Genomic DNA, 227503 nt, shown 5'->3' on the forward strand with positions numbered 1-227503 from the left:
ACGTCACCGTTATGAGTTGTGTTATGGTATATCTATTTATCCGACCCGTCTCAAGGCAAGAACCTACCCTGGACGGGGAGCCACTATTATGCCACTCCTCTTGGACTTAATCCCGTGTCGCGATCATACAGGAAGCGGTGGCCTCGGAATTGAAGATATGAAAAATAAAAGTAGCTTCGCCCACTGCCTATCTTAGCGCGTTGTTTTTCCTCTTTTTCTGAGACGAGAGTAATAATAACAATATGGTATAATCAGCGTGGGAACCTTAAGACGAAACAACAGGAAGCGTCGTAGCTTCTAAAGGAAACAAAACGCAATAAGTGCAACGAGATGTAGTAAGCATAACAACTGAAACGTAACTCTAAAAATACACAAAGACAGAGACAGCCGAAGAAATTACAACGGCGCCCCCAGCGCAATATCAAGACACACGTGACTTGAAAGTAAAGCCGAAGTTTACTTTTGTTCTTCGGAGCCGAACCGGCTGGCCGGGTTCTGCGCCTGCGCAAAGGCAGTTTTTCGCAGCGACTCCAAGCTTTTTTTTTTTGTTAGGAATGAAGCGATTGTAGAGATCGCGTTGTAAGCCTAGAGACCGCCTCGAGAAGAAACATCGCGCCGCCGAGGGCGCACGGACACTCACCACTTCGTCGTGGGGTCCCTTCGTTGTTTGCCAGCCTACCTGCTGCTGGGTAATGCTCACTGACCCCTGAAGACATTTGGAATTGTGGAGTGTGAGTCCATCGGAATGCGGCATTTATGAAGAAAGCGGGCTTCCGGGTAAGTGGATTCGGGTTTAAAATAAATAGTGCGGGGGGCAAGGTGAGCGTTCGTATCGGGGGGACCGTTTCACCTGTGGGGGGAACCTTCCGCGCGGTCGCGTTACCTAACTTGTTGCTTTTTTGAAAAGTGCGCAACGATAAAGTATTAAAAAAAAGGGAATTTTTAACGTCAGACACGATTAAGCCACAACCTGTGCTGTCGCTAAATAGACCTTGTATGGTGAACAGTCAGACCCGGGGATTGTGGGCTTAAGTTTCGAGGACGCGTCGTTTATTTCCCTTTTCCTGACCGATCCAAACGTCTCTTTGATTTGATTTGATCATTCCTGTTCAGGTCTAGTGATTTTTTTTCCAGTGGGACAAATCTGTAATGAGACAACTTTATGAAGGCTTGATTTCACGTAGTTTCTCAAAGTCGTCTCCCGTGCTCAAGAAAAGTTGAGTCTTTGCCGCGATTGCAGGTCTGTCGGCTTTATGTTATATAGCGTCTTTCAGAGTAAGCACTGAGACCGAGATTTATTATTCTTTATGAAAATAAAAATCCATGTAGTTACATAGATAATATTAAAACTCTCTAAAGTATGCACAACAATAAATATACATTTAAATGTACTTGCTGCAGACGCGTTTAAACAAATTGGCGAATGGGCGGCACGGTGGCGCAGCGGTAGCGCTGCTTCTCCTGGTGGCGCTCCAGTTTACTCCCAACAGTCTAAAGACATGCAAATCAGGTAAATTGGGGATCCCAAACTGGCCCAGGTGTGTGTGTGTGTGTGTGTTCGCCAAACGATGGACTGGCGTCCTGTCCAAAGTTTGTTCCTGTCTTTGCTAGCTAGGATAGGCTCCAGCAAACCCCCGCGACTATGTTCAGGACTAAGTGGATACTAAATGCCTGACTCACAGACAAAAGTGTTAAACATAATCGAGTAACAACAATATGGGGGACTGTTTTTACAAGTGTTTCAGGACAAGTGAAGAGCTCAGAACTACTGTAAATACAACCAAGTTCTAATTCCCAGATTATAAAACCTAGCAGTTAATATCAGTTTGACAGAAATTCACCAAACAAAAAAGTCTTCACATGCTTCTTAAATGCATTGAGGGAGTCAAAATTCTGAAGAGATGTGGACTGGCTAGGACCTACACATGAAAAGAATCTGGACTGAGATTTAATGTCACGCTGAAGTGACATAACCAGATGCCATTTATCAGCTGATCTGAGTGATCAAGAAGGAACATAGAACCTCACAAGTATCTTCACATATAAAAGAGCAGATCCATTGATTACTCTGTAGACCGGCGTCGATGATTTTAACTTAATATGCACAGCTACAGAGAGGCAATGTTATGTTCTGAATGAAGGAGTGATCTTGGCTGGTTGAATATGCTGCAGCATTTTGAATCACCTGCAGCATGTTGGTAAGACATGCCGGTACCGCTGCCAGCAGAGAGTTACCAAGGCCAAAGTCTGGACCAGGAGTTGTGCTGAATACTCGTATCAGTATCAATATTAATACCAGTGGAATGTGTAGTTCTATTACTAACGGCTCTTAATACTGTTCTCTATTAATTTGACAGAGACTAGGTGAGTTATTTTTTGGGAGCCCCATTGACACTGAAATAGATAATTAGGATTCAAAGTAAATGCACAGATGGGTTGAATGAATAATGAGATTTATATTGAAATAACACAAGAAAGTGTTCATTTTAAGTGAGAGAAGCCATAGTACAGTACGTTTAACCCTTGTGCTGTCTTGAGGGGTCAAACATGACCTGTTTCTGACTTTACCAGTGGAAAAGACATCCTAAATGTTTTTTGTACCATGAAATTTGATGATTTGTTTCATGCAATGCCCCATCTATGCAAATGATCTATCATTTCTTTTTTAAGTATTATTATGAATGCTGAACACAGTTGTGAGACAAAGATTATCTTTTGGTCATTTTTGACCTTGTGAATAAAAAACATTTACAGTCAATCTGAAACATTAATAAATGAGTATTAACAAGTATAAATTAAAATAAACAACCTGAGTCTGTTTTCTCTTGACATTTCTTGTGGTAATCACCTGTGAGTACAAATACATTCATAGCTTCAGATGGTGTTCCAGTATTTTACTCTCTCACATTCTCTCTCGCATACACACACACATTTATATTTACTTATTTGACCGACACCTTTATCCAAGGTGACTCACAACATTTATGATACAATTGGTTATATTTATTTTGGTTTTCCAATTGGAGCCCAGGCAGGTCAAGTGACATGGTTGCTCATTGTCAGTGGTGGGATTTGAACCCACAGTCTCAGGGTTTGAAGTCCAAAGCCTTAACCACATTTCCTCACTCCCACACATGCAAAGAGAGAAAGAGAGTATAAGTGTCTGCTTGAATAGCTTTCTGGTGGACATATTGTATTGCATATCCTCCGTATCCCACACCCGAGTATGCATCGTGGGCTTAGCCCTGGTTCCCCCATGAGAAAAGCCTGAACCTTCTGTTCATTCACACTCATAATGTCCTCATGCAGCACAAGGTGACAAAGACAATATCACAGACACCATTTCACACAATGTATCAAAGTGCAAATACTTCATGTGGGAAAGCACTGTGTTCTCATATGGAATGGGTTATGAGTATTGGGAGTCCTAATGCTATTAAGGCTGTTATACATGTCAGAACCCTACTTTACTGAAAGCACAGTACAGTGTCCCCCCCAGGACCCTGTAGTTAGGATATAGTGGGTTGGATAATGGATCGATGGATGGATATATATATAGTGGTGGGCCTGCCCAATCTGATATTCTATGGCAATTTCCAATCGAGCTCCATGGTGCTGGAGGACTAGAGGACGTCGGACCCTCAGGCCACCCTCATGAAGTCTGTTTCTGATTGTTTGGTCAGAGACTTTCACACTAGTGGCCTGGTGGAGGTCATTTTGTGGGGCTCTGGAAATGCTCATCCTGTTCCTCCTTGCCCAAAGGAGCAGGTACCAGTCCTGCTGACCGGTTACTATCTACGGCCCTGTCGAGCTCTCCTAGAGTAACTGCCTCTTTCCTGGAATCTCCTTCATGCCATTGGGACTGTGCTGGGAGACACAGCAAACCTTCTGGCAATGGCATGTATTGGTGTGCCATCCTGGAGAAGATGGACTATCTGTGCAACCTCTGTAGGGTCCAGGTATCGCCTCATGCTACCAGTAGTGAGATTGACTGTAGCCATATGCAAAATGAGTGAAAAAACAGATGATGAGGGAAAAATGTCAGTGGCCTCCACCTGTTAAACCATTTATTCCTGTTTTGGGGGTCATCTCATTGTTGCCCCTCTAGTGCACCTGTTGTTAATTTCATTAACACCAAAGCAGCTGAAACTGATTAACAATCCCCTCTGCTACTTAACTGACCAGATCAACAGCCCAGAAGTTTCATTGACTTGATGCCATACATTCATTAAAAAGTGTTCCTTTAATTTTTTTGACCAGTATATATATATATATATATATATATATATATATATATATATATATATATATATATATATATATATAATATAAATAAATATATATGAAGTAAATTTTATTTACACAGTACACAATACAAAAAACAAAAGATATTTTTCTCTTTCATGCTCTCATCATATCCATCATCACTAACAAAACCAATACAATCGCCATCATAGCATATCTCATTACAGTGTTCAGTCTAACACAGTTATTCATTTTCAAAACATTTATATTCCCATATTCTCTTTTAACAACTCAAAACATCCTCTTTTCCACATACTGGAACAAATCCTTTTTCATATATTTACTTTTGCTTAAAAATGAATTCCCATTAAATCCCCTATTTCCCATTCCCCAGTATCCACAAACCCTTCCATCCCTCTTTAGCTACTGCAAATCCACACTTCTCAATATCTTTCTTTATTTTTCCTTTTCACCACTTTACATCTCTAGTTACAATTCAGCTTAACAGGACACACCTGACATCCCCATATCCTTTTCTTTGCCAGACTAGTAATCATCCATATCCAAAAAAAGCTTCATTTGAACTCCTTCCATTCCCTGCTGGAGTCTCCCTCTCCTCTCAACATTAAATCATAAGACCAATCAAGTGAACCCTATACTGGTTTCAGAAATTCTTTTACATCAGCCGACTCTTCTTTAATAAGAAAAATAGAGCATAGCCCGGAGTTGTGGAATGGAAGAACCTTTGATATTTATGGGTAAGGCTTCATACGTTAACACAAAGATACTGTCTTCAGTGTGTGTTTGGGGGCAGCTTTCCTTTGCCTCATTATTTAGAGGTGAAGGTTAAATTACTGATATTCTGTTTTGTGTGGGGATGCAGGTATGAGAGGGTAAGAAGATTTGACATGGAAAGAATTCTGGAGAATGGAGGTATAGATGTCATAGACATTCAAATCCAGATAGAATGTATTTTTTGTACATCTTTGAGCAAGGTTTCTGTCTGGTCATTGTACACAAATTCCAATCTTTTGTGCCTCTTGTGTTTCATATTAGTGATGCGGCTTCTGACAGTTTGGTCAAACATGGTGCCAAAAGTGGAGGTGAAACCTGCTATAAATATGCAGCAAAACTGTAAGATAATGTTTTCTTACAGTGTGTGTTTAGTGCAGTGCAGTGCAGTGTTGTTTAGGTGCTGAAGCGCTGAACTTTGAAACACACATATATTTGACCTGCTTGGGCCCCTCTAAGCCATTATCAGTATATGTATTCTGATCCCGTTAGTCAGCTTGGGTGAAGGTTTCTGCCAAATGTAATAAGAGGCATCTTTAGAATAACAAATAGGAATCTTCACAATATGTAAGAGCTCCTTAAAACGTGTATTTTGGTAGCACAGTAGTTAGCCTCCTAGGTTTGAGTCCTAATAATTTGCGTCTTCTGCTGCTTTTTGCCATTTTTGTTTTTCCTTGTAAAATGTTGCTCTTATGTTCATAAGCTTTCTAGTTAAAACTGCTGTTGTTTTTCTTATAGGCAATATAAAGCTTAATTTTCTTGAAGGAGATGTTCATAACCCAACACTCTCAAGCTCCCTTAATCCAATTTAAGATCATTGGGTGACGGGCAGGAAACAATCCTGAGCAAGTCACCAGCCCATCTCAGGTACGTGTATGTGTGTGCACACTGCCACACTCACAGTCACACAGGGCCAATTTAGAGATGTCAGTTAACCTAACCAGTACAACTTGGGGAATAGAGAAATGGCCCACAGATGCTGGAAGATCGTACAAGCCTAGGGCAGTGAATCCGTGAGTTCACCTGTAATTATTCATTTAATTCATACCTCGTTGAATTAATTTGGGATCAAGGAGTCTGTGGGTTTCGTATTTGCCTGTTTGTTTTTTTTTCCAATATTTTGTTGATTACTCCTGAAGCCTCTGTAATTGAATTTAGTGCTCTAGATTTGGAATCTATGAGTAGAACAATAAAGTCTCCATGTACCACCTCAACATCAAAGTTATGTGAAGTCACACTTATCCAAAATTGATGTGTGGGCAATGGCATTTTCATTCATTATCTACTGTTGTATTCATTATAATTTTAAACCATGCATCACTGGAGCTAAGCTGTTATTACTTTGTACTACATTACTGCATAAGAGTTGAGATTTCATATTCTGGATAAAGTTAGTGCTAATAAGGCAACATGTCCAGATGAGGGGAAAGGACATTTTTTGCCAAATAAAGCTGTGCTCATGTGAGTCTAGGCATAATTAGTGTAGAGCCTTTTAGCAATATTCAAATATACACAGTAAGTCAATAAATATTTGCAAAGCAAACACCAATGAATGCTCCGCAAATACCCTGTCAATAATGGGTTAGTACTGGTGGCTGTAGAAAGCTCATTTTATGTGGCATAGTGAACACCACTGTATTTTCACAATGAGAATAGTATCTTGTCCATACAATTCTGCTAATGTTGGTTCCATTAAAGTATGTTCAAGGGTTAAATCAACTCCAAAAATAAAGCCATTAAGGAAAACGGTGTCTGTCAGCAAAGGCTGCAAAGTGCTGTTCATGCTCTGACAAAGAAAAGTAAGTCAAAGTGCTGTGGTTTAGCAGTCAGACTTTGTTTGTGTGACTGGTGCATTGGCAGTGTGCACCTAATGGCAGCTTCATTATTTTTTCATACCCACACAATCTAATTTGCTCTAGGATCCTAATAATTACAACCCAGTCCTAACCATATTTGTTAAACAAATGTATAATTAAATACAGAAGACTCATTTTCAGCTGAAACATTTTAATTTTATAGTTTTATAAAACACTAACGGAATGATTAAAAGAGCAAAACAAAAGCAGGCGTCTTAGTGCATCTCATTATATTTAATTTCTGAGAGCACTTTGTCAGGTTGTACCAGGGCCTCTATCAATTAAAACTGCATCTCCCAGCAGTCCCTGCAGGGGCCGTTGGGGGGTCAAAGGTGGTCAAAGTAGGTTAAAAGGAAGGCAGATGGCAAATAGAAAAAAAGTTTTGTTTGTTTTGGTGCGTTGTGTGTTGCATTTATCTGTCTGCCGTTAATTCTGCCATATATCATCATTGTGTCCTGGATTGTACAGGGTGGCCCACGAAAAAGTAGCCCGCCTCCCTGGCAAAAAAGACGCCCTTCCATAAAGAAAGAAAGAACTTGAAATGCAAAAATCTTTACTCCCTCTTTACAGAAAGTGCTGAAAATGATCTCCTTGTGCGTCAATACATGTCGCTCAGCTCGTACTCACACGCTTGCACCACGCCTACACAGCTTTCGTGACGAGGGTAGTCAATCGGCGCGCCACTCTGGCAGAAAGGCGGGCTACTTTTTCGTGGGCCACCCTGTATTTGTTTGTTGGGGTCTGGATCATGTGTCTACCTGTATACTGTATACTGAGGACTGTGTTTGGATTCATTGGCTTTCCCGGAAGAGTGGAGCGCTCCTGAACCATCCATCTGTCGTCATCCTTTCAGCAACTACCGGTAGGACTGTGCTTTCCATTCCCTTTCTACATACAGATTGCTGGACTCAATCTCGTCACTTCTCATTTCATCTGTTTTGGTTTTTTCATGGACTTTGCTGTGTGTTTATTGTGTTTATATGTTAAATGTAATATCGCCAAAGGGATCATGGTTGGTATTATTGTTTTCACTTAGATAATTTAATTTCATTATATTCTTTATCGTTTAATGTTCCCAGATTGCTTTATTTGGTCTCTGTAGTGTGTGGAGGCTGGAGTTGTCCCTGGTAATCCTCCACTAAAATAAATAAATCACCGTCACATTGACGATGTGAATCTTAGCGGCACTTGACCGCTACAAGGTACAAAGTTGTTGGGAGTGAACATCTATCCCTGCGGCACTGTGTGTAAGGCAGGAACCGTGGCTTATGTGAATGCCATTCCATTACAAGCCCCACCCAGTCCTACGAGTACCCACCCTCGCATAGGCCATGGCAGTTTAATGAGCCAAGTCCATGCGACTGCTTTGTTTTTAGGTGCGTTGACATGTAAGCACCTATTGTGAAAGCCCATGTTTATCTGTCAGTCTGTCCGTGTCTCTGCATGAAGCAACTTGGCCCCTGTTGGACCAGTTTTATTGAGAAGTGTCACACTTATTCTTCAAGGAAATTTGTCAAGACAGTTCAGTTTTCATTCTGATAGACTGTGCAAAGTTTTAAAATTTCAAAATTACCTGTTAAAAAGCATTGTTGATTTTGAAAACTTGTCCAGCTTGAAATGTAGAAACATTCTATCTGACTTCAACTAGAAATTAGTTTACTGTTTCAATTTTACATTGAGAGTGGTTGCTTGAACTTGTATATTTTTAATATTTTTCTCTTCTTATATATAAACGTCTACACGTGGAAGTGTGTGTGTCTGTCTGGCCCGGAAGTGAAAGGTAGAGTCGGGGTAAGGGCTCCACCTCCGAGGGAACAGAAAACTTGCTTAGCCGCTAATAACATAAGTGAGGCGAGCACGTCAGCAAAACAAAACCTCTGAAGAAAGACAAAGTTGCTGAGCCACTAATACAGAAGCGAGGCGAGCACATCGGGAAAACGAAACCTCAGAAGAAAGACAAGGTCGCTTAGCCGCTAATAACACAAGCGAGGCAAGCACATCAGCAAAACAAAACCTCCAAAGAAAGACAATGTCACCTAGCCACTAATACAGAAGCAAGGCGAGCACATCGGGAAAACGAAACATCACAAGAAAAGACAAAGTCGCTTAGCCGCTAATAACATAAGCGAGGCCAGTACATCAGCAAAACAAAACTTCAGAAGAAAGACAAAGTCGCTTAGCCATTAATAATACAAGCGAGTGGAGCACATCGGAAAAATGAAACCTCCAAAGAAAGACAATGTCGCTTAGCTGCTAATACACAAGCGGGTCGAGCATGTCAGCAAAACGAATCCTCCGAAGAAAGACAAAGTTGCTTAGCCACTAATACAGAAGTGAGGCGAGCACATCGGGAAAACGAAACCTCTGAAGAAAAGACAAAGTCGCTTAGCCGCTAATAACATAAGCGAGGCCAGTACATCAGCAAAACGAAACTTCAGAAGAAAGACAAAGTCGCTTAGCCATTAATAATACAAGCGAGTGGAGCACATCGGAAAAATGAAACCTCCAAAGAAAGACAATGTCGCTTAGCTGCTAATACACAAGCGGGTCGAGCATGTCAGCAAAACGAATCCTCCGAAGAAAGACAAAGTTGCTTAGCCACTAATACAGAAGTGAGGCGAGCACATCGGGAAAACGAAACCTCTGAAGAAAGACAAAGTCGTTTAGCTGCTAATACACAAGCAAGGCGAGCACGTCAGCAAAACGAATTCTCCTAGGAGAGAGATGCCCAGAGTAGTTCCTTTCAATTACCTGACATCTGTGCACTTCAATTTTTTTTTTCTGACGATTTCAATAGTTTCTAGGACCCTGGGCTTTTTACAGCATGGGCTTACACAGCTAGTGCTTATATAAGTTCTTACTCATTTATATCATTTTAATGAATTACTGTGTTTTAACTTATACAAATCGCTAGGTGGGAAACATTCCTTTTCTCCTTTCATAGGTTAATAGTGATATTTATTTATGCTAGCATTGGTCATTTTGTATTAATAGATATTTTTCAATTGATAATTATTAGATATACCCTATTGGGTATACTTTCAAAAATGTTATGCTTAAAAAAAATTGAACAACAATTAGTCACAGACCTTCTAGCACTAACACACATCAGTCGATGGCATTTTCACATCACTTAAATTAAAATCTGCTGTGTATGAAAACTTTTGAGTCACCACAAGCCTCTCTGTGCTCCATTTTTTAACTTCATTGTAAAGTGCCTTTTAAAGCTCATATGTAATGGAGTCGACTAACTCATGGAATTGCATTCTGTTATCACTGTTACTTTTAAATATGACTCCTTGTTACAAAACCGTTTAATAAAAAAAATGTACAGTCAGATCACAAATACAGAACTTTATGTCAATGACACACAGCAGTGAAAATGTATTTTTATATGAACAATGAAAATATTATACAATTACAGTTGTACCAAGTTGTATAGTCTTGCTAATTTAAAAAGGTATGTTAGAAAGTACTGTTGGATGAAAAAGACTGTACTTTCACTTTCCAGATAGAACGTGGTAGACGTGGCTGTAGTATTAGTAGTAACTTTGTCATTGTCCACTTTTTGTAGAAAAGCTGCATTGAATCCCAGTAAAGCATATTTAGGTTCTAAAACAACATCGCCATATGGTGCCTATTCAAAACAATGTCCACAGAAAGCCTTGTGACTTCACAAATGCAGTTGTAGCAGTGTACAATGAGAGAAAACCTAAACTATTATATGGTAAGTTTATGTATAAGGAGTCTTAGTATGTTAATAATATTAATAATAATTCTTTATATTTATATAGTGCTTTACTCACAACTCAAAGGAGTTTTACACAGTCACTGGGGAGCAACTTCAACCACTACTAATGTGTAGCATCCGCCTGGATGATGTGATGGCAGCCATTTTTTGTGCCAATACACTCACTACACATCAGCTGTTCGGTGGTAAAGGCATGAGAGAGCCAGTTAGAGACAAGGTGCGATTAGGGTGTCCAGAATGACAATGCCATTGTGGGCAATTTAGCCAGGACATTGGGATACACCCTACTGTTCACGTAGGATGCTCAGGGTTCTTTTATGACCACATAGTGTGAGGACCTCGCTTTTATGTCTCATCTGAAGAACGGCAACATTTTTATATCACAGTGTCCCCATCACTACACTGAGACTTGGGATCCACATTCCGACCACAGGGTAGGCACCACCTACTGGCCTCACCAACACTTCTTCCAGCAGCAATTCAAGCTTTCCTAGATGGTCTCCCATCCAAGTAAAGGCCGGACCCGAAAATGCTTAGCTTTGAGAAAATGTTGATGTTAATAGTTTCTCATGTGTGTACTTTGCAGAACAACTTTCCATTGGCCATTCAAACTCATCACAAAGCTTTGAAAGATACAACATTGGTAACATTTCCTGCATGTTAAGATGGTGGAAGAGGTTTTTGGCATCCCTAAATCCATCCAGGCAGACATTATTAATGCCGTGCATTGGTGTTAGGTCTTATAGATAGATAGATAGATAGATAGATAGATAGATAGATAGATAGATAGATAGATAGATAGATAGATAGATAGATAGATAGATAGATAGATAGATAGATAGATAGATAGATAGATAGATAGATAGATAGATAGATAGATAGATAGATAGATAGATAGATAGATACTTTATTAATCCCAAGGGGAAATTCACATAATCCAGCAGCAGTATACTGATACAAAGAAACAATATTAAATTAAATAGTAATATTAATTGATAAAATCTTATGTTCCAGTTCCTCAGATTTTGTATCTAAAATGTTTAGATTAAATTGTGTTGCCTACTTTCCTATTCCTTTATAGTTTACCAATATTTTTTAAAGACAAGTCTTATGAATCCTGTCTTTCTTTCCCCATTTTTGTGGTTGACTCAGGGTTGGATGGGACAATCATATACACAGTTACTCTCAAAGTACCCACATCTTATGTAGACCAGGCTCTTAATACAGAATATCTTGTTGTCTTGCACAATGAGTTATTAAGTGTGTTTTAACCATGCATGTTTTTGCCATTACTTGGATTTCACATTGTGAGGGTTATTTATAGCTCAACATCTGCTAATGTCTGCAGACACCTCTGTGCTAGATACCTTAATCCTGGGTTTTGCTGCCTGTCCTGAATTTGATATTTGCAATATGGGATTTTTGTATCTACCAGATGAGGTTGAGAATATAACGTATGTGTCCAAGAGTAATATGGGATATACAAGGTATGCCTTTTGTGAATATATTTGAAATTTCACCAGCTGAAACTTATTCTATAGCTGCTAAGAAAAGAGCAAATATGTTTAACATAAGGTTAAATAAATGACAGTGAGCTAATCTCAGAACTCACAGGATAATTTGATATGAAGAATACGGAGGTGCAGAAAAGGTGAAGGAGTACATTACGGTGAATAGTCACGGCTTTAATAGTTTTCTAATTCTGGAGGATATCAGAGTTTAATATATTTCACTTTTGTGCTCAATCGTTGTCTGTGTGCAATCTGCACGTTCTGGTCATATTAGTTTGGATTTTTCTCTGGATAGTTCAGTTTTCCAGCCAGAACCCTAAAATGTGTCTCTTAATTGTATTGTTGACTGTGATTTGACCCTGGGGGAGTGTGAGTTCTGCTGTGAGTGTGTATCATTGGCCACCATGATGGATTTATGCTCAGTACTGCTGGGATTATCCTCAAAATGTAATACTGTGATTTAAGTTATTCATTAAATGGCCTTCATTGACTAATTACAGTGAACAGTGTGGTGTTCTGTTTTAGGTTACTGTGTTCTATTTCTATAATCCAGATTACGATTTCTGCATACTATTTAAAAAAAATACACATTTTTCCCAGAAAATATATCAGTGCAGTTTAGCAAGTTTTCAAAATGTGACCTTCAATTAAACTGAGTTTTTAAAGAGGGACTGTCACACTGTGGAAAAGTATAATAGCATGTTGTAAATATGCATACATAATATGATGTCACCTTTAATAATACATTGAAATAGGGAAAATCAAATTGCCTCGTACTTGAGAGTTTAGCCGGGTCGCGTCAAACTCAGCGATAGGCCTCTTTGGCAGGGTACAATTAGGCAACATCAACCTCAAGTCTGGAGAGTTTATTTTCAATAAATGAATTTCAACATGACGAATATGTCACAAAAGGGGAAAAGATGATTAGAATGGTTTGGAATTCTGCTCAAATTTTCCATGTTTAATACTGTGAAATTCAGAAACAGGGACAAAAAGCAAACCGGAGAGATGTAAGCATTTAGGAGTACCACTTACCTTCATTTATGTAGTTATTTGCTTCATAATTACTAACAGACATGCTGGCATAAGTCCTTTAAAATTGGCTGCCGACTGTGCTTTTCCAACCTACATTATATCTCATGAATTTCGTCTTTCACACTTAGCTAATTTTTTTTCCCTTGGAATATTTTGTTTAGAATTGAATACTTCACTCCTGTGTTTGTTTTCCTATAAAGTACAAACATTTCTCAGCGAAACTGGCAATATGTGACGAAAACATTTAAAACTAAGGGGACTTTAATGCTATGGTGTAATGAGCTCTGCCAGCAGGTCATTTTGTAAAAATGTCTTATTTCGGAAGGAACTCTATTGGTATAAATCATCTTGAAATATGAAATCCTTGTTTAAAGAGTATAAAATTATTTTAGACAAAGCCATTTTTGGCAACCATTGACCTGATAAAGGGAAGTTGTGAGGGAACTCTCTGTAACAGCTGATGAGCCTTATTTTCTGTGAGGTTCCTGAAGTAGAAGCACTGCTACTCCAAATTAGAAAGGAGGCCCATGATGTGGATTGGGTATCTACTTATGAACTTCACTGGGCACATTCTGAGTAAGATTTACCTGGAACAGCCAACTGGGAGAAGATAAAGAGCACAGTCCTATCCTGTTGTAACCCAGATAATAATAATACTAATTCTTTACATTTACAGTCATATGAAAAAGTTTGGGAACCCCTCTCAGCCTGCATAATAATTTACTCTACTTTCAACAAAAATATAGATAACAGTGGTATGTCTTTCATTTCCTAGGAACATCTGAGTACTGGGGTGTTTTATGAACAAAGATTTTTAGTGAAGCAGTATTTAGTTGTATGGAATTAAATCAAATGTGAAAAACTGGCTGTGCAAAAATGTGGGTCCTTTTGTAATTTTGCAGATTTGAATGAATGTCACTGCTCAATGCTGATTACTTGGTTGGATGAGCTTGTTAAGCCTTGAACTTCATAGACAGGTGTGTCCAATCATGAGAAAAGGTATTTAAGGTGGTCAGTTGCAAGTTGTGTTTCCCTTTGACTCTCCTCTGAAGAGTGACAGACAGCATGGGATCCTCAAAGCAACTCTCAAAAGATCTGAAAACAAAGACTGTTGAGTCTCATGGTTTAGGGGAAGGCTACAAAAAGCTATCTCAGAGGTTTAAACTGTCAGTTTCAACTGTAAGGAATGGAATCAGGAAGTGGAAGGCCACAGGCACAGTGGTTGTTAAACTCAGCAGGTCTGGCAGGCCAAGAAAAATACAGGAGCGGCATATGCGCAGGGTTGTGAGAATGGTTACAGACAACCTACAGATCACTTCCAAAGACCTGCAAGAACATCTCGCTGCAGATGGTGTATCTGTACATCGTTCTACAATTCAGTGCAATTTGCACAAAGAACATCAGTATGGCAGGGTGGTGAGAAAGAAGCCCATTCTGCACTCACGCCACAAACAAGAGTCGCTTGTTGTATGCAAATGCTCATTTAGACAAGCCAGATTCATTTTGGAACAAAGTGCTTTGGACTGATGAGACAAAAATTGAGTTATTTGGTCATAACAAAAAGCGCTTTGCATGGCGGAAGAAGAACACCGCATTCCAAGAAAAACACCTGCTACCTACTGTCAAATTTGGTGGAGGTTCCAACATGCTGTGGGGCCGTGTGGCCAGTTCAGGGACTGGGGCCCTTGTTAAAGTCAAGGGTTGGATGAATTCAACCCAGTTTAAACAAATTCTTCAGGATAATGTTCAAGCATCAGTCACAAAGTTGAAGTTACTCAGGGGTTGGATATTCCAAAAAGGCGATAACCCAAAACACAGTTCAATATCTACAGTACAGTGTTCTGGAATGACTGTCACAGTCCCCTGACTTAAGTATCGTATCAATTAAAATCTATAGGATGATTTGAAACAGGCTGTCCATGCTTGGCAGCTATCAAATTGCACTGAACAGGAGAGATTTTTTATGGAAGAAGGTCAAAAATACCTCCATCCAGAATCCAGGCACTCATCAAAGGATATAGGAGGCGTCTAGAGGCTGCAAGATTTGCAAAAGGAGTCTCAACTAAGTATTGATGTCATATCTATGTTGGGGTGCCCAAATTTATGCACCGGTCTAATTTTCTTATGATGCATATTGCATATTTTCTGTTAATCCAATAAACTTAATGTTGCTGCTGAAATACTACTGTTTCCATAAGGCATTTCATATATTAAAAATAAGTTGCTACTTTGAAAGCTCAGCCAATGATAAAAAAAAATCTAAAGAATTAAGAGGGGTTCCCAAATTTTTTGATATGACTGTATATAGCGCTTTTCTGCCTGTATATAGCGCTTTTTCTGACTTCTACCTTCTGCCTTTTACATAGTGATTGGGGGTCCACTTCAACCACCACTAATGTGAAGTATCCATCTGGATGATGTAACTGCAGCCATTTTTGCACCAGTACACTCACCACACATTAGCTGTTAGATTGTGAAGAGGTGGTGAGAGAGAGACAATTAGAGACAGGCGATGATTACTGGGCCAGAATGACTTGGCCATGGTGGACAATTTAGCCAGGATACACTCTATTCTTTACAACGGATGCCCAGGAATCTTTTATGACCACAGAGAGTCGGGACCTTGGTTTAATGTCTCATCTGATGGTGCCATTTTTACAGCATGATTTCCCCTTTACTGCACTGGGGCATTGGGATCCACATTCAGACCACAGGTTAAGTGCCCCCTGCCTCCCCTTCCAGCAGCAATCCAAGTTTTTCCTAGATGGTCTCCCATCCAATTACAGGCCAATCCTGAACATGCTTAGCTTCAGGTGGATCATCAGTTTATGCAGAGTAAAAATGAATGAACTTGTTTGAGTTAGTTTAGTTGCTATCTGTCATTTCAGAATTCATTACCACATCACCTCTATTCATTTGAATTTGGAGGAATACTTGTGCTGCATATTTAAATCTTAAATCCACTATGCATTGGCATATAACATCAATAATATTTTAACACTTTTGAAAACATCTTAGTAAACAAATTAATCAATAAGTGTCATATTTCAATTTGAATAACTGTTACATGTCCTACTTCTTCCGATTAGCACTGTGTATAAAACACTTCTTGACTGGATGCCCACCTATCTTAACACTCTATTTGTGAGTCTGCAGTTTACCTGCCATGCACATCCTTTGGTGTGCCTAGAGAAATCCCACGGTGATAACGTGCTAATTTAATCCACTTAGAGATCAGCCCAGGAACCAAACCAACAAGATTACTGGACCTATGAGGCAGTAGTGCTGTGTACTGCTCAAGAATGCTTTCCTGAAAACAACCAAGTATTGTCCATTTTATTTATCGCTACGTACAATGCACTCAGCAAGAAACATTTGGCATATGTAAAGAAATAGGAATGTGGAAATAGACTTAAGGCTCCGAAGTGACTTACAAGGCATAGGTAAGTAAAAACAAATGCACAAACAACTTTAGGTAATAAGTCAAAAGGCAATGCCTACTTAATTTAAATGTTGCTTGTTGTGCTCACACAATATTAGTGTTAATCTTATTGCTTTTTGTCAAACTAACACAAATAGGAAATTTTGGGAAGAAAAGAATAATGAGCTGTCATAACGTAAAGTTACTCTTCAGGCAGACACACCTCACAAAATAAAAATGATAGAATTTGATAAGCTGGGTCATGTTTGTCAGGATTCCAGTAGTATCTGGGGAGTATTGCTAGCAGATTTAGGTCACAGTTCAGTTTATTCCACTGCCCTTCTGTTGAATTATTAGGCAGGACACACCTAATATAATTTGGCAAAATTTAGTTCCTTTTGGAAACAACTGCAGTATTCTGAATGAATGTTGATAATTGTCACAGCAGTCAATGAAAGCATTAATTCTAAATTACAATTATTCCGGTGAATTTTGCGAAAGCTGCAGATGGACATATGGTATGTATTGATGTCTCTGCCGCAACATTGTGGTTTTGGCTGCTTCTGAGCTGTTTGCTGTACATAATGCGAAGCATGTAGCTCACATGTTCCCTGTTTGTAACCTCTGTTGGGCACGCCAAACAGCGGTTCAGTACAGCAATTTCTATACCCTATAGAATGAGGCACACCACATACTGAATATAAAAGGAGGAAGGTGACATTTAAGCCTTGGCTTATATATCCAAAAGAGGACAAGCGAAACAGCAATTTTCAAACATTACCTGCCTTGTAACAAGTCAGTCCTGCTCTGAGTTTCCTTCTTCCTTAGATCAGGTCATCTAGTCCCCTTGGTTTTTGTTTTCTGCTCCTTTGTTATCTTAGCCTGTGGTGAGGGACATTAGGATTCTGTAGCATTTTTTGATTTTCGGTATAAACAAGAGTGACTCAGACTGGTGGGTGTCAGTGCATGCTGCAGCAAAACTGTGCAGCCGTGGGGTGTTCAATGAGGAAACGAGCGAATTGCTTGTTAACCTGCAGGTGTGATCATCTCAGCTGTTCCTCGTTAAGCAAAGCACCTTTAAAAGGGGTCTGAACAAAAGAATCTGGAGATCGAGCCAGTATGGTGGAAAGGAAGTCGAGTGGTTGGTTTCCCTACAAGGGAGCGAGATGAATGGCATTCCAGGTTTGGGCCGCTCCTGGGGGGCAGTTTGAAACAGCAGGAGCAGTTGAGTGCTCCAGGGGTCCTGCTGAACTGAGGACAAGTGGCAGGATGATGGAGGTCCAGCATTGAGTGCACCCAGTGGTGACTGATCGAGGTGGCTGGGACAAGAGCTAGGGATGAGACCACATTTGTTGGCTTCTCGGTCCAACTGAGAAGACCTGAAGGGTGCACAGGCGAGACGGAGGCTAAGACACTCTAGGCTCAGCAAAAGAATGAAAGGGATTCCTATTTAGACTTCTTGGATTTTAACTGATTATTGGAAGTTATTTATTGATCATTTTATCCTTTATTGGCACTTTTTTAATGAAATTTATGATTTTATTTATTGAAGAACTGCACTGCACGTATTTATTGGTCACCGTTTTCTTTGATACATTAAAACTTCACAGTGCATTTTTTGCTACAAAATGGTTGTTTTTTGTCCTCATTGCACTAACCAATCCCGGACGTGACTGTCAGCGTCCTCGGTTCAAGAAGATGCCAAAGGCTGCGTGCAACTCTGCGCATCACATTGCTATAAATTAAACTATAATATTGAAGCCAAACTAACACACGTATGGGGAAATGTAAAGTTGAACTTTGACCTGTCATCATGTCACAGGGCTGTGGGAGAAAATTTGAGTTCCAGTAGGCAACAAGTGAAGGATGTTTGCTAAATATTTAAATGTAAAGTTAACATCAGCCTACAAAAAATAGCCTTTGCAATTTGGAAATACAGATTGTTTATTTTACTTCTTCTCTGGACCTCTTCTGGCATGTTGTAGTGCTTCCTTTCTGGCTGGATTCACTACTGGGTAATTAAAATTCAAAGACTAAATGCCTTTGGCTTTTTTCTTCTTCTGGTGGAGCGTTATTTCCAAATGATGCAGTTAATGTAGGTGTGATCTTAATTAGTTTTATGTAACTGTAATAGGGAGTGTTTTGGTGCTTGCGTTTTGAAAGGCATTTAGTGCTCTGTATAAATATATCGTTTTCAGAAATGCTCTCCATGCATAGAGTCTGTATAGTAAATTCAGCAGAAATGTTGAGTTAAGACTTGAAGAAAAAAAGTTAAAATAAGATTTGCATTTATTTGTGTAGTCATTCTTGTAAGTACTATTTGGATTACAAGCCTGTTTTCTTTTAAGTTAACAATATAAACAAATTTTATTATTTTTCTTTTACCTTAAGCGTAACTCTTTCGTTAGTCTAAAGTAAGAATGTGCATGAATCAGAGATTTATGATTCAGATTAAACAGTGGGTTGACTAATGTAATACTCATAAGATTAAAGTTTGCCTTAAATACCATTTAAAGAGCAGTCTTTAATACTGGGTATTTAACAGACACAAAGTACTTTTATTGAGGTATTAAAAGATTAGTAATTCATATACTAAAAAAACGCAGTCAACTTGATGTAATAACAAGAAACCTTCATTTATATTTGGTATACAAGGATAAGGTTCAGTGGTGCATCCTGGCCTGATTGAAGATAATTTACAGTAAGCAGGACATTTGTCTTCTCTAAGTGATGTTTTGCTTTGCTGTGATTATTGACTTCAGGATATCCAGCAATTCTAAACAGCTGACCATTTGGGAAGTGGTACGTGAGTGAATTTGTTTCTTTCTACTCACCAATAAGCTAAATAGTAAATTTCTTATAAATCTGTTAATGAAAGCATGACTCCTTTTTAATAGGTATTGCGTTTATCTGTCACACGGATGTGTTTAAATTTTTTTACAGGGTAATTCTACAAAATATTTATAGTTTCACATCATCTTACTTTACTTCATAACTCTGCATTCTACTATGGGGAACTGAAAAAACTCGTCTACATGATTTGTTACAGCTAGTTCATGACAAAGCAGTTTAAAATATAAGTACCACTCTAGGGCACACAGTAAAGTACACAGGTCGAATGTGGTGGCACTGAAGTTACCACTGCTGCCTTGAAGATTTATAGTCCTTGGTTCAAATCTGGGCCCAGGTATTCTCTCTGTCCTTGAAGTTTTCCTCAGGGTTCTCCTATATTGTAGTACGGACCAAAGATACACAAATGAGGTTGACTGGAAATCTGGAAGTGGTGGTTGCTGCCTTGGACCTAAACCTGCCAGGATGAGCTTGGGGTCTCCACAGCCCTGAATTGCATTGAGCAGGTTAAGGATACTGAATGATGGTGATGTATATTTATTTTTATGACTTCCGCAGCAACAGCCTTTCACTTCAGATATTTTATATGATATGAAGTATGGCGTGAGTGATTTGTTTGCATAGGAACCGATAATATTTCATTAAATGAGTAATGCTTGATGAATGCTTGAGTGATGCTTGATGAATGATTATATAGCCTTGCTTGTTTTTACATATTTAAAGGATAACTTATCTCTGATGTAATGTGCATTTCCTGTATTGTAGTTTGGGTTTATTCCAAACGCATACTTTATTTTGAGTTAACTGAGCACAGTTCCACAGGGAGCCTGACATTTCTTGAAAGGCTTTATTGAGTTTTGGTGTATGATAAATATGTTCCATGGTGGAGTTGCCATCCTGTCCAATTTTAATTTCTGCCTTGTACCTGAAACTTTTTGGATAGTTGTTAGTTGCTCACAACCTCTAGCAAATCATGTGGGTTCTGGAAATGAAAGAATACAATTGTTGCTTTATTTTTGCAGTGCATATAATTTATTTAGTTCCTATTTTTCTCTATCCTAACTTAAATTAAACTCCACAATAAAATCAATAATTTCTTTCTTGAGCCGCACCGATTTGCAAAGCGTGCAGAATTTAAGACTTCATCTTCCATACTTAAGCGTTTTTCTTTTTTGGCACTAGAAGATTGTGATATATGTCAGTGTCTGATACTGGAGAAAGTAGGGTGAAATGACACCTTTTATTGGCTAACTAACTAGATAACGAAACTGTAGACCATTAAATGTTGCTATATGTGTCAAGATATATATATTTGGCCACTCCAAGAGAACTTCAAAAGTAGATCTTTGATGGAGGTACATTGACACATGATCACCCTTGAACTTTTACGCATATGCTTATATATTACTAATTTTGGATCTAACTAGGTGTTCCCAATTTTTCAAAACTGGATTATTTGAGTACAAGTAGCAGTAAAACCACATCAGTAATAACATAGACAGCAGTTGACAGTGGAAATGACAAAAAAAAAGACTCCTTAGAAAATAGAAGATTGAATCCTATTATGGGTGACATGCTGTTCTTGTACTTCTTTATGTAGCATTGATAAGCAGGATGCCACAGATTTGTTGACCCTAAACAAATTTGGTACTGTGTGACCCATAAAGGATAACAGTAGAGTATATACAGTAAATAATACAGTAAGCCAACTTGTAGGCTCTGAAAATAATTTCAAGAGGGATTATTTCCAATTTCATATTTGCATAGTTTACCCACAATAAAGCATTCTGTTAATTATTAACAGTGTGTACTGAAGTAAAAATCCTTGTTAGAATAATGACTGTATAAGTTCCTTTTAATAGAAGTTATTTTATTTGAAAATACTGAAGGCTTGCTTGATTTATTTACCTTAAGTATGACACATTTATTTCCAATCACTTCAGTCTGTTTTTTCTTGTTTTTTTTTTTGTCTTTGGGGTTAAAAAGCACACACAAGCATTTTACAAACACTTTGAACTTTTCCTCCAAACACAGAGGCTACAGAAGAATTTACAGATGGATTCTGTATTCTGCTTCAGAGGAGTGGACAGAATGAAAAAACGTAGAACTACAGGGCAGTACATCTGGATCTGTGTGCTGAATAAATTGGAAAATCAAAAGCAGGTAGTAGCTCACAGATGTCCTTTGGCTTCACTAACGTCTCCCACTCTCAAAAAAACCCATAAGATGCAGAGGCGAGTGCTTTGATGCTATTTTGCACATCTACATTCTTGCTCTGAAGTCTATTTTAGGAACATTTGTGCCTGCAATGAGTTTTCTGCAGATATTCAGAAAGGTGCGGGATGTGATGTATGTTCATCCCAGTACAAAACAAATCGCCCACCATTACTTGAACTACAAGGTATGCACAGGGTAGAAATTCTGTTTTCCTCCTACACATCCAATGAAAGTAGAGGGCTAAACTGGGTGTTTTGGGAACAACATTACTAATGGCAGACCTGGTTGGAGACACTCCCCAGTGATTCTGTAAAATGGTCAAAGACTAATTTGTATATTAAGGGAAACCAAAGTAAATTGCAAAAATATTGCCACCTTATTAACATTGAATGCATTGCATTGGTATTTAATAGTTTTTGTAAACAAAAGTACACTTTTTTGTTTTTTTATTATATTGTCAAAGAAAATACAAGTTAGCCACAAAAAGAGTTCGGGCAGCCACCTGTATATTGTTTCCTGGCTGCCAAAAGATTGAATTGTTGGGTATATTTGAGTACAGATTTGAGTCCAGAACAGAACTGTCTTGATGAGGCAAAGATGGCGGTTTTAAAGGAGAGGACAGGAAGTGAAGTCATCAGGGCCGGAACCAGAAGTGACGTTGTTACTGTCGGAACTGGAAGTGGTGTCCTTAGAACCAGGCGGAATTTCCCATAATCGGTCTGCAGTGGAACGAGAGAAAGGGTTAGTACACCCTGCCACCCCCATTTAGGCCCTTTAACTGCCTCCTATGCGCACGTGTGTGACAGTATATATCTGTATTCTGCATTTTGGTATCCGTACAAAACAGAATTTTACATGGCAGTCATGTAGTATGTACCATACTTTTGTCTGGTTGTCAAGTAAACAAGCAGGTGTATGAATGAATGAATGAGCACTGCTGGCTAAGCAATTGATTTTTATATATTTGCTGATTTGATTTCAACAGTAACTGTATTTCATGCCGCTGTAGGTCTTTTTGGTTGAACCAAAAATAAATTGATTTTGAATAAGACACTAACTAAAAGAATTATTGTCCTTCTATTTTGTGATAGAGTGACAATGTATTACAAACCAGATTCACACACACACCTTCATTCACTCATTCAGACTAATTAGGAATCGCCATTCCAGAGCACAGCCATGTTTTAAAATTTGGTGAACCAAACACAAGGCGCACTTTGAAGATTCCAGGCCCAGATTCCACATTGGGGAGTCTGCTTTGAGGTAGAAGTACTGCACAAGCCAGCCACCATGTCCTCCGTGAAGAGTCTTTATTACAATTATTAAATAGCTGAAGCTAAACATAACAGCTAATAGAATCAAAAATTATGTAAGATTATGCTACCCTAATGTAAGTATTCAGTTGCGGCTAGTCACTGCTTAAAAACTGCTGCTGTTTGTTAATTTTGAGAACAATAGTTACTGCATTTTTGATAAAATCTTCCAATTGCTAATTCTTTTGTTATTTTAAAACCCAGTCCCAATGGGTAATACAATATGGGCATTCCAGAACTGCACATTAAAAAAAAGATTAGTGAACCAAGTCTGCCGCACCCTGCATGCCCATGTGCAGCAATTCCACCCACTGATATTCATACTTTTTAAAAGAAGAAGCTTGTATAACTATGATAACCATTGTAAAAGCCAATGTCAGAATACAATTGTGGTGTATGTGCCAAATCAATTGACTAAATGCGGGCATGTGAGTCTCTCTGATGCACTGCCGTCTTGGATGACTGAAAGCGTCTCCAGCAAACAACCTGCATCTGTACTTCACAGGCTTCATAAAACGATGGCTCTGTGTCATCATCGTCATTACATAGTAGAGACTGACATTCCACCTTTGGAGAACAGTAGAACCTCAGTGACTCTTGCTGAAATTCTAAATATTTAGAGAGAAACTGGTCGTTGTCTACATTTCCTTGGAATACAGGTGCCGGTCATAAAATTAGAATATCACGACAAAGCTGATTTATTTCAGTAATTCCATTCAAAAGTGAAACTTGTATGTTAGATTCATTCATTACACACAGACTGATGTATTTCAAATGTTTATTTCTTTTAATTTTAATGATTATAACTGACAACTAATGAAAGTCCCAAATTCAGTATCTTGGAAAATTAGAATATCAATTAAGACCGATGCAAAAAAAGGATTTTTAGAAATGTTGGCCAACTGAAAGGTATGAACATGAAAATTATGAGCATGTACAGCACTCAATATTTAGTTGGGGCTCCTTTGGCCTGGATTACTGCAGCAATGCGGCGTGGCATGGAGTCAATCAGTCTGTGGCACTGCTCAGGTGTTATGAGAGCCCATGTTGCTCTGATAGTGGCCTTCAGCTCTTTTGAATTGTTGGGTCTGGCGTATTGCATCTTCCTCTTCACAATACAATCTATGGGGTTAAGGTCAGGCGAATTTGCTGGCCAATCAAGAACGGGGATGCCATAGTCCTTAAACCAGGTACTGGTAACTTTGGCACTGTGTGCAGGTGCCAGGTCCTATTGGAAAATGAAATCTGCATCTCCATAAAGTTCGTCAGCAGCAGGAAGCATGAAGTGCTCTAAAACTTCCTGGTAGACGGCTGCGTTGACCTTGGACCTCAGAAAACACAATGGACCAACACCAGCAGATGACATGGCACCCCAAACCATCACTGACTGTGGAAACTTTACACTGGACCTCAAGCAACGTGGATTCTGTGCCTCTCCTCTCTTCCTCAAGTCTCTGGCACCTTGATTTCCAAAGGAAATGCAAAATTTACTTCCATCAGAGAACATAACTTTGGACCACTCAGCAGCAGTTTTGTCTTTAGCCCAGGCGAGACACTTCTGATGCCGTCTTTTGTTTAAGAGTGGCTTGACACAAGGAATGCGACAGCTGAAACCCATGTCTTGCATACGTCTGTGCGTGGTGGTTCTTGAAGCACTGACTCCAGCTGCAGTCCACTCTTTGTGAATCTCCCCACAGTTTTGAATGGGTTTTGTTTCACAATCCTCTCCAGGGTTCAATTATCCCTATTGCTTGTACACTTTTTTCTACCACATCTTGTCCTTCCTTTGCCTCTCTATTAATGTGCTTGGACACAGAGCTCTGTGAACAGCCAGCCTCTTTAGCAATGGCCTTTTGTGTCTTGCCCTCCTTGTGCAAGGTGTCAATGGTCGTCTTTTGGACAACTGTCAAGTCAGCAGTCTTTCCCATGATTTTGTAGCCTACAGAACTCGACTGAGAGACCATTTAAAGGCTTTTGCAGGTGTTTTGAGTTAATTAGCTGATTAGAGTGTGGCACCAGGTGTCTTCAATATTGAACCTTTTCACAATATTCTAATTTTCCGAGATACTGAATTTGGGACTTTCATTAGTTGTCAGTTATAATCATCAAAATTAAAAGAAATAAACATTTGAAATATATCAGTCTGTGTGTAATGGATTAATCTAATATACAAGTTTCACTTTTTGAATGGAATTACTGAAATAAATCAACTTTGTCATGATATTCTAATTTTATGACCGGCACCTGTACTAAAACATGACTGAAGTATCTGATCTAGCAGTGGGGCACCACTATGGATCTCCTTGGAAAATATCACAGTTTTAATCATAATACTGTTTCCATTATATTTTCATGTTTACGATTATATTTTTTGTGTGTTGATTTATGCATGTATTTAAAATCAATTTCTTAATTATGATCACGATTACTATTGTAAATTACGCAGGGCTTTTCCGGGTAATTAAAAAAAAAAAAGGCAAAGAAAATTGAACTTTACCAGTTATTTTTAATAACCTTAATAATAAACAAATAGATAAATAATAAATAACAAATAATAAAAAATAACAATAAGCACAAAAAGGATTTTTCAATTTAAAATCAATAGTTTCTCTGAGTAAGTAAAGATGACATAAGAATTTAAATGTGACATAACATGAAAAAATGTAATATATGGTGCCTGAAGTGAGCTGTACTAACTGCCATAACAGTGTATATTATAACACAAGGACACACTTTTCCTTTTTATGGGAAATGCTAACTTACAACTTCAAATTATCACATAGAAAAAGTAATTTGTTACTTACATGTACCCATCTTAGAAATCCAATCTGAAATTGCTGAGAAGTATTGCACAATTGCCTTCATTGTATCTGGCATGAAGCACTTTAACATTGTAGTTACACTGATGCCCAAAACAGCGATAAATGCAGCTAAATATTTGATTTAATGAGTGTCAATTGTAAGATGAAACAATGAAGTAAACTGAAAGCTGCAGTTTGTTTAAAAACCATGAAGCATGCTATAAATCTGAGGTTGCGTGTAAATTATGTCACCTCTGACTTGAATTTGTACTCTTGTTATTTCTAAACAGCCTGCATGAAATTCTATAATGTGACAAAGTTTTAGTTGTCTTATTATCTAAACATGAAGCTGTAATGCAATTGAAATACCTGCAATTAGTCAATGTTAGGTAAAAAAAAGTGTAATTAAATGTTGACTATTTTAACTTGAATATACACAGTGAGATAGTGATCATTTGCTTTTAAAGCTGTCTTTCTTTTAAATTGTTTCCAAGTATGTGATTTACAGAAGAAGGACATAAAAATCATGGCCCTTAGGCGGGTATGCAATATAGCTTAAGATAAAAGGTGCTTAATGATCATCCCTGGCAGATGGAAAAGAAAGTAGTCTAGGTTTCTATGCATGCTTAGTACATTTTTGACTACTGTAGGTATTTTAAAATTCCAATTATTGATATATTTTCTACAAATCTTTTAGAATGTATTTGTTTACATAAGGCACACTTCATTGAAAACAATATTAAATATTTTTGTAATAGAGTGGGGAATATTTTTTCTCTAGTCTGTAATGTAAACAGTTTATGCCCTATGGTATCTGTGGTATGAAGTAAAAAATAATTAAAAAGTTAAAGCAGATTAGGTTAATTGGATGTATTTTACATTTGAGCATGTGAGTTTTCACATTTGGAAGAGGTATGGCATTCTTCTGGCCTGAAGTTTGGTTTTGGCCACCTTAGGGGCCTAAAAAAAGTAATTTTGCATTTTTGTGGCCTGGTTTACATTAGTGGTTTATGCTGACTTTGTTCCTTAAGCTTTTTTTTTTTTTTTTTTTTATGTAAACGCTTTTAGAGTTTTTGAGTCTAGCGAAAGAAAATTTGTTATCATGAGAAAGGAAATTTGTTTTATTTGGCCAAAGAGGTCTTTATTTTTTGAAACTAAAAAAAAAGCACATACACAGCAGTTTTATGTATTGCATGTGTAGCATCATATTCTAAAGAGCTGTGTTTATGGGACTAACTAACAGCATGGTTTATAATATTTTTTTTTATTACCTTCAAGCTCTATTTGCTTGTCTGGTGGGGTTAACTATATATATATATATATATATATATATATATATATATATATATATATATATATATATATATATATATATATATATATATATATATATATATATATATATATATATATATATATATATATACTGTGTATATATATATATATATATATATATATATATATATATATATATATATACTGTATATGTATGTGTGTATATAAATATAAAATCCAAACAAAAGAACTACTTAACGGATTTAGATCAGGTTTTTTTATAGAATTTTCTGGAACATTCCGGTTGATTTTGCTACTTCTTTCATCGCACGTTCACTTGCAGGAGGGATATATTCACGCAAATCAGAGACAGAGGCTGTGGGCCAAGGTGGAGGGCGAAGCGTGACGTCAGGAGTGGGGAGTCAGTCTACCTCTGCTTTTTGGAGTGTACCTTGCCTCCGCATAGCTAGTGATACCTTTTTGTTTATTGGTTTTTAAAGTTTGTCCTGTTTCAGTACTACATGGGTGGAGCCATGGGGAACGGCTAGTGTATGTATAATATATATGTTTATATATATATATATATATATATATATATATATATATATATATTGTGACAAGAAGAGACATGAGACATGGCAAAGGTTTGGGGCAGCCACCCGTATAATCTGTATCCTGGCTGCAAAAGGTAAAAGTTTGAATGCAAGTAAAGTTTACAAGACAGAGTCCAAAACAGAACTGCCTTCCAGAGGAAGGAAATGAGGCATTATAGGAAGTATGGGGGAAGTGATGTCATCCTCAGGGCCGGGACTGGAAGTGATGTCGTCCTTGGGGCCGGGAGGGGCAGTGCCATGTTCCAAGTCGAGGCAGTGGCTCCCAGTGGGATTTCCCAGGAAAGGACTGCAGGGAACTTAGAAAGAGCGTTAGTGCACCCTGCCACCCCCTGGGCAGATGTGTTACCATTATTCTCCAAGCCCTTCAGCTGCCTCCTATTCACATGTGTGTGACTATATATATATATATATATATACACACACAGCGGTGGGTTGGCACTCTGCCCAGGGGTTTGTTCCTGCCTTACGCCCTGTGTTGGCTGGGATTGACTCCAGCAGACCCCCGTGACCCTGTGTTACGATATAGCGGGTTGGAGAATGACTGACTGACTGACTGACTGACTATACACTGTATACATTATATATATATATATATATATATATATATATATATATATATATATATATATATATATATATATATATATATATAATAGATATAATAACGTATGTATAATAGCAATACACAATACGTAATATATATAATCATACAATACAGGGTACACTGTGTATTTATGTAATATTCCATCATACATGTCCTATGGTCAGCATCAGGTTGTCTTCCGGTGGATTTTAGCTGGTACTCCTCCTGTGGGATGTTCTCAAGAGCATCACTACATACCTAAACCACTGCAACTGCCTTCTTTTGATCCAGAAAAACAACAGTTCTGGTTCAAGGTCCTCACATATTGTTAAACACTTTTGACAAGTTACATAGAGTATGCTTTGTGACCTTTTTTGGCATCCCCATTTTGGTAATTTATGTTTTCATACTTAGGGTGCACACATCCACATACATTTTTTGTGATCAAACTTTTAATAAGTAAAGGCAAATTGATAGGATATGTCATTAAACAGACATAGCATACAAAGAAACCCAACCCACTCTCTCCCACCCAGTCTAAGCCAAGGGATAATAATAATAATAATAATAATAATAATAATAAAAACAAGATTTACAAGCTGAGATTTACACAATTGAGCCGCAGCAGACCAGGATTCAATTACATTACCACATCCACTTACATGAGCAAAGATGTGCCTAGAGCACTGCAGGGTGTAAAGGCCTTCACAAGCAAGCCACAAACAGGCTGATAGTTCCAGGCACAAAAAATGTATATTCTCCAAAGATAAATATATTTTCTAGATATAAAATTGAGCATATCATAAAAAATTGACAAAATTTGCTTTTGATAGTTGAGTTTACTATAAACGTTTAACAATGTGTTAAATTACTTAGGAGAAGTCACTACTTAATTAATTTTTGCTCTACATCTGCTTGGAGATGAGGGGGCACTGCCCCACTTGCCCCTAACTTAGAGATGTCACTGGTCAGGACTGAATCCTCCTTTCTCTTCCTGGGCTTAAGGTTTGCCAGCTGGTCAGACTCTCCAGTGCCATACAGCATAGACTTTCTCAGGGACGCTGAGGAATGTATTAGTTTGGTAATTTGAGCACATTCTTCTGAACTTGTTTTTAAAGTTAAAGACCACCACCCCAGTCAGCCAGTCTTACAGTACTTCCCCTTCTTCCTCGCAGAGTTAATGAGGCACCTCCACAATATCCAGTGCCTTCAGCAATTTCTTTTATCCTTACTGCCTTGCACTATTTCAGAATTTTAAGCACTACAGTGACCACAATCATAGAAATGGACCCAGTCCCAAACAATGCTTTCATTACTACCTTCAAGGAGGAGAGCATATCCATGTGGTTTAAGAATGAGCCTTTCCTCTCAACAATATTCCCAGAGAAAGTCAACTTAACTTCCTCCAGTTTTTACAGTAGTACCATTCCTGGGTTGTTGTTTGTGAGCACCCCTTTGACGGCACCTGAAAATTATTCCCAATGGCAGGCACAGGACTTTAATAGGCTATTAGAAAGTTCATGGTCTGCTGCTAGATCACATGAAAATCCAAAGACCCGTTCTCCTGCTAACATTGCAAGGGTGGCTTCTATCTTATATTTAGCAGCTTGACTTTACTTTGTTGGCCTCCAATACTAAAGTTACAAACAGGGTTCATTCAGATTCAAGGTCCCTAATTTAACTTGATACACAGTGTGAGGGAGGGCCAGCATCCTTTCCCATCCAGGATGCCTGTGAAGTTGCAGGACGTGGGAAGGAAGCTTCTGTAGGGCACTGCATCCCATGAACCGCTAGGTGGCAGCAGTGCCCCGGATTCCCACAGGGCATCATAGAACTTGAAGTTTGCCAACTCAGCCCTGTTGGATTCCGTGATTGACATCAGGGGGTGCTGCAGGAACTGGGGAATCCTACTTTGCTGAGCTCATGCTTCACCCGGAAGTGCTCCCAGGCCAATCCTGTGGGACACCGGAAGTACTCCCGGGTGCTGTATAAAAGAAATTGGAAGAAGAAGAGGCAAAGAGTGGCTTGTGCTTTCTGAATTTGTGCTTGTGCTGTGGGAAATGCCTGGGGAAAAGTTTCCCACAAATAAATATCCTCTTTTTTATTGAGACTTGTGTCCAGGGCCTGTCTGTGTCACATTTGAGGAGCTGGAGTGCCCCCTGGTGGGCACAACAGTTTAAGGTTTTCTGAAGGTGACAGTTAACACATCCTGAATATAGAATTCAGCTAGACATTCTCCATACAACCTTATTGCTTATTTGAGTCTTCCAGGTCTGTTCAACGGGTCTGTCTGTTCACCAGTAATTGCTAATCAGTTGATGCTGCATCTCACTGGTCTAGCATATCCAGAGTATGTGGCCACAGATCAAATGATACATCTAGAAAGTGAGTCATGTACCTTTTGTCCAAAATACACTAATATGAAGCTTCACTTTCAAACAAGTTATTTACTTGGGTCTGTCTACATTTAGTGCAGAAATCCACCAGATTTAATTAAAGATACCCACCTGACCTAAATCTCACTTCTACATTAGTGCTGAAATCTCACAGAAGGACTTGAAAATGAGTAGGCAGGACTATTTCAAGCTCTTAATTTGCATCCAGTAATAAGGCAGAATTCTCATAGACTTGAGTACGGTGCCAGAGTGGTGATAGGCACAGGTGGAACAGGTTTAGACATATTAGATCTTGGCAATGCAGACTGGTGCTTGGGAAGTAGAGCAGACGTTTTCTAACAGGCAAGGAGTCAGAGTTTGAGGGGGAGATCAAAAAATACTTTCTAGCTGCAGTCAGAGACACCTGCACACATAGCAGACTTCTCAGTCAGAGACTGACAGACGCTGAAACATCTGTGCTTGCTAAAACAAATAAAAAGTCCATGTTAAATATTAAATATTAAAGATAAATCGAGGTAACCTTGATTGTTTTGTATGGAATCTCAGGGTGAGGGGAGCATTCTTACAAGATGTCCAGACGAGGTCCAGGGATATACTGTACCTGTTCACGCCACTTCCAAGACAGAAAAATAAAGGGGCCTTGGATCTCCCGCCATCCATTTTCTATTATTCCATTTGATTTTGTGTGTAATCAGAGAGCCATCAGCCTAGTTAATTGTCAGCTTAAGAAAAAAGCTGCTAATTCAAATGTTCCGTCTGAATTTGTAGCATTGTCATCATGGCAGAAAAATGAGGTTTGACAGTATTTTGATTGTAGCTAGTATTTTTTTATTAAAAACATTCCCCATGGTATTTAGTCCTGATTCTGCACCAGACAGCTTGTTTTGCTTTGGCTTGGTTAAACTACTTTTGGGAAAGGAGCCTTACCACATTTCCACTTACTGTCTATAAAAGGAAATGGGAGTGTTGTGCCTTTCGTGGCATTCTAACATATTGCAGTGATTTTGAATCTGTTGACTCTATTGTGTAAGCTGCAGAGGAATTTGCAGGTGTGTTTGTATTTCTGAAGTCATGCACGTGATGGTTCATCCACCCCATATTTTCTTCACTGATAGCCTTTCTAAAATGTGTTTTCAGAAAATAGATACGTAAATATATTATTATCCGTATGTGTAAACAATAAGAATTAAATACAGAAGAAAAAACTGTCATACTTCTACTAATCAATCCTTATGTTAAGTACTCTTCCTTGTTTCAGTTCATGCAGTAGTGGCATTGAAGTTTTGTTTGATTTATATGCCCTTTGCTTTTTATATTCCTTGCAGGGTATGCTAATGTGTAACTGCCTTTAAATGAAGTCTACATGATTCCACCCAGGTGGCACAGTGGTAGCGCTGCTGATTTGCAGTATGGAGATTGTGGATTTGCTTCTTGGGTCCTCCCTGTGTGGAGAGCGCATTGACTTGTGGCAAAAGTGCTATATAAGTGTAAAGAATTACTATTAGGTTATTATTATCTTGATAGGTGACGTGCTCTTGCCTCCATTATTGTAACTTAACTTCCTCTTTTGTGGTTGTCTTGTTGGCGATTAAAACTGTTTTCTGGTTTCTCTGATACAGTGGGATGCAAAAGTTTGGGCAACCTTGTTAATAGTCATTATTTTCCTGTAAAAATCGTTGGTTGTTACAATAAAAAATTTCAGTTAAATATATCATATAGGAGACACACACAGTGATATTTGAGAATTGAAATGAAGTTTATTGGATTTACAGAAAGTGCAATAATTGTTCAAACAAAATCAGGCAGGTGCATAAATTTGGGCACCACAAAAAAAAAATGAAATCAATATTTAGTAGATCCGCCTTTCGCAGAAATTACAGCCTCTAAATGCTTCCTGTAGGTTCCAATGAGAGTCTGGATTGTGGTTGAAGGTATTTTGGACCATTCCTCTTTACAAAACATCTCTAGTTCATTCAGGTTTGATGGCTTCCGAGCATGGACAGCTCTCTTTAACTCACACCACAGATTTTCAATTATATTCAGGTCTGGGGACTGAGATGGCCATTCCAGAACGTTGTACTTGTTCCTCTGCATGAATGCCTTAGTGGATTTTGAGCAGTGTTTGGTCGTTGTCTTGTTGAAAGATCCAGCCCCGGCGCAGCTTCAGCTTTGTCACTGATTCCTGGACATTGGTCTCCAGAATCTGCTGATACTGAGTGGAATCCATGTGTCCCTCAACTTTGACAAGATTCCCAGTCCCTGCACTGGCCACACAGCCCCACAGCATGATGGAACCACCACCATATTTTACTGTAGGTAGCAGGTGTTTTCTTGGAATGCTGTGTTCTTTTTCCTCCATGCATAACGCCCTTGTTATGCCCAAATAACTCAATTTTAGTTTCATCAGTCCACAGCACCTTATTCCAAAATGAAGCTGGCTTGTCCAAATGTGCTTGAGCAGACCTCAAGCGGCTCTGTTTGTGCTGTGGGTGGAGAAAAGGCTTCCTCTGCATCACTCTCGCATACAGCATCTCCTTGTGTAAAGTGCGCCGAATGGTTGAACGATGCACAGTGACTCCATCTGCTGCAAGATGATGTTGTAGGTCTTTGGTGCTGGTCTGTGGGTTGACTCTGACTGTTCTCACCATTCGTAAGCTTCTGTCTATCTGAAATCTTTCTTGGTCTGCCACTTCGAGCCCTAACTTGAACTGAGCCTGTGGTCTTCCATTTCCTCAATATGTTCCTAACTGTGGAAACAGACAGCTTAAATCTCTGGGACAGCTTTCTGTATCCTTCCCCTAAACCATGATGGTGAACAATCTTTGTCTTCAGGTCATTTGAGAGTTGTTTTGTGACCCCCATGTTGCTACTCTTCAGAGAAAATTAAAGGGGGAGGGAAACTTACAATTGACCCCCTTAAATACTCTTTCTCATTATAGGATTCACCTGTGTATGTAGGTCAGGGGTCACTGAGCTTACCAAGCCAATTTGAGTTCCAATAATTAGTTCTAAAAGTTTTGGAATCAATAAAATGACAACGGTGCCCAAATTTATGCACCTGCCTGATTTTGTTTGAACAATTATTGCACACTTTCTGTAAATCCAATAAACTTCATTTCACTTCTCAAATATCACTGTGTGTGTCTCCTATATGATATATTTAACTGACATTTTGTATCGTAACAACCAACGATTTATACAGGAAAATAATGACTATTAACAAGGTTGCCCAAACTTTTGCATCCCACTGTAACTGTAATATGTGCAGAGATATAGATGTTGCAATGGTCAGCATGCAGACACCAGGTAAGGTTTCTTGTTGAATCCTGGCTGGAAGGAAAGGGGGAGATGAGCCCGGATAAATATTTTCTCCCCCAATACACTAGGTGGCAGACCCTTGGGTTAGGATCCCTACACGGATGCCCACAGGGCATACTAAAACCTGTAGTCCCGCGAGGCAGGCCTGTTGAGTTCCGTGGGGGTCACTAAGGGGAGCTGAAGGGATTCACAATCTACTTTTTGGGATTGACCCAGAAGTGCTTCCATCGGGTTGTGCCCTAGTGCCAGAAGTACTCCTGGGTCTGGCAAAAAAGAAGTCGCTTGACCTCGTCCGGGTTAGTTGGGGTCTGGAGGAAGAGAGAGAAGAACTGTATTACGATTGTGCCTTTGTTTAAGCCATTTTTAAGGTGTTTTTGTATAATACATACATGTGTTTGCACCCGGGACTTGTGTCTGTGCAGTTGTGTTTGGGGTGCTGCAGTGCCCTCTGCTTGTCACAAAATATAACTTAAAGCGAAACCTTTTTCTTCTGGCCTTAAAGAGTTACTTTGGCATTCATGCTCAATAAATTAAAAGAGTAGGCACTTTTATCATTTATGATATTTTAAGTTGAGTGGCACATTTGTTAACTGTGCTCTCTTACAGCTCAGAATTTTATCCTAGACCGGGTGCTGTCTGAGTGGTGTTTGTGTGCCCACTCTCTGCATATGTTCTTTTTTCTTTGGATTTTTAAGTTTGTCTTCCACATCTGACAAAAGTGCGTGTTTGGTTTAGTTGTTAACTCTGATTTTTTTCCTATATAAGACAGTGTGTGATTGTGCATTGCAATGAACTTTATGTCGTTGGAGTTCATTCTCGCCTTGCACCCATGGCCGCTGGGATTAGGCAGATTTTATAATAATGAATCGGTGGTATTTGAGTACTATTTGAGTTTTATTCCTTAAAAAAAAATGAGACTATTGACTCTTTCAGCGCAGATGTCAACTTTTGTCAAAATTCAGAAGTAGAGGATAGAAATCAGCTGTAAACAGCGACAAAACTTGCCCTTACATTTTAGTTTGACTGTCTTTGCTAGAAGGAAAGTTATCTTCATTGATTTGACCTTGATACCCTGTGTATGCATGGATAGTGAAAAGCAAACAACCTCTAAATAGACATTGAAACCTGACGAGAGACCAAAGTGAATGCACAAAGCAAACTACTCTGTGGATGATGTTTTGCATATTATCGCTGAATCGAACTCTGACTTCTAGGATCATGATTTTGACGCAAGTGATCTGGAGATGGAAATCAAAAGCGAAACTGAGGTAAGTTGAGCTAATCTTTCCCTGGCTGATCATGGTGCTGAACACGTTCATGTAGCTGATGCACCTACAGCAGTGTTCACCTGGGAGGACCACCACTTACAATGACAAGAGGTACAAACCAGATTGCATCACACTGCGACTGCCACTGCCACCCACCTTTGGTGCAAAGATAGCCAAGTAGCCAGCCCTCCACATATTCCTGCTAGCCCTCAAGTGGCTTCTACGCAGCTGCTGCCAGCCAGAGACCCCAAACAGGTGCCAAGAGCAACTACAGCATGCAGCACCAGACATTTTATGTTGATTTATGTGTAAAACCATTGCTAAGTGTGCTTTTCAGAAAACTGCTTTTTTTTTTTGAATGAAAGGCCTTTTCTAAACTGAGCATGAAGCACTTCTTTACTCTTTGAATCATTTGACTTTACATTGCACTTGCAGCAAAGTTCAGTCTGCCCATCCTATGGTTGGTGGCTGCAGGAGGCAAAGCAGGGGAAACTTGGGTTGCACAAGCTGCCAGCACGTCACTTAGGCATTTTGAAATCAAATTAACATTAAAAACAGAGTGAAAACATGAAAACTTAAAAAAAAAAAGACTGAAGGATGTGTTAGCTTAGAAAGGTGCTGTTATAGCACAGGGGGAAGAGTGTGTGCAAAGCTAAGCATTTTACCTATAGCAGTGTTTTTATTTGAAGGCTAATTTCATATTTGCACTTGATGTCATAAAAGAGCCTCCAAACTAAAACAGAAAGATGCTACAAAGTTGAATCTAAAGCATCCCATAGAAAAAAGGGCAACAGACTTATGTTATGGTTTCACATCTGCTGTCAGCTGTTGAAAAGCCAGTTAATGTTAGTTACGTTCAAGCCGGAAGACTGTTCTTTACGGGTGAATTAAGACACTTTTAAGGTTAAGGCACAGAGACACGAAACATTGTAAATACAGCAAGCAGCAATTACAAGTTAAATGTTATGAGTCAGCAATGTCTCAAATGAAGCTTATCTGATGGTCTTTGCAATCAAAATGTCAGCATGAGTATGTAATGCTATTACATTTAGTGAAAATATTACCTCTAGTAATGTATTATAGAGCGGAAAGGTTGTCAGGTTTACAGTGGCAAAGTTCCAAGTTGGACTGATCAGGTCATGCTATCCTTAGCAACTTTTATTTCATCTCTTCCTTGAGAATTGTTGGATATACCCAGGCTAGATGAGAGAAAGAATCCCTTCAGCGTGTGCCTTGGGTCCGCTGTGGGGCTTCTTCAAGTGCCCTACACCTCATACATAATCCCCCAGCTCCCCATCCCCATAGAAGATACTTGCGGGTGGGGGATCCCAACATGCCTAGACCACCATCAGATGACTCTGTTGAACTGGAGAAATAGAACTTGTACTCCGGGGTCGCGCTCTGCAGGTGAGGATAGTAAATGAAAAGCTTTACCCCTTGGAGTAACAAGCAAAAGGCTGGAACAGATCCAGGCATATGCGTCTTTGGCAATAGAAACTGACTCTTGGGGTGAGGAATGTAAAGTTAAAAGCCGTCTTAAAATACCAGAAGTTTGTTTTTCTTTCACCCCTGTCGTACTAAGCTTTTATGCATAAGGCCTTGCTGATGTATAGTCATGCGATATCAGTAAACAACTTCAGCTGTTTATTTAGTGCCATTATTGTATTCATGAGTAAGAGCTTAGTGTTGCTATCTTCCATTTTTAACTAGATTTACAAAGTGCAAACAGACTGTTTTACACAACACTAAAAATACACAATAATAAACGGCAAAGTCATTAAAAGGCAAGGTCTGACCAGATGATGACTTCTTGTAAGGCACGTGTTAAAGTTTAGACATATGGCGATTTAATTTCAGACTGTGTCTCTGCATTCTTGAAGAGTAGTAATGTTGTACAGAGTAAGATTCCTAAACTAGAACCCTGCTGTTATCTTTCTTGGAGCAACTAACATCTTTTAGCAGGGCTTCCTGTCCCTTGAGTTTATTTTCCTTTTCAACTGGAATCTGTTTCAAGATTGTTATTTAAATAATAAACAACAGCTCAGTGTGTTTGACCTGAATAAAATAGTTGAACAAACTTATAATAATGTCCTACTCTGTAGATACAGTATGACAAAAACATACATTTATGTATATGCAGCTGTCAAAGGGAAATATGATCCTTATATATAATTTGATACTATCCGTATGTATGGTGTTCGCAGCAATACCTCGAGCAGCCACAAGAGCAGCCGCCGCGGGAAGGATGCGTAGGAAACGAAATCACATGACTGACGCGGAATGTAGACTTGCTAATGCGACCACACGTACACAACGAGCACAACAAACGGATGAGCAGCATACGGCTACAAATGCTACTAACGCTGAAAGAAATCGTGCAAATCTGACACAAAGGACAGATGAAGAACATGCACTACAGAATGCTACTAACGCTGACAGACATTGTGCCAGCCGTGCACAAGCGACTGAAGAAGCTCGATCAGCCGCAAATGCAGCACGGGTTGAAAGAAATCGAGCATACCGTGCCTGGCAGTGGTCAAAAAGGTCTATTTTAACCAAAAATCAGTGCCATGATGATAAAATCATTTCAAGGACTTAACAAAACAAATAATTCTTTGCAGAGAAAGTATGGATTTCACAAACGTTTAATTTGTAGCCTGATTCAATCGGGCTCCCAAACGCTAGTTTAGATTTAATTTGAGACAAAGTACTTGCATGTCAAGAAGCTGTACATATATGGTCACAGTCCTCAGTTGAAAAGAAGTTTGTGAATGATCTGTGACTGGACAAGGAAAGCTAAAGTAATGATAAAAAGTAGGCCAGAATGCAAAAAGTGTATTTTTTTTTTAAACATACCATGCAGATTGGGAACTTCTTCTTCTTTTGGCTGCTTCAGTTAGGGGTTGCCACAGCGGATTATCTTCTTCCATATCTTCATGACCTCATCATCTTGTTCTGTCACACCCATCACCTGCATGTCCTCTCTCACCACATCCATAAACCTTCTCTTAGGCCTTCCTCTTTTCCTCTTGCCTGTCAGCTCTATCCTTAACATCCTTCTCCCAATATACCCAACATCTCTCCTCTGCACAAGACCAAACCAACGCAATCTCTCCCCTCTCACTTTGTCTCCCAATCGTCTAACCTGAGCTGACCCTCTAATGTAATGTTATGTTGTTAATACATAAAAATTATAAATTTATAAATATACTTGGCAAAAAAAGAAACGTCCTCTGACTTTCAACTGTTTTTACTTTCAGTAAACTTAATGTGTAAATATTTGTATGAACACTAAAAGAGTCAACACCATAAGACATAAACTAAAAATGTTTCACAATGTGTCCCTGAATGAAGGGAGGCTCAAAATCAAAAGTACCAGTCAGTATCTGGTGTGGCCACCAGCTGCTTGAAGTACTGCAGTGCATCTCCTCCTCATGGACTGGACCAGATTTGTCAGTTCTTGCTGTGAGATGTTACCCCACTCTTCCACCAAGGCACCTGCAAGTTCCTGGACATTTCTGGGGGGAATGGCCCTAGCCCTCACCCTGCGATCCAACAGGTCCCAGACGTGCTCAATTCCTTCGGCGATAAACACGAATCCGTCCATCACCCCTGGTGAGACAAAACCATGACTCATCAGTGAAGAGCACTTTTTGCCACTCCTGTCTGGTCCAGCGAAGGTGGGTTTGTGCCCATAGTCGGCATTGTTGCTGGTGATGTCTGGTAAGGACCTGCCTTACAACAGGCCTACAAGCCCTCAGTCCAGCCTCTAACAGCCTAGTGCAGACAGTCGGAGCACTGATGGAAGGACTGTGTGTTCCTGGTGTGACTCTGGCAGTTGTTGTGGCCATCCTGTACCTGTCACGCAGGTGTGATATTCGGATGTACCGATCCTGTGCAGGTGTTGTTACACGTGGTCTTCCACTGCGAGGATGATCAGCTGTCCTTCCTGTCTCCCTGTAGCGCTGTCTTAGGCGTCTCACAGTGCGGACATGGCAATTTATTGCCCTAGCCACATCAGCAGTCCTCATGCCTCCCTGCAGCATGCCTAATGCACGTTCACGCAGATGAGCAGGGACCCTGGGCATCTTTCACAGTCGGTAGACAAGTCTCTTTAGTGTCCTGCGTTTTTACAACTGTGACCTTAAATGCCTACTTTCTGTAAGCTGTTAAGGTCTTAATGACCATTCCACAGGTGCATGTTAATTCATTGATTATGGTTAATTGAACATGCATGGAAAACATTGTTTAAACCCTTTACAATGGAGATCTGTAAAGTTATTTGGATTTTTAAAACATTATTGTTGAAATACACAGTCCTGAAAAAGGGACGTTTCTTTTTTTGCTGAGTATATGTGTATCTATAATAGTGTTTTGAGTGCTGTGCTTTTAACTAGATATGTGTTTTAAAGGAATAAAGTGATTTTTTTTTCAACAGGCAAGCTAGAAAGTGGATGGTTGCATAGACTTCACCAAATTCTATTTTTAATTCTGTCTTTGTTTCTCAGTGTACTGCACTGTGATTCTTCCTTCATGGCCAGAACATTGGCACATAATCTTTTTAATTGCTATAATTGATACACATATTGCTGAAACAAAAATAAACAAAAAGGACAGGAAATAAAATAACCTCAGTATGTAAACATACAAATCACTCAGTCATTACAGATGGATGATTTTGATTTTGAGAGACATATACAGTATCTTTTGTGATCCTGCCACTAGGCCACACAGTAAACCAGCACTTCTACTTTTAGGAAATGGTTTTCTTTTTTTAAAAACAAAATATCTTTTGAATTTTGTAGACTGGCAAGTTAAAAATCTTTGTGGTGTAACAAGAAGCAGACGCAAGAGTCATAAAAAGGTTTGCGGCAGCCACTCGTATAATATTACCTAGCTGCAAAAGGGTAAATTGCTAGAACGCAGTCCAAAACAGAACTGATCAACTGTTTGTTAAATGGCGGGTTTAAAGGCCAAAACATGATATGATGTCAACAGGGGCTGGATCCAGAAGGATCTTCTTCCATAGGCTTGGATTGGGAAGTGACGTCATCAGGGCCAGGCGGAATTTCCCGTGAAAGCAAGGAAAGCAAAAAAAAAGGTCAGCGCACTCCGCCACCCCTTGGTCTGGCATGGGATTACTCTTATTTAGAACCTTTAGCTGCCTCCCATGCACACGTGTGTGACAGTGGCATTTTTATGGCAAGCAGAAACCAATCCATTGGGAACTGTAAAACGTCTGTCACGTATGGTTCTAAGCTTATTTTTATTACTTAAATTCACACATAAACAGTGATGTTACAAGTACAGTACATAATTGATAGAGGATATTTGCAGCCCCAAATGCAATAGGTAGATGGATGGATGGATGGATGGAAGACTTTATTTGTCTCTGGGGGAAAGTTGGCTTTTTACAGAAGCTCTTTAATTAAATGAATAAATACATAAATACATATGTAAGTACATAGATAAATATACATACACACTTTGGTCTGAACATACACCAGAATGACTATAAAGGAAATTCAAACAATGAGGCATTATGCAGACATATTGCTGTTGGTGTAAAGGAGCCCCCCGTAGCGTTTGTTCAAACACTTCAGCTGAATGATTTGTTGGCTGAAAGTCCTCTGTGCTAGTGTGTCAGAGAGATGTTGTGCAGCATTGTTCATAAAGGCACTCAATTTTTGGTTTCATTTCTCCCCGTTTCTATGACCTCTTGGGAGTCCAAAGTGTGTCCTATTGCTGAACTTGCCCTTTTAATTAGGTTGTTGATTTGATGGGCCTCCCCGGAATTGCTGTTACCACACCACAGCATAGAAAATCCAACTGGCCATCACAGAGTTTTAAAAGATGTGAAGGATACCACTTCTCACATTAAAGGCACACAGCAGCCTAAGTAAAAAGAGCCTGCTCTGACCTTTCTTATATAGTTTCTCTGTGTTCCGAGACCAGTCCAACCATCTCCAAGTACTGGTAGGAGTGAACCACCTCTACATCCACTCCTTGAATAGTGACTGAACATAGAGACTCTTTGCTGGAATGAAAATCAATAAGCAGTTACTTGGTTTTGCAGAGGTTAAGATGCAGACAATTCTCTTTGCACCAAGAAACAAACAATTCCACCTGACTCCTATACTTCAACTCATCAGATATCTACAACCAAAATAATGTCTCTTTTTTATTAAATGTAATGGCCAACTACAGTGAGTAGTTTGAAATTGGGTTTCACAAGTTGAGTGCAATATCCGTCAGAAATTTAGGCTATGTGTTGCATCAGTTATGTTTTACACAATATAGGATGAAAAGGTGTTTTTGGAACAGTAAGTGTTTTTCTAGTTGAAAAATCACTAAAACCCAAAAAAACAGTACCCATTTGTTTACTTTGATAGTTTTGAGTTGATTTTAGTCAGTTGATAAAATTGTGGAAATTACTGAAGTTACAATTTTTTCTTGATTTTATAAAAGCATCACCTTAGCCTTGAATGTAAAGAGGAAAGTATTTTGATTACTGCTATGATCCATCTTGCAAGGCACATGTGTTGAAATGTAGCATAAGAGTCAGAGAATTAGACCAAGTTCATCTAAAGATTCTCTTGAGTGTCCTTTCTCGTTTTCCATTACTCTTTGAACAGTTGAGAGTACACTTTCAAAGATCCATGAAGCACAACAGGTCCTATCTCTTAGAAAACCGGTGGAACTAATTGTACAAAGCAAATGTCTTATTATGATGTACATATCATAATCTTTATGCAAAGCCTAAACCTAATAGTATTTGAGAATGTGGGTAGGAACCCAGTCCACTGCAGGGCACATTCACGTGCACACACCAACAATCATGAGTTTCGATTCCCCAGTCACTTTAATTGAACATCCTTAAAGTCCTTAAATACCCAGACAAACACATGGTCAACATTCAAATTCCATTCAGGTGTCACTTAGTTGGGCTTTAAACAGCAATTTAAGATACCATGGGGAAAGCAACAGCATGCAGCCTGCAACATCGTCCAGCATGACTAGTTTGGTGGTGGGTAAGTGATGATCTGGGGAGGCATATCCTTGAAGGGTCACACATATCTCCACAAGCTAGGCAAAGGTACCCTGACAGCTGATGAAGTCCTCAGACCCATTATCAGACCTTATGCTGGTGCAGTGGGCCCTGAGTTCCTTCTGGTGCAGGACAATGCCCAGCCTCAAGAAGCCAGAGTGTGTAGGCAGTTCCTGAATGACAAAGTTATTGATACAAATGACTGGCCCGCACGTTCCCCAGGCATGAATCCAAATGAGAACATCTGTGACTTTATGTTGCGGTGCATCCCACACCACCAAGCAGTGCCACAGACTGTCTGGGAGATCACTGATGGCCTGATCCAAGTCTGGGAGGAGATCCCCCAGGACACCATCTTCCATTGAATTGGCAGCATGACCAGGCATTGTTGGGAGTGCATACAGGCACGTGAGGGCCATACGCACTACTGAGTCACATTAGGAGTTGCCGAGATGAAATTCATGCCAGCTGGATCAGCCTGTATTTTGAATTTTTGACTTTGATTTTCGGTGCGATGTTGAATCCAGCCTTCTATGGGTTGGTGATTTTGGTTTCCATCGACTGTTGTTACATCATTTTGTTCTCAACAAATTACATAGTATCACTCAGTCAAGATTTTCCACTTGAATATTTTATTCATTGAGATCCGGTGTGTGATTTAAGTGTTCCCCTTACATTTTTTTGAGCAGTGTATATATAAAAAAGGTCTTAATTATAACTTAACCAGATTTCCACTACTATTAAGAAAAATGTCATATCCATCTATTGAAACAATGTTGTACAATGTATTCCTATGAATTACAGAGATCATCTAACACTAATACAGGGTACAGATCTTTTTACATTTTATTAGGTACATTTTTGGTATCTGTATAAACAAATTGAAAATTGTGTCTATCTGTACGTCTCATGTTTCGGTTTGTGCTTCTTACCACGACATGACAGCTGGCTGGATTTTAATTCAATTTGTATGATAGACACATTTGAAAAAGGGAGTACTAAAATATTACAGAGATATAAAGACAAAAAACACTTCAGAACACACAATTCATAAATAAGAGAACATTTGATTTTAAGTTTTCATGATCACAATATCTTACAAAAGTAACTGTGCAGAAATCTGAGAAGTGTTGATTTGTAATTTATGAAAATTGTGTTTTTCATCATTAAAGAAAATGCAGACCTCTGAGACGATGATACTCGGTCAATTCTTTTTCCTTTAATGATTTATCTAAGTGTCTCGCTCTCTTAGAATGACAGGGTTAATTTTTCTGTTTTTGTTTGGTACAGCCTCACTGTCTACAATTTAAAATAAATAAGGAAGCTGCCTGCTTTCTTAACCACTGCTTATAATTGCAGTCTTAATGAGTTTTGGTTTGGGAGAGTTCCTGTGTTCCTTTTGGTTGGATAATGTATTATTTTTGACTTTCCTGTTTAAGTCTTTGCTGGAATTGAAGCCCGCCAAAAGTGGCGTTAACTGAGAAATGCTAATAAGTTTATATTTTTAGAAAGATGTAATGAAAAATTATACTTGTCAATTATGACCTAGTGCTAAAGAAGTTTGATCATAAATGGAAAGAGAATTTATCAGTTTAACCACTCACTTGTCATGTGACCTTAAAAAAGTCTCCAAACCTGCTATTGTAATATTAATGAGGAAATATGAAAAATATTTAACTATGACATGCTAAGTTGCTCTGAAAGAAAAGTAAGTGCTGATATGTGGATAAATGAAAATATAAACTTTCTCAGCCACCAAGTTTATTTATTAAAATTTACTAGTGTGACAATCCAGTCAGACTAGCAAAAGCCCAGAAGCACTATGTTTTTTAATCCCTGTAGATCACTGGTGTGTTTTGTTTTATGAATGCTTTAACACTAGCAAGAATTGTTTTTAATTATTACAGGGAATTGTTTTTAAGTAATGTAAGCAGAGTTCATAATCAGGATACCTTTAATCTATAAATGTAACTGTCAGTGGGAGGATGAGAATTCAGGGTCAGAGAAGGCATGGGTGAAATTATCAACCTGTACAGGATTTGGGCCTTTAGATGGCTGGACATCAAGACTCTAAATCATAGGACAGAATTGAGAATATTCAACAGAAAAAAATAGAGCCACTGCAGTTTAAATTGGCAGGCTGCCTGTGAAGAAGAAAGAGGCAGACATTGGCACAGGGCAGCTGGCGCTTAGGTGGATCAGCCAGCTGTGCAGAGAAACTGGAACGGAGCAACTGCCAACTGGCTAGGAGTCGGTGGCATGGCTACCACTGGCTTGTTGTTTACAGCATCAGCAGAGACAAATAGGGAGGGGCAGAACGGCACACAGCTGCCACTAAAGCTAGTAGTCAACACCTGTGCATTTAACCAAAAGAAGAAAATGAATGCTTCTTTACGGGTAATCATTCAGAAATAAATGAGCTGCTGTAAAGATGCTTGGAAGGACTAGACTGATCTTTACTGGATAACACAAATGGTCTCAAGAGAGTTTAGACAAACGCCTGATGAGCGAGACAGTGCCACTAGCAACTAGACAGCAGCCACTCGTGAAACGGGCTAACCAGAAACCCAAAAAGAAAATGCAACAAACACCCCTTCACTCATGATATATTCATTCCAGATCCATAGTTCCCTTACAGTCAAGCTCTTGCTCCAGAAAAATAAGTATCTTTTTTTCACTCAGAACTTTTCCTGAGCCATGGAGTAGCACAGTGGTTAGCGCTGCTGCTTCATTCAGCATCCTGGCTTTGACTCTGCTGGCTAATCTTCATCCAGATGGAATTTGCATATGATGTCCAATTCTGAATGGGTTTCCTCACACATCCCGAAAACTGTGTAGGTTAGATTAATTGGCAGCTAAAGTGGCCCAGTTATGAGTGAGTGTAGCCGTGTCTATCTGGGTGCTCGGTGATAAGATTGGCGTCTTGCCCAGGGTTGATTCCTACTTTGCTCTCCATACTGCTCGGGTAAAAAGGTCAGTGCAAAGTGTAAAAATGTACATAAAGTTGATAAAAACTGTACAGTATTCCAAGATTCTGTAGCATTTAGTTGAGCTTGGTCTTCTTGACTCCACCATCAGAAGGACGGTCGGCAAAATTTAGGTCCTTGAAAGAGAAGCAAGGTGTAAATCAGTGTTCACTAATGAAAATGTTTTTACCTTCATAGAGATTCAGGTGAGATTCTTATATTAATATTCTATGGACAAGGAAATCCGTTGTGAATGTTTCTGACTGATGTGGTCCATTATGTGAAAATGCCGGCATTCTCTTCCACAGTAAGAACTTTCTGCCAGCCTTCAAGCACAGTGGAGGCAGTACTATGGTTTGAACACCCTGTATTGCATTAGGATCTATTCAGCTTACCATCATTGAAGGGACCATGAAACATGCTCTTTGGCTTTATTTATAAGAACTGAAGTATAGGCTGGTCATGCAGCAAAACAGTAATCTGAACCACAAATGTAAATCCCAATCCTTCTACCACTTTACTACTTCATGATTTATGTTGCTTTGAGACATTGCAGTGGTTAGGAGCTCGTAGACCCATGGGCCAGTGGAAGGCCCTAAATGTGTGCCCTATACCAGTAACTCTAGCAAACTTGCCTTGCATTTCAGATGTACGAAAAGGATACTTGGAGTAATTATCTCCAATAAGTCTTAGAGAAAAGAAGAAGTTGCTAAGAGATTTTTTTTATTATAAAGTAATGTTTGGACCAGCTTAATGATGGTATCATACCAAAATTTGCTTCCTAGATAATCCTAATTGAATTTCTTCAACATATTTGAGCCGTCATTTCTTGGCTTTCCTTGATATACTCGGTAGGGTTTTTGGCCGTGACAGCAGATTGATGTTGTTTCTAGAAAACAAACCATTTTTCAGAAGTTTATGCTGGAAGAAATCTATTGGCTTTGTACATATTGGTTATGGAAGCTTAAATCCATTTTTTTAACATCTGAATATGGTTAAGCATCAATGTGATGAGATACTATGAACTGATAAGCTTGAACTCAGTTTAGTTTTTTTCCCAGTGGAAAATGTTATTGAAGATATCCCTAAAGCCATCCATTAACTGGGCTCGATTAAAGTTTTAGTGTTGCCTGAAACTGGAACCTATAGGAGAATCAAGCAAAAGACACTCTCATTCACACACCTTCCTCTTCTTCTTTCGGGTGCTCCCATTTAGGGGTGGCCATAGCGGATCATCTATCTCCATCTATTTCTGTTTTTTACATTATTTTCTGCCACACCGACTGCCTTCATGTCCTCCCTCAGCACATTCATAAACCTCCTTTTTGGCTTTCAGCTTTTCCTTTTGCCTGGTGGTTCCATCCTTAACATTCTTTTCCTGATATACCCCTCATCTGTCCTCTGCACGTACCCAAACCATCTCAATCTCGCCTCTCTCACTAGGTCACCAAACTGTTGTACCTGTGCTGTACCTCTAATATACTCATTCCCAATCCTGTCTGGCTTCATTACTCCGAGCGAAAATCGTAGTTTCTGCAACCCTGCCACTTTCACATACCTGATTTTCCTTAATTTCCTTTTCATCTCTGTTCAGATTCACTGTAGTGTTTTAATGATGTACAACATGTTTGAAATGTTTTCTTATTTATAACGTGTTTGTCTGCTCATGAAGACAGAGTAAGCCACAGAATCTAGCTTCTTCTATTTGTATTTGCTAACTACATCCTGAACTTTTTTTTGGATTATGCCCATCAAACCCCTTGGAAATTGGTGTACTGTTTGGCCTGTGTAGTTATTAAAATGATAAAAATAATTAAGGTGAAATATTGCTGTTGAATTAGTATTATTCTATCAGTTTTAGCAGTTTAATATCTTATGTATTGTGGTTACCAGGGAAGACTCCAGCTCCCCAACACCCAAAACAAAGGCTTGGACACAAGTATAAAATGAACAAAGGAGTGTCTATTTTGGGAAACTCTTCCTTTATAAGCATTTCCCACTACAGCTACAATACAGTATGAAACACAAGCTGCACACAGCAACTCTTTGGCTTCTTCTCTGTCTCACTGTTTGTTTCAGTCACTGCCTCCACTCCTCCACACAAGCATTGTCCTTCTTCCTCCCGGCTGTGGCTCCTCAAGCAGTATCAGGCGGCTCCTTTTATGTGAAACCTGAGAGTACTCCTGACATCCCAAAATCATTATCCAGGAGCACTTCTGGGTTAACCTGGAGCCCGACAAGATAGGGCTCATTAGTCCACACAGCTCCCCCTGATGGAGCCCACAGAACCCAACAGGGCTAAACCCAAGAAGTCCAGTTCCCAGGTTGCCCTGTGAGAAACCGTGGCGCTGCCACAACCCAGGGGCACTGTCATCTAGTAGTCCAGGGGCAATAATGTCCTGTGCATGCTATCTACCCCTTTCCTTCCATATTGAGGGTGTCCCGACCAGGCAAGGGCTCCGGCCGTCCCTCACACCCTCTTAGGGGTTATGAAGTTATCTACAGAGAGGTCACAGGGTGCCCGATCCCATCTTGGCAGCATCATCTACAAGGTAGAAACCAACACTGAATCCGAAATTAATTCTGGGCAGAAACAGATTTCTCAGTGTTGTCATTGTACACTGAATGGAGGCAGTACATTTCTGGCAACACTTTAAATACTTACTGTTTGATGTTAGTTTTATGGCAAACCCTGGCTGTCCAATCATGTCTTCCTTCAGAATGTCTCTGTTTAATTATGTGTATTTTATGAATTGTCTTGAAGGCCACTGATCATATTGTAGAAAGACAGGCAATGCCAACTCAATTTGCCACATAGAATACTGAAGCTGGTTCTGTGCTGCACAAGATTAACTCACAAGAATTGGTATTTAATTTGGTGACTACTTTGCAGAGATTGTATTTGTGTTTTCTAGCTCTAAAGCTGTAACATTAAAAAAATACAAGTATTTTGTAAGGGAAATTTATAAGTAACATACAGTAGGTTGAATCATTTGATTTATATTCTGTTTATATTGTAATAACTGGGTATAGATTAGGAGTATCACGAGTAATCCACTGTTAAACTTTACCCCCTGGAAAAACCAGAAAATGACGTGAAGTAAAAAAAATGAACATTTCGTAGCATTTCACTTCAAAAAGAAAGTGACAGTGTCTGTGGATAGTGTAACACTAAATTACGTTAAACATCTCAACACAAGGACTATGCTGCAACATCTAAAATTAAGACTTATACAGAAGGTGTCACCTAATGCCACAAGATGATCTATGGTGCATGGTTGCAGCAAGGCACCTAACTTGGTGATTTGTCATCTTATTATATCAGCTGTACATATCTTCTGGCTGTAGATATGTGTTCTGCTCTCCTCTACAGCACTGGTGTCAAACTCCAGTCCTGGAGGGCGGCAGTGGCTGCAGGTTTTCATTCTAACAATCTTCATCATTAGTGACCAGTTTTTGTTGCTAATTAACTTCTTTTGCTTTAGTTTTAATTAACTTGACTGAGGCCCCTTAGTTGTTTGTTTTTCCTTAATTAGCAGCCAAACAATAATGAGACACAAAACGAGCCGCCACATGACCAGCTCCCCTGTGCCCATCACACAGTATCTGAAAATAAAGAAAGGTGAAGGCCTCAGTAAGGTTGATCTGTCAGGTCACCCAAACATTTTGACGATGCTCATAGAAAAAACAGAAAAGCAACAGTTTTGGAAAAGTCTGCTGTGGCAGAATGAGAGCAGCAACAAGCCATGGAATTAAATGACGGGTTTAATTAACAAAAAAAATCTGCTTCTTATTAAGAGACTTTGTTGGAGTGAAATTGGTTGAAGTTTAAAATCCCAGTTTAGCTGTTCATCTGTTGGTTCGTTTCACGTCTCCTTTGTGTTTGGCTGTCATTTAATGAAGAAAAAAATCAATTCAAAGGACTGAATCCGTAAAAACACGGCAATTAAAAAGAAGATAATTAGCAGTGAAAACTGGTAACTGATTAGGAAAAGGGTTAGAATGAAAACCTGTAACCACTGTGGCCCTCCAGGCCTGGAGTTCGACATCCCTGCTCTACAGCAAACATAGAACTCCTTAAATGCACCTATAAATGCATTCATGCTTAACGATTAGGAAAAAAATCTAGCATACCTGTGGTTTTCACGTTTCACTTTTTTCTTTTTTGTGTACCAACATTCACAACAGATCTCCAAAATTTCTTATAGTGCCTGAAGGCAACTTAACTACTTCCACAAATCGAAAGCGCAACTTCTAGAACACCGAGAAACACTGCCTGATGGCTCACAACCTGTCAGACTGGATTTTTTTAGCAGCGCTGCACAAGATGGGGATGGTGCACAAGCAGTGGAGATACAAGTTTGTAACTAGAAACACTCACAACTGCAGATACTTTCCATCAAAGCTGTTTGTAAAAGCACAGCATATCTGCTTAGTAATGTTTTGTAATAAAAAGAAGAAATGCAACTTTAACGGACAGCTTGGATTAATAGTTGCAGAGAAGGCTCCTTATTTGCACTGTGTATTCATTTGGGTTATTTTGAAGGCTGATAGGCATCTGAAGTCAGGTTAGAGATACTTGATTGGAGGATGACTCCCGTGACTTTCATATAAAACTTGGTTGAATCGGGGAAAAGCTAAAGCTGATGTGCATCCAATCACAAAATGACACAAGCAAGCAGCTTTACATGTATCTGAAAGCAAAACTTCACCTTTTCTTATGTGATAAAAATTTGTCCATTATCAGGCGTAACTTTTCCCTTCCAGCCCTGTCAGCCTTTTTATTAAGTTGTAACGGTGAAGGAGGACTGTAGAAAAGCATAGAATGCATCAGTTTAATGAGAAAATCTCATACATCAAATTTAACAGTAAAGAAGCAAACCATTGTATGCTTTAATTAATTAATTTTTTTAAGTTAGTCATATGTTGGAAGTTGCTGAAGACACCAAGGCAATGCAGCAGAGCTAAGAGAGTAACATTTTCATTTATACGCATTTTAGAAAAGACTTTTGAGTAGATGGAAAGGCTGCTTAAATGTTTAAAATGTTCATGAAGCCATTTTTAGGGATTATTAGCTTGTCACTTTCAAGTCAAATGGTTTTAGAGGCCTCAGAATGATACTGCTCATTTATTATTTGGTTACGTCAATTTTCATTTCATAGACTGCTCGATCAAACATTAAAACAATCTGTACATTACTTGATTACCAATATAGTCACTGGTGAGAGCGCCGCTATGAATTGATGCTGTAGTTTATTTTGGGCTTTACATGATCATGTGTGATGACAGAGGGTTATTTCACAGTTCCTTGTTTTACGTTTCATTTTTAAACTTATTTAAATATTCCCAGTTTCCTCTTTGACAAAAAGGGAAAAATACATAAAATGGAATGGTGTAGGTACAGCAGGAAGTTAGATTAATATCTTAAGAGTTATAATGTAGATGCACTATTATCTGTTTAGAAGATGTGTTTTATCTGTGAGACTGAGTACTAGGGTGTTGTACCATGTTTGCCATTATGGACATAAGAGAGGTCAAGCAAAATGACACCTGTTATTGGGCAACTAAAAACATTACAATATACAAGCTTTCGAGGCAACTCTGGCCCCTTCTTCTGGCATGATGTAATAAAAAATCAAAAATAGAAAAGTAAGTTGAGTTGAAGTGCACAACAGTAAACCAAAGGTGTATTATGTTGAAATGACTCCATTAATGTCCTAGACCTTGATATGTACTGCAGGCAGGCCCCTGATCCAACTGCTCTGTAGTGGTGTGAGCAAGGGGACAGGCAGGCTCTTGGCCTCCCACCTTTTTGGTTAGGTAAAATGTAGGTGCATATACTTGCTAAAAATCTCTTGCCATTTTCTCTGCAATAAGTGGTTTATAATCAGTTTGTGTCCTTCCAACTATTTGAAAAGATTAGGCTTTTTCAGCTGTCTGTGTGAGAAAACACTCATATTAGTGTCAAAAACAGGCCCACTTAAAGAAGACATCTGGGCTGTGGAACACCTCATCTGCTGGTGGGCAGAAGTGCAGTCTGAGTAAAATAACTACGTTACGTTCATGACTCAGTCTGCCTCCATTGCCTTTGTACTGTTTACACAATGCTTTTTACTATTTCCTTTATAAGTTCAACATATCACACTCACAAAGCAGTAGCCTGAGTATGTGTGTGCCAGCTTGAAAATGTAGATGACAGCCAATTAAAAGGAACCATACTGTGCATATAGATAGATAGATAGATAGATAGATACTTTATTAATCCCAAGGGGAAATTCACATAATCCAGCAGCAGTATACTGATACAAAGAAACAATATTAAATTAAATAGTAATAAAAATGAAAAAAATTAAAATAAAATTAATGTTAGCATTTACTCCCCCGGGTGGAATTGAAGAGTCACATAGTGTGGGGGAGGAACGATCTCCTCAGTCTGTCAGTGGAGCAGGACAGTGACAAAAGTCTGTCACTGAAGCTACTCGTCTGCCTGGAGATGACACTGTTCAGTGGATGCAGTGGATTCTCCATCATTGACAGGAGTTTGCTTATATATATGTAAGGAGCTGCAGCAGCACCTTTCTGAATGCTGTACAAGTGGCTAGTAGTTGATGGCCTTTGTTTTCTGTTACTTAAAATAAAAGTGAGAATTTCTTCAGGGAAAAGGTAAACCCGAAAACTGGTTAAGATTTGAATAGATTATCTCTGGCTTTAATTGGTGAGTTTTATGGAAATTGTGCAGATCACCTTTCGTAATTTAATTACTATAAATAGAAGAAAAACTTAAAAACAAATGAAGAAAAAAGTTAAACAACGAAATGCTGAAAAACAAATGGCACTGAATGCACTTGTGCTTCAGCATAGCCCTAAAATTTGGCCAGACAGATTTGTGTATGTCATGTGCCGTATAGTCAGTATTTATGCATTTATTTTGGGAGACACTATATAACTAATGGTGAGCTATTGTTTATTTTTTATTTTTTAAACAAAACGATTAAACGTGTTTCTACATTAACTGAAAAACCTAAACTACCATTAAATTTTTAACATTTTTTCCGTTCTGCTAATGGTTTGATTATTATTCCAAGCTTCATTTGGATTAGTGCAGATTAAAGACTTTCCCACAGATGTAACTGCTCAGATATCTTGTCATATTGTTTTTTTTTCTTTTTTCTTTTTTTTTTAATAAATGTAAAACATTAGGTTTAATTTGTACTGCATATGCGTCAACTTCATACCTAGCTTTTGACTGTTAAAGAATTAGAACCATTATACATTTTTATGATTATATGGCTGTGCAATTTTTTTTTTCAGGTTTTGATTAAATAAGACCATTTAACTTCTTTATGTGCCAATTTTTATTTATCCGAAGTTTTGTCTGAAGTGAAATTTAAAGTACATAGACCAGTTGTTTCTTAATTCCTACAGGGTTCAGTCTGTTAGTTTTATAGTTACTTTGAATTTGTATTGTTCAACTTATAATATGCCTTTTGATGGTTTAATCAGAAAAAAGGTACCTTATAAAATAAGTCTAACTGATCTTGTAGTCAGTACATTTGGAATTTACAAGTAGAGGGATAGACTAAAACTCACCGTGCAGCTTTTACTTTGCAAACCTGAATGTGAACGTGGCCAGCTAAAATAATGGCTGTGTGTTGACCTTTTTTGTAAAAGTCTCTCCATTTAAGCTCCCATGCATATCTTTTTTGGCTTGCTATAATACCTATGATATTTTTATTACCGTATATACTCACGTATAAGTTGGGTCTTGAAACCCAAAAAATCAATCATAAAAATACGACACTTAATTTTTATTTTTTTTAACATCTTCTTGCCGCCTCCAATCTCACACCACTTTCTCAGACACATCAAATTTTGTTGCATCAGTGCAGTTACCAATTTCTTTTGACACTTCAATGACTTTTAATTTAAAACCAGCTTTATATTTTCTTCTGATCAAATGCTCCATCGTAGATTAGGTGGTCACGTAGGCACAATACGTACCTATGTTATGTTATGAATGTTTGCACATTGCTTTGTCATGCTGCTTATGTATAAGCTGAGAGTCATTTTTTTTGGACGGCATTGAGCAAATTTACTGCTTTGAAGAACTAATCCACGCAAAAATGATATTATTTTCATATTTTACTTACCCTTTGTACTTTGTAGTGTTGGCCAAGAAAAAATAATGAATCACGGTTTCAAGCGGAACAGACAGAAGGAAGTTTATGACATAGAAGAAGTCAGTAATAATCAGAGCTGGACAACAGCAAATGATGTGAAGAATATCCATGGGGAAAACAATTCTGACATTACTTGTGACAGTTATCCAGTCATATGTTCAAAACGTGTGAAACACATGCTTTTTTGCTAAAAAAAAAAAAAAAAGTAGTTTTATAGGTGTTTCCTGAATTATTAGCAGGCATATGAACAGGAAACCATAAGCCTCATGGGAATCACCTTTTGAATTAAAGACAGGACACTTGACCAATGAATGAAGGAGAGAGGTGGGTCTTCAATTTAAAAAGTGACTCCACTAAATTCTAGTAGAATTTATCTATGTCTTATATCAATGTATTAATGGTTTCTGGTTACCTCTTTCTATTATCTCACTGAATAACACTTTTATGCTTGGGAATAATTTTTATACAATGGTGCCTCATAAATGACCATAACTAATATGACCAAATCTTATTTTTTAAAAAAAGTTCTGAAAATGAGAGAGCAAACGTTTTCTAAGTGAGCGTTTGTGTTTGCTGCAGTATATGTGACACTCAGAAACTTGCATCCTTTTCCTACAAGTCAAGTGATTCAATAAATAACATCCCAAGGGATTAATTAGAAGAGTAAATTAAGTTGTTAAAAGCACAGCAGGTAAGGCAATGTGGGATGGAGCATTTAAAATGAAACCAGATGGATTATTCCTCAAAGCTGGTTTTGACAAAGCCATTACACTGCTTGACAGTGTGTTGAAAAGTTCTTTTTAACGGTTTATTACTTGCAAGTAGGCAACCTGTCCACAAGGCTTAGTGTAACAATAAATTATTACTTTTAGTTCATTGCACTGAACCTTAAATAATATTGTAATTGATTTCTTTCTTTTATATTCATTTATTTAGTTGGTGATGTTATCCAGTGTAACTTACAAATCATTGGTATTTATTTTATTTAAGCAGAGTGCTGTCTAGTTAATATAAGACTTGCTCAGTATAAATAAGTAAATCAGTCCCTGGTTGAGATTTAACCATTTCACCGGGTTTTAGCTTCTTACCAGACGGTACTGCTAGGAGGACTGACATTAATGTTTTTATCTTCTCTTCTCCAGAAGTGTAAAAGTTTGTGTATCCATTCCAATAAAAATGGTTAATTCTCACATTGGCTAAAAGTGATGCCAAGAAGGCCAAAATACACTAAAATGTGTTTATTTACAAGAGTGTCACACAGACAGGAAGACAAAAAAACAGTGTTAAATGCCAAAAACAAGCCCCTGCTGCCCTTCTTGTCTTGAGTCATTTTTATAAAAGGATGAACCTAAAAATGTTTGCTGTCTCTAAGCCATGAGACCCTCTGGCAGCCCCTGAGAACATTGCATCTTTGGGCCATCTGAAGTTAAGACAATTTATGAAAGAAACATAGCCTATGCATAATTAAATTGATCATTTTAATGGAATGCGCCATGCTCAATATAGCTTGAGATTTACTATACCAACAAAGATGTCACCATGTTGTGGAAGGGTAAATAATCCATCCATCCATTTTCCAACTCACTGAATCCGAACACAGGGTCATGGGAGTCTGCTGGAGCCAATCCCAGCCAACACAGGGCGCTAGGCAGGAAAGAAACCCTGGGCAGGGCGCCAGCCCACCGCAGTAGGGTAAATAATGTTTCTTCTAAATGCTAATTCTGCTGCACCGCTGGTTCACTTTGATATTTTTATTAGAAATATCAGTCCACAATGTTCTCAAGTGCGTCCTGCTTGGTTAATGGTGGTGCCCCACCTCACCTTGTTACGAACTAAAGCATTCCCAAGCATAAATGTCCCAAAAATGCCAACTAGAGGGCGGGATACCATCCAACACTGGTTAGTAATCAAGAGGGCAATTAGGAATCTTCATTAATTTAAAGATTTAGTTATAGAAAATGTTGTATGACACAAAAATAAGGTCAGAGGAGCAAAAAGACACAAGGCACATAAAGTAATTCCTTCAAAATCCCAAAAGCATACACAGTCAGAGGTGTAGCACAGAGCTCTGTGCCTCATACTGTACATAAGCAGTCTCTGTGGACCCCTTCCTCTCAAAAACAAACTTTTCGTTCCAGGCTTCAAAGTCCCTCCACCTCAGTGGGCCCTGGGTAATCATTACCCTTTTAACCCCCCACTATGATGCTCATGACACAGTCCTAATACAAAATTCAAAAGGCGAAGCCAAACACAGAGCAGAAAAAACAAAAAAAATATCAGAAGTTCAGAATAACACTAGGAGACCTAACAACACCATGAGCACATTCACAGTAAACTACAAGGGACTGCCTCAGCTGTTATAGGACTAAGGACAGCCCCTTGCAGTGGTGGGCAGGTGGCCCCACCTCTTGGGGAACCACTCCCAAAATACATTTCAGAATGCATATAGGGACTAAATAATCAGCACTGTTAACATACAGAATTAGCAAACTAGGCATAATTATGAAATTTGAACCCCAGCCCTTGGCAGATATAACACACATGCCATCCATTATTTACAACAGTTCAGCTTCTTTTTAACGGGTCCCGGTTGCTGTAGCCTGTACGCTTCCTGCTTAATGGATTGAAGTTCAGAAGGCTAGGCAGGCAGATTTCGTAACAATGATGACAAACAGGAATGCAACATAGCAACCTAGAAATAAAGGTCAAAAAACAACAGTAGAGAATAAAAGCAATCACAATCTTAAATGGCACAAGATGATTAAGGGAAAATGTGGCTCAAGCTGAAGCACAGACTGGAAGCGGTTCCATTCCTTCTTAAAGAGACAGAGAGAGAGAAGAGAAGGAGTTGATTTGACATTGGACATTAATGGGAACTTGGAAAAGGCCCAAGGCAAACCTGGAAATGGACATGTAGCTGAAACCAGAGTGGAATCAGTGTCCAGCATGCCATTTTGTAGTCCAGTATATAAAAGAGAGGTGCACTTAGAGAGTGGTTTCTTTTATATAATGATCATTACTGGGGCACTCATAATGTATTGTATGCTTAGAGTTACATGCCCTTAAAATGGGAACTGCTTACCCTGCCACACATTTTTTGTACTATGACCTTCAAGGCCAGGCAAAGTGGCATCTGAATTCTTTTGTTGTCAGTAATGCCCCATTAGCTCTCATCCTGATTCCTGAAGTTGATTATTTATACTTTATTACATATATGTACATATTATTTTAAATTATACATGAGTAAAAGAGCATTTACAAGTCATTGCTTTCTGTTTTTATTAGCATTTTACATCCTGTCCCAACTTTTTGGGAAATGGAGTTATGTATCTTTGTTTTACAGAATGTATATTTATACGGTAAACAGCATAGTAAACTGATTAAAACAGTGTTCACATTGGCATTTCACATTCATTTTTGCATTTTGTCCCATGTGAGGCACCCAGACTATAAATGGTGACACTTTACTCACTTTTGTTTTGTTACATGTGCATTCTGTCACTAGGCACTGCCTCTGCACTTTATTTGTGTCTGTTTTCTTGATGGTTTCTTGTGTTGACTTACACCGTAGGGTTTGTTTATAGGTCAGTATGGAGCAGGCAAGTAGCTTTATTGCCATCGAAAGTCAGTCATTTTCTAACCCGGTTAGTCCTGAACAGGGTCGCAGGAGTTCTGGAGCCTGTCCCAGCTAACATAGGGCTCAAGGCAGGAAAAAACCCCGGACAGGGCACCAGTCTATCGCAGGGCAAACACACACCGAAGTCACACAAACAGGCAATTTTGAATCACCAGTCCACCAAACCTGCATGTTTTTGGAACTGTGGGAGGAAAACAGAGCCCCTAAAGAACCCCCCAGACACAATCAGAACATGGAAACTCCCTGCTAGGGGGAGCCAGGACGCGAACCCCAGTCTCCTTATTGCGAGGCAGCAGTGCTATCACTGTGCCACCATGGTGCCCGCCATGGAAATTGATGTGAAGTTATTGTTGGCAGTGACATTTTTTCCCATTGCCCATGAAAGGCCCATCACCACAGACAGTCTTTTTCTAGTAATCAAACAGGATCTTTCTCCAAATAGGAAATAGCATTGGGTTTTTATTTTGATTTACATCAACAGCTGCCCAAAATGTAATGTCAAACTTATCTGGTTTGCTTCACTTGGGCTGTGTGAAAGGGCATCAACAGTTCCTTGGAAATATCTACTCATCAGCGCTTGTATTTTGCCCTTACTTATCACGAACAAAGTGTGCCAGATGTCTCATATAGTGGCAATGCTGTCAAATATACAAAGCACATGTCCGGCATGAATTTGATGTAAGGAAAGGAGAACAGGCAAGATAGTGCATTGTGGACAGAGCAAGCTGCAATTATTAGAACAACACATTCGGACAAACCCATGCAGTGTAAACAGATCGCATTCAGGGATGCTAAAAATGTGTACGTCTACCAAAAACATGAAGTTAAAATTTTAACCATGGCACAATAGCACAGTATATGTAGTTACCTGTACAAAAGCAAAATCTAATGGAGGAATTTGGTTCAAAATAATTAAGCTTCTATCATTTTACAGTACTTACTAGTGAAACATGTGGAGCCTGGTCCTAAAGCAAAAGGCCAAATAAAACCAGAGGTCAGATTTGACAATATCCTCGGTTGTCACCATGCATTTGTGTCCCTGGGCTTTCTTGCATTCTCTATCCTGGACTTCGTCTTGAATGCCTGTGAGCCACCGCATTTGTCCGCTGCCCAGTTGGTCTTTATTCAGGATTATATTTTGCATTTCAGTGTGGTTCATTGTCTTGTCAGCTTGTTCTTTTTCATTCTGCTTCACTTAATTGCCTTATGTGATGTGCTTGATCATCCACAGATGACTCTGTTCATTTTTTTTTTTCCTTCTTCTGATTATGGTGATTATTGTCAAGTAAACGGCTTCTGCAATCTGGTTGGTGCTCAGCAGATGTCGCTGCTTTTCTTTTTTCTTCCTGACTTGTTACTTGTTTGTGCACTCACTTTGCCAAGACACATATTTTTTTGAATTTTCAAAATGGATCAAGTCATAATCTTACAGTTAAAGGCAAGGTCAAGGTTCTAGCACTAGTAGTTTGTGAATAATCACATGACAGATGGACAGACCGTAGCAGTTTATTATATATAATTGTGTCGAGTCTAATTTTGACTGAGTCTTGTTTTTAATATTATGTCCATGTGCCCTTGTCTTGCCACAAACAAACTCTCTTATGTGGTTGAATTTTGTGCAGGGATGTCTTATATGTATAAATCCTACAGGAATGTTAATTAATTGTTATTTTTACTACACACTGCTCACTGCTTGTGCTTGTGTATGTATTCTTTCCTCAATTTCTTCTCCATTTTTAAATATTGCTTCAAGTCTTGTTCACTTTTTTTTTGTATTTTGCGTCAGTTTCTTTTTTAGAGTGCACATGTATCTTTCTGGATACATATTAAACATTATGGTATGTTCTCTCTGAAGGGATTAGAAGTCATTGCTCTGCAATATGAACAACATTATTTGAACTGTCTTTCCTGATTACTGTTGCGTAATCCAAGGACTACTGTATATTGATTTTTGTGACATTATCTTATTCAAGAAAAAGCTGATGGACAGTTAAAAGGCAACTTTTTTTCCCCAGCCGTTAGGAACAATACAAAATGTGTCCAATGTTTCACTGTTTTGGACTGAGTTAATTAATTCAGGTACAGATCCTAAATGTTCAGTGTGACTGTATTTTCCATTATCAGAATAGAAACAGCTAAGCAAGTGTAAAGCAGTTGATTGCAACAGTAAATGCAGGGTGAATTTAATGACTGTTAGACAGATTAAGAACAAAAATAAAGCAAGACTTGTTTTGTACACAGCATCATATTTGACTTAGAAAAATCAGAGCATTGTGGTGAAATTCTGGTAGGACCAGTCTACCAGTTGCTTCAGGCAGTCAGTTTATTGTGTCAGAGGGTTATGGCAAATGGTGTGGTGTCAGGAGATCACAGCAGCACGCACGGGACAATGGGGCAACGGGATACAGCACCACTGACTGCTTGATAACTCTTAACAGGTGTTGTACTGCCTAGCCTATTTTCAGCAGTAGAATTGCACAAAGTGTCTAAAAATCTCTTTTTATTGTCCCATAGCTTATCAACCAGTCAACTTTAAAGTGAACATCTGACATTATAAAACTGGAGCTTTCAGAAAAGGCAGACAATAAGAAAGCTTTGTTTTGTAATTCACAAAAATGTTTGCATACCCCCTCCAAGCTTAGATGGACAAATCCTTTGATCATTTACATTTTAAACATAACTTTTTTAAAAAACTTAAATTCAATTAAATGATTGTGCTTTTGTGCGTGTAGTTCCTAATTTTTAATATGAAGATACTCACTTTAAAGCTGATTGGTTAAAGGCCAGTGAGTGTCCTGGAACATCTTTGATGATATTCCAGGAACAATACAAATCTAACAAAATCAGATCAACCAGTACAGGTCGTTACTTTGGTGGAAAAGGTTTGTACAGCATAGTCCACATGGGAGAAATTGACATTTCTGTACTTTAAATAATTACAGTAGAGCTGTTACCAAACTTTTTTTTTTTTTTTTTTATGAAAGTTACCTTATCATTACTTTTGTTCAGAGTGGAATTTTGCATGCATCAGTGACATTAACCAGTATTTTTGGAGCTGTTAGCAATTTCATGTTAGCGTTTTTAAATAATGGGTGGCACAGTGGCTCAGTGGTTAGTGCTGCTGCCTTGTTTCTTTCAGTTATTTTCCTCCTATAAGAACTTCAGTGTACTCGGTAGCCCTAATTGGCCTAGCATGAGTGAGTGTGTATGGGATCATGACTATGTCCAGTGATGGGCTGATACACCTCAGCCTGTGGGCCTAAAGTAGAAGTGGCAGTTAAAAAATGAATATTTGGATAGTAGTGAATGAAACCCTTTCTCAGTTAGTTACTGGATTTACTGAACTGCTTTATTTTTAGTTGATATATTGTTTTAAGAAATAAAGATGGACTATCAGCAGGAATTGATTGTCTTAAATCAATGTGACAGCTTTTTACAAGAGATTATTGTAACGTATGGCATTCTTAATGTGCATTCCTTACATAAACTTTCCTCTAATTAACAGCTGGCAGTCTTAAAAAAAACTCAAGGAAGTTATTCATTATTCAGAGTTCACTTACTGCAGTTTTCCTCACGCACATCTCATTTTCCTTTCCGGACCTTTCTGTTGTTTATCTTTGTGATTCTTGTTTGGCTTACAGTGCTTGAGCATTAAAGTTTAGTTGTTACAAATCATGAACTTTTCAAATCGTACTTTAATAATAAAACAAAGTAAAATGTCCCTGCAGTGTTCAGAATAAATACATGTGTATATATTTATTATTAGAAAATATATGAATAGGCATGTTGTGCACCCCTTGAAGGAGTAAATAATGTTATAATGACAGCACAAAGATAGCAGTTCATTTACTTATTTACAAATAATGATCTTACCTGATATATAAATTGGATTGCTTATTTTATGTGCATAGTCACATTGCTGATTCAGACCCAACATGAGCTTTTTTCAAGAATATATTCTTCAGAAGGACCTAATGGAATATGTTCTGTACCAAAAGGATGAGTGTGAATAAGGCCAGCTTAACAGTGTTTATCCCTCACCTTGAGTGTCATTAAATGATATGCTCATTACTCATACAAAGAGGGAGAGCGAAGCTCATGATTACGACTTGATGGGTTTACCCGTGTCTTCATATTCCTAGGATTTGTACCCAGCATTAACTGAAACAATGTCAGCCTGGTAATGTTGGATCAGTACTAAAGTCTTGACTTTATCGATGACCACTTGCAGACCTCAGTACCGGTACCAAAGCGGTTCCAAAACAAATAACGGATAACTCCAAATCCCCCTGTCTTACTTCAGCCTCCCTGGTGCACCACAACATTGCACCACACTACACTCCGATTCCTTCTTGATAGCCGTGAAGTTATGATGTAAACGTTTGTTCCCAGTGAAGTCCTGATCACGTCAAAGCCATTGGATGGGGTCTGCCACATGAAGATTTGATTGATTTTGTGAAGTTTACGAATGGGATGTTTTTTCACAACTGAAATAGAGAGTGTAAACACAAGTGTGGGGGGACATGGAGTGAGAGGAAAGCTGACGTTTACTTTCTGTACCGAAAATCATGAAATGCTAGTACTGTACCATTTTAAGATTTGTTTTTTTCCTTACTTTTCCAGTACCAGTATACCATGCAACCATACAGCCCAAAATGCACCAACAGCTCCGTTGTCCAGCTGCCTTTGTGACTTGGTGGGAGGAGGGTCCGGGTGGGGCTTGGTTAATCTCCATTTCCAACTACAAAAGCTGTTATCTTTTAATTTATTTAAAAACACATGACCTTCTGTACTCTGACTTGTGGCAATACATTGTCCAAAGACTTAGTCTGTATGGAAATATAGAATAAGTTAGCTATTGTTTTTTTGTTTTTTTTTTAGTTTGCTCAAATCAAAGCAAGTCAAGTAAAGTTTAAGTTAAAAGTGTTCTGTTAAATAATTAATTATAATAATTTAATTCTTTCTTTTTTAACTATTACATTGTACATACTGCTTTAACCATGCACGTTGTATGGAAATACTAATGTGTTTGTTATTTCGTTATTTCTAGACTTTGGTGTGTTTCTATCTATCTATCTATCTATCTATCTATCTATCTATCTATCTATCTATCTATCTATCTATCTATCTATCTATCTATCTGCCTGTCTGTCTGTCTGTCTGTTCTTTATTTCTAGACTTTGGTGTGTTTCTATCTATCTATCTATCTATCTATCTATCTATCTATCTATCTATCTATCTATCTATCTATCTAATAGAATGTCTGTCTGTGTGATCCCTATGCAATCGTACACCCTTTGACAGATTTGAACTAAATTTTGACTTATTGCTAATTAGGACCATGCAGACAAGATAAACTACTCAAAATTTTGACCCTGAGGGTACCATTGTTTTTTTTTTTTTGTGCTACTTTTTGTGCACCAGTGCCACCTGCTGGCTCAGAGCAAATGGAACATCCAAACAAACTGAAGTCAGACTAGCAGACAAAATGACCAGTACTTGACATTACTTACCTAGGCAACGCCACATGCTGCTTTGATCTACTGTAATATAAAAAGGAGTATTATACACTTTTGTGTTGTTTGAAGTGGCCTGATCGAGAGTGGAAGTGCAGCCCAACACAAAAGAGAATCAAAGTGTTGTTGTTTAACTCCTGCTTTGTCTGCTTTTCTTAATAATTTAAGCACTGTGAACTATCCACCTTTACAGAAGATGAGTCAGACCTGACAGCTTTCATGGTTACAACCCAGCAAGGAGTTACCTCAGTACTGAAATCCAATCTGACCCAAAAAGAACAAATTCTCAACTCATATGGCCAGAGACATTGATAGTGAGGCAGTGTGGGTGATTGATGTGGCATCTAGCAATAACAAGAGGGTCCCTGTTTATAAGACACATAAATCTTTGCTTTTTTTTCTTTAACCCGTTCTACACATATACCTGGGGAACACTGGGTACTTCAGTTAAATCATTTGGATTGCCGATGGTTCACTTTTGTACTCACAAATAGATGAGAAAGATGGAAATAAAACCAATCATATAATTTATTGAAATGTGTGATTTACATTTACTTATTTGGCTGACACTTTTATCGAAAGTGATTTACAACGTTTGAGATACAGTTGGTTACATTTATTTTTGTTTTTTCCAATTAGAGCACAGGCGGGTGATGTGACTTGCTCAGGGTCACACAGTGTCAGGATTTGAACCCACAACCTCAAGCTAAACCATTGTGCCGCTGTCTGCCTTATTTAAGATTAGTTGCACAGTAAATCATTCATCAAGCTGTTTGTAAAATAATAATACATTTATGTCTAAGTAGCTAATTTATGATTGTCAGGTTTACTTGACATTTTTCACTTCTTCCTGATTAGAAAATGAATGCTACACCATACTTGGGGCCTCCAACTAGTGTCCTTACACCAAATACCGGCAGCACTAAGGCTGGCTCATATTGTGAACATGGCCTTTAAAAAAAAAATCAGTCTCATGTTTCTTTATTTAAAAAATGAAAATTATGCATTAATATTTTCAAACCAGGTAAATTTTTAAATGTGCCTCTGTGTCACACTCTGTAATAAGCAAAAAGAATAGGAGTGATAAGAGTGTGTTAAACTGGCTCTGCAGGACAGATGCTTGATGTTCGTTTTTAGCTAACTGTGGGCTAAGTCAGGAAAGAAACACTAAATTCATGCACATTGCAATACTTTCACTTGTTGCGAGCTTTGTAATGACTTTTTATTATTCTACGTAGTGTGTTTAAAGATATGGTTGACACAAAGCTGAACTACTGCTTTATACGACTGCAGCGGTCACTCTGGTTTACGCACTGCGTTGGGGTCATGAGTGTCTGGGTATTGAACTTCAGAACTTGAAAGGTGAGTCCCAACATTTAGTGCAGGATTCTGAAGCAGACAGACAAAGCCAGTCTAGTCTAGCCAGATGAGAGAAATGTGGTCATAATATTTTGAACAGTCTGTTAGTCTAGCAGCAGCATTTTGAACCGGCTGATATAAAATTAAAAACTAATAGAATCACCAGGAAATGACAACATAGTAAAACATTTTTGTAACTGATTTAAAACAACAAGTACAGACTCTGGAAAGTTGCAGATATGCCAGAATGAGGTTTAACTACTACTGAGCTGTTTGCTCAAACAATGTTTTGCAGTTCTGGAAGGTGAAGTAGAAGGCTGCAGCTTTCAGTGCCCCCATACACCACTTGAGCAAGAGTTTAAAATCCTAAGACATCTTTAAAGGTGTGTAAATATGAATCTCTTCACTGGTGTGCTAATGAGGAAGAAGATAAAGCTTTATTGGATGAGAAATAATAACAAAGTACACACTTTATTGAATAAGACCGACCACCTTCGATATATTGTATTGGATAAATTAGTGAACAAAGAAGCAAAATACAAAGTATAATTAAAAATAAACTAAACTTTGCATACTACAAAGCAAAAACGCCTGTGACAATGAACATGATTGTGCAGTTTTGGCAGAAACGTTATGTTTTACATTCCAAGCTACAGTATCTGTCATTTGTCTACAAGTTTTTGGATCTCTGAAGAGCAGATACCAGACGCTGAAGCTCTGTAGGTAGCTGCCGAAGTCCCTCACTGTAATTAAAAAAGGTCCCTTCAGGTTCTCTCTCTACTCTTCAAATTCAGTGAGGAAGCAACAGAAGGATATGATCATAGTGGAGTGTAAGATATTACGTATCTGGACTTTCAGAAAACATTTGATAAGGGGTGACATGAGTGGTTGGGCATCAAACTAAAAGAAGTGACAGTTCTGGGCGTGGGGTGTAGATGGGTGCAGAACTGGCTCAGACACAGGAAGCAGAAGATGATGGTGCGAGGAACACAATCAGAATTGGCTGAAGTTAAGAGTGGTGTCTAGCAGGAGGCATTGCTATTCTTAATATATAGAAATGATTTGACTAGGAATATACTGTAAGTAACAAGCTGATTAAGTCTACAGATGATACCAAGATAGGTGGATTGGGTGATAATTTGGAATATGTTAAATCATTACAGAGGGACTTTGACAACATGCAGACTTGGGCAGATTTGTGGCAGATGGAATTTAATGTACGTAACGTATTATACATAGGAAGTCAAAATGTTAGGTTTGAATGTAAAGTGGGAGGTCTGAAAATTGAGAGAATTCCTTATGAGAAGAATTTAGGAGTCGTAGTGGACTGCCAGACAGCGTTCAGAAGCAATTAAGAAGGCTAACAGAATGTGAGGTTATATAACGCCCTGACACGTAGAGTACAAGTCCAGGGAGGTTTATAACACACTGGTGAGGCCTCATGTGGAGTATTGTGTACAGTTTTGGTCTCCAGGCTACAAAGAGGTGTGTTAGAGCAAACCACACCCGGTCAACAAACAGCAACCTTTCTTTGAACATTCTGGTGCAGTAAAATGGAAGGTATAACACGATTCCCTGTCTGATGGCATTTAACTCTTTTTCTTTGAAAATATGGTAATCACAGCACCAAAAAACAAGAAAAGTTTAATGGGTTAACAATGTAAAAAAACTATATTTCACTTCAGTGCTTATGTGTTCCTGAAAGACAGCTTTACCATTTTCACTTCTTTACCTTCACTATTTGACAGTGTTACACTGTAAAATGAGCAAGACATTTTTTTACAGTGTGCAGTGGAAGCAAGATTACTTTTTCTCAAAGTTCATTTACTGTTTTTAGAGCCTTAAGACCATCCATCCATTTTCAAAGTCTGTTAATCCATTTCAGGATTGTGGAGGCTGTCATACTAACACTGGACACTAACCAACCTCGAGTAGGCCAGTAGTCCACGTGCACAGCAGGTCACACATACACACTGTGATAGATGGCCGGGGTGCCCTGAGGATGGAAGGATGGGGGGAGGCAGCTACTTTTGGACACTGCCTCCCCCAAAACGTTAGATTGCAGCTCCTATGGAGTGTAGCGGTGCCCCGGAGTCCCGCAGGGCATCCTGGGACTTGGAGTTTGGTTTCTCAGCCCTGTTGGGTACCGTGGGTGCCACCAGGGGGAGCAGTGAAAGGACCAGAGGAGCAATGCCTAATTTATAGACCATAAGTATTCACAAATCACAAGAATGGAAGCTCCGAAGTACTTCCGTGCTGAAGAAAAAGCCAGTTCACCATCTGCCCCGGAAGTGCTAACAAGTCACGTGGGTGGAAGGACAGAAGCACTTCTGGGTCAAGGACTATATAAAGGACTGCTGTGAACTTAGCAAATGAGCTGGATTCGGGAGGAATAGGACACAGCTTGCTAGGGAGTGTGGAGTAGAGATTTGCGTTTAAATATTATTGTTACTAGCAAAATACCCGCGCTTCGCAGCGGTGAAGTACTGCATTCTAATTTTTATTAAGAAGAAAATTAAACCTTTTTAAACTGTGGGACAATATGCCAATAATTATTTGTTAAGGATCTCTTTGTATACCATGTTGTCAGTTCGGCCCTCCGGTTGTAACATGACCAAGCTGTGCGCTGAACTTACTCTTGAGCATGTAACTTACAGTTGGCCATGTGAACAGTAATCTTGTCTCAAATCTCAGAGCTTGGATTGCTGCTGTCATAATCGGTTTGAGTTTCATGGTTTGTTTCAATTACGACAGTATTTACAGGATTTGTTGTGTTGAAGTGACATTTGACATCTGTCAAGCGTTGTAAGCACACAACCGGTTTTATCGATAAAATCACATCCAGCTTTTGAGAGTTTAAACATTCATAAACATCAAAGTGTCCACTACTGAAATCGTCACCTGTGAATCTAAGATGTTTAAGAGGCATTGGCGGTTGTCGAAAGGTGTAAAATATTTGGCCATTTCGTACACTTGAAAGCGACAACCAAACAATTCAGCGGCAGCCATCAACTCACATGCAGAACCATAGGTGAAGGGCTTAAGCATTTCACTCTTCTAGTGCTCCTGTGTAGTATAATTATCTCCTGTACCGTCATCAGTCCACACCTTGAACCTGTCCCAGTCATTCAATACATAAGACAGAATGTTTCTCCGGATATCAAGAGTGAGCCTGATATGGCCGTGCAATATGCAACAAAGAGAATTGAAAAGGTAGGTGGTATCTCCAGGCATGGAAACCACTCGGTAAGTGACAGTTCTTTGATCGATAGAATTTCTTGAAGATGGGCCCATAAGTAACAAAGACTGTTGAAAAGTTCAATATGGCGGCCGACAGTGGCATCATACTACCGAAATAAGTACGTACATTGATTTCAGTTATTGGAGGGAAGCCTCCTACCAAATATCGAGAAGATGGGGCCATAAATAAGAAAGTTCAACATGGCGGACGATGTTGACCGTTATGACCATTACGAGTAGAATTTCGAAATGAAACCTGCTTAACTTTTGTAAGTAAGCTGTAAGGAATGAGCCTGCCAAATTTCAGCCTTCTACCTATACGGGAATTTGGAAAATTAGTGATGTTGGAAAATTCAATATGGCGGCTAACAGTGGCGTCATACCACCGAAATAAGCACGTACATTGGTTTCGGTTAGCTAAGGAAGCCACCTACCAAATTTCGTGAAGATGGGGCCGTAAATAAGAAAGTTCAACATGGCGGACGTTGTTGACCGTTATGACCGTTACACGGACAATTTCGAAATGAAACCTGCTTAACTTTTGTAAGTAAGCTGTAAGGAATGGGCCTGCCAAATTTCAGCCTTCTACCTACACGGGAAGTTGGAGAATTAGTGACGTGTGTAAAATTCAATATGGCGGCCGACAATGGCGTCATACCACCGAAATAAATACGCACATCGGTTTTGGTTAGCGCCGGGAAGCCGCCTACCAAATTTCGTGAAGATGGGGCCATAAATAAGAAAGTTCAACATGGCGGACGTTGTCGACCGTTATCGACCGTTATGACCGTTACGTGTAGAATTTCGAAATTAAACCTGCTTAACTTTTGTAAGTAAGCTGTAAGGAATGAGCCTGCCAAATTTCAGCCTTCTACCTACACGGGAACTTGGAGAATTAGTGATAAGTGAGTCAGTGAGTGAGTGAGTCAGTCAGTGAGTCAGTGAGGGCTTTGCCTTTTATTAGTATAGATTAGTGTTTTCTTGCCTGTTTAATGGTGGCTGTGGTGTTTGAAGGGCACTATTTAAAAGAAAAAATTAACTTCTGGGTGTTTTTACCTGTGTCCTGTGTCCGTCTGTTGCGGGAAAAAAAGGGAAACAGCTCCACCTAGCGTCCACATATTGACAACACACAAACACCTACACTGAGCACTACACCATTTAAGGCAAACCACCACCATTGTTTTGAAATGTGGGAGAAAAACAAGAGTACCTGGGGAACATCAGACAGAGATAGAAGACGAAGTTGAAAGCTCCACAAGAGACAGTAGCTGCGTTCAGGATTTTAATCTTTGTCAATTACACATTTGAGGCAGCAGCACTAACCACTGTGCTGCTGCTCGGTTCACCTTGAAACCAGTACATTTAATATAAGTTCCTCTGTGCGTAATTAAAGATTAATGTAGCCTAGTGGTGTTGCCAGTTTCAAGAAATGATTACTCTTTGAAACAGTCAAATATGCTGAATTTTGTCATTTTAAATGCTGGCTGTTGTGGAACATTTTTAGTTTGAAAAGTGTGTCCATGCAGATGAAACGTAAGGTTTGAAATTCAGAATGAAGGTGTGAATTCCTGAGGTTCAGTAGGATTAAGTGCATTAGCTGAAAAAATCAATTGTTGATCCCGAGTTTCCCACAGGGGTGTGGCACAGTAAATCTGTGGTCAGGTTTTTCACTTCATAGCTGCAGGAGACTTGGTTTGAATCTCAGAACAGACACTCTGGGTTTGGAGTTGGCACATTCCTCCATGTATGTGTGAGTCTGTCCAGGAGTTACTTACATTTTCCACTCACATCACATAAACTTTCAGCTTGAGTGACTGACGTCTGTAAATTGGCACATTTTGAGTGAGCTGGGTATAGAACTGGATGATAACAGTGTTGTTAAGTTTTACTATTTTAAGCTCCTTGATGAGAGTTGAATCATTTTCAATATTTAGGTGTTATTCAGTATGGAGGACAGAATGGGGCTGAGTTATTCATCACACCTCCTTCCATCTTCTGAAGGTCCCATCCAGTTAAGCAGAGACAAGATTAAAGTGACATTTCCACACCACAGAGCACAAATTTGGGTCCACTGTGATTGTCACCTCAATATGTGTCAGGTCAGGTGTTAATCAAGTGTAGTTTAAGTTCAGTAAAACTCAGAAACTAACACCAAATTTTTAAATATCACAAGGAACAAAGTTTTCTGGTTGTTTGATTTTTATGCCTCTTATAACTTCTGTGCTTGTTTGCGAATGTCATATTATTGTCCTTTGACACTGGTGCATGAGTGACATGTTAACCTTCAGGTACCTTAATCACAGCTTATATGTTAAAACCCTTAAAGCGATATTACAGCAAATAAACAGCCATGGATTTTCACATTTTTACAGAATCTACAGTAATTATTGTTTGTCAAACACCTGCTTCTGTATGCAGCACTAACACTATGCCCTGGGCTGTAAGAAATTAAGTCGGGTTGTGCAGTAATGCGGGTCTTCACTTCAGTCTGCATGCACATGCAGCCAACTAACTGACAGCATTTGTCATCACTTCAGTGATGTGCAGACCTTATGAAAGCTTGCTATTTGTTAAATAGCTAGCAAGCAACAGAACACGTTTGAAGGTTAAATGCTGCAACTTATTGGGTTAATTCACATTCAGGCATGGGCAATGACGGCTGAGAAAATCTGGTACAAGACAACTAAATTATTGATAAATAGAATGTACGTTGTTTCATGCAATAGGCTGACACCAAAGCCAGAACTGTTAATAAACTAGTGTTTAAGTATCTCCCAAACAATGATAAAGTAAATTTTATTTTGATTTTATTATCTGTACCTTATATACTACTGCTACTGCAATCGCATTTAAGAGCCAGGTTTCACCAAAGAGTGTGGAAGGATTTTACTCTGAGGAGAGGAGGTTATGAGTATGCGCTGATACAGCGCATTGCCTCACCCACCACACAACAAACCAACTCAGGATCCCAGATTAGGACCCGAGTGCAGCCATGCAGCGGGTGACACCTCAACACCACACTAGTTCAGATGGAGTGGAACAGTGTGAGGTTTTTCATGATAGCTGGAGTGCCAGTTCTGCCCCCTAGTTTTTTTTGTGCAGGTTGGAGGGCCTACATGCAGGGCTGGATGCAGAGTAACGTCATACTCAGGACGGAGCATTTGCTGGTTTAGGGCCTTGCTCAAGGACCCAACCTAGCAGAGTACCTTTTGGCATTTACGGGATTCAAACCGGCAACCTTCCAATTGCCAGTGCAGATCCCTAGCCTTAGAGCCACCACTCCACCCATCATTCTATGTAACAGGTTAAACACTGCCGATGATAAATATATAAGTATATCAAGATCCTAACACTTTTGATGTCCGTTTTATTCAGATTTTCATTTATTTATCTAAAATCGAATCTTTGCACACTCTCTTACATTGTATTTTAATTGCAAGTCATCTTTCTAGTATACATAAAGATTTAATGAATGTATATTATAATACACCTTATTGTTGCCCCAAATACTTTTTACTTTCTTCTATACAAAATATAGGGAAAGTATTGTAATCATCCAAAGATTCGATGTCGAGATTTTGATGAATCTCAATGTTTTAGACCTCCTTGTGTCTGAAAAATACCATATTTGGAATTATGTCTGCGTGTCTGTGTGTGTATGTGTGTATGTAAGCACGATAACGTGAGTATGCTTTCAGTTAGGTCAATAGTACTAGGTTGTTGTACCGTGTTAGCCATTATGAATGACACCTTTTATTGGCTAACTAAAAAGATTACAATATGCAAGCTTTCGAGGCAACTCAGGCCCCTTCTTCTGGCAAGATGTAATACAGAAACTCAAATTTTGCATACAAGTATTAGGTACAAAACTTAGATTTTTATCAACTTTTGGCCAATTTCCATTAAACAGAAGTGGTACTCTACCTTTTATTCATGCAGCTGCAGAGTCCAATTTATTCAACATTACTTTTAGAGAATTGTTCAATATATTATTAATTGGATTTGATTTGTTGATGATGGTTCTTTAATGTATATAATATTAAAATATAATCGTTGTCTTTTGGTTTACTCCTCAAATATCCATGCCCATATCTGAGTACTGTATACGAGGGAGACTACTCTCGACTTTTTATAGTAGTAACTATTTTTCTCCTGATCACTTATCCCCTTCTTGACTGTTTATGTGAGAGTGCCCTGTAATTCAGACACTCCCCGTTTGTTACTGGGAAAGGCTGTAGCTACCTGTGAAGACAATTCTATAGAGAGAGATGAGATTCTACACAAATGTGAAACAGGCACAATGCCATAGACGTTTACCTTTCAAATTATCCATTACCATTCCTCCGGCCTGTAACTTTTAATGAATGTTAAAAGATATGCAATATGAAAGGAGCACAATAATATTAGCCGATGGTTATTTTGCCAACCAGAAGGGTCATCTATGAAAAGGAAGTGCACAAGGATCGTGAATGGTGTGACTTTTGCTTTGGAGAGAAAAAAATTGGCATTCAGGTGTTGCTTTGTTCTTCCCTATATGCCTTAACTTTATTAATGACTTGGGAAATTCCTCATTCATCTGGCAAACCAGAAGCACCCCAATGATTCAGTATCATAAGACACTAAACTGAAAATAGCTGAATGGAAAGAAAACCTGAAGTGACTTTTTCGCACTGCTGCAGGTTCTCATAGCAGTTACTTTTTTAAACGGTGTCCTGTCCATGCCTGTTACAAGGCACCATTTAGTCCTTCTAATTCAGAAGACAGAATCGTCTGACTTTGTGTGTTATTTTTACAAACATGAATTACAACAATTTTAGACTGTTTTTAAACACCTCACACCAAACCAATTTTCAAATGTCAAAGAAGTGCTCCAGTCTGAACCATTTATCTGTTCATTATTGAACCTGTGTATTTATGTAGCAAGTTAGTCTGCTTACTATTTATTAAGGAACATTTAGTTAGAGTTCTTTCATTGTATGAAAGATTTGGTTACTTTTTTGCTTAGTGAAAATTGTTGTGATCTTTTTCTTTATCATTTATACTATAACATATGAAGCTGTTGCTCCCAATGCCTGTGATAATTTCCACTTCCTTATAACACTGCTAATAAAAAGCAGTTTTAGAAAATGGAAGGATGGTTTGAGTAAACATGTATTGAACTTAGTTTGGCAGACTTAATATTATTTGTCTTTGCAAACCACAAGATTGTTAATTCATTGCATAAAGCTGTGCAGATCATTTACACAGAACCAACGTAGAATGGCCAGTTAATGTAACTTGCATGCCTTTGGGAAGCTGGAGGAAAACGGGAGTACCCAGAGAAAAGCAAGCACAGAGACCCTAAGATTGTGCAGACTTCTAACCGATTACAACCACAGACAGGATTCTAACCCAGCATGTAGGATCTGAGAGGAAGTGTTATGGACAAATAGGAGTGCCGAGGATTAATGTGAGCATTAAGACAACCAGGAAATCACTGAGAAGTGAGAAATTGTGCTACTCTGACAAGCATGGGTCAGAGTACTGAATGAACCAGGACAAAAAAACGAGTGACCAGAATCAAAGGACAAGACAAAAATCAAAACTCATAGTCAAAAAAAGGGGTCGTAAGCAGAACACAAATTCCTAAAGCTTAGGCCATACAAGGAAATGAAGCTAATGATCACTGCAAGGTTCTTGCATATACCAAGGGATAATAATGCATGGCGCAATTACAGCTGTATTTATAGGGTAACTTCCATAACACCATCAGCATGATACTTGAAGACACATGACCATCAATACCACATTGAATGAATAAAAAAAGAGTAATAATTTACTAAAAGTCAACTTTTAAATTTTAAGGCAAAACATGAAAATAATACCAGAAGGGGATTCTTCATGATTAGAACCCCCTAATATAGGCAAAAAAACCCCCCCACAAATAAATAAAAACTAATATTACAGACAGCACTACTGTGCCACCCAAGACAAAGCATTGTCTGAGTAAATAAGCATAACTCTGCATCACTACCTTAACTAGTCCTTGATGTGAAAATGGGCTGAATCAGAAAATGCAACATATCACATTTTTGCTAACAAATTGCTTTGTGCTAGGGTGACTTGCCCTTCAGATTTTGTGGGCAAAGTAATTTACAGTATATATATAATCAAGTGGAGGTAATGGCCATACCCCCACAACCCCCCAAGGAATCATGCTCAATTATACCAGCAATAAATCAAAGAGCAGGGCTTGCCCTTGGTTTATCCTGCACGCAAATAAATAGATTTTAACATTATCTGTGGTAGTAGACCTATGTTTGCTGCACAATAAAATTTGATTAGATGTACAGCCTGTTAAAACCGGGACATAGTGATATTTTTAAACTATTTTTCAGGACACATAGCCTGCAGTCGGGACTGTCCCGGATAAATCGGGATGTCTGGTCCCCATTCTTTAAGCTAAAGGAGCTTAATTATTTATCTTCATTGTAAAGTTGTGTGCAGGTAGGCAAGGAGAATTATCCCTTCACCATTCAAGAAAAAAAGAGAATCTTTGCAATTAAAATTATTTTGGTTGGAAAGTTTGGCAGTTGAATTAGTCATCCACATCAGAAGTACATACAGTACCCACACAACTCCTTTACATTAGGCATATGTCATCAGAAAAGCTGGTTGCGCTCAGAACTCACCTTATGACTGTGTACCCCATTGTAATTTGATAATGAATTGTTCAAAAGAAAAAAATCAGTAGGTCCTATTAACAATAAAATGAGAGTGTTTGAAGTGGAGATTTTAAAAATCTGACGTCTTGAGTCTTACTGCTTAAAAAATGTCCTCTTAATTTTAACGTGGGCAATAGTGTGCTTTCTTAAAATAAAGGCACTTAGTTACGCCTATGTATGTATAGCTAGTTTTATAAGAAGTTAATAAAATTAAGGAAGTGCTTTAGAAGACATGTGGTGCTATTAATAGCTTGCCAAAAAAGCACAATAGAACAAAGAATTTGTTACTTAAGTAACAAAATACTTAATTGTAACTTTCATTTCTTGTGTTTATGAAATGTATGCTCTATTACCAACTATCACTCTGTTATATAAAAACTTTTTTTCTTTCAAAAGCAGATCCCATCATCCAGAAAATCAAAGCAAAAAAAAAAAAACCAAGACGTTTCCAGTTCCAGTCCCAACTCAGTCACTGACTTTTGTAATGACATGAAATAATCATGATTCTTCGTCTGCCAGATGAAGTGTGAAAGGAGGGTACAGCAGGCGATCCTTCAGCAGAGAAACACTGGCAACACCCTATCCTGTTAGGAGATTTTTCAGTTCAAAGGTAACCACTTTCATTCCTGGAGTTAAAATCATTTGGTGCTGCCTTATGTTTAATGCTCACCGATACGGACAGTTTTTTTTTTTTTAATTTTTGGGCAGGTTGTATAACTTTTAAGACATGTAATCTTAGTACTTAATGCTTTCTCTGCAATTTGACAAAATCACAACTTATTGAACAAAAGATGAAGATTAGGAAGTGGGTGTGTTTTTATGTCTTGGATCACAAACACTAATTTATAGGGATGTTCATGCTCAGTACTGGCCGGACTGTACTTCTTAATACTTGATATGTGAATATTTGCATAGCTTACCTTTAGGCAGAAAAGCTGAGCGATTGTTTTCTGCTTATTCGAAGTGACAAGTCTGAACCAGTTTTCTGAGGGCTTTGTGAAGAACCAGCAGGAAACTTAGGTTGATATTATAAGCAAGCTACTGTAATGGCAATACACAGCACTTCTTAGTTTCTGAGTATTAATTTTGTCATAAAGTTACATTGTAAGGCAAGCAGAATCCTCAAAAGGTAAGTTGTTCTTTTAGTGAGTAGTAACATCTAAAAAGGTTATCTGTTACATTGATGAATATTGTACTATTGTGGCCATGTTATTGCTTGCATTAGAAATTATAGCTAGAAAAGTGGTTATTTTTTCTACCAAATGAATATTTTAGTAGTGAATTACATACTTCAGCAGGTAAAGCGCTATATAAATGCAGAAAATTATTAATTATTGTTATTATACTTCTTTGTTTCAAGTTAAATATAAATTCCTTAGTGTATATTGGCACTTTATGGAAACTCTGTATTTTGGTGTCTCATTAGTTTGGCTGGTTAAGATTTCTAGCCTACCCAGGAAACACCAGCTTCAGGAAAAGCCAGAGAAACAGAATAAGCATAACGTATGTATACAGTATATCAGAGACACAAATGAAATCCTGTATTCGTCTCTGGTGTATCGATTAAGAGCAACACTTTTTTGTCAGTGGTTTTTGAAACATGGAATAATTCATTTAGAGTGTTTTGTTGTTTTTTTTTTTATTTTATTTTTGTACTCAGTTGCTCAGAATGCCTGTTGTGGCTTATGTACACAGTAGAAAAGTAACATTTTTGCCTCTTTTAAAGGGCAAAGTGTTGAGGAAGGAAGTTAATACGTGAACATTGTTTGTTTAATTTAGCCTGATTACTTTCTAATTAGTCTTTTTACAATAAAACCCAGGCCAAGACAGTCCCCAAATAGGAAGCAAATAAATTAAATGTAAGTAACATATGCAATCGTTGGGAGCCTGCGCTGATTACAGCACGTTGCTGTACCCACCACACGGCAAATCACCCGGATTGAGAGCCGAGTGCAGCACTGCAGCGGGTGACACCTCAGCACCACACTGAGCAGTGTGAGGTTTTTTTACAATGACTGGAGTGCTAATCCTGCCAGCAACCCCAAAGTTTTCCCTGCAAGTTGTAGGACCTGCTTGCAGGACCTGATGCAGTCATACCCAGGACGGAGCAATTGCAGGTTAAGGGCCTTGGTCAGCGGCCCAACAGAGTGGAGTCACTTCTGGCGTTTTACGGGATTCAAACTGGCAATCTTCCAATTTGTTACACAGATGCCTAGCGTCATAGCCACCACTCCATGCACGAATAATATGAATAAATTATAGTACAAAGACAGTCTTTAGTAGCATTGTAAACCAGTGCTTGTGTTTATTAAACATCTCCGAGTAGGAAAGCAATCCTGATTGGACATGAAGGGTATTTCCCCAAGTATGGAAGAGCACACATGCGTAAATCTCAAGTGATTTCACAACACAGGTTGTCATGGGTGCCAACTGTTGTAGCAGCTGCATATGACCCTGAAGATAAGGCTGGACGGATGATAGACAGTGAAATGACACACAGATATGCCTCCTTTTGCATTCCACAAACCACAGGAATATTCGCGTTACACTTACAAGCCTTGGATGGTTCAAGAAGGCAGATTATGACTCTCAGATCAGTAGATAAACACAGCCTCCCAGGCAATGGGGGATCATGGAGAGAGAGGCATAATGTGCAACTCTGGAAGAAGATCAGGAACAATGGAATAGGTAGTGTGACTTCACAACTAGCCCCATAATAGCCATTTCAGTAACTGTTATTTTACAAGGTGTATCATGTGGCCTAAACGTTGGGAAGGTGATTCTTCTATAAGTATGGCTGTGAATCATTTACTGTTAAATAAAGATGACTGTGATAGGGCTTAACTTTCATTTGGTGTGTGTCTTGGTCTTTCCATCTCACTGCTTGTTACTGTATTATTCTTTATGTTACTAAGTGTCCCGGCTATAACGCATGACTCGTTATTACTTCACGAGAGTGGCATAAACCTAAATTTTTAATGTAATCACATTCCTTTGAATATTATGAATATCATCTTTTTGGAGAAGCCTTAGCCTTAGTATCAGAAAACTACAAAAAATCATTATGATTTCCAGGAAACTACAAAATTCCTACACATGTGCCATTTTGCAGCTCGGGGTGCCATAAAATCGTGACGTCATACATTCTCAAGTGGACACCTACTCCTCGCTGGCAGTGGGTACGGGAGGCTTCATAACTGCTCATGTCATGCTGTGGGGTTTACAAATTCTTATCCTAGTCAGATGTTTAGTTCAAGTCCTAGGGGTAATTCTGTGACGCTTGATAAACACGGATACTGTACATAGATAATAGAAAGTGTTTAGATTTAAAATCTTCAAGAGAAGTGAAGCACCCTAGTTCAGAAGTTTCTTACAAACCATTACACCTGCAACAGGCAAAGTAACTAAAATCCATTTTTACAAATTGCAAGGTATGGTAATGTACAGTAAATAAAACAATAATGGTAGGCTTTAATTAGATATGATACATTAAAAAAAACACCTATAGGGTGCAAAACATAAGTTGTAGGATCAATCAAGGAAGTGGCACTCTGGTGAGAGAAGCAGTTTGTGTGTTTGTGGGCAGCAGAGTCCCCCTAGTAGTCTGCTTCCTTTCTTAATGTGCCAATGTCCTAGAGCTCATGCTGAGCCAAAAGAGTCTGCTGAAGAACTGTCTTGGGACAAACTCGTTTTTTTTTTTTCTTTTCTCATTGTCATTTCTCTTAGGGATGAACCACAATATCCCTATATTTGTATAAACTTTATCTTTTATTTTTTTCATATTAGTTTTCTGAATTTCTTTATATCATTTGTGCATTTGTGAAAACTGGCATGCTTAGAAAAATGAACTGTTAAGATGGATGTTTTATATATGTCTTTTGTTTGCTGATGTAACCTGAGTTTGCAGTTAGGACACCTTCTTTCATAGTTTTTGTCAGAGTGTATAATGTAAATTTCAGTTCAATAATTAACTACGGTTGATTGTTCATGTAGCAATTACTTAAGTACTGTCTTTCAAATTCATCTATTCATCTATTCGCTCTTCAACAAATAGCCACCTCACAAAATACTTAATGGCAGTAAAGATTCCACGTGCTGGAGTAATCTTGGTTGTCTTGAGTGATGAAGAATTGCTTATACAAATGGAGTACAAAGTGTTTTTTGTAAGTTGAAACTTCCCCTTTAAAATGTTTAAACACTGTGCTCTGTAGTTAACTACAATATAATAAAACATTTTCATTGTGTATATTTTAAGATGTATATATAATGAACATTTTAAAATAAATAATTGTTACAGATGGTGTTCTTTAATTGGCTATTTTCCATTATGCGATTGTTAGCTTTTAAAATCATTAAACTATGTCTTAAAGTTTCTTCCAAATTACAATTTTAGTAGGAAATTTTTACATCAAAAGATTTCTCTTTTAGTCTGACGGAAAATGGAAATTAGGGTGTGACCCAAGAAAACACAGATGGTAAAACATTTGGGAATGAAGCTGAAAAATACTTCTCTTTATATTTATGTAATAACTTATAAATGTGATTTATATAAACTGTGCTACATATAAAAGCATGACTTTGCTTGCACTTTTTTTTGTTTTTATAAATGGAGACTGTAAATGGTACAATATAATAGAATTTTGAAGAAACCAAAATAATTGTGTAAGCTGTGAACACAAGGGGGCGTTGCAGTACCCCAAACCTCAAACACATCCTCACAGACACCTGTTCCAGTGTAAATAAATGGTGTACTCACAGCAAAACTGACATATACCAATACAATTCTTCTCCTTCTTTTCCCTCTCGCCTTCCACTCCTCCAGGTGAGCTTTGTCCTTCTTCCTCCCCACTCCAACTTGTCTGGATGGGGTTGAGTGGTCTCTTTTGTCTTGGACCCAGAAGCACTCTGGGTGTTAGGGCACAGCCCAATGGAAATAATTCTGAGTCAATTGTCCCAAAAAGTATGGATTAGGAATCCCCTCAGCTCCCCCTGGGGCCGCCCCAGAACCCAACATTGCTTCTTTATGGGACTACAGGTCTCAGGATAGGCGTCCATGAGGCAATCCTAATTTAAGGTGGCTGCCACCTAGCATATTGGGGTAGAAAATATTTATAAGTGCTCATCTCCCCCGGTCCTTTCATTATACTGGCCTCCCAGCCAGGAAAGGATCCTTGTTGAATCCCATCTGGGATGCCAGTCTCTGCATGCCATCCATTACACAGCAAGCAGTTGAGTTCTTCTAAGATAGTTTTAATAGCTGGGATTGCACATTGTTCTGTGTTGGAGTGTTTCACTAGATACTCATTTACTTTTAATAATGTGATGTGCTATATTCAAGGCTATAACTAATGACTGTTACACTAACCAAATCATTTGATCAATTACTGCTTGAATTAACTGATTAATCGGAGGTTTAAAAAAATTCAACATTTGTACCATCCATCCATTATCCAACCTGCTGTATCCTAACTACAGGGTCATGGGGGTCTGCTGGAGCCAATCCCAGCCAACACAGGGCGCAAGGCAGGAAACAAACCCTGGGCAGGGCGCCAACCCACCGCAGGGCACACACACACACAGCACAATTTAGAATTGCCAATGCACCCAACCTGCATGTCTTTGGAGTGTGGGAGGAAACCCATGCAGACACGGGGAGAACATGCAAACTCCACGCAGGGAGGACCGGGGAAGTGAACCCGGATATCCTAACTGCGAGGCAGCAGCGCTACTACTGTGCCACCCACATTTGTACATAAAAGTCTGATTTATACAATGTTCTCCTTCATAAGAATAGAACAAATGGCAAAAGAGTGCATAGTAACAATTCTTGTTACTAAGTGTAAGGCCTCTCTTAACTCTTTCAAAGGCTTTTTTTGACAAAAGCTGATATCAAGGTGTTAAGTGTTGCCAAAATTTGTTTGATTTTATTTGGTAGATGGCAGCAAAGACCATTAGATGAACTGTGTCCCGTGCACTTCTGGCTTCTTTTTTCTTACACTAAGGCATTAAAAATACAGACCATTGCTTGTATCAAAAAATACTCTGCACAAGAAGTTTTGCAAATTGCTGATAACTTGGATTCTGCACTGTCAGGTGACAAAGTGACTTTTAAGGGTGCTTTTGCTATAAGCTCTTGGCGCATGTGTAAGGCAATATCTAAATTATTATTATTATTATCTCCAAGTATGAGGGAATACTACCATTATTCTGGTATGTTTTGTTTTCTGGTGTTTCTTGCATTGCAGATGTGCTTCCATGCCAAGTGAGCTTTTCTATAAAGATCTTGCCAGACACAGATTTCTTACCAGATGTAAAGCTAAAATGACTCCACACTTTAGAGTTCATTTGTCTATGTCCATTTCTCTCTTTCAAATTTCAAAACATAATTGACTGTACTCCTGGTTAATGAAGTGGCTTAAATAATACAAAAGAAAGCAACAAATTACTAACAAAATTATTTACGAACTATTTTCATTACTGATGATTATCGATGACATCAATTAGTTATTGCAGTCCATGTTAGGTTCACTTTGAAATTTTACTGCCACTTGAAAGGAGTTGTCTGTAGCTTATCCAGCTCACTTTATTTGCTCACTTAGTCATGGTGGATAACTTATATCTTATATATAAACGTCTACGCATGGAAGTGTGCGTGTCTGTCCGGCCTGGAAGTGAGAAAGGGAGTCAGGGTAAGGGCTGCACCTCCGAGGATACTCAAGCGAGGCGGACATGTTGGCAAAGCGAAACATCTGAAGAAAGAGTCACTCGCTTTGCGGCTAATACAGAAGCGAGGCGAGCACATTGGCAAAAGGAAACATCTGAAGAGAGACGGTCACTTAGCTGCTACTGCACTAACGATGCGAGCACATCAGCAAAACAAAACCTCCTAGGAGAGAGATGCCCAAAGTACTGTAGTTCCTTTCAATTACCTGACATCTCTACATTTCAATTTTTTTTCTGACGATTTCAATAGTTTCTAGAAAAAGCACGGTCTTACACAGCTAGTAAAATATAATATACATCTTGCAGACAGCAGATTTTACTTGTACAAAAGTATTGCTTTCTGCACATACCATAATAATTGTGGTGGTCTGTGATTATGCACTGTGAGACTTACCCGGACACCACCAGTCGGAAACCACATCTTTATAAAATTCACACGTTCATTATTCATTAAATAACCACAGGTTTCAGTCCCGAACACCACACAATGCACACAGCAATTAATCACCACAATAAATCTCTTCTCTTCCTCTGTCCTTGGCTGCCTATCTCCTCCTGGGAGCTTCGTCCTGCTCCCACTCCAGACTCACGCTCCTCGACTGTAGGAAGGCGGCCCCTTTTATTTCCCACCCGGATGTGCTGTGATGACATCCTTCCGGCAGCACTTCCTGGTGTGGCGGAAGTGCTGCCCTTTGCCCCGGAAGCACTCCGGGCGTCCTTGGCAGGTTCTTCTGCCATCTTGCCAAGTGTGGCAGAAGTAACTGTTTCCCGGGTTCCCTGATGCTTAAGGCGCCCCCTGGCGGTGGCCACGGGTCCCAATGGGTTGGAATGTCCTTGTTCCTCTCCCGTGGTCTTCTCTTAGTCCAGGAAGGTTGCCCCCTCGTGGCCCGGAAGCTATTAATGCCACCTTCCGGTCCTTCCAGGCATCCCGGCCTGGTAAGATAGATAGATAGATAGATAGACAGATAGATAGATAATTTATTAATCCCAAGGGAAAAGCCAAGCAAAATGACACCTTTTATTGGCTAACTAAAAAGATTACAATATGCAAGCTTTCGAGGCAACTCAGGCCCCTTCTTCAGGCTGAAGAAGGGGCCTGAGTTGCCTCGAAAGCTTGCATATTGTAATCTTTTTAGTTAGCCAATAAAAGGTGTCATTTTGCTTGGCTTTTCTCTACATTCATAATGGCTAACACGGTACAACAACCTATTAATCCCAAGGGGAAATTCACCCCAGACATCTGTGATAGCATATTAAAGTAGCATGCACACAGTAATGGGGATTTTTTTGATAAATAAAATATATGTATAATTTACAAAACATAATAATTTTGTGTGGCAATTTGACTGAATAATTGTTTAAATTAGTAATTTTGTGTGTTTAAATTGTTTGAACCACTTATGTGTATTTAGCATTCTTTATTATAAATATTGACTAGGGAAGAAGAAAATGTAACACACTGACTCCTCACAGATATCTAAACAATTAAATGTGAACAGGGTGATTGTGATAGATGACTGAGAATTTAGTTGAGGTCCTGTCTCTCTGTGGTCATAACGGATCGCTGGGAATTTTTCATGAAGAGTAAGCCGTTTACCAATGGCCTAGCTAAATTGCCCACCAATGCCTGGTAATACCAGCCCCCCTAATTGTCCCCTGTTTCTTATTGGGTAACTGTCTCTCTGTCTCTCACCCCTTTACCACCTAAAAAATAATGTGTGGTGAGCATACTGGCACAAAACTGGCTGCAATCGCATCATCCAAGTGGATACTGTACGTTTCTGGTGGCTGAAGTAATTCCCCACTGTCTGTGTAAAATGCTTTGAGCAAGTTAGAAAAGCATTACATGTAATGTAATTAATTGTTATTATTATTATTATTAATTTGGAGTACATTTAAATTGTATTTGCAGATCAAAATGAGGGCAGTACCTTGTAATACTGAAGAGAACAGTAGAGTCAAAAGTGTTTCTTTGATTACCTCCTTTTAACTTCAGGTAACACACCCATCCCTCTGAGGAAATGAAGGGGGAGAAAAGGGCAATTGTGTGTTTGTGGAGTCTTTCACAGAACCTCCAGTGATTTTATTTGTTTTAGAAATTAGTTTCTTTTTTCTTTTTTTCCTCAGGCATTTACAGTTAAGGCTGCCAGAAATGTCTCGGAAATAAACTAATTAATTGACTCATTTTCTTTGAGACTGTTGTTAATGAATATGTTTGTGAAGCATAACAAGGCCCGTGTTTGTAAATTGTAATTATCCAAACATGTCCAGCATGTTAAGTGTGGCTGATCAGATTCTTTTTGTTTATGCTCTGCATCTGCAGCTGACAAATTGGCCTTCCTGTTCATCTTTTGCTGCCAGGCTCTGCATGCAGATCACAGAACAAGCAGTGATTAAATTTTCTTTAAAAAAAACAGAGATTTTACTTATTAGCTGAAGTATATAAAATGCGTGGAAACTCAGTTTTCATATGAGATCAAAGTGTAACACTTCGACTAGAATCTAACATGAAAATAGGAAATTTAGAGAAGTTAGTGCAGGCCTGTTTGGCCTTACAGAAATCAATATTATACTTAATACTGTTTATCTAAGAGTTGATGCCCTGACATGTTTTAATTGTAATAATAAAATGTAATTTTATTTATATTGCACCTTTTCTTCTCAAGGGGCTTCCCATTCTGTGTCTTTGTCTGACAGAATCCCCTGCTCAGAAGAAAAGCCTTTTGTGTTTTCAATGGACTCCCAGTTAGCCTGCGACTGTACTTGTCTGTGTAGTACTTTTCTTAGTCCGGCAAATAAGTTGTATCCTAAAATTACTTCTTGGTGAGGTCATTTCATCTTTGTAGATGGACCTGAAGGAGAACTTTGAAAGGAGGCACTAATACTGGGTCAGTTTGATTGTTTTTATCAGGTTTGTTTTTCATCTTATGAGAGCAGCTGGCCCTGTAAGTAGCCTGTCTTTTTAATAACAGACAGCATAATATCTGAAATGGCCTGTGTTGTGGAATAACTGAAGGTACAGACAGTATGACTAATGTCATAAGAACCCAACTAAGTGCTTTAGTGGTTAGCCTGAACTATTCCTAAACGCGGTCACAAAGGCTCCAAAAATGTAATTCTGCAAAAGGGAGTTTTATTAAGTATATGTATTGAGATTAGACAAAAGTTGCTATTCAAGACCATCGTTTATGCAGTTATACCCACTAGTTATTACACTGCTTACGATCTCCATATTTGATTTTGTTTTTATTGTATAAATTGTATTGTGAATTAGTCAGAGTAAATAATATACTGTAATTACTACAGAGTCCCTGAAAATAAACAAAGCTGGGCAGCCTCAAGAAAGCAGAATCTTTTGCTTGAATCCCAAGCCCAGTCACTGTTAGTGCAGAGTCTGTGTCTGTGTTGGACTTCCTCAAGGTACTGCTGTTTCCTTCTAACTGGACATTGCAGAGGGTTACGTGTTGGGCTAGTTGGGAACTAGAATGAGTTTGGGTCTTTCCACTCTCTATCCATGGTTTGTTTCCTGCCTTATGTCCAATTCTGTCAGGGTAAGCACTGACCCTCCGGAATCTTGCATTGGATTAAGCGGGTTTGAGAATGTTCGTTAACTTTTTGCTAAAGTAAATGAGTGAAAGCTTCATTTATTTCACCAAAAAGAAGATTTAATTTAACACAGTTTTGGTGGAATTTTATTTCTGTATGAGGTCCGCACTTCATTAAAAAATGGTTCTTTTGGTTTACAGTGTTGGCTAACTGCCTAATTCTTCCTCATACAGTACATGCACACACCCCAGAATAATGGTAGTGTAGGAGACTAAACAACAAAACACTCACATATTTGAGAACAATAGCAGTTAGTCTGACTCAGTTTGCAGGTTTAATGTCTTGAAATGGCAGTCGTGCAGTCACAGGGTGTCAGCGCATCAAAAGACAGAGTTTGTCTGGTCAAACAGCACAAATGAAACATGGGCAGGCTTCTTGACAGTTGTCGGTTTAAAGAAAAAATACAAATTCTGGATGACAATCAGATGTTAAAACTTGAGAGTATGGTTACTGTCTTATTCAAATGCTCTTAGCAAAAATTAGTCCAATACAATACATAATCATTATGCAAAATAGTCATTTACCTATACTACTTCATCTGTGTATATATTTTAATGGAAAAGGCTTTATCTTACAAATTAAACCCCATAATTTAAATCAATATTATGTATGTTTTTTAGTACAAAGTGAATAAAAGTGTGTATTTATAAATGCAAGCTAAATCTATGTGTAAGTGTTTAAACACCAGTGTATCAAAAATAGAACACTTGTCTGCACAGCTCTTTAATTTGCAAAGCACAGCATCACATTAATTAATTTTTTTATTTTTACTGTAGTCATCCGCATGCTTCTAAAATACAGAAGGCCGTTTTATGATTTTGAGAGGTTTCCCTCTTGAAACTAAACATATTTAGTACGTGATTCGTAAGTGTTTAATCTTTTTAACTAGTGTAGAGAAAGCTAAAAGGTGCTTCCGATAAAGACTTTAGTATTAGGACTTGCTTTGTTTTGAGTTATGATTTTAGTTATATAGTTTTGTCTGTTTTTGTTATTGTTTGTGATATTTGAGCATTTGTATAAACCTTGTCAACGATTCTGTTAATCCGTACTCCGATAATCCCCTAGGCATTTTTTCTCACCTCTGTACTCCATATGTCCCTTGCCAGGGTGGTCACAATATCATGAGTTTCAAGGTTTCTGCTAAATGTTCGTCCAGTTGCTTCTTTGACTACAAATATAATCCATACATGAAGACTTTTTTTAATTACTAAGTATGACTTTGCCTGGCAAATGACAGCTCCCCATAACTGTGAAACAATAAATTGAAATTGAAAAAGGTTTGGTATTTATTCATTTAATTCCTTTATTCCCCATTTCTCATCACTGAGCAGGAATCTGCCTGGTGATCACTGCATGAGTTGTGATTCAGATATTTTTGGACAGAGTAAATTCTGTATATTTTAAATTTCACAGTGAAACTCATCTCCGTGAAGGATGTTTGTTTGTCACATACAGTACTAACTGACAGATCACTTGGTGGACACACTTGATCTGAGCTAGCACTGAGCTGATGCATTTCGTAGGTTCAATTTATTTTTCAAAGTATTTAAAGAATTTACGGAAACAGAGGAGTTAACACTCATAGTAGGTCACCCAGCAGTACTGATGAAAGTTTTTATAAATTACTCATTTCATGTGTTTAAAGAACATAGTATATAATGATACTCTAGTGGGTCCGATTGTTTGTGATTAGTCAAACATAATGTTATTTGTTGAATCAAAAGGCACATGTGTGTTTCACTGATGCAGAAGAGTTACGTCTGCATTGTATGTTATAGCAGAGCCATAGGCTATTGTATATTTCATTTTTATATTTTGCAGTGTTATATATGTTTATAAATCTGAACACTACAAAAATTGAGCTGGCGCCCTGCCTGGGGTTTGTTTCCTGCCTTGCGCCCAGTGTTGGCTGGGATTGGCTCCAGCAGACCCCCGGGACCCTGTAGTTAGGACATAGTGGGTTGGATAATGGATGGATGGAGTTTTATTTATTTGTAATCTTAAATACTTACTATATGAAAAGGCAACATATTCAAAAATCATGATTCAGGTATTTGATTATTATAAAGCTGTGGTGTCACTTGCCAGGTGACATTACATTTATATGTTAATTAGAAATTAACAGATATAGTAAAAGAAAAAGAAAAGTATTGTTAAATGTTTGCACTGTACAGCTTTACATATCATGCTTGGTTCCCTTGGCTGTAGTGCTTGCTTTTCACATGATGACCTTGCCTAGGTTAAGCCTATCAAAAAAGTGAGTGTTTTGCATTCCACTACATGGAAGTAAAAATCTTGGTTTAAAAGAGGTGGGCATCATCTGGTGTTGGTCACTAACTCCAGACAGTGTCACTAATAAAATGGAAAACTAACATATTTGGCGGCCACCATAAGCCTATGATCCTGATAGGAATTGCGTATATTTGCCACGCTTTTAGGGCCCCGTTGTTAGGATACATAATCATTGCTATGGGCGTGTCCTTGGAGGGCGTGACCTGCGTACTGCAAAGCAATGCACATACAGTAAAGGAGCTGCAGATAAAAAAAAATGAAAAGAATTCTATCTCTGGCTAAAAATCTCCATGCTTGTTTATCTGTGTATAGATCATTTGTTTATGTCCTTGATTTTGTTTCTTGCTCCTCCGTTTTGGCCTTCACACACGGTTTTCTTTGATTTCACCTCCTTCCCCTGGTTACTCCAAATCTCTCCTGCCCGGCAGATATAACAGATTCATTCATAGAACCTCTCCTGAGTATTCATTGTGCTGTTTTTGCCAGATGTATTCCAGTATTGATGCAATACTTTTATGTCCTTTTTTCTTAAATTATTCATATTTTTTCCAATTTAACAACATTTTTCAGATGATTCAAATTCTTTTGTACTGAGGCATTTGCACTAAATGTCCTCTCACTTTAATAATTAGTTTTAAGGCAAAGTGCACTGCATGGTTAGCCAGCAGTGAGATCAAGTTATACCTATGAAATAGTTTTTACTTTTCCTGCTGGATAAAGCTACATTTTTTAACAGCTGCAAAGTTTTTATTTTTGTTTTTTACTCTTTCATCCACTATGTAGATATTTGTTCAATTAGTGTGAGGAGATGATGTTTTCTGAGGTGTAGATTAGTCAAAAAGATCCCATGTTGATTTTAAGATCTCCATTTCATTGTCTAGTACAAAATGTTTTACTTTGACCACTAAATTAGGATCCTGAGGCCGTTCGTTGTGTGGTGAGCACGCTGTATCAGTTCATGCTCCTAAATAGCAATAAGAAAGACAAACGTGATCTCAGATTTTTTTTTTTATTTGGCATGGTGTTGCTCTCTTTTTGTATGCTTTAGACCTCTACTCTGTTTCTTGTTGAGCAAAATCCAAATGAGATCAGAGTTTGTAAATAAATGCCCTCGTGGTCCTTCATGTGGTATTTTATTGGTATGTCATCAAGCCTTTTTAAAAAAATCTTATAAATTGATTGGCTAAAAAACTGACTTCATTAAGTTTTCAGTTTAAGACAAACTTCTTGCACATACATGTGGTCTTACCAGCCCTCAACACACTCAGCAGTAATTTAGTGGCAGATCTTTTTCTGTTTTGCAGAATTACTCCATGTAGAAGCGAGAACCTTCATGGAAACCCAAAGAGAAAGTAAGCAGGAAATCATGGGAAGTTTGCAGGTTATGCAGCAGGATGAATTAATAAAACTTTTACATGGCTTCAGACTGATCCAGATCTACTACCTCAAAGGGGGGTTTTGATCGGTATGAAAGCATTTATGCTGTGATCCTGTGCTGAGGTGTCACCCGTTGCACGGCTGTGCTCGGGTCCTAACGTGGTTGGTTCATCATGTGATGGGGGCGGCAACACGCAGTATCAGTGCATGCTCCATACGTGTGATGCTAGGGTGTCTCCAGCCGTGGCATCGCCCATTTCCCAGGACATCAATAGTCATGAAACCGAGACTGGTTAATGCAATGAGGACATAAAACAACAAGGCTAGTACAACAAAAGGTGCTTTCTGTGGTTTATTCAACGGGCAGTATCAAAATAGAAAGGTGCAGTGCAGATCTTCTGTAAATAAATAATACAATAAATAAGCCATAATAAACCAAGTGCTCTTTGTAGGAGATAAAACCAGTAAATAAATATAGTATCCTGAAATAAATATGTTGAAAATAAAGACTAAAAACACAGCTATAAAATCAGGTTCTATACTTCTTTTCTTCTGTGAGCCTCATTGCCTCTTTCTAACTTGTCTCCCCCACTTACCCATAAAGTCTTCTCAGTGTGACTGAGACACAGGCAAATGTGGTCATCAGTTAACAGCTTTTGGCCCAGCCACTAACCCCCTGGGATGCCCAATGCCTGGCTCGATCATCCCACAAGCATCGCTTGGCATCTGTTGGACAATCTGTGAAGCCAGTGGTCACTTCTGCTCCTCCAAATGCTGTTTCTCTCCCTAACCACAGGTCTCCCAATCACCTTGCCTTTTGTTCACTGCACAGGCATGCTCTCCCCATTCTCCTTTTAGTTCTTCTCTTTCTTGATGTATTTATTCCCAAATGTCTTTCTGTTTCTTTTTTGATCTCTTCTTAACCTTTTTTGACCCCTCACTATCCTACTTTGACTTTTTATACCTTTGTGGGTGCAGGTACTTTATTTAATGACCTGTAGAGTGTCTGTAAGGAAACCGATTAAGCTTGTTGTGTTTGCAGATGATCAAACCACTAGCAAATTTCTCCAATGAACATCCCTCAGCCACACTGCTGTTCACTAGCGTGCACACACACCCACCAAGTCTCAGTTGCATTGCTTTTAATAAAAATCATACACCACAGACCCCTAACGGGCTTCACCACATACTGTTTTGTTCGGATGAAACTGCCTTTGGGACATGCTGAGACTTCGCAGGATCCCCCCGAAGTTGCTGGATGTCATGGTTGGCCTGTACACTGGTACTGTGAGTGCTTTGCAGAGTGAAGGCAGAACCTCTTTGTTTTTCCCATTTGATTCTGGGGTTCGTCAGGGGTGGGTTCTTGCCTGTACCTTGTTCAGTGCTGGCATGGACTGGGTGTTGGGCAGGATTAACGGGGTCCAGCGACTGTGGGGAATCTGCTGGTTAAGTAAGATTCACTGAAGTTGGCTTTGCCAATGATGCTGTGATCATTTTGGAATCAATGGAGGACCTGATTGGAGCTCTCAAGAGAATGAGCGAGGGGTCTGCGTGTTTGGACTTGCAAGTGTCCTCGATAAAAACAAAGATACAGGCCTTTAATGACCTTTTAGGCACCAGTGTGTCTGTCTGCGGAGACAGTGATGACCACGCTGAGAAGACTTAACTCAGCAGCAACATTCATGTCTTATGAAGTCAGTAGACAGACTGGGAGAGCATGGGGAGTCATGAGGTCACTGGAAAGGTGTGTGGGGCAATTCCGATATATCTGTGCAAAAGAACGAAGGTCCAAGTCTTTAGAGTCCTGGTGCTCCCTGTTATGGTATATGGTTTTGAGACATGGATGATATCCAGTGACCTGAGATGAAGACTTGACTCCTTTTGGTACTGTGTCTCTTCGGAGTTTTTTCCTGAGCTCTCTCAGAAAGTGCAGTCTCTGTTGTGGTGTGGTGTTCTCAAACCATGGAAAGCTCTCAGAAATGTTGGTTGCCAAGAATTTGAAGATTTGCACCCTTTCCACATGGTCTCCATTGATGTAGAGATGAACTGGTTCTGTGCTGTGCTTTCTGAAGTCCAGAATAAGTTCCATGGTTATTGTGGTGTATTGTGGTGACATTTTGTCAGTCTCTGGACCTCGACTGACTTATCTCCTTACAATATGAGAACTATTACAGTGGTGTCATCTGCAAATTTAATGATAGTATTTGTGGGATGGATTGGGGTGCAGTCATAGATCAGGCTCATAAATGTATGATTACCCATCATTGGTGGACTTGCAAGTGTGGCCCTGTGATGGACTGGTACTCTTATTCGCTTAACTTCAGATTATTCTGTGATGAGTTCTAGCAGCTCCAGGACTGAACTGGATTAACCAGCTTTCCTAAAGAATGGATGGACAAATTATTGTTTGGCCTGTTCATTTAATGTTAACTTTGGCTGTATTAGGTCTTTTGAAATGTCATTCCATGTTTGATACTTCATTTAAAGTTTATTTTATTTTTATTATTACAAGTAAGTTTTAGAAAAAATTCTGGATTAAGTGGGTTTCAGAATGATTTTTTATGTTATGCCTCCTGCTGGACTGAGAACCTTGTTTGTTTAAGTTTGGTTTCTTTGGATAATTTAATATTCCTTCTATGCATTTGCCAAGATAAGGGAAGTTAGAAGGTTAAAAGGTCAGCAGTTTAAGGCAACCCTGTAATTGCTTGCAGCAGTCCAATGCCAGCAAGATTGCATGCTAGAATGGGAAAATAATATTGCGTAAGAATACTCAGTCAAGCTGAAAAAATGGGATTGAATATGCATGTGAAGAGAAACAAAACAAGAGTTGTCACATGGTCATGACTATAACGGTACATCTGAAATGCAGACAACCAAAACACACACTTTTCTTTGAAACCTGGGGGCTGGTTGGTGGAAGGAAGAAAATATTGTCAGAGCAGATGATGTGAGTGATGTTGTGGTTCTCAGTGGAATTTCCTTCAGCCCGGACTAACTATTGAATTCCTTTACTTGCAGAAGTCTGAGGGCTGAGCAGCCTTTCCTGTCTCAGACAGAGGATGTCTACAGAACTGGTCAAGCCGTGTCAGCTGGACAGGACAGGAAGCTTCTTCAAGGTACTGTGAGCACATCTCTCTGCCTCTGTTTATATATCTGTGTTCTTAAAAGACTGTTTTTCTCTCTCACTCTGTCTCTGTCTCTCTTACTTCCTAATGAACAAATCTTGTCAGAAAATAGGTCAATAGTACGCCAGCTGCTGGAAAACTACAACACTGGATGTTGCCAAAAAGTGTAGTAATACTGTTTACCAGGGTTTTTCTTGAAAGGGAGCTGCATACTTTGGCATATTCAGACATTGATTCGTATTTATTCAAAGGCATTTTGCTTTTGCATAATTTGGCAAGATTTGTTATAAAATAAACTTTCTAAGCTTTTCTACCCTTTGTCTCCCTGGGGATAATTAGCCAGATGTTATACTAATGTCAACAAATCAGGAGGTGTATTTCTTTCGTTTTCTTCACTTTATGACACTGCCTAAAGAAGCTATTAAAGAATTCATCTGAATGTCATGGCAGGCTCAGTCTTGTCTCTTGACGACAGGAACATGTGTATCTGCAGTTAGCATATGTGATAGGTGAGAGTGATTATACAGACTCTGGCACATTTTGGCAAAGCTACTTTCAAAGACATTTAGTTTGTGACTGTGTATCTGTACCCAGTTGTGCACACATGAGATGGCTGCCAGGAGGCTGAAGGAATACATATACAATTGCATCAAGCAGAGTAATACATTTTAAGGTATTTTTGTTTTTGACAGGTATTTAAAGGTAACACTATTAAATGTTTAAACTTGCATTAACAAAAGTTTTTCAAAGTGTTCTGCTTATTTACTGAAGTAGTACTTTTCCATTGTGTGCAGTAAAGAACTTTGATTTATTTTATTTGTAGCACTTTTCTTGGTATCTAATTTTTTTTAGTTTTTGTTTGCATTTATGTTTTTATTCTTATCATATAATAGATTTTATGGTTTCCTATTTTTTTTGTTTTGCCAATGTTCTATCACTACAGTCTGATGGCTTTTTATTTTCAGATTAAGTTTTTTGTTTCTGAAGACATCATTCAGTGTTTTATTTATCCTTTATGTTGCGTTGCATGAATATAAGAATTTGAATGAAGTACAAACGTTTCAGTTATATAATAAACTATGAAACATGAGAACCACCAGTCCTCCGCCGCTTTACTGTCATTTCACTGTGTCGATCGGCATACCTTTGTATTACGGAGTTGTTCGTCAGGCTGATCTTTTGCAGAATGTGCTGCAGTATCCTTTCGTCTCATTGCTTCTCATTTGCCATCAGTGAAATGTCTCGTCTGCTTGTCATGGTGTTGAGCTGAGGGCACAGCTCTTGTTTTTTTTCGTGGTGTGAGTTTTTGTGTATGACTTTCGTTAGCGATTGTAGTGTTAGCCTGTGAATGAGCCACATGGCCTGTACAGTGTGGTTCATGGAGTTGTTCGTGGCCACGGCACTGTGCTAGCAAATGTCTCATGTAAGCCTGCACATCCTGCTTTTCCTGTCACCTGTGGCTTCTGACTGCATCATCACTGTGCTTTTCCTGTCTACAATTACATGAGCCTCGAACTTACTGTCAGAAACACCTAAGGCACAGTTACATTGGCGAGGTAGTCAACACCTCCAATTTTTTGTCACATCATAAGTTCTCAAGACCAAGATCAAGGTTCTAGAGTTTTTGTGTGGCATATGGACAATCCTTAGCATTTTTTTATATATAGATAACCTGACTAAGAGCATAGCTGGTGTTTTATATCTGGATATGCACAGTGCAGTCCAATGGGATACATAGTTAGCTTTTTTATTTATTGATTTAGAAAATTCCATTGCACTGCTGTTCCTGCTCTATTACCTGGAAGAGATGGTAAAGATGTGCATATATATATACTGCTCAAAAGAATTAAAGGAACACTTTTTAATCAGAGTATAGCATAAAGTCAATGAAACTTATGGGATATTAATCTGGTCAGTTAAGTAGCAGAGGGGGTTGTTAATCAGTTTCAGCTGCTGTGGTGTTAATGAAATTAACAACAGATGCACTAGAGGGGCAACAATGAGATGACCCCCAAAACAGGAATGGTTGAACAGGTGGAGGCCACTGACATTTTTCCCTCCTCATCTTTTCTGACTGTTTCTTCACTAGTTTTGCATTTGGCTACAGTCAGTGTCACTACTGGTAGCATGAGGTGATACCTGGACCCTACAGAGGTTGCACAGGTAGTCCAACTTCTCCAGGATGGCACATCAATACGTGTCATTGCCAGAAGGTTTGCTGTGTCTCCCTGCACAGTCTCAAGGGCATGGAGGAGATTCTAGGAGACAAGCAGTTACTCTATGAGAGCTGGAGAGGGCCATAGAAGGTCCATAACCCATCAGCAGGGCCAGTATCTGCTCCTTTGGGCAAGGAGGAACAGGATGAGCACTGCCAGAGCCCTACAAAATGACCTCCAGCAGGCCACTGGTGTGAATGTCTCTGACCAAACAACCAGAAAGACTTCATGAGGGTGACCTAAGGGCCCCATGTCCTCTAATGGGCCCTGAGCTCACTGCCCAGCAGCATGCAGCTCGATTGGCATTCGCCATAGAATACCAGAATTGGCAGATGCACCACTGGTGCCCTGTGCTTTTACAGATGAGAGCAGGTTCACCCTGAGCATGTGACAAAAGTGAAAGGGTCTGGAGAAGCCATGGAGAACATTATGCTGCCTGTAACATCATTCAGCATGAGCAGTTTGGTGGTGGGTTAATGATTGTCTGGGGAGGCATATCCATGGAGGGTCACACAGACCGCTACAGGCTTGACAAAGGCACCTTGGCTGCCATTAGGTATCAGGATGAAATCCTTGGACCCATTGTCAGACCCTATGCTGGTACAGTGGCTCCTGGTGCACAACAATTCCTGGCCTCATGTGGTGAGAGTATGCAGGCAGTTCCTGGAGGATGAAGGAATTGATACCATTGACTGGCCACCACACTTTCCTGACCTAAATCCAATAGAACACCTCTGGGACATTATGTTTTGGTCCATCCAATGCCACCAGGTTGCACCTCAGACTGTCCAGGAGCTCAGTGATGCCCTGGTCCAGATCTGGGAGGAGATCCCCCACAACACCATCTGTCATCTCATTAGAAGCATGCACCGATGTTGTCAGGCATGTATACAAGAACACAGGGGCCATACAAAGTGCTGCGTACAATTTTGTGTTGCTGCAATTAAATTTTGGCAAAATGGACTAGCCTGCCACATAATTTTTCACTCTGATTTTTGGTGCGTCTTTGAATTCAGAGCTCTTTATGTTGATCATTTTCATTTCCATCAAACGATTCGGCATCCTTTTGTTCCTAACACATTACCCAGTCTATATCAGTATAGATATCCAGGAGGATTTCTTTTTCCCATTGAGATCTGATGTGTTTTCAAAGTGTTCCTTTAATTTTTGAGCAGTTTATATATATATATATATATATATATATATATATATATATATATATATATATATATATATATATATATATATATATATATACACACACACACACACATAGGGATGGGCAAAAGTAGGTTGTTTGTATGGCACAAGACATACAGATTATGATGATTGCAATACCTATATTAACTCAATACCTTTAAAAGGAAGAAGACAAATAATACAGATAAATAATACAATAATTAATCAATAAATAATAATACAAGAATAAACTCTGTGTTCCACATACTCTCAACTGTAAACCTACTTTTGCCCACCCCTGTATATGCACTACATATCGACAAAATACTGAAATATTCTTATATTGTGGTAGTTACTCATTGTTGTGCTTCTGGCAATTAAGGATTCAGTTATTAATATTAATTTATTAAAATTGAGACTGAAGTGAAGAAAGTTTGCTACCATGGAAGAAATCCAGCAAAAAACATAGGAGGCTCTAGACATGGAACAAACGATGAACACAGGAACTTTTTTCCGGGAGTGGGAGAAGCACTGGGACAAGTGCATTGCATTTCAAGTAAAGTATTTTGAAGGCGACTAAAAGTGAACTGCTCTATGTTTTATAATAAAGTTTTTTTTTATAAACAATTATAGGGGTTTTGAGTCCCCCAATCCCCCCATACTTTCACTTAAACTAGAACAGGGCCAATCCAGGTTCCCCAGTTAATATAACCTGCACATTTTTGGTGATGTGGGAAGAGAACCTTAGTGTCAAGCAAAAACCCATATGAATGTGGGGAGAACAAACAAACTCTACTCTGACAAGCACTGGGCAGGGTTTTAAACACAGAATATTGGATCCACGGGTCAGCAGAGCTGAATGTTTCTCAACTATGTCACACATCCCACCCTCCCACTTTCCATACGAATTTAAGATCTTAGTGAGTTCGACTAGTGTTGGCAGCTCTGTAAATAAATACACATGGCACTCACCAGGCTATCACAAGATATGTTCTCAAGCACACTCACATGTGTAGCAATGCATATCAAATGTATTAAATGAATCTTAATTTTTGTATGTAGCCTTAAGTGAAGGGACCTGCTAAGTAATAATAATGACATTATTTTAAAAGTTTTAAAAGCATATTAAAATATTGCTATATATTGGAAAAGCAAGTTTTTTAAAATATTTTTGTTAATATTTTAATAAAATACAGATATTTCATTGCACACTGACGTGGAACAAGGATTTCACTGAATATAGTGAATATAGCGAGTTCTTTAAAACTAAAGGTTCTTTAACTTTTACATTTAGTTATTAAGCTGGTGCTGGAATATTTTAGCTAAACCTCCTTAACTGTTTGACTTAAGTCTCTTATGGCAGTGCCAATTTTCTACAGATGATGTAATAACTATTTTCTGTAACTATATCCTTGGCCTTGTTTTGCCACAGTCTCTTATTTACATTTTTAATGACTCATTACTTTATTATTTCAATGCAATCATTATTATACAGTCGGTTAAAAGATAATGTTGTGGTTGATAGTTGAGATATTTATGGTCTTGTCAGCATTTGGAATTGGAGCTTTTTTGCACCACTTTTATAAGTGTTTAATAAAAGCAGAAACTGCGGTTTTATGCATTTTAATGTTCAGCTATGGTTACATAATTACTAATGACGCATTTGCAAAGATAGCAGAGTGTCAATGCTCATTGTGAATAATAAGAATAAATGTTATGATACAATGCAAGGAAATGCAAAGAGACCCGCCAAATACTCCATTTTCTCTTAAAGTGTATTTGTATTTGTTATCTCATTCAGTGGAAGCTGGAAACAGTGTATCACATGTGTAATACATATTTATATTTACAGCTATATATATTGTAACCTGTAGGCGGTGTCCGTGACCTCTCAAACCCTTCAATATACCAACACTCACACAAGTATCATTTCAAATAATGATGTATTTTCACAAAAACTTTTACAGGTGATGTACAAATGCCACACAAGCACAATTCCTCATATTTTCTTTTGCCTTTCTTATCTCTTACTCTCGGTTCGCTCCTCCAGGCAAGCTCCATCCACATCCACCTGACTCTGGTGAAGTCGAGTTGCTTCTTTTATGCTAGACCTGGGAGCACCTCTGGTATGACCTTACTTACAGGTAGGAGGTACTTCCAGGTCAGGCAGAGGTTCTTTACAGTGGGGACGATTTGTCCCTTCAGCTCAACCTGGTGGCAACCATGGAACACCACAGGGATGCGCTTCTGGACTACAATTCCCAGCTTGCCCTGCAGGTACCGTAATCCAGGAGGACTGCCACCTATTGTGTTGCAGGAGGAAATAGTCCATGCAATTGGTCTCCAACTGTTCTTCCATTAAACTGGTGTACCAACTGGAATACCAGTCCATTCCTGGTGACCATCTCAATATACAAGGGGATACCCCAAAAATAACTGGAATTGAAAAATAAAGTTGTTTTAATAATTTTTACTTGCTGAAACTTTAGTCTCCTTCAAAGTACTCTCCTTGTGAATGAATGCACTTGTCCCAACGGTTTGCCCACTGCTGGAAACATTTTTGGAATTGCTAAAGAGGAACATTGTCCAGTGCCTGCAACGATTTTTCTTTGACTTCCTCCACGGTACAAAAACGCTTTCCTTTGAGTTGTTTTATCATATTCAGGAACAAGAAAAAGTCGCACAGAGCAAGATCAGGTGAGTAGGGAGGGTGGCAACAACTCCAAGACACACAAGGCAATTCAGAAATCTTTTCAATAGTCTGACGACGATCTCCGTATAATTGCATTGCAAACTATTTCAAGACTTTTGTCATTCCTAATTGTGGAAGGTTGGCCAGATCTTGGTTACTCTTCAAGTGACATTTCCCCTCATTTGAAACACGAAAACCACTCGTAGACAGACCTGTGTTTTACTTAAATCTTCCTCTTTAAAAACAGTTTCAAGCATCATTATGGTTTCAGCAGCTATTTTCCTTAAGAGAAGACAAAATTTAACACTGACTTGCTGCTCTTTATGATCACTCATCTCAAAAATCACAGAACATGTTTAATAAGCACCAAGAAAAACCGACACGGAATGCCGTACGAAAAATACAGAGCAACGCCACTTGGCAGACTGCCACAGAATACTGTAATTATGCCATACCTAGCAGTGAAATTTGCAATTAAGTATAGATTACGTGCCAGGTACAGATTCTGGTTATTTTTGGGTACCCCCTCGTGTATACAGAATACTGTAATTATGCCATACCTAGCAGTGAAATTCGCAATTAAGTATAGATTACGTGCCAGGAACAGATTCTGGTTATTTTTGGGTACCCCCTCGTGTATATACAGTATATTACTTAATGCAATTCAAAGTTCAGCAGAATTGGCACTGGGCACAAGGAGGTAAACAACAGAGAACATAGTCCATCACTAGGCCCAAAGTATTGTTATTTATTTGCATTTATTATTTGATGTTAATTTGTTAATTTATATTCTGTAGCCCTTATAACCTATAGATTGTTACCTGTTGGTACCATTTGTGTGGCACAACACATGGTGCAGTGGGTGTCCCAATGCTTGTGTGTGTTGTAGCAATGACATCACCTTTATAAATCGTAAGCAACATCACGGCAGCTGTTTAGGCAGCTGCTTCCAAACACATCTCTTGAACTAGCTGTATTCAAACAAGAGCAACTTTGAAAATGTATTTATTTTTCCTGATATTTGAGTTTGGAGTATAAATAAAGCCTTGATTTTATTTTGTGCATTAGCTTTTAGTATTATAACATTTATATATGGCCTTTTTCTCAGCTGGAAAGTAAAGTATACCTGACACCTGGAAATAACAGCAAATACTTTAGAGTGGTATTAATATTAGTAATTGTGGGACCATAAACCACAAGTAGGCTTCTGTCTTTATACATTTTTATGTTTCTATTGAGTATAAAGCACTGGAATGACACTTTCTAGAGTAGAGTTACTACTACTTTTTTTTTTGCCCCTGTACTCAAATGTTCACATTTTTAAATTATTTTTTGTGGTTCAATGGGATGCATAGCTGCTCAGTTAGCACTATTACTTTACAGCTTTAAAGTTCAAACGGATTAAAATCACAATCTGATAACTGTCTGGGGTTTTTGTGTTCTCCTGGTGTTTGTATGACTTTACCTCCAGGCACTAGATTTACTTCCCAGAATTTAGACATTATTGTTATACTAAACTGACCCACTATAAATGAAATGCTACTAGTTAAACTGAGGCCCTTATTAAGCCTTAGCTGGATCAAACAGATTTGAAAATGTATGGTGATATATAAATAGGTAAATAATATTTCACATGTCCTTTTTGTGAATACTGCAAATTTCACAAACTTTGTGTTAGAAGGTACATTGTGCATTTTCTATATTTTAATTGTCACGGACCTTTTTACAATATGATTACTAAGTACCAGAAGTCTTATTAAACTTTGCATAGATTTGAGTGTGAAAAGTATACGAGCACCAAAAAATTAAATCCGATTTAGTAAACCTGGCATATGCATATTTGTAATTAATTTGCTCTTTATAAATCACAGTTTTCTTGTAAATATGTGTACACAAACACACTTCAAACTCGGCTTGGTGCCACCCTTAAAGAACCATGTATGGAGTGGACTGTGCTGATTAACGTCATACATTTGCAATCACGATTGATCCTGAGCATCCAGCCACTGCCGTCTTCATTTGAGGAGTGAGGTGGGTGCGCTTTTCACAACATTTTAGTGTCTTTCCACTGTGCAGCTGGGTTTGGGCATCTGAGTGGGTAGCCTCCATCACCTGTCACACATTATGACACGATTGCTGTTAGAGTGAGTAGTATGGGCCATTTGAAACACTGAGGGTTTATCCAGCTTACCAATAAGCCAGCCATCATGTACAGCACCATCAGAAAGTTGTCAGCCAACACTACTTTGCCTCAAAATAAATGAGGGTTGACCCGGTGGCCCAGATCACGGAGCTACAAAGTTAGTCAGTCTCATGTTGGCATAACAGATGACTTGTGCATTAGTGGAGTGTAACTGCTTATTTTTTAACAGAAAGCAGCTTCATTCTCACTAGATGTCCTTATTGCAACGTGAGTGCAGTTAATTTCCCTGATTATATTAGAAAAAAACAGATTATGCTACAAATTGCTTTTTTATGTTGGCCTGTAGACATGATGCAGCTGAAGCTTGGCTGAGATATTTTTGACCTGTTTGCCAGGTCCCTTTAGTAGGTACCTGTTGCCAGAAAGCCATCTGTTGCTAAAACCTGGATATGAACAGGCCTAGAGCCCAATTTTGGGCAGTCCGACATTCTAAAGTTCCTAGTCATTGGCTCCTGGAAGCCTAATTCATGTCATAAGTCTGTTATCATCATTGACAAAAAAATCATGTCGGTCTGTAAAAGCTCGCTCCCTTCATATTTGACCATTTGCATAGCCTTCATGCAATGTTGTGTCAAGCCATTAGGCTATGAATAGGATGTATGGAATGATATTTAGGGTGCTTTCTATACGCACGGAGTGAATCTCGCATGCATTTTTAGTTAATGCGATTATTGACAATGAGTGATTGATTTAGTTTCTAATCAGATTTAAACTGAGGAAAACCCAAGTCAGTTCTTTAGTGCAAATGCACAGCATACACTCTCTTAAAAGGTAACTAAAATAGAGACTGTTCGTCATATTCATCATTGTTGAGGTTTAATATACAATATTTCTCAAGTTAATACATATAATGGCCTAATGATATGATTTATTATGAGAGTGAGCCGTCATATAGCTGGTTGACTGCATTTTCCTATTTTATTGAGGGTGTCATTATTTCTCGCTGTCTTAAAAATGTTCTGTGCGGATGGGTCAGAGTTACCATAAATATATGCAAGTTCTCCTATTGGGAGTTTTCTTTTATTAATCCCAACTTTAGTGTTGATGAGCTGTGTACACACATTTCAAGCCTGTTTTTGTGCGTACCCAAGTTTTTTAGGTGATAGAAGTGTTGAAAAGCTAACCTCTGGTGAGGTACTTACAATGCATTTATTCAGCAACTAAATGCACTTTTTCCAGTTCAGGGTCACAGAGCCAAAGACAATTTTAGTAGCAGTTTGTGTAAGATAGAAACTGCCATAAATAAGTTATCATCAGCTATTGACGCACTGCCACATACTCACGTAACAAAGCACTATGGTGATACCAATCAAACTAGTATCACATTTGTAAACTGTAGGAGGAAGCACATATGAAGAAGATTCAAATTACTTTAGGACTTTAGTCCACTGATTTCTTACGGAAACGTATCATTAAATGTTACCATGCCCCTTTTCCAGCACCTGCCAGAAGTTGCCTACATCTAAGACGGCGGATGAGCTCTCAAACTTTAAAGGAGAAATAGCTTTTCTAAATGTGTTTCTCCAGTAATTGGTGCAGAGGGGGTACAGAAGATTTCTTTTTCAAGATGTATTGAGTGCTGAACTGAATCAGAAGAGATAATCGTCACTGCACTGAATGCAATGAATGAGTCTTCCCAAAATACTATTGTTCAGTGAAGTCTGAAACTAATTTTTTTTCTTTGAGCAGCTTTCCAAACGAAATGCAGACCAGCCCAGAATCGAATTAGGTTCAGCAACTGCCCTTGAGATTTGGGTAATGTTCAGTCACATAGGGTCAAGAAAATACTTCATCACTATAGCCTTCGCAGTTTGTTAGCAGGTGTTTTAATGTTTTCAAAGGTAGGTGTTACTGGGTGTGAGCAACTTACTGCCAGTGTTTTCTTCCCCTGTTTGTTTGTTTAAGCTATCACAGCAGGTGAGCTAGTGAGTAGTGCAAAGTCTAGAATAATACATAAATTAAAAACATGTTCAGTTAAATGCTTTATGAATAAATCAGGGATTTCTTGTTAGCTGTTTTACAAAAATCAGTAACTTTCCTGACCATGAGTAAATCACAGTTTTTATCATATACCCAGTTGGAAAGTTTTAGTCTTTCATTTTTTTATTGCTAGAATGTAATCAGTCAGTCAGTTATTGTCCAGTCGCTATATCCTAACACAAGGTCACGGAGGTCTGCTGGAGCCAATTCCAGCCAGCACAGGGTGCAAGGCATTAACAAACACTGGGCAGGGCACACACTAGGGACAATTTAGGATTGCCAATTCACCTAACCTGCATGTCTTTGGGAGGAAACTGGAGCACCCGGAGGAAACCCACACAGACACAGGGAGAACATGCAAACTCCACGCAGGGAGGACGCGGGAAGCGAACCCAGGTCTCCTTACTGCGAGGCAGCAGCAGCACTACCACTGAGCCACTGTGCTGCCCTAGAATGTAATATTAATTTGAAATTAACTTGCTCTTGTATTCCAACAGTAAAAAAATAACACAGCCTCAATTGTAGCCTGTCACCTTAATTTATTTTTTGCCCCAGTCGCCATTCATTTTCATTTCATCTTTGATTTCCAGTGTGCAATCAAGAACTTAGTTGTGGTTTCTAGTGCCAGGTATAATGGCACCTATTAGCAGTTCCATTTTGAGTATTTTGATTGGCCTTTACCTACAGTTATTTTAGAATTCTAATATATGAGGCTTTACCTGCTTCCTAACTTCAGTGGCATTTAGTGAGGTTTGTTGACACACTGATATTTATGGGATTACAGTACCTATAAAAAGTAGTAACCCTTTTGGAATGGTGCATATTTTATTGTTATACAACACTGAATCACAGTGGATTTAATTTGTTTTTCTTGGCAATGATCCACACAAAAAAAAAAACTATTCAATGTGGAAATGAAAACACATCTTTGCAGAGTGGTCTAAAATAATTACAAATATAAAACACAAAATAATTGATCACACAAGTTTTCACCCTCTTCAAGTCGGTATTTAGTGGATGCTCTCATGGGAGCCATGACAGCCTTGAGTTGGTGTGCACAGGTCTATTTTTATCAGTCTTGTATATGTGGACATTTCTTTTGTATATATTTCTTTGAAAAACTGCTCAAGCTCTGTCAGGTCGCACTAGGGTCATGACCGAACAGTCTTCTTCAAGTCTAGCCACAAATTCTCTATTGGATTGAAATATGGACTGTGACTCAGCCACTCCAGGACATTCACTTTATTTGTTTTTTTGAAGTCATTGCTGTTTAGCTTTGGTTTTATGTTACAGTCATGTCTTGCGGGAAAACAAATCTTTCCCATGATGCAGATTTCTTACAGGCTGCATTAGGTGTTCCTCTAGGGTTTCCCATTATTTTTCTGCATTCATTGCACCCTCAAAAGTCTCCTAGGGCCATCTGCAGAGAAACATCCCCCACAGCTAGCTCCCTGGTTATTATATTAAAATTTTCAAGGCAAACAAACTTTGAATTATTTTATATTTATTTTAACAAAAATATTTGTCAAGCATTCAGATGCAAGTTCCCAAATGAACTGTTTCAAGGTGACTGATCATCTGGTGTTATGCCCTTCTGGCAAGAAGTGACAGGTCTGGGCAAATGGAAACAGGAAGTGACATCAGAGATATTACAGCTGTCAATCATCGGGTCTGCAGAAGGAGGAAGAAAAAAGGCATTAAGACACAGCTCCAACCCCTGGAGTGATGGAGAATTACTATCACCCAAAACCTTAAGCTGTCTCATATACACACAGATACATGAATTAAAAAAATAAATATATATATATATATATATATATATATATAGTAAAACCAAGTGGCCCGGACACACACAGACGGACACCGATTTAGCCATCACCACACGTTTATTTACACTATTTACAAATATTTATAAAAGTCAAGTGCACCGCCACCAAACCGCCAAAGTGTAGGCTCTCAATAGCCACTTTCTTTAGACACACAACACTCGGGCCTCTCCTCGCCTCCTCTGCCTCTCCCTCTGCCTCGACCTCGTATTCCTCCTCACCCGACTCCAGCCTTGATTGCAGGGCGGTTGCTCCTTAAGTAGGTGGCTGATTGCTGACCACACCCAGCCACCTGTGACAATATATATATATATATATATATATATATATATAGCAAACACCAGGAGACGCACAGCTCCCCAAACACCTGACACAACACACAGGCATACATCCCAACACAACACAGGCTTTATTCAGAGTGAGAGATGCTTTTTTTTCATTTCCCACCTATGTAACACAGCACAGTACAATAAGCATTAGACAGCAGACAGTCCTTTCTTCTCTTCTGTTCTCTCTCTCTGTTTCTTTTTCTTTCACCTCCACTCCTCCCTCAAGCTTCGTCCTTTCCTCCCGACTCTGGCTCCCAGAGTAGTGGTAGCTAGCTCCTTTTATAGGGCACCTGGAAGTGTTTCCAGGTGTCTGGTGATCATCTTCTGGCAGCATTTCTGAGTGTGGTGGCAGTCCAGCTAAGGAGGGCTCAGCCGTTCCCCATACGCCCCCTTGGTGGTGGCCTTGGACCCTGGCAGTGTTCAGTTTACATGCTTCAACTCCATGACACTGACCCCAGGGAGGTTTTACCTCATGCAAGCTCCTTTCCCCTTTAAGAAGGCATCCCAGCCAAGTAAGAGTCCTGGCTGCCCATCACACCATATATATATGATATATTTAAAAAAAAATATAAAAAATATATATATATAGAGAGAGAGAGGTGTGTGTGTGTGTGTGTGGGGGTTATCCTACCTGCCCCTTCATATTAAATCAAGGTGTTGTATCACAGTGAGATTGTAAGAGTCTTAAGAATGTAATGCAGTTTGTTAGGGGAAATACTGCAACCACGCTATGCAAAGTTAGTAAGCTGCAGTTGGAATCGAAGTAGTAAGCCATCATCTTAAAGGTTTTGCATTAATTAATATGAAGATGAATTAAGGAATTAACAAAGTGGAAAAATATTGACAGTAACAGACCGATGGGCAGTGGTATACGAGGGGGAACCCAAAAATACCTGGACTCAGCCCAGAATCAGCATGGTAAATAGCAGTGTGTAGTAATCAACTATGCCACTAGGTTTCATATACCTACAGTCTTATTAATTAGTAGGTCAAGTGGCATTGTGCGGAATTGATTGCGATGCGTGTTTCTGAAACCAATTCTGCAATCGCGCAGGTGAATTTGGCGATTTTTTTTCTGTATTAATGGACCTGTTAATAAAGATTTTCCTTATGGACAGACTCTTAATCTGTAACATTACACTGAATTCCTGAGGTGTCTGTGGAAAAGCTTCAGAAAAAAAAACCAAAACACCTGAAGCAGTGGCCGACAAAAATGCATTTTGCACCATGACAGCTCACCTGTCAGTCAAAGTGTTTTTGAATAGAAACAATGTGGTTGTTACTTCACACCTCCCTTATTTGTCAGTTCTTGTTCCCCGTGACTTTTTTTTGTTTCTAAAATTAAAATTGAGAAAGAGAAGAAGGCGATTTGTTTACCATGTTAGAAATCAAGAAAAGAATTGCAGGAGGTGCTGGACTCCATAACAAAAGACAAGCACAGGAATGGGAGAAGTGCTGGGACAAGCATACTGCATCTTAAGGAGTGTGTGTTGAAGTTGACTAAAATGGAATGGCTGTAAGTTATATAATAGTTATTTTTTAACAATTTTGTTTTTTTTGTTTTATTTTTGTGCGTTACAGTCATAATTAAAAAGGGGTTCTGTTTGTCTACTCATCTTCTTTGTTTTTACCAGCTGTATCAAACAACAAATGGAAAGTTATAATGGGGCTTTGCATATCACTGATAACAATTATCTCAATATCCTTGCTTAAAAGTTTAACTTATTGTATAAGCTAAACAAACTGGTATTTTATATTGTGTTCCACATTTATACAGTCATATGAAAAAGTTTGGGAACCCCTCTCAGCCTGCATAATAATTTACTCTACTTTCAACAAAAAAGATAACAGTGGTATGGCTTTCATTTCCTAGGAACGTCCGAGTACTGGAGGGTGTTTTCCAAACAAAGATTTTAGTGAAGCAGTATTTAGTTGTATGAAATTAAATCAAATGTGAAAAACTGGCTGTGCAAAAATGTGGGTCCCCTTGTAATTTAGCTGATTTGAATGAATGTCGCTGCTCAATGCTGATTACTTGGTTGGATAATCTCGTTAAGCCTTGAACTTCATAGACAGGTGTGTCCAATCATAAGAAAAGGTATTTAAGGTGGTCAATTGCAAGTTGTGTTTCCCTTTGACTCTCCTCTGAAGAGTGACAACATGGGATCCTCAAAGCAACACTCAAAAGATCTGAAAACAAAGATTGTTCAGTCTTATGGTTTAGGAGAAGGCTACAAAAAGCCATCTCAGAGGTATTAAACTGTCAGTTTCAACTGTAAGGAATGGAATCAGGGAATGGAAGGCCACAGGCACAGTTGGTGTTAAACCCAGCAGGTCTGGCAGGCCAAGAAAAATACAGGAGCGGCATATGCACAGGATTGTGAGAATGGTTACAGACAACCCACAGATCACCTCCAAAGACCTGCAAGAACATCTCGCTGCAGATGGTGTATCTGTACATCGTTCTACAATTCAGCACAATTTGCACAAAGAACATCTGTATGGTAGGGTGATGAGAAAGAAGCCCTTTCTACACTCACGCCACAAACAGAGTCACTTGTTATATGCAACTGCTCATTTAGACAAGCCAGATTCATTTTGGAACAAATTGCTTTGGACTGATGAGACAGAATTGAGTTATTTGGTCATAACAAAAAGCGCTTTGCATGGCGGAAGAAGAACACCGCAGTCCAAGAAAAACACCTTCTACCTACTGTCAGATTTGGTGGAGGTTCCATCATGCTGTGGGGCTGTGTGGCTAGTTCAGGGACTGGGGCCCTTGTTAAAGTCAATAGTCAGATGAATTCAACCCGATATCAACAAATTCTTCAGGATAATGTTCAAGCATCAGTCACAAAGTTGAAGTTACGCAGGGGTTGGATATTCCAACAAGACAATGACCTGAAACACAGTTGGAAATCTACAAAGGCATTCATGCAGAGGGAGAAGTCCAATGTTCTGGAATGGCCGTCACAGTCCCCTGATTTGAATATCATCGAAAATCTATGGGATGATTTGAAGCAGGCTATCCATGCTCAGCAGCCATCAAATTGAATTGAACTGGAGAGATTTTGTATAGAAGAATGGGGTAAAAAATACTTCCATCCAGAATCCAGACACTCATCAAAGGCCATAGGAGGCGTCTACTGGCTGCTATATTTGCAAAAGGAGGCTCAACTGAGTATTGATGTAATATCTCTATTGGGGTGCCCAAATTTATGCACCAGTCTAATTTTCTTATGATGCATATTGCATATTTTCTGATAATCCAATAAACTTAATGTCACTGCTGAAATACTACTGTTTCCATAAGGCATGTCATATATTCAAAGGAAGTTCAGCCAATGATAAACAAAAATCCAAAGAATTAAGAGGGGTTCCCAAACTTTTTCATATGACTGTATTTAACGTGATTTTTATCTCATTATCTTAATTATTAATTTAAGAGGTCATGTTCCTTGTTTTGTTTTGTTTTTTCATTTATTTCTGTGTTACTTGAATGATGCAAGTAAATTAATAGATTTAAAACTGGTTGGCTTAGTTATACTGAGAAAGAATATTTGAATGTTATACAAAATGCTAGTCATTGTACTTAGGGATTAGGTGAAAAGGGAAATGCAGTTTGGCTTCCTGCTTACGAAAAGGAAGACAGAATACAGTCTTTGTGAGGAAAATGCAATGATAGCATTAGGGGAAGGAAAAAACATTATACAGTACCTGTATTATGTATTATAGAGTTTTTAAAGATGTCTGTAACCAGTAGTGTTACGGTTATTGAGAAGGTTAAGTGGGGATGAATGGTTATTGTTTTTAGCTATGTCAGTGTATGAAGAAGCTTGAAAAGTCATCTGGACTGCAGACAGGTATAATAAACATTTTTAGTTAAAGGCTGGGTTTCATTGCTGAGATGAGGGTTGTCAGATTTATGTCCACATGTTGCATATATTTTTTCAGTGTGTATAACAGTTGGAATGTTCTAAATTGATTTTAAAGTTTCAAGTGTCTCATCTTGGCTTCACCCTATATTAAAAACACTGCTGGAGTTTTTCAGTTCATAAATTTGGCTTTGTTATTACATTACTTTCTGAAACAGCATATTCATATGTGTGGTTGAATAGATTCTGTTCTCATTGATGAATCAGACAGGTTTATGTTTGCTCTGTCAAGTTAGAATAGATGCTCAATATGACAAGGCACATCACTTTCTAAAGCTGAGAGCATACTTTAGATTCGGCAAAATTCTGCAGGTTTGGACTATCCAACACTCCTCTCCAATTCCTTCAAAGACCTCAACACAGCAAAAAGCTGTGCAGCTGTGGAACAAGAACTGTTGATCATTATGTGGTAATGACTTATTTCAAGTAATTCCTAAACTTTGTTCCAACCAACGTCCGCTTTTCATTGGACTCCTAGCCTAATTAAGTGAGTCATTATTTCCTAGTTTCTTTGTTTTGGAGTCAATGTAGAAATTACAAACTAAGTTTGGTAGATTTTTATTAAAATGTAATAAGCAGTTAAATGGGGAATAGGGGTGGCGCAGTAGTAGCGCTGTTGCCTCACAGTAAGGAGACCTGGGTTTGCTTCCCGAGTCCTCCCTGCGTGGAGTTTGCATGTTCTCCCCGTATCTGCGTGGGTTTCCTCTGGTTGCTCCGGTTTCCTCTCACAGTCCAAAGACATGCAGGTTAGGTGCATTGGCGATCCTAAATTGTCCGTAGTGTGTGTGTGTGCCCTGTGGTGGGATGGCGCCCTGCCCAGGATTTGTTTCTGCCTCGCACCCTGTATTGGCTGGGATTGGCTCCAGCAGACCCCCATGAGCCTGTATTTAGAGTAGAGCGGGTTGGATAATGGTTCGATGGATGGATGGAGAATAGGTAGTTTTTTTTAGCCATTAACAGTATTTTCAACCTAATTTTCATTCTGCTTTTTCAGGTGTTCTGGTTATTTAATTGATTATTTACTAATTAGTGGGTCTGGCACTGAAGTTGTTGCTGCTGTCATCATCCCGGGTGTCTGCTGTGCTGGTTGTTAATAGTCACTATTAGGGTTAAATGAAGGGAAAAGGGTAAAATAATAAGAAAACAACAAAAGAGAGTTAAGCATTTATAGCTTATAGAAAAAAATAGCAATATTATAACGGTCTTATAAATATAAAAACTACACTGTTGTTTTGTCTGAATGCAGAATAAGAGAAGAGTAAAAAAGACCAGCTAATTAAATGAAATCAGTTGTTATTGATTATTATCGCTGATTGTGAATCTGGTTGGAACAAAAACCAGCAGCCACAGTGGGTCACCAGGAAAGAGTTAGGGAACCACTGATTTCAATCAGTGTGTTTACATGCATGTAGATAATCAGGTTAAGGCGAATAACCTGATGAAGCCAGAAACCTGATTTCTTAATAATCCGCGTTTACATGTGCAGCAAGTAATCTTCTCCTTTGGCAATATGTCCTGCATCATTGGTCTGCACAAAAAAAAGAGTTAAATGACGAACATGAATCAGACGCATGAGGCTTGTGATAATTTTCTTGTTTTTTTATTAATATGTATCGTCAAATTAATGCTTTATTTCCAGTGTAGGTTTCTGTTACTTGATTGCACACAGCACTCTCTTTTCTGCTTGTCTGTGTAACTGAGCCCTGCAAAGGACCAACCCAGTATTTGTGATTTTTGCCTTACACTCAGTGCTGCTGGAATAATAATAACACAGGTATTTTTACTTCAAGAAAATCATTACTGAGTTATGTTGCTCTTCCTTTTAAAAAGTAATCCAATTATGTAATGCTAATAACTAGTGATGAGCGAGCATGCTCGGCCGAACAATTGTTCGGCTCGAGCATCGCTATGCTTGGAGCATGGCGCTACTCGAACGAGCACCACATGTGCTCCTGCGCCATGCTCAAGTCTCTGCCCCGCACGTTTCACGGGATGGAGACAGCCAATCAAGGGGCAGGTAAATACTGCCCTCACTGTAATGCCAGTAGCCATGTCAGGTGCTGGCATTACAGCGATTGGCTGGCCAGAACACGTCATCAGGTGCTATATATGCAGGCACTGTCATATAATGTTTTAGAGCGTCAGCTCACCTGCAGGCACTAGCATATAATGTTTTAGAGCGTCTTTTTTCCTGTAAAGTTGATTTTTGGGGGTTTTTTGGGCGTGTTTTTGTCAGTCTGTAAAAGTGGCGTACAACTCGGACAAACTGGTTCCCAGCAGCGACTTGGGATTCCAGGATGCATCCAGACATCGTCCCCATGCTGTTCCTTTTTGATATTTGTTTACTTTTTGATATTTGGAGTACCTTTGCCAAAAAAGCCTCAAAGGACATTTTAAGGGCAGCAGTCTGTATGTTTAATAACCTGAACAGCATAAGAATCGTCAGTTTTTCTCAATAAAATGTGTTACATAAATAGTAATTTTGTCTTTTATAACATTTGCAAGCCTTGGTCTGTTCTTATTCTTTTAGTTTTTATACGCATTTTCTCTTTTTTCAGCTATATTATAAGGTTGCTTTATTTGCCACATGTTATTTTTTTATGTGATTGTAATTCTCACATTTAACTCACTTTACTTCGTAATATACAGGAGACACTGATTGGGAGAGGCTATTAAATAAATACAGCTACATTTAAGATATGAAATTTTCAGCTTCTACCAAATAGGTTTATAAACTTGTATTGATTTTCTTAAAAGTCTTTTAAATATCTTAACAAACAAGAGAATAAACTGGTTAGGAGTAGTTTTGTGTGTGTTGGCCAGAGGGAGGAAAAGTGCTTTTGACACCGTGAAGAAAAGGTTTGCAATGTTTCTGTGACAAAGATAAAAATGTTTTGAGAGGCTGCCAAAACAGCCCAAGTATTTTGGTTTCTTTTATATTTCCCTTCCAGGTCTGGAGACCATAAAGTGACAGTGGTGCATTGTAATATTTCCCAATTGAAAGCTTTCTAGATGAAGTAATGTTTATTGAGTGGAGAGCTATTCTGCCACAGAGGAAGCCAAATTACTCCAAATTCAGATTGTTAAATCACGATCAGGGAAACAAACCTTGCAGTTATGTCAGAAATAAAGCAGTTGTACTGGTTGATACTTAATATTCCCCACAGTCATGCTATTATCATTTCCATCTATCCATCCATTATCCAATCCACTGTATCCTAACACAGGGTCTTCTAGTTTAAAAAAAAAAAATCTATGGTTATCAGGAGTTGGGTGATGAGTATAGCTGAAGTCTAAAACTAATGAGTATATACTATTGCATGAAAAATTATTTGAACTTGGTCATATTATTTTTTATAGGCTTTTATCAAAGTTTGATACTTCTTTAAACATTGGCTAAATCCTGAAATGGATTAAGTATGCAAAAAACGGCATAAAATTAAGAAACTTGATTGGATCAAATGACTTCACCAACTGTGGACTTTTTAGGACACCCCTGACATACAGGAAATATCTGTTTGCAGATATTGATGCAAAAGTGTGCAGAACCTTTAAGTTCAGTGGGGATATTTTTTGCTACTGGTCTTGAGTATTTCAACTTTAAATGATATAAATAACTGGTTCCCCTTTTAACTAACTTTAGATTTTGCTGAGTGTCAGTCAGTCATTTTTAACCCACTATATTCTAACTACAGGGTCACGGGGGTCTGCTGGAGCCAATCCCAGCCAACACAGGGCGTAGGGCAGGAAACAAACCCCAGGCAGGGCGCCAGCCCACTGCAGGCACACACACACCAAGCACACACTAGGGACAATTGAGGATCGCCAGTGCACCTAACCTGCATGCCTTTGGACTGTGGGAGGAAACCCACGCAGATATGGGGAGAACATACAAACTCCACACAGGGAGGACCCGGTAAGTGAACCCAGGTCTCCTTACTGCGAGGCAGCAGCACTACCACTGTACCACCGTGCTGCCCCTATTTTGCTGAGTGTCTATTTTTTTAAGTTTAGAGTTAAGATACAGTATAATTGGTTGATTGGTAAGTGGAAGGTATAGTCCTGAATTTTCTTTAAAAAGACCATACAAGAAAAAAGTTTTTATCCATAATGTTTGCTGTCTTTAATAAGTAAGGACAACTGGTGGTTTACTATAAAAAGTGATATTCTGCCCCAAGGCTGGAGGAGGACCATGAGGTAAAATGTAATCAAAACCAGAAATTGCTTAAAAGATGAAACCTGCTGCACCAAAGCATAATCACTAATCAGGAATCAAAGTCAAAGGGAAAGTTGAATGTTCAGAAAACAGAAATTTGAGAGAGAAAATCTTGGTATGTTTACTTGAGTTTTTTAATCAAATCACGGATACGAGTGAATTGTCACACCAGTATTTAAGGGGCCACGCTGATGACTTCTGAAAACATGTTTCTTGGCCATCTGGGGCAGCGTCCCAGTATTGGAAATGATAACATGGCTGCGTCTGTATGCCAAAAAACAACATTGCTGCACCATGTACTAATCACAATCAGGAGACATTATGCAGCAAAAGTAACTGCACAGAAATGTTCCAATTATAAAAAAATACTTTTGATTAGAAAATTTTATTCCAAGCCAAATACATTTCAAAGTAAACATCTCATAACAAGTGACTATTCAAGTGTTTCTGGTGCAATATTGGAGGGCTGTGAGGTGTTTTCCTTTCAATTTCAGAGATCTGACAGTTTCATTCATCCATTTCTGGGACATAATAAGTCCGTTAAAGAGTTGTAGGAAGTGAAGCCTGTTCAGGTACCATTTCATAGAAGTCAGGAACCTGCACTGGATGAGGCTAGCCCTCCATCACAGGCCACACACACAAAGCTAACATAGGTTTTCTGATGAAATTAACATGTCCTTGAAATGTGTAAAAACATTAGGGTAAGTCCGCATGAAACACGTAGAAGATACGCCAGGTGCAGCAGATAGTGGTCGAGTCTCAAGCTCGACCATGGTCCTGGCGTTTGTGAGGCAGCAGTCTTAAGTACTTCTTGAGAATGACATATTACTTTAAAAGCTGTAATCCTTGGGTTTTAATAAGAAGATACACCAAGTAGATGAAACTATTACAGAGTAGCAAGTAGCAATTACAGCTTTATTATCTAGATAAACTGTTTTGCCCTTGGGGAAAGTTCTCAAGAATTACGAAAGATGTCTTTTTGTTTTGTTAACGGGAATACATTTTCTCTTATAGTTCAGATCCCTCCTCAGATCTATTTTCAGAATCATAATCTTAACTCGGTCAAGTAAATGTCTGCAGGGTAGTAACCTAGCCTAGGGATATCAGAATGTTTGGAGTGCTAACATTACAGAGTTTTCTATAGGGCTTATTTTCTAAGTGGTTAATAATTATCTCCTTTGTGTTGCATTATGTAATTTACAAGTTATGAGCATTTGGGGTTTATATTATACATGTTATAGAATGCAATCAACATGGAGGCTGAAAACTATAAAATCCAATATCATACTAGCACTGACTTTTTAATTCTAGAAAAAAAATGTGTCTTCCTAGATTCGTTGTTGCTTAGTGGCAGTGTAAGTGTACCAGGACCACAAACTGTGTGCCAAAGTCAAGGATAAATGATCCAATGAGAATCACAAGTTAATAAATTTTAACTGAGGCAGAAAATTAATGTTTTTTATAACTGAATTAAACTTAGTCCAAACAATTATCAAAACAAAGCATGCTGATTATCCAACATAAAAGGAATTTAAGCCCCAAGCCAGTGCTGGGAAGGCAATGTGTACAATTTTTATGACATTGAAGGTGTCCTCTATGTTAATTACATGCTTCAAAAGTCCTACCTAATTGGTCAGTATTGTACTGACTTGCCTTGCTCGTTACAGAATTCAGTCAGGAAATAATGGTGAGGAACAATTCCATTCCTATTCTGCTTCACAACAATAATCCTGTACGCCTGCCCCCATGGGATGTACTATGCCAATGATGAAGGGTCAGCTACAGAAAAGTAATTGCATAATGAAAGCAAAACATTTATTTCTGTAGCCTAGAAAAGCCTTTTTCTATTCTAGTTAGGTCCAGTTTGCCCTCTTCCCACAAGAGAGTAGTGAACATCTTTATATGAAATCTTCAGTTTCTTGGCAATCTGTTGCATAAAATAACTTTCATTTCACCCAACAGCCTTAGATAGATTTCTTTCTTGAGAAGACAATGTACTTCCTTTATTCAGCAGAATAACAGGTTTAATTATACTAACACAATTACCTAATAACCAGTTTGTAGTGGTTGCGATGACACTAAGATTCACACCATCAGAAAAATGTTGATGTATTTATATTGATGTGGGGACTCCAGGAACACACCCAGCCTTGACCCGGCACACACACACAGTCACTCAATCATTTTATTGACCCCACTGAATTAAAGCTGAAAGTCTGCACTTCAACTGCATCTGAGTTGTTTCATTTAAAATTCATTGTGGTAATGTACAGAACCAAAATTAGAAAAAAGTTGTCTCTGTCCAAATATTTATGGACCTAACTGTATGCAAAAGGCCCTCCCCAAATCCTGACAGCAATAATAAATTATTACACAACTCAACAAAACAATAAACCTCTCTAACAATAAATTTTAACAGAAAGCACTAATGACAATGTTCAAAACATAGCCCAATAGAGCAGAGACAGTTGGTGATGATGGGCTATATACATATACATATATATATATATATATATATATATATACACACACACACACAAACATATATACTCAGCAAAAAAAGAATTGAAAAGCAAAGACAGAATTAAAAAGCAAAGACAGGCACACCGAAGCATCGTTCCGGGTGAGTCACTCAATCATTAAGCATAAGAAGTCCTTCTAAGAGCGCATTATTTGCCTCTACTTATTTATGCGTGTCAGCCTTTTCCCACATGAAGATTATTATATCAAAATACTGTAGTGACCATAAATGTATTGAATTGTTATTGTACCATAAAGGTTATTCAGTTATGCAAGGTACGACAACATACAATTTATGTCTAAAGTATACTCAGTATATATACTCAGCAAAAAAAGAAACGTCCCTTTTTCAGGACTGTGTATTTCAACAATAATGTTTTAAAAATCCAAATAACTTTACAGATCTCCATTGTAAAGGGTTTAAACAATGTTTTCCATGCATGTTTAATTAACCATAATCAATTAATTAACATGCACCTGTGGAATGGTCATTAAGACCTTAACAGCTTACAGAAAGTAGGCATTTAAGGTCACAGTTCTAAAAACGCAGGACAATAAAGAGACTTGTCTACCGACTGTGAAAAACACCCAAAGAAAGATGCCCAGGGTCCCTGCTCATCTGCGTGAACGTGCATTAGGCATGCTGCAGGGAGGCATGAGGACTGCTGATGTGGCTAGGGCAACAAATTGCCATGTCCGCACTGTGAGACGCCTAAGACAGCGCTAGAGGGAGACAGGAAGGACAGCTGATCATCCTCGCAGTGGAAGAGCCTGGATCTCAATCCCATGGGTGAGGGCTAGGGCCATTCCCCCCAGAAATGTCCAGGAACTTGCAGGTGCCTTGGTGGAAGAGTGGGGTAACATCTCACAGCAAGAACTGACAAATCTGGTCCAGTCCATGAGGAGGAGATGCACTGCAGTACTTCAAGCAGCTGGTGGCCACACCAGATACTGACTGGTACATTTGATTTTGAGCCTCCCTTCATTCAGGGACACATTGTGAAACATTTTTAGTTTATGTCTTATGGTGTTGACTCATTTAGTGTTCATACAAATATTTACACATTAGGTTTACTGAAAGTAAAAACACTTGAAAGTCAGAGGACGTTTCTTTTTTTGCTGAGTATATATACATATACACACATATATACAGTATATATACATATACATCCACATATATATGCATACATATGTATATATATGTGTGTGTGTACACACACACATATATATATATATATATGCATATACATATGTACATATATACATATATAATATACATATCCATATATATATATTAGGGGTGGGACTCAATTAAAAAAATTAATCTAATTAATTAGAGGCTTTGTAATTAATTAATCTTGATTCATCGCATGTAAATCGTACACGTAAATTTGCCCCAAAGCACAAATTTTTTTTTTAATTTAAAAGGGTTTTAGTGGGCGACAGAATCAAATAATAGACATGGACATGAATATTGTAAACTCAAGCTCTTTTAATTTCTGAAAAAAAAAATGCATTTAAACTGCATTTCAATTCAAATCAGAATCATCATCCGTGGCTTAAATTGGGCAGACTTAAAAATAAAGTGGTATTCTAAGTACTTTAAGTACATGTTCAGAATGGTATTGTCTTTAAATAATAATAAGAAAAATTTCATCTTAAAAAAATAAGGCAGAAACATAAAAGTTAATTTGACCAGCTTCACCTTTGTGTTATGCAAACTCCTTTTTGCACAGTTTGCACAAAACCACACTTTTATCAAGGCTTCCGTCGGGTAGTCTTTTGAAATGAAATTTTCCTCCAATCAGTCCTAGCAATGCGCTTTCTTCAGACTCTTCCATTTTTGTAGCTCTGATGTGTGTATCAATGTAATCGGTGTACCAGGAAATCATGCATTGACAGAAGTTCCCCTTTGCTTGGAATGCAAAGTATGATTAAATGCGTTATTTTTTAACGCGTTATGGAGCACATGCATCGAAGCTTCTCAGCTGTGCTTGTGCTAAGAAAAGGAAACATTTTAAAAATAACATAACATGATTGTCAATGTAACCTTTTGTAAGTAGTGCCTGGAGGATTCAGAGTGTGGAGCAACTCTAGAGACAGCGTGTGTATTAACTTGTGGATTTTTCTGTGAGTATTTGGTGGCAGCGTCACAAAGTTGCTTCCACAAGACTGCGTTAGCCGCGGAGCTCAGCTCAGAGCGAAATGAGGTGAATGGGAGGGGAGATGATGACGTGACTCATCCACCCGCCTCAACTGTCAGTCCCCCCACAAACACAGTCTCTCGGAATTTGCATAAGCACAGCCCTTCACCAGCAATTTTAACTTAGTTACAAAGTGATCAAAACTCTCAATTATACCCTGCATCCTCTCATTAAACTTGTATCCCGCATTAGTTGTGGGCATGACAAACGCCAGCGGCAGCCTGTCTATAAACTTAATTTAAACTTAAGGTTTAAACCGTGCTTTGTTTCCGCAGTAGCTGCACTTATGAATATGCTTGTATGTGTCACTCGCTCGCTTCTTATTGTTTCGCTGCCTTTTCAATTGTATAATTTTTGTTTTCTTCAGAGCTTTTTGGAGCTCTTTATTGTTTTCTACGTACTGCGCTCACAGTCAGTTCACGTGATTATGTGGGAGGCGTGATGATTGTGAGTCAGTGAGGGCTTTGCCTTTTATTAGTATAGATATATCTACTAACATGTGCATTATATTACAGTACTGTATACACATGATATACTTTATATGTATTGTCACAAACCCAACCAAGAGCCATAGCAAGGTTTGGGGCAGCCATACGTATATTATTTTCCTGGCTGCAAAATTGAAGCAAGTGATAGCACTGATGTGCATAAACCAGAGTTCAAAACAGATCTGAGGGAATAGGGGAAAGGTGGAGGCTTTTAAAGGCCAGTATAAGAAGTGACATCAAAGGGGCCGGGACCGGTAGGGTCTTCATCCATAGGCTTCGGCCCGGAAATAACATCATAGGGGCCAGAACCATAAAGGTCTTTATCCATAGGTTTGGACCTGGAAGCGACGTCAATAAGGTCAGGCGGAGTTTCCCGTGAGTGGTCTGCAGAAAAACGAGAAAAAGAATCAGAATACTCTGTCACATCCTGTCTGGCTCGGAATTTCCCTCATTCAAGCCCTTTAGCTGCCTCCCATGCACACGTGTGTGACAGTATATACATCAGTAGCTTGAAATACAATGTACTGTAATGTTATTTTGTGGATACCTCTACACACAACATTACTGCAGAGGGTATCAGCATGTTAATATTACAGTTAACCAAGCAAGATCTTATAGATTCTGTAGACAACACAAGACAAAGACAATTCTTTTACAATAGTCTATGCTTTAGAGTTAGCAACAAAGAAAACAATGTAAGCTATTTGTGAAATGATCCCGCATAATATCAACACAGTAGCATATTTACTTCCTGCACTTAGTACTTCTAAATCATGAAACTTAACATGCAGAATGCCTACAAAACAAGTAATAATATTGCTTCTTTATTTCAGTGATGCCTCCATAAGCTTCCATATACAGTACAGTAGATGGATTGGTAGGTATTATTTTATATTTAGAGAACTGTATAGATTCACATCTTTTTAAAAATGAAAATTTAAACTTTCAATTTAAAGTTCATGCTAGCAGAGAAACAAGCCTGGGAAAAGTAATTTACAGTAATAATTGAGGAGGGATACAGTGCCAGAAATGGCCAGCAGGTGGCGACTAAACACATGCTTATAAATGACCCAAACAGAATAACTGACATTCTCTAAAGCTGACTTCACGCTCTTACTATGCATTGCTTCACCAGTCAAGACAGAGTGCGACCCCTCGTGTGAAGAATTAATGGAAAACTGTGTGCTTGTGAAAATATCATCAGTATAATTTCTTTCTTCTGTGGCATGTCCCTTTAAGTTTTGCCAAGTGCAGATGGTTTTACATATATTTAATGACTTGTATAACCTTTCTCTTATTTAATAATAATACTACCCTGTGAAAGACATTATGTGATGCATAATGACATTAGCAGAAAAAACTTTCAACCACATTTCTTGAGCATTTCAAGCAAAATTAGCCTTCCAAGCTGTGTGCATGGAGGCCATCAATAAAATCACCCTAATTGAGATATTTTTAGAATGTGAAAAAAATGCACATTTAAATAATTTAAAATGTGAATTCAAAAGGAAAAATAAGGAGCTGAATCAGCCAGTCATTCAGGGTGAGCCCAGAATGTCAATCACAGACCATAACTTAGTATTTCTTGTTTGAGGTGAGCAGAGATTATAGCTGTTCTCACATAACACACATAATTTTGTGGACTAAGCAGAAACTTACAAATAAGCATATACATTTTTAACCCCTGTGTGGCATATGGCCGGTCGTTTATCCCAGCCAATACCCCCCAGGCCGCCAGATGGAACCCTCCCTGCAGCATGGAGGTGCCCCGAAGACCAGCAGGGAATCCTGGACAATGGAGTTTTCATCTACAGCCCTGCTGGATACCACAGGGGCCGCTAGATGGAGCTGCAGGGAGGAGGAAATAATATTGTTTGCCCTATGCCCCGGAAGTACGTCCGAGTCACATGGACAAGGGGAATGATGTGCTTCCGGGGTGAAGAAAAAGGATTTTTATCTGACCTGCGTGGACAGAGAGGGTGAAACACTTCCGGGTCGAGAACTATAAAGGACTGTGGGAAATCCCCAGACCTTTGAGCTGAGCTGAGTAGAAGGGTGGCAACGCATCTGGGAGTGGAGGATTATTGATTAGTGTATTGTTTAGTGATTTATGAGTATTGTGGAGTGTAGGGTGCTTTGTGCACTGTGTAGTTCAAATAAAGTCAACTTTTGGACTTTTACTTTGTGTCCGGCGTTTTGTACAACGGTTCAAGGGAGCGATAGCACCCCCTATCTGTCACACCCTAACAAACCAGATCAGTTTTGAAAGACTATTAACTCTTTGATGGCTGAATATTTTTTCCAAAAAACTTTTGTTTTCTGAAAAGCACACAGAGCAATGGTTTCACACATAATTCAACATAAAACATCTGTTGCTATATGCTGTAGCTGCTGTTGGCGCATGTTTGGCGTCTCTGGTGGCAGTGGCTGTATGGGAGCAATGGGAGCACCTCGATGGCCAGCAGGAATGCACGGCCACGATCAGCTGGGGACTGATCAGATGATGCTGGTACCTCACTTTCATTTCTGATATCCATTTCCAGATCACTTGCATCAAACTCGGAGTCTGCCAAGTCAAGAGTCCTATTCAATGAAATTACATAAAACGTCCATGAAGTATTTTGCTTTGGACATTCGCTTTGGCCTCTCAACAGATGTCGGTGCCATTTTAGAGGTTTGTTTGCTCTTCGCTACTCATGCACACGGAGGGAATCGAGGTTAAATCAACAAAGCTATGTAACTTTATTTCTAACAAAGAGAGTCAAACTAAAATGTAAGGGTGAGTTTTGTTGCAGTTTACAGCTGATTACTGTCCTCTACTCCTGAATTTTGACTAAAGTTGACATCAGCCCAGAAAGAGTTAAAGTCGGATGTTAATGACAAGCTAATAGTGCAACAGTCACTATTTATCAAGTCCAACTATACACAGTATATCGCAGGTAAAAGTGTCGTCTAGTGTTACCACCCAGGTTAGTGCACTACCAAAGTGTAAAATGCTTGCATTCTCAAAAAATGTAAACATTTTCAGTACACATCAATAGTATTTTATCACTTCTGAAGTGAAATTTACATTGTGTCTATGGCATGTGTAAATTATTAAGGGATAGACTAATCACAGTCAAATTTAGCACTGTTACCTTAATCACCAAGTTCTGATAAAACTGAAGTGCTAGGTTCTTGATTCTTGAATAACTAAAATAACAGAATACTATTTTATCTGAAATCAAAAATAAAGCATCATATTTAAAGGGCCATTTCTGCTGGATGCACTTAGTGTATTCATTTTTAAATGAGAAAATGTAATTGCCATCATGGTGATTTATAGCTGCTACCTCAGAGTCCTGGGCTTATACCACTTCCTAGCCACTGTCTAGGTGGAATTTGTACGTTCTTCTTGTGCCTGTGTGAATTTTACCCCGGGGACTCATATTTTCCATGTACATTCAAAGACATACATGTAAGATGAAGTGTGTAAGTGTGCAGATGAACTAACTTTGCAATGGACCAGAAGTCCAACTCAAGGTGAGTGTGTACCTTGCACTTGATGCTTTCCAAGAAAAGTTCCAAACACTTAACCAAAATGCTGAGCTTGATTAGGAGATTTTAAAAATGCATAGACAGAAAGTAAAGTTTAGGAATTACCTTCCAGTCAGATACCATCAACACACCCTTGCTGCATTTGACTGGTCTGTCAGTGCCACCATCATGGTTAAGCCAGGTAGCCATTCACCAACAGATTTTGTGCATTTGCAGTTAATTTTTTAAAAGTTTTAAACATAGTTTGTTTGAGCAGATGTATACGCCTACACACAGTATTTAAGGAATAGTAATCTTTGTGAGTTTCACATCATTGTTATGGCTGTCAGAAATGTCTCGCCACTCAAATACATTGGTCCTGTAGGTGAAAACTAATAATTCATAAGTTCTTTCATAATGTCTGTTGTTAAGGTAGAAGCATTTAGGTGGCCTAAACGCTCCCACTTAGCACGTTTTCTGTAGTAATTTCTAAAAGGTGTAGTTTGTAAAGCAGTATTCCTTAAACTGTGGGTCGCCATCCACTGGGTCACCATATAGTTGTAAAGTAAAATTGGCCGAGTTCGTCCACGCATGAATTCTGTGTCAAGTAATATAACACCCTCTCTTTAGCGTACTGTTTACTGCATTGTATACGATTTGCCTATGAACCACAGGATGAGACGTCACAAAGAGCTTTCATGGCTGTGGCACAGAAATATAATAATGTTCCGCATGACACCAATCTTTGATATAGTCAAATGAATGACAGGCAGATCACATATGAGAAAGAAGGCGAGAACAGCAACGACACAGACAGCTTTATGAGAGGAAGGCACCATGGCACTAGTTTAAAATGTCAAAACATCAAGGATTTGATGAACTCTGGGTGTTGTATGAGGTGAGACAGTATGGCAGGAGTACATATTTTGCTCTGGCAGTGTTTTATGCGAAATGTAGTTTCAGTGGTTATATACAGCTGGTTGGTGCCTCATTGTATGTTTGCCATTATGGTATACATTGAATCTACATTAAATTTGTAACAGAAGGGCAATAAAGATTTTGAATTAAGTTTAATGTGCCTCATTGAGGATGAATTTGTCACACTATTTTAAAATGATTCAATACATTTCAATCCACTGATAAACTGTAGGACGTATCTGTTGGAGAATTTGAAAACTGTAAGAACAGCAGAAATTATCAAAAGGCATTCAGCGCCACATCAGTCAACAGCTTTAAATATTTCAGACTGGACTATTTGCCAAATTTTTTTTCAAGACTTATTGTATCGCACATATAAAATACAAATTTTAGGAAAAATGTAGCCATGTGACTCAGCCCTTTGTAATCCAAATTGTTAAATGAAAACCGGGATATGCTGAAAAATTTGCAGCCTCATTTAAAAGAATGTATTAATGGTAGAGATCATTTGATAACATTATTTAAAAATATATTTTATTTAAGACAAGGTAAATAAACTTAATTAATTTTTGACTACTTTATTCCTTATTCTGGTGCCATGAGTCAGGTGATTAACCTAAGTGACCATTTATACTGTCCTTTCAAAAATCAATACTGGTTATAAAGAAAAATGTACAGTGGTTTCCTCAGTTTAACTAAAACTTTTAACACTTAAGCACATACCACAGAAATTTATTCCATTTTGAATGATGATAATTATTGTAACAAGCTAACAAAATCTTTGCTTTCCACTTTTCTCTTTTAGTATTATTCATATTTGCTTATGAATGCATCCTCTGTCATTATGGTAATAATCCTTTTCTTGGGTCCTAGTATGGTAACCACTTTTCTTACTTGGGTTCTCGGATTAGAAAGTTTAAGCAAACCCTGTTTTAGAACAACTAAGAGAACACACTGTTGGGAAGAAAATAAATTCCTAAAATAGGAAGAGCATAAATAATAATTGACAGTTTTCCATTTGTATGGTAAAAGATTGTTGTACCGTGTTAGCCATTATGAATGTAGAGAAAAGCCAAGCAAAATGACACCTTTTATTGGCTAACTAAAAAGATTACAATATGCAAGCTTTCGAGGCAACTATCTCCTGTTAAATTAATCTTAGCCTGAATGAACCTATTAATTTTTTACATTTAAGAGTTTTCATTCAAAAATTTACCATTGTTGTTTCTTGTCCTAATGTGTGGATATAAACTCAGGGAACTTCGGTTTCTGTATTACATCTTGCCTGAAGAAGGGGCCTGAGTTGCCTCGAAAGCTTGCATATTGTAATCTTTTTAGTTAGCTAATAAAAGGTGTCATTTTGCTTGGCTTTTCTCTACTATGGTAAAAGATACAGTAAATCAACAGCACCTGAAATCCCCCTATTTCTACACTTACTTATACCGTACTTGTCAGTGGACATTATCATTCCAGGTTCTAAATTTCAGTTCATTTCAGTTTATTCTACTCTTTGCTAAGCACAGGTTCACGGCACATACCCATATTTGCAACTGTGAAGCACAAACACCTGCAACATATACAGAAATAAACAGATGGGTCAGGTGTTTACCTGTAAAGCAACAATTTTATCATTGAATTTTCTCACAACTGAATCGAAATTGAGGAAATCAGATAAGGAGGAAAGCCGTGAATAAAACATTGTTTTGATTAAATGCTGGACATTGCATCTGATTAATAACATGTCTGGAGTAAAAACAAACAGTCATAGTAGTACTGATGGTCCAAATTAGGGGATTACGAGTCACCTTATTAACAATTTGTCAATTCAGTGGGTTTAATGTAATACATTAAGTATCCACTAGATGGTGCAAAACAGTTCTATTATGCACACACTGCAGTCAAAATAACAGTTAACCTGCTGCAGTTTACTTCAGTGTGAAAATGTACCTGTCCTGCATCTGTCCCATGCTGCCTAAGGTTTTGATTTTATAGCCACAAACTGATTCACATCCATCTTGAGATCCTGTGATGTATGCAGACAACAGTTCACCAGTTGTGTTCAATTTCTTAACTGTATGCAAGTGTTATATTATTGTTCATTTCATTAAATGTTTAGATAGATAGATAGATAGATAGATAGATAGATAGATAGATAGATAGATAGATAGATAGATAGATAGATAGATACTTTATTAATCCCAAAGGGAAATTCACAAAGATATTCACAGTTTATAACTTAATACAAGAATAAAGCCACTTCTTCAGTTATCTTTTCTGCACTTGGAAATACAAATGTTACAGTTGCTATAATTTCTAGTAGCAGGACCTAATTAATCAGATTAAACTGCAAGCCGTCTTATCAATTATATAGTAATGCATGCACATACAAAAATACTTATTAATAAAAAAAAATAAACAGAATTTAATTCATGATAGTGTGCGTTTACTTATTTTTTTTTCTCATTGTCCATGAGGTTATTTGAATGCCAATCCTTAACAGTATATTTGAATGTTTTTCTTTTTTCTTCTTCTTCTTCTTCTTAATCTCTCAACTAAACAGAAAGTCTTTGGTGACCATAACAATATCAGGATGTTGCCACAGATTCTCAGGAAGATGACTAACATTATCCATATATTTAAGCCCACGCCTCCCTCAACTAAAAATGTTGCTGACATGTTATGTTTTGCAGTTGATTGATGCCTTCGCCTCAGAGATAGGAGAGCTGAAACAGGAGATGGTACAGCCAGGAGAGTCTGCTGATGAAGACCAAGACGGTTCAAGGATGCAGAGGTACTGTGCGACTTTCAAGCTGGTCTCTAACTTCTAGCAGCACAACACTTTATCTTAAATTAGGAAAAACTTCCTGTTGGGGAAACGGGGTGGAGTGCCAGGGAATGAGGAAGTTCTTGTTTACTTTATATGATACAAAAACTCTTGTAACCAAAGAGTACAAAATATCTTGCCAGTTAATAGACATGTATTCAATAAATTTACCATTTTTCAAGCCTGATTAAAACACTACATGTTTTCCCTTTTATTGTCTTCATCTTAATGTAAATGTTCTGAACTAGGATTGTTATAATGAATAGTTGAGTTATTTTATATTATGCAAACCCACAGTTTGTTTAATCACTTTCAAAATCTACTCCTTGATTCACTGTTGGAGTGTTCCAAATATAAGAAAACTGAGGAATGTCAAATCATTAAAATTGTTTACGCAGGTTAAAATTGGATGTTTGGTGCTGGGTATATTGGGAAAAAGATGCTAAGGATAGAGCTGCCAGGCAAGAGTAAAAAAGGAAGGCCTAAGAGAAGGTTTATGGATGGGGTGAGTGAGGACATGTAGGTGATGGGTGTGACAGAGCAAGATGCAGAGGAGAGAAAGATATGGAAGAAGATGATCCACTGTGGCAACCCCTAATGGGAGCAGCCGAAAGAAGAAGAAGAAAGTGTCATTCAGTTTTGTTTTTGTTTTTTTTACCTTTTGATGACATCTTTCTGAATCATCATTGTGCTTAGTATTTGTTGACGTGGTTCAGTTTCCGAGCTTGGCTTGTTCCCGTGTGATGGCTTTCTGTCATGTTATGTCTGATGTTCATGCAAGGAAGTGTGTCAGTAAATGGTGTCGCTTCCACTTGACCCCGCTTTGCTAACTCATCTTGTAGCATTCGTTCTGTCTGTCTGCACATGTGCCACTGGTCTGGTGGAAAAGCTCTATTTCATTTGACATTAGAGTTAAGAGCTGCTCAGAAGAAATTTGTATTGTTTTACGGAATTGCATCTCTTACAGAGTTTCTTTTTTTTTAATGAATGCTTGCTTGCTGAACACCCCCCTGAAAGACACCCACCTCACCTCACCCCACCTCACCTCACTCCAACCTTAAATACTCATCAACAATTGCTGGGACATTAACCTTGCTTTGGAGTGCTATGGACATTCAAATAAAAACATTATTTTTACAAGTTACGTATTAATTACATATTCAGCATCCCTCTGGTTGGGATTTGGAAAATTAATTTGAGATTTGTTGTTTTCTGTCCAACTAATTTATCCCCAGGTTTCACAGTGTGACAGGATAATAGTAAGTTACTAGGTATTTGGTTTTGAGTGGCCTTATTGCAAATTCAGAATTAATATTATAAATTGTCTTTTGGCTTATCATCCTTTTTATTCTGTGCTTGCTAGATGATGCTATAAATATTAAGTACACTGTACTTTGATATTTAACTACAGTGATAAGGTGGAACATGTTATCTGCAAATCATTTCACCAGAAACCAAAACTTAGTCAGCTGTAGATGGCAGTTACTTTCATTATGAGTCCATCAGTTATGGTTGGGAGAGAAATGTATACATTTATAGACAGTTAACTTGTAATAAAATAAATTAAAAATACTGAAATGAAACCTTACCAAGCAACATACACCCACTGATTGCCAAATTTCCCTCTGGGAACAAATAAAGTTCTATCTATGTATCTATCTGAGATTGGGAAAAGGAAGAACTGCTGTACTGGCCTGTCGTATATGCTGGGTGTTTTGTGACTTCAAGCTATGGAGTTCCAGGAGAAGGACATTAAGCTAGAATGGGTAAAGTAGTTTAGTGGACTTACTGGACAGTAAAATGTTTTGTTTTATCACCACACCTGGTATTTCTTAGCTGCTTATCATATATACTGCTTAACTTTTTACAAGATATTTCATTTAATAAGTTTAAAGTCATACAGAAGTTGAATAACTGTGCTATTCTGTCCTTTTTTATTTTATCGAGCAAGGGTGTATCTTAAAGGGAAATGCTTGCTTTTTATGGGTATATTGTTCAGCATTTTATATTGTTTTCACACAGTGATACTGTTTGGATCGATATGGTAAGACAGGAAGATGGATTAACTGAAAATATATTGTTTTATTACTTGTGTGTTTATTCTGTAGACCATGATCTCAGTGTGGGCTTTTAGAGAGAGAAAGTGGCATCTTAAGATGGAGCACTTTTGTTGGATTCCATATGTTTAATATAATTAAAGGTTGCCCCCATGTTTCAGTTTAGTTTTGCAAGACATTTACTTGCTGACACCTTCATTTCTCACCACAGCAGACTTCAGTCTTTTATAATGAAACTCGGGAAAAGAGAAGGAAGAGATGTGGTTACAGTCATTGTGACTTAGTGCACACGGACTCTTGTACACACGGCTGCATAGATATCAGTTTTATATAAAAAGAAATGCCAAGTAACACTGTATGATTCAGCAGATTGGTAAAGTTGTACTAGCGTATCCCACTACTTCAAAACTGGCAGATCTTTTTGACTAGTATATGTAAAGGCAGAAATCCTTTTTTAATAAGAGACTATATGTTTTCTTTAGCCATATATTGGAGGCTCACAAGGGTAGCCACTTTAGAACAGAAACAATACCCCAATAATGAAATTAAACTGATAGAGAAAACTCCCCCAAAGTGCATTTAAATTTAAATGATGGTCAATGTCAAGGTGAAGGGTTATTGTAATGTGTACAAAGTACAATGAAATTCTCACTTGCTGATAAAAATAAAATTGAATAAATAAAAAATAGGCAACATAGACAAAGTACATACTATCCATCCATTATCCAACCCGCTATATCCTAACTACAGGGTCACAGGGGTCTGCTGGAGCCAATCCCAGCCAACACAGGGCGCAAGGCAGGAAAGAAACACTGGGCAGGGTGCCAGCCCACCACAGAAAGTAATACTATATATACTTTATGTGCTTGCAAGTATAAACTATCAAGTTACAATATTTGAATTCTTATAATTGACTGTTTAGGAACCTTAGAACCTGTGGATAGAAACTGTCCCTGAATGAGGTGGGAAAAAAATAACTGCACAGAACAGCAGAGGTTTTTAATAATGCTACTTGACGTTAGCAAGTCAGCAACTGTTTCCGATGCTAATTTTATTGCACTTTATAATAAGGAAGCACTGTCTGTGATGATAAAACAGGCCTGAAAAAACAGTTAAGTCCATTATTATCTTTTATACGCAGAGCATATATTTTTAACGTTAAGAAGCTCAAATGTACCTGACATCCACTATTAGACAAATGTTATTGAGCTCTTTTGACATTTTTTTATTTTTAATTTTTTGTGGGGTGTTCTGAAACTCCACCATGGTTAGGAGAACACCTAATTCAGCCTACACCTTCACTGGCATCTGTCCTGTCTGTAACATCTTGGATTTCTGCTCCTTTCAGTGCTTTCTTAGATATTCCCTCTGAAAAGTACAATTTTCCACCAAAACTCTTTGTCAGATTTTAATCCCAGTTGCTTTTTGGCATCCCTCACTTTAAAGTGAACATATTTTTAGACCTTGTATCAGACTGCCATCCCTCCTTCCTGTTTTTTTTAGAAGCCCAGCTCTCTGGGTAATACTGTTAAATGGGTAGGCTCACATATTACACTCAGGTCACATACTAGTCCATAAAAATAGACATAACCTTTCAGACATGAATATACAGACGCATTTCTAGTTTTCTCCTGCATGTGCATTTTGTGTGTAAATGTATTGACAAGTTTTCGCAGATTTTTTGACTGTTCCATCCAACAGTGGACATTGGTTGCCACATGTTTGTAATGTCACACTGGCCTTGCAGTGCATCATGGAGTGTTGGGGAAAAAAGTTTTTTCTAAACCAGCCAGGTCGAATTTCCAGGAAAGTATTCAGAAAACCAGATCACCAGCAGCACAGCCTATTCACTGTAAAAACACTTTGGAGAATTTTGCTGAACAACACTAGTAAATTATAATAACAAATTATAAATAAATTAAAGAAAGTCTTAAAACCACAATTACATTTTTGTTCACTAGGTAAAGAGTCTATCTTCTTCTGTACAGTTTAAAAATATTTACTGCCAATCATCATCTTTTTCTCTTAAGAATCTGAATGAGTTAGTGAGAGAAACATTTACAGTATGTTAATTTCATAGTATTAAAAACATAAATATTAATGCTTTCTTGGGTTTTATATAAACAATTTGCTTCCTGAGTTTGTGCATTTTCTTTAGGAAGTATGTGTTTCTTGCACAGCCTAAAGATGTGCAAATTAGGCTACTGAAACCATGAACTTGGCTTGTTGTGTGAGTTATTGTGTTATGCAATATTCTTTTGATTCCTGCCTTGTGTGAGACGCTCCAGGGTCAGACCCCAGCCCCTACACGCAACTTAGAAAATGAATGAATGATTGATCCTGAAACATATCCAAGTTGACTGACTTCCTTATTAATACTGATGTACAGTAATCGCTCCTCGATCGCGGGGGTTGCGTTCCAGAACCCCCCGCGATAGACGAAAATCCGCGAAGTAGAAACCATATGTTTGTGTAGTTATTTTTATATATTTTAAGCCCTTATAAACTCTCCCACACTGTTAACATTATTAGAGCCCTCTAGACATGAAATAACACCCTTTAGTCAAAAGTTTAAACTGTGCTCCATGACAAGACAGAGATGACAGTTCTTTCTCACAATTAAAAGAATGCAAATAGATCTTCTTCTCTTCAGGAGCAGAGAATTTCAGAGGGAGAGAGAGCGAGAGAGAGCTCGCAAAGAAAAGCAAACAATCAAAAAATCAATACTTGTGCTTTTAAGTTTGCCCGCATTTTAGAGGAGCGTCAGTATCTTCTAAGCAAACAGCCTCTGTGCAAACAGCCCCTCTGCTCACATCTCCTCCGTCAGGCGCCCCTTGTATGAAATCAACAGGGCAAACAAACTGAGGAAGCGTGTAGCATAAATTAAAAGACCCACTGTCTGCAGAAATCCGCGAACCAGCGAAAAATCTGTGATATATATTTAGATGTGCTTACATTTAAAATCCGCGATAGAGCGAAACCGCGAAAGTCAAAGCGCGATATAGCGAGGGATTACTGTAATTTTATGTGGCTATAAGAACAATATTGACAGTTTTCCCATTAGCTGTTTAAAATAATCTCATTTTTCTTAATAAGAACATTTAAGAGTTGGGACACGTTTTCGTAGTCGTTATACTACAAGTATTAGAGATTTTAGGTTACTCCATATTTATTTAGTGCTTCCCCTTGTAATTTAACTCCTTTTGACCGGCAGTTAAGAGTTTGTTACTTTTTCTTAAGTCTTTGAAGATAACCAGTAAACTTGCTTAGTCCTACTGATGCTATCATTCTATGTAGAACTAAGAGGCTTCGCTCGCCAAAAACCCAGCCTGCACTACGTGCCAGCCACTTCACAACTCTGATGCTCCTGTATGTGGATTTCACTTTCACCAAACAACAAATGTTTTAATTCTCATGGATACACCTCTTCATTGGGAAGAAACACTACTTTTTCCTGATGGCAACACAAATTAGATGATCTACAAGTCTTAGACTTAAAGTTTAAATCCGAACAATACATTTGAACTCTTTTCACTGTTCTGTTTTTACACCAAGTAATAATTTTTGTTTGTTTGCGCTAATGCGATCTTTACTATCATTTTTTTGAGACTTTCGAATTTTAGTAAATGCATTATCTCTAACCTGCTCTGCCTGTGTATTGCGTTAATATTTTTCAGTTCTTTACGACATTATACTTTGCATCTACTCTTTGTCTTTTATTTTCAGCCCGGGCCTGGTTAAATCTCTTGGCACAAAGTCTCGTCTTGTGGAACGTGAAAGTATCTCTCTGAAAAAGTCACGTCTTGTCCCAGGCTAAAAAGTCTCATCTCATCCCAGGATTTTATTATTACTGTATAATAGAGAGATATTTTTGGTTTTATAGTTAATACTATAAAGAATGTATTTTTATATACATTTTGAATTTTGAAATTTGTTTTATAAAAGAAAAATATTCTATTACATTACTATAGTGCACTGGTTCCCAAACTCGGTCCTGGGGACCCACTGTGGCTGCAGGTTTTTGTTCCCACCAGATTCATAATCAGTGATAATTATCGATTACAACTGATCTCATTTAATTAGCTGGTCTTTTTTATTCTTCTCTTATTCTGAATTCAGAAAAACACAACAGTATGTTTTTTACATTTATAAGACACTTTTGTTGAAGCACATTACCTACATTTTGAGGGAGCATCAGTTGTGGCACTATAGTGCTTTTGTTGTTTTCCTATTTTTTCCCCTTTTCCTGTGTAGTTTGTTCCCTTCTTTTTTCTTTTAACCCTAATAGTGATAATTAACAACCAGCATAGCAGACACCTGGGATGATGAAAGCTGCAACGACCCACTAATTAGAAAATAATCAATTAAATAACCAGAGCACCTGGAAAAGAGGAATGAAAATTAGGTTGAAAATACTGTTAACAACTTTAAAAAATTACATATTCCCCATATAACTGCTTAGTCCATTTTAATAAAAAAAAATCTACCAAGCTTAGTTTTGTAATTTCTACATTGATTCCCAAAACACATAAACTGGGAAATAATGGCTCACTTAATTAGGCTAGGAGTCTAATGAAAAACGGATGTTGGTTGGAACAAAAACGAGCAGCCACAGTGGGTACCCAGGACCGAGTTTGGGAACCACTGCTATAGTGTATTTCTAAAAGTAGTAATAATAATAATAATTTAGAGCCCAAGGACTGGTTTCTGTCCTAAATACACTTCCAGTATGCATGTCTTTGTATACAGACAGAGATACAACACAGTTGCAGTGATGTCAGGTGGCCCTCCCTCCTTGGGTTCAACTCACAAAAACGGAAGGAATGTCAGAACATTTGAAGACATAGTGTAAAAATGACCAATAATAGACAAACCTAACAGACAGTACATAAAGACATGAAAAACAATCATTAAAAAATAAATAAAATAGAAGTACACATAAACTGGGGAGTAAACTCTGGCTGAAACATAACAAGTGCCAAACATGCGACCTGGGAAGTAGTGTGGTATGGTTCCATGTAGAAGAACCCTTCATAAGCCGACTTACAAGGTCCAGTGGAATGCCACATCCTTCACTTATTGTCTTTAGATATTTTGCCGTTTCAAAACCAAGCACAAACTTAATGTTTTCTTCTGTAAGCATGACTAATTAAAAATTTTAAATCTAAAATCAAATTTAAAGTAAAATAAATGTAAAATAATTATTGTTTTTCAGAACTTGGACAAAATATAGCAATTCTACTGTTGTAATATTTGAGAAAGCCAAGTTTGACTTTTTAACAAAAAAAAGGTCCTGATGTTAGGCAGTAAACGTCCCTTATGCAAAACTGCAAACAGTTTCTGTCAAAACACGGCATTTTAGAATAGTATTTCAACATTTTACATGACATTTTTTATAGCCTAATGCACCTTTGCCAAAGTTGTTTTTTTACACTTTGCCAAAGTGTAAAAGTTGTAGCTAATGGATTTCTTTCACTTTATTTTTATTTTCACTAGCTGTTAGACATTCCTTAACATTGAAATATCCTTGGTGTCTTTTAATGAATTCATTTTTAAAAGTATGATTGATTTGTCAGAACAAAACTGTGTCATTATATTGTCTTGTTGCACCTTAGTTTTCAATGTATAATTTCATATTCATGTTTATGGAATAAAATTCATTTTAAAAATAGCCTATTTTTTATTTTGAATTTTATTAATTTAAATTTTTATATTTAGAAGTCTAGAATCTCACATTATTTCACTTGTGCTTCCCTGCAGCTTAGCTGAAGATGTTGAGAGCCTCTTTCTACAGGAGATGGAGCTCAAGAGCAGCGCTCGTGATTCTGGCTATGATTCTTTGAAGAGAAAGATCAGCATTCTGGATCGACTCATTCAAACACATCCAGTATGGTTGCAGCTTACAATGAGTGATGAAGAAGCAATTCAGATTTTACAGAGGCAACAACCTGGGGTGAGAATTTTTTTACTGTTTAGTACAAAGTGGAAATTCTGTGAGTTTTACAACCTGTGGTCACTCTTTAAGAGTTAATAACAGTTCTTTACATAAGTACATTTTCAGTTGCTCTTTGATTTTTCTAAATGAATCTATTTTATTAAGGTTGTCATATATATATATATATATATATATATATATATATATATATATATATATATATATATATATATATGTACTCTTAGTATATATTTTTAACCTGAATTAAAAAGCTCAAGATTTCAATTAGTAATTATAACTTTTTAATTTGATGCCTGAATTAACGTTTTGCCGTTCCATGTTTTAAAACAAAGGTATTTCCTTCTTAGTGGTAATGTCACCTGGTTTAAATAAACAGAACATGCTAGCAATTATAACTAATTTGAAACATCCTAATGGACTAAATATGTGCACAAGTCAGCCGTAGATGTTTTATGTACTTAATAAATGAATTCATATGTAGTTAATATTGAACCAGGTTCCACCAAAATTTAATAATAGTTTACAGGTATTATAGCTGCATGCAACTGGCTGGTGCATTATTCCTAAGTGAATAACAGTAGTTTAGAGGGTGTTGCATTATAAAAATATATATAAAAAAATAAAGCCTGCGGTTTTACTGAAGGTTTTAAGTTAAAATATAGGGTTTTCTAGAATTCAAAATAAATTGAACCATATCTTCAAAATGACGTTTGCCATATAGAGCATTTATGGAAGCCACCTATATAAACTCAGTAGCCACTCTGTTAGGTGCCACACAGAGATCTCCTTACAGTCCACAACATCCTGGATTTTCCAAGGCAAGGAGGTGCAAGCCCTAGGGAGTTTGTTTCATGCTGCTTCAGGGTCATCTCACACTATTTGAGATTTGGGGATGGTGCAAGAAATTTGAATGAACGGAATTCACTACCGACTTGAGATGAATCGAGCTTTGTGACAAGGGACCTTTGGAAAAGATTTGGAAAAGATGGCTGTGACCATAAAGGAATGTACATGGTCAGCAGCAATGCTTAGGAATTACTCTGAAATTGTATTAAGGGTCTAACTGTACCAAGAAAACATTCTCAATAATATTATATTACCACTGTCAATCTGTACTAATGACACAAGGCAGGATGGACCCATGGATTCGTGCTTTATACAAAGAATTATGACCCTGTCATATGCCTGTTGCAGAAGAAATCTAAATTTGTCAAACCAGATGACATTTTTCCAATCTTCCATACAATCCATTCAAACTATGCTCAAAGACACCTAACTTATGCGTTTTACCGATTCTAATGTTTGTTGAACAGGTCTGCATACTATATATATTCTAGTGGGCTTTGCCTCCTGCTCGCCTCGCTCGCCAACCCCAGGGTTTGGTTAACCGGATATACAATTTAAAGAGATTGATGTTTTTTATGGGAATTGTTACATATGCATTATTTTCACTTTTACTGTAAAACTTATAGGAATTAACTTTTCTTCAAGATCACATTGAATTTTGATTCCGTGTTTGGGTTTACATTTTGACAACGCTACGTATAACTGCCTAAACCGACTTTTTCTAATGTTGTCCCTGTGATTTAATTGTCATAGCAAAAGCTATTCTCACGGGAAACTGTAAATGTTTTAATACAAATGGCATATCAAGATCTCCTTTTGTGTCTAATGTTATTCATGGAATATGTACCACATTACCGTTCTTGTCGCCTGTTAAAATTTTACATATTAGAATTGTTCAACCTTTTTTTAATACAACTTATCTTGTCCTATTGCATAGCCCATCACTCAGACATAAATTATGCAATAACATTAAGATACATCCTTCTTTCAACAGTAATTCGGCCGGTGGAAGACTGGACGGTGTTAATGGTATTTAATGAAAGTATTTGACATTTTTTGGGTAGGATGCTCACTTGACTCAGAACTCCCACTTAGGATGCTAACTCAGGCTTGTGACAATGTGTTGATTAAGCACATAGATGTATCAGGAAGGCTTGCTTTGCACCGTCACAAAGGGAACGAACACCAGCAGGCATGTAATCTTCAATATTCTTTATTAAATGAGCTTTATGCATGCAAATAATAAGTTTATTGGTGTAGGAATTGGCGTCTTGACGTTTTAGTCTTTAACATGTACGTATAAACCTGCAACAGTTGTAACTTAGTCATGAACAAATATACCATTTATATTTCTTTTTTAAATATGACATTGAATTGCAAAAACTGAACTTAACTCTGCCATAATGGAATCGTAAGTAACTCTATACCTTAATGTACTGCAGTGCCGCCTTTCGCACACCTGCTATTTTTCTAAAAACCCGCTGCATCCGCTTCTGCTGTCTACAAATTTTAAGTTGAATTAAAAAAAAATTACCCCCGTCTGCTTTTAAACTTGAAATGTTCTTTCATAGAAAGTCATTAGGATTCTTCTCTTTTTACATTTCCTTTGTTTCCAGCTATCAGTTTGTATACACACATTGCATAAGCTGAACTGATATATTTTTAATTTAGAAAAATAAAAAGACTAAGTTAGGAGAACAAAAGGATGTCTGGAGTCAGCCTTATCTGTCTCCTGTTTCACCAACAGAAGGTTCATTTTGGAGAATTGCTGCCTCTTGAATCTAGCATCCTAGGTTTAAAACCCATGCTGTGTCCTACATATGGAGGTTGCATGTTGTTCTCATGTCTTTATGGGCTCATTTCTGACTTTTCCAGCTTTCTGCCCACATCCCTATTGACACACTATTTTAGATGATTCTAAATCTGCAATGGGTGAGTATGAATGTGGGCCTTCATGTGCATGAGCCCTGCAATGGAACTCAGTTTAGGAATCGTTCATATTTAATGTCCCGCCACATTCCTGAATTGGGTTGAACAACATTTCTTTAAGAATGTTATGTTATGTCATTTCCAGTCCATAGTGCCTGCTATGTGAAGTTTATATCCCCATTTCCTGATGGCTTCCTCTTTCATATCCATGTCCAATGATAAGTTGACTCCTGCGAATTTCCGATTTTTTTTTTGCTGTTTACTAAAGTGTGATGTGTAAACGTAACTTTTATAGCCATCCATTGAAAATGGATGAATGGAATTTTGCAACAGGATGATGGTCTTCAGGTTAACGTCAAGCTGCTTAAAGGTTAAGTGTCCTGTTAGAGTGCAATAATTCTGCTTCAGGCTATATCAGAATATTGAAGATGCAGGAAATATTTTATAGACGGAAAGGAAAGTACTATTAACTGAAACAAGATAGAACAACTAATATACAGTGTAGCTGTGTTTTTTCCAAATTTACCAAAATTCTTCAGCTCTCAGTTTGCTTCATACGATGATTCAAGCACCTGTGTGACACTTGTTCAAATAATTCCACAGACCTAAAATCTTGGTTTTAAAAGTTTTAGTAAAATTTCAAGGTAAAACTGTTTACACAAAAATAAGAGAAAAAATTGGGATTAAAGAAAAAAAAAGCTCTGTTTAAGGCTTATATCTTAATTCAATCTTTATGTTTGGTCATACAGTCGTGCTTGAGGCACATCAAGCAAGTTAAACGACATATTAGACATGGTCAGAAAACTGTACGCCAACTTCTGTTCTATTTGCAATCATATCTAACTGTCCATGCTAGCAGTAGGACTGTTTCGTCACTGGGTTAACTAACACTCTCTTCCACAGATATAGCCAAGACAGTTCTATCTCATGTTAATTTGCAGGGGGTAAAAGGCTGTACCGTATTCTAGGTAGCAATAAGAAACTGATGTACTATAGAAAGTAAGAAAACACTTGTATAAATTTAACATTGAACGTTAACTCTCTAAGACTGGGTCTTTCATGCAGTACCATCTGAGATGAGAAAAGTATTTCATGCCTACTATACTATCTATAAAGCTCCCTTTTCGTTTTTCCTTACACAGTAGCCTTGTACAGGAAAACATTCACTGTCAATGTTTCAATTTCCAGATATTTATTGTAAGAAAATCAGCCAGACTTCAGAAGAAGATTATATCTTTGCGCCTTGGAAATGAAATCACACCATTCATCAGAGATTTCCCAATAAAGGAGAGCCAATTCAGTGAGTATTTGTGTACGTTTGTAAAATTAATTATAAGCACTGCCAGAATAAAAATGGTATTTAGAAACTATCAAAATTGGGTTTCCTTGGGTTACACATATCATACAAATGCAAAAATGTTGTCACGTGTGTTCATAAAAATGACTGATCTTACTGAATGAGTATTTTTTTAGTGATGCATTACAATTATATTTCTCTTACACAGTATTTTACTTTTTGCTTAATAACTCTCCCCAACTCTCTCCAGTAAAGGACTGGCAAGGAAGTAGAGGGCAGGACAAAACAGCCAGAGGTCTTAGGAGTGCTCTAAAGAAAGGAATTATCCAAGAAGAGCTGCCGTACATTGTAAAATAATTGGATTGATCTTCTTTGGGTTGTTTTTTTTTTCCTATTTTCAGATAATACAGCAGATCTATAAATCATTACGGAGTAGTGGACGGAATGGAGTACTTCTAGCAGAGCAAAATTAGCAGGCGATACAGCAGTCTAGCAAACTGTTAGATTAGTCAGTGAAGGAGAAGGTTTCATCAGGGATAAGCATGAGAAGGCAATAAAAACATCCAGTAGCAAAATAAAAATAGACACCCAGCAGAGTCTGAGCCAAGAGTAAAACAAAAACACGTGGCCAAAGGAGACTGCTGTCTGGTAGCATCTCTAGCAGGTAGAGTCTTATCCTAGGTAGACCTGAGCTTAGAAAGGCTGATTTGTATGAATCAGTGCCTAGCAAAAGCTGAAGAGAGCACTTTATTATTTGAATATCAGTGGTGTGTGATAAATTGTATTATTCTGAGGGATATGGTGACAATTTTAGGGGAGAATTATGCATGAGTAAGTAGTGACTCTTTTGTGAATAGAGAAGTATTGTCTGTCTTGTTCAGGCAGTTCCTGGAAAATAAGGTAGCAAAATGAATAACTGGATATATTATGATTTTGTTGCAACTCCCTTTTTGTAAGTAATTGGTAATAAACTGAATTTTCAGCATTTTATTAAAATATAGCCCAGCAACTACATTTACTAATAAATAAAGCCTATGTCTTTCCCGAGGTTTTACTGAGTTTAACAGTAGACAGCTATAGGAATGATTTATGATTTGGTGTCAGACATTTTGATCATTTGAATTTAACATGTTTAGGTTTGTCTCATGCCACAATTATACTATGGCTGAAGGTGATGGATTACCAAACTTTCAGATTTCTTTTTTTTTATTATAATTATTCATTTTATACGGAAAGGTTTTGAAACTTTATGAACAAAACAAAGGAAAGAAGTCTATTAATTTAATGATATATAAAATTTGTAAATTATAAATCTAAGCTGACTGTTTGCTTATTGGCCAAACGTCAGTCTGGACTGCTATTACTCTGTAGGCTCATCAAGTTTTCAAAATGATTCTGTCCATATAGAAAAAGGTTGCAAATAGTTTTTCTGTTTTTATACTAATACCCAGAACCAGAATGATCCTAAAAGCCTGGCTCGAGGTGTTTTCATTACAAGATAGAAATCTAAAGAATGTACAGTTTTACTTGTACATTGAACACGTCAAACGAAAACAATGGAAATTTACTTACATTTGCTTATTTTTTCATATAGCACATTACCATTTTGCCAGTTTTCCTTCTACTGCCTTTTATGCTCATGTTTTAATGTTGATTTAATGTTCTCTTTGCTATGTCCTACACAAGGCATCTGTTTCATCAGTATTTGGCCATAGACAGTGCTTCATTGCACATCAAAGTTTTCAAATCTCATTGAACACCATCAGTAAGTGCTTGAACTTTATCATCTTTCCAGTACCCTTGTTACTCTATTTTATTTATAAACCATTTGTTACACCAAGCATACAACATCTTAAAAAAATACTGAGTTTATTTAAAAATGACATGCAAATGAAATAAAGCTGTGAGCGCAGCATAATGACAAAAGTGTTAATGCATTAGTGACTGCCATATTACCACAACTTTGAAGAGACATTTCTAGGTTGATACGGTTTAACATACAGAGGAAGAACTAACCAAGATATTAAGTTCCTAGGGCTGATTTCATTTTACAGAACTTCATTAAAAAGATGTGATGGAATCAAAACAAAGACATGGTGTTTGTCAGTAGAAAAACAGCATTTGCACTTGAATATGGAAGGCCTCAAACACTGCATACCCCCTGACCCAAGAATGTACTCTATTAACCGGTCCCAAATAAAAGTTGGTTGAATTCGATATCTGTATATATACAATATATTACTCTTCTTCATAGATTTATGTTGATGCATGGGTAAACTTTTAAATTATATTCTTATCCACCCATTCCTCCAAAATTGTAAAACTGCTTTATCCTGAGCAGGATTGTGAGGAAGCTGTAGCCTAACCCAGCAAACATAGGGCACAAGGCCAGAACTTCACCCAGGCAGGGCGTCAGTCCATCGCAGAGTGAACACACACATAGTGGCACATTTAGCATCACTAGTCCACCTAACCTGCATGTCTTTGGACTATGGGAGGAAACCAGAGCACCCAGGAGAAATTCACGCAGACAAAGGGTGAATATGATTACCCCGAGCAGAGAGAATCCGGAACATGAATTTATCTCACAATGTAGCCTTGCTAATTATGTGTTAAATCACATGAACAACTAGCTATTCTCTTAGACTCTTCAGTGGTATGTGGCAAGTATCCTAATATTTAAAGAATCCTTTGCACTTTTATTCAAGGTTCCCACCAGACCCAATGAATGTGATGTGTAGAGGTGTCTGCTAAGTAAATAATCCATGCTTTTAAGAAGCCAACTGCTACTTTTTTTCAGTTATGTCTAATTTGATTGTACAGGGTGGTCCAGATCTAATTACACAGATCCAGATCGTCTGGATGACTTTGATTTATGCGGGGACGATTCCAGTTCGGTACGAAGATGATTCTTCATGTCGTCAGTTCGCACACTTCTCGATGGTCTGGGATTTTTCGGGTGATTTTCTATTTAATAAACTTAATAAGTTATAGCATAATGAAAAATTGCATAATTAGATCTGGACCACCCTATATAGAGTCCATACCAGTATGATTCAGAAAAAAAATATATGTTTATGTTGAGACAAGTGTTTGCTGAACCTCAAACATTTCTTACATATACAAAGTATATTCTTAATTGCCTTATACAACAAGCTGAATGTTTTTTATTTTATTTTTTTTAAATGTCCTCTGTATGTTGTTCATGTTTCTTTGTCACGTTTGCTGGGTTTCACATATAAAAAAAAAATCCTTTTATCTTTTTGTGTTATGTGACCTAGTGTCTTTTGTGTTTGTCTTCAAATAAAGCGATGTACTAGACTGCTCTTTGTTTTCATTTGAGTGACATCCTTTTTTCCAACCACTAGTATAAGATACAGAAAAGCTCTTTGTAAAGTGGTAGGGCCTTTGTGGCTTCTTGAATCCACCCTGCTAGACCTCTGACGTATGCTGTGTATTTTCCTCAGCAAAAATACAAAAACAAAGAATGAAAAAAATCTGACTATCCTTTGAAACCTTATATGTAATAGGGGATCTTGTGTTTCAGAGATGTAAAGAAATGCTGTACTCTATAATTATGAACTTACCCATGTAGGTAAAAACCCTTCCATTGTTAAAATTCAGTGAGAGCACATTATTCTAAAAATAACTATTTTAATAGAAAAAGTGAATAACCACAAGAGGAAATACACTTCAAAAGATTGCAAAGAACCAGTACATAATAGGTTCTTTTAGCAAAAGGTTGTCACTGTTAGGAGCTTATTCCTTGTTAAACACATCATTTTCAGTTTTAGCATAATCCTCTACTGAGCTAAGTGATTGTTTTTTCATGAGTGAATAATTTAATTTCTTTCAAAATTAATTCATAAAGGAGATTCAACTTACATTTTTATTTATATATTTTTTAATTCGAAGTTGGTGTAATACAAATGTGATTTTTTTGCCTTTATGTTGTTTTGGCCGTTTCACCCTATAGTTTGACTTTTTGTATCTTTTTGTTGGGGACATGTAGAGTGCCCAAAAATTACTGTAACCCTTGAACAACCAGGAGATGATTGAGAAACGAGAGATTGTGGTTAAAACAAAAAAATGAGGGTGAGAATACCGCAGGAGACAAACCAAAATGAGTAACCAGGAATCAAAGGGCAAAGCAAAATCAAAAGTCAGAATCAGATAAAAGGTTGTAACCAGAACAAGACCGCAAAGACCTGCTTGAAATAAAGCTGTCCATCACTATAAATATCAAGAACATTTGCATTCACTGAGGAATAGATGCTGTGTGAGATCGGCACCATATTTATACTCTCACACCTGGTAACGTCACCAACGTGACATGGCCAACTGCGGAGCATTGTATAAGCAATGACCATCAATTCAGAACATGTAAAAAACACCAGAAATGCATTTGCAATGTCAAAACCATAAAATACACAAAATTACACGTGTAACAAATATTAAAACAAAATTTTTGTATTGTTATTTTTTTCTGAATAATTTTGTTATAGTTTCAGTTTTGTTCATTTTTCTTTTATCGTTATTTTCTGATACTTTCTTTTGTTAGCTTAAATAGGCTTTTTCTTTTTTCGATCAGTTATGTTGTAGGGTTGTGCTGTATACTGGTGCTTGAAAAGAACTGAAAAAACCCAACAATTTGAAACAGTACAGTACCAGTATTTCGGGATTTTCAGTACCAGAAGTTGTCAGCTTTCCTGTCAAACTCCACTCCCCGACTAGTCAAGCAACTGGGAAAAAACATGCTTAGTTATGCTAGAGACTTCACGAAACCACATGCTTCGACACAAGCAAGACTTCACGGGAGAAAAGAACATTGCTCCAACGTGATTGAGATTTCACGGGGTATCCTTCCCCATTGCCCTATTGAGCCTTGACTGGCTCAGTAGTAATTACCTGCAGTTGAATTCAGGAAAAACTGAGGTACTAATTGTTCTTCATTCTGAGATCAGTTTCAAATTATCTTCTGTCTCTCCTGTTATTAAGTCGAGTCTATGTAACCTTGGGGTTATTTTTGACCAGTCCCTGACACTTGATGAATATGTAAAGTCAGTCAGCCGCTTGTGTTTCTTTCATTTAAGAAATCTCTCAAAACAAGGAAATGTTGTTTCAAAATCAGAATTGGAGATGCTTGTTCATTCTGTTATTTTCTCACGGCTTGATTACTGTAGTGCTCTCTTTACAGGTTTGAGCAAGTCCTCTCTCTCACTACTTCAGTTAGTTCAAAATGCAGCTGCCAGGCTCCTAACTCGTGCAAGCCGGAATGATCATACCACTCCCATTCTGTACACACTGCACTGGCTCCCAGTATTTTATAGAATTCATTTTAAAGTTTTGGTACTTACTTTCAGAGCTTTGCATGGACAGGCCCCTGAGTACCTAACCAGCCTGCACCAACGCCATACAACTTACCGGACTCTAAGATCTGGGCAGCAGGGCCTTCTCGTTGTCCCATGCACTCGGCTAAAAACCTGTGGGAATTGTGCCTTTCAGTCTGTGGCACCAAGACTATGCAATAGCCTGCCTTGTGGTCTGTGTGGAGTCAAGTCTGTTGATTCTTTTAAAAAACAACTAAAAGCATTTCTTTTTAAACAATTTTTTAATCACTGCTGAATAGTTCCCGTTTGTTTATTTATTGGTTTTGTTTATGTTTTGTTTTAACTGTTTGTATTTGTTCTGTATTTGCTGTTCAGTGCTCTGTGACCTTTTGTCTGTGTAGGCCGCTATATAAATAAACTACTACTATTATTGCTTCAAATGCTTTGACAAATACTTTATACTATCAAGAAGGAAGCGCTGTGTAGTGCTGTCCGCGATCACCTGGCACACCAGAGAGGCTGGAGTAAGAAGCAGGGATTTTGCAGTTATGTTAGTTATGTGCTTCAGGACCATTCTGGTACCATTACTGAGATATGAAAGCTGGTATCAATACCAAAGTCAAAATTTTAGGACCGAACCAACGCTGTTATGTTTTTATAGGAAGAACAAAGTAATTCATTGGATTACAGCCTCGTGACAGCACCTGGTAATTACTTAAGGAGCCTGCAGTCACTGCTTTGGTCAAGTCGTGTTAACTCTGTTCTACAGTATGTTAGTCTACTCTATTTAGTTTTTTGAGTGTGATTTTATTGTGCTTGCAATCTTCTGACCTACATGTTTGCTGTTTTTGATTTTTTGACTTTTCACTCTGTCTTCAAAATTTATCACTATCACCCCTTTGGTTTAATATTTTGTCAGTTTTTGGTCTTTGCCCCTTCTTTGAATTTTATTTTTGAATATTGTATTTTGCTTTTGCTGTTTCTTTTTTAATTTGGGAGGGATTTTGTATTATTTTTAATAAGACTTATTGCATATCTTTAATTATTTCAATTGTGGCTACTTTTTTTTTTATATTTTCCCACCCCTTTATAGTAGTAGTAGTAGTTACCACTGAACCTTCACAAACCCAGTGTCCAGAGTTTGAATCCCACACAATGTGGAGCATAAACATTTCTCTCTGTATCTACCTGGGTTTCTTCTCCATATCATCGAAAATGGACAGGTGAGGATAAGTGTTGATTCCAGATTGGCCCTGTGTAAGGTGAGTGTGTGTGCAGGTTGAGGAGGTGGCAGATGATAGATAGACAGACAGACAGATAGACAGATAGACAGATAGATAGATAGATAGATAGATAGATAGATAGATAGATAGATAGATAGATAGATAGATAGATAGATAGATAGATAGATAGTTTATTAATCCCAAGGGGAAATTCACATAATCCAGCAGCAGCATACCCATACAAAAATAATATTAAAGAGTAATAAAAATGCAGGTAAAAACAGACAATAACTTTGAATATTAACGTTTACCCCCCGGGTGGAATTGAAGATATGGGGAGGAACGATCTCCTCAGTTTGTCAGTGGAGCAGGACGGTGACAGCAGTCTGTCGCTGAAGCTGCTCCTCTGTCTGGAGATGATCCTGTTCAGTGGATGCAGTGGATTCTCCATGACTGACAGGAGACTGCTCAGCGCCCATAGCTCTAACACGGATGTTAAACTGTCCAGCTCCATGCCTACAATAGAGCCTGCCTTCCTCACAAGTTTGTCCAGGTGTGAGGTGTCCCTCTTCTTTATGCTGCCTCCCCAGCACACCACCGCGTAGAAGAGGGCACTTGCCACAACCGTCTGGTAAACATCTGCAGCATCTTATTGCAGAAGTTGAAGGACGCCAGCCTTCTAAGGAAGTATAGTCGGCTCTGACCTTTCTTGCACTGAGCATCAGTATTGGCAGTCCAGTCCAATTTGTCATCCAGCTACACTCCCAGGTATTTATAGGTCTGCACGCTCTGCACACAGTCTCCTGTGATGATCACGGGGTCCATGAGGGGCCTGGGCCTCCTAAAATCCACTACCAGTTCCTTGCTCTTGCTGGTGTTCAGGTGTAAGTAGTTTGAGTCGCACCATTTAACAAAGTCTTTGATTAGTTTCCCTATACTCCTCCTCCTGCCCACACCTGATGCAGCCCACAATAGCAGTGTCGTCCGCGAACTTTTGCACGTGGCAGGTCTCCGAGTTGTATTGAAAGTCCGATGTATATAGGCTAAACAGGACCGGAGAAAGTACAGTCCCCTGCAGCGCCCCTGTGTTACTGACCACAATGCCAGACCTGCAGTTCCCGAGACGCACATACTGAGGTCTGTTTGTAAGAACCGTAAGTCTGATAGAACAGTATTTCAGTCTTTTGGGTTAATAAGCAATTAAAATAAATGGAAAATGCATTTCTGCACTTTTACATTTCTGTATGAATAAGAAATATGCCCACTGTGGCATAAATTTCCATCCATTGCGTAACTGTATTTTTGTATAGTTCTCTTCTTTGTGTTTAAAGGCCAATTCCTTTTTTCTAGTGGTGATGGTAATAGTTGACCCACTCCTTTATCTTACAAGCTAAACGGAATGCAGTATTGCTGCTTGAGCAGACCAATGTTGACTGTAAAATGAAACTTGCATCTTATTGTATGTGAGGTTTTTTATAAAGAAAACTTTCCATATCCTTAAAAATAGAATGGAAATCACCCTAAAGAGCTAAAGTCATTTAAAATAATAACAGCATTTTATAAATATATATAACTGATTAGTTCTTTATGAAACAATACACAAAATGTAATAATGTAGAAGGGGCATACTTAAATGAACTGAAATAAAATTAGAAATTTTAGTAATTTTTTCCCCACTGGAGGTGGGAGGGTGGAGTGAAGGACTTTGGTATCATCATACACAGGCATTTCCTAAAATCAGATCAGATTGTGATGTTCATTTACATATTTCCACAATATGCATGCGTGTACATTTGTAAAAATTTTTAGTTTAACTCTTTCCTTTATTTTTAACAGACCAACCATTCTAACTACTGGTGTTGGTTTTGTTTCCAGAGACCCTAATCAGGTCCTGTTCTCCTCACATTTTTTTTTTTTTTCTATTTTTTTCTTCCTGGCACTGTTTTTACATAGTCAAGTCAGAGTCAAGTTGGGGAGCATGCACTGGTACAGTGCGTTGCCGCAACCACTATACAACGAAACAGACACATGGTCCAGTCCCACCCTCCAGAAATGACCCTCTATCTGCCGCAGCCAGGTGTTATTTGGGCGACCCCTTGGCCTGGTCCAGCCACTTGGGTCCCCAACAATAAGGATCTTATGAGCCAGATCACCCTCGGGGAAATGTTCCACATGGCTATAGTGCCGTAACTGACGCTACCTCACAATGCAGGTAATGTGCCTCATTCGGGACTCCATGAGCAACCGCTCATTCAACACAAAGTCAAACCAATGGTACCCAAGGATTTTCCAGAGAGACACAGTATCAAAGGAGTCCAGTCTTCATCTCAGGTCACTGGATAGCGTCCATGTCTTGCAACCATATAGCAAGACAGGAAGCACCAGGACTCTAAAGATTTGGACCTTTGTCCTTTTGCATAGATATCAGGAGAGCCACTCACCACTTTCCAGCGAACTCATGACCCCCCATGGTCTCCCAATCCGTCTACTGACTTCATAGGAAGAGTCACCAGAGACTGAATGTCACTGCCAAGGTAAGTAAACCTCTCAACAAGGTCAACACTCTCTCCGCAAACAGACACACTGCTGATGGCCGTGCCCAAGAGGTCATTAAAGGCCCGGATCTTGGTTTTTATCAGGACACTTGCAAGCCCAGACACTCAGACCCCTTGCTCAGTCTCTCGAGCCCCCCAATCAGAGCTTCCATAGACTCCGCAAAGATCACAGCATCGTCAGCAAAGTCAAGATCCATGAATCTTTCTTCACCAACAGATGCCCCACAGCCGCTGGACCCCATGACCTTGCCCAACACCCAGTCCATACAAGCATTGAACAGAGTAGGAGCAGAACACACCTTTGACAAAGCCAAGAATCAACTGCGAAAAACGCAGAGGTCCTGCCACCACTCTGTGCAGCACTCACAGTACCAATGTACAGGCTTGCCATGATATCCAGCAACCTCGAGGGGATCCCGCGAATCCTCAGGATGTCCCACAGAGCAGCTCAATCAACTGAGTTGAACGTTTTGCGAAAATCAACAAAGGCTGCAAAGAAATTCTGCCAATATTCGCGTTTGCGCTCCATGAAAACCCTCAGTGCCAGGATGCAGTCGATGGTAGACTTCTTAGGTGTAAAACCAGACTGTTCCACTCGCTGGTAGATGAGCAAGTGATCATGGATCCTGTTGAGGACAACCCTAGCAAGGACCTTACCTGGCACCGAGAGCAGTGTTATCCCCCTGTAGTTGCTGCAATCCAGGCGATCACTCTTCCTTTTCCAAATAGGGATGACAAGTCCTGTTTTCCAGTCAGTTGGGATGATGCCAGTCTCCCAATTGGAAGCAAAGATTGCTTGAAATGCCAGGAGGACAGCCTTACCACCAGCCTGGAGAAGTTCACAGCGGATAGCACAGATCCCTGCAGCCTTCCCCCCCTCAGCTGGTTGACCACCTGTTCAATCTCAGTGAGATTGGGTGGTTCACAGCTAATTGGAGGATTAGCCTCAAGAACCGTGGACCCAGAGATATCCAACATCTAGCCGGAGGATCAGCTTTGAACAACTGCTCAAAGTAGCCATCCCAGTGGGTCACAACTGCAGTGTCATCTGTAAGGACCGTTCCATCTGCTGCCCCGACTGCGACTCTCCGAGGAAGAGATTCAAATGTGCGTAATGCTTTGATTCCTCAGTAAGCAGGACGTGGGTCACTAGACCACAGATGGTGTGTCACTTGCTCACAGATTCCTCTAACAAACGCCTCTTTATTTGCCCCCAGAGCCCTCTCAGCCGTCCTTCTCAGTTCCCGGTACAGACCAGAGTTGCCATTGAGCCGTGCACTGCGACTCCTCTCGATGATATTCAGGGTGCCCTGCGAGATGAAACACCTCCTTCTGGGAACACCGGTAACACCAACACAACCCTCAACGGAGGGTCTCCCACATCACATTAGGATCAGCAGTCGTACCCAAATCTGAAAGTTCCTCACACAAACTGCATGCAGACTCATTAGAAACAGCCTGGTCTTGGAGTCTGTAGTACGGCATATGTCTTATTTTTAACAGCAAATGCTCTATTGATTTTGAGTTCAAGCTGAAAATTTCCACTGATTGTGTTTATTGGTGCCAGACTTGGCTGTTGGTTTGCCAGTTTTCTCGATGCTTTGGATGGACTTGTCATGTTATTCACTTGAGCTTAGTGGTAGAGATGTCTGCTTTTTCTGTTTTTATCTGCCAGGATAATTTACCTCAATTTTTCTGTCATGCAGAAACACTGCTTATACTATTCAGAAAATAGCAGCAAAAATGACTGAGGTCAAATTGGCCTGTCTAACTGCCTATTTTGTTCTACAGGACTCTGTAATCATTCTAATATAAGTATTTTTTTTCTGAGATACTAGTAGCAGGTACCATTCAAGAAAGAAAAAAGTAGCAGATCATTGTTACTGGACTGTTTTTTGATGTTTATCAGGCGTATTCCATGGCATTTAAAATGTGGTATTCTTCACCCCCAAATATAATTGGAGACTCTAGGCCTGTAAGCAAAGTATAAAAGATATAAAAGAAGAAACTGACTGGGTTGAAACATCAGATTGAAGCAAGTTTAAAACAACTGGATGTGACTTTAATGCACTTACATTATACAATCTTTTTTGTGAGTTTGTGTACATCCTTCAAACATCTGCTACAGTGTATAGTTTGTCATTGTATAATGCATCTGCCATGACTTCTCAATTGCAAACAAAATGAATGAATACATATTTTGTTAGTTTCTGATCAAAGACAATCAGTATTGTGCCTTGGGGCTAGTCTATGTCATTACATGATATAATGCCAGGTAGCTTGTTAGCACAGAAAACACTAAGAAATCATCTGGGTGTAACCATTCTTTAGCTAGGAAACTGATTTTTTTTTTTTTTGCCAGTCAGCTTGCTACTATTTTTAAAAATATTATTCATCTTCCTTTGAGCAGGTAAAAAATTATCATTGCTTCAAAATTGGCGTGATACTACTTGTTACAAAGATATCCACTGTATATTAGGTGTTTCACTGTTTTTCGGAAACTAGTATTTCTTTTCACCTTTTTGCAGACTACTGTCAGGTTTATTTCCCTCTGAAGCGCCCTGACCCATGCTCTGTCCAGCCCCTCTTTGATTGCCTTATTGACATCAGGAGTTGGATGACATTAAATTTTCTAAATTTTAATGAGAATAAGACAGAAGTCATGCTGCTTAAATCCAATGGCACCAGCGAGACCCCCTGCATCGACCTATCCACTGTGGCTCAATATGAGAAATATATGATCACAAATTTAGGTGTGAAAATGGATTCCACTTTAAAACTTGATAGCATGTGAACGCAGTGGTAAAATCTTTCTTTTTCCAGTTGAAGCGACTGTCAAAAATCAAGCCTGTTTTGTCTAAACACAACCTTGAAACAGTTATACATGCTTTTATAATCTCTCATCTAGATTACTGCAATACACTTCTTTTTGAAATTAGCCAGGCCTCCATTGCTCGCCTACAGCCCTTTGCAAAATCCCGCTGCTCGGTTTTTAACTGGTACAAGTAAGGATGAGCGCGTTACCCCAATTTTGGCTTCCCTTCACTGGCTTTCAGTTCATTTTTGAATCCATTTTAAGATTCTTGTATCTGGTTTTAAATCCTTTAATGGTTGTACCCCAATTTATCTGTCAGAAATGCTGCATCCTTATATACCGTCTCGCTCTCTCAGGTCAGCAGACCAGATGCTTTTACTTGATCCTAAGACACGATGCAAACTTAGAAGTGATCGGGCGTTTTCAGTTGCAGCTCCAAAACTGTGGAACGATTGCACGTTAGGTAGGCTGCTTCAGTTGCTGTCTTTAAATCGTATTTAAAAATACACTTTTACTCCCCGGCCTTTAACCCAGTGTGCAATGTTGACTATCTGTGTACATTTTTATTATGAATTTCTTCAGCTCTTACGTGTTTCTGTTTCTTTTACCCATTGGTTATTGTGTGTCTGATATGTTGGGTTTTATTGTGCAACACTTTGGTCAACCTTGATTTTGTTTTTAAAGTGCTTTATAAATAAATAAATGACTATGGACCACATTGATATATTTTACAGAATAATTATATAAAGAGCAATTAACCAGCTTCTTGTCTGACTCTCTGTTCCGGTTTGCCTATAAAGTAAACTACAGCCGCGGAGAGTGCAGTGTCATTTGGGCACTCATGATAATCTACAGCATCTAGGACCCTTTCACAGATTTTGATAAACCCACAGACTTGGTATTAATCAGTTCTTGTGTTATGATAGTGGGTAGTAACATTGTATATAGCTCAAATAACCTGCACCTAAATCTAAATAAAAACAAAATAATTGGCAGCATACTTTAAGCAATGCACCATAAACACTTTAATTTTTTATAGATTAATGGTCAGTTTAGAGCAGTCGTTGAGAATTTAAATTAATGCTCTGATATTTAACTGTATAATTTGGAGGCAGCATCTTTTTGATGAATATATCTTTAGTGCTTAGTTAAGATGAATGGGATAGTTTGGATGTTGTTACAAATTGGCTTAGCAGCTGTCCTTATTTGAGGTTCTCCAAATCAAATTCCATGAAACAAGTCAGTGAGCAAGTAATAAAACGAACTTATAAAGAAATCCAGTGACCAGTGATTTTTGGGGAATTTAATCAAATATGAAATCTGCTACTCATTTATGCAGTAAAGATTAATTAATTAATATTGGGTACTCCTCACTGGGCGGTCTCAATAGGTTAGAACTGTTTAGAAGCAACAATTGCAAAGCAGTACTATATTTATTTTTTTTATTACTTGGGGCGCCTAACCTTCCCACATATTTTACTCCTCAGTCATTGCCATTATGATATGTGTAGACAGTGCTATTCATAATGGAGACTGGCACCAGTGAATGATGTCAGGTCAGCGGTAGGACATGCTTTAAAAGTGGCGTGGTAGAGGATACCAGACAAGAGTGCATTAGGAAGAAGACTTTGCCGTGGTTTTCACATACAACAGCATTATGTGTGTATCGGGATTAGCCCGACACCCAGAGGAAACAAATATCTACATGTAAGTGGAATTTCATTTTCATAAACAAGATCTTTGACAAAAGGACTAACGAAAGTGGACACAACTTATGCAGAGTAAAAGATCTGCTGCAGTCTGCCAAGTGACAGCTGAAATAACAGTGGGGTACTAGAGAGGCCTTTGAGAATGCACAACTCATCGGCCATCCTCACAAATGGAGTATGGAAGTTGACAACACAACTGAGTTGCACTTCTGTCTGTGAAAAAATAAAGATTGGGGTGCAGAACTCAAAGACTTGACACAGGATGGCTGGAAAAACATCACATGGTTTGACAAATCCTAAATCCTGCTGATTTATACTAATTTGAAGCTGAGGGCAATTGTAAAAAATCCCTTGAGTCAGTAGAGCTCTCCTGGGGGTTGTTAGTAATTCAGGTCGGTCGTAACAGTATAATTGTGTGTATGTTTTGTGAATTACATTTAATTTCTTGATATAAGTAATGCTATGTTTGAATAACACTGGATTCCTGAATGTCATTGTTGATCAATTGTGCCTGCTGCTGAGAGCAGTGTACCCACTGTGAATAGAGGATAATGCTCCATTCCACGGGATTAGGAAGGTCCTGAATGTTTCCAGAAACATGATTGCAAATTTACATTAGTGCAGTGGTCTTCCAAACTGCCAGCTCTCCATCTAGTCAAAAGATGAGATGAAGCAAACTGTTTGGAGCAGATACACTTTACAACAATTGTAGGACACTTCGCTGTCTTCTGGGCTAAAATCAATGTGCTGTACATTTCACACCTTGAGCCTGTGCCCAGTCAAAACCTCTGCTCAGGTAGGTCTGTATCATCATTTTTGGCCAATCATTGTACATTTATGTAGAAGCCTACCTTTTGGTTTTGAATGTAAAAGATATGTTTTATTAGTTTGGGTGCTGTCTACCAATCCCTGTACCAGCTGCAGCAGGTGATGTGTAACACGCTCAATTAATTAGGTGCATTGTGTAAGGAGAAGAATTAATCTTTACAAACAACATGTGGATTTATAAATTGTTAAGGATTATGGTGATTAAAAGAATGGGGTGACATGCATTAATGGTTCTGAAAAGGTCACAGTTGTTAAATTTTTATTAGTTTAATTTGTCTCTTCTGAAAGCCTCTGTAAATTATAAAAGTAATGATCTCTGAACATTCCAGCTTCAATTTAACTCTGATCTTAATTACAGATTACTCAGGTAAAATATATTTGCTCATTAGCTATTTCGTATTAATATTCATTCTTCATTCAAGTACTTGAAATAATAAATATGTAATTTTTTTCATTTTGCTGTCAGCTGTAAATTTAATTTGATCGTTGCACACTTTAACCACTTTGGTCTTTTTAATAATAGTCATCAATTATGTAGGTTTGGGTAGCTATTAGTTCATTTTTACATAGGACTTCAGTTTTGCCAATACATGTTTATGCTGTGCTGTGAGTCACTGAGCAGACATTACCAGCAGATCACCGAATCCTTCAACTGCTGTGTTTGGCCACTGCACATATTTAGGACAGCTGTTTCAGATTATATGAGTAAGCTCTTTCTTTCTCTGAAACACAAACACACAGTTTCTGCTAAAGAATACTCAGTAGCTCTTTAGCAACTTAATTTCTTGGAAAAATATAAGAAAGAACAGTACACTTTATTAGAAAGGTTCAGCATTTTGCAAATCCTGTTGATCAATTTCTGTGTTAAAATATTACAACATTGTTTTTGTCATTTTTTTTTTCTTTTAGCTTTCTCCTTGGAAGGATCTGGCATTAGCTTTGCTGACCTATTTAGGCTTGTTGCGTTTTATTGTATCAGCAGGTAAGAATTTTACTTTTTCCCAGTTGCTATTTGACAATAGCTAACAGTTTATGTTTTCATTTCTATATACAGGTGTGCTTTCAGATTTACTTCACTTTAAGTATACACCAGAAAAATATATACAATTCTAACAATCATAGACTCATGTTTATTTTAATATCATACAGTTTTGCACCTACTAATATTTGTTTCTCTGTTTATGTGAATTCAATACTACACTATTGCAGAAGCATTGTATATTGTTGCTGGTAGCTGTATTTTAAACCAATCCAAAAAATTGCAGTGTCAGCAGTGAAATCACTTTGACAATTTATTATTTTAACCATTTATAAAATAGTAAGTACTGTAAAATAAAAACTTGTTGAAAAATTAGGAATGCAAATAACAATGGGGTGTAACCTGTGCACTGACTAATGCTTAGATGTTGTGATTTAGAAACAAAGCTGTAAATGATTCGCCTTTACAGATGGGTTTACTGTTTTTAACTCATTCCAAAGTTCAAGGTTTCCTGCCAAGTAAACCAGTCTGTAGCACATTGCTGGTTCTTCTGTAGTTGTGGGACATATTCCTAACAATCACATGTCTTTTCCTTGGAAGGGATGTTCTGCCTTTCACCTTAAGACTACCTGAAGCAATTGTAGTTGCAAAGTCACAAGAAGATCTTGAACAGGTTTCAAAGTTGGGAGCAGGTAAGTGATCTTTATTAGATTAGATTAGTTCATGTAACTTTTCTCAAAATATGTCTTGCTTTATTTTCCCGTAGGTGTAAATCATTGTGAAAAATGTGTCATTTTATGGTAGAGTTTACTTTAGAGTAGAACGTTAAATTGCTGTAACAAATTAGCAACCTATATTTATAAGACTGTAGTCTTAATTATGCAACTTGAATCTTTACTTACAGCTGTACAATATGTCTCAGAAGATTGAAACTTTGAATGCAATCTTACGTACATATAATAACTCAGGATATTATTGCATTGTTAAATAATTATTTTGGTAAATATGTGCATATTTTTTAATTTTGTGCAGTGTGTTTTTGTTAAAGAAAATAGTTTGAAGGCCTGCAATATTGAATCTTAAAAAAACTGCTTATAGCAGCAGTGAAGTGTATTTATAAAAGGTTAATGGTTCTAAATTATTGCAGCATATGTTTTTCATTGCCAAACCATTTTTGTCCTAACAATGTACAGTAAATGTTGTTTTACTTTGAAAGCAAATAATATTTATTATGATTTGAAGAGAGCACAGGTCACTTTAACTTTGTTCCTCTGTGTTTTACATTAAGCATAAATCGTCTTTGAAAAATAGTTGTTTTAGAATTACCCTAAAAAAACATCCTTAGTTTAATATCATTGCATTTTTGTTTCTGGTATAGCGTCAGGGTTGTTGTTCCAGAACCAAGTCAAGCATTCGAGTCGTAAAAGTAGAGACTGTATGAATGAAGGCTTATGGATTCACACCCTTTGTAACTGTTTAAAATAAATCTGATTGCCTTTGCAATTTAAATCATGGGATTTTTTTTCCTTAAAACTTGAAAGGATTTTGCATGTTTTATTTTAAATGACATAGAAAAGAGCTCTCTTCCCCTACTCCCGGTTGAGTAAATTTACATGCCTTTTCATGCTATTCCATCATCATGGTTTCAGAGGCTGACTTTAAAGTCTCTGGGTTGAAGATATTGCGAGTAGATGGTCTGATGCTCGGTCATTGTATTCAGCTGCCTCAACCCCGACCTGACAGGCAGGACACTAATTGCCAAACAGCACACGCTTTATTTATATTTGCACTCCACAACACAACGTAAAACGCAGTCCCTTTCTTTCTCCAGCCACTCCTTCCATCTTCACTCCTCCTTTATGAGCTTCACCCACTTCCTCCCGATTCAGGCCGTTGAATGCTGCCGACTTGCCCCTTTTTATAGGACACCAAGACGGAGTCCAGGTGCCCAACGAGCTTATTCCAGCAGCACTTCCGGGTGTGGGGGAAGAGCTGCCAAATAGGGCCCTGCAAACAGGATGCCCTCTGCCAGTACGGGGGAGAAATGGTCTTGAAAATACTTTCTCCCCCGGTCCTTCCATGGTAGGGGCATCCCAGCTGGATAAGAGCCCCAGCAATCCACCACAATGGTGAATTTATTTGCTGAAGGAGTTGTCTTAGTAAGAAGGATCGGGGAATTAAGGTACCAAGGGTCAAACAAAAGCACAGTCTTTAAACAGGCCAAGAACAAAACCCAGGTGGTCTAAATTACCAATTGTCAAAACACTTTACGCAAACAAAACTCATAGTCGAAAAGATTCAGTCTCAGTTTCTGACTACCTTATAGTCCTTTCACTAAATAGCTAATCCTGCTTGCTAAGTAGGTTATTTGTTAAATCCAAAAACGTACATGCTTGCGTTACTTTGATGCCATCTTCAAAAGTGCTGGCTGTTGTGGCTCCTCACACAGATGTGTTATGAAACACATGACTGGCAGTGAGTGTCATTGCCAACAACAAACAAGCAAAGTTACGGGGCTTTTCAACATAGTGCCAGGATAATGTCACTATCTAGCTAATAAAAAAATAATAACAACAGAAATTATGTAATCAAAATGTAACATGATAAGCAAAACATATGCCTCAGAATAAAAAACTAATATTGACATCAGCACAGGAACACTGCTAACAACAGATTTCAAAAGAAAAATGAATGTCAGCTTATCTAGCGCAATCAAAAACAATGAAATTTTGCATTTATGTTTGTATCAGCTTCATTTTGTCATATTTTATAAGGTCAGTCAAATGAAAAAGTTGCCAAATATTACAAATTGCTAAATTAAGAATGATTATTAAATTCTGTGCTTAAAGAGAATTGTTCGTGTAACTGGAAAAATGCACGTTAAAAGTATTTTCTTTTGAGCTTCTGATAAGTGTGTTAGTGGTGAAAAGATGGTACTTGATTAATTCCTCCTCATTATCAATTATGAACATAGAACATACTTTATCAATACCAGTAATCAGGGTCAGTCATTTGTGATAAACTCACACAGAATACAGTGCTTCATTCATCTCTTTAGTAATTTTTAATATTGTTGAGCTGAGTGTTATAAAGAACTGTAAAAATTCTATGTGGTATACTGTCGACGACTTTAAATTTGAAACTTTTTGTCATTATTGTTCTATTTTACTGTATCTACTGTACGTACAAAATGGCTCCAATAGTGTGTACTGGTTGCCAGTTAGCAGCCTCTTTGTTTACCTAAATCCCCACCTTCGTGTTGTGTTCTTAGTAGATGAAGCATTACACTAAGAACACAGTACTTGTGGGCATCACAAAAATGCTGATGTTTTTAATTTTTTTATAATTGAAATCAACATGGACAAAACTAGCATGCATTATGTGACTTCGAGTTGTTGGCTAGGTCAGATGTGCTGACTGCAGTTTTTGATATCATTGCTGGACCAAATCAGTTTACACAACTGAAAAATGCTAGACATGTCACATTTTAGTGACTGCATCCCAACTTTCCAGCACAGTTGTGCCTGCTTGCCCCCCTTTTCTGACAGCCAGTATCTAGTTGCCGGACAGAGCTTGTGCAGTACAAAGGGTTAACAGGTACAGCACATTGAGCGCAATCTCTGTTCTGTCATGGTACATAACAAATGATACATCAGACAAAAGAGCTTTTCTTCTGTTTGTGGGGTCCAACACACCTGCATTCCTCATTCCACATTGCTGCATTATATGGTTGTCAGCTTTCATGTACACAGAGCCCACTGTGCAACTAAAAACAAAACCAAATCTGTTGAATCTTGTTAATTTAGTTGTGAGTCATGGACTAGTTGGAGTGAGACACTGGGCATACCACAATACTTGATTGTTTTTACTGGAGCACTCTGTTGACTGCCACCAAGATTGTGTATGTGAAGGCGGTGACTGAAAATCACTGGAAGTCATTAAATGTTACATATCCAGTCTACTTCTGTACAGAAATATTGCCTTTCAGAATCTACTCACCTAAGCACTCCTCAGTGTATAAATTGTATAATAGAGTATCGATGTAATACTGGCCCACAGCTTATTAGTAAAACAGTTTATAGATACCGGATATCTAGAATACAAGTTAATCCTCCTGTGGTGGAATCTATTGACAGACATTCAGGTGCAGCTTTTTTCTGTTGAAGCCACTGAACAAGTTCTTGAAGCATTAGTACAATTATCGCCCAATTTTATATTTAGTTGAAAAATTAAAGTATTTGTAATACAGAAAGATATTTTTTATATGTCCGAGGAGAAATTCACCCTGTAATTATTTGAACAAGTTTATTTTTTAATGCTGCACTTTTTTCAAAACTAAGCCCTCTGCTTAAAGTTTCTTGAAAGGCTTGTTTGTTGTCAATATGAGAACAAAAAGTGTTGCAATTAAATTACTCAGTTTGGTCATGCAGGCAGCAGTCTTAGGTTTAAAAGCTTGGTGACAAAATTAAATGTTTAATCCTTTTATTCCGCTTTCTGTAAACGCAGGTCACTCTGCTTGCAGTGATTGGTAGTGTGATGTACTAATAATCCGATTTAGTAAAGTGAAATATAGGTTGTATTATTTAGATTTGAATCCCATAATCTCAGGTTTTGTTTTACATTTTTTAGCATTACAGTAATTTCTGCAAAAAAGTACAACATGACATAGTTCATTTTACACCAGTAAAAATTTTGATTTTAGTGGATTGATAACATAGTTGACATGCTAAATCGTCAGTTACCTGCCTTCTTGCAAAGCAGAGAATACATAACCATTGTAGTATCATCATTATTATTATTGTATACTGTATTTAGCCAATTCTTTTACCTAACTTAGCTTTTATAGTTAGGGCACAGGTAAGTCAAATGACTTCCTCAATGTCACATGATGAGTTTGTAGAAGTAATGAAATAAGTAACCATCTGAAATTCAAAGCCTTAGGCACTACACCTTGCACAGTGTTTCTCAACTTTTCTGGTGTTCTGACCCACTTTTTCCCATGCTAGTGTCTTCACGACCCACCAAGTGGAAGATTGGGTCCTCTTTGGTGAATCAAGTGCTATTGTCAGTGCCTGGTGGTCCCCCTTGGTGAACCGATTGCAGTTGTCAAATGGGAGGGGACAGGCATGATATTTTGATTCTGTGACCCACTGTGACCAACTACCATTATAAACATTAGCTACTTGTGACCCACCAGCCCTAGAACCAAAAGTGGGCTGCGACCCAGTGATTGAGAAACACTGTGTTAGAGCACAATATGAAATAAATAATTTATAATATATAACAGTACATTTATTTTAGTAGTGGAAACTAAAGAACTTAAAGTCAAGTTGTACTGATTTATAAAGCTTTATTAAAGGTACTGGGAGATAACAAGGGGTACAAATTGGAAATACTTCATGATGAGATTAATAAGCTGATGGCCTTTTTCTGTTAGATGTAGAAAATGCTCATTATATTTTTACAAGAAACTTTCCGCTGATTTCCTTCTTAAATACTCAGAAAGTAAAATCCTATAAGGCTAGTTTTAATATACAGTTTAGCTAACAGGTCAGGTCAGGTTGGAGGGCATGCACTGGTACAGCACGTTGCTACATACACCACACGATAAAACAGCTCAGAATCCTGGTTTGCAACCCCCCAGGCAGACACACGGTCCAGTCCCACCCTCTGGAAATGACCGTCTATCTGCCATAGCCAGGTGTTGCATGAGTGTTCCCTTGGCCTGGTCCAGTTGCTCGGGTCTTCAACAATGAGCATGCTACGAACAGAATCACGCACAGGTAATTGCGCCACGTGGCTGTAGTGCCGTAACTGACGCTCCCTCACAATGCAGGTAATGTATCTCAGTCAGGACTCCATGAGCAACCACTCATTCAACACAAAGTCAAACCAGTGGTACCCAAGGATTCTCCGAAGAGACACAGTACCAAAGGAGTCCAATCTTTGTCTCAGATCAGCTAACATATGTACACTTTATACCCTCTCACCTTAAACTAATTCAGTGTCCCCAGCTTGTTCACACATCATTGATGTATTAGAGTATCTGAGCCAAGGATATGTAGACCTGCTTTTTTTATTGTGAACAAATGCCTTAAATACAGAAACTAAGAAATACATTCTTAACTTGTTACCTCTACCCAGGGAAGAATATGTGCCAGTTGAAACAATTAATTACATAGCAGCAGAAATATATTAAATTACTGATCCCTTCGGAACGAATTACAAGCTAAACATCACACATTTATACCTCTTACATAAGATTGCTTCTGTTAAATACAGTTGGTGCTGGTTTAGTCTGAGTAGTTTAGCGATTCTGACTTTTCCTTTCAAATTCCAGTTAGGAAGGTACTAAAGCTGCAGGAACTGAACTCTCAATCAGTGCATTTTATACTCCCCTATTGTTTTGTTTTAATACCCACATTGTGTGTGCATATATGGGTGTGTTTTTAAATGGACCTGTGGTCATCTGGTGCCCCGTTCAGGGCTGTTTTCTGCCTTGTACCTGAGGTGCCAGGATGTCTCCTGGCGTTCCCTTATCCTGAACTGCCTGAACTGGATTAATCAGGTTTGACAGGGTTATCGTCTGTTATGGTCAAGTATTTAATTGTCTCCTGCTGGTTTGTGCTGGTTGATTACAATACATGCACTGTTACAATTTTAATGTCAGTGGTTTGTTTTATTATTTAAAATAAGTGGAATGTTTAAAATGACTTGTACATTTATTTTTGCTGAAAATAAATGTAAACAATTCCTATATATTTGTGTTATTCAGTGGGAAAAGATGCTGTTTTTACAGTATACCAAATTATGTTTTAATACTTTTTTTTACTGTGTAACACATAACATAAAAGCGTAGCCATCTCTTTACTTATATTATGAAATATGGTTTGTAATGTGTTGTAGGAAAAACAGTGTCAGATGTCAAAGGTAGTAAGCTACCTGTTGCCGCTGCTGTTGTTGTTTTCCTCTCAGTATGAAACTGACAGACTACCAAACATGACATGTTTCCTGGAATCGAAAACAACACTGAGGTGTTTTTCAGCATGTTTTGAACTGTTCACGTATTTAATATATTCCAATTACATTGAAGTAAAGTAAACATCAAAGATGCTCTTCTATAAGCAGGGACTGTGGGAGCTACTTCAGATGGTGCTACTAGATTTGGAAACCATATTTGCATCTTTAGCAGGTGTCTCTGGGTCACATTTCTCCCCTTAACCTGAACACCTAGGCTGAGTGGGGCAGCAAAGACTACATTAGCTTGTAGGGACCCATAAGTTCAGCTACCAGGGTAGTTGTTGTGTTCCAGAATAGCAGAATCAAATCTGGCTGGAGTGTGGTTACTGCCACCTCTTCTGGTTATACAGGTTTCTTTTTCAAATTCACTTGCATCCCTCAATCTGAAATATGTTGCAGAATGGAATGAGATTTCTTGGCAGTCTTTCTTCCACTAGGAGCCTTATCTCCCTCCCTTAAGAACATAGCAAGTTCAAGAGGTGATTGTTGTTGTCTACTGAGTTTGATCCTTTGATGGGTAATCCACTTGGCAATTTCTGTAATGTTCTTATAATGCCTCCACCTATAGCAGCCTTCTCCAAGCACTTTGCAACATCCTGTCAGAATGTTGTTCAGGGTAGAGAGGATTGTGTATCACTGCTTACAAGATGAATCTTCCTTCTCCAGATCTTTAGGTTAATTGGGGTTGGCAAGTGGTCAGTTATGATGCGCAGGTGGAAGCTCAGCATCCCTGGTTAGGACCCGAGAGCTCCTTCCAGGATAACAGATGCTGAAGTGCCAGGTCCCACTGCTTCCATTGGCCCAGGCTTGAGAGATCATCTGCTTTCAAGCAGCAATCTTCTTGTGCCGTTTCTCTGACTCTTTGCAATATAAGCTCTGCTTTGCATCTCACGATGGTCTTCTCCATCTTTTGACGTTATAATTGCCAAGTCCCAGCAACATTGACATACTATCCCGACAATCTCCTGATGTCTCCAATATGCTTCGGCTTCCGTTACCACATTTCTGGGGCTTCCAGTTCCTGCCACTCTTGATGAACTTATTGGTGTGGTGAACTTTTTCATCTTTAGACAAAAGCAGCATGCTGACCTCTCTTGCCTTAACTACTTTGTATTTTCACAGCTCCTAAAGTTCAGATTTAATTTCAAACCTGGCCACTCTCATTGTAGAGGCTGCAGGCTCTCTCCGGGTCAGAAGGAGTTTTTTCCTAGATCTCCAGCAGCTTTTCACACCCTAAAAGTTGTATCATTGAATAATCTGTTGTGAATAAGTGTGGGTATATGAGAGTGTGCCCTGTGACGCCGTAAAGTTCCTTTTGGGCTTTATCACTGACTAAAGCCCTGTGCTACTGAGAGGCTTCGGCTCCTTACAATCTTGTACAGGTCTATGGTGTTTATGAAGATGACTAAATAGAAAGATCCATCTTATAAAAGTAATATTCGGTATGTCTTTTAAGCAAATGAGTATTTTACTTTTTAAATAAATGTTGGCTATGTAATATGCGACCTCACACTTTCTACAGGCACACACAGTTATAGTTCTTTCTAACCTACACAAACTTTTAGGACAATAACTAATGCATCAAATTGTAAACTTTAATAGATCTTCTAACTGGTATCATTTTGTCTCAAATATATATATACTAGCAAAATACTCGCGCTTCGCAGCGGAGAAGTAGTGTGTTAAAGAAGTTATGAAAAAGAAAAGGAAACATTTTAAAAATAACGTAACATGATTGTCAATGTAATTGTTTTGTCACTGTTATGAGTGTTGCTGTCATCAAGGATTTGATTATCATTATATCTTTCAATCAGGTTCGTATTTGGAGGATGTGTTGTGTTCAAGTTATATTCCGTGTTTGTCAACCGTTGTAAAGATAACAGGTTTCATTCATCGAAGTGTTCACTACCCAAATTGGTACTCGTGAATCTAAGATGTTTAACAGGCATTTGCGGTATTAAGTTGTGGATTTGTCTGCGAATATTTAGCGGCAGCCTGTCTATGAACTTAATTTACACTTAAGCTTTACACCTTGATTTCCTATTGATATGTCTACAAAGGCTTGCTCAGATTCACACTCACACACTGCATGCACGGGTTTACCTTTCCCAGTCCTGCAAAGTCAGTTCACGTGAGCCGCTCGGAGTACATGCATTGAAAGTTCTAAGTTGAGCTTGTGCTATGTCGTGCGATGCTGCAATGTCCACGGCTTTATTTAATGTTAGCTCAGACCCGGCACTTAAAAGTTTCTCTAACACTTTTACTGAGTTTGTGCCAAACACTATTCTATCCCTGACCATCTCATCTTCGTTTGCATAAGCACAGTCCTTCACCAGCAATTTTAACTCTGTTACAAAGTGATGAAAAGTCTCGTTTATACCCTGCGTCCTCTCATTAAACTTGTATCTCGCGAATATCGTATTCGTCTTAGGCATGACAAACGCCAGTGACAACGTGTCTATGAACCTAATTTAAAGTTAAGCTTTACACCTTGCTTTCCTATTCGTCTGCATAAGCACAGTCCTTCACCAGCAATTTTAACTCCGTTACAAAGTGATCAAAAGACTCGTTTATACCCTGCATCTTCTCATTAAACTTGTATCTCGCGAATATTGTATTCGTCGTAGGCATGACAAAACGCCAGCGGCAGCCTGTCTATGCACTTAATTTAAACTTAAGGTTTACACCATGCTTTGTTTCCGCAGTAGCTGCACTTATGAATATGCTTGTATGCGTCACTCGCTTCATATTCTTTTCCTGCCTTCTCAATTGTATAATGCGTTTTTTGTTCAGCTCTCTTTGGAGCTCTTCCTTGTTCTCTACGTACTGCGTTCACAGTCAGTTCACGTGAGCCGCTCGGAGTACATGCATCGAAGGTTCTCAGCTGTGCTTGTGCTATCTTGTGCGATCTTGCCATGTCCACGGCTTTATTTAATGTTAGCTAAGACCCGGCATTTAAAAGTTTCTCTCGCACTAACGAAACACTAGTCTATCCCTGACCATCTCATCTTCGTTTGCATAAGCACAGTCCTTCACCCGCAAATATTTAGCGGCAGCGTGTCTATTGGATTGCTGCTGACGGGAGGCCTTATATGGGCAGGCACTCAATTACGTGGGAGGCGTGACGATGAGGGACGCAACTTCGCCTCACACGGAGAGCGAGCTGCAGGCTATGGCCATATATATGTACATAAGTAGGTTCCAGTTATGACCGTTACGCGGAAATGAAACCTGCCTAACTTTTGTAAGTAAGCTGTAAGGAATGAGCCTGCCAAATGTCAGCCTTCTACCTACACGGGAAGTTGGAGAATTAGTGATGAGTGAGTGAGTGAGTCAGTCAGTGAGGGCTTTGCCTTTTATTAGTATAGATATAGTTCACTTCATCTTCAGAAAACCTGAAAAACAGTTCAATTATACTTCTTTAGCTGTCCTTTTCATTATATCTCATTTCTGTTTTACAGTTTTTCCTGACACAGAGTACTGTGTTATAGGTTTGTAATGCAAATATAAGAATGGCTGGAGAAAATTTTTTAACAGATAGAAGATTAACAATTTGATCCATTAGTGCCCCTTAGTGGTCATAAATTCTGATGCGCAGGAAGCAGAAAATGCATTAATCAGAAAACACAGTGTTACTGGCTGATAAGTCCGAATTCAGTTGAGTCATTAGGCCAGGAACTACCAGATGCTTTCCAGTAGATATTCCATAGAGGACAGAGATACCTACTAGACTTAACTAGAATAGTTTGCATTCTTCTAAAGGCAGCAAAAAAGTTTGTTGCTTGATGCACCTAATTTTTTGTTATCCGTCCATTCATCGTCTAATTCACTTAACACAATTAAGGTCATGATGACACAGGTGACACACTCTGAGTGGGACTCTAGTCCATCACAAGGCATTTCCACTAATGTTATCCACCAGTTTTGTAACTTTTTTATGTTCAGTAGGTCAGCGTAGTGAAGATGTGAATTTCCTCTTGGGGATTATTAAAGTATCTATCTATCTAGTGTACATTCTAAGTCCTGGGCACAAAACAAGACCAAACCTTGGATGAGGCAGCAGTTCCTCACATTGCACCGCATCTAACTTTTACCCATCCATTCATTTTGACATCCACATATCCAAGTCATAGTCATGGGAAGCTAGTGTCTATCCCTGCAGCATTGGGTACAACGCAGGAAGAGCTAACCCCCAAACCAGTGGGTCAATTTAGAGATGACAGTTACTCTACTGTGTGCATTTTGTGATGTGGGAGTAAAACTGTAGTACATGGTGCAAAACCCAAAGGGATAATGGGTAGACTCCACCCACTAGGTTTTGAACCCTTGGACCCTGTGAAACAATTTTACTAACTACCGCACCACCTTGATACCCTGGCTTAATCTTTGTAGTTTAAAAGCTAGTGACCACAGTATGTTTTATTTCATATTTAAACAGAACCTTAAGTAACTAGGACATGTTTCTGTATAGTACTGCATACACTGAAATGACTTAATGCATAATTTTATGTTCATCCCCTTAATAAACTGCCAAACTCTTTAAAATTTTAAATGCATTTTGGCTTTTGTGTAACTGAAATGTGTCCATCTAAGTGTTAAACCACATGAGCCAATCTGAGGACTAATTATTGTTTGGTTTACTTGTATTGGTGTTGCTACTTTGCTAACCAGAAGTACTGTATAGTTACCATTCACAGTTTATGGTCAAGAAACCAATTCAAGTTTACAACAAACTTAATTTCTGGGTTGGACAGTAATGCTATTGCTTCACATATCCAAATCTTGATTGTAGTTCATGTGGAGTCTGCATGTTCTCCTAAATATGAGTGGAAGGGTGCACTGCGTGAGTGTGTAAACAATAAAATGTGCACGATGGAAGAGAAGCTATCAAATCAGCTTAATTCAAAATCCTTAAAGAATGTCTCAAGCACCATGGTGTTGTGTTTTCTTATTAAATCCCCAGATAACTATGTGTTGGGTTTATTGACGACTGTAGATTGGCCCCGGTATTGGTGTAGATGTGTGTAAGTGGGTACTGTGATAGACCGATGCCTTGTCCAGCCTTGTGCCCTGAGCTACCATGTTCACTCCAGTCCTTTACAACCCTGATTTGGGCTTCAGAGGTTTGAGAATGTTATGGTCTTCATTTCCTAATCCTACCATACTTCAGTTTCTTTTCTTGTTTTTTAAAAAAATTAACACTTTTAAGTCAGAAAATGTTACATTTTTTCTATTGTTATGTATATTTGGCAAACTGCTTTATGCAAAGAAAACTACAAGGTCAGGGTATGTGACAACTGTTTACAGAAACCATTTACAACCAAAGCACAAAGAGGTTAAGTGACTTGGACAGGGTCACACAGTGAGGCAGACGCAAAAATTGAACTGATAACATTGAGGTTTGATAACCATCGCATTTGTCAGTGTACCACACTGCCAACTTCTTTTTACTGACTCTTTTGAATATACCTAAAGAGAAGTCAAGCAAAATGACACCTTTTGCTTGACTTTTCATTACATTCATAATGGCTAACACAGTACAATACCCTAGTACTATAGAAGATACCGAGAAAATCTGCATATAGCTCACTGTTTAAATGAATAATGAAAAGGCAAACATTGTCTCTACTCGCCCAAAAAAAATGTCATAAGAGTCACAAGCAAGGGAGGGGAGGAAAAAGCAAGAGCAAGCAATCCCACATCTGTTGTTGTAAAGACCTCCCACTTCAGCCTCTGGAGTCTTGCGTCACTCAAGAAACATGGGCTGTGCTTCAGACTACGAGTCAGAGTTGCTGATCTGTGTGTTTATTTCAGAAATGTGTATGTGCACTTGGCAGGGTCTGACAAAGATCTGAGTAAGTTTGATTCTTCAAGAATTTGTAATTCTTTTTAAATTTTTCTCTTTGTAACCTTCTTTTTACTTTCTGTTTATAGGATTCTGGAATTCCTCCTTGTGCAACAATAACAAGGATCCTGCTGTCCCTCCTCCTAATGCTGTTAAAGGTAGCAGGCTGGGTGAGCTCAAGAAACACATTCCCAGGGAACCCCTCTCAAACGGTGTGCATTCTCTCCATACAAGAACTCCTTCTGAATTGGAATGCAGCCAGACCAACGGGGCACTGTGTTTTGTTAACCCCCTCTTCTTGGAAGTACATCAGCAAGCAACAGGTGCTGGAGGATCTCTCAAGCGACAAAAAATTCAAGACTCCTCTGCCCAGAAAAAATCTCGTGTTCCTCCACCAAGACCACCCCCTCCAGTAATTCGAAAACCGTCTGCTTTGCAAGACCAAGAGAAGCAGGTGAGCATGCCCCAAACCAGCAGCTGTTTAAAGCAGCACCAAGATAATACCATGGGACCCGGTATAAGCCATTCAAAGAAGACCACGCCTGTCCCCCCACCGCGACTAAAAAAACGCATCAGCCTGAGTGAAAGTGAACAAAGCAAGAAAACCATCCAAGAGAGCAGGGACACAGAAATGCAGTCAAAAGCACCTGAGGCTGTGGTGTCCAGGACTTCGGAAAAGGACATGTGTGTATCGAAAAGGCTAAATGCCAACACAACATTAAATGCTACACTGTGTTCTCAAAATGCCATGCATATCCAGCAGAATGGAGGAGGCCGTCAGAGGCTGAGTGATATGAGTATTTCCACATCATCTTCAGATTCCCTGGATATGGACCGCACGTTCCCTCCACCTGGCTGCCCAGGCTGTGAGGACAGCAGCCCAGAGGATGACTATGGGCCTGAGAGTGACTCGGAAACCATGGCTCCCCCACTCAAACTGAAAAAGAAACGCTCTACCTCTTTTGTTCTTCCCCACATTGTCAAGACTCAGTTCCGAAAAGTGAGTGGAGTCTTCAGCTCATTCATGACTCCAGAGAAAAGGATGATTAAAAGAATTGCTGAAGTGTCTCGGGACAAACGTACCTATTTTGGATGCCTGGTACAAGACTACATCAGCTTCCTACAGGAGAACAAAGGATGCCACGTCTCTGGCACTGACATGCTGCAGACTGTGAGGCAGTTCATGACACAAGTCAAGAATTACCTGGCACAAAGCTCCGAGCTTGACCCTCCAATTGAATCTCTCATTCCAGAAGATGAAATAGGTGAGTCAGAATTTGTCATTTGATTACTTGCTTAAAAAAAACAGTATCGTTAGAGAAAGTCTCATTTTTATTAGTATAAGTCTTCATTAAAGCACAGTTGTATTATCAGCCTTTAATTAGAAAGGAAGTAAACACCTTTGATGTTTCAAAAATAATATAATCATGTATCAGAATTGGCCGATCTCCAAATTTTAGTAAATCCGAGATCTTGCTACTATAATAGACGTGTGGGAAAAAGGAGCACAAGAAATAAAGAATAAGAAAAAGTGAAAAACACAGCTTTGCACATTTGCTTCTCTTAGTGTTGTTTGGTGGAACATATGTTTTCTGTGAGTGTGTGTTTGTATATATTTGTATACATGTATGTGTATGTACAGTATATGTACAATATGTATGTGCGTGCATATGTACGATAGATAGATAGATAGATAGATAGATAGATAGATAGATAGATAGATAGATAGATAGATAGATAGATAGATAGAATGTGGTATACATATACTATAAATATTTTTTGGAACCCAGTATGCACATTCCTTCAGTGCTTGTAGCTAAACATAGAAAGCTTTGAGTAAATAGTCTTACTCAGTGGCACATACCAATAACGGTTTGGCTGCTAAAGCAACTGTTGCTAAAGTTAAATGGAGAGAAGAAAGTGAACAACTTCAAACATGGTATTGAAATTGTTATATGTTTGGATTAAACAAGATACTTAATATTCATTTTATTGCTGTGTTAGCATAGTATTTAGCCTTATCAGTGTCTAATGTTTGTGTGTTTCAATCAAATTCTTCTGTTTTTTTTGTTTTTTATTTGTTCATATTGTACAATGCCATCTCTGACACTCATCCAACCTGTTAAATGCAGGTCAGATTATGATGTGCTTGGAAAGCCACCCCACACTATATGTCTGTTTGTGACAATCCGTTAACATTGAGCTTGCTCCATTTGACATTTTATAGCTTTCTCTTTCAATTAGACATGGGCAGCAAGACCCTCTTACATAGAAAAGGCAACAAATTACCTAGCTGTTAGCTTCTGTTGTAAAACACAAGAAAGGGAACTATTATAAACTCAATAAAACAAAAATGTAAACCAAGGACTGGAGTAGTTAAACTTTCAGAACACTAGACTAATTAAAGTGGGGTCAGGGGCTTGGTGGCGGTTTGGTATCGGGTTACAAATATATGACAGAGTGAAACTGACTGTGGTGACACTCCTCGGGCTTATGTGTGGATCACACAGTATCTTTTAACTTTAACTTTTTTTTCTTTGTTATTCAATTCAATCCATCATAAACATGTCATGCTTTACCGATGCACAAAAGAAAGACTGTGAATAATAAGAAATACAAAAAAATACATATAGTACAAACATATGCCAAAATCTGCATATTTAAAATTTTTATTATATAAACTTATTTTAATGAGTTCTTTAAATCTTAATTTTTGACTAATTTTACAGCTCTACTGCAGATCTCTTTTGTTGTTCTGCATTGAGGGTTGAAATCAAAATTAAAAGTTTAAAACATGTTAGAGCATTATCTTCTTAACACCCCTCAAACTGCATTGTGATGCATCATTTGAAAAGCTCCGCTGTAATTAAATAGTTTAACACTTGAAAAATTTTTAATAATGGTAACTTGTTTACCTCTAATCTTAATATTTTTGATTTCAAAAACACAACTTTAGTTCAATTCTGTCTTCAGGTTTATCCCATTTGTTTTTACATTTACAAACAGTTATAAGGCACATTTGCCCATAAGAGTGATTTATTCCAGTTTAGATCTGTACCGGTTTTTGAAAAGCTGATTTTGTGCCCCTTAAAATTATTTGGTGAATGCTGTATTGGCTAATCAGCATGAAGTTACTTAATTTTCTTACCTAAATGTTACATGCATATAAAATAGATATTGTCTCAAACACTTTTTAAAATACATGTTTTTCAGTAGTACATAGAAAATTACAGCAGGAACTCCAAATCATATCTATCTATCTATCTATCTATCTATCTATCTATCTATCTATCTATCTATCTATCTATCCATCATATAGTGCCGTATATCCTTTACCTTCATCTATTCCATTCATTACAGGGAGAAGTAGACTATCCTGGCCATACCAGGAGGAGGTGTGGAGCATGTGCTCATTTTACAGCACATTGTAGCAATACCAGGTGTAGGAGCAATCCCTGTGTAGATGGCCTATTTATTGTTGGACACATTTATACCAGTCTAACTTTAAAGTTCCCAATTTAAAGTGAGGCACATCCTCACAGATAAGAGAAAGATGGAAACTGTACACATAGAAAGGCATGGTCAGTAGTTTAATCCAGGACCTCCAACCTCAGGACCCTAACCACATTTAAAATTATGATTATGTCCCAGTTTATGGCATTTGTCACCAAGAAAGGCTGCAACAGCACATTATATAAACAGATGAAGGCTTAAGAAAAAATACTCGATGGCAGGGATTCAAAATGCTCCAACTTTAAGCAAACCATATCTGTTTCAGAACTGCTGCTGTTTAGTAGGTGACAAAGCTCTAGTCCTTATGCATTCCTGTTTACATAGTAAAAGAAGTTTGTAACAAATATATTCTATAATCGTGGTTTTATTACTACTATGTTCTTCATCCTAAAGACATGATTTTAAAGAGGTGTTCTAAAAAGCAAAAAAGAGCACGGACAGGATTACCCATTTGTCTTTGCAGCATCAGTGACATGCCAGACTATTTAAGTGTTAGTCAGCTTGCAGGGTGTAAATATACCAGGCCTTTGGAGTGAGGTCATGGACCCCTAAACTGATTTTTTTTTATCAACTTTGCTTTCGAAGGTTATATATACCAGGCCACTATGCAGGCATACTTAATTTTGCAAATTCTTATTCAGATGTTTTTGGTTTTTCTATGCTGTCACAGCTGACTTGGATCGAGTCCCAGCTTATAAGTGTTTGTAGTTATTACTTTTAAAAAATCAAGCATTTTTTGGACAAGTGTGTTTAAACTGCTGTAAGCCTTGTATTAATTGCCTGAAGATCAAATACGGGCTTACATTAAGATTTCTGCTATAAATAAAACTGCAGACAGGCTCTTTTTATTTTTCTGTCAGTAAGTAAGGCAGCCAAATTTAGACCATGTGTGCAGTGCTCTTCTTGTTATGTATTTCAGATTCTGAATTTGGAATAAGTACTTTAAAATGTAATAAGTATTTTAACATCTGATAAGTTAATTTATAACTCACTCTGCTGTCATGTTAACTTTGCAGCAGATGAGAAGTTTAGCTCCAGCAAGGACAAGGCTTCAGTAACAATCTCACCATTATGAACATTTAAACTAAATGCAGCTGTCTGTTTCCAAATTGTTTCCAGTAATTTTGCTTAGACTTTATTTCATTGCATTCTTGTTTTAGACTGTTTCCTGTAGAAGCTCAAACCTTGACTGGCTTTATGCTACACTCTAAAATTATAATGAGTACTGTATCTGTTATCTTCTGTTTGAATCTTTTGGATCAGAGCAATCTCAGATTTCCAGTTACATTAGTCGCTCATCAATGTCAGAACAAAGCGAAAGACTGAAAGCTTAGGGATTTTTGGCTCGGCTGTGGGAGAGGTGACTTTGCATGTTCCTTTTTATAATTAGACTGAGATATGTGTGCCAGGACACAATATTAACCAGCACAAAAAGGAGAGAATACTTACTGAGGGAAAGAAAGATATCATGTTGTCAAAGAAAAGGGCAAAGGCTCCACCAGAGTTATGAACAGAGAGCGAATCTCCACATTAACTCTTATCTCTACACACCATTTTTGGCAGATGGAGGTTACAGAGAGATGGAAAGCACTACCCTGAGTTAAAGGGAGGGACTGCTGTTTAATAGGCGACACAGCTCTAGTCCTTATGCATTCCTGTTTACATATTAAAGAAAGCTTGTAACAAATATATTCTGTAATCGTGGCTTTATTACTATGTTCTTCATCCTAAAGACATGATTCTAAAGGGGTGTTCTAAAAAGCAGTGGCTCTTAACATTTTTTGAGTCACGGACACCTTTAAGAATGTGATGAAAGCTATTAGCCCCCTTCCCCAGAAATATTCACATAAGCACAACTTTGCATGCAATGAGTATAAATGTTTTATTTATCGAGATTTAATTGTCTCATACATATATGACATACCCAAAGTATTATTAAACTTTAAAATAAACAATGTAAACAACACTCTTTTTTATGCATAAAGTAATGGCCACTCATTATAATTATGAAATGCAAGTCTCTTGTGGAAATTTAAACAGATCTACTACTACATTTTCTACTCCTACTACTACTACTGCTATATCTTCTATAAATCAACAGCACAGGGCTGTATAGTGAATATAACTGTTCATTTTTATCTGACCCTCATGGACCCCCTGAAATCCATAGGGGTCCATGGACCTCAGGTTAAGAACCCCTGTGCTAGAGGATAACTGGATAGCCCTCTTGAGTAGGCTGCAGAGGGTCCCAGACCCGCTCATAGAAACAGCAAGGCCATAGATGACTGATGGAAGGTGAGTGCAATTCCTTCAGGTCAGCAGTACCCATCAATATTTTTCCAGGAAGAGACCAGGAAAAAACTGATATTCATATCAGAGAGTACTCAGACCAGGCATTGCTTTGATGTTTGGGCTCTTTAAAAGTGTGGTCGTGGTCTTGGAGTTGTGTTTTAAACCCTTAACCCCCCCGATTATTCTGGGGCTTCACCTGGAAGTAATAATTAGAAGGGACTTAAAGATCATTCCCTGCCAGGGTTACCAGTAAGACCAGAGTCAAGAGGTGGGTTAGATGAGGGTCACTGTCAGGAAGAAGTGAGACCAGAAAGAGAGGAAGTGAGAGTCCAGGCCCTCAGGCAGTTTTGGGAGCTGGTAGAGCAGAATAGCTAGCCCAGCAGAAAGCCAGTGTAACGCACAACACAGAAAGTTGCTTTGTGAAGTCATTAATTATTTATTATTTTAGCTCTCTCTTCTGTTGTGATTTTTTTTAAAGTAAAATTTGTATTTTCTGTTTTTGGCACTCCTTGACATTTGTAAGCCACTAGGGGGATGTAGTACCACCTTAACCCCCGACACAGGTTCAGCTTAACTGTCTGTGTACCAATCACCAACTCCGCAATACACAGTCCATTCCCTTTTTTTGATGCCAGTCCTTCCGCCTCCACACTTCTTCAGGCTTTGTCCACTCCTTCCTCCAGACTCTGGCCGCTGAATGGTGGGACTGGCCTCTTTTTATAGGGCACCCGGAAGGACTCCAGGTGCCGAACGAGCTAAAAAGGTCCATGTGCCCCCTGTCGGTGGCCCACTGGAAACCAAGGGGGCTGCCCTCTATCAGTAGATAAACTGGGTTATTGGTCTCTGAGAAATCTGTTTAACTAAAGCACATTTCTCTGCAAATTATGTGGCCATGTAAACCCTTAACTGGGTTACAATTAAGGATTTTTTAGTCTGTGCTTGTCTGTTACTGTCTGGAAAAATACTCAGTATCTGTATTTTTTAGATTACTTAAATATTGTAACTTGTAGCACATCTTGGTCTTGCAGCTGTCCATCGTACAGTGAACTTGTTTTCAGTTGTGACGGGCAGCCACGGCCATTACCTGGCCAGGACACCAGTGGAATGGAAGGACCTGGGGAGAGAGGATCGCTGAGGCAATACCTCCCCTGGGATGCTAGAGGGCAGCCCTCCTGCAGGGCATGCTGGGAGCTTAAGTTGGGTGCAGCCCTGTTGGATTCCATAGAGCCCACAAGGGGGAGCTGCAGAGCCCTATAATAGACTTCCACCACACCTGGGAGTAATTCCTGGTAATCCTGATGAACCACCTGGAGCACTCCCAGGTACTTAATAAAAGGAGCCGCCTCACTCCACACTGGGAGCTAGAGTCGGGAGGTAGAGGACAAAGCTTGCTGGGAGAGGAGTAGAGGCGGCACAGAAAGAAGAAGAAGAAGAAGAAGAAGAGACTGAGCATTACTGCTGGTGCTTGTGTACTGTGCTCTGTAGTGAGGAGCAGGGAAAAGCACTGCCCACGAGAAATAAACGTGTGTTACCTTGGACTTGTGTCTCTGTGCCTGACTGTGTCCGGGTTTGGAGAGCTGCACGCCCCCGGTATTCCACATAATCTTAATCACTCTATTGGATTTAGTGCTGGAAAACAGTGTATTAAAAATGTATTAATAGTGACCTTATGAGTAAATACGATATAGAGTATGTTGTGTATTGAATGATTTTTAGATTTGCCAAAAACTCATATTTATAGAATATGTAATTTTAGGTCATGTAACCCACTCTTTAAAAGCAAATGTTAAGCATGAATCATGTACTGAAAATGAAAATAGCGGTGTGTAGGATTTCTAATGATGAAATGTTTTCATGGAACTGTTTTGAGTTGCAGTTTGACTAAAGTTCTTTAATCTCAAAAGTTTATTCAGGAAAACATGTAAATGAGACGAAGGCCTTTCCATATCTTTGTACAATATAAAAATAACAAACAGGATCTTTTTAAGAAACCTGTTAAAACCACAGTGGAAAAATATAAAATAGCAGGTTAAGAATGACTAGTTTAAATAATGCAAACTTGAAGAAGACCAGAACGCTATTAGTACATAATAAAAACATGTGAGCATCTGATGCAGTTTTAGCATTCCCTTTCATTTTGTTGAAGATTATGTTCTCACTCTTCTTGAGGTCATTGAATGTGATTATGTCCTCCTGGCCCTCAGATGGACTAGCATCCTGTCCAGGGTTTGTTCCTGTCTTTGGATTGGGTTAAGCCAGCATGACGAAGTTATGTTAAAAACTACCAAAAACTGCTACTTTTTCCTCAGACAGAGACAAATCCAGCTAAACTTCCGTGTACAAAAACATATTTTCATTTATGAGGCTTAATGTTGTTTTAATTGATGTAAAATTTCCAACAAACTTGGCTCATTGAGGAGAATAGCACAACTCACACATTTTATAAAGAAGTTGACCTAAACACAACTGAAGATTGGCACAAGCAACTCGACATTACACAAGCTACACACACACGGCTGTAATGGCTACTTCGCTGTGTTCTGCTTACATAAACATGGAAATAATTGTGCTTTTGGTTGTTTTTCAGTATTTAAAGAGGCCATACAGTCTATGATAATGTACAGCGTGTACACCCAATCGTTTCTAATCCTTCCCCAAAATGGGGCCCAGGGCAGCCGCAGCCACTTCATTTTGCAGGTTATATTTACCTTGATTAAATTGGTGATTTAAAGTGCTCCTCTTTTGGGATATTTCTGCCTTTTCTTTTGTTAGATTAGGGTGTGACTCCTCAGTGTCATTTGCTTGAGTGTTTTTGAGTATTCTCTTGTGCAAGATCCATTTTAATTCAACTTAATCTTATTGACAAATTAACTTATGTTCAGTCCCAGTATTCCGTGGAATTTTTTTCATGGTTTACTCAGTGACAGCAGGCTCCCTTGGCCTTCGAGTCACAAAGCTGCCCCGAACGCTAATCCTCTCCCTAGGAGGTTTTATTCATTGTCTTCAGAGGCGGTTTTTCTTTTTATGCCAAACATGATGTTCAACAGTGCAGCAGAATAGCTCCAGTTGTTATCCATCCTGAGCATTTGGTTTTAAATGTGTTGCTCCACTGCTTGGTTACCTTCAGTAAACTCTTTTGAGGGCAGATGTTTCTTTCTTCCCATTCCTCATGTATATGCCAAGTTTGTGCAATCTGTAGTAGCTGACTAATGGAACCTGAAACTGATTGATTGTAGCAAGATCTGAATTTAGATCTTTTGATGTTAATCTGAAGTTCTTGGGGACTTCTTAGTGTATGGATTTTTTGGGACAGCCTGCTCTTGGTAGATTTCTATTAAGCATTTGCGATACAAACTGTCATACCAAGAAATACTTGACTATAGTACAGATAAGAGGGGAGTGCTCCACTTGGGCTGAGGTCATCAGTGAAGACCAACAGGAATCTGTCCTTGGGACTGTTTCTGAGTTATATTAATAACCCAGATTCCTGTGTAGTTAGCAAATTCGTGAAATTTATGGATGATTCTAAATTAGAGAAATGGCCTGGACAAGCTTCAGCGCTATGAGAACAGTAGGAAAATGCAGCTTAATGTAGAAAAGTGCAAAGTGCTACACATGGGCAAAAGGAATGACAATTATAAATTCAAGGTGGGAGACACACTCCTACAGGAAGCAACCCCTGAAAAGCATTTAGAGGGTTTATGTTGACTCAATATTTTCATCATCTAAGCAATGTACAGAAGCAATTACCGTATTTACTCACGTATAAGTCGGGTCTTGAAACCCGAAAAATCGATCATAAAATCAGACCCAGACTTATACGCCCATTCAAAAAAGCGCAATACTTAAATTTATTTTTTTTTTTACATCTTCTTGCCTCTTCCAATCTCGCATCAGATTCTCAGGCGCATCAAATTTTGTTGCAGTAGCGCAGTTACCAATTTCTTTTTCTACTTCAACAATGTTTAATTTAAAGGCAGCTTCATATTTTCGAATGCTCCATCGTAGATAAGGGATGCTCTTACAGTAAAGGTGTATGAGGGTGTGAGATACAAAAAACACAAAATTATGCAAACATTGCTTCGGAATAGTTTGGTTATTACCATGTGGTCACGTAGAGAGAGAGAGAGGTTAGGAGCACACGCTGATACAGCGCATTGCCGCACCCACATAGGAAAAAAAAGGCAGTGATCTCCGTGGTTACTCTCCCAGGTGGGCGTTAGCATATCATAATCCCTTGGACCAATAGCGTTAGTTCTGCATTCAACTTATATGACCGACATTATAAAATACCAGAAATTATATGATAAAATCAAGTCCCGACTTATCCGCAAATATATATACGGTATAAATGCAAATAAAATGTTAGGGTATATTGTACAAATTGAGGGAAATTATACTCTGGCTGCATAACACATTAATGAGGCAGCCTATGGCGCACTATGTGCAGTTGTGGTCACTGCACTACAAGAAAGACAAGCAGTATGTGAAGCTGTGCCGAGGAGACTGACTAGGAGCATTGCTGGGCATTACTGGACTTAAGGACATGTCGTACTCTGACAGACTCCGAGAATTAAACTGTTCAGTCTTGAGCAGAGGAGAGTGCATGGGGGCATATTCAGGTCTTCAGAATCCTCAAAGATATTGATAAGGTAGATCCAGCAAACTTCTTTGAACGTTAGGGTGAATCATATACTTAAGGACACCAGTGGTGATTAAGGGGAAGGTTGTGGAAATCTGGAACAAACTATTGAGTCATGTGGCTGAAGCAGAATCCTTGACAACCTTAAAAAAAAAAAAATCTAGACGAGACATTGGGACAGCTTTTAGCTAAACAAGCAAGCTTGATATACTGAGTGGTCTCCTTACATATGAGAAATTTGTTATGTTTGTATAAATTCTTCCAAAGTTGTCCTATAACTCCTCCTTGGCAGTTGCCACATTCTCCGTGAGAGGAGTTTATATTCACCCATAATGTTAACACCATAGTTTATCATTATTGTGTAAAGCTGACCCCATGAAGCTGCTCTTTTTTGGCTTGTTAGCCATCTATGCCTGGTTAAGGCACCCGATTCAAATTTGAATCACTGTAGAATAGAGGTGGATTAATTTCTGATATTTTTGTTTCGTGATATGCTGTTACATGTTTGGCTGATACCTTTAACAAAGGTAATTTATAAGTTCAGCACACATTAAAAGAAGCAACCTCAGAGTGTAACTGCACTTAGTGCCACTGCACTAAGCCATAGTATGCACAGTGCTACCTTTCCATTTTATTTGTGTTTTACTGATAGTCTACATGTACTTTCTTATATATTTACAGCTTTGATGAGCTGTCAATCTAAATTACTGGATGAGGAAATTATAGCTTTACGTACTGGTTATAAAAATTAATTTATTAAGCACTGTAAGAGCAAGTATAATTAGTCTACATTTTGAATTGGTGTTGATTAAACTGGTAAAAGAAGGCCTGCTGAAGGATGTGCTACTACTCGGTTAAAATTCAGTACAAGTTGTGAGTGATGTATTATCACAAGAAGTGCCGTGAACTTGCTTTGCCGCTTGTCTAAACTTCAGGAGACCACAGAAAACAGGAATTGCTGAACTCGGCATACTTCCCATGCGGCAGACACATTGGATTGTCCTGACCTAAGCAAACTGGAAAAGGAAAAAGCACGCGTGCAAGTCTAGACAGCATTTCTAATTTTCTGTTTTTGACTTGTTCAGACTAGTGAGGCTAAACTTGATAAATGGAGACAAAAATGCATGCGCCTTGGATATCCCTTGAAACCCCCTGGAAAGGAAATGTGAGAGTCCTCCTCAGTTTGTCTCAATACCTTGCCATTTTATGAGATAATTGTATGCAAAGTCTTTCCAAGACTTTGTTTGAGGGCGCTTTGTTCATCATAACAGAATTTTTTGGAGTTGCCAGGGAGTCTTTTATTTCTCTTTTTTGTTTTATTCTGTACACTGGGCCTTACTGAATTAATCAAAGCGTTTTGAGTTCAGACCCTGGTGAAGTGAAGTTCCTCCTGCATTACATTTCAGCCGAGATTGTGTATTTCTGTTCTATTCCTTAAACTTAAGTGGAACTGACTGGATTAATTAAAAGTCAGATTGTCATTTTCTGGATATTTTTTATGCAGAAAACATATGTGTAATATCTGTGCATAATGAACAAATAAAACTATAGCCTACTTGCCAGGGTATCAGAAAGAGGTTAAGGTTAAAACAGTTGTGATGGGGGAGCTCCTCAGTAAACAGTAGACATTCTTATGCAAACATTAGAAGTCCACAGACCTCCTCCCTGGCATAACTGGTATGTGTCATCTGTTAGTCAGACATGAAATAAAAATACTTGGTACAGATGACAGTAAACCTGAAGTTAACCTTGACTGTAACCTACAGATATAATGTGCCCAACGGTAATTTAAGTCAATTCAAAAACTTTGTACGTGAAAGTCATCAAATGCCACTGTACTGCATCTGGAAAAGAGCTGAAAATGCTTCAGTGCATTTGTTAAAGTGCTTACTTAGTATGGAGTAGTGAAGGTCAGCTGCAGTGATTCATTTAAATATGGAAGAGGAAATCATGCATAACAGGCCTAGTGCCAGGCAGAGCGCACACAGCGGAGAATCAGACTATCCTAAAGTTTAAAAAGTTGTCATGTCCTTGAATTGCCTGTTGCCATTTGCATAAGTCGCACTGATTATGTCGCTTTATCATCCAAAACAGTGTTGATGCCCATTTCAACAGTTCGGTTTCATATAAAGACAACCTTACTTCTCGTTTTTGCAGTGGGTCAGGCTAGAAATGCACAAATAGGTTTTTTGTGATTGCATCAGCCTGATTTGCTTTACTACAGCCTGGCATTTTATCATTGTAGGCTCTACATAGAAAACCGTTTCAGACTAAAGATTCTCATTTTTCAGTGTTTAATAGAAATCAATGGGATAAAACTAATGTACTCTTCCAGGAAGCTTTGCAAAAAAAAAAACTTTACAGATCAGTAAGTGGCCTGGCCGAGCAGCTCAGGGTCATGTGCTTTTCTAGTGCTACTGGAAGCCGCCAGTTTCCTCAAACACAAGCTTCATATTGCATCATCACTTGGGCTGTAAGCAGGACCTACACCACCAAACCGTCTACTAGAGCGTCTCTTTGTAACTGAAAGATTTGCAATATCAGACTGTTATGTTCTTAGTCATTTGATGAAATTTTAATGTCAATGTTTCAAATGTGAAAATGTTTTAAGTGACCTGTAAAAAAGAGTCCTATTTTGTATTTTCTTCAATTCATGCTCGCTAGTGGTCCCATTGCCATTCTGCTGCCTTATATGAATGCGTTAAAAGGCTGTCCAGAGGTTTGTGCAGCACGGTGGTTTGCACTGCCACCTCACAGATCTCTTGGCCAGCTGTTGTCTCTATGGAGTTTGTGGTTTTCCTCTAAAATCCCTAAAAACGTGTATGGTAGGTTAATCAGCAACTCTGAACTGAGTGACTGAAGGTGTGAATAGGTGTGTGCCCTGTGACGGAGGAGCATCCTGCCAACATACACCCGACAATAGCCCCCCTCGCCCCCTTTCAATATTAAGCCAGATTGAGAATGAATGGATGTGTGCATGTAAGGCTCTGTTTAAATTTGATCTTGTTCAACATTAGTTCAGAAATTGAATGTTTTTTGACTAAGTGTCATTACCCACTTTAGCTCGAGGCTGCTGTTCAGGGGGAGCTGAAGCCAGTCAGGTGACTTTATTAAAATCTTTTTCCTGTGGTTTTAGTGTATCTGTTTTGGAATATTATCTGGAGTAATAGTTGTTTTACAGGATGTCTATATAATGTTAGAATTCTCATACTAAATGCTGTAAAATGAGCATTTTAGATTGCTTCATTATTATTATTAGGTGGGTGTGCTGAGTTTCACTTCTTGATAGGAGAGGAAAAGAAGGGCACATTTATTTTAATGAATTGGTGGAGAATGATATACAAGAAAGATGTGGTGAGCAGGAAGAGGCGAAGGTGGTGTGAAAGGTAGAAAATGACTGTATGAAGAAGTGCATTGTGGTAAAAGTGGATGAAATACGGCCAGAAAATACGTACATGCAAATGATGAAGAGTACAATATGAAAAATGGCTCCTAATTTACATTTAGCTGTTTAGATGAAGCATGCATGCTTAATAAGTTGTGTACAAGTTAAAAGTACATAGTCACGTTGTAACTATATTTCTGCAAATGGAACATTTACAGAATAAGTAACTTGCTTATCATCAAACATTAATGTTAACTGCACACCACCTCGGCCATTAGGTTACACTTGTGTGTTGTAATTGTGGCATTCTGTCCAGGAGGAAAGGTGGTCCCTTACCAGAAAGAGAGGCTGGAGTGGAAGGACAAGAATGGACTCAAGTTGGGAATTTGATACCTTGTCTTTTCAGTGTATATACTCCCCTGACGCGCTAGAGGGCACTGCTCTTACTGTATGTTGCTGATCCCATTTACCTTCCTGCAAGGCACGCTGGAAATTATAGTCCATTGGGACAGTCCTGCAGGATGCCGTGGGTACTGCCAGTGGGGAGGCACAAGGATGAACAATCCCCACTTTGTAAAAACGTCCACCTCACCCGGCTCAAAAGGAGCCCTATGCCTCACTCTGGGGAGTTGGAGTCGGGAGGCAGAGGAAGGATTCACCATCTCAGTAGGTACTTGTACTGTGTGGAACAGTTCTAGAGGACCTGTAAAGGTATTTGGGAGAAATAAGAAACATTGTATTTGAACCTTTGACTGTGTTTGTGTCAGTTGTGTCCAGGGTTTGGGGCACAGTGATGTCAGTTCCATTTTTTTTTAAACGTACTGATATCCATCCATCCATCCATCCATCCATCCTTTTCCGCTTTTCCGGGTCACGGGGGCAGCAGCTTGAGCAGAGATGCCCAGACTTTCCTCTCCCCGGCCACTTCTACTAGCACTTCAGGAGGAATTCCGAGGCGTTCCCAGGCCAGTCGAGAGATGTAGTCCCTCCAGCATGTCCTGGGTCTTCCTCAGGGCCTCCTCCAGGTTAGAGTTGCCTGGAACTCCTCACCAGGGAGGCATCCTGATCAGATGCCCGAGCCACCTCATCTGACTCCTCTTGATGCAGAGGAGCAGTAGCTCTACTCTGAGCTCCTCCCGGATGACCGAGCTTCTCACCCTATTTTTAAGGGAAAGCCCAGACACCCTACGGAGGAAGCTCATTTCAGCTGCTTGTATTTGCGATCTCGTTCTTTCGGTCACTACCCATAGCTCATGACCATAGGTGAGGGTAGGAACGTAGATCGACTGGTAAATTGAGTGCTTTGCCTTTCGGCTCAGCTCCTTTCTCACCACGACAGTCCAATGCAGAGCCCTCATCACTGCAGATACTGCACCAATCTGCCTGGGCTGCCCTTTGTCACGGTTTCTATTCAGAACTTTTACTAGGTCAGAATTTCTAGGCGCAGCCAGGGCGTTGAGGGGGTCCGGTTTGGTGAGCTCAGGATCGGGTCACTGCTTTTTGCAGATGATGTTGTCCTGTTTGCTTCATCAGGCCGTGATCTTCAGCTCTCACTGGATCGATTCGCAGCCAAGTGTGAAACGGCTGGAATAGGAATCTGCTCCTCCAAATCCAAGACCATGGTTCTCCACCAGAAAAGGGTGGAGTGCCATCTCAGGACTGGGAGCAAGATCCTGCCCCAAGTGGAGGAAAGTGGAGGAGTTCAAGTATCTTGGGGTCTTGTTCACGAGTGAAGGAAGAATAGAGCGGGACAGAATGTGCTGATATGTGTACTGGTATATTTATTAACATACTGTACATGTGCATAAATAAGGTGTGCTCAGTAATGGCAACTTTGAAATTAATTTCTTCAGACCTCTTGATTGAAATGCATTTATTTTAATATGATTTTCACAAAGTTAAACAATGCAATTACTTCAGCTGTATTTAAAAATAATTACACATTAGCCAAGATGGTTAGGGTATGGAGGGTTAGGGTTAGAAAAGATGTACTCTATGGAAATGAAAATGTTGTATGGTTGCTGCAGATTGGGTGGCTGCTATGTCGTGCTACAAACTGCCCCTATAGATATCATCCCCAAGGTGCTTAATAGGATTGAAGTACAAATACTTTGCAGGCCACTTAAGCTATAAAAACTCAAGTGGCATGTCCCCCATGCTATTCTGTGGCAATACTTACTAAGCTGTGACATGGTACATTGTCATACTGGAAATGTCCATCCTAGTGTGGATAAACCACAGGCATGAGGAGATGAACTTGGAGATTTCTGGCTTATGAATTTGGTCCGTGTGTCCTCCTTACTAATTAGTTAGCTGCTCTCTTCACTTGGAATAAAGTGCAATCTCAAGGCTTCATTATTAGGAAGAGTTCCATCCATCAACCTTTCTCTTTAAGTAAAATATTTTATTTGCCTAATATTACAGTGCAGTCAGCTCTCTGTGCTTTACACATTTTCCATAATATTAAAAGGGTCCCAGAAGGGGTATTTGGTTGAGTGATACAGCGAATATGACACATGTCTTTACAATTTTAAGGGAGTGCCCCTGCAGATATATTTACATGATTATCTTACAGTCTCAATGATTGAGTTTATCTGTGGAGCTATTTGTCATAGTTCTGTCTACTAAAGGTGTTATTTACAACAGTGATGAAATAGGTTTTAAAATGCACTTCCTTTTTGGTCACCAACTGTATCTGTTTTTTCAATGTGGGTGTTGTTCTGAATTTGCTGATTGCTGATTAAATTAATCAGCACCTCTAGACCGGCTTGTCGTGAGTCCTGCAGTGGGCCGACTCCCTGTTCAGGTTTGGCTCCTGCTGTGTATCAGACGCTGCCAGGATGGGCTCTGGTTCCCAGCTTCCCTTAAAACTGGACTGAGTTTGTACAAAATATGAACAGAAGAAAGGATTCATGTTTTGTAGGGAGGATGAATTCAAAATGCTTAGGTATAGAAAAGTCAAACTTTCATACGGCAGATTTTTGCTTTAAACTGTCAGTTCTGATGTTTTCAAGTTTCCTGATTCAATATTTCATGCACTATATGTAAAAAGCTTTTTTCATTGTATAAAACATTCCTCTGAAACTCCAGATATTATTTCTTCAGACTTGTATTCTTTTCCACATCACTGCTCCCCTTTAAATTTTGTATTAGAATAGGCCTGACTTCAAGTGGAAACATTTGTTTCCAAGATCTCATCGCATTTTGTATGAGCTATGTGGAATGCTTGTTCCAGAAAATGCAGTTGAAGCCTGAGATGTCAGCTGGCAATAGATATACGCAGTACATCTGTTTAACTCACTCATCTGAATAATATGTACGGGGGCTTTTTGTACCATGAGGGACCATTCCGTAGTGCATTATGGGATTGGGTCTTCAGTAGTGTTGCCCATTTGGGTTTGTTCTTTTCATGGTGTTGTGATGCGGTTAATCACCCCAAAGCGTTCAGAAGCCTCATAATATGCTTATTGTTTGCCTTTTTTTTCCTAATGATTGTCAGTCTTGCATTTAAAAAAAATGACAAAATAGCACATAAACACAGAGATTGTGGTAATGAGTTTTCCAACTTCCTCCTGGCCCCATGGACACTGTGTTAAGTACGCCGTGTTCAGGGACAAAAACTGCTGAAGCCACATTCTGTAAGAGTGCAGTCTTGGCCAAAAAGAATGTCAGCAAGCAGGTGTTAAAACATTTCTTTTTGTTAATATATCTTAAACTAACGAGACTCATAACACTATACCATAATATTGTTAATTTTAAAGAGATGTTTTTATAGACTTACTGTATGCTGCAAGTAAAAAAGTTTAAAACAGTGGCCTTGTTTGAACTTTAGAAAACAGAACTTTCACACGCAATAGACAATTTATGGTAGTTTAAAAATAACAGTTATCTCCTATAAATGAAAGTGCCTGATGAAGCAATTGTTCATCTCTTCACCAAATAATGTATTTCAGAGTCATGCTGGGTGTCAGAGCATCTGGCCTTATCATATTTATAGTGGAAGTAAACTCGATACAAGATCCACATTCGCCTCACAGTATTCGTTATTTTGGTTTTGTCGAGGCAATGGGATTCTGTTTCATTTGTATATCAAGCACTGATATGTACAAATTTTTATTTGATTTTTACATTCATTGCATTTTATATAGTACCTGTTGTGTAGTATTTATTCATCATTGTATTTATTCTTGTCTTGTTAAAGTGAATGTATAAGCTTGCTGTTACTTATGTGGCAATTTGAATTCAATTCCGTATATTCTGTTGTGCTCTGTGTTTACACGCTTAGAGCACTGCGCACATAAGTTAAATAATTGAAAACGGATATACAGTACAGGCCAAAAGTTTGAACACACCTCCTCCTCATTCAATGTGTTTTCTTTATTTTCATGACCATTTCCAGCACTCCATCACTCTCCTTCTTGGTCAAATAGCCCTTACAGAGACAGCCTGGAGGTGTGTTTGGGGTCATAGTCCTGTTGAAAAATAAATGATCGTCCAACTAACCTGACTTCTGCACAACACAACTGCTGGTCCCAACCCCATTGATAAAGCAAGAAATTCCACTAAGTAACCCTGATAAGGCACACCTGTGAAGTGAAAACCATTTCAGGTGACTTCCTGTTGAAGCTCATCGAGAGAATGCCAAGAGTGTGCAAAGCAGTAATCAGAGCAAAGGGTGGCTATTTTGAAGAAACTAGAATATAAAACATGTTTTCAGTTATTTCACCTTTTTTTGTTAAGTACATAACTCCACATGTGTTCATTCATAGTTTTGATGCCTTCAGTGAGAATCTACCAATGTAAATGGTCATGAAAATAAAGAAAACACATTGAATGAGGAGGTGTGTCCAAACTTTTGGCCTGTACTGTATATATATTGTGAGATGTGGCCGGCTTGTCATCCCGGCCAATACCCCCAGGCCGCCAGATGGAGCCCTCCCTGCAGTATGGAGGTGCCCCGAAGACCAGCAGGGAGTAATGGGACATGTAGTTTTTATACAAGACCCTGCTGGATACCACAGGGGCCGCAAGAGGGAGCTGCAGGGAGGACCGAAGACTTCTTTGTGCCCTTTAACCCGGAGGTTTGTCAAAGGAAGAGCGACGGGCTTCCGGGGTGAAAAGAAAGGACTTGTACCTGACCCGGAAGGGATTGAGAGTCACATGGTTGGGGATTGGAACACTTCCGGGTCAGGGAATATAAAAGGACTATGGGAGCTCCCAGACGGCGAGCTGAGCTGGGTGGAAGGGTGGCAACGCGTCTGGGAGTGGAGGATTGTGTATTATTGTTATTGGCGATTGTTATATGAGTATAGTGGAGGAGAGGGTGCTTTGTGCACTGTGGCGATTTAATAAAGTCAACTATTGGACTTTGACCTGGTGTCTGGAGTCGTGGACAGGGGTTCAAGGGAGCGATAGCGCCCCCTATCTGTCACAATATATATCTATGTATGTGCATTTAATTGTATAGCATAGAAATTTTGTGCTGTGTACCATGTATGGCAGTATAGAATTTTAGTTATCGGCTAAACCTCAATTTTGATTTCTTTACCGTTTGAACAAAAAGCTGATGGCATCCGATGCAAATTTGTAATTTATGAAAGTCAAGAATTAAATATAAAATAAACGCAAAATAAATAATAATAATGGAGACAGCTCTCAGTGGAACTGCATACTTTGCTATTTTCTATTTTGTTTTTTAGAACATGGAAGTGTTGTAATTTTAATTACAAGGCACGTTCAAAAAGTTCCTGCACATTTTTTGAACTCTATTAAGAATTTCAAAAACAAGTTACATCACTTTTCTACATAGACACCATTGTCTGTGATGTGATTTTCCCAGCATCATACCAACTTTTTAATGCCTAATTACTATTCCTCCCACCTTCACCGTTTCCAACGAAAAATATAAAAGTGCGGAAACTTTTTGAGCGTCCCTCATATAAGAACATCAGAACAATTAGGCCATTAAGTTCAACAAGCTGTTACTTGGTGTGTTATGAACGTTGCTTTAGATTTTCCAAAATATGCAGTTTTATGAAGATAAATGGGCAGAAATTCAGATTTTTGTTTTGTGTCCATCTTTATCACTGGCCTTGTAGTCTTCTTTTATGCTGTTCTGTTGGGTTTTTAATTTGCTCATAAGTGTGGGGGGTGCTGTGTCTGTGTCAGCTTCATCTTGGATTTTCCTTTAATTTTATTTTCCTTTACCTTGCTCATAAAGGTGTAAATTAACAAATCAGTACTAACTTGAATCCTTTTGCTTGCCTTGTGATGTACCCATCGAGGCAGGTGAACAAATGAAGGCAGGCTGTGCCTGAATTTGGCTTCATTCGTGTTTATATGGTAGGCAACAGCAACAGAATTTTAGATACTGGTCATGATGATATGCCACTGAAAACTGGTAACAACAACAACAACATTTATTTATATAGCACAGTTTCATACAAACAGTAGCTCAAAGTGCTTTACATATTAAAGAATAGAAAAATGAAAGACACAATTATAAAACACTGTGGTGGGTTGGCACCCTGCTCAGGATTGGTTCCTGCCTTGTGCCCTGTGTTGGCTGGGATTGGCTCCAGCAGACCCCCGTGACCCTGTATTCGGATTCAGCGGGTTAGAAAATGGATGGATTATAAAACAAAATAAATCAACATTAATTAACATCGAATAAGAGTAAGGTTCAATGGCCAGGGGGGACAGAAAAAACAAAAAAACTCCAGACGGCTGGAGAAAAAATAAAATCTGTAGGGATTCCAGACCATGAGACCGCCCAGTCCACTCTGGGCATTCTACCTAACATAAATGAAACAGTCCTCTTTGGATTTAGGGTTCTCACGGAAGGGCTTGATGATGATGATGGTCGTCACGTAGACTTCTGCCTTTTAATCCGTCCATCATTGTTGGAGCATCATGAAGCTTTGAGTAGGTGGTGGTGGCGCAGGCCACCACCACAAAAAAAAACGGAAAAAGAAACAGAAAATAGAGTAGGGGTCAGTACCGATTTTAGAGCCACCATGAATAGTTATTTTGAGGAAATTGAACATATAGAGTATCAGGACTAAGTTAAATTAAGTTAAATTGAAGTTATAAAAAGGCCATGTTAAAGTGGTAAGACAATGCTGAAGACAGGAGAGCAAAATTTTAAATGAGGAGCTCTTTACAAGTAACCACTTTTAAATTTATATAACATATTTATTTATTAAGCATCTCCCCAGTGTACTTTACATTTACAATGTTACATTAATTGTTAGCATGCATCAATGCCCATGGTAAGTGAATTGCCCAAAATCCCCCAGTGAATCGGAAGTTTGGATTGGACTGGACAGGCAAGTTTAGCAGTTGAATTGTACTGATTCTTAAAAAGTATAAAAGTACATTTCACATTGTATATATGGTTTTGTAAAGTAGTATTGTGTATGCATTGTGAATTTTGATTTATTTGCATTGCCTCCAAATATGTGAATTGCAGTTGTGTAAAAAGCGCAGACAGTCTCTCTTGAGAGAAGGTAGCTCTGCTCACTATAATGGCGCCACGTGCTGCATGTTGATTAGCTCCTCTACACATGGGACAGTCATGAGCCTGTAAACCGACTGCACAAGGAGATTCCAGTATGTCCATTTAATTAGCTTTGTATCTAAAGGACAACACAGAACCATAATGCTAGCAGATTTGGAATACACCTTGTGTGATTAGAATTAACTATCAGTTTTGGGGTTTTTTTATTGGCCTACACCTTAGCACTTTGGTCACATCACCGTTTTATGATTGTTATAATTAATCTATTTGTGTAGTGGGATTTAGCAAGTTTTCTTTTACAGTTTCTACAGCTGCATGATCTAATTTCCTGTATTGATTCCCTTCAGATTGTACACACTTAGTCAGCCCCTAACAATGCAGTCTAGGTTTTGAGATTCAGATTATGTTTTTTTTTATCATTTGCGGCTACTTTTTTGTTGATTATTTAAAGTGAACTTTTACCCAGCTAGCGACATCTCTTGCATATTTCAGCTGAAACAGTTTCAAGTTACACCAGAAATGTATTTAAAATGTTTTGCTTATTTTACAATCCATGTTTAATAAATAGATGCCATTATGCAAAAGGTAGAACATCGAATTTCCCAAATACTTCTTCATGAAAAAGTAATTAAAAAAAATCTTTAAATGCAAATACACACAAACTGAAAGGATACACTGGTGTTTTTTATAACAGGTACATACAACTCACTCACATCTCTGTGAGCAGGAAACATAAAGGAGATACGATGGAATTTCCCTTCTCCTTTGGTAGACATTAGTCATCTTCTGTGTAAGTACTGTACATAGTGGTGGTCCCTCTTTCTTTCTGCTCTGAAAGGTTGAAACTATTGCAAATTGTTCAGGTATGCACAGGAGTTTTGTCTTTGGTTGTTCTTACCTTTCTTTACTTGTGGCTCTCATTTTATAGTACCTGTCAGTGGTTAGCAGTGCGTCATTGTTTTCTTTTTCAGATTATGGAGTTAGATGGACTGGAGTTTTTTTCTTTCCTGGTTTCTGTGGTTTTCAGTTTCCTTATGGTTTCTGTACTCTGTGGACATGAGTGATTCTAAAAAACTTAAAAATGGCAGCAATCTGATGTCAAGTTCAGTGTTAACTAAATTAAGTGGCCTCTTGTGAATGAGTATGGAGTGTATGTGCACAAGTGGCCTTCCATCAGTGGCTCCTTCCTGCTTTATGTGTGATGATGATGATGGCATACAGTATGGCTCTGCATTTGATTATCTGGTTTCAGGAAGTGAAGGAACGGATAGAAAAACAAGATCACATTGCATTTCAGGGCTGATCCAAAATCCAGCTGACACTTTGTTAATAATTATTATTTTATGTGCAGTACTGCCTTTCACAGAGGCAGCCTTTGTAAACGGCACATGATATAAATGTAGATTACAAATCTGCAAGCAATTTAAAGTGTGCAGTTTAAAATAAAACATCATTAACGTATATGAAAAGCATTTACACAAACTATGACTGCGGGGACATGTTGTGAAGATCAACAGATATCTGGTTGTCAGATTTAGATCTCTCAGATGTTGCCATTACCACTGGAAATGAGTAGATTCAAGTATGTGGGCTGTTAAAATAGGTAATAAAAAAATCATGAAATTCTGTGAGATAGTCAACAGTTTCACATCATGCAGTGTATATGCTAAACATACAAGAGCCCATCACTCAGGAAAATAATGATGCCAGGCCTGAATTTACCCCCACAGGATTATCTGCTTTGAATCTCACTGAGCATAAGCGTATACCCCTTAAAACAGAAAGCTTCTACTGAAGTAACAACTGCATCCTCATCTGTTTTAATGAAGCCTATTGTTTCCAGCACTCCATTCATGGGCTACTCTGAACAACGCCACAATGGAGACAGAAATAAAATAAAGTAAACTTAATGTGTGCGCACAGCAGTGTAGTCACTTGTGTGACACCATCTTTTAATGTGCCACAGACCGGACTACTGAATTATACAATTTAATGAATTTGTAATCTCTAAAAGGTGCAGAAAATAAACCAGGAAACTTGGCACAATATTTGTAGGAAAAATAGCTTGTACCAATCTTGTGTATTAATTGGTGAGTTTGAAGAACTGAGAACTGTGCTTAAGACTTGTAGGGGAAAGAATTAAACAAATATAAATAAAATACGTGATAAAGGACAAATAAATACCGAGACACTAGGGGGAGTCTGCAAAATGGCGTGGCATTAAATCAGAATAAAAAGCAATGAACTGAACGTACAAACAAGTTAGTAACAATAATAATTAATAGACTGGACAGGACAGGAGATAACAGCATCATATGGGAGGAAGAAAACAATCTGAATGCAAATATATTTTCATTTTGGGATAGCACAACTAGATTTAAAATGTCCTTTAGGTTTAAAACTACAATATTTGTACAGTTCTTCCTTGCAATTCCTAAAACAACTAGAATTCTATTGCTGTTGTTAAATGAATTACTTTGTGAGGAATAAGAGTAGTGAGGGTGTAAGTGTGGCCTTCAGAACACCTCAAAGACACTTGGTAGGAGTAAAAAAAGCTATGGAGCATAATTAAGTGGACCTTTTTGTTTTTTAATTAAAACTTCCCTGGAGACATTGTCATTTTAATGCTACAGTAGGGGTACAGAAGTATCTCGGACTTCGGCAGATTCTGTAGCCAAAGATGGCCACCCCTTACTCTAAATGTCCTTCTGAAACTCAAACCATACAGTGATGCTTTAGAAAGTTTGTGACCCTTTTAGAATTTTATCTTTTTCTGCATACATGTAACCTAAAACATGATCAGATTTTTAGATAGATAGATAGATAGATAGATAGATAGATAGATAGATAGATAGATAGATAGATAGATAGATAGATAGATAGATAGATAGATACTTTATTAATCCCAAGGGGAAATTCACAATTTTTGTGCAAGTTCTAAACTAGATAAAAAGAACCCAATTAAGCGCCTCTGTAGATACATTCCAGTGATATCAGAATACTGCAGACATTTTGATTCCATCAGGAGATCTCCAGCCCTAATTTGCTCAGATGGAGTATAACATAATGATGGGCCTCAGCTGCATGAGAAGTTAGTGGATCAGCCGGACTTGAATCTGTGAAGGTAAATCTGCTAAATCTTTACAATGCCCTACAGAATGTTAGACATTTTCAAAAGAAAGCTTCAAAATGAAGGTAAAAGAGCGTGTTAAACAAGTCAGATCTGATTGTTGAGAAGCACAAATAAGGGAAAAGGTATAAAACTATTTGAGTGGCACTGAACATACCGTACAGAGGGGCTCAGTGCAGTCCATTGCAGAGAAGTGGCAGAGAAGCACAAAGCATAGGCCGTACTGCCTACATCTCGATGGCCTTGTAAACAACTGTGGCACTTCTCAGCAAAACTGACTGCCACTAAATGAGCTGCAGATGTCAGGGACCACAAGTAATGTAGACATTCATGGATCTACACAGCATTCCGTAGGAAGACCCTTTATGAGAGTGTGGCAAAAAGAAGCCCCGATTGAAAATTGAAAAAAATGTAACAACCTCGCACACACAGAGCGTGCACATCCGTCACTTAGTGGATACCGCAGATGTACAGTGGAAAGTCTCAAGAATCGATGAGTCTAAAGTGGAACATTTAAGCCTGAACTAGAAGTGTATTTGTGCACAAATCAAATCCTGCACACTAGGTGAGTCATGAAATTCTTACCTCAAATTATGATGGTGTTAAGATTACGTTATTGGACTGCTTTAAAGTTACAAGGACTAGTACCCTTGACAGGATTGAAATACAGGTGTATGAGGCACATTACTGAAAAATACTGAATGAAAATCTGTGCCCCTGTTTTGGGAAGCTGAAACAGGGGAAGAAGTTTGTGTTGAAGTGTCACAATAACGTCCAGCACGCCTCGAGAGTAAAAGTCCAGTGCTTTAAAATGAAGAAAACCATGAGCCGTGATGGTACTGTTTTTAAATTAACTCGAAGTCTGTGGCAAGACCTTCAAATTGTTGGTTCTCATTTAAGCATTTGCCTTATGTGGTGAGAAATTTTAAAATATAGTCATCTGCAAAGATCAAACCTCCTGTCCCTGGGGTTTAAAAAGTAATCATTTCAGAATGATAATTATTTACTATTTTGTAGCTGTGCTACCGGGCAGTAAAAACTTCAGCTCCCAGCAGTCCTTGCATTTGACCTGATTGGACTCCTGCTCAGGGTGCAGGGGCTGCTGGGCCAAGAAGGCCATCGTGAGTGTTAAAGGAATCCTGGATATACAGAGAAGAGGTGATCATGAATTGATGTGTCTGGAACTGCAGAGACTGTTGGGAGTTGAAGTTTTTACTGCCCGGTAGTACTGCTATGACTTACGGTACGGTGGGTTGCTGCTGCTGCTGCAGTCCTAATTAATACCCCATCTAAGCTTAGTGCCCGATTTGTGCCTGGTGTTACTCTATTATTGGAACGAGTGGTTTCTAAAAATGGGCATGTTTGCTGTTTTCTTTCTTTTTGGGAGTGGCTCTGTGAAAAAGAATGTGTGACTCACGAATAAAAAGTCCTAGTCTCATGTGTCAAAAGCTCAGGCAGTAAGAGACTGTTAAAGAACGTGGAAAAAGGCTGAGCACTAAGCCCTTTTTCAAGGCATTATTTACTTTACAAATGGGATCCTTTGTATGCACTGTGTAATTCTGACTGGTCGCAATATTTGCAAATTGTAATTTTCTAGTTATGTTAACAATGAAAGAAATAGTACAGGATTCAACTTTGGTTATTCTTTGTCTGAGCTGTATAAATTTAAATGTAAAATATTTAAGTTCTTGAAAGTTGTTTGCTATAAAATATACCTTACTTAAGTGATTTAAACAACTGAAAGTGGGAGCTTTACTTTATAATCAGTCAGTCTCTATTCTGCTAGCATTGTGCCAACAGCCATCTTTCTGTTATGCTGGCAATGAAGCTTTTAACATTTAGAAATATGTGACAGGAGGAGCACAGTTATTTGCTTTGTCATATAACCTTACTGGGACGGCACAGTGGCGCAGTGGGTAGCACTTCTGCCTCGCAGTTAGGAGACCCTGGGTTCACTTCCCGGGTCCTCCCTGTGTGGAGTTTGTATGTTCTCCCCATGTCTGCGGTGGTTTCCTCCCACAGTCCAAAGACATGCAGGTTAGGTGCATTGGTGATTCCAAATTGTCCCTGGTGTGTGTGCCCTGCAGTGGGCTGGTAACCTGCCCAGCGTTTGTTTCCTGCCTTGCGTCCTGTGTTGGCTGGGATTGGCTCCAGCAGACCCCCGTGCCCCTGTAGTTAGGATATAGCGGGTTGGATAATGGATGGATATAACCCTACTAGAGGGATCTGAGACAGAATGATATCAGGGTATGTGCAACATATCAGAGACCACTCCATTTTTATTCATTTTTCTTGTTGTTCCCTCAGGTAAGGGACAATAAACTTGAATGAGTTACAGTGAGCTCCACACACTTCGGAACATCTGCTCATCACACTTCATTCAACACATGCATGATTAAATTAAACAGCTGGAGTGGCGTTTTTTTCCTGTGAATAAAGTGCAGCATTGTTAAATCCTAAGTGTCTTCAAAATTTCTTAGGGTCATTAACCAATTAAAGAGCTCTATTCACAGGAACCGCTCAGGAGATTTTGAAAATGTTTACATGGCAATGCATTCTGGTAGCTGTTATCAATTTTCTGTATTTCGACCTAGAATCCCCTTGGTTCCATTTCAGACTGCTTTAAACAATGGATAGAAAGCATTGGCATTACAAGAGCATTTGTCAGAATCCTTGATTTGATATCCAACCAAATAGTAAATGAAGAAATAATCATTTTCTGTTTCCATAGGTAGTAGTACAATTTGAGTAAAACTGTATTTGTCATTTTTGGCATTGTAAAAGGTATAATTAAGGCATTACATTGCACCCATCCGGATGACCCTTTTCATTCCTTATTTGTCAGAATCTGCACTTGGCAGCGTTTACCATTTACCACAAACTGATAATACGCCCTGCAGAAGCATGCAGAGAGAAAGTCACTCCGGCTGCTTTTGAACGCGTGTCAGCACTCCCAGAATGATTTGATTACGTGCCAGAGCTTTATATCAGCTTTTGAAGTAATTCTTACATCTGATTTTAAATGGGAACGTCTACAGATGTTTTTCTAAAACTGCTGCCCCATCCGTTCTGCATGTATTTTGTATTCTCTAATACTCCATCACAATCTTCATTTGTACAGTACCTTTATTCTATAATTCTCATAAGGCTTTAGTTAGACTACAGTACATCTTAAACTGGTTTTGCGTCACTTTTGCTATCCACAGTTTGAAAGGATTGTGTCTGACCTTAACTCAATAAAACAGTTGTGCGCAGTAAGGAACACTACGAATAAGCAAATAGTAAAATGACAAAAACATGGATCCAATTAGTGGATCTGGTGCCTTTGCTCCTTTAATTAGAAGTAGAAAGAAACAAATCTTCTTTTCCCTTGTATGCTAAATATCAATTTGGAGATGTAACCATGTATTTAAATTAGGGTCAAGCGGTGCAGACTGCAAGAGTAATTAGACGCTTCTTTTAACTTTTTATATTGCATATCATTTTGTGCGACAAATTAAAAAATGAAAAACCATGTATGACAGAGTAAGATATTTTATGACAGTATATTTTGTCTTTGAGTGTTTGACAAAACTAATTCATCATATCGTATCGGCTGGGAGGTTCAGCCCAGTTACGGGCAGCAGAGACTCAAGTTATGCAGGGGGCCCTGAATATTCCCATAGGGTGGCTGAGACAGCCTGCATTGCCACGGGAAGGTCTAACCTGGCATTCCTAATTGAAAGGGAACCCTGCCTTGACCTGGAGATAGCAACCGGGAAACAAACCCAGAAGTGCTTCAAGGTTGTTGTTTGAACAAGTGGTGGGCAGAGTCTAGATGTCGGCAGTAAGAAAGGGTTAATGTGGTGGGAGAGATGTGGGACAAGTCAAAGGAGGTGGTAGACAAGTACACTGTGGGTAAGTCAGTAGGCACCAAACCGTTTGGCAGCAGACACCTGGCATGTTTAGATTATTTTCTTTTTTCTTTTATACTTTGCTTTTGCGTCTCATATGTTGACCCTCCTTTTTGTACATTATTTTATTAACAAAATAACTTTCTGCATAGTCCTTCTGGATTCTTTGTTCCTTTCTGGGTGCTAGGTCTGCTCCAGAGCTTTATCCATATAAAAAGAGCAGTGAGTGAAAATCAAACCCCAGAACCTTTTATGAAGTATTACGTACAGAGGCAAAAGTGTGGGTGTTTGGCTGACCGGTGGTATTAAATTGGGCCCATGTCGAACAGTCCTGTCATGTATTTCCTACCTTGCACCCTATGCTGCCAGAAGAGCTCCTTGTGGCCCTGAATCTGGCTTGAGAATGTTATGCTGTGATCAATCTGCCCACCATGTGCCTTGTACTGCTCTAATTTACAGCGATGTGCACATTATTGAATGCTGCTTATTATTATTATTATTATTATTATTATATTTCCTTACATGTATATTGACCGGCTTTCCTTAAAGTTGTGTTAAATAATTCTTACTTTTGTTTACTATTTTAAATAAAGGAACTTATGTTAAGCAATTTGTCTTCAGTAACTGAACACAAACTTCTGTTTCTGGTTTTTTTAGGCACATTTTGCTTGTCATGTTAAAATTAACTTTTGTGTAACAGGCAAGGTTTATAATAACTGCTTGCGGTGACCTTCTTAAATACTGTATAACAGTACATTTTATTATCTTGCCTTTCGTTGTTAGGTCGAAATTAGGACCTATATGTTTGTAATAGTAAGGAATGGCACACTACCTAAAATGGAGATTGTTACGTCGATATCCATTTTTCCATCGTCAATATAAAAAAAATATTTTCTGACATATAATGTTGTATTGAATCTGTTGGTACATTTGCTTCCATGCATTGATTTGTAAATCTTACTATTAGGAACAAAAACTGTCTGCGTCATGCTGTTAAAAATAGTAACAGGACTATTGGTCTGCGGCGGCCGACTCTCACTGAGCTCAGTCACAAGCAGGTATAAAAGAAGGCCAACTGTATTCTGTCAGACAGGAGCCATCATCTGTTTGTAAAGTTTCAGCGATTGCCAACAGGCTAGAGCTTTTGATTCCAAAGACTTAAAAGGCATAGATTTGAGAAGTCTGTTATTCCCTGTACTGTAAATATTTTGAATTCTAGTGGCTCTAGAAATTCTGGCAAACTGAATTATTACATTGAGAGTTTAATATTGTTGTCTAAAGGAATATTAGTTGTGTGTATAATAATGAATCAATTTCTTGTTCCTTGACTGATGTTATTGTATCTGTGGAATAACATTTTTATGTGTATTATGTTTATATGTGACATAGTGAACAAAAGTATCCCTAACCCTAATTAACATTAAACAAATAGCACAGTCTACACCACTGTATAAGGTGATATGTTAGCTCGAACAGTGGTTTTCTTAACTGTACGTACAAAATGCCAAAGCAATTGATTTGTAATTTACTATTAATGTTCACCTCAGTCCATATTTCAAGTTGTGTGGAAGTGGAGCCCATTCTTATAATGCTGAATGCAAGACCACATCTGCCTGGGTGGGGATCGGTCCTTAACACACTTTGACTTGCCAGGCCAATTAAGATTAGCCAGTTAGCAAAATTCCCATGTTTTTGGGATACCCAAAATAAATGATAGTAACTGGAATAAAGTGTATAAATTAATGAGATTTGCATATTGTTATATTTTGTTTTAAATAGTAGTATAATCACTAGTGCATTATAGCCATTAGTCAAAAACTGTTTTTAAAATTTGTAGTATACTTGAGCAGACAACATCTCCAAGGCTTCAATGACTTTTGCAAGTCTTTGTCTCCTCTAAATGAGTAGGTAAATGTGATGATTATTTAGATACACATGGAAAGCAAAAGTTGCCGTTACATTACTGCAAATAATGTCTCCCTTCCTCTGTTCCTCCAGGTGTGGTCCTTGAGAAAGCAATGCATAAGTGTATTTTGAAGCCCCTTAAGGGACACATTGAAGCTTGTCTCAAGGAATTCCTAGAGTTGAACGGCTCATGGAAACAGCTGAAGGAAAATCTGCAGCTAGCTAAGCAGAAGACGCCACAGGAGCTGGGAGTAGATGCAACTGCTCCTGACTCTATAATGATTGAGAAGATTCGGCACAAGTTCCTCACCATGCAGAAGATGTACTCTCCTGAGAAGAAGGTGATGCTCTTGCTTCGGATATGCAAGCTCATTTACACCGTCATGGAGAACAACTCAGGTAGGTGTAACACGAAAGGCAAACCACATTTTCCCAATGAACTCTTGTGGAAAGTTAATCATATAGATCAGGGTATACGCTCTGGGTTTTCCAGAATTTGTACAAATAATAGAGAAAAGCCCTGCAAAAATGACACCTTTTATTGGCTAACTAAAAAGATTACAATATGCAAGCTTTCGAGGCAACTCAGGCCCTTTCTTCAGGCAAGATGTAATACAGAAACTGAAGTTCCCTGTGTTTATATCCACACACTAGGACAAGAAACAACAATGGTAAATTTTTAAATGAAAACTCTTAAATGTAAAAAATTAATAGGTTCATTCAGGCTAAGATTAATTTAACAGGAGATAGAAGAACAATGTATGGTCAAGATCTTTAGATGAGATAACTGTCCAACAAAGAAGAAGGTTCTCTCTGGGTATGGCAGTAGCTCTTCGTATTTGAGTGTCTGTTGTTTTGGGGGTATAACCTTGTTTGATGAACTCTTGTCTGAGCTCCTGCAGTTGTTGATCCCGGTCTGTCGGGTCTGAGCAAATACAGAGACAAGAGTTTTATAGCCAGATATGAAGACTGTTTGCATCTCTCAGACTGACACAGACAACCTGACTACAGATCTGCATTGTTTTGAAAAACTCATCACAAACTTCAAAGGACTTTGTTGGACAGTTATCTTATCTAAAGATCTCGACCATACATTGTTCTTTTATCACCTGTTAAATTAATCTTAGCCTGAATGAACCTATTAATTTTTTACATTTAAGAGTTTTCATTTAAAAATTTACCATTGTTGTTTCTTGTCCTAGTGTGTGGATATAAACACAGGGAACTCCATTTTCTGTATTCCATCTTGCCTGAAGAAGGGGCCTGAGCTGCCTCGAAAGCTTGCATATTGTAATCTTTTTAGTTAGCCAATAAAAGGTGTCATTTTGCTTGGCTTTTCTCTACATTCGTAATGGCTAACACGGTACAACAACCTAGTACTACAAATAATAGTAAAGACAGCTTTACGGATTGTCTGATTTATATAGATGCTTGAAGAACGCTCAATATTCATTTTCTCTATTTCAGTTGAAATATTTGTGAATAAAAAATGTCATAATATTACAGAAAAGGTCTACATATACTTTTCTTTGAGTACTCCAGTAACTCTTCATTGGTGTCTATAGATTGCTGTGGTATAAGTGTGTAAGTGTGTGTGTGTAGCATAGTGTGATCTGCAAAGGAATGACAACCAGTCCATGTTTGCTCACTGATCATGGGATAGGCAGCAGCTCCAAGTCAGCTCTGTTCAGTAAATGGATGGGCAGATGGAACTTCATAAATATGCTGTGTACTGTATATTTAACGGGATGTCGGCCCTTAACCTGCAATTGCTCCATCCCGGGTATGACGTTAATCTGTATCCATCCCTGCATGTAGGCCTTCCAACAGGTTGGTGGCAAAATTGGCACTCCAGCCACCATAAAAAAACCTCACATTGGTTCCATTCCATCTGAACTAATGAAGTTCTGAGGTGTCACCCATCGCATGGCTTCACTCGAGTCCTAATCTAGGATCCTGAGTTGGTATGTCATGTGGTGAGTGCGGCAATGCACTGTATCAGTGTGTGCTCCTAACCCTAAGCAAACTACACATTTAGTAACTCACAGTTCATTTCAAACCTAGGCAATGTGCCAGAGTAATACATGTTGGTCACATAAATAAATATAATCACTTGGCAGTCATTGTACAATACAATCGAATACAATTTATTTTTGTGTAGCCCAAAATCACACAAGAAGTGCCGTAATGGGCTTTAACAGGCCCTACCTTTTGACAGCTCTCCAGCCTTGACTCTCTAAGAAGACAAGGAAAAACTCCCAAACAAAAAAACCCTTGTAGGGGAAAGAAAATGTTAGAAACCTTGGCAAAGGCAGTTCAAAGAGAGACTCCTTTCCAGGTAGATTGGGTGTGCAGTGGGTGACAAAAAAGGGGGTAAATACAATACAATACACAGAACACAAGTAATCCTCAATGAACTTCTGTGCAGTGGAATCCCTTTCAGGCTTTGTGCGTCTGCTTAGGTGGCACTAGCTGGGTGCAAGCTGCAGAGCGCTACTGTTCATTTCTATGCCTTTTGCCAGTTTTTGAAGTCTCAAGGAGCTGGGCGGCTGAGGAACACACTGGCATGAGCTGTCATGGCTGCTGCCGCTGCTCCTTTCTGCTGGGGCCTGGCCACCCACTGGCACACAACTTGATTTGCTTCTCACCTCATTCTGGATTCTGGCAGTCCGGACTGGTGAGTGTTGGGCAAGCTCTCTGCTGATTAGGGGTCATCGCTTTTAGGATCTTGACCTGTATTGTTATTTCGGTTTCTGTGGCAACACCAAACTGGGACAAGCCACCCACTCATACAGCCCGCTTATGTCTCCGACTGTCAACTTGAAACAAAGCTTTGCATTCCCTTGTATGCCTGAAAATGCCTTTGGACATGAACTTGAATTAGTCTGAAACCTCAAGGTTGCTGATTCATTTCCTACGATTCCCTCAACACAATGACCCTGAACAAACAACTCAACCTTAGTGTGAAAGTAAAGATTTAAACTATACGATTTGTAAGTTGCTCTCAATGAAATCATCATTTGAATAAATGTGAATCATTAATGCCTGTCTGTAATGAAAATAAAATGGGTAGGCACTGGCAGGGTGTAGTGACCACTTGCTTTTGTTATTAACTTAATTTAAGGTCAGTCTTTATATAAATTCAATAGCCAAATAAAAAATCTTGAACTGGTGATTAATAGGTACATTAGTTAGAAAGAGAGCAAAGTCAGCAGCGTACCGGTTAGTAAACCTCTGTTGCAGACAAGTGATCTGTCTCATTTAGAAGGAAATCTTTGGCTCATTTCAGAAGGCTCAGTAATGGAGTCTGAAAAGAGAATTCAGTGCATTTTACTGACTCTGTCACTTTGCATTGTGCATATTGCAAGTGTTTTAAAGTGAAAGCATTTGCATTGTTGTGATTGCATTGTTAAAATTATGCAGGAAGTAAAACTGTTGTGTATTTAAATGTGCCCTTTGAAAACTTGAACTTTAACAAAGTGCACTTAGCTACTGGACAGTAGATGTTGCTTGATACAGCTTTCCGGGACCATGGCTTAAGACAGTGGTCTCAAACACCAGTCTTGGAGGGCCTCAGTGGCTGCAGGTTTTCATTCTAACCCTTTTCTTAATTGGTGACCTGCTTTTGCTGCTAATTAACTCCTTTTCCTTTCATTTTAATGGACTTGTTTTTTAAGATGTGTTCCCCTACATTTCTTCATCGTTCCTCTGAATTGCTTCATTTCTTTCCTTAAATGGCACCCAAACAGAAATGAAATGTGAAGTGAGGGAGCCAACAGAAGACCAACTAAGTCAGGACCTCAAACTCCAACCAATTTCACTCCAACCAGTTGCTTAATTAGGCGTTGATTCTTGTTATTAATTAAACCCATTCTTTAAGTCCATGGCTTGTTACTGCTCTCATTGTGCAATACTAGACACTTCCAAAATTGTTGATTTTCTCTTTTCTAAGAGTGCAGTTAAAATGTTATGTGGACCTGAGCAGAACAACATTCCTGAGACCTTCATCTTTCTTTATTTTCAGATATTGTATGATGGTCACAATTTGCTTGTCCTGTTTTGGCTCATTTTGTATCTCATTATTGTTCGACTGCTAATTAAGGAAAAAGAAACAATTAAGAGGTCTGAGTCTTCAAGAGCAGGTCAATTAAAATTAGTTCCAAAGAAGTTAATTAGCAGCAAAAACAGGTCACTAATTAAGAAAAGGGTTAGAATGAAAACCTGCAGCCTCTGGGGCCCTCCAGGACTGGAGTTTGAGACCACTGGCTTAAGAGATTGGCTTCCTTAACTTTGAAGTTATTTATAAATATTTAAAGACATTTCCTGCGGTGGGCTGGCACCCTGCCGGGGTTTGTTTCCTGCATTGCGCCCTGTGTTGGCTGCGATTGGCTCCAGCAGCCCCCGTGACCCTGTAGTTAAGGTATAACAGGTTGGATAATGGATGGATGGATGGATAAAGGTATTTCACAGAAAGCCACCAATATGTTCATTAAAGAATAGATATTTTTGTAGTTAAATATTGATACACGATCATCAAAAATTAGATTTAATAAATTAAACACCCTTTCCCCTGCAGTTCAGAACTGAATAATTGGATAAGCAAGTAGGAAAATGGATGGATGAGTAAACAGCACACTTTTAATGTTTAGAACTTAATGCAGGGTTGATGGCAGGTGTTTTCTGACGGGGAAGTGAAACTCTTCATCTCAGAAGGAGCTTCTCCAGTCGAGAGGTCTGCGCGGGAAGGGTTTGTGACAAGCCAATATCAAAGATATGACTTGTGTCTCAGATGAAGTGCTATGAATTTTACTAGGCCACTGTTTTTTCTTTGACACTCCTGAGACTTGCAGGTTAGGACAGATGGTACTGCTAATTTTGACCAATGTGAGAGAGTGTGGTTGTGGGCATTAATGTGCCCTGAGATCCATCATGAGGTAGTTACTTCTTTTTGCCCACTGCTACCAGGATATTACACCACTGAACTGGATAAGCGAGTTAGGATATGCATCGGTGGAAAGAGGAATGGATGTATATATAAATTAATATAGTTAATTTCCAGTCAGGATAAATGCTTATATAAAATATGACTGGTAAAATTATTGTGTGACATAATTGTAACCCATTGAGTAGAATTTTTTTTTTTGCCTGTTTGCTTAAGGTTTTGGTGATTGCCAATGTTAAAAGGTTTTAGTGATTTTTTTTTTGGTCATTTTCAGTTTAAGTCAAAATACCAAATATCTTTAAAATATCACTGTGCTTTCAGAGTACTTTTAGTGGAAATGTCATCTATTAACATTCTAAGCTGATGAATGCACTTTTCTATTTGTGAAAAATAATGGGCATTTAAAGTATCACTAGCAGAGACATATCATTGCTAAGAAAACATTTGATTATAATATCAATCCATCAAACATTGCATGAGTATTAGTGTTCTTTTTTCCTTTTTCTTTTCACTTTACCTGTGTCCAGGTTGTTCATATTATGAACAAAAAAGCAACAGCGGAGTTATTTGTGTTCTGTTTATTAGGGTTAGGCATCACTCTGATGTTATTAAAGCAAGGGTAGATTAACACTTCTTGGTTGTACTTCTGTAGGAAGGATGTATGGGGCTGACGACTTCCTTCCCATGCTGACGTATGTAGTAGCGCAGTGCGGTATGCCAGAGCTGGACCTTGAAATTGACTACATGATGGAACTTCTTGACCCTTCATTGCTCCATGGAGAAGGTATGGAAATGTTTTAGTCCACTTTTCAGAGATTTATTCATTAAGGTGATACCCTTAAAATATATTTGCTGGCCGTTCAAGAGTAATAATAAAATGCAAAGTCAATTTACATTTAAAAGTGTTTGGAAATATTACAACATCTCTTAATTAAAGAATGTGTCCAGTTACTCAGCTCCACGGTGGCTGCATATTCCATCAGGAGCCAAACAATTAACCAAAGGCCAGTCACGGTCATTCAGTGGACTCCACGTTTAGTGAACTTCTCCCAACAGGTTTCTGCACCTTTTAAAATGGATGTGTTTTGCAAAATGAGCCAAATGGAGGATATGTTGCTGTTAGTTCACAACTTAACTACAGTTTTTTAAATAAACAAATGCTAATTAAACTGAAGCAAGGAGCCAAAAGCCATTGTGTTCCCAGAAGCCAAAAGTTTAGCTTGTCTCTGAACGCAGTGTTCTCACGGATTTGAGACAAAAGGTAGATAAGGATCATACCATTCAGGCGCTAAGCATCAAGTTAATGTTTCTAAAAGAAATGTTCAATAAATGAGGTACTGTGTTGTGCAGGAACTGGCTGAAGGACTTGCTGCTTTACATGTGGAGAAAGTTTTAGCTCAGCCAGTCTTTTACAATAAAGAGTTCAATAAACATTAATAAAGTAGAAAATTACTCAAAATTCGTGGTCCTTAAAAATGGTTCTGTTAATTAATTTAATTATGTGAACACATAAACTGACTTAGCAAATTCTAGTATTTTAGAATTTTTTTCTTGATTAAATGAACAGCATATAGAGCTCATTTTCAGTATTTAAATTTTGCTGTCATCTTTATCATCTAAATGAACTTCAGGTAACTAAGAATGAGTTTATTAATTCATTGGGTTCCTGAAGTAATGTGTACATTTTAAAAGCCCTTTGTCGGTTTCCTTTTCTTACTACCAATGACAAAGGGTGCCTGGGTTGTAAGTATAAAAGGCACCCAAACTAAATCTCCAAAAGAGAGAGGAAGACCCTTACACTGATGTGATGTGGTTACATCAGAGAATCATGGAAACGCTGGAGCCTCTAAAAGGCAGGAATCCTTGTAGGTATCTTGAGTATCATGGGAGAGGAACAGGTGGAAGCTCTAGTATCTTGAGTAAGAGACAGAAATGCAGCCTGAATCATGAAATGTAGTAATCCCCGAATCTGGTGAAACAGGGTGACAGCAATGTCTGACCCTCAGTATAAAAAGAATGCAAATCCACAGGGGTTTGGCAACAGGTCACAACATTTCTTCACTGGTGGGAGGCAGTACGTGGTTCCTGGTAAGGACAGGCAGGACCAGATTACACTTTTAGGAGCCACCGTTCTCAAGTACAGTAGTTGCAGATGGGGTTAAGGACACTTTGAGGTGCAGTGCTAATTGAGTTTGGAGTTGGGAGGACAGTTCAGGCTCACTGACAGGAGAAAAAAGCAAAGTTCAAGCAAGAAATGAGGTGAAAATGGAGTGGTTAGTGTCTAGCCTAAGGTGAAAAGGTGGGTTAGGTAAGACCTGTGTAGACGAACTCTTCAGTGACAGAAGGCCTTTTATTTTCCTTTCTTGGTACCTTTTTTGTATACCTTTTGTATTGTCTGAGGTGAAAGGATCCCCACTCCTGATGCATCGGTTTCTACCACCCAGCTGAACTTTCCACTACTAAACTTCACGGCATGGAGGTTTCTGTAAGCATTTTACCAAATGCTGGACTGGAACGTCTCATTTCACTCCTGTGGTTCACCTTTTCAAAGTAAAAAATTCCTAATCCGTTTACAGTCAGGTGTATTTTTAATTAAGCAGTTGTATTTGTGTGCCTATTTCTTTAGAACATGCAAGTTTGCTTACTAAGTATTAATAATGATCATTCAAAGTAACCACCTACATATTTTCTTTAACATTTCCTGGCACACAGTATACTCATCAACATTTTCAATATTAGCATAAGATGCACAAAGAACAGGGCTTTGTCTTTAATTCATATAGAATTAGTATGGCAGAAAGAAAACTTGAGAAACAGAGACATGGTCAGTTATCAGAAAGGTTAGAATTAGCATCACAAGAAAGAACAAAATTTGAACGTGAATGTCAGTAGGCTTTGCACCGTAAAAACCAAGGGACCTGAATTGTGAACTATGAACTAACATTTCAGTAATCATTTACCACTCTAATGCTGATCTTCCTGATCATAAAATAGGTCATTATGATATCAACTGATGAGAAGGATTTAAGTTTCGTGTTTGGCATTTTTCCCATCCAGCCGTTTTAGCTCTAGACCAGGGGTACCCAAGACGTCGATCGCGATCGACCAGTAGATCACAAAGGTAGTGCAGGTAGATCGCGTTGCATTTTAAAAAAAAATTTTTAAACGTTAGTCTATCATATATCCTCCCTATGGCATTTGCCACTTGATTGACATACAGGGCAGCCGGTTTGAGATCTCTTCTCTTCTAACACACTGGTCATCCTGCACGCACGATCAAACGCGTAAGCTACTATAAAACTCCTGCTGTGATCTAATTAGCCTTCCAATTTATACCGACTAAAGAAGGAATTAAAAAAAAAAAATTGTTTGGGGAGGGTGTGGGCTGGATATGGAATTGGAAGAGGATTTTTTTCTCACATTGTCACAATCAAAGTGCGTTTGTCTGATCTGTCAATCTATCATTGCTATTCCAAAGAAGGAAAATTTGGAAAGGCACTTTCAAACTGTTCATAAAAACTGCGAAGCTGACTTCCTTCTAAAAAGCGATCTGAGAAAGTGAAAGGAGAGGGAACTAAAATTGCAGTTAATCGGACAGCCGTCATTTTTCACTCGGCTGAATTAAAAAGCAAAGACAGGCACACCGAAGCATCGTTCCGGGTGAGTCACTCAATCATTAAGCATAAGAAGTCCTTCTAGGAGCGCATTATTTGCCTCTGCTTATTTATGCGTGTCAGCCTTTTCCCACATGAAGATTATTATATCTAAATACTGTAGTGACCATAAATGTATTGAATTGTTATTGTACCATAAAGGTTATTCAGTTATGCAAGGTACGACAACATACAATTTATGTCTAAAGTATACTCAGTATATATACTCAGCAAAAAACGAAACGTCCCTTTTTCAGGACTGTGTATTTCAACAATAATGTTTTAAAAATCCAAATAACTTTCCAGATCTTCATTGTAAAGGGTTTAAACAATGTTTTCCATGCATGTTCAATTAACCATAATCAATTAATTAACATGCACCTGTGGAATGGTCGTTAAGACCTTAACAGCTTACAGAAAGTAGGCATTTAAGGTCACAGTTCTAAAAACGCAGGACACTAAAGAGACTTGTCTACCGACTGTGAAAAACACCCAAAGAAAGATGCCCAGGGTCCCTGCTCATCTGCGTGAACGTGCATTAGGCATGCTGCAGGGAGGCATGAGGACTGCTGATGTGGCTAGGGCAATAAATTGCCATGTCCGCACTGTGAGACGCCTAAGACAGCGCTACAGGGAGACAGGAAGGACAGCTGATCATCCTCGCAGTGGAAGAGCCCGGATCTCAATCCCATTGAGCACGTCTGGGACCTGTTGGATCGCAGGGTGAGGGCTAGGGCCATTCCCCCCAGAAATGTCCAGGAACTTGCAGGTGCCTTGGTGGAAGAGTGGGGTAACATCTCACAGCAAGAACTGACAAATCTGGTCCAGTCCATGAGGAGGAGATGCACTGCAGTACTTCAAGCAGCTGGTGGCCACACCAGATACTGACTGGTACTTTTGATTTTGAGCCTCCCTTCATTCAGGGACACATTGTGAAACATTTTTAGTTTATGTCTTATGGTGTTGACTCTTTTAGTGTTCATACAAATATTTACACATTAAGTTTACTGAAAGTAAAAACACTTGAAAGTCAGAGGACGTTTCTTTTTTTGCTGAGTATATATTTATAGTATTTTTAATGTGGGTAGATCATTTCAACCTGGTCATTTTAAAAGTAGCTCGCAAGCCGAAAAAGTGTGGGCATCCCTGCTCTAGACCATCCTCAAGAAACTGTGACACACAGACCACACCCATCATCGAGATATCATTGTTTTTGGTATCAGGGGACCCTAAGCCGTTGAGATCCATCGAAATCCGGAGATCGAAATTGTGGATGAATCTACAGTTTTCATTCCACCCCATAAACGATAGGTTATGGTGGGGGTGGGGAGCAAAGCAAAAAGTAGTGACATCAAGAATATAAAATATTCCTTGACCTTCAGAAAGAGGCCAAACAGCACTAAAGTGAAGCAGACTCACCTGCCTTCTGAGTGTCAACAAGAAAACAAACTTAACTTGCTTAATATTTCAATCTACTTGACATATACTTTTCAACAAATCATAGATGTGAATGTTTGTTGTAGTCTCCTGTGCATTGGCATTGGAAACTATATTCTGTATGCACATTTGTTTGACCTTATATACAGATAATGCACTTTAATGGTTGATGCAAAATACATTAAACTTGTCCTTTACTCTTATTTAGGTGGTTATTACCTAACCAGTGCCTATGGAGCTATGTCCCTGATCAAAAACTTCCAGGAGGAGCAGGCAGCCAGAATGTTGAGCTCAGAAACTAGAAACACTCTTCACCAGTGGCACCGCCGCAGAACCACCATCAGGACAATTCCCACTGTGGATGATTTTCAGGTGTGTTTTTTTGATTATGCATACAAAAACCGGCAACCTGTTAGCAACACAATAAATTTAGGGAGAATAAATTAGAAAAGTCTATCAGAGGTTCTTAGTAAACAATGGATCAGTGAAGTCCTAACTATTTTGAATTAGTACTTGTTGCACCTTTGCAACAATAATGCAAGGCAAGAACCAACTCAAGAGGGGTGGCACACCCTAGTCCAACTCATGCATGCCCCCACATCAAGCAGCCATACCACATGCACTTCAGAAGAGGTCATCCACCAGAAGCTAAGCATGTTCATGCCTGCCAGTACTTGGATGGGAGACCATCTAGGAAAAGCTTGGACTGCTGCTGGAAGAGGTGTTGGCAAGGCCAGCAGAAGGTGCTTACCCTGTGGTCTGAATGTGGATCCCAATGCCCCAGTGCAGTGACGGGGACACTGTGCTGTAAAAATGTCGCTGTCCTTTGGATGAGATGTAAAACCAAGGTCCTGATTCTCTGTGGTCAGAAAAGATCCCTGGGCATTCTTCATAAAGAGTACGGTGTATCCCGGTGTCCACACTAAACTACCCACCATGACCTGGTCATTCTGGCCCCCTAATCATCGCCTGTCTCTAATTGGTTATCTCTCTCTCACAGCTAATGTGTTTTGAGTGTACTGGCTCAAAAATGGCTGCTGTAATATCATCGGTGGATGCTACATATCAGTGGTGGATGGAGTGGCTTCCTAATCACTGGAGCGCTTTGAGTAGTGAGAAAAGTGCTGTATACATGTAAAGAATTATTATTATTTTTAAGGAAAACAACAGACAAATTGTACAGTGACTGGGCTCACAATTCAAACCTAGGACTTTGATGTGGCAGTACCAACTGTCTCATCTGATATTTTTGTCTATATTTGAAAAATAAATAGGTCCCCAGTTAACACATTTCCCCCAATATAAAAGTTGCAAGAAGATAACCTGGAAAGCAACTGGGTGCTTAGATATACCCAGAGAATTTATTCTAAACTAACAAGTTACCAGAAATCAGTGGATTCTTCTTCACAAGGCAAAAGTTCAGTTGTTTGCTTTTTATTTTTATGGATCTTGGAAAATGCAAAGGTACCAGTGCTCCGAGTGTATTCTGCTCTTTCAGACGTTCACACAGTCAGAGTGTTTACTACTGCTGCCTCACAGCCTCAGAAGTCTGGGTTTGAACCCTGGTCCAGTCACTGCATCTCAAACATGTGCATCACAGGCTCACTGGTGACTCCAAACTGGCCTTGAACCAGAGGCCAGTGCAGGGAGATGGATTGGCACCCTAGCCAAGGTTGTCTCCTACCTCCACCACAACTCAAAAGCAGGATTAGGCAGATTCAGATAATAAATGAGAAAGTCCTTTAACGTAGTAAGTACGCTGCTTTTTAAATTTTTTGATAAATGGGTGATGTGCAAGTTTTATTGAAGGGTTGATTTTATGATCTCAGCTGAAACAAGAAATGTTTTATAAGCAGAATCGGTCAGCTGTTATTATCCATCCATCCATTATCCAACCCGCTATATCCTAATTACTGGGTCACGGGGGTCTGCTGGAGCCAATCCCAGCCAACACAGGGCGCAAGGCAGGAAACAAACCCTGGGCAGGGTGCCAGCCCACCACAGGGCGAGCTGTTATATAAAAAAAAAAAAAAACAGTGAATCCTGAGTAGCAAACTAATCAAAGTAAATAGCTTGGTTTTGAGAACCTTCCATACTTTGTACTAATTTTTCTACTTTTGCTTTTGTTGTTTCTGTTTTACAGAATTATTTGAGAGTGGCCTTCCAGGAAATCATCAGCGGTTGCACGGCTAAAACGTTGATGGTAAAGCCTTACATGACCACAGCAGAAGTGTGTGAACTGTGTGCCGACAAGTTCCGAGTTCTGGAACCCAACAGTTATGCCCTTTTCCTCGTCACAGAGGAAACAAGTCAGCAGCTGGCATCAGACACCTACCCTCAAAAAATAAAGGCAGAACTTCATAGCCGCCCCCAGCCTCACGCTTTTCATTTTGTATACAAACGTCTCACCAGTCTTCATATTTGCGTCCCTCCAGATGAAGAGAATGGAAACATTTATTTCTAAATCTGCTTTTACTGCTTCGGCACTTTCCATGCGATTTGACAGGAAGGAGCCAGGCTGTACTGTTAAAACACTATTCTGCTGGCAGATGATGTGCTTGGGTTAAATTTCAGGAAGCTTGCTTTATAAAATGTACAGCACTTATTACCTCAGGGTCTGGGCTACGTCTGTGCTGAGGGAACTTAAAACGTCAGAGCTGGTGCCAAGCAGAACTCCGTCGTCACCTTGGAGCACTGAAGTATTGACACCGAGGCATTTTCTTTTTAAGACTGATGAAAAGTGGGTGTTCTTCCTTAATATCAGGATAATCTCTTCTTCATATTTGTGGTACAGTACGTCGTCAGAAGAAACGCTTCAGGAAGTGTGGTGACGCAGAGCTTCGCCACATTTTCTGAGACAGTTGCATTTTTTTGTAAAGTTAAATATTATTTTATAGTAAAGTTTTTTTTTATATGTACAAACAAGTCTTAGAAATAATCGATCAGCAGTTACTGGTTAACTGCGCAGGTTGTGGTTTATAATATGAGATTTTTTTTTATTTTATTTTGTAAGTGAATATGTTGGTTTGTAACAGTTTGCATGTATATTTGTAACATTTAACAAACTGTTACACCCTTTATGGACCAGTACGCTTTGACTAAAGGTATGCAGAGATACTGGGAATTTTGTACCCTCTTTAAAAGGGGAGTTCTCTGCCTCTAGCTGGTGACACATTTTGAAAAATGTTGGTCTCTCCTAAATTTGAATTTACTGTCAATTGACTGAGCACCACTGGTGGTGTTAAATTATGGCTGTTAACTTTTAAAGCAGGGAATTTTTTAAAAAAGAGGTTCATTTTATTCCAAGCAGAACTGTAGATTTCACCGCATTAACTTTTTTGCCATCTACATCTGCAGTCTCTCCCTTGTCCTGCATTTGTTAACTAAGGGTACGTCCACACTACTACGTCTTCATTTAAAATCAGCTTGACATCATTAATTAAAGTATTTTCATCCCTACTGAAATGACTAAAAACACTTATTTAACAATCGTCCGCCTGCACTGGGCACACACGCTACATAGATGCCTTAAAATGGGCATAAATTGTGGCACGAGTTTAAGCCTGATTTGCAGTTGTCAACTGATTTTCTGAGTTGGCCTTAATGTCAGCCTCATCACATGCAATATGACAAGGGCTGCGATGCCCGATTGACGTATCAGAAATTTCAGTTGGATGTCTTGTGGTGAGAGCAGTCTCACAGGCTGATTTTCTGATGTCATCATGAAAGTTCCAGCCACGCATTGTGCATCAGCTGCCATGCATGTATATCATCATACATGTGTAGTCTGAGCACCTTCCTCATGGCATGTCAAATCAGTCAGAATGTGCTCGTGTAGTTTGAGCACATGTACGACTGGCGACTCTTATCGTGCAGGGTGAGAAGTTACTTGACCACGATTTCTAAAAATTGCACAAAACACAATTTACATTACATACCGGTTGGCAATAAAACAAGTGCCATGGAAAGCAACTCCTCTCTGCCTGCTATTTTGGAATATGTATTTATTCCATGAAGGGTGACCAATCAGAGAATGAGATGTTGTAAAGAGCAGGATCCAATCAGGGAAGAGGCCCATAATAAGCATAAACCAATCAGTGTGCAATGGAGGCTGCGTTTTCAGAAATCTTCAGTTTTACGCTCATCCACATGGAAACGCCATGCTGGTGTTTTAAAAATCTCTAGCTCGGAAGAGTGTGTTCAAAACTTTAATGTCAGTTGAAAACTTAAGGGTAGTGTGGACAAAAGGCGGAAAAGGAGACAAAATGTCTGCGTTTTTAAAGAAAGACGTACTGGTGTGGACGGGGCCCAAGTTACAAGAAATGCAAGATAAAATGGGTTATAGATAATTACAATTCACCCTTTTAACTTTTTAATCGGGGTCTTAAGGACATCTTAACATCCTAACACTGGTTCGTGAAGAGAACTGTTGTTCTCTTGCAGGATTTAGAGTATAAATGTATGTTATTACACAAGTAAATTAACTTTTTGTGCCTGCTTTGAGGAATTTCAGGGACAGAAAGCCAGATTTTTGTGTGTCGGTGTACTCTTCAGGACAATATTCTCTCAGTAAACTGTAGAGTCCTAAGCTGATTTTAAAAGTTGTCTGTTTAGAGGTTGCAAGAAAGTTTTGTAAAGTCAGAGAAAAGAAAGGGTATGTGAATGTGAATGGGTGGGCTGGGATACGGTCGTGTCATTTACAGTTAAGCAAAATGCAGTGCAAGAGTGAGCCTTAGCAAGCAAATGTTGGGTCTACCTATAAGGGATAATTCATGGTGATTTCATTGATTTCCTGGAATTGCCAAGTTTCATTGTTGATTGTTTCAGCAGCTTCACGTTCGTAGCCTTCAGCGTTATCCGCAGGGAGTTCATCTGCGTCAGGAGACACCGGTCATCCTCCACCATTGAAGGGGCAAAGTTAGGGAAGTGGTAACGCCTCAGTGAGGAACACATCTCTACGGATGGAAAATGAATTTAAAGAACCACAAGTGGCTTAAATTAACACTTTCCTACTTTCTTTAAAAGCTGAAAACAAGTATGTGAGTATATAAAATTGGCCATGCATGAATTTCCTTCCGGTTTACTAGATATCTAGAAATCTATAATTTATTTTTCAGTTCCCCTACAAATATCATGTTATTTTGGAAAACTGCAGTGTTTCTCACCCACTTGCTTTTGTTAAATTATTGTAGCTGGTGTCCACTGACAGTATTCTTCTTTTTTCACTGGTCATTTGTGGTAGAGTAAAACACTATTCATAACTGTATTCATAAATTGCTAAGTGAAAAAGATCAAATGTTTCATTCATACAAAGTAAAAACATGCATTTTTAATTGGGGTTGAGAATTGATTAAAAGAAATGAATCGCACAATTGTATGTTATTAATCATAATCACATCTAACATTAAAACTTGCAGTCATAAAATACATAAATAAATATACACAAAATGAGCACAGGAATTTTTAAAAATGTAATTGCATAGTTTAAACTTAAACAAGGACCTGAAACCTGACCTTTTAACAAAATACTATGTGAGCAAGTGCACCCTGAGTTTGAATGCCTTCCTAAAAGGCGAGTTGAAAAGAAGGCAATAAGAAAACGATGCCAGTGTATTAATTCTTAAATTGGCATAGCATATGAAACACAGACCTGTCAAAGTAAAATTAAACAATCGAAACAACTGTCGACTTTGAATGCGATGCGAAAGACCAACTTGAAAGAAGCACCTCTTTAAAACTTGTGTTAAAACTCCACAAATGCCATCCTCAATAGTTCATCACCATCAACGACTGTATAAATACAGTATACTCCAAATTAGTGTTTTTCAACTGGTGTGCAATGAGAGCTACCCAGGCGTGCCTTATAGGACCACCTGTATGAGCGGGCAAAAGGACAAAGCAGCCTGGAAGATGTGTCCAAGGTGCTCTCTAAGTGCTGTGTCTGCGAATGCCAGTCTCCAAGCTGGGCAGTTTAGCACGTCTTAAGAGATCTCATGCTTTTGTGGCTGGTAGAACCGGGAATATTTGGGTTACAAAAAGTGTGCCACCACAGAAAAACGGTTGGAAAGCACTGCTCTGCCTATAGCTTTGCTCCTGACACGCTAAAAGAAAGACGTCCATAACTTTTATCTCACTTAAAAACTGACACCGTTCATTACTTAAGAGGTTATGTTGTGTTCTTTGCATAAATTAGTGAAAATACTGCAAACTGGAATCATGGGTAGGGATAATTATTACACTTTTATTTCGTAGAATGTTGTCATTATATTAGGGCAGTCAGCACTGTAAGCCACCTGGCAGACTGGCGAGTTGAATACAGAGGTACGAGAGACTTATTTTGGGTTTAGTGCCATTCAAAGAAAATGTATTTTGTACACATGTGATATGAAAATGAAATGAATAGAATTGAACAGAAACATGACATGAATAAAAAGGAGTGAGTGTCATTTTTACCTTGGCTACTTTTCTTTAGCATTGCTGCAGGACTGCCATAAACCCCCCTTCGTCACACTCCCCTGCACCCATGGCAGTATTTATAACTCAAAGGAGTGAACACCAGCACCACGTACCGACATGTGGCGAGGCGTTGGGAAATGTGTAGTTAGAAACTTTGAAATCAAAATGTATTTCCCAAAATGTTTAAAGATAATATATCATTTCTGTACTGGATGTGTATGTAATTCTTTAGGTCCACAGTTAACTTTTATGTATTATTGCTTCATAATGTAAAAAAGTAAAAGAATGACGTGAAAATGCCGCCCCGACCAAAGCACTGCGTGACACGATCGTCTCATTGCCAGTCCTGGATCTGACGATATTTTCTAACATGTTAAACAGGCCCCATTGATCACAACAATTAATGGGTTAACTTTCCCAAGTCTAGTTTTAAGTTACGTTGCACCTACTGTACATTTTGATTTATATTTTTATTTTGAAATGAGAGGAGAGTTTGCCTGAAATGTAGAGACATCGGCTCATTGACATCTTCATCGTGACTTCATGCGTCAGTCCTTTATTATCATTCATAACATAATACGTTCAAATTCAAATTCAGCATCACATTCCTTGGGTGCTGTTCAAACAGTATTGGATGCAAGACACAAAATCGCTCTGTAGGGGGCACCAGTCTTTGGCAGGGCATTTAGCTGAATTGCCATGGACTCGCACCACAAAGCACTGTGGTAACTGCAGGTGTCTTAACCACGAAGCCACACCGTTTGACCCAGAAGTGATCTCCTTGCAGTGTGACTTAAATAGAGAGCAGAGACCGTCTTTGAAAACGGTGAGCGGAGCACTTCCTTGTGACGTCAGCTGATCTCTCTCCCTGCGTCCACAAGCCCCCACCTTGTCTGTGCAGCATTGTCTCTAGGGTCCACAGTGCAAATCCCATCCTCGTCGCCAACTGAATTGCTGTAGGCTGACAGCATGAAGCATCTCGGTTTGAAGATTCGCACTGTGGTAGATGCCAGTGGCCTCTGGCTCAGAGGCGATCTTGTTACAGTGTGAGCTAAATTAATGTCTACGTAGTAAAGAGAAGAAAAGGGAAAATGGGGTCACTTAGGACCCCACCACGGTAAAACAGGCCCAATTTACAAACCCGAGTCAGCTCAAAAAGCTCGTCTTAGGCACTGCAAGCCACACTTTGGAAGCGCTTCACATTTTGCACGGATGAAGCAAGCAGGTCTGAAACAAAAACAATGAAACACTTAAGGGCATTACTTTCCATCTGTGTCAGAATGTCACCCGTATATGAAATCATTTTGTTACAGATGTGAGTTTAGTCAGCATTTCTTTTAAGAAAAGAAGAATTAAAGCATTAAAGGAATCGTTAATCAAAAAGGGAGAGGCAGGACAGGCGCTTGTGCCTTTTCAGCATCGGTGATATTTAACAGCAAGTCCAGAGAGTTTTGTGTTCTGTTTTTCATTGTTCTGCCTGAAATATATAGCTACAGTTTTACGTGAAATAATATAAATTACAATCAAACTGGCCGTTCTAATACTGACAAGAATTAAAGAAGTTAGAGCATTTTGTAAAATGAATTTACCATTTTGTGTTTTTTATTTTAAATATCTCCTAAGGATACAACAATAAATTTATACCTCAGTATTTTGTATTAAATAAATACTTTCTAATCCTCATTTAATTTTATGAATAAAGGAAACCTATAATATAACCAGCTGTCTCAGTTTAACACGTTCACACGCTGGCCCTGCCGGTGTCAGTTGACTTTCTTTAGATGCTCCGCTCTTATTCACACCAGATAACTCCATTTTTAAAAATATTATATGCTGAATATTTTACGTTGTTATCACGTGTGATGCATTAACAGGCAACTTGCCATTCACACGCGACATGCTGTATGTGCATTGAGCAGAGCGAGGCCATATAGGAGGCAGCCGAGGTGAGCACTCGTATAGGTGATGACTCTTCTTCGTCCTTTTGTCACCTCGCATTTCAGGTTCTCTTGGGGTTCAAATTGTTTGCTAATCGCATGGCGAAGTGACGTGGATGTGTCGGCTACACTTGCTGTGACAAATGGCGTAGCACATGCTGTCTTAGTTTGGCAGAGAGGAAACTTTATGTGTTCTGGTGGTTTCCTGTAAACTGAACTATTAGTGCCAAATCAAATGTGACTTTTCTTTCTTTTTTTTCATTCCTTTTCTTTTATTTGTGTTTATAAAAGGCTTACTTTGCAATTGCTGGGTGAATCACCAGCTAAAATAAGAAATGCACTTGAAAGGAAATTAAAAACAAGTCAACAATTTCTTCATTCTTAAGAAATAATCCTTTTTAATTATTCACGCTCGCAGACAATTTGAGCTCAGTCAGCTCTGCAGAAGCAGTGGAAATGGAAGCGACAGAAAGTGGTGAAGATGGCCGTGGAACGTAACGAACGCGGAGAGCGCAGGTAGCTGTTGTAGCCAAACACTAAAGCACTAAGAGCAGTGGGCCAGCAGGCAGGAGAAGCGGTCGGGTGCAGAGCTCCCATGAACAGCACAAGTGTTGAGCTCCCACTCGCTTCCCACTTCCTTGAATTCATTTTTTGACATTTTATACATCAGTTGAAAACGGGCCAAGGAGCAGCCGTGCAGGTCATAAAATCTGTTCAAGAAGTCGGAGAAATCATCTTGTGTGTTAGCAGGAATCTCCATGTAGCGCAGCATTGAAAAATGATGGTAAGGCCGTCCTTTCTGAGGCCAAAGAATCCAGCTGTTTCAGAGGACTCGTGACATCTGTGTTGCAGTTCCGAATCTGCACATCTGCCTCACGCCCAGAATCTTTCAGAAAGTCGGTTCTGTCATGATAAAGCTTTCTGTTAAGAGTTTCAGTGTCTAATTTTAGATTCTCAGTGTTGCTGGTGAATCATAAAGGAAGTTTACCGTCATATTTCTACAGGAGGCTCTGTGCCTAAGAAGCTCCCGGCCCCTTCCATAACGGTGGTAGTGCATGTTACTTCAAATTGTCCACCTGCCCAGGGACTAAAGAGAGAAGAAAATGATAAAATGCATTTATCTAAATGTGAAAACCAAGCAATGTATGAAATTATATTATTGTCATAAATGATCATTTTACAATGTCCATGTTTAATAAAGTCCATAAGTATCTAATGATTTTGTGGTTGTTGTGAGTTTTTAATGGAATATGTTCTACAGGTAGCTTGACGTGTCGTCACTTTGCCGTCCCATTGTTTGGATTGTAATTCTCCTTCAGTCATGTCCCATGAAGAGGGAGACAATCCATTACAAGCCAATTAGATAGATAGATAGATAGATAGATAGATAGATAGATAGATAGATAGATAGATAGATAGATAGATAGATAGATAGATAGATAGATAGATAGATAGATAGATAGATAGATAGATAGAGTGGAACCTTGATTCACGACCATAATTCGTTCCAAAACTCTGGTCGTGAAATGAAGTAATTTCCCCCATAGGATTGTATGTAAATACAATTAAACCATTCCAGACCGTATGAACTGTATGTAAATATATATATTTTTAAGTTTTTAAGCACAAATATAGTTAATTAAACCATAGAATGCACATCGTAATAGTAAACTAAATGTAAAAACATTGAATAACACTGAGAAAACTTTGAACAGAGAAAACTAACACTGCAATAGTTTGCGCTCTGGTACTTCGAACCGCTCACTAAAAACACTTTTTTTAAATGAGTTTTAAGCACAGGGAAAAAAATAAACATTTGAAAAATCCATAATTTAATAAACAACCAAGAAAAGTAACATCGCCACAATGCGCATTATGAACCGATCGCTGGAAACAGAACTGAAAACAAAAACAAGCGTTTGCTACCTTATGCGTCCAGCCTTTCTTCTCTCGCTTGCTTGCTCGCTCTCTCTTTCTTTCGTGTGTGTGTGTCTCTTTCACGAGGCTGGAGCACCTGTGTGTGTGCGTCTGTCTCTCGCACGCCTCTGTGTGTGTGCGTCTGTCTCTCGCACGCCTCTGTGTGTGTGTCTCTCGCGCACGTGTCTCTGTGTGTGTGTGTGTATCGATCTCTCTCTCTCTCTCGCTCGCTGCACAGGAAATGCACAGGGAGAGACTGAACACGTACAAACCTAAAGGGAAACTGGCTTTTTCGTACACCGAGTGTGTGGTCGTGAACCGAGGCAAAAGTTTGCCGAACTTTTTGGTCGTAAACCGAGTTGTACGTGTGCCGAGACGTTCGTGAACCGAGGTTCCACTGTACTTTATTAATCCCAAGGGGAAATTCACATACTCCAGCAGCAGCATACTGATAAAAAACAATATTAAATTAAAGAGTGATAACAATGAAGGTATAACAGACGATAACTTTGTATAATGTTAACGTTTACCCCACAGGTGGAATTGAAGAGTCGCATAGTGTGGGGTCTCCTCAGTCTGTCAGTGGAGCAGGACGGGGACAGCAGTCTGTCGTGAAGCTGCTCCTCTGTCTGGAGATGATCCTGTTCAGTGGATGCAGTGGACTCTCCATGATTTGACAGGAGCCTGCTCAGCGCCCGTCGCTCTGCCACAGATGTCAAACTGTCCAGCTCTGTGTCTACAATAGAGCAATAATAATAATTGTCACAGTGGGGCACTCTAGGATTGCCGGTCAATCTGATGGCACATCATCGGACGGTGGACTGAAACCCATACCAATAATTTACACGTTGTGATGTGCCACCATGGAAACTTTACAAATTTTACTTAGTTATAACCTAAGTACAGTCGTGTCTCCATATTCGCAGAATCTGTGTTCAAAGATTGAAGAATTCGCGGAAGGCAGTGAATGTGTTGCTGTCATTCACTCAGCCTTCAGATGACGACTTACGAAACCACACAGACATGCCCGACTCAGAACTTTTTTGAGTAAACGGGGTGGCACCGCAACATTTCATCTGCATGCTGATCAACGACACCTTAGAGAAGAAGGCACTTTACTGGAGTTCCTCGGTGCTCTCGTAATGTCAACCTCGCTTTTGAGTTGAAGGTCTGCCTCTCTCCCTCATTTAATGCCCAATGTCTTCAATTCAAAAACACAATTCCATGTGAATTGCGTTTCCTGTTTATGATTTTTCCAGAAGCATTTATTTAACAAAAAATGCATCTTTTTTGCATATTGTGAGCAAACGAGTGGATATGGGGATTTTGCGACATGAGTAACGTGAATTTTTTTTTTTATCCTCTCCCATCATTTGCTGTTGTACAGCATCGCTTACCCTTGGCTTATTATATCATAAACTTTTTCATCTTTGTCCTTGTAATGAAATACAAAGAAGGCAGAAAAAGGTTTGGGGAACCACCACGTATATTGTACAGCGTACAAATCAAACTGTCAAGAGATGGCTCCAGTGCAACGTCTGGTTCCGTGTCCAAAACAGGGACAACTAAAGACAAAAGGAGTTGGGCTTTTGTAATAGCCAGGGAGGAAGAGATGGGGTCCAATAATTAAGGCCAGAGGTGACCTCAGTAGAAGGCGCGGCCATGCAAGGGAAGCAGGAAGTACTTTATGTTGGTTTCCCTTCAGGGGATCTATAGGAGAAGGAGAGGAAAGCTTAGTGACCTCGGTTAGTCCCTTAGCCTGCCTGTCAAGCACACGTGTGTGACACCTCCATAAAAACACCAGAGTTAAAATGTTTGTCCGGCATCTCTACAATACACCAGGGGTACGTAACACATAAAAAAAATATTGTATTGGTGGGCCAGTCGTGCGTATCCTGTACGCTGATCTTATTAGGCCTCTTTAAAACGATTCACGACGTGCCAATCTAAACTTCTCAGCCTGCTTGCTTTGATTTCAGGAGGGTTGCACATAACACGCCGCGGTGCTTTTTGTTTCATTCATTTCCACATTTGTACTCATTTTTCTAGACCACAAGTTTGGAAAGTGAGGTCTGGAAGTTCCCGTTGCAGGTGTAACTAAGCACCAGGATGGCATTTCCCTAAGACGACTTTTATTCATAATAAAGAATTGAAACGTGCGCCCGGCGGCAAGTGTAGGAGGCATGGTATTGTGCTACGCTACGTCTTATTTCCTATTTCTTGTGTCGTCAAACCAGAGGGTTTCACTTTCAGACAATAAACAAAGCAAGGCTTACACTTGCATGTCTGCTTTGAAGAATCGGGACATTAAACAGTTGAGGACAGTTGGAGCCGGGCTTGTGTCAGGCCTGGCGATGGCAGAAGCCCAACTGTGGGCAGTGCAGGCAGCAGTTCACAAAATGAGACACAAAACTTTAGGAGTATGAGAGGGGGGCTGGCATTCATAGAGCGGCTTAGCCAGGCGTCAAAAGAGAAAAGAAGAAGCCATGGACTCTGTAGCAGCTGTGAGTAAGGCGTGTGTGTCATGCTCTCGTGTTGATGTGGCAGCAGACGCTCCGCTGTAAATGGAGTTTACTTCAGCTGTTAATGTGGACCCTAGAGGTGGGCTGATTTTACACCCCCGTCTGTCACAAGAACGAGCCAAAGACATCAAGGGAGGTTTGGGGCAGCCACCTGTATGATAATCCCTGGCTGCAAAAAGGGCCATCTTTATGAGTGAGTCCAAAACTGAACTGAGGCAGGTTGTCAAAGGTGGCAGCTTAATATGCCGAGACAGGAAGTGACATCATTGGGGCCGGAACAGGAAGTGATGTCATCAGAGGCACTGAAAACTGGAAGTGACGTCATCTGAGGTGCCAGAACCAGAAGTGATGTCATCAGATGCACCAAACCAGAAGTGATGTCATCAGAGGCACCGAAAACTGGAAGTGATGTCATCAGAGGTGCCAGAAAGCATGCGGGATGTCCCGTGGAAGGTCTGCAAGGGATTGAGAAAGAAAGTCAGTGCACCTCGCCGCCTCCTGATCCGGCGTGGAATTACTATCATTCAGGCCTCCCAATCACACGTGTGTGACACTATTCAGTTTCCAGCCACAGGGAGCTGTCAAATCAATGAGTCCATCACAGGACACCATCGCAGTCTTCATCCCTGGCAACATGCAGTCTTTACAATGAAATCAGACTCTCAGGAGGAAGGCCATGCAGTCACAAAGAGAACATGCAAGTGTCATATCGACAATGACTGGGCCGGGTTCTAAGCAACGTTCCTGGAGCTGTGCTGCCCCCCACCATGTTGTGACTGTATTTATCTGTCTGTCTATTATGAGGGACGTTCAAAAGGTTTACACACTTTTATATTTTCGTTGGAAACGGGGAAGGCAAAAACATTTTTTGCTGATGGCATTAAAAAGTCGGCACGACGCTGGGAAAATTGAATTGCAAAGGAAGGTGACCACGTAGAGATGTGATGTCATTTGTTTCTGAAATCCTCAATAAACAGATCCATCCATCCATCCATCCATCCTCTTCCGCTTATCCGGGGTCGGGTCGCGGGGGCAGCAGCTTGAGCAGAGAGGCCCAGACTTCCCTCTCCCTGGCTACTTCTTCCGGGAGAATCCCAAGGCGTTCCCAGGCCAGCCGGGAGACATAGACCTTCCAGCGTGTCCTGGGTCTTCCCCGGGGCCTCCTCCCGGTTGGCGTGCCGGAACACCTCACCAGGGAGGCGTCCAGGAGGCATCCTGATCAGATGCCCGAGCCACCTCATCTGACTCCTCTCAATGCGGAGGAGCAGCGGCTCTACTCTGAGCCCCTCCCGGATGACTGAGCTTCTCACCTCATCTTTAAGGGAAAGCCCAGACACCCTGCGGAGGAAACTCATTTCAGCCGCTTGTATTCGCAATCTCGTTCTTTCGGTCACTACCCATAGCTCATGACCATAGGTGAGGGTAGGAGCGTAGATCGACTGGTAAATTGAGAGCTTTGCCTTACGGCTCAGCTCCTTTTTCACCACGACAGACCGATGCAGAGCCCGCATCACTGCAGATGCCGCACCGATCCGCCTGTCGATCTCACGCTCCATTCTTCCCTCACTCGTGAACAAGACCCCGAGATACTTGAACTCCTCCACTTGGGGCAGGATCTCTCCCCCAACCCTGAGAGGGCACTCCACCTTTTTCCGGCTGAGGACCATGGTCTCGGATTTGGAGGTGCTGATTCTCATCCCAGCCGCTTCACACTCAGCTGCGAATCGCTCCAGAGAGAGCTGAAGATCACGGCCTGATGAAGCAAACAGGACAACATCATCTGCAAAAAGCAGTGACCCAATCCTGAGTCCACCAAACCAGACCCCTTCAACACCCTGGCTGCGCCTAGAAATTCTGTCCATAAAAGTTATGAACAGAATCGGTGACAAAGGGCAGCCCTGGCGGAGTCCAACTCTCACTGGAAACGGGCTCGACTTACTTCCGGCAATGCGGACCAAGCTCTGACACCGGTTGTACAGAGACCGAACAGCTCTTATCAGGGGGTCCGGTACCCCATACTCCCGGAGCACCCCCCACATGATTCCCCGAGGGACACGGTTGAATGCCTTTTCCAAGTCCACAAAACACATGTAGACCGGTCGCCCGACAGGTCTCAATAAACAGAGTTAAAAAAAAAAGTGCCGAATTTTTTTGAACGTCCCTCGTATTTAACACAATCAAATCTAAGGGCCCAGGGGTCCTGAGCCTGTGCCTGGAGCTGTCATGGTTAGACAGGGGGTCCCTGCCCCTAGTTCTTCCTCCTCTCCTTTTTGGCTCTTTTCCTTTGGTAAGTTCTGTTTATTATTTTATTAGCAGGGGTGGAACAAAGTGAAGGTTTGGTCACTAAATCAGTTCCTGCAGGGGCAACATTTAGTCTCAAAATGAAAATTTCACTGTAAAAAGCCCACCCTCACAGGAACTTACCGGTGCCAAGTCCCAAAAATGCCTCCTACATAAAACATAAGAAATCTGACGGACGAGACGAGACCCTTCAGTCCAACAAGCTCGCTGTCCCAGTAACTCATCCAGATTCTTCTTAAAGGTTGTCGAGGTTTCTACTACAATGCCATGTCTCAGTAGTTTGTTCAGATTCCCACAATTCTTTGCGTATAGAAGTGCTTCCTGTCTCCAGGTTTAAGTGCCCCTGCCCTTAATTTCCACTGATGTAGCGGCACTTCTCTAATGAAGCACAAGTACACTCACTAAATTAAAATTTCAGAATGAAATATGACCCGTGGTCTTCCCCTGCATGCACTGGGAGTTGGGACAACAGAAAAGTAAAGAGAGCGATCTTTGGTTTTGGGGTGAAGGTAGATGGAGGAGGATGATGATGACGACGCCGAATTGATCAATATGGGCAGGAGGGCTGGCGGAGCTCCGAGAGGTAATGGTGTCAGAAGACAAAGCTGTCGAGAGGGTGGGAGAGGCCACAGGACCAGGTGGGGGGCCCAAAGTGGCAGCATCCAGGTGCCCTGGGAATTGCAGTGACCAGCAAAGGTGGCAGCCCCAAGATCTGTGGGTACTGGCTGAGGTGGCGGGTATGCAGGGTGCAGTGGGCTGTGTCTGTGGGGGCCCGCCCATGGTTCATGAAAAGGACGGAGAAAGAGAAAGAAGAAAGTTTGCCTCTCCAGTTTGGATTTTTCTTTTTGGATTGCAGTCATCCCTGGAGCCAATCCCTCCGCACATACCAAAATCTGCAGCCGCCCAAGTCCCCAGTATAAAATGGCGTAGTATTTGGGTATAACCTACACACATCCTCCCGTTTACTTGGTAAGTCATCTCTACTTACGATACCTAAATACAATGTAAGTTATGACATGACATCACAGCGCAACTATAGAGACGAAAGAAGAGACGTCGACATAATGGGGAGGGGGGACAGAAAATACGGAGATAAACCCAAAAGAGAGGAGCGAGGTGGTGCACGATGAGTGGGCGCAATGCGGGTTGGGATGTGCCACCGTACAGAGTACGGCACAAGTGAAGAACATGCTGGCGGCGGACAATTTATCGGGGAAATTGACACCATTGGGAGATGCCCTGGAAGGTGAGGATTCCAGCGTATTTGTAATTCAGGGCAATGAGATTCAATCGTGGAGTGGGTGAGGTGCCCCCAAATCGGTTATTTAAGGCCAGAGAGGTGGTACGATCGCTAAGGAGCATGGACGATCAGGAGGTGCAGAGTGAACACGACACGAGCGTCGAGAGCTGAAGACCACTGGCATGAGTCTGGACCTGCAGAGCAGTGAGTTGTTACGTGGTTGTTACGTCATCGGCGTCGATTCAGCGTGGTACTTGACGTATCAAAAATTCAAGCTTTGCTTTTTGGAACTTTCTGGAATTTTTTTTTTTTTTTCGAATATTTTCAATCCGTTGGTTGGTTGAATCCACCGATGTGAAACCTGTGGATATGGAGGGCCAGCTTTATCGAACACCCCAAAGACACGGATGGATTTATTGGCACAGATTTTATTTACTGCACTTTTTGCACGTTAGTTTGGAAGGCACTTTGTTTCGACTGAACCGTTACTAAGTTTCTCACTTGTTTAGTCCCTCACCGGTGTCCGTCCTCGGCCGTGACTATCAAATCCCCATGGGAAGTTCATGGCACACAGGGTATCACACTAGGGGTGAAATTCTCTGGAATGCCGTTTGTTGTCCAAAAGGAACCCCCCTGAGGTCTACTGCATAAAGCACCCCTCATCATGATCACCGCTTCAAGGCCCCTAACAAATGATCTGAAGACAGCAAGATGGCGTCTCCAAGTCAGTGGTCTGTTTTTAGTCAAGAACCTCCTCAAAACCAGGGACTTCACCTTCACTGGTGTGGCGTTGTTTACTGCTCTTTATGCCGCTTCTCGTTGTCTCTACCACAGGAGGAGGATGTGTGACCTTAGTGATGCTGATTTTTGGAGTGTCAGGACAAAGAAGAAGTAAAACCAATCCTGCTGGCTGTGACAGAACTTTAAAAAAAGCTGGAAAGAGAGCGTTAGTTCCTTTGTGGTACCCCAACTGTCTTCTTGGAGGACTTGGGCTCTGGATGAGAATAAAGTAAGTAGCTAAGTGACCATTAGAGATTAGAGAAGGCCCAGCTTGGTGGAGGACAGAGAAGTTCCGTCTTTTGATCGCAGTCTAGTTACAAGGCCTCGAGGTGGCCAAAGTGGCCGCTGTGATCACATGTAGGAGGAGGGCCACAAACGGATCACACCATCCTGAAGACGCTTGACGAATGTGTGGGTACCCCTCCATGAAAAAAAAAAACACACAGTCTCTTAAATAACTTGAAACTGACAAAAGTAATTGGCACCCATCCTCGTTTCTTCCGTATTTAAGAAAAATACAATTTTACTTTAGAGTTTTGATTCAACAGAATATTTCACGTAATAATAAAACTGACAGTGACTTGGACCCTCAACCTCAAATTTTGTTGCTCAACCTTTAGAGGCCATCACTGTAAACCAGCCATTCCTGGAGCTCTCCATGGGACTTGTGCACCTGTCCACAGGCAGTTCGGCCCACTTGGTCTCGGCAAACTGTTCCAGCTGTGTCAGGTTTGTTGGGGGTCTTCTCCAGACTGTGGATTTCAGTTCTTCCCATTGATGTTCCGTAGGATTCAAATCATAGCTCATAGAAGGCCATTTCAGAGTATTCCGATGTTTTCTTCTTAGCCATTCTCGGGGGCTTCTCGCCGTGTACTTTTGCTCCTCATCCTGTGACTGAGCTTCCTGACACTGGGCAGTGCGTTTCGCTTCAGAATGTCTCCAGACACAGCAAACATGACCGGGCCTCCACCATGTTTCATAGTAGCTATGGTGTTCTCTTCTTTGAAAGCTTCATTTTCTCATCTGTGGACGTGGAGCTGATGTGACTTGCCGAGAAGCTCCAGTTTGGTCTCGTCTGCCCAAAGGATATTCTCCCAGAAGCACTGTGGTTTGTCAATGTGCATTTTAGCCAATCCCAGACTGGCTTTTTTAGATTTGTTCTTCTATCGTGAGGTCCCCATGGAGTCCTCCTCCTTCCATTGAGCCCACTGTGGTGTGATCAGACACTGATGGACCTTGACCTTGGAGTTCAGCTTGTGTCTTGTTAGAAGTTGTCCTTCCTTGGCTTTGTTACTTTCTTGTAGGGAAAGTCGTGTAATCGTCCAAAAATTTGATGTCGAGATTTTGATGAATCTCAACGTTTAAGACCTCCCTGAGTCCGACAATACCATTTTTGGAATTATGTCTGTGTGTGTGCGTGTGTGTAAAGCCGATAACTTGAGTACGCCTTCACTTAGGTCAACCAAATTTTGTATGCAATAATTAGGCGCAAAACGTAGATTTCTATTGTGGCGGACGGCCGGGGCCTATGCCCAGCCAGGACGACGCTTCAGTATATGTTCAGGAGGAGCAGCCATGGACTATTCAATATCTCCTCCTGGACGCTAGTTGGCAACCCCTCTGGGCTGGAGGGGTGCCTTGGTCTCCCGCAGGGCTCCATGGGAATTGGAGTTGGGTGCAGCCCAGTTGGGTCCCGCAGGCGCTGCCAGGGGGTGCTGCAGCTGGGACTCCTGAGCCCTTATGGGCAGTGTTTTCACCACACCCGGAAATGAGCAATCACGCACCTGGAGCACTTCCAGGTGAACTATAAAAGGAGCCAGCAGCCACCACTCGAGGAGCCAGAATCGGGAGGAGTGGTGGAGGAAGAAGAGTGTAATGTGCTTTATTTTGGTTTATTTTGGTGTGCTTGGGACTATTTGAGGGCTGAGGGACTCGTGGAAGACGTGAACCTCAGCTGAAGAAAAAAATTGATCTTTTTGTTGATTTTCCACGTGCCTCTGTGTCAGTCTATGTTGGGTCGGGCGCATATATAGCGCCTTTTACACCATCAGTCCTAATTTCTGTTAACCGGAAGTGGCACTTTACCTTTTATTTATGCAGCTGCAGAGTTTGATTTATTCAACTTTACTTTTATAATAATTATTCAATTTATTATTAATTTGTTGTTGATGGTTCTTTAATGTACATAATATAAAAATGTAATCATTGTCTTGGGGTTTACTCCTCAAATATCCATCCCCATATCTGAATATACATGAAAGTCTAGGGGAGACCACTCCTGATTTTTTTTGTCTACCATCCTCACTATCCTTCTGCCCATTCCGGGGGTCGATTTTCTTTTTTCAGCCGCGTCCAGGAAGGTTGCCTACAGTCCCACGGACCTTAAACATCCTAATAATATCTGCAGCTGTTGTCGCAGGAACATCAAGCGGCTTGGTGATGCTCTTCTAGTCTTTAACATGCTTGTCTAGAAGTTTCTTTCTGATCTCCTCAGACAATTCTCTCCTTTGCTTTCTCTACTCCATGTTCAGGGTGGGACACACACCGAGTGACATCTCGTCTCCATGTCAATCAACTGAATTACCGATTGCACGATTGGAGACGTGTGTGATAAGAATTCTGGAGAGCAAGCTAGTTTGACAAATCACCTGAATCCAGTTATTTAGGGTTTCTTTTCTAGGGGTACCAACGAATGCGCCCAGGCCGTTTCGGCATATCTTTGTAGAATACACATTACTTCATCTCTTTTCACACTTGTTTAGCTTTTCTCAATGACGTATGAAAGGCGTGGAGGGACACCGGGGACGATGGCTTTTCACTTCACACTTTTTCAATGCCCTGCCCATGTCTGGATGGTGCCATGTTGGTGTCTCCAGTGTTCTGCATGAAAGAGTTCAAAAGAGCGCAGCGTTCATTGAACAAACTCGTTCTTCTAAGAACGGTGAGCTTAGCGTAACGTCTTTGCAAGTGAAGAACTTGAACGTGAGCTCGTTCAGTTTTAGGTGACATTCTGGATCTGGTTTAGGTCCACATTAAACGTTTTGTAATGTAGGGGTGGAGCCGAATCAGAATACGGTATTCGGATAAACACAAATAGTGGATTTTTTAATGAATATTTATTTTGTACAAATTTTTTGCCATTTATTTGTATTCGCAAAAAATGACGTAAAATCAGATAGGCACTGTCTGTGTCACTCCCGCTGACACGAGCACGCGGCGAAGCTCCGCTTTCACTTTTAGGAAATCGTTTTACTTTGCGAGGCCACTTTATATTTTTCCCCGTTGAACGTGCAGTGTAATCTGTTAGTTCACCTTGTAAGAACGCTAGAGGGCGCTGTTGCCCTCGTGAACCCAACAGACAGATACACAGACACAGTGGAAAAGAAGATCTTTTAATCATTCTTCCTTCTTCAAAGTGCCCTTCAAGCACCACAGCCACCATTCACAAATAAACCAACGACAAATAATACAATTCTCTCCTCCACACCTCCCAGCAAGCTCTGTCAACTACCTCCCAGCTCCGGCCCGCTTGTTGGGTCTCCACCAGTCCTTTATAAAGTTCTTGACCCGGAAGTGCTTCTGTTCTTCCTCCCACGGGTCAGATGGAGAATCCCAAGTCTTTAATCAGCCCGGAAGTACGGTGGGACTTCTGTCCTCATGACTTCCACAGACTTCTGGGCTGTAAGGAAAGCATGACTCCCCAGGTCCTTTAATAGCTCCCTCTGGCGGCACCCAACAGGGCTGAGAAACCGGACTCCAAGTCCCACGATGCCCCTGGGGGAATCCGGGGCACCGCTACACTCCAGGGGAGCTGCCATCTAGCGTTTTGGAGGAGACAGTGCCCTAAAAAAGCTGCCTTCCCCCATCCTTCCACTTCAGGGGCGTCCCGTCCATCACAACCTACATGCTGGTTCCACTGTCACCATTTGTGGAAATAGAGCGGTAATTTCTATGTATACGTGCATCTATGTAAAGGATATTAGCATATATGGTTATACGTGTTTGTTGCTGGGTATTTAAATAAAAAAGTCTTCATAATTATTGTATTTTATTCAAGAACGCTGTAATAGCCTAATATAAGGCATGCAAAATTGAAAAAAAATCAATCATGGATCATTTATTCTCACACCTTAAAAAATACAAAATGAACTGAACGTGAACAAGTTCAAAACTGAAATGATCAACTATGTGAACATGAATTGATTTTAATCTGTGTGAACTGAACTTGGAGCTCGTTCTTGTGAGGTGTGAACTCGCACTGCACTGGTTGTCTCTTCCAAATGTAAATCTAGATCTGCATATTCAGAAAACGTTCAAACTACATTTGATATTTTAGCTGATGTGAGTTGAAAGGCGCTATATTAAAGATGATGCTAAACTGAAGGAGCATATGGAGTGCAAGGTGTGACCCTGAGGAAGTCATTTGAATGACCTGCACTCACACTGTAGTGGTGCAGCACTTTGAGGCAAGGCGCTATATGAAGTATTAGGTCACTGGTTCATGCCCTGCCAGTCCTCACGTTACAGTAACTCCATGGTGGGTGTCGTGTAGTCTGACTGTGTTAATTAAGACAGACAGCGCAGCATATCACACCATTGTCTCAACTCAGTTCAGGATTATGGGGGTGCCATGTACGATCATTTGATGCCATGTTCATACCTCACTGTGCCACCCAAAATACGTTACGTCACCTTGCAGTATTCATCCATTATCCAACCCGCTATATCCTAACTACAGGTTCACGAGGGTCTGCTGGAGCCAATCCCAGCCAACACTGGGCGCAAGGCAGGAAACAAACCCCGGGTAGGGTGCCAGCCCACTGCAGGGCACACGTACACACACACACACACACACACACACACACAAGCAATTTAGGATCGCCAATGCACCAAACCTGCATGTCTTTGGACTGTGGGAGGAAACCCACGCAGATACAGGGAGGACATAGGAAGCGAACCCGGGTCTCCTAACTGCGAGGTGGCAGTGCTACCCACTGCACCACCGTGCCGCCCGCTATATAAATGTAATTATTATTATTATTATTGTTAAAAAGGCCGAGTTAAATCAGCTGTGATTCAGTGTTATAGAAGAAGAAAATGTGCCCACTCTTTATTGGCTCTGTGTCTGTGAACGTGATGACTCCACTATATGAAATCATTGGGTCCCATTTTTAATCCCACTCTTTGTCCCCGTCTTCACCTGCTGCTGTCCCAAACGTGGGGCCCGCTGCAAGCACAATGGGCCAAGAGGCACGATATAAAGGATTAGGCCTGGTGTTTGCTCCTCCTCATCCTCTAACTGTGGGACCCCCCGAGGGAGTCACTTCACCAAGCAGCCCCCTCTTGAAGGGAGAGCTGAAGTTGTTTCATATGGAGAGGGGCTACACGGGGCCAGTGACTTGTCAGGGTCCCATTTCCACACACCTGCTGCTGCTGCTCTCTGCACCACTTGAGGTTAAACAGAAAGCCGTCATTAAAAATCGAGAGTCAAAGTGGAGCTTTAATTTGAGGTCTTAAAGAAACAAACAAAAGACAAAAGTCACAGACTGGAGTGGCTGTCCTGACGTCCCCTTAACGGAGGAAGC

At 39.0% G+C, this 227503-nt stretch overlaps 1 protein-coding gene across 2 annotated transcripts; it reads left to right on the forward strand.

Annotated features, from left to right (window-relative positions):
* Positions 1-719: 719 nt before the first annotated feature.
* rin2 (Ras and Rab interactor 2) lies at positions 720-214378 on the forward strand. 2 transcript variants are annotated; one of them, XM_039738550.1, is made up of 13 exons: positions 720-777; positions 74293-74506; positions 90913-91010; positions 123932-124032; positions 131883-132075; positions 136042-136153; positions 151520-151592; positions 152190-152281; positions 164544-165719; positions 194827-195132; positions 200328-200459; positions 204974-205137; positions 206909-214378. In XM_039738550.1, the coding sequence occupies exons 3-13, from the start codon at positions 90954-90956 to the stop codon at positions 207227-207229; spliced, it is 2727 nt and encodes a 908-aa protein (XP_039594484.1). In that variant the 5' UTR covers positions 720-777; positions 74293-74506; positions 90913-90953; the 3' UTR covers positions 207230-214378. The 2 variants fall into 2 exon arrangements, with proteins under 2 accessions (XP_039594484.1, XP_039594485.1); XM_039738551.1 differs by having other exon boundaries at positions 742-777; positions 74296-74506.
* The last annotated feature ends 13125 nt before the right edge of the window (positions 214379-227503 follow it).

The sequence above is a fragment of the Polypterus senegalus genome, chromosome 16, assembly GCF_016835505.1.
Source record: "Polypterus senegalus isolate Bchr_013 chromosome 16, ASM1683550v1, whole genome shotgun sequence".
NCBI classification, from domain to species: Eukaryota; Metazoa; Chordata; class Cladistia; order Polypteriformes; family Polypteridae; genus Polypterus; species Polypterus senegalus.

What these genes read in the sequence shown, in the direction of transcription:
- rin2 (XM_039738550.1), top strand. Translation starts at nt 90,954, where the DNA reads ATGTCTACAGAACTGGTCAAGCCGTGTCAGCTGGACAGGACAGGAAGC. An exon ending in AATAAAGGAGAGCCAATTCA is followed by an intron (nt 136,154 to 151,519) that starts GTGAGTATTTGT and finishes TTTTTCTTTTAG; the next exon opens with CTTTCTCCTTGGAAGGATCT. An exon ending in CGTCATGGAGAACAACTCAG is followed by an intron (nt 195,133 to 200,327) that starts GTAGGTGTAACA and finishes GTACTTCTGTAG; the next exon opens with GAAGGATGTATGGGGCTGAC.